The 287519-nt window shown below is 50.0% G+C and overlaps 4 protein-coding genes, 1 non-coding gene and 1 pseudogene across 7 annotated transcripts in view; 2 read left to right on the top strand and 4 right to left on the bottom strand.

The window, feature by feature from the left end:
* Positions 1-77606: 77606 nt before the first annotated feature.
* Positions 77607-135744, bottom strand: DHX35 (DEAH-box helicase 35). Of its 2 annotated transcripts, XM_037044060.1 has the most exons (22): positions 135679-135744; positions 130199-130332; positions 126950-127042; positions 125772-125849; positions 119911-120015; positions 117934-117995; positions 116798-116867; positions 114572-114631; positions 108475-108587; positions 107405-107501; positions 106393-106551; positions 104075-104285; positions 100844-100968; positions 97308-97362; positions 94618-94713; positions 93810-93904; positions 92819-92896; positions 90912-91041; positions 87655-87736; positions 85496-85567; positions 84736-84847; positions 77607-78809 (listed from the first exon to the last, which is right to left on the bottom strand). In XM_037044060.1, the coding sequence occupies exons 1-22, from the start codon at positions 135716-135718 to the stop codon at positions 78765-78767; spliced, it is 2112 nt and encodes a 703-aa protein (XP_036899955.1). In that variant the 5' UTR covers positions 135719-135744; the 3' UTR covers positions 77607-78764. The 2 variants fall into 2 exon arrangements, with proteins under 2 accessions (XP_036899955.1, XP_036899956.1); XM_037044061.1 differs by lacking the exon at positions 125772-125849.
* Positions 114752-114881, top strand: LOC118986048 (small nucleolar RNA SNORA51). Its single transcript, XR_005066283.1, has one exon. It is a non-coding gene; the product is annotated as a small nucleolar RNA SNORA51 (small nucleolar RNA).
* Positions 135745-142556: 6812 nt separating the features above from the next.
* SACK1D (scaffolding CK1 anchoring protein D) lies at positions 142557-160009 on the bottom strand. Its single transcript, XM_037044059.1, has 4 exons — positions 159515-160009; positions 149909-150076; positions 145923-146047; positions 142557-143801 (listed from the first exon to the last, which is right to left on the bottom strand). The coding sequence occupies exons 1-4, from the start codon at positions 159989-159991 to the stop codon at positions 142826-142828; spliced, it is 1746 nt and encodes a 581-aa protein (XP_036899954.1). The 5' UTR covers positions 159992-160009; the 3' UTR covers positions 142557-142825.
* A 2358-nt stretch (positions 160010-162367) lies between these two features.
* PPP1R16B (protein phosphatase 1 regulatory subunit 16B) lies at positions 162368-252841 on the bottom strand. Its single transcript, XM_037044058.1, has 11 exons — positions 252744-252841; positions 224621-224971; positions 180847-180917; positions 176923-177068; positions 174849-174952; positions 173177-173301; positions 171784-171909; positions 171172-171247; positions 170321-170450; positions 170060-170228; positions 162368-167065 (listed from the first exon to the last, which is right to left on the bottom strand). The coding sequence occupies exons 2-11, from the start codon at positions 224868-224870 to the stop codon at positions 166556-166558; spliced, it is 1707 nt and encodes a 568-aa protein (XP_036899953.1). The 5' UTR covers positions 224871-224971; positions 252744-252841; the 3' UTR covers positions 162368-166555.
* LOC118985972 (E3 ubiquitin-protein ligase TRIM4-like) lies at positions 231292-239720 on the top strand (annotated as a pseudogene).
* Positions 252842-271944: 19103 nt separating the features above from the next.
* Positions 271945-287519, bottom strand: part of ACTR5 (actin related protein 5) — a 16674-nt gene continuing 1099 nt past the window's right edge. The window contains exons 2-9 of one of the 2 annotated variants that reach the window (XM_037044056.1): positions 286550-286779; positions 284746-284915; positions 281326-281543; positions 280439-280621; positions 275634-275750; positions 274862-275001; positions 273718-273850; positions 271945-272891 (exon numbers count right to left, since the gene is read on the bottom strand). In XM_037044056.1, the coding sequence (XP_036899951.1) occupies positions 272634-272891; positions 273718-273850; positions 274862-275001; positions 275634-275750; positions 280439-280621; positions 281326-281543; positions 284746-284915; positions 286550-286779 (1449 nt within the window). In that variant the 3' untranslated portion in view covers positions 271945-272633. Of the gene's footprint in view, positions 272892-273717; positions 273851-274861; positions 275002-275633; positions 275751-280438; positions 280622-281325; positions 281544-284745; positions 284916-286549; positions 286783-287519 lie in introns of both variants that reach the window. The other variant, XM_037044057.1, reaches the window with a different exon arrangement.

Below are 287519 nucleotides of genomic sequence, written 5' to 3'. Positions count from 1 at the left end.
TCCGAGATACAGCACCAGATAATGCCTAAATTCAGACCCTCCGAGCCAAGACTGACTCTCTCAGACACCTGGGCTAACCACGCCCCTATTCCTCAGCCTTTTGACTCCTGCTAGAAGCTTCCAGTGACAGAGATGTTCACTGTGGGCTGTTTGACTCTAGATCATTTTAGATGAGCCCACAGGTTCAAAGACCTGTTGGAGAGGCAAAGGTGAGAAGGAAGAGGGTTCCAACCACAACCAAGGAGGATGGAAGACACATTCTCTTCTCTGAGATGACAAAAGCTCCTATAAAAAAAAAGAGACCTGGCTTTCTCACTCTCCCAGGAGTCTGGACATGACCTCCTTCTTGGCACATGTGAGCCTTGGGCATTCGGCAGGTGACCGAACTATCAGGAAGCAGCTGCTGGAGCCAGTGGTAGACATCGTTCCCAGATGCAAAGCTATGTGATGAGTGAAAAACCCAGGCTTCTGGGTTCTCACCTTGACAAGAATGAGCTCTCTGAGAGTTCACACCTGGCTCCAGCCTGGAGAGAACGCCCAATTCTTTGTCCCCAGTCACAGCACAGAACATTTATCCTCAGCATAAGGAAAGGATTGGTGGAGAGAGGGCAATGGAGCAGTGAGGAGGCAGAAACTAGGGAGAGGCCACAGCCTAATAGTAAGTCAATAAGTTCGTCATTCCTTGGCTCCGTGGCCAGGTCATCACTGAAGGTGGTGGAAAGTTTAGGTCGCACACACTGTTGGCAGGAGACCAAGCACAACGTCCACCCATGGGCGGGGGGGGGGGGGGGGGGGGTGTGCATGCTCCAGCCTCAGAGAATCCACAGACGTGTTTATGTACATGTTCACCTGTGTGCCAGGCATGTGTGTTGAGGAACAGAGCTCATGTGAGCTCAGGCCAGAATGTCTCCATCCAAGCATGCCGATAAAATTGTCTACCTACGTAACAACAAGTATGCCTGGACAGAGAAATGGAGACACGCCTTTGTAAAATGCACAGGGCTACAATATCAGACGTTAGATCTGGGCACTAACTTTTATGAATGCTTCCAATTTCCCACACTCAGTCTCAAAGCAACTGAGACTACATCAGGACTAGGACCATGTGCCTGGAACACCCCTACTGTTCTTCCTGTGTCTAGAAAACTCCTATTCCTACTTCAAAGCCCAATTCCATTGTCTCCCTCCTCCCTAATCGGCCTCCATTGAAGAGTCTATCACAGGACTTCTGTTCTACAAGAGCTTTCACAACACATTCGGTTATTGGTGTGCACACATTTCCCCTTTACCGGTCCCTGGCATCGTCCTGCAGGCACTGGGTTTTATTTCTTTCTGCACCAAAACATCTGGTTCCTGACGTGCAGCAGGTGGAATAAACATTTGCAGAATGCGTTGTTGGCTACTGGCTCTCCTATCCAGCGTCGGGCACTGGGGTCACACGTCCTTGGATCAGGTGCCAGCTACAGCGCCACACAAAGTCATTCGGACACTCCTAACTCCGCTAAGCCAGAGACAACCAGAAAAGAGGTCAATGAGCCTGGGCTTGCTTAATCAAAGCAGGCAATAAAAATCCCCTGGGGTCCTCAAAGATGTCAAGCAGGTGAGCATTTAGAAGCCATCTCCCTTCTTTTCGCCACAGCCTAGAATGAGGGGAAGGCCGGAGAGGAAATAATTTTGGCCTGGAGGGCTATGTGATTTCTGCGGCTTCTGCTCAGCTCTGGCCCTTGAAAGCAGTCGCAGACGGCACATAAGCGGATGGGCGTGGCTGCAGTCCAATAAAACCCCACATTCTACCAACTTCTGGTCTAGAATTGCGAAGGAAAGGGAAGCGACTCGCACCAATGACAGCAGTGGCCTCTAGTCACCAAGAGGGCCTAACCCACCGGCATGTCTCCTGGGAAACACCCAGCCAGACCCCACCCCACATTCAAACTCAGGCCAAAGCAGAGACCCAGTGGAGGCTGAGGACAGGGCTGTTGCGTGTGGTTGCCCAGGCTTTAAAGCACACAAATTCAGGGGCAGCTGTTCATACAGACTGTGAGTTGGACAACCTCCTTGTGGGTCAACCCTGCCTGAGGGTCACCAAGAAGCCCCATTCCATGTGGAAGGTTCACTGGTTAGTGGGGGCAGCATGCCCTCCTGACCACTATTTCACTAGTTCAAATACTTGATGGACAAGGGTAACCCCGCCAGGATAGGGACTATGAGCCGCTGCTGCCTTGGGAACAGTTCAATGGGGGTTTTCACAGTGCACAGGCAGTTTAAGAGTGAGGGGTGCCAGGGCTGGAGGAGGGTGACCGTAGGGGCTCTCCCTAAGGGAAAGCTGCTTCTCTTAAAGCTTAAAGGGCGCGAGACCTGGGGACACAGGGCTGCCTAGGCCAGTGTGCCTGTGCTGAGGCCCCTGGTTGCTCAGGGCACCAGGGGTCAGCAGAGGCCTCTGGAAGTATCCAGCCCCTCACCCTACCTAGGAAACATGGCTTGGGTCTGGGGACGAGATGGAATCCACCTGCATCTTCACAGGCCGCAGGACCCAGCCCCTCTGAGCCAGCACAGAAACCACCCCAGACTCACCCCACCCCCAAAGGCCCCCCCAAACTGGCCACCACTGGCCCCTAGTCCTTCCCAGGGTGAGCCTGCTGCCCAGACCTCAGCCATTAAACTCCACTGAGCTTCTGTCCAATCACTACAGATGAACAAAATATTGCCCTGTTCCCAGCTACGTTAAAAGGACCTAGTAAAGAATAATGGCAAAGATGCTCGCAGCCAAAAGCTGCTCTTGATGGCCCTTTAAGCGAGATTTACAGCAGGCATTTAACAGTGTCCCTGGAACATTTGCTGGCACCGATCAGTGGGAAGGATGTGCGTGGCGCCTCCCCGGGCCAGCAGGCAGGGTCATCCTTCATTGCGGGCAGCTCCGCCTGCCCCCGGTGCCGTGCCGGCTTCCTCACGGCCCTGCCCTGGCCCATCAGGCCCCTGTCTGGGCTGCCTGCTAATAATCCTGGCTGTCAGGTGCCTTGGGACAAGGCCAGCTAAAAACTGTCTTGACACAAGGGTGGGAAGGCTGCGAAACATGCTTGAATTGAAGGGACCGAGGCAGGGGCAGAGTGGGAGTGAAAAAGCCAGTGGGAGGTGCCCTCCAGGGGTACTCTTCAAAATGGAAGCCCTATTAACTTGTCCATTCTACATCTATTTATTAAGCTCCTACTAATCCCCATGCAAATTTGGTAGAAAAGTGCACAAAACTAGCATGTTTCTTCCCTGCCCTTATGAAAATTTATTATCTAGAGGGGAAGAGAAGCACTAAGCCATCAATCACAATCAAATATGGTCATGGTTTTGAGAAAGAGAGTCCAAGGTGCGAGCAAATATGTCCTGGCTTGGGGCCACCGCGGAGGCTGAGGGATGTTCCAAAACATGGGCCACAAGCCACGTGTGGCCACAGAGTGGGCGAAGTGTGGCTCCTGCAAATTGAAATGAGCTTCAAATGTGAAAGGCACACCACACTTCGAAGACCTCATCTATGAAAGAGAGAATACAAAACATCCCACTCCCCTCTGGCTTCCCGTGGGGCTCAGCCAATAGGAGACCAGAGGGAGAAGGAGAATGAGGCCGCGGTATTCAACGAGTTGCTTTGAATGGGGCCCAGCAAGGACCTCAGCTCCTGCCAGGCGGCCGGCTCCGCACTGTTCTTCTCACCAGTGGTCCCTTCCTCGGCCCTTGAGTCACTGGGTTAGTAACAGCTTCTTAGTGCTGCCCACACTGGGTGCTGCACCATCCCCTACTGACCCCCTTCAACCTTGTAAATGATCCCACTATTGAACTCAAACAATGGGGTTGGGGGATGACCTCCATGTCTTGCCAAGAATAAGAGGCTTGGTCCCTGCCCTAGTGGAGTTCACTGTCTGGTAGGAACTACAGGTGATAAACAGGGAAACCAAGTGTGGGGAGTGTCATCAAGGTAACAACATAGCACAGTACACAGGGGCTGGGGGGCACCACCAAATAAGATGGAATGGTCAGGGGGCGCTCCTGAGAATGTAATAGTTAAGCTGAGGCCCAAAGGATGAGAACTACCCGAGTAAAGGGCTGTTAGAATGTCATCTAGAACCAAGGAGGTAGGAGTGAGTTTGGCCCCCAATTTAGCCCCCACAGCTTCTCCAATCCAGAGGAAACAGCCTAAGGAGATGATAAGCTCCCCTCAGAGATGCTTGGGTAGAGCCTAGAGGGCTCCTTGGTGGCAGTGATACCAGAATAAGGATTTGTCTCCCGGAGAGGAGGGGAGAGCAGTGGTGTGCTGGGGCTGCTTGTCCCGGGAGGGCCTCCCCATCTCTCTCGTGCCCAACCCAAATCTTGATACAACACCACACTCCGGCCAGTCCTGTGCATTGGGAGAACCAAGATACGAGTCCTGAACTGTGTGTGACAGTAACCAGGCAAAATTACCACCATTCTACACCAGTTCCATGGCAGCAAGAGGAAGACATAAAGGCCAAGCCCGTGAGTAAAAGGGGTTGTAACACACAGTACCTGGCCCCTGCGATCAGGAGCACTCAGGTGTCTAGAATCTGCCCAAATCTCTAAGACTTAGAGGGAAGAGCAAGGGGAATTCTGCTTCCGATGAAGCAGGGAGAGGACCAGGGATTCCCTTCTTCCTCCAAAGCTGGAACCTCAGGGATCTGTGGTTCTCAGCCCTGGAGGCCGTTTGAAGCACCAGTGTCCTACCCCCAGAGCCCCTGGTAAAATTGGCCAAGACCTAGTGTTGTCCACCTGGAGAATTGTGGCTAAAAGCAACGGAAGGGGCTGAAGCCAACACACAGAAACACCAGGGCATCCCAAGGGACCACTGGAATGAGGGACCACTGTGAATTGTCAAACTTCACAGCGAATTGGGATCATCTGGGTGCTTGAAACACGGATTCTCAGTCTGTACTCCAAAAGGGTCTGACTGCATTCGTCTTACGGGCTCTCGGAATGTGCGCCATGAATAAACTCTCAAATGGCTCGAGGAAAACGAATGGAATGGGGGGAGAACTATTTGGGGAAAGTGCTAAACTCCCAGGTCACTATCAGGTATCACCACTAACACTGGAACCTCCGCTTGAGTGTTGATAGTTTGTGGGAGGTCGGCACCTGGGCAGAGGAACAGCTGGGTAGGCAGCATCCTGGAGACTTTCGTTCTGGAAACTGAAACCAGATGAATAGAGAGTGCATGGTGAGAGCGAGGAGCAGCTTAAAAACTGGGACAAATGATTCCTGGTGGGCAGGAAAAGGGGGACGTTTTGGAGGTAGAGAATGAGAACTTCAGAAAGAAGGAGTGAGGTCAAGGGGGGAGAAGAAGTGGAAATTCCTGTTTTCACCTCATTGTGGTTGTACATGGAAGGGGAGGGAGGAAGAGAAGACTTTGGTCCTTGAAATTCAGAAATGGATCAACTCTGAGCAGTCATGTTTTACGGGCCTTTTAGACTCATTTCATTGTGGTAATGACCAGGGCAATATGTGAGTCAATTACCACCCATTTCCAGTGATATAAAAATGACCGAGGCTCAGAGAAGGGCCCTGACTGGCCCAGCACCACACTGCCGGGGCAGGGTGGCACCCAAAGGTCTTGAGCATGGATGTGGCTTGACCACCAGGCCAGCACTCACTCCATCACTGCAGCCCCTCCCAGAAAGAACAGAGGGAATTTGACACCATCACTGCAGGAAAGGAAATAGGGATCTGAACTCCATAAAAAACTCATCAGAAGAAAACACCCAGGGAATGATAGACCAGGAAAAGTCAACAGGACTACAACTGGGAAAAATGAACCAAGGCACTTTCTTCCTTCCACAAACAACTGAGTGCTTAGTATACACCAGGCTCTCTCCCAAACTCTGTGGACACACAAGTGAACAAGAAAAGCAGAGTCCCTGACTTGGCTACGTTTACATCTAGACCAGGATGGCAAATCAATGACTTGCGTGCCATCGCTTCCCTTCCCTGCGGTCCCGACAGACATCACTAATCAACCACAGCATCGCTGGCCTTCAATTCTTTTCTAAGGTAGCCGCTACCAATCAACTGAGGGCAGGCACGTGAGATGACAGCTCTTTGCCACCCAGTTTGGACTTTAGGGTTTTGATGAGGCCTTTCTCAGTACCTACCAGATGTCAAACGCTCTAGGAATTTGTGACGTGTGGGGTCCCGTGCTACAAACGAGGAGACTGCTGCCCGGAGAGGGCCAGACCCTGCTAGCAGGATCTGTAAGGACCCAGGTCTGCTGCACGGAGCCTTTCACCAGTGCCGAGAGCACTGGAGTCCGTGAGGGTTTTCTCCAGCTTTAAGGGAGGCGTAATGGACAAATAAAACGGTAAACTATTTAAAGGGTACATTGTGGTGATTTGATATGTGTATTCAACCTGAAAGGAGTCCCACCATCTAGTTAACAACACATCCATCACCTTTTTTATTTACTTATCTATTCATTTATTTCTCTGGTGATAACATGGAGGTTCTACTCTCTGTAAACTTCAATACTATAATGCAGGGTTTTACATCCGAATCCTCAGACGTTATTCATCTTAGAGCTGAAAGTTTGTGCCCCTTCACCAACTGCACCCTATTTGCCCCACCCCCAGCAGGAGTGTTGAAAGCATGTCAGGAATCTGTTGCTGAGAACCGCTTCTTGTCAGTCTCAGCAGGGTACCCGAGGGCATGGCTTTGTGTGCCCGTCTGTGCTTCCTCCCACCCCTGCCTCCACCCTGACCTCCTGCCTTTCCGGTCCAACACTCCTCTGAGCATCTTTTCAGGAGGTATGGTGTGAAAGGAAACTGTGGTTCCACTCCTGCTGTGTCCACCCAATGTGGAGAAGAGGCCCTCAAGATCTGGCTGGGCCTGAGGCCTCCCCAGTCACTCAGTCTCCGTGCCTCCCTCCAAGCCCCCATGCGTGCACAAGGGTCCTCACACTGTGCTGCACATTGGGATCGCCCATGAAGCTTTGGAAACTGCCACTTCCTGGCCCCAGCCCAGCCCAAGAGCATCACAGACAGACCCTCCTAGGACCCTGCATCAATGGTTTTAAAGCTCCTTGAGTGATTCTAGCATGCCAAGTGGGAGACCACTGTCCTAAACTGCCTGGCCACCTCCCCTTCTCAGGTCCTGGCAGCAACGTGCTCAGAGTCGAGTCAGCTCTGTGAGGTGATGTCCGAGGTGGAGACAGGCAGCCAGCCTGCCAGCTGCTCGCCCTCCAAACCCCAACCCCTGCCGGGCTCAGCACCGAGCCAGGCCAGGCCTGCTCCCCAAGGCGCCGGGTCCTCCAAATAAAAACAGGCGGCCAGAGTTCAGGGCCCGCTGGCGTTCTCCCGGTAAGCACCTTTTGTTCCAGGCTCAGAGCTGTTAATTAAAGAGCCGTGATTAATGAGGAAGCACTCCTCGTCCCCATCTAGGATGAGAGGTCCTGGGGATGCTGACTTTGCTGGAGGAACCTGCAGTCAGATTCCAACTGGAGCTATTTATAGTTTGGGCCCCATAGTGTTGGGAGGAAGGTGCCCCTTCTCCTCCCCCACTTCTCTCCTTCCCCCTTCCCTCCTCCCCGCTCCAGGATGGAACATGAAGGTGGAAATATTTATTGAGGAAGAGTAAACTTAGCACACACACATGCATATTAATTCACCCGAACATTCATCCTGTCCACATACCTTTATTGAATGCCTACTAAGCGCCGGGCCACAGGCCAGCTGAGACGGTTGTAGCTCTGATTAAGAGTGACATGTCCTCTGTTCTGGTGGTTTTCCCTCCAGGGGAGAAGTCATTACCAAGGAAGTCTGCACACATGTGGACAGTTTTCAACAGAAGCTAGTGCTCCGTAGGAGTGGGCCACGGCCCCGTGCAAGGGCTCAGAAGGATTCCATGACCCTCACCACCGTGCTGACCAACAGATGACCACTCTGCTCACCTTTAATGAGGGAATAGGCTCAGACATGCTCCCTCAAATTCTGTGTGCCAGCGTCCAGACTCAAAATCAAGTGTGACTTCCCAAACTCATTTCCTCTTCTTCCTGGGCACATGGCTGGGTGACATTTCTCAGTCTGTGGGGGTTATACACAGCTCTGTGCCCAAATCCCGGCCCACTCCCTGGGGTGGCCCATGGCAAACCCCCGATGTGCTGGCCCCCAGGCTCAGAATGATGAGATCCAGGGTGACCTTGGAAACCACGTGTTGAAGGTGCAGAGTCTCCATATGGGTACATCCCCAGATGGCTTTGTGGAGAAGACCCTCCCCGACCCTTCCTCCATGTGGGCTTCCTATGAGTGAAAAATAACCCTCATGGTTCTGAGCCCTTGAGGCATCAGGATTTACCTGTTACAGCAGCTAGCATCGCCTGAACTGACAGCAGACCTGCCTGCTCCGAACACCATGTCTACCGCCTCTGGAAAGAGTCACTGACTCCCTGAAACATTTCATGAGTAGGCACCTTCCCTGGGGGTGAAGGACAGGGAGGCTTAATATCCTTCACAGACACCTGCTCCGTTGGGCCTTACTCACAGGGCACCACTGGTCAGCCCTAAAAGGCCCCCCAACCCTGGTCCTACTCCCTCTCCCCTCTTGCAGCTTGAACCAATGTGGTTCATCCCTGTACTAGCTGGGGACAGAGGGGACAGAAGGTGAGGGGGCAGAAGAGATGTCTTCCTGGAACTGGATCAGAACTATGGTGTAAGTTTTCCCCCTGGAGGTCACACCTGGCACTGCTGGGTGTCAAGGGGGTTGTGGGCAGCACGGAAGGGAATGAGTCTTGAAATTAATTAGAAGGACAAGACCTGGCACACACCCTGAGGATACTGTGGGGTGTGGGGGAGGGGCGGCCCGGCCACAGTTCCCTCCTCCATAAAGTGGGCATGTGAAAGGGCCTTGGGACGTCTGACACGTGAATGACAAAAAGCTTCAAACCCACCTGCAAGCCAGGGAGTAGAAGGGAGTGGGAAGCGTTTGCAGAAGAACCTGAGTCTGAGTAGCTGTTGGGGCTGCTGGATCCACCACCCTAGAACCACTGTTTGTCCAGACTTCTCAGTGTCCACGCTGATAAATTCTCCTCATCGCTTAAGACAATTCTAATTGAGCTTTTTGATACAGCAAAAAGCATCCCAACTCATCTGTAAGACCCAGCGCACAAGGTCTCTGTGACTATTTCCTCAACTGTGAAACGGGAATGCAGTTCACTCGTTTTCAGTGAAGGTCTCTACCACTGAAACCACCATACAGTTGTGCCCGCCACGCCAGATTTCCACGGGGCTTGCACGAGCCTGCATTTAAATCACTTGCACAAGCCAGCGATTCCCATCCAAGAGCAGTTTGTAAAGCTGCCCCTCTCCTGACACATTGTCAGTGTCCCCAGCGTCTACTTTGCTCTTCTTTTGTAGACATCAAACTCTGTGTGTGTGTGTGTGTGTGTGCGTGAAATGACACTCAAAAGCCCAGGATGACAGTTGTGCCAGCTGTTTTCTGAGCGAGAGGCCACCTTGCCGAGCTTTGCTTGCTGAGCTCCTTGACGGGGTGGAGAGGTGAGTCTGTGACAGGTTGGGGTTGGGGTTGGGGTTAGAAATTTTTGGGAATTGAGACCAGAGAAGTATTGGGTTGGACAAAAAGTCCATGCTTTTTTTTTCATAAAATAAAAGACACATTTTTCACTTTCACCAATAACTTTATTGATTTGGATATTTTGAGTGGGTCAGCTATTCCCCACAAGGTATAACATGTTTGTTCTCAGTTAATGTCTCAGTTTCATCGCTATCAACTTCAGCTGGTTCACCTTACCATGGAACTTCATCCAGTGAGAAATCTCCAGCACAGAACTTCACAAAGCACTTTTGACACATTCAGTCACAGCACCTCCTCCACACACTGCACAAACCTTATTCTGCATTTCAGTTGCACATTTACCTTTCTTGAAGTAATAAAGTACAATATGCCAAAAAATGTTGCATACTGTATTTTCTTCCATCTTCAATATTAAAATGCTTACATAAAAATTTACCAATTTGGATAAGTTTTTTTAATGCATGCTGATATGACAGTTGTCACAATACAATCTAATCCAATTGTTCCTAATAATGAAGTTAAAGACAACTAAGAGCTACTAAAGCCATCTTACAGAAAAGAAAACAAACAAACAAAACTTTGGCCAACCCAATAGAAAGGAGGAGCAATACCCGTGCAATGCACACAATGCACATACCCTTGGGCACACCCACACCCACACACACTCAAGCGCTGCTCTGAGAGCCCAGATGAAGCAGGAGTCCTGTTCCAGACCGGCTGGAAGGCTGAGGACGCTCCAGTGCAGTCACAGTAATTAAGCTCTTTAATTAAAGTCCTCTCGCCCCTCACTGGCCACAAGGACATACACGCCAGCGCCCAGCTTGGGTCCCGGGCATCTCAGAGGCTGCAGATGGGCCAGGCAGTGCAGCCCAGAGGCCTGGTCGGGGCCGTAATTAGGAGTGGGGCTCAGCTGAAAACCTCACAGCCGACCAGCCGTTTCACTTTTCTCTTCCAGGAAAGAAGGTCCTGCCAGCTCCACGGCTTTTCCTCTCCATGTCCTAATTATGCCTCCGGCTCTGGCTCCCCTCGGTGCCCCGCCACACCCTGCAGCCTCAGCGCATGCGCGCGCACACACACACACACACACACACACACACACACACACACACACCATGGAGGGCTGGGGGTCCATGCCCTAGGCCAGCATCACCCCCTGGCCCAGGGCCAAAACAGGAGCTAGCAGAGGTACCTCTCCCGACCCTCAGCCACCTCCCCAGTCCCAGGACCCCTCGCTGCCAGAAGGAACCCCTGCACGGGACTTCCCTCCACAGCACCTCCTGGTGGCCCCTGAGCTCCAGCTTGTAGGTACTGGCTGCCAGGACTGCCAGAGAAAGGTACTCCCACCGGGTGGCTTCAGCCACAGGTTGAAGGCCAGAAGTGTAAGGTCAGGGTGTCAGCAGGGTCTGTTGCTTCTGAGAGGAAGCTGCTTCCAGACTCTGCCTAGCTTCTGATGGTTTGTCAGCCACGTTTGATGAACCTTGGCTTCCTCGTAGGTTTATCACCCTGATCTCTGCTTTGATCTTCACGTGGCATTCCCCCACGTGAAGATCACGTGATTGCATGATTGCAATATGATTGCATATGATTGCATGCAGATCTGTCCCCAACTTCCCCCTTTTCATAAGGACACCAGTCATATTGGATTAGGGCCCACCCTAATGACCTCACTTTTAAGTCGATACCCTCTGTAAAGACCCTGTCTCCAAGTAAGGCCACATTCTGAGATGCTGGGGCCTCAGACTTCAACATAGGAATGGAGGTGGGGACACGGCGCAGCCTATAACTGGTCCTGTCGTTAGTCCTACATGCTGGTGCCTCGTGATGCAACCACGTGGCCTTCGGCCTCACGCTCTGCTCTGGCCTTTCCGAGCACACGGAAATGTGGCTTTTATTTGGAAAATACCTTTCCCTACTCTGTGCTGGACACTGCCCAGGGCACTGGGGATCCAGTGGAGATCCCGGACCACACAGCCAAGTGGGATGAATGACCCCACTTCCCTTGGGGGTGTCCCCAACATCTACATGGGGGTGCCGTTGTGAACCACAATCTCTTCTTTCTCTGCGATGAATCTCCTGGCATGAATCTCTGGGAATCTGCATTTGGGGGCTTCAGAAGGGCCCTTCCCCTGACGCAGCTCCAACCCCTCCAATGGAGACCCTTTTGATACGGGGACGTGTCGTGTCAAGACATCATCATGTCCAAATCGAAGCTGTGTCATCAGGCCCATGAAAATGAGTAATGGCCACAATTATGACCCATATAACAGCCCCATAAAACCTAATTAAAATGATGCACATCCCATCTGGCAAGTGCAGGGCAAGGCAGCCAGGGAAGCATGGAGACCTAGTCAGTTCCAGGGGAACAAGTAACGTGACGAATAATAATAGTATTTATACTGCCATAAATATATTATAGAATATTAACATACAATAATGCAAGGTAATTATAATAATATTGTTGCAGCCTACATTTATCATATGACTGCAGTGTGCCGGCCCCTGTGCTAACTGGGGCTGTCCTTGGCACCCTGGACATGTATCGTCCCATTTAATTCTCATTAACTTGCCATCCACTGAGTGATACCAATGTCCCCATTGACAGAGGAAGGAACTGAGGCACAAAGAGATTAGGGAACTGGCTCCAAGCTGTACTTCCAGTAGGTAGCAAAAATGAAAGGCCAGGCCCTAGCGGTTCCTGGCCTGTAATAGGTGCTCCATACATATGTGTTACATGCATGAATGAATTTGGCTAAGATTCTACAGCAGACAACCCAAGATGCCACACAAGCAACCAACATTTACTTCGCACCAGCTAAGTCAAGGGATTGTGTAGAAACAGAGTGAAAAGACAGCCAGTTGTTGAAATTGGATGGGATTATTGCTCTAATTTTACTGCTCTAATATTACTGTACATAGTGAGTACATGGGCACAGAGGGGGACTTTATTCTGCCCAGGAAATCAAGGAAGACTTCCCATAGGCAGCAGAGCTGGAGCTGGGTCTTAAAAGACACACGAGAATTTGTCAGAATGTTAAGTAAGGCATTCCAGGCAGAGGGATCAGCCTGTGCAAAGTTGTAAAAGGGTCGAGCTCAGCGTATGTGAGGTGTCACAAAGTGACATAGCATGAAGTTTACAATGGAGAAGTCTTGGCTAAGAGTGTGGTGTGAGAGCAAGGTGTGTGGCAAGAAGGCTGGCATGTAAGCAGGTCAAGATCATGAAGCACCGTTTAGGCCAAGCTCAGGAATTTACATTAGGTGATACAGAGCCATTGAAGACTTCAAAGCAGAGGAGTGATGTGGTCATGTGTGCTCCCTGGAATAATCTCTACGGGAGCTGGGCAGAGAATGTCTTTGGAAAACAGTGAAGCACAAACTCTGGGGCATTAGGACACAGTGCCCCAGGCAGGAACACCGATTGCCGCAACTTTTTATTAGAGACAACCCTTAAAATAAGCTCAGTGCAATGAGACAGGCAGCTGAACACCCTGGGGTGGCAGCCAGAGGGACTGAAGTCTAAATAAAGAGCAGAATGCTCAGACCAGCTCTATGTGGTTTCCCATGAGCCTCCACTGCTCCCACCCCCAAGGGAAGATGACACTTGTATCCTGGGCGCCATCACGGGTCCCTACCTAGGGAAAGAATGGTAGGGGATGATCCACGCTGTCTCCTGCCTGAAGACCTGAAATTCAAGAAGAGCATGACTCCTCCAAGCAGATGGATCTTTAAAAAATCAAGAAGTCCAAGCTCATGGGCATGTGAGAGACATTGGTTCAAAAAAACACTATTGCTATCATTGTCTTTGTCATTTCAAATGACGCTGCCCTTTGACCCAGGAAGAGGTTCCAAATGCATAAATAGAGCAATAATCTCCAGCATCAATGTTTTGATAAAATAAAGGTGGGGGAAGAATACATATTATAAATACCACCTCCGGGAAGCACAGTCAGAAAAAGTTATTAAACATTCTGTCACCGGCTTGGAAGACAGCGCTGTCCACCCCACCCGGCACTGAGCTCCTAATAAAGGCGGCATCTTGGAATTTGTCACTCTTGAATGCATAATTCACTAGTCAAAAAGCAGCCGTAATACATTGCATTTTCATAAGGGGCTCTGAAGCCGTCTAATTTCCCTGAGTCGAGGGACGACAGGAGGCTGTGGCCACTCAGCGGAGGGCCCTTTATGCATTATGGATAGAGCCTTTGCAATTCAAAGTGACAGCTCAGCTTCCCTATCGCCTGCCCCCAAAACCCCAGATTATATTGGAAGGCCTAGAACTAAAGGACGGGTCTGCCCCCAAAGCCTACAGCCCTTTGTTGTCTAGAAGAGAGAGGGAGTTAAGGTAAGAAAAGAAGCAAAAAATTATTGCCTGGATCTCACCAAACACAATCAGAAACCCAGCCTGGCCTGTCTCTTTACAATGCACTTGCAAGATGAGGCAAAGAACAGGTTGGTGTTGAGTAGATGGGACCCACTAGCCCTGTGACCCATACAAACCACCAGGGTCCTCCTCAGCCCCGTAGTTCAGACAAACACTGACTCCCAAGACACCTGGACTTCAAAGTCCATAGGTACCCACCACTATTGGGTCTCCTTCCCTGAGGGCCAGGGGCCAAGGAATAAGGCCAGAAGAGAGAAGCATTCGGACACATAGGCAGCTAGGTCTACGCAATGGCAAGTGTGGTCAATTCAATCAATGTCAGAAGTGAAAAACATCGGTAACAACATCTAAGAAGAAAAAGGAAGCGAACAAAACCTTATATCCCTGTGATTATGCATGCCTGCAATAGCAGAGCTGGTTCTACTCATCTTCCCTGTTACCAAGGAGTCCCCAGGGCCTTGGTGGTGACAGACAAGTGTTCTACACGAACAGAGGTGAGCACCTCTTACTAGCTAGCACCTCCGGGGACAGGGGGCAGACAGTCTTGGTGGAAAGGACTCAAAAAGCCACTGGAGGTAGACCGTGAGGACCCAGAGGGGTGGCAGGGAGTCAGCAAAGAAAAATAACGGAACTTCTCTGCACATGTCAAGGAAGAGAGTGTTTCTCACTGTGAAGAGGAAAGATCAGAGAGAGCAAAAAAGGGAAACAGTTGAGAAGGGAAGGGAGAGAAAGCTAGAAAAAATGGCACCATGTGACATCGGCCAAGGCCCTGATCATGGAGTGCCTGGAAGAAGATGTTTCCCTGTAGTGTTTTCCTCATCCCCCAAATACGTCTTCTACTGAAGTCCAACCGCGCTTGACACACCGATGGGAAGAGTGGGGTTGTTTATGAGCCTCAAAGAAGGGACGGAGTTTCCCAGTTAGGTCTACAAGTGTTTAATCAAAGACTTAACTCTTGAGGGCAGGAGGTTTAAGGCAGAGGGGTCAGGCCGAGAACCTGGGAGGGTTTGGGATAAACTTTAGACATGAAAAAGGAGCTCTGACCAATCTTATCTAAACTCAAAAGACCAGCAGAGGCCAGCCGACACCTGGGGTCTACACACTACCTCCATCCAGGCTGTAGGATAATGTACGCAAGATTCAGCGAGACCCCCAAGGAAGGAAGAGATGGCTGTCGAGGTGGGCTTGGCACACAAATACAAATTTCTTAGTCCATGAGGCCATTCATTCCAAGAACAGGAAATGGCCTATTTTGGAACACAGAGTCATGGTCAGGCATCATGTCTGAGAATGGTGGCGGGTGCGGGGGACCTGGCAAGTTGAGAAAACACCCTGGGGGTGGCGGGGCTGTTGAACATGGAGTGGCAGAGGGTCAGGCCAGGAGAGATCAGCATAAGCCTTGACAAGGAGTTAGAACTCTGTCCAGAATAGAGTGAGGGGTCATTAAAGGGCTTCCATGGGTGACTTGTAACTGTCAGATGTGTGCTACGGGAGGCACAGACGAAAGGAGAGACTGAGGTACAGAAGCCTGACCCAATCGGCAAACTCACAGACAAACAACACAAACAAAACTAGACCCAGGACCTGAGCCATCAATGCACGAAACAGAGAGTCCAAATGGCTAAAAGTGTCTGGAAACATACTCAATGTCATTGGTCACCACAGAAATTGTTCATAAAAACCACGTGTATCCAGTAATAAGATAAAAACCGTATTGGAGTGGTGGGCACCGACTGGCTTCGTGTTAGTATTTGTTCTGGAGAGAGAGCGCGCCAGCTTTCTGGAGTCTCGGCTTAGAGGGCACTGATCTCCTGGTGAGGGCCCCGCCCTACAGCCCCACCTCAAAACACTGCCACATGGGGACTAGGGTGTCAAAATATGGATTTGTGGGGGGAGGGGAACACAAACATTCAGTCCATAATAGCCCCAAACGCCTCCATCACCTGAATCTAATCATGAGAGGCAAAAGCCCAAATTAAAGAACATCTTATAAAACGTTCACGGACTTTTCAAAAATGTCAATGTCATGAAAGACAACAAAAGTGTGAAAAAATGATTCCTGGGTAATGAAAAGAAAAGACATACAACCAAAAATGCAACATATAACCCCGGTCACACACACAAAAATTATATGGTTATAAAGGATATCATTAAGGCAATAGTGAAATTTAAATACAGGCGACAGATCAGATATCATTTTGTCAGTGTGGTTACATAAGTTACAGGTTCCAAGAGATAATGGTGAAGTACTTAGGAATAAGGGGTTATATGCCAGCAACTTACATTCAAATGGGTCAGCAATAATAATAACAATAATACTAAATGTATATACTTAGAGAAATAAAGTCAATAAGGCAAGATATTAATACTAGAACCAAGGTCAAGGATATACAGTCTATTTTACTATTGGAATTTCTCCTAAAGTTTGAAATTTAAATAGAATTTAATAAAAATACTTTTCAATAAATAAAAGTTCAATTTTTTAAAAAATGCAATGAAATGAAACAAAGTACAGAGGTAATGATGGCGTTGAGCTGCCACAGACTGGTTTGCAAGGACTGATTGGTAAAGTCTCAGGAATGTTCCAGGCCAGTGGGAAGTTGACACCTTGAAACTGACTGTGGTAGGAGTATTTACACCACAGGAACTGGCAAATATTACAAATCAGGTGGGTTTTTTTCCCCAGAGAGCCCCTTGTAAAGCGTTTACCTAAACACCTCTACATGGAAGACCCATTCTCTTTGGTAGCTAGTGGAGATAAAGTGATTCTTCCAGCTTGCGGAGCTTCACTCAGTTCTCTGACCTTCCCGTGTTTGTGTGTTATTTCTTCTTCTGAGCAGCTGTCAGCTTCCACACCCCCTGCAAAAGAGGGCCTCTGGGCCCCCAAAGTCTGGAGAAGGTCAAGTCTCTGAACCAAAGAGAGGATGGTGGCCATGGGGGAACCATTCTTCTCTGCACCACACCAACCCCCCGGCTTTGCTGTGAGCTGTCAAGACAGACCCAGATGGGATGCTGTCCCTTGGCTGAGTGAAACCTGCTTTGAGAAGAAGTGGGCCAAGCCTGATGTCTGAAGGGACTACAAGCCCCACCTAGAGTAGTTGCTGATCCAACTCCCAGCGTTATGTCCACGGGGCTCGCGATCCTTGATTCTTGGAGTTGGAAAGATAACTGATTAAAATCATTGCCTTTGCTAAGGATGGTGGGCGATAGATAGCTTTTTTAGGTCAGGCCCCCAAGAACCAACCCCTGAGAGGAAGATTCAAGGTCAAAGAGTATATTCAGGAAGGGATCTCAGAGGCCACAGACCAGAGGGCTGCAGTAGTGAGACGGGAAGAGAAGAGAGGCAACAGAGCGTGTTGCTGAGCAGTGTGTTGCGTGGACAGCTGAGGCGCAGTCCCGCTGTCCCCTCTGGGAACTCTAGGAGACAGTGTGGGGGGGGCCTTTTCTTACCCCGGGGCAACCAGCTGAGTGCTTCTGTTCCAACTTCATGTGTCAGGCTGGATAATAGCCTCCGAAGATATCATTGACCCCTGGGACCTGCAAATGGGGCTTTATGTGGCAAAAAAAAAAAAAAAAAAGGACTTTGTAGATATCATTAAGTTAAGCATTTTGAGATAAGGAGATTATCCTAGCTATCCAGGTGGGCCCTAAATACAATCACAAATGTCCTCATAAAGGGAGGCAGTGAGAGAGTGGACACCAACAGCAGGGAAATGGCAATGCAACCACGGAGGCAGAGGTCCACGGGACGTGGCCACAAGCCAAGGAAGGCCAGCAGCCCCCAGGGCTGGAAGAGACAAGGAGCAGAGCCTCCCCTAGGGCCTCTGGAGGGAATGCGTTCCTTCCACCACCTCGATTTTGGCCCAGTGATATTCCTTTTGGATTTCCGGCCTCCACACCTGGGAAAGAATAACTTCTGTTGTTTGAAGCCATCGGGTTTGTGGTAATTAGCTACAGCAGCCGCAGGAAGCTAATGCGCCTTGTCAGGCCCTGCCTGAGGGCTCCCCCCAGGGCGTTAGTTGTCTGCACTTCCAGCCTACCCCGGAAACTGCAGAGACAAATCCAGCTGGCAGAGTCACAGGTGCCAGCCGAGGGATGCCAGTGGGCATCGCCTAGAATGACAAATGCCGAGGGGATGTGTGCAGACCACAGATAACATCAGCCTTGAGAGCATGGCTTGGGCTGGGTTGGGTGGATCACAGCATTAATCCCAGAGTTGACCGCAGCAGGGGGCTGGGGGGGGGGGCTCTCAGAGCCGATGAAGGTTAAGTCATCACCTTTGTCTGCAAGGGGACGGCCCGAAACACCCAGATTGGGGATGCTAAAGCCCCAGAGAGCCATGGTCAGAAAATTCAAGAGACGGGAACAGGAGAGAAAGGCCTGCAACTTATGCCTGGGGTGGGAAAAGACCAAACCCCCACAACACAGCGTCCCCAGGTGCCAGACCTGCTTCTGGAGGCCACCAGCAACACCTGGCAGTTAAGGCTTTGGAGGAGGAGAATGTCAGCTTCTCCCACCGCCTCACCAACACCACCAGCCCTGCTCAGTGATTAACGTGTTATACGGAAAACATTCCGTGGCCAGACAAGTCTGGGAAAGGCGGAATCGAGCAAGGTCTAACCAATCAACTCTTTAGGAATGTTATGCAATTCTCCCAAGGTATTTTTTAAAAATGTTTGTTAATTTTTTAACTGCAGACCTTTTTGCAAAGCCTCTCATGGAATGACACCTGGGGGAAGTGAGGCTCAGTTAGCTGGTCAGATAGATGGCAGCAGGGCCCCGGAGGAAGGGCTGGGGGTGGGCGAGAGGAAGCATGACTGCTGCCCAGGTCGGGGGTACTTATGATGGCTGTGATACAGGTCCAGGCACCTGAGAGTGTCACCACCACCACCTTCTCCCCACCGGGAGGAAGGCACTGTGGCCCCTGTTTTACAGAGGAGCAAAAACCAAGGTCAGGATGTTCAGGGATAGCGGAGTCAGAGAAGACTGGGCTGGAGCACCTGGGTGGGTGGGATGGGCCGGGCTGTCGCTGGCTGGACAGGGGTCATCTGAGGATGATCAGGGAATAAGGTCAGCTCACTGGGGTGATTCATAACCCAGCCTTGGGGCTTTCGCAGGCTGACTCACTGCAGGGAATCAAGGAGGAGGATTCACTGGACGTCTCAGCTGAGTGATGAGATAGAGCAGAAAGCCAGCTAGGTTGGCTCCCGTCACCACCGTGTAGGCAAACCTGCACCCATGCTCCTGAATGCTGGCTGGTGTGCCTGGACCAAATCTGCCTGAGCCAGAGGGACCGAGAATGGGAGGAATGTCGGGCACTGGGGGCTTCCTGTTCCCGTTTCTGCTGCATTCATCTCCTCTCTCCTTCTTCAGAAGAGAGAGTGAAGTGCACCAGTACCAGGGACAGCAGGTTGATGGAAGTGGCTGGTACCTGTGGATTTTGGCCCCCAAACTCCTGACTGCACAGAGGAGCCCACTGCCCCTCCCACATCTCTGCCCTTGAACCCCAGCCTCTGGTCAGCCCAACCAGAGCTGCAGACACCTTTGCTGTCTCTGAACGTGCCCACCCCACAGATCACCCCAGAGCGACATCTTCCTATCCAGCCACAGATCTTGTTAAAAAGCCAATGAATGGAGGAGAGGCAACAGGACTTTTAAAATGCAGCCAGAATCCTCCACGCTGGCTCTGCAGGGGGTTTGCTTGCTGGTTTGGCCCGGTGCCTTTAAATAATTAAACCCACTGAGTTAGCCGAGGCTGGAGAACCAAACAAGGGCCAAGCTCCAGAGGTGGGAGAAAGGGGGTGATGCTGTCCTGCAGCCTGAGACCCAACAAGACCCACAGAGGAGGGGCATCACCTAAGCCGCTGTCACCTCCCGGGCATCTTGCTTTTCAAAATGTGGTCCCTGGACCAGCAGCCTGGACATAGCCGGGGAGCTTGGTGGAAACGCCGAATCTGACCCCGCCTTAGACCTACCGAACCAGAATCCACGTTGCACCAAGACAACCGGGTGACCAGGGTGCACGTTCAAGTTTGAGAAGCATTGTCTTCGCACACCGAGCTTCTCTTTCACAGGAATTAGGAGCACAAAGGAGGCAGGAGGGAGAGAATTATCTGCCCCTGCCCACAAGCATAGACTCTGTGAGTGGACTGATGAGGCTTCCGGCTTCCTCCCACCTGGTAAGCACGGATGCAGCTGGGACCTCGGGGGTCACCATGCAACCCTGTTCCCCATTGCTTGGCTCAGGAATCCTTGGCTTAAGACCACGTAGGTGGGAAATTGGCTCATTCTCATCACCAGCCCACCTTGGCTTGTGGGCTTCTCGAGGGGGCGGGGGGCCTGCCTCCTTCTGCCAAGAGCGTGGGGGCCATCCCTCCACCCCAAACTTTTGTGTCTTTGTAAAATGTTTAGCGAAAAACTGCCGACTATGTAAATCAGAGATCATTAGAGGTTGGGTTTTTCCTTAAAGAATGGATTCAGCAAAATGCTGTTTTCTCCCCGGCTCTGGGTCTCTATTTAGGGGATTGGAGCTCTGTTTATTTATTTATTTATTTGTTCATTAGCTGGGCCCACAGTCAAGGAGAAAGGAGCCGGGCTATTAATCTTTCCTGTCATCCATTCACAGATGTGGAGTTCACACCACAGCAAATGTGAAGTCAGCAGTACCCAACCACAAGGTGGAAATTTCAAGAGAAACAGGCTTGGAGGAATAAAAAATAAAAATAAAAACGGAGTGGAGGCAGGGCGGGGTTGAGGGCTACACGGAGACGGAGCCCATTTAAAATTCAGCGTCTGTGCCTCCCTGGGCGCTGGCGAGGGCCCGAGAGTGATCCTGCTCTCAGCAGGGAGGTGCCATTGATATGTTAATCATAATTGCCTTTTCTCTTCGTCCTAAAGAAATGAAGTTTCCAAACTGATTCTGATGAAGAACCTCTGACTGTATGGGTACACACTTGTGACACAGAGACTAAGACAGACACACACACACACACTCACGCACACTTCCTCCTCTGCCTATTTAACTGCTTAGTAGATTCTGGAAATCTCCGTGGGAAAACAGATCACAGAGGGCTGTGACGAGGTCTAAGAAGGCTCTGGTGTCCTTTTTGGGAAAGATGTGACTGCCAGCTCTTGGGGGTGGGGACCAGTGGCCAGGCTGCAACAGCCATGCATTTTGCTGGAGAAAGAACCCAGAAAAGTCTCAAGCGTCTCCCACTGGGAAGTTCTAAACCAGGGAGAGCCCACTGTCCAGCGTCCTTGAGCCGGGCAGTGCGTGGAAGGCCAGAAGATCAGGTCTCAAGCTTCCTAGAGCCGGATTCTCTCTAAAGCCCAGTGCATCTGCAGGGTGGACACTCGTGTCCACAGAGATGGACCAGCTACTCGCTGCCTCGGTTCCCTTTCGGCTGTATTTCTGCTTTGGGGGCTGATGCCCTGATACTTTAGCTCTTAGCTTGTCAGTTCTTTCTCCCACTTGGCTAGGAGTGGGCGGTTGGCAGAGCCCCAGGCATGGAAACCTTATTAGAACATTCCAGAGAGACCCTGGTGCTGCCTCTGCTGCTCAGACCAGACCCACTGTTTGTGTTCCTGGCCTGACCCAAACCTGAATTCACCTTTTGCCTTGAGGTGCTGCCATTAGCCCTCCCCCTCTGCATTGCCTCTCCCCCACTGGTCCAAGATGCTGAGTGCCTGGCCACACAGCCACATGCAGGATGGCCCCGTCTCAGCTGGGGAAGGCTGAGTCCAGTTTTGCACGGAGCGTACCCAGCACCACCCTGAACAACAGCAAGAGGAGGCTGCCACTTCCAGGGTAGCTGAAATCAGCTTCTCTCATAAGAACGTGCGCTCCTTCGGGGCATAGAGACCGTGTTTATTCATCCCTGCTCCTTGACACTTGGTGGATGGGTGCTCAATGAACATGCGTTGAATTGTGTGGAATTCTGGGTCAAAAGGAGACTGGGTGCCTGGGGGGAGCCAAGGTTTGTGCTGAAAATACAGCATAAGGTAAACATTCTCTCCTGGGTTGAAGAAGGGCGGAGAAGTGTGCTGGCTGGTCATGGAGGGCTGTGTTCAGCAGGATTCTGAGGCCGTGTCTTGACTAAAGGGGAAAGTTTCAAGATCCCGTAGCAAATCTGTCCTGGGTGCAAGAAGGGGGGCGATGGGTGCTGTGGCTCATCCTCAGGCCTTGAGGATCAGAGGCGCTGAGTCACAGAGTATCTGCAAATTATATTGACCCCAGAAGAGAGGCACAGCTGTGATGAGAAGGGGAAGGGAAGGAGGGCCAGACATGGGGTGGATCGCACAGAGCAGAGCAGGGAGCCCTGTCCAAGGTGCTGACCCCACTGGAAAGGCTGAGTCGGGGCACAGGATGCCCTGGAGCTGGAATATTTCTTGAAAGGCCCATCACAGGGATCCCCAGCTAATCGTGGTCACTCAGCAGCCCAGCTGCAAGGCCAGGGCTGAACCCCAACTTTCTCATCAGAGCTCATCCCCAGCACTCCTAGGCAAACACACTCGAATCATCCTTCCATGCATCCCTGACCCTGTAAACACCGGTTTCTTCACTGCCATGTCCACGTTCACATGTGCACACTGCAAACAATAAAACCCAATGCTTAAGGGAATAAAGAGAAAAACGCACTCGTGCCATAGCACAGTGCAGAGCGCACCCCACTGCTGATAAAGCACCAGCCTCCTCAGACCCCAGCACGCTGCCAAGACCACCTGCAGCATCTTCTCTCAGCTCCCACCTCACCCTAGGTTCTGCCTGCACCAAGCTCCAAACCCCATGTTCTCTCTTCCCTCTAGCTTTGTGGGTGCTTTAATCCACCAGCAGTTTCTCCCCACACTTTTGTTGAAATTACTGAATTGATCCTTTAGCTCTCGGGTTAGATATTACCTCCTCCAGGAAGCCTTCCCTGACCTCACACCACACTCCAAAGCCATGAACTTATTTCTGTCACAGGATCGTGGGTCATTGACTATTGATCTATTTGTTTTTTTCACTAGAAAAAAAACTGGCAAATATTTTCTGTAAAGAGCTGACAGTAAATAGTTTAGCCATCTCTGTCATAATCACTAAATTCTGGTTTTTTGTAGTTTGAAAGCAGCTATACACAACATGTAAGCAAGTGAGCATGACTGTTTCCGATAAAACTTTACTTACAAAAATGGGTGGTGGGCCAGATTTAGCCCACAGGCCACAGTTGGTCCTACACTAGACAACAAGATTCTCGAAGCAGGAAATGTCTGTGTTCAACTATCCCAGCTGGCACAGAGAAGGTCCTCTATACTCCAGAAACAAAGGAATGATGTGGGAAAACGTTCGCAATCCCTGTCAGCACCTGTTAGAACTGAATATACTCATATTCCTAAGGTCCGGGGAGGGCCCCCTAGGCCTCAGGCCTCAGCCTGGGTACGGCTGGACCATTCCATGCACTAGGAGTGTTCCAAGCCAGGACTTGGAGAACGCACCGTCCCCAAGGCTCCCTCCCAGGAGGGCATGCTCACCTGTTTCTCAGTCTTTAGTCTTGCCTCTCTCTACCTATTCAGAGCCTGCCACCCCAGACAGGTGGGCACCAATGCCCCTTCTGGTGGACACGATTGCTTCTCTGGGACCCGGTCTCTGCTGTCACCAGGCACGTCCTCGTCCTGCCCTTTGCCAGACACAGCCTCTACAGATGCTCTGGAACCCCTGGGGTTTCAAAACCCCACCGTGAAGGACGGTGTTTTGGGGGCGAAAGCCCCAACTTCGCACAGTTTGATGGAAACAATGAATTCTCCCCAGGAACACCTCATGAATGGGGGGGGGGCAGGCAGAGGAAGAAACTAGAGACTTCCATCATGCCGCAATCAGGACCACCCTGCCCCTTAAGGACTAAGGTTTTGGTCCTTGGATAAGCTCCTTGGCCCAGCCCTGAATTATTCCAGAGGGAGCTCACTCTCATAAGAAATCTCAGTTCCTCCTGCAAATAGCCTCCTGCTGATCCAGCCAAACAGTTTATGAAATATCCTTACATATGTTTGAAACTTCACCTGCACAAAACATTGGTTTAATCCCAATCTCCAAGTTTTAAAGCCCATCTGGGTAAACATGGGAGACTGCACTGCTGATCCCAGTTCTTACACCAGCACATCATCGTCTCACCCCTGGCTGGGGAACTTGCAAGGCCCTCCTTCTGTACCTCATTGGTTTCTGGTTTGGCCATGTGACTTACTTCGGCCAATAGAATGGCAGCAAGCATAGTCAAGTAGAGGCCTCAAATGTGCATGGACCAGTCTCTAGCCCTCTGGGCTCCTCCCATTCTCCATGAGAAGATTATGCTTTGGAGAGCTGCTGTTCCAAGAAGGAAGCTCTGTGGCCCTGGCCAGGTGGCTCAGTTTGTTGGAACCCTGTCCCATACACCGAGAGGTTATGGGTTCAATTTCCGGTCAGAGCACATACCAAGGTTGCCGGAGCCCTGGTCAGGGTACATACAGGAGGGAACAAATCGGTGTTTCTCTCTCACATCAGCGTTTCTCTCTCTCTGTCCCTTCCTCTCTCAGAAAGAATCAGTAAACGTATATCTCTTCAGGTGAGGATTAAAGAAAAAAAGAGAATGAAGCTCTATGGACAAACTTGAACCCAACCCACTTCCTGGAATCAGCCTGGCCCAGCCAAGACCAGCCAAACCCCAGCCAAACCCCAGCCAACCCACAAACCCATGAGGAAGAAAAATAAATGCTTGCGTTTTGCCTTTGAGCTTGGGGTGTTTGGTGATGCAGCATTATTGCGGCAGTAACCAAAATAATAAAGGAAGACACTGTCCCCAAATCTTCCAGATTCACCTCCAGGGACTGACTCACAGGGGCAATCGAATGCCTGGGGTGCTTGCCTCCCCAGCAACAGCTCTGATCGTTCGAATCTAGCTCCGTGTTTATCCAGTTACTGGAAAACTTTTGACCTTTGGAAACCTCTGACCTTCATTTCATTTGGACTTGCTTTAAACAAGTTCTGAAGTTGTATGGAAGTTCCCCTGGTCGCGCTGGGCTGTGAGGAGAGTGTCTGTCTGAGTGGCACCTTCTGAAACAAAATAGCCAGACCCATCCAGATTCAACGCGTTGGGGAAATCGCACCCAAAAAGCCCATGGCACAATGGCTGTCATTAACAGCACAGGGCTACAGGGACAGAGCTAACCTAGAGTCAGCTGCTCTTGGCAAACGAATGAGGAGTCGATGGCCTTGATTCCAAGGTTGCCAGCAGAGTCCAGTCTTATGGCATGAACCAGAGCTTCTGAAACTTAGGAAATGGGTGAGCCCACCAGAGTAAATCCCAAATGCAACGTTTTGCTGTCTGATGGGAAAACTTGTTGAAAAGTTATGATGGATTTTTGGGAAATGTTGGTAATTGTTCACTTCCCCACATCCACATCCTTTGGCAATTCGACTTCCCAAGTGCTCCCACCAAGAGATGGAGTAAATTTCCCCGACCCTTTGAATCTGGATGGGCCTGGTGATTTGCCTTGGTCAAGAAAATTCAGAGGAAGTGATGTCGTGACACTTCGAAGCCTAGGCCTCACGACATAGGGCCTGCTTCTGTTTGTCCCTCATGTGAACAGGCCTGGGCTAACTCCCCGGTGAGAGGTGGCTTGAAAGCCCAGTGAGTCATCCCAGCAGGGTCATCCTGGACCAGTCCACCCTTCAGTTAGCCGTGACGCACGAGCAAGTCTGGCTGAGACCGGAAGAGCCACCCCACTCAGCTCGGCCCATCTTGCCAAGTTAAAGAATCTTGGGCTCAGTAAATGGTGGTTGTTTTAAACCAACTATCCCCTTGGTTTTTAGAGCAATTATCACACAGCAAAACTGATATAAATATTATTACTGAAAATGCATTAAAACCACCTCACACCCATCAGGATGGCTACCACAAAAAATAATAGAAAATAACAACAGTTTGCAAAGATGTGGAGAAATGGAAACACTTGTATCCTGTTAGTGGGAATGCAAAACGGTACAGTTCCTGGGGACAGTATGGCGACTCTTCAAAAAAATAAAAATAGAATTATTGTACGATTCAGCAACCCCACTTTGGGATATATGCCCAAAAGTATTGAAAGCAGGATCTGGAAGAAGTGTCTGCACACGCTTGTCCAAAACAGCATTATTCACAAAAGGTGGACATGCCCCAAGGGTCCATCAACAAATGGATGAATAAGGAAAATGTGGTCTGTACATGTGCGTACAGTGGAATATTATGCAGCCTTAAAAAGGAAGAAAATCCTTACATGTGCTACAACATGGGTGACCTTTGAGGACATTATGCTCAGTGAAACAAGCCAGTCACAAAAAGACAAATACCACACAATTCCACTTACACAAGTTCCTAGAGTCGTCGAACTGGAAGAGACAGAAAACAGAATGGTGTTTGCCAGAGGCTGGGGGAGGGGGGATAAGAGGCTGTTTATCGGGGACAGGGTTTCGGTTTTTCACGAGGAGAAGGGCTCAGGAAGTGGACGGTGGTGGTGGCCGCATGACAATATGAAGGTGCTCAACGTCACTGACCTGTGCCCTCAAAACTTGTTAGGGTGGTAAATGTAACATAATGCATATCTTTCCACAATGAAAAATAAAACAAAATGGTGTTGGGAACTTGCGGGAAGTAACCAGTATTCAGAGAAGCACTTGCCACTTCGTGAAAAAGCACGGGCCACAAGGAGAGGGTGAAAGAGGCACAAATACCCCCGGGAAATGCTGGGGGGAGAGGGAGGGGTGGTTCAAAGGGTGCTCGGAATGGGGGGACCCTGGGGTTAACTTTGGATGCCAAATCCATCAGAATGCTTTAGGTGGCAAGTGACAGAAAATCAATTCACCTTAGCCTAAAGCAGAACATGCCATTTTCTGAAGTTGCTGGGAATGGCATGTGAATTGGAGAAGGACCTCACCAACAAGGCGCAGTCAGCAGGTCTGGCTCCCTCTCCTCTCACCTCCGTTTGGCTTTATCGTCCTTCCGAGCTCTGGCTGCCACAGCTCCTCACCCCGCTCCAGCATAGTAGGCCCAGAGAAGGATGGCTTCTCCTCCAGCTCCCACGGGAAAAATCCAGGAGGAAGCACGTGACTGGTTTGACGTGGGTCCCATGTCCACTCCTGGACCAGTCGTGGCATTTAAGGGAATGGGGGATTCTGACTGGCCCAGCCTGGGTCATGTGACCCCCGTGGCCTGAGTTGGGTCATGTGACCCCCGTGGCCTGAGTTGGGTGAAAGTTGCTTCTGAGAAGGCAGATGGGGATGCACCCTGTGTGTCTGGTTGGGCGGAGACACAGTTACTACCATCCAGACTGGTTGCTATCACATATTAGAGTGAAGGTCATTTGGGGTCATGCTCCCCCCTGGTGAGGACCCATATACCAAGTTCTCAATGCAACATAAAGGGAAAGACCCCAAGCCTCGGGGAATGTTAGACATGAACGTGAGGCTCAATTCCATCACCCACTAGCAATGTGAACTTGGACAAGACCTTAACCTTCCAAAGCCTCAGTTTCCCCATTTATAAAATGGGTTTAATATGACAGGGCTGGTGTGAAGGTAAAATATGGGAATGCTTCAAAACTGCCCCTCCCTGCGCTTGGTGCATTGTAAGCGTCAAAAATTCAATTTAGAAACAGCAGTAACAAGAAGGCTGCCTCCCAACCTGGTCCATCTGCTGCCCGCCCTGAAGGGAGCCCTGCAGGAGGCTGGTCCCTGTGGCAGGCGGAACAGCTGTCATTCATTCCGGTGCCCATCTGAGCACCTCTATGTGTAGGTGTACCCCAGAGGGCGGTGGGTGGTGGTTTTCCCTGGGTTACTGCCAGGGCCAGGGCTGGGGCGGGGTGAGGGAGGGGCTTAGGGTCACATTTAAGGAAGCCCCGCTTTCAGAGTCTGGCAGCTGCAGGGTGAACCCCTGAGAGGGGTGTCTCCTTAAATTTGGCACCCCAGGCCCGCCACTTGCCTCACCCCCAGGCCAGCCCTGCACACCGCATTACATTGTTGAAGGATCTTGTTTACAGCAGAGTCTTGGCCCAAACCAGCCCCACAGAATCAGAATGTCCACGGGGGGGCATAGGACTCTGAGGAGAAGTTCTCATCCCCAGTGACTGTCCTGTCATCACCCCAGACCTGGACTGAGGACTGGCCTGGAGACCAGGCTGTCCCCATGTCCTGACGCAGGGGGTTGTCGCAGAGATGCCTCAGGGTGCCACGGGGCTGGGGATCGAGGGGCCAAATACCATGGGCCCTATCCCCTACCCCAACTCTTCAACTACATTAAGCTTTTTACGTAATGGGACTTTACACAGGAGGTCATTTGGTAAAAAGAGTTCTATGGCTTAAAACAAAACAAAAAAAAAATGTGAGAAAGTCCAGGCTAGAAGGGGAATCGAGGGACCTGAGAAGCTCTTCATTAAACAGACGGCCAGGCTGCCCCTCCCTAGGTGACAGGGCACAGCTGGAGTCAGACCCTGGCTGGCCTGTCTGACCTCTCCCCTGCATGCCACCCGCGGGGACTGACCTAGGACAGCCTGAGCTCCACCTCACCAGGGCTGGCCTCCCTCAGTGGCCTCCCTGGGCTGGGTTGGGGGTCGGGGCAGCAAGGAAGGCTGTACTCTGGTCCCCTCCTCCCACCCCAGAAGATCTGGGCCCTCAGGTCCCAAGGGGAGTCCCCTGCCAGGCAATCCAGTGGCTACAGGAGGGGGACAAACTCTGGGGACAGGGAGCTTCCATTCCGAGCCTCCCAACAGACCTCCTCCAGGTCCCTTCTCCTCTGAATCAAAAAGCCCAGATTTACAGGTGAGCTCGTTTTTTAAAGTATTTTTCTCATAAACTTAGAAATGTCTCCAAATGTTCCTTTGAATTGTTCTCTAAAAGGTATTAAACTACGTTACTTCAATGCTTCTAAGAAGACGCTGCCTTCTTTCCAGGGCATCATTTCTGATCTCCACGCTGCTGACTTGGCAGTGCTTGGCTTCATCTCCGCCATTCAGTGGTGCAGCCTCGGAGAGAAACCTCTAAGGGCTTTGTGATAGGGGAGTTGTTGTTTTGTGCGTTAAGAAATTAACGCCCCCCCCCCAAAAAAGCAAAGAACTATAATGGAGAACCGGCATCTGCACGAACAATCGACAATGAACGAATGTCGTGATTGTGCGGCTCCATTCAGAGACCAGGAAAGGGGAGATCAGCTCTCAAAATGCTCAGCAACCGCCCTCTGGCCCCCACCAGCCACCGCCTCTCACACTCGGGCTGAACTGTTTCTTCACATTAGAGCAGAAATGGATTTACATCTCCAAAGGAGACAGGAAAATGATTTGACACTATGTATATAATCTAATTCAAATCATGGGCCCCTAATCGACATTTAATTGATGTAATAATGTTTGTTCATGATGGTAAATAAACAAAATATATAAACAGAAACATCTTTGATGTTTAATGACTGCTTAGCAGCTATTTGGGTCAGAGCTACTGAGCTCTAATAAACAAATGCTTAATAATCAATTGAAATGCATTTCTCTGGTTATTGCCTTATTAAATCAGGATCCGGCTCCAGCTGCAGAATGTTCCTTCCACGGGAAAGAAAATGGTTAGGAAGGGGAGAGGCCGGAGTGCCAGGCCCAGTGCTCACTTCGAGTTGAAACCAAGGGCTCTTCTCTCTCCACCCCACAGTCAGCAGGAGCTCTGCAGACAGGCTTGAGTGTGCCCTGGACTTGACTGCATGAAAGCAAAGTCTGTCTCCTTCCCAGACTTGATTTTTCATCAGAAATCCGCTTCCATTGCCCACCTGATGGGAGAGCCCCTGTAAATGAAACAGGCCACGTAAGGAGCTTCGAGCAGGCCTGGCACTTGGTGAGTGCACACCAAGGGTCATCGTCACCACACCCTAGCTTGTCAACGCTCTTCTGCACCTGGGAGAAATTCACTCTCGGTCACTTCTTGCCTGAGGTGTTTGCTTGTTTGTTTGTTTGTTTGTTTGTTTTCAGATGACAAGGCTCATTTTTGGACCCCAGGTCAGGCCACACCTTGCTGTGTCACCTAGCAGGTCCATCAGCTGCCAAGCCATGTCCAGGGAAGGGCGGCAGCTGGCCTGGTGGCAGCTGGGTCCCCATCAGGGCCACCTCCAGCTGGAGCTCTGACCTCTTCTTGCTCCTTCCAATGCTCCTGGCACCTGCAGGCATCCTTTTCTGCGTCACCTCTGCCCTCCTGCTTCCAGGAGGTGGGCCTGTGCTGGGGACCCCAAGCCAGGCAACAGATGTGCCCTCGATGTAAAGGTTCTCTTTCCTGTTTCTGAAGATTCCTCCCAGCGCCCAGCTTCAGAGAATCGAGCCCCCAAGTGACTCCAGGTGTTCCCCCTTACCGCTGCAGCCTCCCTCGACCCCCCTGGGCCAGCCTCGCCTTTCTCCCCTTGCCTCTCCCCTCCTCTCATCTCTTTCCTCCCCTTCCCCCTACTCAACTACCAGTAACTGGGGTCTGTCTGGCCAGGGGAAGCAGGAGAACCAGGCGTCAGCTGCCCAGGTACAGAGCCGAGGAAGGGGGTGGTGAGGGAGGGCAACAATGATAAGATAAAGTAAAGACCATTTGGTGCAAGTAGAACTTGAAAGAGAACGAATAGCCCCGGGGGTTGACTGTGGACCGGGGGCCCATTGAATTGACTCACAAGTGCTTGATGGTCCCGGGGCGCCATCTTGTGTCCAATCTATGTAATGACCAAAGGGGCCCTCCTCTACTGCCGGAGTCCTCTAGGTTCCTTCTAAGGTCCTTGATCCTTAGCCGAAGATTCAAGCAGTGTTCAAGCCCTTCCTTAGACCTTGGAAGCTCAACTATTCACCCCTCTGGAGGGATGGAAAAAGAGGAAGAGCGTAGAAGAGAAATAGAAGACAGAGGCCAGAGCAAGGGGACAGAAAGGTGTGTGCCAGGGGACTCTGAGCGGGTTCACAGACGAAGGCTGGTCTGAAAAGACCAAAGGGTCCTGGAAGACAGGATGTCAACGGAAAGAAAGTCCCCCGTGAACGGAAAAAAAAAGTCACAGCTGCAAAGACCGGCCCCACGTGACCTCTATTGGAGCCCAGGATTCCCAAGACACATCGGGCTGAGCATCTGGAGACGAGGAGAGTCAGACTGAGGGGAGGGGGCACAAAGAGCTCCTCCTCCTCCGCCCCCATGCCCCACCCTCCTCTCCCAGCTGCGCCTCCCGCCTCCGCCCCGCCCCCACAGCCTCAGAGAGTGCGGCGGGATGGGGTGGCCGGGTGAGAAGCTGTAGAGACGGAAGGGGCCTGGGCCTTCGCAGCTCTGGAGACCCCGCTCCCGGCCCCACCCCCTTGACCCTGCCAGGTGTGGGGGGCCTTACTTGACTGATGTAGTCCTTTTGTTCCAAGTCCATATGCCGACTTTTAGGGGTTGTTACTGAACCCTGTCTCGGGAGCCAGACTGCCTCACTTTCTGGCTGTGCTCCACACCTTTACTGGCTGTGTGACCTTGGACAAATTGCTCAGCCTCTCTGAGCAGCCATTCCCAGATCTGCAAAACGGAGGGGCTACAGTACCTCTCTTCGGGAGCTGTCAAGAGGGTTAAACAGTCGTGTTAGATACTTACACACAAGAGCTAATCCAGCTCCCCAAAACCCCAGGGGTTGCAGGTACTGTCATCCCCCATTTTACAGGTAAGAAAACTGGTCTAGAGAGGCTGAAACGGCTGGCCAGCAGTCATGCTGGCACTAAAAGGCAGAAATGGGGCCTGAGCCTTGTGTGTGCCCCCATCAGACTATGAACTGGTTAAAGGCAGATAGGTCATCACAGCCATATCTGTCCTCCCTGAACGTTGCTTGGGAACTAGTGTGTGTCAGGGGCTCCACACATACATGTTCACCAATTAGCCACGTCAGGATGGAGGTGCCAAGTCCACCGTGCTTGTTGGGCAATGGATGAAGGAGTGGGTCCCAAAGCCACCCGGGCTCAGGCCACCTTGAACCTCACAGCTACTGCGAATGCACCAAGCCTTTTCCTGCCTCCCAGCCTTTGTACAAGCTATTTCCTCTGCCTAGAACGCCCTTGCCTCTTGTCTCAGCCTGAAACACTGAGACCCAAGTCCAATGCCCCCTGCCCTCCTGCAAGGGTTTTCTCTGCCCCTCCAGGTACAGCAAGGCTCCCAGGAGAACCAGCCCAGACCTTCATGAAGGCGTGGGCCACATGGCAGAATCGTCACCTGTCCACCCAGTGGGTTTCCTGGTAGGCAGAGAGCTCCTAGGTGGTCAGGCAGAGTCTCTCTCCTAGTAACTGTGTGCGGCTGGGGGCACTGGGAGCATGGCTGGTCTTCCGTGAATGTGGGAGGGAGGATGGAGGAAAGGGTGGGGGGAGGGAGAAGGAAGAGATGGGAATGAGAGCCGGAGGAAGGAAGGAGAGAGGGGAGGAAGAAAGAGGAAAAGAGGAAGAAAGAAAGGGAGGGAGAGAGTGGGGGAGAGAATGTGGGAGGGAGAGAGGAGAGGAAAGGAAGGAAGGGGAGAGAGAGGGGGAATGTGGAAGGGAAGGAGAGAGGGAGGGAGGGATACAGCTGCCCTACTTCTCGAAGTCACCTTATGGGGGCCTCCTTCCTCGGCAGAGCGGAGGGGCGCTCCTGGCGAGGCAGGCGCGCGCCCCCCATGCCAGCCACCTGGCCCTCTCCCGGCGCTCCCTTCCCACCAACTCTCTCCTGCGCCCGAGGCAAGTGCCGCGCCTGACTCAGATTCTCCCCGAGTAGGCATTTTTCTTCCCGTGCTGGGGCACGGGCGCAGTCTCTGGGAGTGAGCGCACCTGCCACGCCGGTGCTGACACACAGCTTTTCAGAGAATGAGAGGAAGGGGAAGCGGGCCTGGCTGATGCTGGGGTGGGGACGGCTCCATCCACCCCACCTTCTGGGCTGGGAAAACGGGGTCTGGGGTTGCCTGATGGTGGCACCCAGTGAGGACTGGGGGGTTTCTTCCCCCACAGCCCCCCCCCACATCGCCCCTCCTGCACACTGAGAGCAGTGAAGGAGCTGCGGACGAGGCTGCCGGCAGGACCAGGCAGACAGAGAGATGGGAGCAGAAAGAAACCCTCGGCCCCCTCGCTTGGACCAATGTCAGAGCGGTCCCTCCTCATCACCTGCAAACAAGCCCTCCGGAAATAGTGCACACAGATGGCAACCAGAGTGCACTGGGACAATTTGACAAAAGAAAATGTCCTGTTAAGAACATTCTATTAGCCCGCTGGTCCCTCTGTGGATGAGTTATTTGGGTTTGGGTTCTGCTAAAGCAAAGTGGGTGTCACATCTTCCTTGAAGAGATGTGGGGGGGGGGGTCTCAGTTCCAGCAGCTGTGGGGGAGGAAGAAGAATATACCAGCCCCAGACCTGAACCCTAAACCAGACCCTAAACTTCACCCCAAGCCAACAAGAATGAGAGCGACAGGAAGCAGAAGCAGCCTTTTCTTACTGAGCTAAACACTCAAGTCATTTCAACCTCCCACAATCCCAGCAGGAGGCTGGCTCTTCTCCTCATTTCACCGAGGGCGGCTCAGAGAAGTGCAGTAACTCACCCCAGGTCACACAGTAAGAGATGACTCAGGATAGAAACGCAGCCCACGCCCCAGCTCTGAATGTGCTTTGTTTATTCTCTTTTCCTCTGCAGGATGTCCACTGGTGGGAACTGACAAAGTCTAGGATGAAGGCTTAACTGTAATTAGGGGGGTGGGAAGGACACCCGTGAAGTACGCCTAGAAGCTGCATTAGGACGGTGAAGGTGATCGGTGATCGCTGGCTGGGCTGCCCCAGCGTTCGGTGTGTCTCATCCTGGCTCCAACCTGCAGCCTGAGGGCTGACAGCAGAGCTGGGGGATGGGCAGGGGGAACACAAATAATTGCCTTTGGGACAGAGCCCATCATGAGGTCGGAGCAAAGCAGAGCCCACAGACCAGGGGGAGGGGCAAGCCCAGGACTCCCCAGATGAGGACCAGGGCAGGAGAAGCATGTGGTGTCCTCCAGGAACTGCCCTTTAGGATTTCCTTAGGCCGACCACCCACGAATTAGTGATGCTGCAGATAAATGGTGGCCTCCCAGCCTCAGCAGGATCAGAAGGAGTGCCCCCCACCCCCATGGGCAACCCCTCACCTCTGGAACATGGGGCCTTTGCTCCTTGGATAAGACAACAATCTCATTTAAAGTGCACACAGGTTGCCTTGGAGGGGCTGCCATGTTAACCCTGAAGTAGAAATAAATTTTCTTTCATGTGTCATCTGTGATCTGTTAGTAATGGCTCCCTGGAAGAGGGACTATAAAAGGCCTAGGGGCTGGGCTCCACAAGACTATGCACGGAGATCCACTAGCAATGTCTGTCAAGGAAGTACAGGGGCCAGACGTTTGCCTGCCCAGCGTCCATCTGCGCTTGTCCATTATCTCCTCAGAAGGCTGGAAGGAAACGGGTGTTTTGAAGAGGCGGAGCATCTCTAAGGCCAGCCACCTCCACCCAGGGGTGGAAGGCTCACTCCTGTGAGGCCAGTCCCTGTGCCAACATGTCACCAGCTTAACCAGCAGTCCCTTTGCTTCTTTTTTTAGTAAAGATTTTATTTCTTTATCTTTAGAGGGGAAGGGAAGCAGAGAAGGAGAGAAATATCAATGGTTGCCTCACGTGAGTCCCCTGCTGGGAACTGGCCTGCAACCCAGGCATGTGCCCTGACTGGGAATCGAACTGCAATCGTGTGGTTCGCAGGGCCCCGCTCAATCCACTGAGCTATGCCAGCCAGGGCCCTTTGCTTCTTAAATTAGCCAGAATTCATGCTTTCCTGCCAGAAACCAAATAAGAACTTTACCTTACACACTTCCTCCTTCCTGGAGAGTCCCTAAGAATCTCCAGGTACTACCCAGGCTAAGCTATGTAACCATCTTTTCTTCCTGCCCTCCCCCATCCAGACCTGCCCAGGTGAGGTCCTCACCTGTCTCACCCATGAGGAGCCCTGGAAAGCGCTGTCCCCAACCACACAGCCCCCCACATTTGAGATGAAGGCAGCCCTCCCCTGGAATACAGAAAGACAGCTGTGTTCTCACTGAGTGCCTTTTTGTTTCCTTCCTGCCATACTAGCTTGTCACCTGGTATGAATGTGATAAATCATTATTATTATTATTATTATTATTACTACTACTACTACTACTACTACTATGAGGCATCGGGGAGGGGGGGGCCAGGTGTGACCACTGCCCTGGGAACTCTCTCCACACTGATCGTCTGAGCCTCAGTTTCACGTTGCAATCTCCCAGAGAGCTTTTAATGCTTCTTTTAAAATTTTTTAAATTGATTGATTGTTTTTAGAGAGAAAGCGGGCAAGACAGAGAGAGGAAGGGAGAGAGATCGATTTGTTGTTCCACACTCACTTATGCATTCATTGGTTGCTTCTTGCATGTGCCCTGACCGGGGATCAAACCCACAATCTTGGTGCATCGGGATGACGCTCTAACCAACTAACCTACTGGCCAGGGCCTCCTGCAGTTTTCGATAATACAGATGCCCGGGCCCCATTCCCAGAGGTCCTGGTGTACGTGGTGAGTAAGCATGGCTGCTGCCCAGACGGTGCTGATGCGAAGTCAAAGCAGAGACCCTTGGCTCCACACTGTCACTCTCAGGCAAAGTGAGAGGCCGTGGCCGAGAGGGCTGGGAGGTCACCAGGGCCCATTTCCTCTGCCTGGAGGACACCCAGTCTCCCTTGCAACTGGGCGTGGCCAAGGAACTGAATTCTGGCCACTGGAGTGTGAGTGGAAGTGACATCCACGCTGGCACCTGGCCCATAAAACCTGTTATGCAATGCTCTACACTCTCTTTTACTGGCTCGCCAGGCTCCAGAGAGACGGCAGAGCTGCTAGGTGGGAGGCACCTGGGTCCCTGCGTCACCACGTGGAAAGCCCCCTGCCCATCACACCCAGTTGGACTAGATGTGAAAATGACACATCTATGATGCTGGCAAGTGACTGAGATCTGGAAGGTGCTCTGTTACGGGATCTCCAGTGGGAGATGTTTGGTAAGTCCTTGGATGTGTGAGGAACCGTCCCCAGCAGGCCCCCACCCTAACGCTCTGCTCCACGGGTGGGAATTCAGAGGTGAGGCACCACGCCTGGCCTGGACTCCTGCGTCCCCGACCACAGCCTCTCTGGGATGCTTTCCGAAGCGTCAGACCCTCCTGCCCATGACCACCCTCAACCGCAATGGCGCCCCCTGGCTCCTTGGACGCACGATGTGCTTTCCTGTCCCAGGGCCCTGGCGGTCACTGTTCCATCTGCTAGGACACTCTCGCTCACATTCTTCAGTGGCCGTCACATCACCCCTCAGGTCTCAGATCAAGTGCCACGTCCTCCGAGAGGCTTCCCCCTTCCTCTGTGTCAGCACCCTGTTTATTTTCTTCATGGCACGGGAGTCCCTTGCTGATTCCACATTGATTTGTTTTCTTCCTTGTGGAGTGCCTCTCCCAATAGCATAGATACTACTCCAGGAGGAAAGGGTCTTTTCTTTTTGTGACCAGCACAGTGCCTGGTACAAAGGTGCTCAGTCATGAATGAGTGAATGAATGCCCCAAAGTCAGCCTAAGGATGCAGGCTTCACAACCCCTGTTCCCAGTTCTGGTGATCCTGATGGAGTCACAAGGCCAAGAGCTTATAAACCATGGCTAGCCCCCCCACTGGAGAGGTGCAAGACCAGCCTCTGAGGCTCATTGTCACCGCCGTAAGCAGGCCCAGGACCAGTGCAGTGCACATCGCTGACCATGTGGAAGTGTCCATGGGGCCGTGCAGGGCACAGCCTGTGTAAGCATACAGACCCCGGCTCCACCTGGGCCCGGGCAGGGCAAGCAGGCACTCCAGGTGACTCGCTGTGGTGCCAGGCTCTGGAAACCTTTCTGCAGCCCCGCCCTCAAACAAAACCGTGAACACCGACTGACCTGCCCTGGTGGACTCAGAACCCTGGAGGCAGAGGGGCACAGGGTGACTCTGCACCGTGGACAGGCCCCTGTGCTCAGTGGACGAGGTGACCCTGCTCCACAGACAGGGCCCCTGGGCACCATGGTGCCGACAGCAACATCTGAGTTCCCCGCAGGCCAACTCCTCGGGTCTCTGGAAAGCAGATGGGCCCTGGAAGTATGGAGGAGTGGTCCTCTCTGGCCAGAGCGCTGCTGCATGAACACAGCGTAGCACACAGACCCCGTAGCTCAGTGCCCTGCATTAGTACCCACAGGTCCGAGGTCAGAAGGGTTGGCTTTACTCCTCACTGCGGCCCCCTTCAGGTCTGCTCTGCAGGGCTCACATTCTGGGGCCAGTGGCCAGTTGTAGCATCTTCTCCTCATGGCCAGGGGACAATGCCCAGAAGTGCTGAGCGGGATGATACAGTGACTACGGTCCTGAGCCCAGCCCCACCTGGAGCACCAAAGGCCTCCTGCTGCTGTTCCCAGATGGCCTACTCAGCTCCTTCCTCTTGGCTGCCCGATGCCTCCCACTACGCTCCGCTCCGTGCCCCAGTGAGGATGTGTTCTTAGGCCCTCTTCCCCCATCATCCCTTACTGCCCCTGCCACAGACCCTGTCCCTCCAGAACTAAAATCCTACCCCAAAGGAGCAGCAATGCCCAGTAGGCCGGCTCTGCTGAATGACGACCCAGGGCCCAGGTGAGAGCTATGAGGAAACACGGTTTTTCCGATTCCCACCGAAGTCAAGGATATCTCCAACATGCCCGGGCTCTGAAGGGGCGGGTGGCCCCCACCCACATATTCTGACCCTGGTCCCCCACCTCCAGGAACCAGCCCTTCATGAAATTAGGACTCCAGGTTGGGGAGGGGATGCAGACAGCTAAGAAGCCGCCTTGGAGAATAAATCAAGCAGAAAAACTTCTTGATTTAGGTACAGTGGGGGGGAGGGGAGGGAGGGGGAAGGGACCTGCTGGCTTCTCGGGTTCTTAATTTGAGGCTCCAAAAGGAAGAAATAATAACAACAATAACCACCCGGATGCAGCCACAGCACTTGGCGCCCGAGCAGGCGTCCGAGAAAGTGCTGACAGGGACGGCTGACAAGCCGCGCGCATTGTAATTCACACCGTAACAGCATCTCCGGGCTCATGGATTTCTCATTGAAAAATTATGTGATGTCTTTTTGGAAACCCAATACTGAGTTATTGATATCGCACAGGCAGCAGGCTCGCCACTTCCCGCTTATTAGCTTTCTACTTTCTGAAGGACTTTTTTCCCCTCTAATTTTCAACTTGGTTCTCCCTTTTCAGTTTAAATTGGATGATCAAGCTTGAGCGAGTGTCAGTGAGTGTGTCTGGGAGGGGGTGTTCTGCATACCCGGGGCTGGGTGCTTTCACAAGCATGGCAAGATGTGTGTGTATGTGTGTGTTTCTGGGAGGGCACAAGTGAGGGGTGTGCTTGTGTCTCTGTAAACCTAACGTCGGAGGCAGGGACTTCCAAATTCACATATCTGTGGACACTTGCTTGTGCAAACGCATCACATGTGTACCTTCATGTCTGATACCACGTGCAGATGGGTGTGCCTGCACATATAGCTGCAGGTGCGTGCATGGGCAGGTGGGTGTGTAGGTGTGTAAGTATGGATGTGATGTACGTGCAGGTACCTGTGGGGGTGTGTCTGTGGACCTTTATATCTTTGAGGCCATGGGGATGTGAGTGTGCCCGTACGTCTGTCCACATATCCAAGTGGGTCTCTGGGTTTTATATGCATGTTCTTACATGTACACCTATGTGTCTTTGAGTCTGCACAGCTGTGTCTGTGAGAGGCAGAGTTGCCATGCTGCTGAGAACAGGGGTTCTGGGGTCACACAGCTTGGGGACCAATGCTAGTTTTGCCTCTTGCCGTCTGTGTGACCCTGGGCAGTGTCATCCCCTGTCTGGGGCTCCACAGCCCACCTGCAGTGGGGGTTGACGGTGGCCTTGCAAACAGAGCCTCTATGAGGACTAAGTGAGCTGGTGGCACAGAGCCCAGCAAGCGCTCAGGTCACACGAGCCATCACACAGTGACTCTGCATCCGTGTCAGAGGTGGCAGTCCTTCCCCGAGAAATGGGAATTTCTGTTACCTGCTCTGACCTGCTTGAGCTCCAGGATGTGATCTGAATCCATTTCCTGCCTGGCATCTTCATGCAGGGCCTTTGTGAAGACACCTCTGGAAAGGACAGCCTCGGTCCACATTGAACCGCCCCGCCGGAGAGACACGTGCCTGGCCTGGTAGTTGGGGGGTGAAGCTGAGTCAGGCAGCTGGCGGCTGCTTAGGAGTGTGGGCCTGGCAAGGCGTGGTGGGCGAAGGGTCTGGAATGAACTCTGCAGGGGACATACGTGCTCTGAGGGCTCGCAGAAGAAGCCTTCCACCCCAGTCCAAGGAAGAAGTACCTTCACAGAAGCACTGGCCTTCCCGCTGGGCCTCGGGATAAAAAGAATTTCTGCAGAAATCCTGGGGACCTAGGAAGAGGGAGGGGTGCTTGTGTGTTCCCCCTCGTAGCCCCCTCTGCTCCTTGGAGGTGGGCAGGCTCTGGGTGCTCAAGGGTGAGTGGTCAGGATCCTAACTGGGGCTGGGGGCAAGGGGATTGGTGAGGAAACGTCTCAGTTTAAGGATTTCCAGGGTCCAGAGAGGAGAAAGAACCACCCTGCTTCGCTGATGGTGGGCTTCTCATTCGTGTAGTGAGCCAGTCCATGGAAATCCGGAAAAGCAAAGAGATGTGGCCCTCGGCTGCTTGTACCCAAGGCGCAAAGTCTTCCGGATGGGGGCTGTATCTTACACCGACGGCCCACCCAATCCCACTCCGAGTGCTCAGCAGCCACACGCAGCCACAGCCACCACATCGGACCCTGTAATTCCAGACTTCCAAAAACAGTAGCTTATGCACGATGCCACTGCTCCAGGTGGCCGCAGAAGGCCAAATGCCAACATCGGGGATTGGTTCACAGAGGGCCAGGCACCTGAAGAAACACACCAGCCTCCGGGGAAGCAAGACGCCTGCAGCAAGCTGGCGAGACCCACACTTAGTTAGGTCTCAGTGCCGAGACTCTCAGGGCAGGTGCAGGCCTGCTGGGCAGTGGGAGGCTGAGAGGGGCGAGGCCAAAGGGAGCTGACATCCTGGACCAGATGGCAGCAGGGTCAAGTGTGTGAGATGACATTCAGAGCAGATTGGGGGGGGGGGGGGCGGCNGGGGGGGGGGGCTGGAGGAAGGAGGAGTCGGGGTGGAGGAAGGGAGAAGGCAGAGCTGGGGATGAAGAACCTACCGTGGGCCAGGCTCCGTCTACAGTGACTTCATATAGGTTTTCTTGTCCAGTTCTCCCAGCATCCCCATGAACCCGCCACTTTCACTTGAAGGGACAGCGGGAGAGGGTTGGGGGGGTCTCATCGTGGCTGCAGAATGCCAGTGTCGGTGGCGGGGGGCAGCACCCTGCCAGGCGAGGAAATGAAACACTTTCCTCTGGAAGTTGCCGGCAGTGCGCCCCCTGGGAAACACTTTGGAAAGTTAGCCTCACTTTTCAGGTGGGGCAGCTGAAGCTTGACGAGGCCAGGTGAGTTCTAGGCACGTGGTAGACGGTCAGAAAGTAATTGTGGAGGTAATGGGGAAAAAAAGTTTCGAACGAAAGGGGAAGAAATAGAAATTTATATAATTTTATTAACCAATATCACTTAGTAAATTCAATATCAATAAATGAGAAAATTGTGGAACAAATGAATAAAAATGGCTGGAACACTTACTCTGACCCCCTGGAAAACTGTACCCCATCCCTGGTCACCTCCCCAGGGACTCCAGTGTCAAGAAGACACCTGGGCCTGGGTGACCCTTGGCCTCAAATGACCTTCACTCTAATATGTGATAGCAACCAGTCTGGGTGGTAGGAACTGTGTCTCCGCCCAACAAGACACACAGTGTGCATCCCATCTGCCTTCTCAGAGGCCAAGGGTCACCCAGACCCAGGTGTCTTCTTGACACTGGAGTCCCTGGGGAGGTGACCAGGGACGGGGTACAGTTTTCCTGGGGGTCAGAGTAAGTGTTCCAGCCAGTTTTATTCATTTGTTCCACAATTTTCTCATTTATTTATACTGAATAGGCCCTGACAACCCTTATCTCTACCTCACCCCACGATCACAGCTGAACCCCAAACCCTCCTTTCTTCCTCCAGCTAAAAGTAGAGGGAGCAGAGGAGAGAAGTTCTCGAGTCAGAATCAGGACTTCTGGTTTAAAATCCCAGCTCCTTAGCGAGGCAGCCTTGGGGAGGGCCGTCTGCTCTTTCATGAATGCTTTCATTTACTCGTTCACTCGCTCACTCATTCATACATTCACTGCATATGCAAGTCCTCCGGAGTGAGACGGTCTGAGTGAAGTCCCCGCCCATTGCTTACCAGCTGGGTGGACTTGAGAAAGGTCCCGAACCTCTCTGAGCCTCCCCTGTAAAACAGGGTAGTGACAGGACGTGCCTCCTCTCTGCCCTGGAGTGGGGTGGGGGGTGCTCCACGTAATGCGTTCAGCCCAGGTTTCGTCAGTCTGCTGGGCACACATTATCTGGGGCCTGTCTATGGTGTATGGTGGGCTGGGAGGCAGGAACACACCCCACCCTCAAGGAGCCACCATTCTAGTGGGTGGCAGGGCAACCCAATAACCACCCCAGTGCCGGACACGTGAGAGGAACAAGCCGTTGCCCAGCTCCCTCCCTGCTTCCTCTCCTCCTTCCCTGACACCCTGCACTTTGTGGGAGGGACTTCCATGCCCTTAACTCCAAATGCAGGCTCTTTGACACCAACAGGAGAGAGAGATCTTGGAGTCAGGAGGTCAGCAGGGTGCCCCGAACTGGCAAGTGGGGTCAACCCTTGGGGATGAATGCCCAGACCACACTCTGCCCACACAGAACCCAGAGGGATGGGCCTGGACACAGCTCCAGGGCCGTTTTCTGCTCCCCACACCAGGGTCTGAGCGTCAGAGCTCACTTAGCAAGCGGGGGCAGCCAACAGCCCCCAGGGTTGCAGAGTGAACGGAGGCTCCTATGTGATGACAGAGCTCAGCATCAGCACCAGTCGGGGGGTAAGGAACGCGCCCCTGCTCTTGGATTCCCGCAGATACCTCAGGTGGGGATGCACAACACACAGAGACTGGTTTTCCTTTTTCTTCTTTCTTTCTTTCTTCTTCTTTTTTTATCTTACAGAGAAAGGCCCCAAGCATTCTGTTCCAACCCCTTTCCATGGAAAAGGTATTCCATGCCATGCACCCCAGTAAATCCGCGTGACTGAGTTACAATGTGTTCCTTTTTTCTTATTAGATGAATTGCATCATTAAATTACATTATAAAAGCTGAAAATGCACCATTAATTTTCAAAAACAATAGTAAATACATCTCATTTCTAATACATGATTCTGCATTTAATTTTTGCCCGGGGCTTTGCCTGTTTTTTTCCCCAGCCTCACTGTCCCCTTTACACAGACTACATAAATGGAGCTAAATTGCCAAAGAAATTTTTGCCAAATGTCCGTAATGTGAAAATAAATGAATTTCTAATTGGCTGTTGCAAAAAGAAAAATTGCTTTTTGATCTCAGCTCAACCAAGCAAAAATCTACCTAGCTTGAGGAATAAGAAGCGGACACATTGCAGGCAATGAAGGGAGAGACAAAGGGCCGGCAAAGTGACTCTCAGAATGAAATTTCTCCTCTCTTCTCCCCGCCTTTTTCCAGCCTTCCAGGGAGTCTGGCCTGGAACAAACCCAGCTACGTGGCCAGGCGGGGGCCCAGCAGCCCAGGAGTCCAGGCCTCTGCCTTCACAGGGGCCCTGGGGCCTGCTGGAGCGTAACCCAACAGCCTTGAGCTTATGTGCCCTCCATACTTTCTCTGGCTCGGCAACCCTGAGCAAGTTACTTGACCTCTCTGACCTTCAACCCCTCATTTGTAAAATAAGAATCGTTTTACATTGTGTGGGATTAGCAAGAGGCATTGTGGGTGGAATTATATCCCCCCCCCCCAAAATTCATATGTTGAAGTCCTAGACTGCAGGGTCTCAGAATGGGACCTTTTCTGAAGAGAGGGTCTTTACAGAGGGCCCTGATCCAATATGGCTGGTGCTCTTCTAAGGAGAGGAGAGCTGGCCACAGCGACCACGCAGAGGGAAGGTCATGGGAAGACACCGGGAGGAGACACCAGGAGAAGACACCCTTCTGCACACCAAGTAGAGAGCCCTTCTCCACAGCCCGCAGGAGGAGCCAACCCTGCCACCACCTGGACTGGAGACTGCAGAAGTTTCTGTCACATGAGCCACTCGGTCTCTGGGACTTGGTTGCCGCAGCCCCAGCAGACAGAACGTTTGAGAAATCGACAAGCATTGCAGACATATACCAGCAAGGGGGACATGGGGCTGTTTCTGCCATTATCCTAGGCTTCTCCCAGGATGAGGCCTCCCCAAGAAATGGAAGAATTTGGGGTTTAGTTTCAATATTTGAAATGAACACTTGGCTTTGCCTTTGTCCCCAGCATCAAAAGTTCGGGGGAGCTAGAATACCCCTGGGGCGGTAAAGCTGCCCCTCTTGGGGCCCTGATGGGCCAGAAGTGGGATCTGGAACGGCTGAGCTCCCCCCACACAAGAAGCCCCAGAAATAACTATGACCCCTCCAGCCCTGCATGGGGGTGCTGAGGAGAGAGCAAATGGGGTTTGCACTCCCATCTGTGAGAACTTTGTATTCCTTCGGAGAGGCCTCTTCGTGGGGCTGAGAGACAGGGCCGTCCTGCGTCCCCATTCCCATTCCTAGAGCCCAGGTGCCCGTGGTGTTGCCTTCAGTCCTGGGGACTCCGCTGTCCAGAGTCGCTGTCACCTGCAGCCAGCGAGCTCTGTCCAATACGCCACGCCTGAGTTTCACACATGCCCTCGCCCTTACAGCAACCGCCCACCACTCACGCTGATTTGAGGGGCGATGTTGGTTACCTGCAGTGCAAGAGCCTCAGGTCGCTCTCCAGACCATCCCCCACCTCAAACCCCTTCCCAGAGGCTCCAGCCCTCGGACCGAGACTGGCCTGCAGCTGACCTTCCGGCCCCAGAACAAGTCCAAACGCTGAGCCACGAACCAGGCAGCTGGTAAAACCAACCTCCTTTCCCTCTAGTGTGCATATTAATTACCCCGAAACAGGTGCAAAACCAACCTCGTTTATTATTATTATTATTTCTTTGAGCTCGTGATGGCAGTAGCTGTGAACAGGTCCCGTTAACCCGGGGAAGGATTGATGCCCCCAAATTTACACCCGTCCTTTAAATCATAGCACCTTCACCGGGGACAGGCTTCCTGGAGAACAATCCGCCCCACAATTTGTCAGTAGGGAAACGGCCTCAGCCTATAAATGTTGGGAGGAAATAAATGCTAATCCAAAGCTCAGTCTTTCATTCTCCTAATTGCCCAGGGAATTTAAAGGAGACAAACTTATTTACTCAGAGAAGGAAGTGAGCTGTAATAAAGCATCACCACTGTGGGCTGACAGCAGGAGGGGGGGAGGGCTGGGGATTTGGGGGGTGGGGAATAGGTGGGTGAGGCCACTGGGCGCTGAGACAGTCAGGTGGCTCCAAGACCCCCCTGCGTTTTAAAGGGGTAAGTTCTTAGAGCCCAGTCAATTCAAAGCAGGTAAGTAGTTGAGCTGGTATATCAGTCCTTCCCTCACCCCACGCTGCACCACCCGTGGCCCCCAACTTGGCCACAGGAAGGGTCCCTGGGAAAAGGGCAGGCTAAGCCCCCCAAGATGTCCTGGGGAAAAGAGGAGGAGATCTGGCGAGCAGTGGGACCCCCAGGGGTGGAGGCAAGGCCCAGAAAGCCAGCATCGCTGGAGGGAAGCTGAGATACAGCTCCACACTCCAGGGCTGAGCATGCGGGGACCTCAGGCCTGGGCAGTGGAGGGCAGGGTCACCTGGTGCTTAAGCGCAGGCACCGGGGTGCAGGGGAGACCCAGTGTACTTTGCTGGGGGAGACAGGGCTCACACCTCCACCTCACTCTTCCTGGGAGACGCGGTGGCCTGCCACGGGCTGTCCCTCCCTGCCCTCCGTCCTCTGCAAGGGCCCAGCAGCCCGGTTCTGGGTGAGGAAGACTCGCCCTGCCCCGTGGCATCCTAGCCAGGACTGCCGAGAGGTGGCCCTACCACAGGGGACATGCACCACACAGAGGTCACGTGTGGATGATGCTGTGGAGGTGTGCGTCACCCTTTCAAAAAACAGAGACACAGAGAGTAAAAAGAGAGAGTTCCCTCTCCCTCCACGCCCCACCCCTGACATCCCCCCTCCCCTCCCCAGCACTGAACCTTTACTTTCAGTTCGGTGAGTTTCCTACCAGACCTTTGTCTTTCTCTTTGGATCTAATGATCCTACACACGTGGGCGCACACACACACACATCTGTGTAACCAGAGGAACCAATATAGGGTGTTGTTCTGCGTGCTCATATCTTAACACAAAAACTCTTAGTGCAAGTAACCGCTCCGCGAACTTGCTTTTATAACCCAACGATGTCTAGGAGACATTTCCACTCTGACAGAAGTAGAGTGGTCACTGTTTCATCGGTCACTGCCGTGAGACATCCCACCGTACAGGTGTGCCCCTGTGGACCTAACCAATCCCTAGTGACAGCCTCGTGCGTGGGCCCTAAGACCTCTCTTCACTCGAGAATTTGCCAACACTGCGTCCACCACATTCTATCGGCTCAGACAAGTCATGGGATCGGCTCCGAGTGCCCGTATGGGAAAATGGACTCTATTTCTTCCTGGGAGGGACTGCAAATACTGGGTCCGCGATTCTCAATTTAACCCAGACCACTGTCTGCCACAATCACTTCATTTCTCCCACATTCAACACAAGCTCGTTTTCTCTCCCCCTCCCCCCCCCAAATCATCCCTTTGTGGCCTCATGCTTAGGCTTAACATCTAGGACCTTATATTTTCGTCTGTTCAGGTGGCCCTAACAGAATGCCACAGACTGGCTGGTCAATAGAAATGTATTTCCTCACAGTTTTGGAGGCAGAAGCCCAAGGCCAGGGAGCCGGCGGAGTCAGGTCATGGTGTGGCCTCTCTTCCCGGCTCACGGACAGCCCTGGCCTTTCCTTGGCGTGTCTGCTTGGACAGGGGGGTCTCCTCTGCCTTGCTGTTTGTACGAGGCCACCAGTCCTATCAGATGAGGACTACCGTATTTCTCACAGTTGTGTAGCGTGACAGATGCCTTTGTTGGTGGTTCGGTCTGGGGTGATAGCACCTGACTCTATAACAACCCAGACTGGGGCTCTAAGCTCCATCTGCAGTCTACCGGTGTGATGGGGACACCTGAGACTCAATATAGCACAGCAAGAGAAAAGGGGAGAGGCAGGAGTGCTCTGAGCTTCCTCTTTAATGCAGTGGGAACCACTGGAGCGAATGGGACCTGACATTGGCAGATTCGTTCACAGAGGGTTCCATCAACAGAGGTATAAGGCAAGGAGGGGAGAGTCTAGCTCTGCACTGCCCTTGAGTGGGCTAAGGACTTGGCCTCGTGGTGAGAGAAGAGAAAATGTCATGCGGGGAGGAAAGCAATGGCATGGATGGGTTGGGAACAGTTCAACAGGAGAAGGGAAGCTGCAGAGACAAGGCCCCACTGCTGGGCCTCTCAGCTGCCTTTGCTTTGGAACTAGTGGGTCAGCTCTCCTGCTTGGAGCTGTAACATACACAAGCAGGTTCTGTGCTTTGTACCTTCGCCTTTTCATTCAACTCTCTGACCAGCGGCATTAGTCACGGTTCTCCGGAGAAACCAAGCCAACAGGACATGTCTGGTATATGGAGATTTATTACAAGGAATCAGCCCACACGAGTATGGACGCTGAGAAGCCCCGGACTCTGCAAGCTGGAGCCAGTGGTGTGATTCAATCTGCGTCTGGAGGCCTAAGAGCCAGGGAAGTCGATGGTGTACACCCAGTTCAAGGGCCGGAGAAAAGGAGGAAAGATGTCTCAGCTCAGGCGGGGAGGCAGGAAAAAAAGTGAGTGCCTCCTTCCTCCACTTTTGCTCTATTCAGACCCTCACCGGATTGAGGGAGGCCCGCCTGCATTGAGGGGGACCATCTCCTTTACTCAGCCTGCTGATTCGAATGTGCGTCTCATCCAGAAACATCCTCACAGACACACCCAGAGGAGGGCTTCATCTGGGCACCCCGTGGCCAATCCCTGTGACATAAAATCAGCCATGACACAGCCGAGGAGCTGAGAACTCTGTCATCCTCATTTTAAGGGTGAAAAGGCTGAGGCTCCATGTCTTCCTGGTTTGAGTCCTCATGGGAGGAGACCTGGAAACCAGGATTAAGTGCCAGCTGATGAATGTGGAAGGTGACCCCTGATGGACAAGAGAGGAGGCGAGGAAGGGGAGGAAAGGAAACCAGTCAGAGAGACCGCTATGGAGCAGGTTGCAATGGAGGGACAATGGGGTCTCCACACACCTCAGAGACACCCCACACCCGAAGGGGTCCCCCACCTGTCTGCCATCTGTCGAGGGCTGCTTCTGGAATGTAAGTCTCCAGTACTTTGGACTTCCTTTGCCTCCTGCACACCCCAGTGCCAGAAAAACCTCTGCCAGACTCCGAAGCCCTCCATCTTGACCATGCTGTTGCCAGTGGAAGCTTCCAGATTGGGGTGCAGGAAGGAATAGGAGCCACCTGCTCCAGGAAGGACCCTCGGTGGAGCTGTGTTCTGAGGAGTGAGGTCACAGCAGCTCCTTCAGAGCAGGCTGGGGAGCAGAGGAGACCAGCAGCAGCAGCCAGGAGGGATCTGAGGTGAGGGCAGGCTCAGGAGCTTCCCCCTGCCCGCCCCAGCTGGCACCTCGCCCCCCATCTCCCCAGTCCCACTGGACTCCCAGCTCCTGGTTGTTCTCTTCACCCTCCCGGCCCATCAGCCACCCTCCCTCCTCCTCCTCCCCAGAGTCACTCACTTCCCCAAGACAAATGGCAGCTTCTTCCTGCCCATCCATCACTGCTGCAGGGCCCATCCATTAGCAGCCGCTCCTGCGTCCCGCCCCCAGCCCCACCGTCCTTGCTCAGGGACGGGGTCCATTGATCAGAGGCCCATCTGCCACTTGTCACATCCTGGCAGCCATGACAGCAGGAGACAGAGCTGTGGCTGGGCAGGCCAGCCTGAGGCCAAGGGAGCGATGAAACTGCCCCCCACCCCCAGGATGGGGCTAAGGCCAGGGCCCAACTGGGAGGGGAAAGGGTGAGGGTGAGCCCACCTCAGCCTGCTGCGTGGGGTCGTCCAGGGCGAAGCCCCAAGTCAGTTCCACAGGACAGGCCTGCAAAGGCTCCTACGCCCTCTGCTCCAGCCTGACTGTGCAAGGCTGGGAGGAACCCTATCAAAGTGTTGGGTGCCCCTCCCCTCTCCAACCTGGCTCTTCCCAGACTTCTCCATCTGCCTCAAATGGCCAGGCCAGACCTGAACTTGGTCGGTTCCCCCAACCTGACCCTGCTCTGGGTTCTCGCCAGTAGCCCCCAGCCTGGATGTAACCACTGGCCAGCCCTCTGCCCAGCCTCTGCCCCTGTTAGGTGACTGAAGAAGTTACCTGTAGGGCCACTGGCCCCTGGCTTCTGCCTGTTTCTGGACTTTGGGTGGTCCTGGAGACCTGGAGGAGGGAGAAAAGATAGGCTGGGGCATTTATTCCTGGTTCCTGCTCACGGCCTCCGCACAGCTGTGGCCCCATCTGTCTGGGTCACTCTGTCACTCAAACACCTCCCAACTCCCCAGGGCCCAAAGAGCAAAAGTGTCAGTTTTGTCCCCCACAGGAGCAGGAAGACCATCTCCATGGGGCCTGTGCCCCTCCCCTCCCCCTCCCCTTTTTGCCCTCATGGTCTCCTGTTCCCAGGGCCTTCATTCCTGCCTTTCCCACATTTTAACACAGGTCAGGGTACACCCGGTCTCATCAGAAGGCTGAGCTGCCAAGGAAGAAAAGGAGATTTCGTCAGAGATGCCCAATGGCCCAGGCCCCTCTGATGCCCCAGCTCCAGGGCAGGGGGAGCCCCAGGAGCCCCGACTCCCTCAACCCGGCCTCCTCACCAGTGCCTGCTAGAACCTTGAGCAAACAGGACAGGTCCTGCCCTTCCCTTCACATTCTATGTCCCCCAGGGTCAGCTTCCCTCCCAGACACCAGATGCTGCCTGGCGCTCATCCAGTCTCGCCTTCCACATGGGGAGCCCGAGGGACCAGGGGTCATACCCTCTGAGAGCCCGCCCCCTCCTCTGGACATGTTCCGGGTATTCTGCACCCCAGAATTCTCTGCCCAAACAGCCCCAAGTTCACTTCCTGGGTCTGCACAGGCCTCTTCCCAGGTCTACCCTCCCAAGACTGACCAGAACACTGCCCCGGGGGAGCAGGCAAGAGCAGCGATGGAGGGTGTAGACAGAGGTCTGATGTGGATGCAGCCGGGGCATCCACACATGCGCACACAGCACCTTCACCGCGCAGGGCGGAAGGAGCTGGAGTAAGAGGAGAGGGGCGGCCAGGAGGCTGCGTTTCACTTGGCCTCGGGGTCCAGGCCCCACACATGTTCTGGGTGAGCCTGTCCAGGGCCAAAGGTTGGAGTCCGAATCCTCCTCGCCCTCCAAGGCTGCTCTCAGACTCCACCTTTGTGGAAAAATCCCCATATTCTTGTGGCTCATTTCACTCATCTCCACCTACACAATTTGCAGGGTCTGGTGCCAAATGAAACACCCTCTGTTCAAAAAGCAAGGAAAGCTCACCGCTGAAAGTACTAAATTACAAAACTTTTCCTTTCTTCCAGGGTCCCTCTCTCTGTCTTGGCTTGTCATGGTGTTTTTGTTTGCTACTTACTGTCACACTCCTTCAGGCTTGGGGACCCTCACCCACACATGCATGGCTAGGATCCCTGTCCTGACTCACTCCATGCATCATGGTTGGGGGTGTGGCCATCAATCTCCCCCTCCCACAGGCCTGTGCCTTGGCCCACAGGCTGGCAACACACTGTAAATACTAAGGCCCTTCCCCTCTTCAACCCAGTTCTCAGGTACTGTGATTGTTGCTGTTTGCTGTTTGCTGGAGCTTGGTGGTTTCCAACCAGGGATGATTCAGCCCTGGGGGGCATTTGGCAAAGTCTGGAGATATTTTTGTTTGTCTCCCTTGCAGGGGGGTGCTACCTGGTGAGTACAGGCCATGGTTGCTGCAAGCATCCTACTTTGCAAAAGACACCCCCTCCAGCTAGAACTACTTGTGCCAAATGTCAATAGCGCACAGGTTGAGAAACTGAAAGAATGGATTTTAAGCCCTCCTATTCGTTCACCTATCCAAAAAGGAGGGGGGTGAAAAAAGCTTCCAACTCCTAACCCTGCAACTCAAGCTTCTACCACAAGGTGGTGTATGAACTAGCGCGTCTCTTTTCTATGCAAGTGGGTAATTGGGAGCCTAGATTAACAAATTATTCTCATCAAATGATGCTTTTCTATCGAAAGCCACATCCCGTAAAATAGCAAACCAAGCCTCAAAGAGCTATTGAGCTCGAAGCCTGAGGCTTCCTCTCTACACAGTATATTGCACCTCCACCCACATCCTCTCCTTCATTCCTTAAAGCATTTCTGATCCCGTTCCCACTTTACAGAGGAAGACACTGAGGCTTATAGAAACAGTTCTCCCAAACCAAGTGCCTCCCTGGTGGTGGTACCCCCTTGTTGGCAGGCGCCTTCCTGGCCTTGGAGTTCTGCTTGCACTTGATCTGAAGCCCTGATTTCACACACTGAGAGTCTAGAACCCTCCCAGAGTTTGGGGAAGCCCCATAGCCGAACCCTCGGGCCTCTCTCTGTCTTCGGGCCCTGCAAGCATCCGCCTGGGCACCGGAAGCTCATCACCTGAAGCAGGTAGTTTCCAAACATGTCTGCACATCGGAAGCCCCGGGGAGCTGCAGAATGTTCTGGTGCCTGAGACTGGGAATTGATCTGGAATGTTTTAAAGACCCCCAACGTGAAGGTAAGTCTGGCAACCAGTGCCTTCACTGGTACCCTTTAAAATAAACCCTATTCTTTCTGAGAATTTCACTACTTAATAAATTTTTCTGAAGGGTTGAGGGTCCAAAGGAGCAAAGGGTCTTCCTCCATCTCTGGGACCCACACACTCACACCTGTCTCCATCCCCTCTTCATGCCAGTTTCCCACCAGCCCCACGTGGGCCTGTCCTGGCGGGGTGTTCACCCCACTTTCGGGCCCTGCTGTGACTCACAGTCCATCGCAGGCAGGCTTGTCAAGGAAGTTTCTTCCCCATAAAAACACAGTGTCCTTCCCCAAAAGAATTCTGACAAATCACATATCTTCATCTCGTCACCACGATTTGTCGAGTAAAACGCTGTCCAGAACAAAGGTCTTCCCACGTGGCTGCTCGTGAGCATCACCTGGTTTTGAGAAAACCCCGATGCCCGGGCCACGCCCCAGACCAACTCACCGGAACCCCTGGGTACGTACTGTTACTGCCCCTGGGCAGTTTGGTGTACGGCCAAGTGTGAGAACCATCGGTCCAGACCCTGCTGCTCTCAGGGTGGCCCCTGGGCCACCGGCTTCAGCATCCCACCGACTGCACCAGAATCCACGTTTCCACAAGATGATACCTGGGGGCATGTGAGTTCCGAAAGCATTGCCCTAGAACCAAAAGTAAGGCAATGCACCCACCCCGGTACAACCTGCCCCTCTCCACAGGCCTTTGGCCACTAACAGCCCTGGCCAGCTTGTGTTCACCACCCGGCATCCTTGTGCCCAGGCCCCCACGGGAGACAGTGTTGTCTGAGGGTTGCTTGTGTGGGGGAGCTGGGGTGTTTTCCAACCACTTTACCCCATTCATTCCTTCTCCGTCACTCAGTGTGTCCACAAATTTCTCTTGAGTGTCTGCAATGTCCCAAGTGCTATGCTCAGTGCTGGGCATGTCGCAATGAACCAGGCAGGTGCCCCTGTCCCCGTGGATGTCATCTTCTTTCTTGTTGTTATTTTTTAATCCTCACCTGAGGCGGTATTGATTGATTTTAGAGAAAGAGGAAGGGGGAGAGAGGGGGGAGGGAGACCTCGATGTGAGAGAGAGAAACATCAAACAGTTGCCTCCCACACACGCCCCAGCTGGGGATCAAACCTGAAACCTAGGCATGCGCCCTGACCGAGAATCAAACCTGCAACATTTTGGTGCATGGGATGGCACTCCAACAACTGAGCCACGTGGCCAGGGCAGGACCTTACTTTCTGATGGACATTCAGGCAAAACGCAAGTAAACGACCATAGCAGCTCTTTAAAAGTACAAGTTGTGGTGAGTGCTGAAGGGGAAACCAACAAAAGGCTGGGATAAAGAATAAAAAGGGCACTCACGCCCCCTTACGTGGTGGCCAGGTGGCCACTCTCACAAGGGAAGGGTGACCTGGCACCTGGCCCTGAGAAAGAACCAGCCCTGTGAAGCGCAGGGAGGGTGAGCAGCAGAAGCAGAAGGCACCGCCTGGGCAGAGGGCCGGCCACCAGCGAGTGTTGGGTGTCCTGGGCACATTAACAAGGCCCTGTGGCTGAGACAGGGTGGTCCGGAGGGCGGGCAGGACAGAAAGATTGAAGAGACAGGTGAGGAGCAAGACCTGGAAGGAGTCAGAACTTCATCATACATGCAGATATGCGAGAGTGATAGGATTTCAGAAATGCCTTGGAAAGCTCCTTTTGGCTGCTCCTGAGAATGGGCTGGAGACAACCAACGTCCAGGAGAGAAATGACATCTCTGCAGCCAGGCTCCCTGGTCCGAGTGCCAGGGCTCGAACCCTCCCCATGCACCCGATGCCGGGATGGGCAGGTCAGCGCCAGGGAACAGGACTGGGGAGAATTAGGAAGACTTGTTCACATTCTCCAAGGGCTAACTGAATACCTGCTATGCTTTTAAAATGCAAAGTTAGACACTGAAAATGAAAAGACTGGCTCTTGGGAGCCTGTATTTCCCACCTGAGACAGCCAGCCAGAGTAGCCTCGCAGAAGACAGATACCCACCTATCTGCAAACAGTGGGGCAGGGATGCTGGTTAAAAACCCACTCAGGGGTCCTCGTCTCAGGACCCCTTCTCTCTACAGAGCCTCGCCCCCACGCTGCCTCCAGACAAATGCAATAATAAGGAGGGGGGCTGCAATTTCCCTGGATTTCCAGCAGGGCAACTGTATCTCACAGCACAGCATCCTCCACATGGAAGTCCATGCAGGTGGCGCCCCCTGGAGTTGTGTGGCTGTGCACAGAAACACTGATTGTCACAAGGGGCCACTGGGCAGAGGGGGCAGGGAAACCAGGTTCCTGTGCCAGATGATTGGATGGCAAAGAAGGGAGATGCACATCTGGAGAAAGGAACTGGCCTATGAGAGGCAAGAGAGCTGGTGGTTTGCAAGGCGGTGGGACCAGGGAGGCAAACTTGCTTTAAGTTGGGAGGGTCTTGAGACTGTCTAGTTGCTGATAGGGAGGGTCCGAGAGAACCCTCAACAAATCGCGAGGCATGAGAAAAACTAGCATGTCTCGGCATTTCTTTGACAACTGGTTTGTTAGTCAGGGTTCCCCAGAGAAACAGAACCAGTAGCACGTGGAGGCAGAGAGATCTAGAAAGCAAGACAGGATTGGCCCACGTGATTATGGAGGCCGACCAATCCCAAGAGCTGCAGTCAGTCGGCCAGGTGGCTAGAGACCCAGGAGAGCCTGAGGGCGCAGTTCTGGTCTGAAAGCAATCAGGCTCAAGACTCAAGAAGAAACAGTATTTCAGTTCAGATCCAAAGGCAGGAAAAAACCCTATGTACCAGCTCCAAGGCAGTCAGGCAGAAGTTCTCACCAGCGTGCATCTGACGCTCTCAGTCCCTCCCACAGCCCTGTCCACAGTCCGCTCCTCATGTCTCTTCAGGGGTGGGTGCTGAGGGCTGGTTTCCCATAGAAGCTGACTCAGGGGAGCCCTGAGGTTCTGTGGTGGCCTCTCCCCACCCACCGTCCCCAACTGGGTCTAAGGCTCTGTGTTCTGAGAGGTGTCCCATCAGCCCCCAGGTGTCACCCTAAGCTAATCCTGTCCCCTTCGTCAAGATGATAAATTTCAGCCCTTAGCTGATCCTGGGTCATTTTCTTTCCCTGCCTCTCATTAATTGTGTGACCTCCCTGAGCCCCACCTGCCTGGGCTGTAGAATGGGTGCGAGACCTTCTCAGAGGCCACCCTCCGCAGCGCAGGCTTCCTTCAGAGCAGGCTCTGTCTTCAGGGGAGGCAGGTCTGGCCCAGCGCTCCCTCACTCACTGACTCAGGGACGGCCCTCTGGGGCCAGACTGCGTTTGATCATTATCCATCAGGTTAAAAGCAGCTTCCTTCTCTTTTCTCCTGTCTTCCAGTCTAAAGATTTTTTTAAATCCACTTTGCTGAGGTATAACTTTCATAAAATAACATTTATACATTTAATTGTACAGGTCAATGACTTTTGAAAAATGAGATTACCTGTCTCCACAGCCCCCACCCCCTTGTCAAGACAGCACGTGTCCATGACTCCAGAAGTTTCCTTGAGTCCCCCCACCTCCTGCCCACCCCTCACCGTCCATCCAACAACCACCGATATGATTCCTCTCTCTTTCCCCAGCTGAAATTTTCATTTACTTCCAATTTTGCTGGTATGTTTCTTTTTCCTTTTCTCTTTAGCACACACATCTCCTTGGTAAAGCAGTGTTCCGTTTTTTTCTACCACCTACCTTCTTTGACCATTGGTGATAATGGCCTGATACATACATGTACACAAACACACACACCTACACATCCTTACGTGTTTACACATACAACACACACACACATTCACACTAGACCCAAACTTACATACACACACATATGTGTTAGGTTAAGGAAGGATTTTCAAGGCTCAGAAAGACATAGGTCAGGGTAAAGCAAAAAAAAAAAAANACAGGTCAATGACTTTTGAAAAATGAGATTACCTGTCTCCACAGCCCCCACCCCCTTGTCAAGACAGCACGTGTCCATGACTCCAGAAGTTTCCTTGAGTCCCCCCACCTCCTGCACACCCCTCACCGTCCATCCAACAACCACCGATATGATTCCTCTCTCTTTCCCCAGCTGAAATTTTCATTTACTTCCAATTTTGCTGGTATGTTTCTCTTTCCTTTTCTCTTTAACACACACATCTCCTTGGTAAAACAGTGTTCCGTTTTTTCTGCCACCTACCTTCTTTGACCGTTGGTGATAATGGCCTGATACATACATGTACACAAACACACACACCTACACATCCTTACATGTTTACACACACAACACACACACATTCACACCAGACCCAAACTTACATACACACACATATGTTTTAGGTGAAGGAAGGATTTTCAAGGCTCAGAAAGACAAAGGTCAAGGTAAAGCAAAAAAAAAAAAGCTCACAGTTTTGTTTTTGGAGAAGCCTTTTGTGGTGTTGCGGGCAAACACTCACACGCACTCACACACAGACCCCGAAACTGAGACCCATTTGCCACCGCCTTCGGCTTCCCTGTCAGAGCCAGAGCAGGAGGAGAAAAATCAGGATTCTTGTCCTGTCTCAAAAGTAAAAGGGACAAATTAGTTTCTTGTCAGTGCACTGCAATAAATACATTGTCATTTTTATCCCCCCGTGAATCATGGTCTCCATTTCTCCCGTAACTATTATACAGTCTGCTGGCACTATATCATTTTTTGGTAATTTTATTTTCACCAATTGTTTTATGAAATTTTTGAGTTTTATGGACACTAAAACAAATCTAGCCTGCGAGTGTTATAGCCCTTTAAATCACCAGCAGGAAATCTCAAGGTTCCTCCAGACTGTGGTAGAAGGCAGCTTTAGGGAAGAAAGATTGCCCCTAGCTTATAAACGGAGCAAAAACTCAGAGATAAGTTTGTAAAAGGGACATAGATCACGGAGGGTGAGGACTGGGGTGTAAAACATCTCCCTGCTCAGCGTCTATAGGAATAAAAATGGACTTTTATTTAGCAGAAACACTAAAGGAGTCGGGGCAAGAACACGCCGTCTGCCCGGCTTCCCTAGCCGTAGCCGCCCCTCTTTCCCTCCGAGTCTCCGCAGGCCACACACCAGCCTCCTGCAGCCAGGGAGAAGAGCCAGGTTAGGGGCACTGCAGGGAAGCTGGGCATGCCCCTGAGGTCCCCACAAAACAGCCCCCCCCCTGCAAAATGTCCAAGTCACACCCCTGTGAGGACCAGGGAAAAAAGGGATAATGACCGATTCTGAAGGACATGTGAAAAAATTAAAAAAGGCCAACACAATGGGAACAGCTAAATCGATTTGGAAAAAAGCTTGCCTTATCAAGTATTAAAATGCATTATAAAGCTACCATAATAAAACCAGTCTGTTACTGGCATAGGACCAGACAGACAAATCAGTGGGAGGAAAGAGTCCTGAGTAAGAACTTGGCCCGTGAAAAACGAAGGATCAGTAGACGAGGGATGGATTATTCAATAAATGCTGTCTGTGGATTGGATTATTTGGAAAACAGTCCAGTTAGATCTTCATCTCTTCCTAGAGTCCCCCCAAAAATAAAAACAAGATGGGTAGAACAGTTGGGAGTTTAAAATAAAACAATAGAAGTCTGGAAGAAAGTATAAAAAGAAAATAATTGGATGCCTGGATGAGGAGGGTTTTTTCCATGACCTTGGACAAAACTTCCAAGGAACAAAACAGAGTGAGCTTCCAAAATGTTTGTAAGCTTGTGTTTCAGGACACACCCCCTCCAAGTAAAGGCCCGAAGTCAAACTGAAAGATACCTTTTTGAGATATACAGCAGCAAAAAGTCAGTGCCTATAAATTGAAAAAGGAAATGACTGGCATGTAATAGAATAGGAAGAGGATAAAACCCTACAATTCACTGAAGAATAAATATAACCATCTCCTTAGCATGGGGAAACATTTCCAACCACACTCACTGTGACAGGTAATTTTATGTGTTGGCTTGACTGGGTCATGGGGGTGTCCAGACACCTGGTCAGACATTACCCTGTTGGAACTGGTGGACTGAGTAAAGCAGACTGTGCTTCCTCATGTGGGTGGGCCTCACCCAATCAGGTGAAGGCCTAAGGAGAACAAAAGGACTGACCTTTCCCAAGGAAGAGAGCACTCTTCCTGCCCGGTGGCTTCTGAACTAGAACATCAATGTTTTTTCCTGCCTTTACACTCAGGCTGATATTCTGGTTCTTCCTGGTTCTTGAGCCTGCGGATCTTCAGAAAGGAGTTACACCACCAGGTCTCCTGGGTCTCCAGCTGACACACTCGCCCTGCAGATCTTGGGACTTGTCAACTTCCATAATTATGCGAGCCAAGTCCTTAACATAAATAGATAGATGGATGGATGGATGGATGGATGGATGGATAGATAAAGAAAGAGGCATCCTTTTGGTTCTGTTTCTCAGGAGGGCCCTGGCTAATAACAGTGCCCCTAGGTAATCAGAATTGGAACAGGGTTTGATGAGGTTAGAGCAAAGCTCTCCACTCCAGGCAATGGAAGGAGGTACCACGGCCAAATCTGGAGCTGGATCCGTCAGTGATCCCCGGAACCGGAAGTTAGGGGCACAGGGATGAGGTCTGCTCTGCGGTCGATGTTGTGCCTGCCCAACGTCCACTCCACCTCATGCTGTTCCCATGCTGAGCCCCGATACATGCCCGGCCGGGCAAAATGCCACATTCTACTGGACCAGTGACGGGGTCACACCAACAAGAGTCAATGCTGGGTGGTTGCTGGAATTGCTGTAACTGTCATGAAATTAAAAAGTCTTCTTAGCTCGGGGATTGCTAAGCAGCGAAGGTGGACATCTAGGGCTGCAGCAGCCATTTGACTTGAGAATCAAGAACACAGAATGGAAAGGAGGCTAAAAGACAAGACAGAGCAGATTCCTGATGCGGCCGGTCGGCCCCCCAGATCCAGCTCTTCCTCAAGATGGACATGTCGCTAGATGTCTCCCTTATACAAGTCAACGAAGTCCTGGAAAACAGAGTCCAGAGCTCAGAGAGAAAAAACAGGGACAGGACCGAAACAAAGGGTAGAGGTGAGGGACAGAGAGGAAGGGGTGGAGTTGGTCAGTTCTGAGAGATGCTCGTGAATAGGTAAGGGCTTGGAGGAAAGGGCTGACCCTCCAGAGTCTTTTTAGAGTCTCAGGTACCCGGTGTCCACCTTCCTAGGGAAAGAGAACATCAGGGGACACACTGTCACCCTACTGGAAAGTGCCTCCTTGTAGCTAAGATCCTGCCTGCCCTCTGGAAGTTCCCCGTGCTGTCATTAGCCCCTGGAAGCCAGCCTCCCACCCCCAGATGCAGGGGCTAGAGCCACTACATTCATTAGTCAAATGCCTGGGCTGCTCATTATTCTCAGTGAACTTTGCAGAAAAGAGCTGGTCTCTTCCTACCTCACTCACCTCCCTCTTCTCTCCTCTGGCACCGGCTCCTGGCCCAGCCCCCATGTAATTCCTCCAAGCTTTGTCCACCTCCACTCCCAAAAGGTCCCTCCTCCACTCGCGCTTCTCTCTGCCTCCCCTGAGCCTAAGACTCATGCTCTCTCCCTGGACCACGTCGAGAACCTCCTCACCCACCTCCCACCTTCCCCTCTCTCCCGGCACCCTTCCTCTGCCCCAGCAGGGTCCCCTTCTGAAGCAAAGTCTAAATGTGGTGTAGGACCTCCCGCCCCCCTCCACGGCTCTCAGCGTCTCGACTGTGGTGTGTCAACCCGAACACAATTCCGTTCCTGCTGAGGCACAAGCGCTAGCTCTCACCTTCCTCCTCTCCCGCCTCAAGCCCCCGGCACCCCCACCGTTTCTGTGCTATAACATGTCTTTGTGTTCAGTACGCACCTTACTTCCTTACAGCGTACGTACAGAAAAGGGTAAAAGCTTCGACTGTAGAATTTTGTACAAAGTGAACACATCCATGAACCCCAACCCAGATTTTACAGGGGAGGGCAGAATGGGACCAGGACCCCCAAGCCCCTCAGACCCTCTTCCAGTCACTACCCACGGGAGTAAATACCCTTCCGCTTTCTAGCCATGGGGTCCATTACCGACTTTGGCAAACTGACGTAATTGGATCACGTGGTAGAGTGTTTTGTTTCTGGCGTGTTTGGCTCAACATGAGATCCAGCCTACAGCAGGATGTTGTTTTCATTGCTGCATAATATTCCTTCCAGTGAATGAGTAAATACACCACAATGTATTCTTGCATTCTACTGTTGATACACACTTGAGTGTTTCCAGCTTGGGCTGTTAGGAATAACACTTCCGTGCACATCCATGGGCCGTGTATACTTTTTGACAGACATCAGGATTCGTTTCTCCGGACCCTGGTCCTGGCACTGGCACTGAGGCTACTTCACCCAGAATGGAAGCACCTCTCACCTAGGCTTCTAGACAGAGAACAGTGAAGCCTGAGGAGGGACGGCACAAGGGGTGCACAGACAGGCAGACGCAGGCAGACGGGTGCACGCACTGCTTTGGGTGCTGCACCAGTGAGCTCATGTAACCACGCCCACCCACAGGTGTCGTGGCTCCGAGAGGTCTGTGTGCAGGGCATGCCCTGCGCACACACTTCCACACGGCAAGTCCACGCACGCGCACTTTCCTGGTGGGTAACTCCCGGCCCGGGTGTGATGGCACAGACACACCAACAGATCCGCATGGGAACTGTTGCGTTTGTCTCCACTGGGCTGTTCTCTGCTTCCAGAAAGATAAATGCCCTCCTCTCAAAGATGAGCTGCCGACCCCACAAATCACTGCTCCTCGGCTCCTGTGCCCTCCCACCCCCGACCCTCCCCCATTACTCATCCAAAGGGGAAATGCAAAGAGTAATAATAATTAGACAAGGACAAATCACTGGGTTGGGTGGGGGATGGCTTCGCTCAATAAAGGGCTGTTTCCTTGGCAACCGGGGCAGGTGCTGGGAGGTGGGGGCCGGGAGACCCGAAGTGGGTGGGTGTGGGGAGTGGCAGGTAGGTGACACAGCCCCTGTGCCCGGTCCAGTGGGAGAAGTTTGGGGAACCTGGGATGGAGAGAAGCTGGCCATCCAACCCCCAACCCCAGGCACACTCATACATTTTGCTTTCAAGGCGCACAGGCAGTGAAGGGAGATTGATGGCAAACTGTCATGTCTTGTATTCTATATTAAATGGTGCAAATCTTACCATGTTTTTAAAGCTTATTTTTTTGCTTCTGAAGAGTTGAAATTTCCAAGGAAGCTATTTCAGTTGTACTAGATGCTTGTTTTTTAAAAATCGAATAATCTGAAAGTATATAAAATAAAAAGTGAAATTCCCTCTTTTTTAAGCACAGCTCTGCTCCCCTGGGGTAGCGTCATTACCAATTTCTAGAGCTTTCTACGGGCACATACAAACCTAGGTACGCCCAGCAGGGCAATAACAGATCTAACTTCTACATAGCACCTACCGTGTGCCATACACTGTTCTAAGCACTGTATGTCCATTTGCTCATTTAATACTCTCAATAAGCCCCTAAGGTAGGTACCATTACATCCTATTTTTCAGATAAGAAAGATGAAGCACAGAGTCCAGTGAGAAGCAGAACCAGCATCCAAACCCAGGCAGTGTGGCCCAGAACCCAAACCTTTATCCGCTACACTCACCTGCCTCTGGTAGCCCTGAGATGCTCATTTCCATCTTGTTTTCTGCCTTTCTGCACAAAAGGTTTGAGATGACGGAGGGAGGGTCTGGAGGGGGAAGCCTCCCAGTCTTATGGAGGAAGAGGGAGGCGAGGGAAGAGGGAAACAGGGAGCCACATCCTGGGGGTGCTGGGCCTGCCTGCTCTGCAGCACCCAGGGACCCTGGCCTTGACCACCACAGCTTCAGAGCCTCATGAGGAGCCCAGCGTCCTGGCTTGGCACAGAGAAAAGGGGGCTGTGCATCGGAACACCGGAAGAGTCCCTCTGAATAGGAAGCCGGCCCCTCCTCCCGTTCTGCTGGGCCAGGTAGCAAGCATTCTCGGGGCTGGAGGAGACCTCACCAGGTGTCAAGTTCAACTACACCACAGAGGCTTCAACTCCCCTATGGCCACCTCGGTGATGCAATGCTCCCTCTTTCCCATCACTGCCCGTTCCATCCTGGACCAGAACACAGACGTTCCATCCGACTGTGGAACGTTCTGGTCATTAGGAGCTGGAAGCTGGGTGCTCTGAGCTCCGCGTTCCTCCAGGGACACACAGAGTGCAGCCCCGGCTCTCACTTCTTCGAGAGTGGCACTCCACCCCCGTGGGTTAGTGTCCCAGGGCAGGCACAACCACTTACCACAAGCTTGTACTCTCTACAGGAAACAAGAAAGAAGTCTCTCACGTGCCCGAAGACCAGCCAACATGAAGGTGTGGCAGGGTTGCTTCCTTCTGGGGGGTCTGAGGGAGAGTTTGTCCTGTGCCTCTCTGCACTGCTGGGGGCTACTGGCAGTTTTCATCATTCTTTGGCTCACAGGCTCCTCTGTCTGTGTCTCCTCCTCTTACAAGGACACGGGTCACTGGATTCAGGGCCCACTCAGTTCATCCAGAAAGGTCTCATCTTGAGACCCTTCCCTTAATTACCTTTCTTAAGGCCCTTTCTCCAAATGTTATATATATTAGTCTGTTCTGTGGCTATAACAAAATACCACAGACTGGGTAGTTTACAAACATCAGAAGGGTCTTTCTCGCTGTTCTGGAAGCTGAAAGTCCAAGGTCAGAGTGTCAGCACAGTCGTGTGAGGGTTCCCTTCCTGGTTCACAGCCATTACCTTCTCACTGTGTCTTCACATGGTATGAAGGGCGAGAGAGCTCTGTGAGGTCTCTTTTATAAGGGCACTAACTCCATTCATGAGGGCTCCACCCTCATGACCTAATCACCTCCCAAAGGCCCCACCAACCAATACTATCCCTTTGGGGGGTTAAGATTTCACATATGAACTTGAAGAGAACACAGACATTCAGACCATAACAGGACATATCTTTGGGTACCCCATTATTCAACTCAACACACCCTATTGGTTGTTTGTTCTGCTAAAAGAACAGCCCCGATCTTCCTGCCATTCCTCAGATGGATAAATGTCAAGCCTGTCATAGTCCCATTGGCACTGGGATGGTTCACCAATTGCCCCAGATACCAGCAGACTTTGCTTCATCTTCTCCACCAAGACATCATGAGAAGACTTGGTATTTGGTCAAGTTCCAAGTCTTGAAGCACCTTGTATCATATTCCCTCACTGGGAAAGGAAAGCTTGGAGTTTGGCTTACCTGGCTCTGGCATTGACTAGCGTGAGATTTTGATCCACTCTGAGCCTCAGTTTCCCTGACTGCAAAATGAAGATAATGATACTCCACTTGTATATCGATGCCTCAGGATTTCTCACAATCTTGTCTCTCACCTTGGGTTTCAGGTTCCTCTTCGCAATGTCCTTCCCAGTCCACACACACCCCGTTTCCTCCTACTCCGCTGCCTCTGCTCTTTCAAGGCCCTCAGCCCCTTTCTGGGCTGCAGTTACCGTCGCGTCCTGGAGAAGCTGCTACTGACTACAGGAGACAGAAGCCCAGACAAGTTCACACTCACAGACAGAGACTGATCCAAGACCAGGAAACAAAGCCCAGGGGCCCCCATGGCCCAGTGGAGCTGCCCCTGCCCCTGCACTCACACCAGTGCTTCCCAGCCTTCTTCACACTGTGGCAACCACAGAATGTGATTACTTTCCTCAGGTTTGCTGGGCAGTGAACCACTGAAGCTGCTCCGGGCCAAAGGCCTCAGCCCGGGGACTCCACCAGGCCAGGTCCCCCCGGCCTCTCCCAGGGCAGAGGGCATCCGCATCCCAGCGTCTCTGGAACCCATCTGGGGCCCACCTTCCAGTGTAAACATCTTCCACCTGCTGACCCCTATGTCTGTGTCACCTGGTTCTCCCAAGGGAGAGTTTGATTGGTCATTGGCTAGCCAATGAGTTGCCTGACCTTGGACCAGATGACCCAACAAATAGACAGCCCTCCCCCAAATTGATTGAGATCAAGAGCTACAGAAAGTGTTAAGGAGGAGTCCACTTGAGGAGTGGGGTCTGAGCCCTGAGGAGGAACTGGGGAGGACGCCTAGCACTTGGTACGAGGTTGAGATTCAGGGAAGCTGCTGATCCCCCAAACCTCAGCTCGGCACCTGACAAAGCCTCCAAAACTGCTTACCATTGTCTAAAGTTGCTGCAATTATTAACACTGCTACTCCTTAAGGACGAAGACAAGAGGAGTAAGTGAGTGAAACACAGACGATCTGCTTGAGGCAGGATTAAAGCAATGAAGAGAACTGGGGAAACATTTCGACTCTGCCCCCCTTGTAACTATCTCAGCAGTTCTCAGGGTGGGGGGTGGGAGGACTCCTACCAGAACCACAGGACTACTGGCTTTTTGTCTTCATATTACGTACCCAGGCTCAGGCTACAGTCATTATGTCTAGGGACCGGGGGCGAGCACCCACTAAGCACTGGGCACTATGCAGGAGTTATCCCTCCCCCACACCAACCACTCCCAGCCCAGGGCTGCCACTGTGGGCGCGGCATTGACCTAGGTGGGCCAGCCTGGCTCTCAGGGGGCTCCTCTTCCATGGAGCAGCCCAAAGGGAGTAAATAAGCACTTTGATATATAATACGTATACTATAGCATGCATCATGCATTAGGTTTCACACATTGCATACTGCATGTTATAAATAATTTCGCCTAGTGGGACATACATAAATAATAAAGCAGAGCGAGGCGTTTGAGAATGAAAGGGATATTCGTTCAGGTAAGGGGGACAGGAAAGGAGAACATGGCGTCTGTACAGGGACCCAAAGGAGTGCAAGTGTGAGCCAAGGAGAGGTCTGCAGGGAGAGCAGCCAGGCTGAGGAAACTGCGAGAGCAGAGGATCAAATCAAAGCGTGCAGGGGAATCGCTCAAGCCATTTTCCTGAAATGCAGATACCCTGGGCTCAGCCTCAGAGAGTCTGGGTTAGCAAGTCTGGGAGAGGCCCAGCTGTCTGCATCTCCATGTTCCTCGAGTAGTTCTGAAACGGGCGGTTCAAGGACCGCACTTGGAGAAAATGTGGTTTTACGTCTTTCCCCCGGTTTAGGTCCCCGGTCATTCTCAGTGAATGGTTTGTATGCTCGTGTAAAACCCCAAAGGCGTTAGAGTTTAAGACCCACACACACTCTACGAAGTCAGCTCCCAGACCATGGCATCGCCTCCCAGCCCCTGCCCGGGAGTCCATGTGGCCTTCAGCAGTAAAGAGAGAAGATGCTGCCCCACGGGGGGCTCCGGGATGAGAGGCCTAGGGGGCCGGCAGGCTGCAACTGATGCTGGGTGACGGTTCTGAACGGTCTGAAAGCCAAATACTTGGTCCCCTCACGCCTGGACCCTACTCTCCTAATTTAGGGCCAAGTGCAACGGTGGAAAATGCTCCCCCAAATGCAGGCTTGCTCTACCTCCCTGACCCCCCAGCACCCACAGGGCAACCCTCGGAAACTCTACAATAATCACTGAGGCAGCAGAGGGCTCTGCGGTCAGGCTCGAATCCCAGGTCCACTCCTCACTGGCCACGTGTTTTGAGCAAGCGATTGAACACACCTCTGAGCTCCAGCGAAGCCATCCAGGAAATGGTCATAAAAGCACCCATCCCTTAGGGCGGGTAGGAGACCTGGAACGCTCCTGGAACAATCTCGGGTCCACAGGATCATTCCACAAATGTGACCCTCACTATGAATGATGTCGTTGTCTCACCCACAGCAACTTGTTGTGCCCACAAGCCCAGTCTCGCTGTGGTGGCACATTTCCCAAAACGCAGACCAACAGCTGCAAAGCTACTGGAGGTCATTCTGCTCTTCCTCTGCTTGGATCTCTCAAAGGATGTCGAAGACGTCAAAGTCATTACCCATCGCAGCACTTCTTCAGGCCACATTTGCACATCCTTTTAAACATTTTTATCCTCACCTGAGGACATGCTTATTGATTTGAAAGAGAAGGGAAGGGAGGGAGAGAGAGAAGGAGAGAAACATTGGTGTGAGAGACACATTGAGGGGTTGCCTCTTGTACATGCCCTGACCGGGGACAAAACCCACACCCTGGGCTTGCACCCGGACCCTTTGGTTTACAGGACGATGCTCTAACCAACTGAGCCACACCAGCCAGGGCTGGTGCCTCATTTCATTCTTTCGTTTTCTCACTGGCCGCTGCCCCACCTCTGCCCACCCCCAAGTTTCTCTCCCCCCCACCCCTGACCAATGCACTCTCCAGCTCCCCCACAGGCCCCTTGCTTTCCTCCCCTCCTCCTTCTCCACGCCTCTACTTCTGCTGTCGCACATCCTGGCTTCCAGACCCAGTGTGCCCGCACTCACCACTCTCTCCACGCCCCACGACGATCTCAGCTGCCATTGAGATTGTGGCACCTCTGGGGCTGTAGGCAGAGGGCGGGGTGATGTTAGCGAAAACAGGGATAAGAGCTTAGCCCCCAAGCACACATGCCCACCCCTCAAATGCAAATGGCATGTGTTGTAGCATTTGCACGTGTGCACACATGTCGTGTGCAAATGGTAGTGCCGCCGCATGCATACGTGTGCACTCATGCCATGTGTACATTGTGGTGCCGTGCAGCATGTACGTATGAGCGTACAAACATGCCGTGTGTGAATTGTGCCGTGTAACATGTACATGTGTGCACGTGTGTCACGTGTAACAGTGTCATGTGCATGTGTGTGCGCACGTCATGTGTGAGTGGCAGTTTATAGTAAGCGTGCATGCCCACACACACACATATGATGTGGGCTCGGGGTTCCGTGGCCCAGGCCTGCGTCAAGCCCAAAGACACAGGCTGAACAGCAGCAGCCAGCCTCCCCCAGCGGGGCTCCCTCCCACTGGCCTCAAGAAACAAAGACAGTTTACCAAGAACTCCCCACTAAGCGGTTTTTTTAAGACCTTCAGCCAGCAGCCGCGCGGCTGAGCTGAACGTCTCACTTTATTAGTGAGTTTGGCCTTGGGTGTCTGGCTGTTTGATCAATCCTGCCGGGGGTCAGTGATATTTCCTCCCAGCCCCCCGCGCCTGCCCCTGCCTCTCTGCACCTGATGAACAGTGATGCCCCTGGACCGCTGATCACCTATTGATTTTCGCACCGGAGGCTGCATCCGCGGCCAGCTGCCGTCTCTAGCCCTGTCACCGAGACCACTAGGTGACTGACTGATCCCCCAGGCCCCTCCCAAGCCCCCCTCACTCAACCCAGCTCCCCCCGCTCCCCAGTGGCCCATCCTGCCCGAGTCACTTTGTGTCTACTCCCTGTGTGCTGATGCCACTGGCGCCCAAGTCAACGTCTCCTGGCCACCTGCCCACCCCCAGGTGGCCTGGCTTGAAATGTCAGCTGTGTGACCTCGAGCAAATCACGTTAACCCCCTGTGCCTCCGTTTCCTCCTTTGTAAAGCCGGGGCATTTTAGAACCTACCCATCCTGTGCAGAAGACAGCAGTTTCCAAAGTACGTTCTGGGGACCCCCGGGGGTCTCTGAAACCCTTCTGGGGTGTCCACAACAATTAAAGCTAAGCTCATAAAACTACTAAAACGTTATTTGTCCTTTTCACTTCTAATTAAAGCTGTTGTTTTTCCTTACTCTCAGCGGAGTGTTCCCGACATGTGATATCTCGGAAACTGGAATGCAGAGGCAGACATGAAAACCCAGCTGTTTCCTATTAAGGCTGACATGACAGAGAGTTGCAAAAATGCAAAAATGATGCACGCTTCCTTCTCCCTAAATATTCTGTGCTGGGAAGCATAGCTATACCTCATAAAATTTATTAGTGTTTGTGATTGCGATTTTAAATAAATTATCAACAGATATTATTACGAGTCCTCCATTTTCACTCCTCCAGCGGCAGGCCGGCAGTGACAGGCGTGACCCATAGGAGCAAAAGCACTTTGAGACCCTCAGTAAAGGGTTCTCGAGAACGGAAAATTTGAGAACTGTTGGTACAAGATGCTAACCCAGTGCCCGGTCGCCATAAGCACTGGGTAAATCATGGTTAATAATTATTATTAGGAGTAATTATCAATGGGTGAGTTCAACACATGAGCCGAGGGTTTTCATGGGTGGGGCTGGAAACCCTGATGAGGGACTTAGTTCCTGAAGCCGAATGGCAACCGTGGGGTCCCCTCTACTGGCTCCTAGGGCCCTCCCCGCTGTGCTCCTGACAGCCGCCTCGCCTGGCATGCACTGCGAGCTGACTGCGTTTGCTCAGCACCCGCCACCAAGGGAAGGGAGCACCTGGCCGACCTTCAACCAGGCACCTGGCGCAGGAGGCACCTCATGCTGCCTGTGTGCTCAGAGTCGCGCCGAGGGAGGCGGCTGGTGCAAAGGGGGTGGAGGGGACGTAGTAATAGTGGTTCCTCCTTGCTCAGCATCTGCCATGTGTCAGGCAGTGTCGTAAGCACTTTAGAAAAGTTGTCATTTGATCTGATCCCTGAAACAATCGTATATGGTTGTTCTCAAATGTACCCGGGGCTTTGTGGTGGTCGGGTATGGTAAGAGGGTGGACATAAAGACAACTGCCTTGAAGGAAGAGTTTTTCATTCACGGTTCCCAAGAGCAGGGCTGTCAGGAGGCGAAGGAGTTGGGGGCTGGCAGGGACCAGAGCCTCTGTTGTGGTTTTACAAAAAGGAATGGTCACAGCAAGGTGAGCAGGTCGGGATTGGTGAGTGTGGGTAATTTCAGTTGGCTCTAGGCTGCAAGCGTGTCCCTCGGTGTCTGGCCCCGGCCCTGGCCCAGGCCCCGGGTGATGTGCTCGCTTGGAGCAGGAGTCACAGAGGAGATGCTCGGGTGGGGCTTTACCCTGGTCAGTCTGCACAGGCCAAGTGTGCTTAGGGCAGGTTATTTAGCTGGTCCTGGGAGAGACAGTCCCTCCCTGGGCCTATGAGTCCAAAAGACATCAAAGCACCATAAAGTGCTCATGCACACATACACAATTAATACAGGATGTATACTATTATTATCTTAATTTTAAAAATAAGGAAACTGAGGCAAGGGCTTAAGTGTCATGTCCAAGTCCACACCTGGTAGGGGGCAACAGCAGTACTAGAACCCAGGCCGTGTGGAGGGCCAAGCCCCGAACCTCACCCTACTGCACTGTCTCATGCCAGCACAGCTCCCTGTCTGGGGCTGCTCCCTGGCTGGTTTCCACTGGACCCAGCTGTGGCCCTGGCCCCACTGGGCTCCGCTCCGGTATCAGGCGGTAGCTCTGTGCACCGTGACCTCAGGCAACGCTCCCTGGTAGGTGCTCGTCTTGTTCCTGGGCCACTACCCAGGCACTCAGGCCCCTCAAGGCTCCAGGAGAGATGGGTACAATGGAAGAAATGCAGACACAGGGTGGCCTGGGATGGTCTGGCCCCTGGCCCCTCAGATTTATGGTGACCCATCTGCTCCTCCTACCAGGTTCTCAGGTCTGCAGGCCTGGTGGTGGAGCAGGACACTGAAGGTGACTTACCCTCCTCCCTGCTTCCCCCGGTTCCACTCTGAAGGATCCTGCCAAGCCAGGTCAGGTCAATAACTGGAACTCCGTAAAGGTCAGCTGGTATTATTTGATTTTTGTTGGTGGTTCTTATTATTATCATGAACTTGACCTGTCAGCTGGGGAGATTCATGCCATCCTCCAGGATACATCAAGCTTTAAGGACCTGGTGGGTCAAGTTCAGCTCTGAGCAGGCTGCACAGAGCAGNGGGCCACTACCCAGGCACTCAGGCCCCTCAAGGCTCCGGGAGAGATGGGTACAATGGAAGAAATGCAGACACAGGGTGGCCTGGGATGGTCTGGCCCCTGGCCCCTCAGATTTATGGTGACCCATCTGCTCCTCCTACCAGGTTCTCAGGTCTGCGGGCCCCTGGTGGTGGAGCAGGACACTGAAGGTGACTTACCCCCCCCCCCCCTGCTTCCCCGGGTTCCACTCTGAAGGATCCTGCCAAGCCAGGTCAGGTCAATAACTGGAACTCCGTAAAGGTCAGCTGGTATTATTTGATTTTTGTTGGTGGTTCTTATTATTATCATGAACTTGACCTGTCAACTGGGGAGATTCATGCCATCCTCCAGGATACGTCAAACTTTAAGGACCTGGTGGGTCAAGTTCAGCTCTGAGCAGGTTGCACAGAGCAGAGGACTCAGTCATGGGTGATGGTGGGGAGGCTCCTTTCATTTCGTGGCGCTCAGGCCGGGACCAGAGCCGGGAGCATGCCTGGTGGAGAGACTGCGTGGACGAGATCACGGATCTGGCAAGCTCCTGATATGCAAAGCCAGCCCGCAGGACCAGGACCCCGAAAAGTTTGTCCCGGCGGCGCAAACGTGGAGCGTCAGCGCCCCCTGCCAGCTCCCGCGTGCAGCGCCGGCCTGAGCGTTCGGAGGCTTCCGCCAGCTCTGGGGTGCTCCAGACACGACTCTCCCGGCTCTAGGAGCTCCCGCTGCTCTGGCGGCTCTGGCGGCTCTGGCCTACACTGTGAGTGAGGAGGGTGTGCATCCTTGCCCCGCACCCGCCGGCCCGCGTTGAGAGCACAAACAAACCCGGGTGTGCGGATCCAATGCGAGCTGCATCCTCCTTGGGCAAGGCCCCGTGGCCATCTGAACCTCAGTGCCTCTTGGCAGGGGACAAGGGGGCGGGCATCGTCTTTCCCCACCGCCAGCGACTCTGCAACCTCGGGGCCCACGGCGTCCTGCCTTTTCTCTGGTCAAGTCCCCCACCCCCACGGGCGTGACACTTTTCTGCAATTCCGAACAGCAGTGCGCCACTTGTCCACTTAAAACCCTTCAGGAGAAATGGTTGTTGCATAAAACGTTGCTTCCCTGTTAGAATAAAGCTGGGTCAGACCAACCCAGACAAAGGAACATAGAGCCCACCCGGTCAACACCATCGACCCCCCAGGAATCACGGGGCACGGAGGCACCCAGACCTTCCAGCTGGTTTCCCGAAGGGCCAGAGATCCTCCCAAGGAGATTTCCATGGTGGGTCCCCTCCCTCCGGGCTTCGGAAGCCCAGTAGCCCATCATGGCCCGAGCCTGATGTGTGCGGGGCTAACAATCCAGCCCGAAACTTGATGACATGGAAACTGCCACTTATTATGCTTGCAGATTCTATGAGTCATGAATTTGGACAGGGCACACTGGGGATGGCTTGTCTCTGCCGCTTGATGTCTCCACTGAGGGTGATTCAAAAGGCTACAGTCTAGAAGATTTGGGCCTGGAGGGAGCCCCTTCCAAGACGCTATTTCCCTGTGTATCCTGCCGACTGAGGCGGAGCTCCACTGAGCTGTTGGCCAGAGCGCATGCGTATTGGCCGGCCTCTGCAGCTCTTGACCTCAGGGAGGCTAGCCTGCTTCAGTGTCAGCTGAATTCTATCTCCAAATTCGGGCTGTGGGTCCGTCCATCACCGCTGTATGTTAAATGGCTGAGAATGGATCCCCTGAACCAGTTGCAGTAGCTAGGGGTCAGGAGGAGGGCCATGGGAAAGGGGTGCTACAGGAGAGAGATGAAAAGAAAATCATGATTTGGCCCTGACTGGTGTGGCTCAGTGGATTGAGTGCCGGCCTGAGAACCAAAGGGTTGCTGGTTCGATTCCCAGTCAGGACACATGCCTGGGTGCCTGGGTTTCAGGCCAAATTCCCCCAGTGGGGGACACAAACACACACCCCTCTCTTTCTCCTTTCTCCCTCCCTTTCCTTCTCTCTAAAAATAAAATATTTTAAAAAGAAAATCATGATTTGGTTCAAAACTCTCACTTCAAATCCAGGTAATACTTACAGGGAAGGAGAGGGAAGGGCATGCAGGGTATAACAGGGAGATCAGGGCTCAGGGCTCAGGGCTCAGGGAAGGAGTTCACACAGCCCCTGCCCCTCTGAGTCTGCTCCACCAGGTTGCCAGGAACAAGGGACCAAGAGCACCTACCTCCACAGGGCCAGCAGAGGGCAGCACAGTCCCACTCTGCCAAGTTACTAGCTGAGCAGGTTGACAGGCTGGAACTCAGGGCCCCACCCAGGACCCTCCATATGTCTGGGGTGCAGCCTGAAACTGAATATGGGATCATCTTCTAGTGTGTGAGTGTCACAGGAGCAGAGACTTGGTTGTGCTCACTGCTGTCACAGTATCTCCAGTGCCTGGCACACAGAAGACAATAGATTCGTATTTGAAGGTTGGGGTGAGTGTGACTGTGTGGGTGTGCAGTGCTCAGGTCTGGAAGTGCTTGTGAATGTGTCACTGAGTCTGCGCCTGGCTGTGCAGGGGCTGGAGGCGTCCATCGGATTTGTTCCTGGGTGAGGCAGAGTGGGTGTCCGAGCGTGGGTCAGCCCCTGATGTCACCGCTCCCCTGTGTTCAGCAGCCCTGCACACCTTCTGCTCACACTCACTCCCCCAGGACACCTCAGTGTCCCCACCCCCAAGGCCAAGGAGGCCCCAGTCCAGGGCTCTGTGGCTGCCTCCCAAACATATCCCTCCCCTTCTGCTCAGGCCCCATTTACCTCTGTCCCTAGGGGGGGACCTCATCCGGTTCTTTCCCAGGGTATCTTCCTATCTCTCTAAAAGGAGTCCTTTTTGAAGGAGGTGTGGTGTCAATCAGGGCACCTGGGAGCTAGGATAGGTGTGGAGGGAGGGGCAGCAGGGGCCTTTGGTGACAGGCCGCTGAGAAGAGCAGTCCCTGGTCACTGAGCTCTTCCTGGCCCTGAACCTTTGGGGAGCTCAGGCACGCACGCACATGTCTGTTGTGATTATCTTCATTTTACAAACAGGAAAACTGAGATGAAGATGGTAGTTGCATCCTGCCAGGGGCCACAAAGTTATCTAATCTTGGAACTGGGGCTTAAACCCAGGTCTTCTCCAGACACAGAGGAGGGTATTCTGAACGATTCCATTTGCATGAAATTCTAGAAAAGACAGAACTAGGTCGTAGTGAAATAGTGGTGCCTGAGGCTGGTGCAGGGGCAAGGGGGTTACTAGAGTAGATAATTAGGTGATTTTGGGGGTGGAAATGTTCTGTACTTGATTTTGGTGTGGTTTTTTTTAATTTTTAAAATTGATTTTGGTGGTCATTTGTGGTGTATAGATTGGTTAAAATTCACTGAACTATCCAGTAAAATGATTACATTTACTATATGTAAATTACATTTCGATGACAGTTATTTCGTCTTTGGTCTTTAAATCTGGGTCTCCTGCTCCGATCTCAGGGCTCCTGCCCCTGCCACTCAGGACACACCCAGGCCTGCTGTCACTGGTGTGCGTCCCTGTGGCTCCCCAGTGGGTGTTAGGGTTCTGTCTGGGCACGAACCAGCTCGGAGAGGCTATGGGACTGCGGGGACCCCTGATCCTAATTCTGGCTGGAACGATGGGTTAATCAGGTGTCATAAATCAATTGTAAAAGTCTTACTCCGCCTGGGCTCTCTCAGAACGGGGCCCAGGGGACCTGACCTCTGTCTACAAATCTGGGAACAAGAAACCTGCCCTGATTTCCCAGATGTGGGTTTTCGTGACCCCACTCACCCCTGGGGCAGGGAACTGCTGCGGAATCCACCCTCCTTCCGAGTCCGCAGCCCAAGCCAGGCTGATTTATAACACCCTTTCTCCAAGCAACGAAAAATTTAGAGTAAGACTTACATTTAACAAGTTCCCTAGTGGTCTCTTCCAATTCGCATGTTGCCTCACTAACCTGGCCCAGATTTCTCCCTGCTCTGAGACAATTCTTGGAAAACCAGACCTTGGGGCTCTAAGCGACCGACCCCCAATGATACAGTGAGCAGAAGCCACAAGGGGGCAGCAGTCACAGCTGAAGTTTATAGGCTCCTTGGATGGTCAAAGGTTACTACGGGATTTTCAAAGCTTTTCCATAACCTGTTCTTTTTAGCCTCCTGATAATCCAGGCCAGCGCTGAGGGCAAGAAGGTTCCGGAAGCACAGGGCCACGAGCCAAAGTAAAGGGACCACAGTCCCTGTGGGTTGAGAGCCTAAATCCCATCTTAAGGATGCTGATCAACAGGAAGGACTCTCCATGACATCGCCCGCCCTACCAGCTCCTGCCTCGGAAACATGGATGCGCTGTGCCCACATGCATCCCACGGGCTCACTGTCCACGTGAGCAGTCTGTCCAGTCGTGAACCTGGGGAGGGCTTTTCCAGTGCACTCATTTGCCTCTGCGTGCCTTTCACTCCTCAGTGGCCACGCGAGGCTGGCAGCTGTTGCTGGCTGTCAGAGTGCTGGTGGAAACTGACCCCACCGTGGAATGCACTGTTCACGAGGCGTCCCAACAAGAACCCACGTCTGAGCGGAGGTGCACTGTGGTGGGGAAGGTAAGTGTTAAGACACTTCATCGTGTTCACCAGAGCATCACATCCAGTGGGATGGGTAACGGTGGCTCCTGCAGGGAGATGAGCTGGGGGCCCAGCAGCGGGCCCACTGAGATCCACACACAGGAGTGTGGCCAGCCCCCCAGACACTGCCCGACCTGGGGCAACTGGTAAACCTGTCTGAAACCATGACCAAGAAAAGATGCACGTCCAATAATCCAGGCCTCCTGGAGGTGAACACCCAAAGGACCCTCTTCCACCCCATTTTCTTTTACATCGTTTTTAATTTTTTTTTACCCCCTGCCCTCACCCCTGTCTTCCCCCCACGTCCTGCAGTGCAGGCAACCGGACTAACCTGCATCTTTTGGTTTGTAGACGTTTTTGCCAACATTGTAGTTTCTTGTGTGTGTCCTTCTATTGTCTGTAAATGATACTGTTGCATCTCCCTGGAACTTACTTTTTTCACTCAGCTACTTTTATCCACATTCAATGTTGTCTGTGGCTTGAACTGCTCTGGAGGACCCCACGGTGTCACCCACAGACTTTCCCTGCATAGTCCCGCCCCCCCACAGTCGCGCTGGGTGAGAACCCTTACGCACGTCTCCTTAGGGACCAAGGTGGAGGCTTTGTTGGGAATGCTCACCGACACATGGGATTTCTGGAGAGCGGGTCATGCACACACCTCACTCGAGGAGGGGTGCTGGGTGGCCCCCCAGGACGGCCACCCCAGCAGTGCGTGGAGGTCCCCGCTCCTCTGCCGACATTCGGCGTTACCCGCCTTTGCCATTTTTGCTAACCTGGTGATGTGGAATTGTTGTGTTCATTTGTCTTCTTCTGATGATTTTCAGCATCTCTGCACAGACTTCGTAAACTATGGGGTCTGCTTCTAGAGAGTGTTCATTCCCTGCACCCACTTGTTTCTTTTGGGGTGGTCTTTCCACTGTTGATTTGTGAGAGACCTTCTTGTATATTCTGGACAGTTAATCCTTTCCTGGTTTCAACCATCACAAATACCTTCTCTCAGCTCCCACGCCTACAGCTGGGCCTTTTGCCAACCACGGAAACCAAATTAACCCTGCTAACCTGTGAGAGGCGGGGAGTAACAGAATTGAAATGGAAGGTAAATGTTATGGTGAGTCTACAACTAATGTATTAAGTGAGGAAATGAAAATAATTAAAGCAGATATTTACAGAACAGCAACAGAAACTAAAAGAGCTTTTTCTTTGTACCAGAAGTACAAGAAAAAAAGTTAAAAACAAATAGAGTGTAAAAAAAAAGACCAAGCAGTTAAAATAAATGTTAAGGTGAAAGTACTTTTTAAAAAGAATATAAAAAGGAAGAAACTTCATGATTTAAAAAGGGGGGAGAATCACGCAGAAGTCAAAGAGAGAGAAACAAAGAGCTAGAGGATGCGCACAGGTGAAAACCAGCCACAGAAAGAAGAGTAAATGCAGTAACAGCAGCTGCTACACACACCCAACTGCACTTAAGAAGGAAGCAGGCAGGAATGCAGAAAAGGAAACCGAGTGACGCACCAGCAGGAGGGTCCAGGAGGGTCCAGGTGCAGTAGCCAGAGGAAGGAAGGAGCCTACCTTTGCATCAGGTAAGGCAGGTCCTGACCTTTGTGACACCGGTCGGCCCGGGAGACAAGAGGCGGCTCAGAGCTCAATGGTGTGTAAAACAATTGAAGCTGCTTCCTCCCCTGACATGCAGGCTGCTCACCTCCTGCTGTGCGGCTGGGTTCCGAACGGGCCACTGACAGGTACCAGTCTGCAGCCCCGGTGGCGGGGAAACCCTGATGTAAGGCTTCATCCCATCGGCCTGGAGCCGGTGAGGAGCCTAGCCCTGGGGCAGCAGCCTTTCACCTGGCTGTGGGGAGTCTGGCGTCACCCCGGGGCCCCTCACCACCATACCCACTCCCTGCTGGACCTCCCAACGAGCCCAGCTTACTCACTGCCTTCAGCAGAACCCACAAGTAGGGGCTGAGGCCACAGGGCCAGGGAGAATGCTGCCTCAGGAGTCTCTTGCGCAGGCAAGGAGACAGCCTGTTTGGACAAGTTCAGTACCACCCAGGTCCACACCAGGTGACACCTCCATGATTACAGACAGCAGAACGTGATCTTGCCAGAGGGAGCGATGACCAGTGAGGACCCAGGAGACCTGCCACGCAGACTCCAGCTCCTCGCCCAGTGTGGCCAGCTGAGTCTGGGGGCATTTAATTGACTACTATCAGTTGCAATGACAGAAATTCCAGAGTTCCATCATCCAGCACAAGCTGGGAGGCCAAGCCAGAACCTAGATGAGTCTGTGGAGAGTGGATACACCTGGCCTTCTCTGAAGGTGCAGTGAGTGACAGACGGGGCCGAGTCCTGCTAATGCAAACCCTTCCAGTTCTGCCAGACAGGCGGTACCCCCGCTGCTCCAAGCCCACGGCAACCCCCGGAGCTCTCGGCGAGGCAGAGGCGCCCTCCCAGGGCAGTGATGCCCGGGGCCAGTGCTGCCTGGGGGCCCGCAGCCTGCCCAGGCGCCCGCCCACCGGTGCCCAGACACGGGGATCTCATCAACCGACAACTGCTCATTTCGAATTGGTTTTTAATAAAGAGACACACAAGATGGTCAGTGTTGTACTTTTCCCAAGGAAAACATTTTTTAAAACTATCATCATTAAAAGAAAACATTTTCACACCAAAACCAGACTAGAGGATGGTCTTTTATGTGGGGTAATTTTGAGTGTCACGGACTGCCTGTTACTACATGTTCCTCATTTGGGAGGGGTCTGGAAGACTCTCGGCGGGCTGGCCAACAGTGGAGGCACCGCCAGAACCTGCTGGGAGTCCAATTCCAACCACTCTGATCACAGTGCTTTGGGGGAACAGAGAGTGGGCCTGGGGTGCCATCTAGGCTCGTGTTAGGGTGCCAACTGTGCAAAATCCCATGTTATCAACTGTCACTCAAATCTGATGCTCCTCCTGCTGGGTCACCCTCCTCCCTGGCCTTGATGTCCTCAGTCTCCAAGGCCCGTCTCCATTCCCAGTGGTGACCTACATCAGAAGCCCACAGGCTGGAGCTGCGGCCTCCCAGTCCCACTCCCAGGTCCGGGAAGGGGTCTCATGGTCATCTAGACTTAGGCACTTCAGCCCTGTGCCTCCTGTCACTCAGCCCTATGAAATGACTGACTAGGAGCCACCGGCACCTAGTCCTGCGAAGTGGAGCTGAGAATGAGGACAGACATGGAACAGTGGCACCCAGGCCACCAAGTATATGCCAAGTATATGCCACCAAGTATTGGTCACAGGCTGTGCTGATGACAGACAGGAGTGTGTGGGGCTGGGGGACTGTGCCACTCTCCGAGGTCACGGCCAAAGTGCAACACTGGGCTGGAGGGGACGGACAGGGAGGAACACAAGCACCATCTGCACATTCACAGGAAGTCTGGTTGTGCCCTGGCCTCTGCGACCTCTGCCACTCACCGTTGTCACCCTTCCCCTGCTCTGGTCTGCCCGTCAGGCCACTCAGGTCAAACACCTCGGCCCCCAACCCTGTGCCGGGCAGGCAGCCAAGGTGCTCGCCCACCCCCTGCCAACGGAGTGAGCAGCAGGGGCACCGGCTGGACACAGGCTGCCCTCCACCTGCTGGGGCACCAAAAAGACGAGCTACAGTGCAGTGGGAGCCTCACCAAGGACTGTGCAAAGCCACACGGCGCCCAAGGGGACCAACTCTGGTGGAACTACTTGGGGACAGCGTCTATTGCGCTGACAGGCCCTGATGGCCGTGGTCCCATCGGGACATCACTCCCTCACAAGGTGGTGGGTCTCCGGACACACGTATAGGCTGTGACCGCAGAGTGACAGTGAAACATTCTCTCCGTACATTATGGACTACAGCGTCACACAGCGCACGGCTCGGGACTGCCCCGGGCGCAGCAGCCCCGTGGAGGCAAGCACAGGACACCCCCAGGTCGGGGTGGCCAACAGCGCTGTGCTCCCCGAGGCCGACCCCAGGCCATGCGTGTGGCCTCGCCTTGTGGATCTCTGGCCTCGCCTGCAAGGTCTGGGTCCGGCACCTTTCCCTCCTTCCACCCCAACAGCTAATTAGGATCAGCCGCCCGACATTGGACTTTATATGAATTAGGCTTCTGACCTCTCCACAAGAGATCCCAACGGGAAACTGGCATCTTGGAGACTTCACATTTAAACCACGTCCCATGGTTTGCTCTCGCAAGGCCTGAGGCCATTTGGTCACGTGGTCTTGGTTGAGGGGACTCCCCTGGTCTATGTGACCCCAAAGGCTGCTGTACGCTACAGCATCGGGTTTCTTAGCTAATGTCAGGCCCTCACTGGGCGGAATGAAGTGGCCCATTTTAAAATACAGACCCTGGGAACCAGGATGGGAGGGAATACATTTACTTTAGGTATAAAGGTTTGCTACTGTTAACAAGTTATCACTATTATTAACATTTATAAAATGGAAATAAAAATGACATGTGTTTGGTGCCAAAGTGGCACGTACAAACTAAGGCCAGTACAAAAATAAATTTTCGAGCTACATGGTTTTGAAATAAATGTCACTGAACAGGATGGGGACAAAGTCTGACTGGTCACAGGCTGAAGTGTGAATACCGGAGCGAAGGAGCCCCGGACAGCGATGTGACCAGTGCCCGCCGGGAGGGCCGCCCCTGCTCTCCAAGGACGCGGCAACGAACAAACACAGATGTGCAGGGCATGTTCCTGAGCTACAGAAGCTTCGCGCCTCTGCGCTGTTGTGCATTCCTGATTCGGAGGCCCCAGCGGGCGAAACTGTCAGCTGGTGATGCTGTCGGCAGGGAAAGCTGAGCCCACTGCACAACAGGGAAACCTGTGCTAACAGATGAACGGCGCACCAGTCCTCTCTGTCCATCACCCGTCCTTGCGAGTCTTCTGCCTGTAGACAGATGTGGGCAAAGGGGAAACCAGAAGCCCCTTGGTTTGGGGAGCCCCTGTGCCGCCAGACAAGCCCCGTGGTGACCCTGGCAGAAATCCGCAGCGTTTCCCGGATCGCGCCCCTCTGTGGGCACACACTTACTCCCACCTAGCAGCTGGCCTCGCTGGTCCGCACAGCCATGGCCCCTCCAGGGAAAGCAAAGCCAGCCCAGCAAACTCTCGGGGCAGCCAGCGTGGTGCTGCAGGTGGACTGGCTAACTTTCCCCCTCATTCCCCATTAAGCTAGGCCAGGGGGCAGGACAGACTGCCTGTTGGAAGTGGCATGGTGGGCCAGTGAGTGTGCCGACTGACCAATGAGCAGAGCCCTGCCAACTCGCGCTCTGCTGGGTGCCGTGTGGCAGCGTGCCTGCCCGCACACAACTCCTCCACAATCCCAGCGAGGATGCAGACGCGGAGGGGAGCGGGAAGAAGGGACTAATGCACAGGAGGCGCCCCGGTCGAAACAGCTAAAGGTCCCACAGGAGCAAAGGACAGCTCGCCGTCCCTCGCAGCTAGGGCAGCAGCACAGAGAAGAGGGCCCCACGCAGCCCCGTGGCCACAGCCCAGATCTGCTCACTGGTCCTGGACCTTGGCCCGTTTGGCTTTTAGGGACAGGTGCTGCAAGAGAGGAGAAAACGTCATAATTGAGGGTGGTCGGACAAAGAAACCAGGCTTCACCACAATCTCCACACACAGGACCAGACCCAAGTTTCCATCTGGTTCATGCCCTCTGGGTAAACGCCGGGCTCCCAGGAAGGAGTCTGCAGGGAACCAGCGCCAGTGGCCAACAGAGGAGATGGGCCTGTGGTAAGCCACAGCAGCCCAGGGCCCAGCCCGCCGGGGCTCAGTCGGGGCCCACGGGCCGTGCGCACAGCACTGCAGCTGAACTCCTTAGCTCAGGGGACAGGGCTCAGGCCGGACATCTCGTCAAGTTTCCACGAATCCCTTAAGGGTGGTTGAGGAATGGAAATGAGGAGGTACGTCATTTTAGTGGGTGTCTCGAATGCGGGCACCTATGCGAGGCAGGGAAGACGCACAGGAAAAGGATACCCCCTAGTGACACGGCACAGGGTACAAACTGAGTTTTTAATAAATGACTTGGTTCACTGAGGTAGCCCTGGACGCCCTTAATGGTCATAAACAACCAACCAACTGCCATCTAAGGTGCGTCACCCTGCCACGCAGCGAGATCTCCACCTGAGGAATTGCCACCCTGGCCACGAGGCAGCGGTCCCCACGGCCGGCAGAGAACTGCAGCCCTGGGAGAACGCAGGGTGCAAGGGAAGACGACACGCCATCAAGCATGACGAGAGATGGCCAAGTGGGCAGGACACGCATGTCGATGAGCTAGAACGAGGACCTTCCTAACCGAGTACATCCAAGAAAGGACTGGTATAGGTTCTGGCTCGGAGGATTTTCCCCAGAGTCCAAAGATACCTCTGAGAATCAGGAAAAAAAAACTTTAAGGACTGAAAGGCAAATCTCCGAACAGGTCACCCTGTTTTTCTCCCCGACTACTGATCTTGTTGAACTCTCTGAATCCTCTCACTTCACCTGATGTGACCCCAGAATTGACATTAGACGCCCCGCAGCCTTCGCTTGGGAACAGATGACATCATGGAGCCCATGGGACCATTTTTGGTGCTTGTTTCTGGGAAGAATGCTGAGTATAAACAGAGCTGCCTCTGGACCATTGCAGGCCTCTTTACAGCATGAGTGACACTCTGAAAAACAACGGTAATGGGAAGTCACCGAAGGTGCCAGAAAGAGAGCCGGGCATGGTCAGTGAGCCCTGGGTGCTCACGAGGCACTGCGCTGCGTTCAACAAATGAACATCCACCCCGAGTGGGCGGCCCCCGGGGTCTGCAGGGCTTTTGGAGGAATCAGTTAGCTTTGGACTAACAAGTCAGTAGCAGAAGTACCTTTGTGCTGTTTAGTTAAGGAGGGACTGAGGTTCTTAGGGAGTTTCAGGGCCCTCGCCTGTACAATGAAGTTGGGGTACCAGGTGATTCCTCAGGGCCCTGGCCTCTCTAAAAATAACTGATCACAGTGACCAGAGTAGAACTGGTGACCTGAAAAACAAGCATTTGGAGAGAAAAGACAAATGCAGGAATCTATGGCTGCCATTTTTCTTCCTGGGGCTATTCACTCTTAACTCTGTGGGTTGGACCTAAAGAAACTGTAACTCTTGAGCTGAGAAGGGAAAAGAACTCAACTTTTAGGTTCATTCTGTTCTCCAAGAGCCTAAGACAACTTTGTCTCCTTCCCTAGATGCTTGCCCCTCATCCCTTTAACGAGCACCCTCACAGCTGGGCCACGCTTCTCAACCGCCACCTCTCATTTCGGATCGCTTCTCTTGCACTTTGCAGCCGAGATGTTCTGAAGGAAAAGAGTTCCTTCCACTTCTGGGCTGTTCCCATGAGACCGACACAGCAGAGACCACACACTCTGCATTGTTCCCAGTCCCTGCCACTGGTCTCATGTCCGGCTGCGCTAACTGATGAGGTCTGCATGAAACGTACTTTGTTTGGTTGGGTAAGATTTAAGTATTATAACAAGACATTTAAAAGACAACTGCCCTTTCCACTGCGAGAGGGGGATGGGTGAGAAGATCCCTCCGTGCACAGGGTCACAGCTCCGTTGTCCCCAGGAGCTGAACACGTGGAAGAAGGGAGGAGGCAGGCTGTGGCGCCTAGGCTGCTGTGTCTCTGCTGATTGCTGCCGGGCTGGAACCCAAGCCCAGTGCGAACAGATTTCATACTTCTTTCAAGAGGAGCCTGAAGTCAACATTTAATGTGAAATCTCCCAATTTTTAAATGCTCCAGTCAATCCAAATTTGGGGTTGAAAACACTGCAGTGTGGTTATAACCCTGATGAAGTTACAGGTTTCAGAATTTCCCTTCTGTGGTAAATGATGGTGAAACTGGGCAAAATATTGATGCAAATGTTTTCAGGTACTGGGCAACAACAGACAGCACAGGGCTGAAATCCCTCAGAAAAAGGAAATGCTCAAAGTGAGCTCTGTATTCGTCCCAGGTCTCTGCCTGGTTCTCCAAACCTTGGCACCCAGACGTAAACCCTGAACAGAGAACAGTGCTGCTGGGCAGAGGAGACAGGCCAGAGGCAGCTGGAATTTGCAGGACAGCTCCAGAAATCTATGTGGGGTTCCCTCAAGTCTTGGCTGAATGCTAAGCTGCACGTGAGCAAGCCCAGGGTCGACGAGGCTGGCAGACAAAAGTCCCCAGGGAGTTGTGAGCTGGTACGGGGTCTGCAGGCCTGTGCCGCGCTGGAGACGCCGGGGTTCTGCCCGGAGTGCAAAGGCCTCACTGGACAGACTGGGCATTCAGGTGAGACATCAACCAGGTCACCATGTCCTAGGAGTGCGGCTACTTCAGAATGGCCCCATCAGAGACTAAAATCAGTCCTCAGTGAAATGAAACTAATCTGCCGTTATTAACTTTCTACTAGGAAAAAGCTCAACGTTCTTTTAAGAAAAAGGCAACCAAATCCAGACTCTCTGGAGCGACACAGCATTTATATGGTCCGGCATAAACAACAATACTAAAGAGGCAGAAAAATGAGACCCATAACATGGAGGAAAAAAATCAAAAGATGAAATAAACCAGAAATTGCCCAATATGTTCAATCAGTAGACAAGCCCTTTAAACAGGAATGGGCAAAAGTAGGTTCACAGTTGTTCATGTGGAAATTAATAATAATGCAAGGACTAATACAATCATTGGTAAATAATACAAGGAATAATAAACTCTGTGTCTCATGTAATCACAGCTGTAGGCCTCTTTCTGGCTCCCCCTGTATAATATGCTAGACGATTTAAAGAAAAAGATGGACAGAATGAGTGAACACAAAGAGACTCTAAACAGGAAAATAAAAAATTAAAGAACCAAATGAAAGTGTGAGAACAGAAAATACAAAATGAAATATTCTTTGGATGGGCTTAACAGCAGGCCGGACACTGCAGAAGAACTGGCCAGTGAACGTCCCTGAATACAGGGAAGAAAAACTCTCCAAACTGAAGCACTAAAAACAACATCAGAGCCTCCACAACACGCAGGACAGTGACAAGTGCTCTAAAATGCATGTGACTGGAGTCCCAGAACCCTGGCACGCAGTTCATGAGGCAGAAAAAATATTTTAAGGCATAATAATCTCAAATCTCCCAAATGTGATAAAAATGAAACATCGGCGCACAGATCCAATCAGCTCAACGAACCCCGAGCAGGAAAAACAAAGAAAGGCACAGAACAGGTCCACCTGCTGAAAACACAAAGGTGAAGAAAAAACTTCAAAGCGGTCACAAGAGAACAAAGACACATCACACACAGAGGAGCAACAATAAAAATGACTAGCTTCTCACAGAAACAACTCAAATGTAATTACTCAGACAGTAATGACATGAACTCGTGTTGTCATTAAAGTGCTGAGTGAAAAAAAACAGAACAGACGTGCACCCTAGAAATCTGTATACAGAAAAAACATCTTTTTAAAAAAAGTTTTATTTATTTATCTTTAGAGAGGAAGAGAAGGAGAGAAATATCAATGTATGGTTGCTGCCCCTGAGTCCCCTGCTGGGAACTGGCCTGCAACCCAGGCATGTGCCCTGACTGGGAATCGAACCACAATCCTGTGGTTCGCAGGCCTGTGCTCAATCCACTGAGTTACACCAGCCAGGGCAGAAACAACATCTTTCAAAAGTAAAGGTAAAACAAAGATGCTCGGACACAGGAATGTGAGAGGGTCTCACTAGCGGGTATGCACGAAAACGAGCACTAGAGGGAGCTCTTTAAGAAACAGACCGGAGACACCCAGATCTGTGCAAATGCATGGGGGTGATGAGAGGGTGAGCATGTGAGGGACACAAAATACTTTCTTTTTCTTGTTTCTTCATTTCTTTAAAAGGCAACTGTTTAAAACACAAGGAATAAAATATATGTAGAAGTAAAATATATGTAGAAATAAAACACAACATTTAAAAATAAAATATGTAGCCCTGGCTGGTGTAACTCAGTGGATTGAGCACAGGCCTGCGAACCACATGATCGCGGTTCGATTCCCAGTCAGGGCACATGCCTGGGTTGCAGGCCAGTTCCCAGCAGGGAACTCACGAGAGGAAACCATACATCGATACTTCTCTCCTCTCCTTCACTTTCCCTCTAAAGATAAATAAATAAATAAAGTCTTTAAAAAAATAAATAAAATATGTAGAAAAAAGTGACGTATGTGACAATACAGAAACAAGCCATATGAAGAAATAACACACAATAACAAACGTAGAATTAAAATATCCAACAATAAGAGCACAAAGAACAGGATGAGGAAGTGAACTATCTAAGCTTCTTACATTGTCAGCTAAATAGTGTGATACGTGTTCAAGGTCGACTGTGATGCATTGAGGATGAGGATGCATATATAACGCCTAAGCCACCCCAAAATCAAGAAGCATAAAAGGCCATTAGAAGAGACAACACGGAACACTAAATAATCTCACTAATTCAAAAGCAGGCACTAAAAAAAGAACAGCATAAATTGGACAAATAGAAAATAAACAGCAAAAGAGCAGACTTAAACCTAACTGAAGCAATGACTCACTGAACATGAAGGGACTAAACACATCAGTTAAAAACACAGTGCGGGCCCTGGCTGGTGTAGCTCAGTGGATTGAGCACAGGCCTGCAAAGCGAAGGGTCGCTGGTTCAATTCCTAGTCAGGGCACATGCTTGGGTTGCAGGCCAGGTCCCCAGTAGGGGACACATGAGAGGTAACCACACATTGATGTTTCTCTCCCACTCTTTCTCCTTCCTGTCCCCTCTCTCTAAAAATAAATATATAAAATGTTAAAAAACAAAACACAGTGCGGGACAGAACAAGTCTCTGGGCTCTATTTAGCCAGAAAGTTTGTGAACTCTGATTTACCTGTTTTCATGCCAGCCTTCCACTATAATTACCTCTAGATTAAAAATTTTCCTAGAAAAAGCTGTGACTTGTGTGTGTGCGCACAGTGAACAAGCAATATTTCTTGTAGAAATGAAGAACACGAAACTATGACTTGTTCTCCAAGGCTCACACCCTCACCGTCCCGGGAGGCCTGCCTGGAGGAAGAGGATAAACACACAGTAGCGCCCATGCTCAGCGTCAGCTGGCACCAGGCTGAAACCCCCGGTGTAACTGGTACACCTCCTACAGTCCCTTGAGGCAACCCTCGTCAGAGAACACTTGTGCCACTCCTTGTGAATGCGATCCACAGTGCGACAGACTTTTCTTTTACAAATAGTGCAGAAGAGCAGAGGATGAAAGAGCTGGAGATTCATTCTCTTTTTTGTCTCATGCATTCTTTTTAAATGCGCTTCACTATGAGCGAGTGGTAGAGAGCTTTTACCCAGAATGGTCTGGGGACATGGTAATAATGGCCATGTCCCCTATGAGCTGCTGGGGGACATGGCACTGACCTGGAGAGTCAGTGCGTATCTAGAATACGAAGAGGCGGGTTCACAGGCAGTTTTGGGGGCAGACTGTTCACGCCTACCGTTCCTTGTTGGTAGAAGTGTGGAGCCAGCTCCAGCAGCCAGGCAGACTCAACAGCAGTCACATCTCTCATGTAATATTTGGAGGTTTGTATGACTTCGTTGTAGATAACCCTGGAACAAGAGGAAGCATGAGGTAATTTCCTGTACCTTGTGATGAGAAACAGGAATCACAACAATTAGAAATGATGCATTTTCCCCTTCACCTTCAACAGGCACCTATTCTGTGTGCCAGGCACCGCACTAAACAAACGCATGGATGCTGCTCACCGAAGCCTCGTGGCCTGAGTGGTGGGTAAGAGTGTGTCCATCCACGGGGGAGGCGCTAAGGCCTACGTGCCTTCCGGAACACCTCGGCCATCCCTGACTGCCCTTGGCCTTGAGGTCCCAACGCAGCCCTTTCTTTATACAGCACTCCATGAAAGCCCTTCTCCTAAGGTACTGGCGTCTGTTGGTGTCTGTCTCTCCCTCCGAATGATGAATTCTCTGGGACCTGAATTCATCTCCACACAGCTCTGCAGGGTTAAGTACCTGGTCCAAGGGCAAAGCTGAATGTTTGCTGAACGGCTGAGCGAGCAGAGGGTCACCACCGTGCTCAAGGAGAGCTCTGATAGAGCAGAATTTCTACGAACGGCCCAGCACAACCACGTCAACTACCGTGTGCTGGGCGCCTGTGCCAGGCGACAGGGACCCTGACACGAACAAGAACTAGGCCTTCCCTTCAACGCAGCTGCGAGGCGAAGACGCAGGGGCATGGCTCACCAGCGAGGCGGCTTCTCTCCATAGAGGACTGAGGCCGGGTGGATATGCAGCTCATGGTCGTCGCGGAGAGTCCTTGTAAAACACAGGGATTTGTCTGAAGTGGGTTTTAAATACTTACAGCAAGACTTCCCCAGAGACGTGTTTATTATAAAAAACGCATCCAGATTCTACTCCACAGGAACAAGACTATCCTCTCCATCTTCTCCTGGACTCTTTATGAGCTCATCCCCCACTGCCAGTCCAGAAGCCAAGAATAAAAAACGCAAACAATGAAAGTAAAACAACTTGTGGACATTTAGGGAAAAAAAATTTAGAAACATACTGCTCTGTCAGTCTTTGTTTATCTTCTGTAGACTTTGAAAGTAATTTCCTTGGGAACAGAAATAATATAAATTCCGACTTCTATTAAACAAAGTTAAGTATGAAAGATAAAGACTATGGGGGAGGAGCTCCAGTGGCCAAATCCGTTCCCCCGAGGCACTTAACAAGACTATGGGGGAGATAACAGGGGAAAAAGAAAGGTCAGTGCTGCTGACTAGTGTGGCTCAGTGGATTGAGTGCGGGCCTGCGAACCACATGATCAAGGTTCGATTCCCAGTCAGGGCACATGCCTGGGTTGCAGGCCAGTTCCCAGCAGGGGATGCACAGAAGGCAACCCATACACTGATATTTCTCTCCCTCTCTCCTTCCTTTCCCCTCTAAAAGAAAAGTAAAATCTTAAAAAAAAAAGAAAGCTAAGTGTTGATGTATCCATTTCTCTGAGATAATATTTCAAATTCCAACACAGATACAACTCAATTTAATTTAAAAATATTGATGGAGCCCAGAACTCTCAGTCGGATGGACGGCACTGCCCAAACCACAATTACAGAGTTCCTGCAGGTGCCAGAGACGTGCATGTCACGGAGGTGCCCCCAGAGCCACGACCGAGCTCACCTCCAGCCCTGCAGTGCAGCCAGCACCCGGGGGCCCTGAGCTGACCGGCACTGAACTTAGTCCTACAGGGGCTCGCCGACTGTGAAGCCTCTTGGGTATATAGCCCACATTTTGGTCGAGGGCCCTGGAGAAAGAGCTTTTCCAAATGCCAGCAGAAGCTTCGAACTCATACTATTGGAACAGTGGGGCCATCAAAGGGACAACACGGTAACAGTGCCCCCTGGAGGGGACGCCAGGCCCCGGAGCCGCGGCCTCAGTCACAGGCAGCACGGGGTTGGGAGGCGAGCTCGTGTGACGGGCAGCAGAACCGACACCAACAGGCCGGAGCACTTGGTGACAAACAGGACGGCCTGGAGATAAATGCACAGTGCTCTACTGAGGTTCAATCAGTTTGACGGTCCCATCTACTGAGAGACCTGGGTGCCAAAAAAATAAAACACCTGAAGGCGACCCTGGCCTCGTTAACAAAGCCCCATGTCTGGGACAACATGGCTGACCTCACGGTGACAGGACTGTAGTATCTTCTGAGCAGAAAAAGCTAATGACAAAACACCATGTGAAGGAAACCCAGAGAAGGGCCGGGGGAAAGCCGCCGGGCTGCTCCCTTACTAAGCAGCAGATCACAGGATCACTGCACTTCACACAGGCTGCAGCGGAGTCATGAGACTGAAACGGGCTGCGAGAAAAGACAGACTAACAGGAACAATTCAAAGAACTGGAGTGATTTAGTATGGAGTAAAGAAAGCTAAGCCAGAAAATGAAACAGGCTGTAGTCTGCAGAGGGAGGAAGGTCAGGCGCACGAAGAAACACTGGCCAACACCCAAAGCCACCCAACGCGGCCACAACATATCAGGGTGGCAGTGGCTTCGATCCTGCAGTTCTCTAAAAACGTGTGAGCTACCCAGTGACAAAAGCGACTAGTTTGGGGAAGAGCACCTTTAATGGCTCCTTCTAGTCCTGCGATCCTATTACTGGAATGGAGATGCTGCCAGCCTCCTGCAGCACATGGGGGAGCTGGGTATCTGAGAGTCACTTCCATGGAGTTAAGATACTTCGCTTAAAGCTACATAGCTAAACTCAGCTTCAGACAGAGGCACCTTATACACAAGAGAAAACTCTTCAATTTAAAGTTTCTCTCCTTCTCCTGTACATCCGCTGTCTATGCAGTTTGAATCATTTTTAAGATTTGTCCTTTAACAAATGACTCCAAGCACCACATTACCTGTAAGCTCCGGTAGAATGAAACCTCGCTGCATTTGCAAAGAATCCCGAAACGATGCACCTCAGAACCGGATCTGGATCACCTGCAAGGCAGCCAACAGAACGCAGGGTGAGGCCCTCGCCGGCGGCATGCTGTGTGCGCCCAGGCCTGTGCCGTGAGGTTGCATCGCTGGCTGCTTCGAGCCCCCTCGCCCCGTCTCCCCGGCCCCATCCATGCAGGTGTCCCTGCCCTCCTATGAAGACTGCTGAGTGAAACGTGCTGGACTGTCCTTCAACTTGGGGCCCCCAACCCCGCTGGGCCATAGATGCCCAGGCCAACGCTGGGCACCAGAACCTAGGAGAGCCCTCTGCTGGCTGGCCTGTGACCTCGGGAACTCCTTCCTGGGGCAGCATCTGTGGAAATGACGTTGCTTCCCTAAGACACAACCTGGGGCACTCACACTACACTCTTCCCGTGGCTGCAGCTACACTGTGCAATTCTTTAAACATTTCAAATGTCCCATTTTAATTGGTGTCTGTAGTGCTAGAGTAAACACCTCCCAAGGGGAAAGACTCCCCATTAGATGATTCCCACTCCAAACTAGTGTGCCAACAAGACAGCGTCATTTATATGGCTATGACACCCCACATTTCATCAAATCTGAGACTCGCTCTTTTCTACACTCTCCCTCACTGAACCCAGGACAGCATTTTATAATTATAATTGGCAGCAGTTTTTTTTTTTCCTTAGTGGTACATAAAATAATGGCCTGGCTTATTCATAATGGTGTTTTAGATTCCATGAAGTACAGTTTGTTGATAAACCAGTGCCCAAAGGATGGTAAAATTTACAAAACCATGAACGTATGAGGTTGCGAGTTTCACTGCATCCTTACCAGCAATGTTTTGGCAAAAAGGTACCCTTCTTTATTACACAATTACCCCTGAACTTCCTTTTGGCATGGAATTGACGACTCTCAAATTTCCACCTCTAACCAGAGTCCGATCCAAGATCCCATCCCTTCTTTCCAACCAGCCATGAGAAATTTCCACTTCGAACAAAAGGGGTGAGAAACGGTTCTTGGGGGGCGAGGTGGGAGGGAATCTTAAATATTACAGCAGTTGAGGCCCCCCAAAATTCAACCCTACCTTACCAAACCTTATTTCCTAGTATTTGATGTCTCTCATTAGGAAGAATCTGATGGGACTTTTCTCCTGGGCGAGGGGCCGATAATGAAAACAGGTGAAGAAACACGTTGATAGAATTCAATCTATCAATAATGTTTACCAATAACGTCTGGAAGACTGTCCTGTCTTCGCAAGGCGACAGGCACTCAGTCAGCTGCTCCCCGAATCGCTGCCCCCGGGAGGCTCCTGTTCCAGCAGTGACACCAGCTTTACCTGACCACCCAGGTTGCAACCCTCCCCTCTCATATTCAGTCATCAATGTTCTCTGAGCATCGAATACACCCCTCATGCCAAGCACTGGTCTCCAGTCCTCCCTGCCTAGTGCGCCCCTTGCTACCATTTTCTGATTCAATCAGTTCCCTCAGCAGGACTTCCGCCACCACTCCGGGTCTGCTGCGAGACCTCCCAGGCCAGCTCCCATCCCGGGCGCCGTCTTCTCTGCATTCCCACTACGTCTCACCCGCTGCCCCTGCTGTTGGCCACAGCCAGGCAGGCGTCCACTCCTGTAACTGCTCAGAGGGCTGGCAGCCTGATACGGCAGCAGTCTGTGTACGTGTGACTCTCTGCACCTGCACCGTTTCCTGCGAGTGAGAACGTCTTCGTCTCCTTGCAAGCTCTTGTTCTTAGTTGTAAAGGCAAAACAAGACTGAAATCTAACTGCCTGGGTTCAAGCTCTGATTCCACCACACACTCACTGTGTGACCGTCAGCAAGGCTCTCACTGCCGCTGGGCCTCATTATTTTCACCTGTGAAGTGGGGGCACAGCTACATCTCTCACCAGATTGCTGGGAGCATTAAAGGAATTCAACGCTCGCACTAGAACACTGCTGGTCCACTGCACACGAGTACTGGGGAGCGGGGGGCACAACTGAATGCCTGGCATGTGGTGGGCATTCAGAAGACAACTGCTGAACGAACCAGCAGAGGAGCCGCCTCCCGAAAAGCGCAGGTCCTGAGCCACACGCACAGACCGTGCTCTGCTGTGACCCGCTGCCTTGTCCTGAGCTGACCCCTCCCTGGGGCTCTGACAACTCATCTGTAAAACACGGAACACTCCCTCCACCTCACAGAGTGGCAGGTGGAGATGGTAACTGTAGAGCCACCGCCTCAGTGTGACCTAGCGTGTCCCCGGTTCACGGTTGTCACTGTCACGGCTGGAGGCAGACACGTGCCTCACAGGGCACATCAGTATGGCCCTGCTGCCAGCCCAGCTTCGGCCCACAGCACTTGCTGTAACAATGCCTGTACCTGAACGTGAAGTGTAATCTATACCCAACAGCCCTGAGTACTATCCACTTAACAGCGACTTTCCTTACAAGGCCTATGTGGGAAAATGGACGATGTGATGTTCAAGGGTCTGAAGGGCAACGATTCTTACGTGTGGGCAGGGCTTATGGAAGTGTTTTTAACAAGAACTGCCCTCGGACATAAAAATGAACCCCGAAGGAAAAAAATACAATNCTGAGCCACACGCACAGACCGTGCTCTGCTGTGACCCGCTGCCTTGTCCTGAGCTGACCCCTCCCTGGGGCTCTGACAACTCATCTGTAAAACACGGAACACTCCCTCCACCTCACAGAGTGGCAGGTGGAGATGGTAACTGTAGAGCTGCCGCCTCAGTGTGACCTAGCGTGTCCCCGGTTCACGGTCGTCACTGTCACGGCTGGAGGCAGACACGTGCCTCACAGGGCACATCAGTGTGGCCCTGCTGCCGGCCCAGCTTCGGCCCACAGCACTTGCTGTAACAATGCCTGTACCTGAACGTGAAGTGTAATCTATACCCAACAGCCGTGAGTACTATCCACTTAACAGCGACTTTCCTTACAAGGCCTATGTGGGAAAATGGACGATGTGATGTTCAAGGGTCTGAAGGGCAACGATTCTTACGTGTGGGCAGGGCTTATGGAAGTGTTTTTAACAAGAACTGCCCTCGGACATAAAAATGAACCCCGAAGGAAAAAAATACAATCTTTTTACAGGCAGCTTTCATCGACACGGGTACAAAGGACACCGCTCTCCGCCTCGCATCGCACGCCAGCGACCGCACAGAGCAGACGAGGGACGCCATCAGCAGCAGCCGCTGACTCTCACCTTCACTCGATCTCTTGGGCACCTGGAACTTGACGAGGAGCTTCTTCAGTTGCTCCCGTACGGTGGCAGCTCTGACCAGCCCCTTGTAATTGAGGAAATGCTCCTGACACCACTGCGAGTTCTTGCTGTGCTGCGGGGGGGGAGGGGAGAACCGGGCAGGAGCGTGAGAAGAGCACGGAGAGGTGCCTGACTGCACCACCACCGTGCAGTCCCTGCGCTTGCCGACTCGGAGGCCAGGGGGCTCGCGCTCCAGAGGGCGAGGGGCCCCTTTTGGCCCACCTGGCTCTCTAACATGCTGGGAGAGGTGCCCATGTGCTCACCCGCTGGCCGCTCTTTGACCTCAGCCTCTGCCTTAGGGGCAAATGAGAGTTCAAGGACAAGCAGAGCTGTCAATCTTAATGACAACCTTAAGTGCCTCCCTAGTGACTGGCACACTCCCAAACAGAATCACTTCCCTGTGCTTCTTTGTAAATAAACCTTCCTTCCTTGGCAAGCTTGAGTTCATCACTTCATTCGACTACAGGCAACAATATGACACTTGACAATTTAGAAATAATTTCCAAATTACTATTATTTAGCCCCAAACTATGATTCTGTCAACAAGTCTTCATTTTGTTCTAGATTCTTAAGTATGATCATTATGTCTTAGATTATGTACTGCTGTGGGAAGGTACCTTGGAAACTAGTCTAAGCCAGGCAGGCAAGCGTCTTCAACGAGAAAACATAAGTCCCAGAGGACCTTCCCAGAAGGCAACCGCAGACGGAGCAGTGAGGCCCGCGCCTGCAGTCCACGGGCGGGGAGGGGGCGTGTCTGGGCTGGAGGCGATACCCTGCACACGCGGGCCAATTCCCACCGACCTCATCCATCATTAACACTCCCAGTAAGAGGTGGGGTTTTCCTGAAGACTGTTCACTGACTGAAACAGACCCACTCAGATCTGACAAAACAAAAAGTCTTTCTCCTCTTCTAACACAGTACTTAAAAAAGGAATACAAGATACTGAAAATCTGAAGTCTCTCATCTCCCCCTCTCACGGCCTTTCCTTACAGAGATCTCTGTTTTCATTGCTCTGCATCATCTTCAGATCTCTCGTTAGCCATTTTTAGTGAGAACTTGAAGCTCTATTATTCACTCTCAGTTTTACCAAGTATGAAGAACACTCACTACAAAGTAACATCCCCGAGGTTAACTGCAGGCAGGCACGTGAATACATATGGATCCTCACAGCTAGTCCTCGGCCGGCGGACCGGCTGCTGTGTGAGGTCTCGAACTCACAGGACAGCTCTGAACCGTGAACTAAAGCCTACAAGTTACCCTCAGCCTCGTGTGTCTGCAGAAAATGTAACAGAACTTCCTACTCAAATGTCGGACAGCACTGCCCAGCAACACTGGGTGGGTGAGACAGAGTGAGGGGAGGGGCCAGGGGGGGCCGAGCCAGGAGCCCGCTGCCGGTACCACGTCTCTGGGCAGGAAGAAGCAAGAAACAATTCCTGTGTTCTTCCAGGCAAACCTGCACAACTTCAGGCAGAGGCCAACCCACGGACTAGAAGTACTGGCAATACCCTGACTGGTGTGGCTCAGTGGGCTGGGCATCATCCCACAAACCAAAAGGTCGCTGGTTCAATTCCCAGTCAGGACACATGCCTGGGTTGTGGGTCCTCTCACAAGGACCCAGGCTGGGGGCTTGTGAGAGGCAACCAATGACTGTTTCTCTCCCTCCCTTCCCCATTCTTTAAAATTAAATAAACAAGATCTTTAGAAAAATAAAAAGGAATGTTGGCAATAATCTAATAGACACCTCAAAGAGGTGTCTCGGCCGTTCCTCTATGCACTGAACTTCTGGAAGCCTGGCTCCCAGGGTGGACGGGTGTGAAGAGGGGACCTTTCGGGCGGCAGCTGTGCTTACCTTGATAAACGCTTCATACACGTTGAGCATAGTGAGATGATCGCCTTCCTCCACGGCGAATTTTCGGTGCACTCGAATCTGGAAAGAAACAAGCAACATCTGGAAGCCGACCCAGTGAGCCTCTCGTCCTGGGAGGTAACGTTACCCAACAAACGGCCCGTGGAACCGGCTCGTGGAGCCGGGACGACTGGTTTGCACGGTTCTAGCTCCACCGTTTCCCGAAAGACCTCGGACTGGGCACTTCCTCTTGCTCAGCCTCCGCGTCCTTATGTGTAAGACTGGGGGGTCAGGCTGGCTGTCAGGATCACTGTGGGATTCGGATGCCCCAGGACACAGTGCCCGGCTCAGCTGTTAGATACATGCTGGTGTTCTCACCTCTCCTCCCCTCTCCCGTCACTGTCTCTTCCGGAACTCCTCCCGTGCCCCCAAAACGGAAGCTCAGGGAGACAGCCTGTCTGGTGCCTGGAACCCGTCCCTGACCTGCCCCATCAGGAGGCCTCCCTCTGGTGCCCGTCAGCACCCTAACTTTTCCTTCACCATCTTTCCAGCATTCACTCCTCCTATCGTCATGGACGCCTGGGCTCAGGCAGGGCCTGGTCACCCCCCGGCTTGATGCCCACATGGCCAGGGTCAGCCTGTTGGGCCCAGGCCCTGACTCCTTAGTCACTAACGTGCCCACTCAGCTGCCCCCAGAGCCACCTAAAGGATGACTCCCTTTTGGGAAAGTCGGTGGGACAGCAGTTAGGATTTGGGACTCCGGACTGTGAAAGGCAACTCCACCACGGCTGCGCAGCCACCTAACCATCCTGTGCCCCCACCTCTGAAACAGATCGTAACAGCATCTGCCTCCCGGTTCTCGGCAGCAAGGAAGCACAGGGAGCGCGTGCCACTCGTACAGCGAGCCTCGCGCACAGGCAGGTGTTTGCGTGGCTCGGAGGTCGGCCCAGGGCGAAGGGCCTGGAGGGAACAGCTCCGCGAGAAGGGGACTTACTGCCTGAGACTTCTGGTGCGAGGGGACCACGAAGACATTCTGGATCTGCATCATGGCTGCGATGCTGAGGATTTCCTGAGAACAGCCAAAATTCCCTGTACAACAGAAAGTGTGTCTGAGTTCAAACACGCAAGGCATCCGTGAGAAGCGAAAGACACTTTCTGGCGTTTTCCTGGTACCGTGCTGCACACGAAGATGATACACCTGAATACAGTGTCAGTCCGGAAAGACGAAAAAGTCCAGAAGATGAATGGTAAGGATGGCACAACAAAAAAGTGCATGTACAAAATGCCCCCAGAACTGCACTGTTAAAATGATAAACTCTGTAATATATTTTTTACCACAGTAACAAAAACATCCCTGTTTAAAAAGAAAATCTGAAAGTGTCGGTGCGAGGCCCAGAGAAACAAACAGAAGTCTTGACTGAATTCACGACGACTGACGTGGAACCACAAGTTGGCACGTGACCCGAACCCGAGAGCTTTCGGCGAGAGGTCCTTCACGGCCCTGAACACAGCCTCCGGCAGGAGCAGCGCCGCTGAGTGTGGCTGGCAGGGTATGTGAGTGTCTTGCATGAGAGGGACGGCAATTGGGACTTTCACCTAAAATGTCACATGGTGTGCTTGACTGGGACAGTGTTATGTTACAGAATTACAGGCTTAATCACAGACCGGGCACCGATCACCACAGGGGCGTTGTTTGTGCCGGACCCGGTATCCTGTATGCCCTTCCCCAGGGCGCAGAGAATGCAGGGAAATAGCTCCCTGATGGTCAAAACAAAATCAGTGAGAACGCCACCTCCACCCACCTGACTCAAGCAGCATTTTTGCAAACATGGGATTCAGAGGAAACTCCGCTATCCTCATGCCAAGCGGCTCTGTCAGGCGGCAGTCTTTGTCCAGACCTGCCAAAAGAACAAGAACGGTTGGAAGGCGTGTACCTCCGTGTCGAAGGACGTCCAGTCGTTGGGAGAACAGGAGATGACGAATGCTGGAAAAGGCATCAAAAGATGAGTCACGCTCCACCAAACTTGCTCTGACACCAGAGAACCATTGTGTTAAAAAAAGAAAAGACCTCCTGCAAGCTCGTGAATGTTTAATTTTAAAAACGGATACCTCTAACAGCTTCTATTCAAGAATTTAATTATAAGGAAACAGTCCTGGGCCTCCTCTTGCTCCACACCCTCCCCACCCGCAGCAGCCTCACTACTCCCCACAGGCTGCCTTCCCAAGGGCCCGACACCCACACGACACCCGCACGGTGTGAACACAAAGGACACCTCCGGAGGGTCTCCGGCAACCTTCGCCTCTGCAGCTCCGTGGGAACCCGCTTCCCAGGGCCCCTCTCTCCGCTGCTCCCTCTGCCGCCTCTGGATCTTCTTCCCTGCCCTGTGTTAGTTGTTCCAGGACGACAGCCCACGTGCCCGGTTCTTCTCTTATCGTGTGAGCAACTACAAGGCTGTGCCTGTGAATCTAGGTCTCTCTCAGGTGCCAGCACCAACTGCCCCTGGGGAGTCCACTGGGCTGGGCTCACTCCTTCAATTCCCCACACCCTCCTCGCCTCTTCACTGCCGCCGCCATCTAGAAACTGCACTCTCGCGATGCAGATGGTCATTTTGACTGCGGTGCAGACTCGTCCCAAGATGTGGCATCAGAACAACTGCTTCTGAGCTCAGAGTGAGACAGAAAAGGTCACTTCTCTGCTGTTCCCATATAACCATCTCTTTAAATGTGAGAGTTCAGCTTGAAACTAAACCAACTTGGGTGTGTGCCTGCACCTCCTCCAGCTAATTTAGGGAAGTGACGAAACAGAAAATATTCTAAATGTCCTTCTGACTGAAGGAAAGTAAGTCTTAATAAAAAACTTCTATGCAGCCAACACTGTCCCATCGGCATTATAGAACATCCCAGGAAGCCCTGCTTTCAAGTTCCTGTTAAACTCTCGAAACAGGAGGTGGGGGCCTGCTCCCACACAGGCTGACTCTGGGCAGACACACAGGGTGGAGGGGGGAGGGCAGGTGCTGAAATCAGTAGCTGGCTGTTCCTTCGCAGGGAGGCATCACGAATATAACGAGCAAAGATGGGCTCCTACCTCACCCCAGACAAAAAAATTTAACTCAAAAGGGATCATAAACCTATTAATGCAACAGCCGAAACTATCAAAACTCTTCAAAGAAAATGTAGGGATAAAATCCTCATGCTTGGGAGACAGGCAATGGTTTCTTAAAAACAGATAAACTGAACTACTTAAAACTTCCGTATGGCAAATGATACCATTGGAAAAATGAAAAGCCAACCCACAGAACGGGAGAAATATTTACAAATCACAGACCCGAAGAGAAACATGTACACACAATATATAAAGAACTCCTCCAGCTCAATAATAAAGGACAACACCCCCAAATTAAAAACGGGCTACAGAGCTGCTGGTGGGAACGTCCACCAAAACCCTGCACACGAATGTTCACTGTAGCATCACGGACATCAGCCGAAATGAGGAAACCAACCCCAAGGCCATCAACTCACAGACGGGTAAGAGTAATACGCGGCATATCCGTACAATAAGTTTTTACTCAGCACTAAAAAGAAATGAAGTATTAACATGTGGTACAACACAGGTGAAATTGAAAACTCCATGCTAAATGAAAGAAGCCCATTCCTAAAGATCACATGCTGTACGGTTCCATCTGTGTGAAATGTCCAGAAGCCGCAGACCTACGGGCCAGGAGGAGGAGGGGAGGGGGAAGAGGGGTGCGTGCTGATGGACACTGGTGATAAAAATGTTCTAAATACTCAAAGCATGTGGTGATGGTTGCACAACCCTGTGAATATACTAAAAACATGGAATTGTACATTCCATTGTTTTTAAATGGGTGAGTTATACCTCAATAAATATGTTAAAAGCAAAAAAACAAAACAAAACAATAAAACCTCCAAAGACAAAACCTCCCCTAAAACCTAAAACCAAAAAGAATATTGTATTCACATAGGGCACACTATTCACAGAAAATACATGTACTTCTTAAGGGGGTGAATTTAGGCAACAAGTTCTCTATCGGAAGGGAGATAACCACATTTCTCGGACGGCACCGCAGATTCCTCCGTAACATCTATTGCCTCGCCCCACAAACGCCACACACGGCGTCCGCCCAATTCTCCGGAGGGAGCTCCGGGAACGAAGTGACGGCAAGTGAGAGAGCACCGAGCCACCAATTTCTGGACGGGATGGAGGGACAGAGAAAAAGGCCTGGACGGGTAACGTCTGAAGTACTGGGAGAGAATCTTCCGGATGTCTTTAGGAGGGTGGCTCTGGTGATGGTTATTAATACTTTCGATGTCCTGACGTGCTTTACGAATTCATGAGTAAACTTCACCTACTGTTATTGGGGGGAACCAGTTCCATTCCTGAAGACACTAAGAGCCCTCAAGTGAGTATGACCTAACTAACATCACATATCAGTAAAGAGACCAGAGAATGCAAAATAAGAGAAAGGCATACCTCCCAGGGCATAGAGCAACTCCAACGCTTGAACCATCGACTGTGCTGGAGGGGGCTGTAAAAACATAAAAATCCTCCTAAATTAATTTCTTCTGGGGACAGGTAACAATGTGACTACTTCCTGCTTAAATGCACTCTCCCCTCCACATGCCCCAGACTTCCCAACCTCCAGGCTCCTGTTCCCGATGCTGGCGCCCCTGGAAATGTCCTTCCTCTCCTTCTCGGCGTCCTGAGTGCTGCCTGGCCCCTACTCTCAGCTTGATTGAACACTTCCCTTGGAAGCCCCCCCTCATGCTTCCCTCCATGAGCAGTGGACCACCCTGAACTACTTCCTTGCTTTCCCTAAACTCTCATCACATGGTTCTAATTCCTACTGCATAGTCTCAACCTTCTACTACACTGGAATACTGGCCGGGGGCGGATCTTTGCACCAGCCACAGCCCTGCTCCAAGCCTTGCCTACCAAGGGGTGGGTGACTGATATATGGGGGAATGTGAACTCCTGAAAATAACAGAGAATGCTAGGTAATCTGACGTTAAGCAAAGCTGATATTGGGACTTTCAGTCTGATTCTCTACATCCTTCTCTCCTTCTTTCCTTCCATAAATCTTTACAGAGCATCTACTAACTGCCAAGCACCATTACTATTTTCCGCTCAATTATTTTATTTATAGTAAGCCAGATAATAAAATTGTAGTACTTTTCAAACTGTGTGGCTTTTTTTCCTAAATGCATTCACACAACAAACATTTTAAGTGCCACACTGTTTCAGTTCAACGCTACAGATGAAGACGGTGAATAACAATAAATAAAAGACATTGAACACAGCCAGGTAAGTGGCTCGTGGCAAAGCCAGAACCTGAACTCAGCCCTCATTTTTTCACTCTACCCCACCCACTGATGGCCAAGGAGCCAAGCTGTACTTTTAACAGCTGTGATGACCCACCCCCCCCACACACAGAGACGTAATTCACTACACAGAGGGTGTTCGTCAAACCACAGTTGACTAAACCATGGAATCGGTTCACTAGCTGTTCCTCAGTGCCTCCGACACCCGACTTTACAAAAGGGGCAAAATGCACAGCAGCTACATGGAGGAACGTGACCCCTCTGGGGGCCTTTCACCCTGAGGTCACGGGAGCCATGACAGCAGGAACAGCAAAGCACCACGCTCGGCTCTGAACACTCACAGACACGATTCACGGAGTCTCCAACTCCTTCCAATGCTTTACCCTCTTTCCACTCGATCACCAGGTCCCCCATTAATTCTGCTCTTTGAACTTATCATCAATCAACAAAACAAAACCTCTGCCCCGACCCCACAAATCAAAGCCTTGGTGTTTTCACCCAAACACACACCCACTGCAGCCACCAGAAGTTCTCTAGGGCCCCATCTGACTTGGGATCACAGGCAAACGCTGTTTAACCCAGTGGAGTCCAGGACCGGGTGTGTAGAAGTTTAGCTAATTTTCCTCACTGTACGGTTTTCTGTTTCCACTGTTTCTTGTGACCACAGGAGCTTCAGTGATTGCTTGGGATAGCTGGCTAACCTCCCAACGTGGTCATACTTGTTCTATAAAACAAGCAATCTTCTTACCACTGGGCAAATGAATTGTTTTCCGTTCTTTGCTACTATAATCAGCACTGCAAAATATATAAAACTGCATGTACCCTGTGATTTCAATTGTGAAAAACACACCATTTCAGGGGGAAATAACCAGAAGGGACTACATAAAGATAACTTTGTGTGTATTCTCCTCACTTTTTAGTTGTCCAATGTTCATGGTTTTAGCTTTTTGTATTTTTTACTCTACTAAACAGTGATGCTATAAACATTATCACATGGACATTTTTTGTCTTCTTGTGAATTACTTTTTCGGGAGGAATTTCCCTGAGAAGAAACACCAGGCACGTCTACGGCTCACCAAATGGTATCAGGAAGGCCTCCGTGAGGACTGACACAGAGTATGAAACCAGCTTCCCAAACTGGCTGGCCCTGGATTTCATCGTTTCTCTTTGTGTTAGCTGATTTAATTACAGTGGCGCTTTAAAGCTGATTCAATTCGTACTTCTCTCTCTTCTAGAAAAGCCAACCACGCGTGACATTTCCTTTCCTACAGCTTTTCCTTCTGTGGTTACGAGGTTTACTCCAACTCATGTCTGCAAACTCTTCAGTCACTGAGATGCTGATCCGTCACTGCTGCCACTGTGTGTTTTCCCTTAAATCCCACCCCCGACCCCAGATCAGGGGTTTTTCGTATGTTTTTAATGTGCATTTACTGTTCATCTTTTCTTTACAATTTCTGGTCTTACATATCAATAAACGAAGGATATATTTTCTCCACACTTACAAAGACCCACAATAGTTTGCTTTGGGGGGGGGGTGCTACCTCTCCACTCCTTCACTTGCCTAGTTTACCGTGACATTAGGGACTTGATTATCCAAGAACCAGACCCACCGTATCATTCGCCACTACAGCTGGGATAGAACAAAGTTAAAATGCAAGTCTTCAAACCATGCAAATTCAAGAAGAAAAAAAATGAGTATTTATTAACTGACTGACCTAGATACACAGAAGTGCTTCATAAGCACAAGCCTAACAAGCCACTGAGGCAAAGACGAAAGACTTGACTGTGGAACTGTTTAGGATGCCTGCCCATTAAAAAATAAGAGCAGATTTAAAAACAGTCAAATACACATACCCAGAAAAACTATTTGCAAGAAATACTACAGACAAAGATTAATGTCTTCCATAGTCAAAGGACCCTTGAAAATCACTAACAAACACCAATCTTGACAGATAAATGGCTTAAGAACGCAAAAGTATAAAGTGGACACTAAATATTTTTTAAAAACTTATGAGAAATCAAAACAATAAGGTATGGACGGTATTTTTCCTACCTTCCTTTCTCCCTCCCACCATCAACCGCATTAGCAAAGCTCTACACGAAAATAACATGGCGTGGCCGGGGCACAGTGCATGGGGCCCTCCCCCACTGCTGGAGCTCATACCTGTCACGCAACCTGGCCACGTGCCAAGGACCTACAAAGCGACCACGGCCCTCGGCCCAGTGACTTCGCACCTGGAAACCTGCCCTAGGCAGTAAGCAGAAGCGCAACCCGCCACAGGAACCTTCCCCGCAGCGCCCCCAAAGCCTCTCGTTCTCTCCTGTGTGATGTTCTCTCCTGCAGGCCTGCAAACGTGCTCACCGTCCTGGACCTCCCCTCCCCCACCCCGACCTGGTGAAATCCCACACGAGTTTCATATCTCACCTGTGGCACAACGAACTGGGCTGGGGCCCTGCCAGTCTACCCCAGCCCCTGTCATTACCCGATACTCGTCTCCCTGCCCAGCCGGCGGGAACCAGAACTGTGTCGACCTAATCCGGCTCCAGCCCCCCCCACACCCTGCACAGCACCTGGTACACAGCAGACACACACGTAGGAGCTAAGCGGAAAAGAAAGCAAAAAAGCAAGGTGACACGTTCCACAACGATGTCCTGCCACTCGCGGGGAGCACCGCGGCCTCCACTTACGGACATGAAGTGGAACCTGAGGACGTTGTCGATTCCCAGCGCTTTCAGCTGCAGGATGACGGGTGCCAGGTTGCTCCGCTGCATCTCAGGAACAGTGGACTCGGCCAGCTTGTCAAAGGCTTCCTCTGAGAACAGGAAATCAGAACTGCCTGGGATCAAACGTCACAATCCAATGTGATCATTCTGACAGAAGGACGCGTCTCCTTCTCTAACAAGAGGCTCCAGGACCCCAGGGTCAGATGTACACGGTGACGTGACAGAAAGCTGTGTCAAGGTTAAGAAACACCATTCCACTTGAAAACACTTTAGCGATTTACACCTTTATAAACAATATGTCTTTATGAAAGTTTGTCCTTTTATTTTAAGATGCTTTTTTAATGCGTTTTTTTATCAGCAAAATTGGAAATCAGAGCAAGAAGTATTTGCTGAATCACTATTGGTGTCCAGTTGCCATGACCTCTGCTCGGGATAAAGTAGGTCCAAAAGGCAAATACAATACATATAAGCAAAAAACAATTTCAAAATAAATTACCAAAATAGTAACCAGAATATAACAGACGACCAAGTCTTATAAAGAGCAGAACGTGTCCAAATCCAACTTGGAAAGGCGATGAGCTGAGCATACGTGCCACACTCGGAGCCCAAAGGCCGTCCCAAAGCGACCGTGAATGCTGACGTGCACCTCTGGGGACGAAGGTGACTTCTCACAGTGAAAAAAAACACAAGGCACAGACATGCCAAAACGGGAGTGGCAGGAGAAAGGTGCGGGAGGAAGAGAGACTTTGGGGGGGGCGGTCTTCTTATAAAATCAAGGCAAAATGGGTGGGGAAAAAGGAGGAAGAGAGTAAATCCATCTTGTACATATTCAGAAAGCCTGTGGGTCATGTAGAGAATGCTCCACCCACAAAAGCCTCCACGCCAGTCACGTTTTAACAGTGCACACCTTCACACAAGCTGGCCCCACTTTCACTTCGATCACAGAGCTGCAGCGAACTAGAGACGAGGCAAACCAGACGGCACTGTCACTGAAGAGCCGTGAAAGGTCTTCTCTGCGAAAGCAGACGGCCAGCATTCCGTGGAGTGGGATACAAATCACCAAATGCATGGGTCTAACTGGGAGACTCTGGACACCAGGCAACAGCAGGAAGTTCCAAATGGGATACTGCCGTCCGCTGCCTTTCAAGAGCATTTGAGGAGTAGTTTTTTGGGAGCAGAGCCACATTTCCCAAGTACAGTGCTGACCAAGGGAGAAGCGAAGCTGCCGGGCAAGAGGACAACCCCACTGCAAAGACACTCACAGAACTAAGTGCTTCCTAAGAGCTCAGTGACACTCACCGGACCCCACTGAGGACTCGGGTGTGCAAACCACTGGGCCACGAGCTGCAGGCACCACAAGCCAATGGCTTTGAGGAGCCTCAGTGATGTGAAGGGGCTGGGACAAGACCAGGAACAGTGACCTCTGAGACCAGATCCCAATGCGTGGTCCACCCAAAGGGAAAGTGACACGGAGGGAAGGAAGGAGCCTAGCCATCGGGAGGCCCCTTCGGTTGCTTCATTTGGGAGGTGCCACTTGAGAGAGGGCTTGAACAATAAGGAGATCATGCTGGGCAGAGGAAACAGCTCAGGGATGGCACCGGAGGCATGAAGGCGGGTGTGGGAACGCAGCAGGTATGTCCAGGAAGAATGTGCTCCAGCTGTGAGGCAGTGCGGGGGAGGAGGAGGCGGCGAGCAGAGGAAGATTAGCGGGAAAGAGCGGGGAGGTTCTGGGAACCTCCAGAGAGGGAGCACCGGGCTCAGAGCTGCGCCTGCTGGAAGTTCATCCAGAAACTGGTTGGCCCAGAACGCCGAGGGGCTGGATCTAAACGTGCCCTTACTGTCGACGGGCCCTCCCAACCACATCTCCACTAAAAATTTCTCTTTCGGTGGAACTTTCTCTTCCCCTGAGTTTCAGGGTGCCTCTTCACTACCTCGGTTTTCCCCTTTCCACTCTAATCACTCCTTCTCAGCACCTTCAGTGGTAAAGGACCCCTGCATCTCTGGCCTCAGGTTCTGCCTCCTTCCCATGAACCCCCCTTACCCCTTTCACCCTTCCCCTCCCCAGCTACATACCTCTGCCTGGTGGGCTGAGCCTAATCTCCACTGCCAACCTTCCTGGACACTGTTGGGCCACCAGTAAGATCAGGCCCAAACACTGGACTGCGAAGCCCTCCCCAACAGGCAACTCCCCGATGCTTCCAAGGCTCGCTTCTTTACGGCGACCCTATCACACCACAACATGCCCACCTGTGTGTGGGTCTGCCTCCATCCACAGGCTGTCAGTGACCACGTGCAGCCAAAGGCCATGTCTCACCTCACCCTGGAGCTCAAAACCCTGGCACTGCACCTGGCGCGCAGCAGGTGCTCGGCAAACATTTGCCAAAAGAAAGGATGATGTCAAGGACTGCACAAGGGCAATGGTAACCAGAAGGAAAGAGATAAATCATAAAAATAAAACCCCCAGATCTGGTGAGTGACTGCACCTGGCAATTGGACAGAGGGGATTTAAAACAATGTGAAAAGGAAGCCTGGATAGTGGAGAGAAACCCCAGTGCCATCCCTCACACAAGCACACAGCAAGAGCAACCCCGGACATCCCTATCTGTCGGGAAGGCTGTCTTCCACCTGGAGAGGGGGCTCCTTAAGGGCCAAGACAGAACTGATGCTACTTATCCTGCTCCTTCAGAACCTAGCAGGGTGCACAGCACAGAGCAGGAGTGAGCAACTATTTGCTTTCTATCAGTGCCTCTCAGGACAGACCTTGCCATTTTAGCCCTGCAAAGATGCTCTGACCAGAGGTGAAGACAGAGCCCAATGTGGGGCCCCACTGAATTCAAGGATCCCAGAGCAAGAAAGCAGCACATCAAGTGAAGGGGAAGGTAAAGGAGACAGGATCTGAGACACACGACCTAAGCTACAGGGTCACATGGCTAAAGAGAGGCCTAAGCCCAAACAGTGGGTTAGAACAGGGGTGGCAAATAACTGGTGACTTATGGGCTAGCTTTGGCCAATAGGGAGCAACAGCAAGGAAGCGCTACGTTTAGGGTGAGGAAGGGGGGGGGGCCAGGTTACAGAGGGACACGTGAGCAGGTCCGGATCTGCTGTGAAGCCCGGCACATGGGGGGTAAACGTAACATTCCCCAGCACCCAGGCTGGCTGAGAAAACCAGACGCCCTTCATGAAAGCCACACTAACCTGTATAAAGGCGATAGCACTTTCCTGAGCGGTTGCGGCCAGCACGTCCTGCTCGCTGGTTGGCCGATGCCTGGGACACTGGGACCACCACCAAGCACTCAATGGCTGTCCTGGGGTTGTAGGCCCGGAGTTTCACGAAGCCACAGTCGATCACATACACAACCCCGCTGACTGTGATGGAGGTTTCTGCCACATTGGTGGCCACTATCACCTAGGTTCCCCACCAAAAGAAGAGGAACACAAAAAGTTATTTGGTTTTTTTTCACTTTTTTATTTTATTTTTTAAAATATTTTATTTCTTTTTTCAGATTTATTTTTAGAGAGAGGGGAAGGAAAGGAGAAAGAGAGGGAGAGAAACATCAATGTGTGGTTGCCTCTCACATAACCTCCACTGGGGACCTGGCCCGCAACCCAGGCATGTGCCCTGACTGGGAATCGAACCACGACCCTTTGGTTCATAGCGCATGCTCAATCCACTGAGCTACACCAGCCAGGGCTATTTTTTTCACTTTTAATAAACTATTAAAAAATCCTAAGAGATGGAAAGATATTTCTGACATGGTAGAACCTCTAAGAGGCAGTGCGGTACACTGAAAAGAACGTGAATGTTAGAGTCAGGATGCCCCGGGTTTGAATTCTCCCAGACCCTGGGCATTTGGACACATTAACTGACCTCCTAAGCATGCTTCCTCATCAATATAACATCTACCCGGCTCCCAGGGTTGGGGGGAGTTCAGTATGAAATACACATAAAGCGTTTAGGACCTGGTACTTGACCTGTAGTAAATACTCAACAAATGTTAGTTTTTGCCTTTTGTACAAGTGCAGTAAATCACAGCCCTGTGCTCTTATATTCATTTATTCACTCACATTCTAGCTATTTCTGAGGGTCCATGCTCTGCCAGGCACTGTTCACGGTGCTGGGGACGTACAATGAGCAAGAAGAGAAGACCCCTGCTCTCCCAGAGTCCAGGTGAGTGTTTGGGTGAATAAGTAATGAATATAAACATGCAGGTAATGTCAGAGAGTGACAAATACCATGAGGAAAACACAACAGACTAAGAATATAACATTACACAGTACTTAAGTATTTATTATACATTATAATAATGGGGCATACTTTATTAGATTGGATGACCACAGAAAGCGGCCTAAAAGCTGACTTTGAGCTGAGACCTGAGTAATGAGAGGCAGTCAGGCCTACAGAGATCCAGGCAGGAGAAACAGGAGAAAGAAAGGAGAAACAGAACCCAGAGTAAGTGCAGACGAGGTCGGAGGGAGGCGGAGAACGGCCATGCACAGCCTCTGGGCCCCTGCGAGGTGTCTGTAGTTTATTCCCAGTGCACCAGGGCTGCCCCCCGGAGGATTTGAAGCAGCGGGGGCATGAACAGATGGCACTTAGAGCTTTTTAAAGGCACCTTTTCATTGATCCTTTCATAAAAATCTTACTACCATTTTTATGTGTAGACATGTAAGATTCTGTGCTATAAAATCATCCATCTAAAAGGCCTTATTATTTACGTTTTAGGGCTGAGAACACCTGAACTTGAGGCTGAGTAACTCAGGCACAGAACCCAGGCCTCCTGCCTGGCTGGCCACAGCTCAGGTTTCGCTGGGACTCAGGTTGCTCCATCCCAGTGGCCAGGCGGCTGAGAGCGCCCTCTTCCAAGTGGTCCGAACTGGGAGTGCAGCATCCGACCATCCCTCAGCTACTGTGCTCTCTGCCACTTGCTGATGAATAGCTCCTATAAGCCAACTTCAGGCCAGTTCTGGGCCTCCCTCACCCAGTGGAAGGAAACGGGGAGTAAGGCCCAGGGGGAAGGTGAGCGGGAAGCAGATTGGCTGCCTGCTGGTTGCTTCAAACCAATGCTTCCCACCACACCCTTCCACACCCCAACTTCAATGCCACACCTTAAATTAATTGACTTAAACTTGGCTCTACAGGCAAAACGATGCTTCAAAGAAATGGTTTAGGAAACACTTACGGTAACAGATTTAATTGTTCCCAATTAATCACAACCCACCAAGGTAGCACTGTGCCATGGGAAAACATCAGTGGCAGGAAAGAGCCCAGAGAAGTCACCTGCTCTGATGACCACTGTCAGGGGGGTGCTTCTGCAGGTTCCTTTCCAACACATTATTTATTGTGGGCTTTTAGACCTAGTGCACAGAAACGCGGAACTAAAATTCTTAAAGAAACCTGCCTGTATACCCCGTTTCATTTCAATCAAAAAAGAAAAATCTTTCCAGGGCACGGCAAAGGGCACCAAAATGATTACAGATGTCGCAAACGCCGTTGGTCATTGGGTTCATCTCACCTTTCGGACACTGTGTGACACCCTTTCAAAGACTTTCATCTGCTCGAAGGAAGGCAGCCCTGCGTACATAGGGAGAACCCGGAGGTGTCTCTTCATCCCCGTCCGACCCAGCGCTCGAGCCTGCTCGATCAGCATGGACACGACGGTTTCTACCTCCTCCTGAAGAACATCGAACCAGGAAGCAAAGGAACCACAATCAATTTGAGGCCCGCCCCTTCGTCACGTGACGGAAATGAAAGTGTGGATCAGGATTGGAACTGTGGTCGGATTCGGGACTTCCAGTGAGACCACACTTCACTCTGGGCTGGCACGCAACCGAGTGCCACTGAACAGTGGTGCCTGCGGGGTGAAAATCTGCAGCGGTCGGATGACTTAGAGAAATCTACTCTGTCTGCACTGACTAGAAGAGCTCCTAGTAAACAAAACCAAGGACTATTCAACTCAACTGTCGGGCACTGTGACAAAGCACTGCACACATATGAACAAGTTGTGGCAAATACTGACCATGGAAAACACTTAACAGTGGAAAGGACCACAGCCAGAGGGTAGTTCTGAACAGTGTTACAGCCCTCAGTGAGTAGTCAGGCTTGTTCAGCTGTCCTTCCAGTGATGGGCCCGCTTGGCACCCTCGGGACAAGCTGTCAAGGTGTCACTGGGGAAGAAGTATGCAACAACAGCATGCACACACAAAATGCACCCAGTGCAATGTTCAATTTTAATGCACAAAACAGCTCGTTGAACGAAGTGTGTAATACACTTTGGAATCAGCTAATAAACTGAAAGTACCTTTGACCCTCTGAAGACAGAACAGGTAGGAGCCAGAGACTCCGTAACAACGTAGTCAGTAGATGAATGACGTCAAGCAAAACAATTTCTCTTTTTGCAGTAAACTAACCACAAAATACAATAAAACATGAAATAAATGGCTAAGCAAAGTAACAGGCCTCTGTATTAATTCTGATGCTGCCTTAACAAGTCTGTTCCCTACAGAACACAGGTCCAGTGGAATTACCTGGCCAGTGAGAAATGCTAGTATGTCTCCATCTCCCTCCGTCTGGTGAATTTTCATCACGGTTTCTACAGTGGATTTGATATAATCTGGAACAGGACTGAAAGATATATGAGATAAAGTCACCACTAGAACATACATACTAGTTACAGATCAACTACCCTGGTAACCTGACAGCAGAATCTCATGGAAGTTAATACGGGCCTGCCCAGCAGTAATCAGTACATGAATAAATAAAATAAATGTCCACTTCTTTTTTTTAAATACAGCACTTAAAAATGACTCAAAAATCACATTTCAACTATGATTTTTTGCTTTATTTGTAAAGAAATAAAAACGACAGACCCACGCATAGCGGTGTGCTATCCTCAGCATGCAGAGCTGCCTGGTCAGCGAAAACGGGGCTGTCCCCAGGGCCAAACCCCACGCCTTGTCCGCGTGAGCCCCTGTCCACACTGGGAGCACATCACGGGGAAGACAGAGCCAATGGGGTTGCTACTGGACCAGAATGACTCAGAAGCTGAGCCCACAACTCTCTGGATTTATTGCCACTGTCTTTGTCTGTCCAGTGACTCAGGATAGGAATTAGGATGACCCCCTTCCTGTCCAAGAGGGCTCCTCCCAAAAATGTCAACCAGGCCTCCCAGCTGGCATGTGGAGAGCTGAGAACCAAAAGAGAGAACCAGAGGATTCAAACCGCCAATACCGCCCCCACTGACAACAGTCTTATAAACCCAAGTTCTAAACAGTATTGACCCCGCCTTCCCCCAACCTGGTTGCCACTTTGCTTCGTCCCTCTGAGCTACTAACCGCAGACTCACAGAAACACACCAAAAGCTTCTATGAGTCTCAAAAGTATCAAAAGTTTAAACTAACTTTGGCAGTGACACTGAGTCACGTTCCAGAACATCATACCAGTGACAGAAGACACAAAATAATGGCAGGAGACACAGAGGACGCCCCTCCTCACCGGCCTGGCACACGGCCCTCGGGAAACACGCGGTTGCTGCTCCTTCCACAACACAGGCCTAGCTTCCTAATCACCATCGTCAAAATCACAGGAATCATCTAACCTTTGTAGATAAAAGACGTCCACTGGAAACGTCCGCCCTTCCACTGTGAGGGTCACACACGTATCCCGGGTGGGGTCACTGGTTTCATTCTGATTAAAGAAATCCCGAAATTTCTGAAAAAATAAAAATAAAAAAGAATAAATCAGTTCTTCGTTCCTCTAAAAGAAATGGTTCATAGTAACTCCGGGAAAAGGAACACGATACCAAACTGGTAGAGCCCGGGGCGCAGTGGGAATTGAAGACAGATAATAAAGACTACAGGTTGCAAGATAGTTATCAAAAATCATTTTTATTACTGCAATTGTGAGGAATCGCGTTTCCACGACAGGCTCTTTACCAAGGTTTGATAAAACAATAAAGGTCAGATTTCAGAGCTGTACTCACTGATACATGTTAAGTTGCCATGTAGCTGTGGTATTATTTACTTATCCTACCCCCTGTATTTCATGTAACCAAAAATCGCATCAAAAAGTGTGATTCAGGTTAAAAAGAGGCTGAAGCAGGTTGATGCGTAGTTCTGACTGAAAAGCAAAGGTCCGATGGCACGAGACTACCAACTGATAAAGGACACTTGGACTTCTGTGACCAGCAGGCATGTTCCCGGCCCTGCGGGTACAGACACACATCCACTCCACCTCCCCAGTGGGTTTTAGCTATTTCACGGCAGGGGCAGTGTCTTCTCCATGTTTAAATGCCCCACCGGGGCTGGCGCGACACTTTGCAGGGGCAGGCCATCCATGGATACTGCTCTGACACCCCCACGGCGCCCTGTTGGGAGAAGTGGCTCTTGGCGGTTCCTCCAACAGGTGGCCACATAATCTTCGACGCGCCTGAACACCAGACAGGCAGTCTACTCGGAGGCCTGCAATGAGAGCTCGAGCCACCACAGGGGCAGGAAGAGCCTGTCAAAGGTCCCCTCTAAGGGGGTGTGACCCGAGACACACAGAGCAGCTGAGTGACCAAACTCGCTGGACAGTGAGTGCTGCATGGGAAGCTGCTGTGCCAGCGGCCAAGGGGACACAGACATCCCGTTAGGTGGCGTGTGTCAGTGTCTGATTCTCAACAACCTTCCTGTTCCCCAACTGTAAGCCAGTTCCCCTGAGGCCTCGCATGAGTATTTACCCTCCTAGCAGGCCTAACTATGTGACCACGAGTCCTGTCTCTACTTCCCCCCGGGATCTTTACTAAGTACGCCATGCCTGCCCCAGGAATCTGGAAGCCCAGGGGTACACGGCATCAAATACAAAATGAATGGGCTTGGAGGAGCATTTCAAAAAGAGTCAACTGGATTGAACTGCAAAATCCGGATACTATACGTTAACCTCAAAGCTGTGTTTGGGAAGAGTAGGCACAGACATAAAAGTGCCTCGTGCCAGCAAAAGAACCGCCCTGTGCTGTGAAGAACCACAGGCCCCACTCCCCCGTTCCTTTGGGGAAAACTCCCTCTGAGTGGCTGCAGCCCTCCTGTGTCCTGTCACGTACGGAACACAGGCACACTAGAAGGGACACACACACAAACAAGTGAGAAGAGACACCCCCAATGCCTCGAAAGAGTGAATAATCCAGGAGCAGGCGTGCAAAGAACCAACCATAACATACACCAAGACAGAATGACTAAATGACCTGAAAAGAGCTGCAAGTCACAGCTGGAAAGAATGACAGGTCAGTGACGGCTCTCAGGGAAGGCAGCACGGAGGGGCAGGCTCCACGGCTAAGCCTTAACAGACAACCAGGAAGGGAAAAGACACCCTCTCCAGGATGACAGCAGAGTGAAGACCGAGACGTAAAGATGCCCCTTACAGGGGAGGGTCCAGGGTCTAGAGCAGACCAGCCTCAGCTCTAAGTTACCCTCTTGTCTACAAGATGAACAGACAGCTACCTACGTTGCAAGACTGTTGTCTAGTTCAATGAAGTACAATCTAGGATGAGTACACAGTAAGTGACTGTCATCACTTCAGAGGGGCCCCAATGTCACACTGCAGGGCACTTTATGAGGGCCCAAAAGACCAGAGCAGTGGGATGGGCATACTGTCAGACCCGTGCCCCAGATGCCTGGCTCTGGGGCCACTTTGAAGAAGCGCAGCTGTGATAAGAGACTGGAGGCCAGCAGACTAATTAAGGAAGGTACTGTACCAGCTCAGAGGGGAGAGAATGAAAGTGTGCGCTCGGGCGGGGCAGGGCGGGGCGGTGGGAAAGCAAAGCATTCCAGAGGTCATGACTGATGTGACCTGGCAATCGGGGTGTGAGCAACTGCCCAGGCTCGCTGCGGAGGATGGAGTTATTTCTCCCTCGGTCAGGCCCCCAAGCAATGGACGTTCTGGGCCTGAATGACTACCACGCTGAGAAAGGGGCTGCCACGGAGAAGCTGAGAGTCACAGGTTGGTAGGAGTCACAGGTCCAAGAGTTTCGTTCGATGCTCTGCAACTAGCCAGCAGCTGGCGGCTCAGGCTGAGCGCAGGCGCACAGGTCAAGATGGCCTCAAGCACAAAGGAGGTGGGCGGCCTGAAGGAGGAGCAGCCAGCACAGCAGTCGGAGGGGAGGCCACTGGGGAGGCCGCAGAGCGAGGACAGGGGCTCCGGAAGCTGCGGGTGGAAGAGCAGGATTTTTCGGAAGGCTCGACAGACGGGCTCTTTGGACCAAAAAGGCCAGCAGAACAGGGAGGGAGCTGATGCCTCGGCAGTGCTGGTGGAGCGGACGGCTGCCCCTTCGCTGCTCAGGAATACATGTGTCAAAGAGTTGACACGGAGTGTCGCTCTTTCAACACATAAAGTTCAGCATTAACTAAGAGGGCATAAGATCCTAATCATTAAGATCTTTGTCTTTTATCTCTACTTGGAAATATAAAATACGCACAGAAAGTTGCAGGCTAGAAAGCAAATAAACACAGTATCAACAGGGCAAACATTTTGAGGCAGAATGAAGGGGTCCGAATAGTGAAATGGGTTCACCTGGAAAAGGAGAGTTAGAGTAAGGTTTGGAAGAGGCAGGGCCCGATGACACGTAACACACACAAAATGACATAAAGGAAGAGGACAGCCTATGACACGGAATGTGAGTGATGCAGACGCGCTGGGCTGCCCCCGCCACCGTTCGCCACAGCTTCCTTCCCCGACACACAGCGGTGGGCTCCCAGCAGCCAGGCCTACCGCACGTCCACCCTGAGCGGACCACCACGTCTGCCTCGGCCCATGCAGAGTGGTCCCCAGCGAGCACCTGACTCCAGCCAACTCCAAACTCCTTCCCTAGGAATCTGGAAAGAGAAACCAGTTTCTTCCCACATAGCTGGACCTGTGACAAAAAAACTGGGAGTTGTCAGCAAACCTGTGTTCTGCCACATGGATAGAAGCAAATGAAAAAAAAAAAAAAAGACAACAGCGTGTGATACAATGGTCAGTAAATACTTCGTAATTGTACCTGGTCACATTTTCCGTAACTGCTTGCTTCATTAGACTCATATTAACAAAGCAGCTGCACCGAGGAAGGCAACCGGGGACCAGCCCCCCGGCGCACTCTGCCTGCCTCTGCCTCCAAGCCGCAGTCGCTGGGGTCTCCACCTGCCTGCTGAGTCACCTGGGGCCCTGCGCAAGTCCAGAGCAGGTGGCATCACCTATCCCTGCAGGTAGTGGGGCTTGGAGTCAGTCTGTCACCCACAGGTCCAGCAGCTGGGGGTCCAGGGACAGGTTCTGACATCCCTGAACCTCTCCATCACACGCTAGGTGGGCCACACCCTTCCCCACTCCCACGCCCACTCCTCCTCCCTCCTCCCACCTCTTGGAATGGAATGGAATGGCCCATTCCATTCCTCTTCTTCACTCTCTTACTCTCACATGGGAACTGGTAAACCACACCCCACATGCATCCACACTCACCCACCCCACACCCTCACTCCCACACAACTGATTCACCCCTCCCCCAGATCCCCTCCCCCCCCCACACAGACCTCACCTTCCCCCGCATGGGTCAGGAAGGGGTGAAGGGGTGACCAGCCGGAGCCCGTCAAAGGCACAGCTGAACACAGCTGAGATCCGCACGCCTGCATCACAGCATTCCCACGCCATGGCCAAGTTCCCACACTCCACTTGCCCAGTTAAAAATTACTTCCAGGCAGTCCGTCTATACCAACTACTGTAGCCAGAACTAGAAGGAGCTACTTTTTAAAATCTCTCTGTCATGCCAAAAGACTATAAAAGGCAATTATGAGCAGTAAATATTACTTCCCAGTCATTCTAAGAATAGACTTGGACATGATGGTTTTCAAACACAATAAACTGTTAGAAATGATTCTTTAAAGGGGAGGAGGTGACAAAGAGAAGAGGTAAAAGAGAGATGTTCTGTACAACTTAGCCACAGAGGAGGTGCCAGGAGGAGCGCTCTGGTATGGTCCTCAAAATACCATTCCAGCGGGCATCGGGGCGAATTCACCAAAGAGGGCACCCACGGAGCTCTGAGCCCAAAGCCATCGCAGGCAGACTTGAGACAGCAGACCCCGCAGCCCACGGGAAGGTCTGAGTATGCTGTCAGGGCACACGGGGGCCACCACTCACACTGAGTCTTCGCTCTCCCCAGGTTATTTGGGTCCTGAAGGCACGGACAGGACAGGGGTCAGGGACCAGCAGTCCTTTTTCATATCTCAGCTGGGCTGTAAAGCTGGCCTCCTGACCACCATGTCCACAGGTCTCCTGTCCCTCCAACACAGCACCAACGTGGTCTTTCTAGGACCCAAAGAGGGTCACGTCACGTGCCTCACACCCGCCCTGTGGTCCCAACCGGCTGCCGGATGGCGTTCTTCCTCCTCTGGTCAGCTTGCAAGGCCTCCATCCCCTGACTCCGGCCAACCTTTCTGTTTTAACCCCCCCACTGTTTCCTAGTCAATCAAAATTCATTCCGCCCACAGCACCTACTTTGCACCAGGTGCTGTTTTAGGTCAAAGGGATAAAATAATGAGGGAGACCATTGAAGTCTCCATCTTTGGGGAGCTCACTTTTCATGACGGGGACACAATAAACAAGCACCTGGAAGTGTGCATGGTGTTAGGTAGTGGTAAGTGCCAGAAAAACATAAACAGGTAAGAAGATGCACAGCAACAGGGGCCCTATTTTACACTGAGGGGTGGAGAAAGCTTCTCTGAGAAGGTCATGTCTGACCAAGGCTGGGATGAAAGGAGAGTGGAGGGAGCCAAGAGAACACCTAAGGGAAGAATGGTCTAGAAAGAGGCTCCCCTCCAGAGCAGAAGCAAGCTTGGGTTTTTCTGAGGAACAGCAAGGGGCGGGTGAGGCTGGAGTGTAAGAAACACCAGTGAACGTGGAGTCAGAGGCAGATCACCCCCTGTGGGCCCACAGGTAAGACACCCCTTACACTGGACTCCCAGCCTCTCGCACACACGCGGTCTCACGCCCCTGTGCTCTGAGCAGGCTCACGATGCCCCTCCCTCCCCACCCACCTGCCGAACTCCCGTGCATCTTTCAAGCCCAACTGGACGTCCTTCCTGTGAAAGCTGGACGCCCTGGAGCCAACTGGAGTTAGGAACTCCCACCCTGGCCGTCTCGGTACCACGGACAGGCTAAACTGTAAACACCTATTTATTTTATACATGCACGCACACACACATACACACATATAGCAAGAGGTCAAAATTACCTGTGGAGCTGAACTGCTGTTTGAACTAAAATATTAGTTGTTCAGAGAATAATATAACTTTAGCCATAAAAACTATAACATGGAAATTATTATATGTACAGGGAAAACCTCAATTGTACATAAATGCTAAATATAAATGCTACAGTCATAAATAAATGCAAGAAATATAGCCTCATAGCAAAAAAAAAAAAGGAAAAAAGCAGCAGCCCGTGAGAGGAGAAACACAGTGTGTTGGGAAACAAGACAGGTCGGTATTACGAACTCAGTTAATTACAGGTCAAGTTCCACCCCAGGCTGACGAGAAGTACCCTCCGATCCCGTGGAATCTAGGTCACCCGATGGCCCCGTGAGGACAGCAGGGCACGCTGCCACAGATGGGCTCTTGCTAGGGGTGACTTCCCACAGATACGGCCAAGGATTCCAGGGCTCCCGGGGGCGGGGGGGAGGGGAGAGTTCTCACCTGCGCGTCCAGAGTGGCTGAAGCCACGATCAATCGAAGATCCCCTCGCTTTTTCTGAATCTAAAAGGGGAGCGTCACAAAACAACGGTCACTGTAAAATTTGTGGATGACATTTGGAATCTGAAATTTTCATGACAATAATTTAATGGGAGTATTTTTGGAAGTGAGGGGGAGCTTACAGATGAAATAAGTCTCACCACAAGTGATAGTTATTAAAATCATAGGTAAAAATAGGATTTATCATTCTACTTCCATGTACACCTCGGCCCAGGCCCTTTGCCTGGCCTGTATTGTGACTGGGGGGACATGGAACCAAAAAAAGGATTTAAGTCTGAAATTACTTAAAGTAAAACTGGGTCTCTGGACAGTCAGAATCTACATATACTGGACGGGGAAAGTGGACTTACAGTTGTGAGTACATGAAACAGTTTATTCTTGAATTATTATTAATTATTGTACTATTTTCCATATGAACAACTGTAAACCTACTTTTGCTCCACATTTATATAAAGTATAAAAAAGTACTTTAAAAGCAAACAAACAATAAATGGTCACAAAGATATTAACAGTAATCAGAAGGAAGAGACCAACAAGAATAGAAGTGACGAATAAACGACAGCAAAGATATGTAAGAGCAGTCAGATTATTGTCTCATCTATCACGCTGGCAAGGATCTATTTTTTAAGACCAACGTTTGGTGTTGGCCAAGATTCAGTGAAATAAGCCCTGTTATCATACTGTTCCTCAGAAGGTAAATATAGGATTTATCCTCATAAATATCAGAGGTCTAAATCTTTGGCGAAGGGATAAAATCACAAACACAAAGTTCCGTACCAGTCCAGGGTCCCTGAGGACCGCCAGGTAGTGTACGCACTGCACCGAGATGCCGGCTAAGGAGGCTAGGGCGTCAGAAGTCAGTCCACCCTCCCCTCCTGGAGCTGGGGGCACCTTCCTCTAATTTGCACTGAAGTACCTCTGAGCCTAGTGGTGCCCTGTGCCAGGGGCCATCCTGTGAATTCTACATTGTCTTATTTAAGCCTCACAACAGCTGTGACCCAGAACAGCTGCTCTGTGCAAAAGGACTCTCCAATGTGCAGAGGTCCAGTCCCGTGCAGTGGTCACTCGGCACCGCCAGTGTGACTGCGGACCGAATTTTTTATTTTACTCTACTGTAGCCGATTTAACTCCAAGGTGATGAGGGCTACCATACAGGAAAGCACACCAGCGCGCACACACACACTTCCATTGTCCCCACTGTAGAGGTGAGTAAGCCTGGCAGTCAGAGTTTGAACCCGGGCAGTCTGACCCAGAGTTGATGCTTAATCACTGCTCTGCCACTTCTTGCTAGACTCCTGTGACAGGGAATTTGTCCAAGGGAAACAATCAGAAAATACAAAAGAAAAAAAAAAGCAGGAAGGTGGAGAGGATGGAGATAAGGTTGAAATAAGACTGGCCACAGGCTACAACTATCGAAGCCAAAGGATGGGCATATGGGGGTCATAAACTTCCTCTTTATCTGGGGCATGTTTGAAACATTCTATAATAAAATGTTCTTTAAAAATAAAAGGAAAAAACAAAAGTGCAATGATTTCATTGCAAGGGTGCTTGCTATGACATTATTTAAAATACTTCAAACCTGGAAGCCTAACAGTAAGGAAAAAATCAAATACTTTATGATAGAGATGCAATGATATAGCCATTAAAAATAACATCTTCAGTCCTGGCTGGTGTAGCTCAGTGGATTGAGCGCGGGCCTGCGAACCAGAGGATCCTGGTTTGACTCCCAGTCAGGGCACATGCCTGGGTTGCAGGCCAGTTCCCAGCAGGGGACTCACAAGAAGCAACCATACATTGATATTTCTCTCCTTCTCTCCTTACCTTCCTCTCTAAAGAGAAATAAAATCTTAATAACTAAAAAAAAGATTTTTAAAAAATAACATCTTCAAAGAATACTTTATGACACAGAAAAATGATCTTGATGTGGTATTAAGAGAAATATGCAAGATACAAATCAGTGCATACAACCCAATCCCTACTGTGCCAAAACAGAGATGCCTGTACACACGAGAAAGAAGAGAACATGCCAACTTTCCACCAGTGGTTTTCTCTGAATGGGTAAAATTAGGATTATGGATGAGGATGTAATGTTTTTCTCCTCCATTTTCCTAATCAGGCAACAAAACAAAACAAAAACTTAAAAACAGATGCCTGGCAGCGAAGCCATACCTTTTTCAGCAAGCCGATGGCAATGTCTGTGTACAAGGTCCTCTCGTGGGCTTCGTCCAGCATGATGGCACTGCCAGTCAGAAGGAGGGGCTCGGTGAGCACCCAGACAACCCCCCACAACCCGCGCAGACCCGTCCAGAGCATCAGAGGGACGACTGGGTACTTAGCCCCCACGCAATCACCTTGTGTCACAATAAAGCCATGTAACTCCTCTCCAGCAAATACAAAAGGTGACATTAACAAATCCCAGTGAAGAAAATGGTGTATTTATTGCTATCTTTAGAGTTCTACCACCCACGCCCTGGCTGGGTGGCTCAGTTGGTTGGAGCACCATCCTGCACACTACAAGGCTGTGGGTTGAACTCCCAGCCAGGGCATATACCTAGGGTGTGGGTTTAATTCCTGGTTGGTGCAAGTATGGGATGTTTCCTCTCTCACATCAGTATTCCCCCCTTTCCTCTCTCTCTCTCTCTAAAAGTCAATGAACAAACATATCCTTGGGTGAGGATTTTTTTAAAGTGTTCTTGTAAAGAGTTTACCATCTATGCTGGATTCCAATAGGATCTAAAACCTGATTGTAAATATATAAAATATATACTACATAACATATAACCCCACAGAGCACCTATGAACTGCGACAAGGTGCTAGAAGATTGTTAAGCTGCAGAAAACAGGGTAACAAAAAGAGGCGCACGATCACAGGTGTGTTGCATGCGTGCCAGGGAGTCAAGTGGGATGTCCTTTCCCAGAATCCCAGAGCCTGGGTCGGACAATTTTAAAGCCTGGAGTGACAGACGAGTCAGACCACGGGGGAGAAAGGGCAATTATTTGGACTCCGAGCACTGCACTCAGCAAATACTGCCCAGTCTGTGCTGCGACTGGTCACCAGCAGTCCTGGACCTAAGAGGCAAACGCATCCACAGATGTTCAAGTAACGTCAGGGACTGTGATTTGCCCTTTTCTGACTGTGTGTAAATTCTGAGGAAAACATCAGGGTCCTCACAGCCAAGGTAAGGACAAAAGCTCGAGGGCAGCTGTACACGGACGTGAACCCCAGCTCCCAACACAACTGCTTTTCCGTGTGCTCATGCGCTTTGGAAACTTCGGGAAAGTCATCCGAAGAAAAAGACATTTACCTGTATTTTGTTAACAAAGGGTCAACCATCATTTCCCTGACCAACATTCCATCAGTGAGAAACTAAAAAACAAACACATAAGAAAATTTAGAAATAATTCATTTATATTATATATTTTTATAGCTCAGAATTTTTTATTGATGCTCGAATACAGTTGTCTCCATTTTCCCACCACCACTTTATACTGTAGGTTAATAATTTTTTTTAAAATTTCAAGTGCAAATAAACAACCTCCGCACTAATGTGTACGAGACAATCCCCATAAGGACAATGAGGAAATGCCCTACCATTGTAGTTATCAAGCAAGGGAACTGCTCGCAAACAGGACTTCGAACGTGAGACCTCCAGCTGGGGTCTGAAATTCTTTCAGCTGAGTTTCCCCTGCATTTCCTGTCCGAACGTGGGCTAAGCCTCACTTCCTCTGGGCGGGCTCCACAGGTATTGCTGAACAGGCAGTAAAGACAGACCTGTGCCTGCCCAAGGAAACGCCAGGAGTATGAGATAACCATTGTTACAATGTCCCACAAACTAAGGGCTTGCAGCTCTTGAGATAATCAATTGCAGCTTCAACTGATAGCATTGCAGGGAGGCTGGAAGGGGCCGTGGTTAAGTACATGGGCTCCAGTGTCAGACCCACCGCTGGGGGTCCGGATCTTGGCTCTACCTGTTACGAGCTGTGTAAAACTTGGGCAAGTTACTTACCCTCTCGGGACCCGATTCCTCATTTGCAAAAGGGAAGTAATGAAAGCACCTACCTCAAAGGATTACTGTGAGATTTAAGATAGTGCATGTGAAGTGTTTAGCACAGGACCCAGTATACAGTGTTCAAGAGTGCCAGCTATTATCATTGAGGATTAATGAATGATTATAAAATGCTTTAGGAATATGCAGCAAGAATTAGGTATTGTTACTCTCACTGAGAACAGTCCAGTACTTTAAACAAGGCTAAGCATCTCCGTCGCATGCCGCACCTTAGTGCTCTTACTTTTTGTTTACAAGAACAAGATGCAGCCCCATAATGTTTCCTGGAACTGGTTCCAGCTGCCACACAAACACCTGGGGTGAAACTGAGAACCAGTGACAGGCCACCAGTTAAGAACTGAGTGCTGAGAAAGTGTGACCAGATGGAATACAAAATGACTAAAAATAATCATTTGGTTATATAATCCACTGAAATGTATCTAAAAGTTAGCTAGTTCAAATGTATTTAATGATACAGAAGAACAGTCCCTTTACCTAGTAAAATGACTGTAAAGGTAACAAAATACAAAGTTGGAAAACAAGGTCCATTATTTTTTTACAAATCACTACATTGCTCATTTAACGCATCTGATTATTTTCAGTTTTCCTCTGTTGCAAATTGGTAAGTTAACTGAATCAAAGAATTAGTTTTCACTTCCCCAAAGCATTTTCACTGATGGTTTCAGAGCACTATGTGACTAGACTTTGATTCCAACACAGTGGTACCCGGTAGACACTGTTGAGTTGACGGTATGCTAATTATTGCTGGCACTAATTATTTTAATATTAGCATGCAGGTCAAAGAACACACATATAAAATCCATTATCTTGCAAAAATCAGAAAGTTCTAACTAGTAAACTAGGTTCCAAACATTTATCAATTTATACTACCTTGTCTCTGGTTTTAGGCCTTTAACAGACAGGGTTCTGTATTTGAACAGCCGTGTGGATAGGTGGGAAAACCGTAAAACACACACAAGAAAGCACAGCTTCGGGTCCTGGCTCTGCCACTGGTGGGCACATAACACCGGCCAGTCGTTCAACCTCCCCAGTCCTCGGCCACCTCATCTGCAGAACCAAGGCCTTACTTTCAAGGTCCTCCCGGGGCCACCATCCGAGGCTCCGTGCCTCCCAGCAGACTACCGGCGTCTGCCAGCAGTACGGCCGCACGTTTTTAATCCCCCCCAGTGATCGCCTTCCCTGTTCACAGCAGGAAAAGCAGCCTGAGCACCTCACCTTAATTCTGGTGGCCAGCGGGTCCGTGCAGTCGTCAAAGCGGATGCAGTAGCCCACCTCGTGGCCCAGCACCGCGCCCCTCTCATCGGCCACTCTGCCTGCGACCTGTGGGAAGAAAGACCACGCTCGAAGTGGAGACACAGGAATTGCCACACAGAGCACACACTATGGGAAGCCTACAGGCCACTTCTTTTTTAGATTGTATTTATTTATTTTTAGAGAGGGGAAGGGAGGGAAGAAGAGGAGAGAAACACTGATGTGAGAGAGAGAAGAATCAATCAGCTGCCCCCTGGACGTGCCCCAACTACAGACCTGGCCTGAAACCCAGGGATGTGCCCTGACTGGAAACTGAACCAGCGGCCCTTCGCTTTGCAAGACGATGCATGTGAACACAGCGGAAAATGAAAAGAAAAGGGGCAGGTCATTAGAGAACAAGTGTGATAACCTTTGTGATTTATTAACTTCATATATCCCACCTCATTCCAGAAGGAACTGAAGGCAACTTATAAGAACATACACGATGCAAACAGAATCACAAAAAGATCTTACAGATCACGATCAGAGAAATGACAGGTGAAATTCAAAAGATCCAGGCCAATGAGAAGATGTTTTAAACACAGATGTGCCCAAGTTACTTAACTTGAGCTACAAACTCAGTTCTAAACTCTCTGGAGGCCAAAGCAAAATAGGAAAGCAGAGGGGACGAGACTCCCTCTGTTCCTCGAGCCTTCGGCACACCAACTGGGCACCAATCTTCACGTTTTCTGCCTTGAAACAAGGCCCTGTCCACTGGCCCCTGGACCATGAAGGCAGGAGGACAGGAATAGTCAAGTTCAATACCAGACCAAACTCATTTTCTCTTTGGAGGCAAAGGAATAACGTTTCCAGAGCAAGAGAACCTAAACCAAAGTGCTGCCCGCAGTGCCCCAGCTACCAACACCATTAAAAGAGGAAATAAAGATAAGAATGCAGACTAAAAATAACAAAGGGCAGATGAGCTGATGAGAAGATTAACTGAGGATCCAAGTTAACATAATAAAGTAATACTAGAAAACAAAATGCATAATATATTATGAAGCCCATAAATTCGGCAGACTTTTCACCCACCAATACAGGACAAACGAAAGGCGAGTGTGAGAAACAGAAAAATACCCAACAGCAAGATCTCCAACCTCCCCAAGGACAGTCAAAGGTTAACTTATTAGTAGAAGATATTTGAAATAATAAATAAATACAAAAGTGGAAGAGCAATAGGCTTATAATTTAGTTTAAAGTAAAAAGTGTAACATTTACAATATATATTACTAAAAAGAACCAAAGGGAAGCAATACTATAGAGCAGGGGTGTCCAACCTTTTGGCGACTCTGGGCCACAATGGAAGAAGAGTTGTCTCGGGCCACACACTACATACACAAGCACTAACGAAAACAAAAAAAAATCTCATAATGCTTTAAGTAAATTTATCATCTGTGTTGGACCACATTCATAGCCATCCTGGGCTACCTCGGGCCACAGGTGGGACACCCCTGCTATAGAGGCTTCCTGGGGACCTGGCACACCCACCCAACGTGAGGCAACCCCCCCCACACAGTCCCCAAGTCCTGGGTTTGGAATGTGGGCAGTCGCAGGACGTGCCTGAAGCGGAGTTCCCTGTTACAGCCACTGGGCCACAGCAGCTTCAGGCCTCCCTGCACGCGGCTCCCAGGCCACGCACACCAGGAGTTATCTGGCCATCAAACGCTTGAGCAACTGAAGAGCAGATGAGCATCAGAACGGCTCTGCCCAGGGACTCGAAATCAGATTTGGTCCAGATCTGCTGGACCAAAACAGATCACTCACCCAGCAGCTGGGCTGCACCACACACTCTTTCAAAACATCTTATGAAACCAGAAATTCATCCCTCACTGATCTACCTCCACAGGTTGCGTCTCCCGATACAGTGTTTCACCGGGGCAGGTTTGTTATTGCTACTGTTTCAATTCCAACCCCACAGAACATTATACAATAAATCTCAGAAAGCGGTAAAAATGGCAAATGTGTGCGTAAAAAATAGTAGTAGTTGATCCAGAAAATAGGCTTAAAAGAATGAGTATAAATGAACTGACCCTCTCCATAAAAATATAATCATTTTGAGTTTATAAGGAAGAAGCCAAACCAGTTACTTAGTCCTATTATTTCACTATTTATATACATTTGCTATAAAAAGTATGTATTTTATTTTCAAACTTTTTAAAAAAATGTATTTGTGATCACAACACTTGATATTTGAAAGGTCATAATCTACTGGCTTTTAATAGATTTTTACCTCTATTAAATTCTACAATACTCCCAATAACCTCATCAGTTGATCTAAATAAATATTATTTTTGACAAAAACAAATAAATACAAGGAAAGGGAGGTGAAAAGGAAAACCAATCACTGAGTACGACTACCTGCAAGGACTGTGCCCCAAGCTTTCATAAATTGTATCTCATTAAATATGCACACAGCCCATGAGGTGGGCAAGATACCTCCTTTTCACAAAGAAAGAAAATGAAATCAGAAAGGCTTAGAGCTTGCCCAGAATCACAGTGCAAGGCAGGGCCTGACCTTGAAGCCAAACCCAGGCCCTCTGTGCTCAGTGACCACGCTCGGTGACCACGCTTAGCAGTAACTGCCTCTCACGGAGACCAAGCCACGCTTATGCATTCTGTTCTGAGGCTCCGAGACTGTTTTCAGATTTCGGTCTGCGCACAAAGTACTCTTGAGATGTAGTGTTTCAAACCTGACAGGTCTATTAACATTACACGGTGAACTTACACACTTTAGATTCACTACAGAGAAAGCAGGTGGGTTCATGCAAATCATCCATGGCTATTAATCCGGAGCTACAATGAAACTGATCAACAGCTGGGATTCCAAACCACAAGTGGAAAAAATTTAAGTAACTGAGTCATCTCTTGTGACATAAAAGGTGAAGTAGTTTCCAAACTGTTAACTCCATTTTCACACACACACAAGGCTTGGAAAATGTTTATCAATAATTTCTAACTCGAAGACAATTAGAAAATGAACTTTGGAAAAAAAAGACTACACAATCATTAAAATTCAGTACACAGCAAAAATACACTTCACTCCTTGTCCAGGTAAAGATGGCCTTCTCTCAGAGCTGATTTAAAATAAGGAAAGAAAAAAAAACACACTATCAGCCCAAACCTCCACCCAGTGAAAGAAGGAAACAGCAGCAGCCCACACAACACAAGAGGAAGGAGAGCTGCCAGATGCTGTGGGTCTGAACCCAGGGGAAGGCCCCGCCTCCCCACAGCCAGAGCAGGTGGCTGGCTCCTTCACCGTCGGTGCGGCCACCCTAATAGCCAGGGCTGACAACCCCTGTATCAGGAAGACCTCAGCGGTACTATACTCAGGCTCTGAAGGTGAAGGTGTAGGAAATGGCTCAGGGGAGGACCCACTCTGACAGCAAAGACTCACAAGGGGGTGGCAGGGAGCTGAGGGGCAAGCAGGCAACCAGAAGCAAGCAGCAAATCTAAAGCCAGCGAGCTCAGAGAATTTTATCCTGAGTCATGACAGACCTTTCATTCATCAAGGAGCGTACCACCACATCCACATCCTCATCCTCATCTTCATCCTTGTCCCCCAGAGCCAAGGAGGTTAAGAGATTTGCTGAGAGGGTGTTCATTGTCCAGACCAGTCCAACCTCACAGTCCTGCAGCCATTAAATGTACTAACACGAGCCCATTGCATTAAAGCCAATGAAGAAAGCAGGAAAGAAAAGGACACAGGCAAAAAAAGCAATTTAAAAAGAAACTTTAAAAGTATTATCCCCCACCCCCCAAAAAACAACCACAAGTAGAATCCATCCAAAGAAATCCAGTTTCGAAAAAATCACAAGCTGAAGCTAAAAACAAGTTAAGGGACAGATGCAAAGTCAAAGAAGAATCAAAGAGAAACAAGGTCTCCACTGTACAGATCAAAAGCTGGTCTGAAAACACCAAAGACAAAAGACACTAGAAAGGTTCTCCCCAAATTTGAGAAGAGCCCCTAAAATTTATGCAATGCTATAAACAGCCAGTTACAAAATTAAAGGAACTTCTCCACAGTGTCAGTAAGGAAAAGCAAATCTGAATCAGCAAGGCTGGGGCAACACGAAAGTACTGCTCTCCCTGAAGGAGAGGAAGAGAAAATGACCGTCGTGTGAAGAGGGGCACAGTCCTTGCAGGTAGTCGTACTCAGTGATTGGTTTTCCTTTTCACCTCCCTTTCTTTCTATTTATTTGTTTTTGTCAAAAATAATATTTATTTTTGCCTCGTGTGAAGAGGCAAAAGCCACCAAAAAATGCACGGGAAAAAAATTTACAGAAATGTGTCAGGCAGTTAGTTAACAAAAGCACTGCTTCTTTCCTCGACTTTAAAAAAAAATGCTTGTGGCATTATCTGCTTTTAAAAATTATAATGTATCACAATATCTCCTCCCATTCTAAATATGCACTTCTCTATCCATTGAGGAAAAAAATTCAAAGACATAATTACGAGACCCAGGTAGAGAGACAAAGGAATCCAATATAACAGAATAAATTTTACTGAAAACAATCATGAAGACTGGACAGGCTTAAAGAAAGCTCACTAAACAAAGCAGAAAAGAGCACGTGACTCCAAAGATGGTGATAAACACTAAAAATAAACAAAGGAGATCTAATACACACTTAATCAATACTCTTAGAAAAGCAATAAAATAAATGGAACAGAAAACTATGCCAAGATATAATAGAAGAAAACCTGCCTGATACAAAAAGATTTGAACCTGAAGATTAAAAGTTCTTCCAGTTTAAGAAAAAAACGAGACAGCAATCAGCATCGAGACACGTGCTGGTGCCAAAACTGTGGTAAACACATTCAAGTGGGAAAGTCGGCCAGGAAAGAGAGGAGGAAAGCCCCGCCAGGCCTCAGACTTCTGTCCAGGGAGCCTCCACACCAAAAGTCAAGGTCATAGTGTCTGTGCCCTTTCCAGGGAAGGAGAGTGGAACCAAGAATTTCCTATCAACAAAGAACGCAATCAAACATTCTCAGGCATGTAACATGCAGCTAATCAAGCAATAAAGCAAATAAGCAATTCAAGGTAGGCAAGGCAACAGAAATCATTAGTCATGAACATTCAAACTAAACTGGAATTAAAGACCTGTGGGAGTTATGATTAGGGAAAAGAATGTATATTTATAAATCTTGAAATAAAAATTATAGCACTGCATCTATAACAAACGGAGGGGAAAGATGGAAAAATAAGTGTGTTCATTTACTCTTAGAGCAGGAACTACCTAGAACATAGTTTCAAATAAAAATAACACCGTAAAGCTTTTCCCAATCTTTTTTGTTTTCAAGAGTTAATAAATTCTCTCATGGTAAACAATATGTATCCAAAGTTCAATATAACTACTGTTTCACTGTGGTTTCCTCCTCTGTTGAATTCAGCAAAAGCAAATACATGGCCCTAATCCCATTTTTATACAATTATTTGCATCCTTTCAGTCAACCATTCTTCTTTACGTAAACTGAAGAGAACCTGGAATGATCCAGACAAATGTCCACAACATTTTTGCTGGACAGTGAGACTTGGTTTTTGTTGTTGTTGTTGTTTTTGTTTTAACTTCCTCTGTACTTATTACTACTTAAAAATTTCATAATGCACAGGGATCAATTTTATAAAAATAATCCGGTCATGGTTCTTTTTAAAATGAAGAATTAAATTCTTAGAGAGCAAAGTCATATTCACGTGGAGCGTTTAGGGAATGAGAAAAAAGTCACGCCACTGCAACAGAACACACGGGCAGAGTCTTGACAGCACAAAGAAGTAAGAAGCAGAAACGCACCGTCACGGCGGCCACTCTTCGGGGCTGGGTCACCCCCACAACTCTTCCTTCTGCCGTCCAGCCAGCTTCTGCAAGGTACTGCAAGTAAAGTCCCGTCTAAGTACACATCCGACACCACTCCTCCAGAAACAAGCTCCCCTAAGGCCACTGAGGGTTGTGTTAAAATCACTGAGAAGAGGAATAACAGATGGTTCTTGCCCCGACGGAGATTTTAGAAATTATTTTGCAAATCAGGGTTCTGAAGCTTGAAAATGGTAGGTAATCTGTTTAAGTTCACATCAGAGCCAATAATCAGAAGGACCAAGGCAAAGGTCAACATTCTGATGCCTCGGTCTTACAAAACAGCCACATTCTAGAGCCGCTTCAAGGAACAACACCCATTCATGAGTCAACTCAGAACAGTGCTGGGGGAGGGGGAAAATAAAAACAGTGCTGAATCTGCAGAACACAGTACACTTAGAGACAGCTCAATATAAATATCAACCATATAAAAAGTTTGGGGAGATTAAATAAAAATAATTAGATTTTATTCATATGTCTATATGCCATGAATTATATTAGTATATGTAAAATTTGATTATACGTATTTATTTGATTTATGTACTTATTTAATATTGGTTATGTAGTTATTTGATTATATGCATTTTTAAATCTAAGATAGCAGTATTAAATAGATTATTTAAGGTGATCATTTTACGTAGTAATTATTATTAGTTTTTATTATTATTATTATTCTCTAACTGGTAATCTCTCAATAATTTAACATGAACCTTCTTCTGTGTCCCTCTGTAATTCCATAACAGTCAACTTTTATTCACACAACTATAGCAATAATTCATTTTACGCCTCCTCTTCACCTATAATTATTTGAGGACAAAAACGATACATTACACCTCTTTGAGTTCCCATTGTTCCTTTCACAGTATGGCTATTCAATTATTATTTTGGAATTATAATAAATCGAAAACCATTATTTCAGTATTAATCAAAGAAATTATAAGCCCCAAAAGTTCAATGAAAATATCTACTTGGGTTGAATACTTCCTCTCTGAGAGAAGATTGTAAAAATGCAAATGATAGTAAAGAAAGTTCTCGTTCCGAAACCCCTCCCATCAAGTCCAAGTGCAAACCCCTCCCATCAAGCCCAAGTGCAAAGACACATTTAAATCCGTACTCACTTGGGGAATCTGCGTGCTCTTCCCACATCCTGTTTCTCCAACGATCACCACTGTCTGGTAGTTTTCTATCAGGTATAATATATGATTCCTAAGCTGAAAAAGCAGAACCATACATTTTCTCAAGAGACCTACTCAAAGGCATCTAAACATTATGAGCTGTTTGCCAAAGGAAACTAAATTTTTTAAAGGACTATCAAAATGTATTTCCAGCTTTTAGGTACTGCTGGTATCAGTGTAAGCTGATACAATTCCAATTAAGTATAATAACTTACCAAAATATGTAATGCACACACCCTTTGAATTAAGATCTTCAATTATAAGAAGTCATACTACAGACACACAAGAACGACAGTGTACACAGGAGCACAGTCGCTGCAGCACTGCTTATACTGACCAAACACTTGGAGAGCCTAACCGTCCACCAGCAAGGAATTGCTTACATCAGCTATGAAACATTCCAATAATGGAATCATATGCACTCACTAAAAAAGAGCAAAGGTCTGTTTGCACTGATATGCAGTGGACAACAAGATACGTGAAGGGACTACAGCAAGGTGCAGAACAGGGTAAATAATGCACTAGAATTTGAGTTTTAAAGGGTAAATACAACACACTTGCCTATGTACACACTCTCCTTGGGAAAAAGAAACTGGTAACTGCACGGTCCCCAGGGAGGGAACAGGGAGGCTGGGGAGCAGGGCTGTGAGGGAGAGCTTTACATTTTGCACAGCAAGCATGTACCACCTAATCAACATCTTTTTCACTGAGGAACTCATTTAAAAAAAACGGACAGGAAGAATATGCTTTCACCACTACTCCTCACTCCAAATCCACAACAAAGCACCCACAGGTTACGTCTACAGTTCGACTCATCCTCCCTTTACCCACACGGTGGGAGCGGAAACACTGATTTGGCCCCGGAAAGTCAGAAAATTCCAACCTCCTATCCACTGCACTTCAGAATGTATCTGGGTACCACATTCAATGGCAGACACTCCGGATGGTCTGGAAAGCTGTGGAAGTGTTCCAACAAACTCCGGCTTTGGAACGAAGTGTTAAAGAAACCCGCCTAAGCCCCCCACTCCGATCACTGTGCAGCCTCTCTGCTGACTCCACAGCAGCCATGTGTCTGGTGAAGATCAAAGGAGTCAGATATCACCTCACTGGTTCAATAACATGATGGCTGTTTTAGGTGTTTAATTTGGCCTTACTTAGGGACTAACTATGTAGTCCTCAAATCTTGGTGTGAAAATCTCTCAGGGTACTTGTTAAAAACGAAGATCCCTAGCCTGACCACCTGGGTTTCCAATTCAGTAGGGCTAGGGTCAGGCCCAGGAATCTGCATTTCTACAAGCACTCTAAGGAGATTTGGCTGCAGGTGGCCTAATGACTAATCTAGACGCTTCCTTGTCAGATGCATGCATTTTGTGCTTTCTTTTTCTTGGGTAGAAGGGAAAAGGTTTGGGCTCTTAGCAGACACTTTGTAAATGGTAGATCCATCACTGGAGGGGTAGATGAATGGATGAGTAGACAGCAAGGAACACTGGAAAGACAATCTGAATACAGACAGAGAGACAGACAAGACATTCCAGGAAAGGGAAATAACACAAGCAAAAGAAAGAAGGTGGAAATAAGCAAACTATACAATCTCTATTCGAGGGGTACGGTAAAAAGCCCACGAGAGGCTCAGGGTTTGGTGTGGAAACAGGTTTTGAGGGGGTTGGTGGGGCCGCGCTGGGAAAGACCCCGAATGCAGAGCTGGAGTCCAGGCCAGACCTGCGGCGAAGCGCAGGCTCTGTTTCGAGAACGCCGGAGAGCAGCACGCAAGGCTGACTGGAGAGGGAGAAACTCCAGGCAGTAACTCGTACTTCGCGTGTGCTGAATGCGAAGCCCAGCAAATGGAAGGAGTGCAACGACATTCAAGAGATGAGAAAAAGATTTCCAGTTGGGAGACTGGGAAATGACAGCCCCACGGAAAGAAAGGCACAGGCAGGGAAGTAACGGAGAACACGGAGGAGGACCCGAGTGAGCTCCAAAGCCCTGCACAGCCGTGTCCAGGGCCCAAAGACAACGCCAGCGGCCTAGGGCAGGCGGTCAAGGGGAAGGTCACCCTGTGACGGCACCAGGGAAAAGGGGGTGAGCTTTAGATGCACTGAGGCTTTAGTTGCAACTTCTTTCCAAAGCTACTTGTAGTTCTAGTTGTATAACAGGGGAGTGGTGAATGAATAAATCTGAGATGCATCTCTAACATCACGTGAGATCTTAACTATGCGTAAACTCTGCTTTGCCTTTTATCTGTAACTTATACTCCTCTCCCTACCATTTTAACTGCATCAACACATGCTAACTTCTTGTTTACTCTTTTTTTTTCCACGGGTGGCTTCCTTTATCCTATCATTGGAAGACAAGGATCAATCAAGAAAATGTCAAAATTAAATACCTGGTAAATAATAATTTTCTCGCACTGGAATGTTTTCTGCAGGTCACACATCTTGCTAAATGCTCTACCTGAATTACTTCATCTGGTCTTTGTAACAATCCTATGTGGGGCGTACTATTAGTCCCGTGTTATAGGTAAGAAAACAGAAGCTCAGAGGGTAAAGCCAGGCCCCACAGCACACAAACAAGGGAGCCTGGGCTTGAACTCTGAGGTCCAGACCCTTCATCACAGCTCAACTGTGTCCCTCGTGGTGAGGAAGCCACAGGGAGCCTGTAAGCTCCTGTAAGACACGAATGAAACCCAGTGTCTGGATGCCACATGGCGCATAATAAACACTCCAATATCCGGCCCCTGTCTCAGCGGGAGTTGACCTCTTGAACAGAAGTCGCCTCATATTCCCATCTAATCTTGTTTAAAGAAACAGGCCTTGAAAAGGGAAGCCCAAACTGGCCATGTGTTGGTAATTTGTTGAAGCTGGATGCACAGAAGTTTACTGTGCCATTTTCTCTGTTTTTCTGTATGTTTGAACTCATCCATAATTGAAAGCAAAGAGGAGAAAAAAGAACATCGTTTCATTTCTTCCAGTTTTCAATACGGAAGATCTAACTGAAAAAAAAAATCTTAAGGACTTTGAAAACTCACAAGGTTAACGAACACACACATTTTGCCAAGTTCATCCCTGCAGATGAAGGAGTCTTGAGCTCTCAGCGTTTTAAAGAATCACTAAGACAACCCTCCTCACTCCAGTGCCCATTAAGCTCTTGCGGACAGCTTCAGGCCGACAGAACGAACGTGCTTATTCAACGTACCTTGAACACGGGCAGCTTCTGCCTCTGCTGCTCTATAGAAAGGGCGGCATAGGGGTTGTAAACAACGGTGGTCGCAGAGTTTTCCGCTACACTTTGTCTCTCTTCAGAGATACTGACACCTGGTCCCTCTGTGCCTGTAACAGAAATTTTTTTTTCAGATTCCCTGATACGGCAAACCGACAAATGTGCACAAGTTACAAATTCAAAGATGAAGCTATATAATTCAACAGAAGCAATACATGTGATCTCAAACTACTAAGACGTATTAAACTCTAACTTGAGGAAAGCACGTAGAAAAGTACAACACCTATAAAAATACGAAACTATTCTCTGTAGGCTTCATTTGCAGTTTCAAGAACAAAGGAGGTCCAGTCCCAGCGAGCTCCAAACTGGCCTCACACGACTGTCTGTTACAGAAAACAATGTTTTCAGTTCTGGCCTCCCTGTCCATATTATCACCTAACCCTTAACAAAAGTGACAGAAACCCAGTGGGAATTAGCTAAAGCAAAGGATGAGTCCTAGTATTGTAGGACGGCAGCAAGGTCACGGACCACAGGAACCAGGACTCAAAGGCTGCCTGGGCCTTCTCCTTCTCTCATCTCTGCTCCTCTCAACAAGGTCCTCTCTGTCCCTTAGGGTGGCTTCTCTCCAGGAGCTAGAATCAGGCGTGCTGACAGTGCCATAGCTCAGGCCCACAGTCCCTCCACCAATCATTCGTTCGCTCACCCAGCAGGGCAGGAAGCGTGGAGACACAGCACGAACACCGTGGGGGCAGGCCTACCCTCGTGCAGCTTACCGCTGCTTCTATTCTTCCTCCCGACAGTACATAACTAGTGCGTGAACTGGCAGTAAGTGCTACGGAGAACATTAAAGACCCAGTATGGGGGGCACCGGGGGCCCCAGGTGTGTGCTGTCTGAGGGTGTGGGAGGCTTTTTCTCCCAGCATAGGTCCAATGCCCAGCCCAATCCAATCAACTATGGCCAGTGGAGTAGGGCACAATAACGGGCGGCCCCCATTTGAATCACAAATTTGCAACGGCTGGATGGGAGGTGCCGTTCTAAGAAACCACTGTGCTGAGCAGATTAAGCCACATACTCCACAGCCGCTTCTTGGCAAGGACAATGATGACCTGGTGCTCAGGAGGGCAAAGAATAGGGAGGCCATACCCCATCATGAAAAACTGTTCAAGGTATCATAGATTTTTAGCCTGAAAAGAAAAATGCCTTAGGAGAAGCATTTTTATGATCACTTCCATAACTTTTCATGCCAGTTTGTTTGTGCAGCTCTAGGGCAGAAGAGTAATCAGTAAATGACACAGGGTTCAGAACTCAACTCAACAGTTTGAGCTGCTCAGCACTGGGGCACCGTGCCTCCGTGCAGCAATAAAAGCTTCTCTAGACGTTCAAACATGCTGCGCAGCCTTCTTTTGGGGGTGCTACAGGGGTAATTACTCAAAACTAGTATCTCGCAGGTCTTCTAAACTCAGACTCTGTGATGGTATGTGAAAGAACATACTTTATGACAAGAATATTTATGTCATATTAAGACAAGAATATTTAGCCCAGTGATTTCAGTTTACATTTTGGGGAGTCCCAGATACCTTTGATAATCTAATAAATGGCCCTGACTGATGTGGCCCAGTTGGTTGGGCATCGTCCTGCAAAGTGAAGAAGGGTCACAGGTTCGATTCCCAGTCAGGGCACATTCCTGGGTAACGGTTTTGGACCCCGGCCTGGGGGTATGAGAGGCAACCAATTGATGTTTCTCTCTTACATCTATGTTTCTCTCCCTCTCTTCCTACCTACCTTTACCCCTCTCTAAAAATAAATATTTTTTAAAAAGGCTGATTAACAGCAACCCCCTCAATCCAGCATTCCCTCTCACACAGTTTTCAGTTGAAGTGGTGACACATTAGTGGGTTATGAAATTAATGTAGTGGATCATGAGCAGCACTTTTTAATATTGAACTAGAAACAGAATAGGAAGTATCAGAGTGTGTCCCAGGAAGCAATACCGTTTTTGTACCACTTTTTTCAGGGGGGTGTGTGTACGTCTGCTGGATCGCAGCACAGTATATTCTTTACTGTGTAGGTCAGGGTAAAAAAAGTCTCCAAAGTTTCTGCTATAAAGTTTCTGCCAGGCCTGTAGGCAGCATCATGAAATATTTGTTGTAAGTGAAGAAAAATGGCCAGGCCCTTCTGATCCACTTGGGCTGGTCCAACAGAAATCTCAGGCAGTTCAGAGAGAGCTCGTGAGGCAGACACCACAAACTGGTAGAGATCGCACACTACTCTCTCAGGGTCCCCAAACACGCCTTGGTAAAAACGTTTGAAATAGTTCATTTAGAACATGTATACATTTCCCATTCAAATCTGGATATTAGACGTAAAATCGGGCAACTCTGAGCCCATCCGACAAGCATTGGAAAGAACTACCTACAACTTCCTGCTCTCACTAGCACGTGCAAGCTCGGGTGTGTATCAGTGCATGCGCATTCCAGTTTGCCACAGCCCCCACACTCCACATTACTTCCAACCAAAAGCTTCACTTATTTACACTGTCTGAAAGGCCCCTGCAGCTACCTGAACGTGTGACTCCCAGCCTACGGGATATGCTCATGATTCTAACATCTACCCTTACATGTACCCTCAATCCCTTACTTGACATTCACCATGTAATTACCACATTCTACTTTCATACCTTGAACTTCAGTTTCGTCCCCTGTCAAATGAGAGTGATACCACCATCATAGAGATGGTGTGACTGTTTAATAAAATGATACAAGTAAAAGGGACTAGCACAAACTTAGGGCCTGGTTAGTGTGTTCTAAATCCATCCCCACCTCAATTAATGACAACAATTTATCCAGATAAGTGGTTCCCAGACTTTGACATGCTGGTGTCAGCTGGGAAATCTTTTTTAAAAACACTGATGATTTTAGTTCCTGGCCCTCCAGACTTCTGATTTAGAGCCATAGGGTCTGAGAGAACAGCAGGACATTTAAGCTTCCCAAGTGATTCAACTACACAGCAAAATTTGAGAACCTCTTACCTAGACAGTCACCTAACCCAGAAATCTGAGTCATTACTGACTTTACCTTCTCATATATCTGCCTCTAAAATGTCTCTCCAACAAGGTCCCTCCTCATTGCCCCCAGGCCAAAACTAAGGCTTTCAATACTTTCCTCAGATTTAGTAGTACCTTCTCTTAAGGGTGTCCCTGGCTTTAATTTCCTCCCCCAACCATTCCTCACAGCACTGCCAAAGTTATCTTTCTAAAACAAACCTGATCATGCATGTCATCCCTTGCTAATAGCAATGAAGGGCAGATTCTTTAACTTGCCATGACACCTCTCACAAGGCCCCTATCTTTCTAGCTTCATTTCCTGCTAAATCCCAAAATACAGGGTGGGGAGAAAGTGGGTTTACAGTTGCGAGTATGCAAAACACCGTCTGTTCTTGTATTATTATTTATTATTGTGTTGTTTTTCCATATATTGTTTTTCCATATAGAAAAAAATATATAGAAAAACTATAAACCTACTTTGCCCTATCCTTTTCCCCACCACTTAACACCATCACACTACTCAATTATTTTGGTTTTTTGGACATTCTTGAGGCACGCACACCATTCTGCCTTTGTTCATGTTGTACCCTTTGCCTAGAGCTCCATTCTCCTACTTCTCTGGGGAACAAAATCTTACTTGTGCTTCAGTGTCCGCCTCAAAAAAAATCACTACCTTTAAAAAAAAAATCACTAGCTATATGAAGTATTTCTTATCCACACATTCCATCTTTCCCTCTCCTCTATACTTCCATATAATTATAATAGTTAATATGTATCTAGTGCTAACAGCTGTACATGTACTTTCATTTAGTCCTGAAAACAATCGTTTGGGTAGGTGTTATGTTCAATTTACAGATGAGGTAAATGAGACTTTTAGCACTTAAGTGACTTTGCCAAGTCACCAAGTCAGTAAATGGTATTCAAGCATGGGCTCTATCGCCTAACTCAAAAGCTCATTTTCCTTACCACCACTTTTCTGCCTCATTTTAAAATCTCCTTTAAAGGGTATCCAACTTCATGATATGATTGAGAGACAAAGAATAAACCTTGAGAGCAAAGTAGAGCCCTGGTCTTCTGTATCTGTCTCCTGACCTCAAAATTTGGTGTACCTTCCATGAATAAACTAAATAATGGAATAAAACTCTTAGAGTAATCCCACGTTCTTTAACTAAAATAATATCCTGATTTGATTTTCAACAGTTCATTCAGGCCTTTATTATACTTCACACTTTGACCCGTTACTAAAGGCTTGAATAAACAGAGGGTAGGTACCCTTGTTACCTAATGGGAGCTTACTTTTGGCTGCAAATAAAACTCAGGATGGATAGACAATTGGCTAATGATTTTGAAATGCTGAATCATAAAATTATTAATTTTTTTAAACCTGTAGTTTGTGACTAACACAGCCTTGCATGGTTTTATCTCCCACATCACATATGTACATGGTTAGAATTTCAGGGACCCACTTTAAATACCCTTTAAAGTTAAAAGCTTTCCTTGTTTTACCTTCTCTGTCTCATTTCATTTTTGCTGCAATATACTTTGCATATCCAGACTTGCAAAGGTGCAAGCGGTATGGGGGAAACACTTGTTCTTCAGGAGAACCTCATGGAAGGGGAGGAAGTAATGCACCTAGCAGGGTCTCACACGTACACATCCAATAAAATTCTGATAGAGAAAATTAAAATAAAGCAAGCAAAGCATTTTAGGGCTGAGACTCGCGTTAGACTGCAAGAAGGGAAGTCCGTGTCAGCCGATATGAAGGAGTTCGCTTTCTGGTAGACAGTCGGAGTGGACAAGACTTACTCTAAAACAAAATAAGGAACTTACCCTTTTTATGAGCACTTACTCTACGTCAGACAACTCTTAGTGCTCCTTATTCACGCTCAAGGATAAATGTTATTATCCTGCCCGTTTAACAACTGAGGAAGCTAAGGTTCAGAAGGATCAATTGATTTGCCAAAGGCACGCTGCCACTACGACCAGAGCAGAAAATTCAAACCCATGCAGTCTGACTCCATAGCTGGAGCTCCTAAATTCTGAGTGGCACCGCCTGTCTGGTTCCAGGTTAGCCCCAGGGAGGTAACAGGTCACGCGTGGGCGCTTTAGCGTTTCCCCATCTCGCAGATTAGGCAAGACAGGCATCAGGAGTGAGGAAACGAGGCCCAGAAAGGTTGGGAGACTCGAACAAGGTCACAGAGAGCATTTCTGCCCAGCCTGGGAGCTGACCCCCGAATCCCTCTGGACCACTGTGAGCGCCGGAGTCGCAGAGGCGACCATCATCGAGGCGGATGTGGCCAATCGGCCGAGGCTAGGCCTGCGAACAGGTCCGCAGGCTGCAGGACACCAGCAGCCAGGCCCAAACCAAAGTCAGTCGGCCGCATCTACGCAGCATTCTGCTCAAAGCCTTACCCGGTCGCCAGAACTTCACGGGTCCCATGGGCGCAGCCATGCTGGGGTGAAAGGTCACGAGGAAGGCTCCTCCCCCCCCTTCGCGCACGAGCCCCGGGAGGGAACGGGGGGCGTGGCCCGCGCGGGGTGTAGGCCGCCGGTTCCCGAGGAGTTACGGCCACGCCCCCGAGGCAACGCCTCCTTCTGCACCACGTGGTCGACAGCTAGTCCTCCTCGAGCGTTCCGGCCCCGCCTCCTGGCCCACGTGATCCATATCCCACACCAAAGAAAAGGGCGCGCTAGCCCAGCAGGTTACCGTTCCAAGTAGGCGTTCTAGGATCGTGGCTTGGCCTGGGTGGCGGACCATAGTCTCAGAAGGGCGAGCTCTGGGAAGGGACTGCTGACAGGCAGTGGGAACGGGGCGGGAGGAGTGCATCCAAAATTAACTGCTAAATACTAATTATGTCGCAAGCTCCCTCAGCTTTACCGTTTCTCTTTTACTCTCCCCCATAGTTTCAAGTTGAAGGATAATAATAACTGCCTTGTGGGTTTGCTGGTTCAGTAAATATTTCCGGAGCGCCCACGTACTGCAGTTTCAGCCCCTTCCTTCGTGGAGCTTCTGTTCAAGGTGGAGGCGAGAGTGAATAGTAAATAAGTAGGTGCTCGGTAAACTGTTTATTACTATCAGTAAAGAAACAGTGGTAAACGGTGTGGAAGAAAGTCTTCAGGGGACTTGAGAGTAATGCTGAAAAACGGAGATAAAAATGGTTTGGAGTAAGAGGCTTAGAAATGGGTAGACCAGTTGGCTAGGACACTAACACAGCGTTTCCTACAATTTGGTTGTACATGCAATTTGAATGCTTGTTTAAAATACAAGAGCTAGTCCCCAGTCCATTCTTGAGTCAGAAATCTCCAGGAACAAGGCCTGGGAACTTGCATTTTAAGAAGCCCCTCAAATGACTCTTTTTAGTCAACAAGCTTGAGAAGCAGTTCACTAATGAGAGCTAATAAGCTCAAGTAAAGGAACTATTTTATGGGTAGGCAACTACTTGGAAGGGAGAGGCTTTGGGGTCTGCATTTTCGGAGTTGTGAAGAAAATTATGCACTCTTTCAAGAGAAATGACATAGCCATGGAAAGATCAAGGGTTGGAGACAAGCAGACATGACTTGGAATCCTAACTTTGCCATTTCCTGCCTCCAGGTTGTCATCTAATATTTTAAAAGGTTGTATTAAAGAAGATAACATGTAAAGTCCCTAATACAGCGTAAGACCTGGCAGGTATCCATTCAATCCATGTTAGCTCTTCTTAACTCAAATAGACCAAACTCACCAAAGGGGGTGAATCCAAATTTACATGCGTACATTTATTTTCCACATATCTTCTCTATTTCCATAATAATGAAAATAGGATGCAGTAGCTGATAACCCCTTTGCCTAGAACTCTGCATCCATCTTTAACATATCCTCATAGTGGTCAGCTCAAAGAAAGAAGAAATTTCTTTCTTCTGTAAGCTCACTATCTGGCTTAAGCATCCCCCCACTCTGTAGACCCAGAACCTGTGTGTTCAGTGTATCCCTACGTGTTAAAGCTTGCTCAGTAGAACTATAGTTAACCTCCACTGTTACACTGCAGGCTTCTTAAGGACAAGGACCACATCACATTCATATTTCTAGCCCAGTAACAAAAGTGCCTATTGAGCAAATGTATATGTGAACACCGTGCTTTATACTTGTTTAACATTCTTCATAACACTGATTCTTCCTTGTTTTATTTTTGTTTTCTTTTACCAAAGGCTCAAGAACAGAAAACAGAGTTTATACATGAATACAAAGGAAAATGCAATAACTGTCACTTTTTATTCAGTACTTTATAAATTATTCATATGATTTATATAAAGAAGTCTTCCTATTTACAAAGAGACAGTAAAGCTGAAGGAGACTTCAGTCAGTGTCTAGTCTGGAAAAGCATTTGAAATCTTGCTCCCCAGTGTATGTTGTCAGTTTGACTCAAATAAAATCTTACTTTAAAAAGTTTTTAAAAACATCCGGTCTAAATACTATGTTTTATAGAATAAATCCTGAGGCCCATGGAGGTTAAAAGGACTTGGTCAGAATCAATGAGCTAATTTTGCATCAGAACTGGAACTTGAACTCAGGCTTTCTTATTCCCTGAATAATAGTTTGTTGCGTGGTTTTTTTCCAACCACGTGCACCATTTAAAACCATCAGAGCATAACTCTCCTAGGTGAGAATTAGTTTACCTGTCCCAGAAAGTTCTCAAAGTCCAGCTGTCCCTCATGGACGGTTTTGCTTATAGGTGTCTATTAGAGAAAACACCTAAGAAATAACCTAAATGTTGATGGTTTGGTTTTACCATCAAAAACCAAGAATGGTCTCAGTAGACTCTCTTATCTTGCCTAATTAACTATTTTCAGAAAGAATGGCCTAAAGTAACAACTCTCAAATGAAAACCATTATGTCTTGAGATGGCATCCAGAATTTATTTAGTTCATTGCCAACAATTCATCCAAGTTTGATCATTTTGTTACATAAGGACACAGTTTGCAACTTCTGCATGATAATAGGTTTTCCAGAAAGATGCTCCTCAAAATCACATTTCACGACCACATGATAGAAGTTTTTCGTGCCTATGGTAACTACTTTCTGCTTTGAGCTGTTTCCAGCCCTACCATCTTGGCCCTGTTTAGGAGGCAGATTTAGGAGTTTTTGTCTTTGTGCCAGTAAGTGCTTTTATGTAACAAGTAATATTCTCCCTTAAGTGAAAATGGCTCATGGAAAGTCCAAAGGCAGTTCTGACTCGAGACACCGCTGTACGTGTGGTCACGTTGTTCTGTCTTCCAGTGACCCAGGTGTCGTGATGACTAGATGGCCCTGTCAGCTTAGTCGCCGCAGCCTCTCGGCAACAAGGCTTTTTCCAAAAATCCACAGCGAAAGTACCTGGCCATGCATCCATCTGTGAATCGCAGATGTGAGCGCTGGGCCCATGGCTTACCCCTGGGCTGTGCTCCACCACAAGACAGGTGTGGTCAGCTTCACCAGAACCACAGGTACTAACAGCTGGGAAAGGAGGGAAGTCTGAGGGGGAGTTTCGGGGGGCAAATGGATGGAGTGAAAATGACAGATGTCCACTACACTGTCCTTGTAGTCATGCACTAGAACTCTTGGCTTCCTAAGAAAAACCCTGACTTCCCTGGGGTCTGCTTCATCAACCAAGATCAGAGAGCCACCGCCCAGTCTAAGAGGCTTTCCTTCATAGAACCGCTCTTACTGAATCATACCACACTGGGATTTTCCACTGAGGCTAAGGTGCAGCCCGCTGAAAGCTGTAACACATGTCAACCTGTCTGGCATGCTGGCTTGCACACAAACGATCGAGTTCCCACATGTTAGCATAAGTGTTTGCTTAGCACCAAGGAAGTGGGCACGGAGGTGTGGAGAGATCCACTGGGAAGGAGACCCAGCCACCAGGGCAGTCTGCCACGCGGGCCCCAGGAACACCCGCAGGTGTGGCATTGGCATCAGATGAGCCGGGGAGGGCCTGCTGAGGTCAGTCCAGAGCTTTTGAGATAGGAAGGCTGCATGCTTTATTGTTCAAACCGGGACACTTGAGAATGAATGGGGTGTTCACAGGCACGAACTGCAACTCTGCCAGGCAAACGGGGACATGTTTCCGGGAGGGTGGCACCAGTGAACCTCGTGTAATAATGCTCATCTGCGCATGTTCAACATAAAGCACATGTTCCACGCTCACACAAACACCTGTGAATACATCCAAGTCAGTTTGTACAGCTACTCTTGGCAACTTTAGTGTTTGGCCACACCCAGAATATCCGTCATTGTGTTCATTATCAGGATGCTTAACTATCATTTTGATGAGCGGACGGACACCTGTGAGAAATTCTTCCCAGATTTTTAGTACCGAGGATTGTTCTTCCTCTACCTGGATCTGCCTTACTCTTAGGGACATTGCGAATGGTGGGTCCAACCAGGTTTCTCCTTCTGCCCTGGCCACTGAGAACTTCAAGTTAAAGGTGTGGCCTAACTAAGTAGGTGTACAGGTCACTGTGCCACGCACCTGCAGCCTCATTCCTGACTTTTTCCTCACCCTTGGACTTTGGTCATGTCAATTTTCATTGACGTGATCTTGTGTCTTTAAGTCCCATGGGTAAAGTCTAGAGGCTCCCCGGCCCAACGACCCACGGAGGGGGGGAGGCCACCTCTTCAGTGGCGGCCCCAAATCTTTCAAGAGAAGGTTGACCCCGCAGTTTGATCAGGTTGACCTGGAAATGTATGGATCTCTGGCTCAAACAGAATGAATGACCAGGGAGGAAAAAAAAATGAAACAACTATCTTCAAATACTGACCATTGGATGACACGGAGGCATTTTTATCAGCGTTGTTTAGGTATGATCAGGGTGGTGTGGCTACATTTTTCTTAAATAAGCCTTTATCTCTTAGATATGTACTGAAATATTTACAAGTTTGTCAGCAATGGCCAAGTCCAACATTATTAGATAAATATAATTCTCTCCCAGGGAGTGGCAACAAATATTCTTGAACCAAATACTTTCCCACACTCACCATCCCCCTCCCCTGGGACTGAGGCCACTAATCAACATTTTAAACAAGGACCCAGCTAACTGATGCAGATGGATCTCAGATCTCACCTTGAGAAACTCCGTCCTACAGAGATACTCTCCAGGCAGGTGCCAGAAAAGCTTTGCTTACGCCGAGACATGGGGTCATTTCCTTAGGATTCCATACTCCTTTTGTTATTTTTTTATCACTTCCAGTACTTTCAGAGAATGGATTTGAGTCCTGAGCACAAAAAGAGGACCCTGTGGTCAAGCAGGCTTGCAATAGGCCCACCCTCCTCTACGAAAGTCAGTGTGCTCATCACCTCATTCAAAAGTCTGAGCGGCCCTACAGTCAAGAATCCTGTTTAAACTTATGTGATCCACCATTTCCCAAAGCGAACACAGAACCTTTTTTATGAATGCCTGTGTGTAGTCCCATAGAACACATAGAGGTGAAATTTCAGGCACGCCCACATTTTGTTTATGAGGTTAAAATTTATGTTTGCAATTCACCATGGCATGAACTGCCATTTCTCAAGGCATGCTTCCTTTTTCTTAAAAAGACTTTATTTTTCTTTAAGATTTTTATTTATTTTTACGGGAAGGAGTAAGAGGGAAACATCAGTGTGTTGTTGCCTCTCCCACACCCCACACTGGGGACCTGGCCTGCAACCCAGGCACGTGCCCCAACTGGGAATCAAACCAGCGACCCTTTCATTCACAGGCTGGCACTCAATCCATGGAGCCACACCAGCCAGGGCTCAAGGCATGCTCCCAATGCCTCCATTACCCTCTGTAAAGGCACAGTAGTATAGCAGAATACTGAACCTAGAATCTAAAAACCTTTGTTTGTGTTACTATTTATTAGCCATGTAACCTTGTACATGCTACTTAACCTCAGCTTCAGTTTCTTCACCTGAAAATTGGGAATAACAGCTGTCTAACCACTACACCGTTGTGAGGATCAAAGATAACACATAGGAAATTATCTGAATCTATAAATGGTTTCAAATAATGTTTGAGGCTTAGCCCAGAGTTGTTTTCATAACAGGACATGAACCGATTGTCTGATCAGCTTCACAGCCCAGATTATAAAACTAATTCAGCAAATAACCTGGTGACCATAAGGGCGTCTGGTGCACGCATGCACACTGGCAGGCGTGTTCCGGGTCTGGGTGCGTCAGCCTGTGTCTCTGCAGCAGACGGCACCTTCCCCTGTTATAGACCTCTTTTGCCATGGCCAGATCAGGAGAAGGAGGGAGCCATCACTGAACGCTCTGTCTTTTGGCTGCCCATGCAGAGACTAGACAAAAACAGGATTGCACAGCCGCACCACCCCTGATTAGCAGGGTGTAGAAACCAGTTGCATCGCCTGCTGATGGACTAGGAATCTGGGATAATTGTCAGTGTCCTCTTTGCCCCTGCCACGGGATTAGATTGCTACATCACTGCCAATACACCCGTCTGATGAAATTAGGCCTGTGGGGCCACTGGAGTTAATATCAGGGACAAATCTCTGCCTTTCACAGAGAAGCAGAGAACCAAGGTCGCTGCCTAAATAGCTCAAGCTTTTTCTTTGGAAAAAGACAAGCTAAAGGCACACAAAAAAACCTGTGAATTCTGGCAAGTGTCCTCATTCAAACTACAGAGATAGTAATGTCAATATTCATATTGTTAAGAAAGGGGTAACCCTGACATTTGCTTTTATTTTTCTTTAAGATTTCATTTATTTTTAGAGAGAGGGGAAGGGAAGGAGAAAGAGAGGGAGAGAAACATTGATGTGAGAGAGAAAGATGGACTGGTTCCCTCTTGCACGTGCACTCCGACTGGGGACGGAATCTGCAACCAGGCACGTACTCTGACTGGGAATTGAACTGGCCACCTTTTACTTTGTGGGACGATGCCCAACCAACAGAGCCACACGAGCCAGGGGACACTTGCTTCTTAGGTGCTCTAACTTTTAAGTAAATACTTTCTCTGTTATAATTTGGATCATCTGCTTTTTCTCCACACCACGATGTTTTAAAAGTTACATAAATAACTATTAGGTGCATTACTTGTGACACACACCAAAAGTTAAAAAGGAAAAATGCCTGAAAGTGAAAAAGAAAAACAAAAAGGTACTCAAGAAATCACCAAATAAAAGTTGTTTATATTCAGTTAATTCTAAGAACACAGACATCCTAAGAGGAGACAATTAAGAAAGTTTATTCTAATCAAGATTTTAATCATAAAAATTAGTGATTCAAAGCAGTAAAACAGAATAATACACAAATCCAGAAAAATGTAAAACATAAATCTCTCTTACCTGAGAAGCCCCAAACATTCTCTTTAAGAGATATCAATATTAAAATTGTGCAAAGAAACTGTACCCATAGTGTTCAAACCTTAAAACCAACAGCTGGTTTCCACACGACAAAAATAAAATTAAAAGCATGGAAATAATAAACAGTTTACAGAATTCAAACAAAAGCAGGGTGACCAAAGGCCAGGGGAAGCAAACCAGGGACGGAGACATCCGCTAAACAGCGCGTCGGGACGCGTCTGCTGCGGCTCTGGGCGCCCGCAGTCACTGATAGGAGGGGTAAAGTGCAATATCTCTAATGGCCAGCAGATTAACTGGTGCTCTGGTAAAGCTTCCAGAATGAAAGCCGAGATAGTTTTCGGTGAGAACTGTTCTCCGTGAGAGCACAGCCAGCATGTGGTGCAGCCGGGACCTGAGGCCGGAGAAGTGAAACTGCCGCTCTTTATTCAAGTTTCTAAGGGAGTCGAAGTGGGGGGAGCCCCAGTACTTGTAATGGCCAGGAAGGACGAGGTCGGTGGCTCGGATGGAAGTCTGGGAGCCGATGGAGCTCGCCACGGAGCCTTGGGAAGACAGCGAGGAGTAGGACTTCAAACTGGAAGATCTCGAGACAGACATCTTTGAGACAGGAGACCCTTCTTTAGATTGGGTTCCCTGAGGAAAGAGAACATTCTCGTCCACATCAGTCTGGGTGGTGGCCGACACGAACCGGGTCATGGTTTGGGAGCTCGCTGCCCGGGTGGCCACAGTGGTTTGGGTCCCAGCACTGGTTAGGGTGGTGCTGGTCTGTGTTCCCGAGTCACTCACGCTGACTGCCGGCACCTCCTCCCCGGGCTCCGTCTGAGTGGCAGCATCAGCCGCGGTCCCACCCTCTGCTGCCTCGCGATGGCTGTTCAGGTAGTCCTCCTCATCGATGGTGGAGGACTCGGAGTCGTGGCGCCCCCCTGCCTCTGCCCTGCTTCTGGCAGGCGCCCCACACTCCAGCTCAGCCCTCCTGGGGGTGCTTGAGAGCCTGGCCAGCCGCTGCCGCAACAGGTTGCCCAGCGTGAGCCCCTTGGATAGCGGCTGATGGTCAACTAGATGGTCGAACTTGCCGCTGATTCGGAAGCCAGACAGGAGTTTGGAGCTGATGGGCTTTGATTGCGCATACAGGATGCGGAACTCCAGGTCAAAGTGTTCCACCACTTGGCCGGACAGAATGACCAAGTTACTGCTATTTAATTTGCCATCTGTCCAGGTAAAACTTAAGGATTAAAAAGAAACAAACAGAAACAGCTCAGCACAAGCAATTTTAGTGCACTTACTGTCAGTCCGAGTAATAAAGCCCAGACATCCTGCTACCTGACTCACAACTCTAAGGACAGCACACCCAGAATGCAGCGTGAATTCACCCAGCCTCAGCCCAGACGCATGGCACGTATGGGTTAACGTGAAAGTAAAAAGGCCGACTGCTTAACCGACACACTAACACCTGCACATCCTCAGCCACAGAGTTTTTCAAAAGTACAATGAGTCTCTAAAATATTTCAGCCAGCGCCCTCGTTTTCAAAGTGAGGAAACCAGCTCGTGATTTCACAGCAGGAAGCTACCGTGGACCCTAGGCCAGGCCCAGTCCCTAAGGATGGCCAGCGCAGTGCTCAGGGCTCCCTCCAGTGCTGCCACTTTCACAAAGGACACTGTTGTCACTCTAACGATGGCACTGTTGCTGGCAGCACATTTAGAGCTGACTAGGCCACGTGTCCCTGCCTGTCCAGCATCCCTCCTCCTTCCTCTGGTGACAGAACCCATGCCTACCCCAGGCCAAAAGGCCTTCATTTATGCACCCTCTCCAATGGCAGGAGGGGTGGGCACGTGACCAGGCTGGCCAGACCACCCTGTGCCCTTGGATATAGGGAGCTACCCAGGGAGGGCGTGTGACCCACCTGGGGCCGAGTCATTTTCCAGGTTGATACCAGCGCTACGAGAAATCAAGTCTCTCTCTTTGGGAGACAGCTCTTAAAGGCCACGTAAGAAAGCGTGGATCTGTGCCTTCGGTTGGAGAGTGTGACAGAGAATAAAGACCAACCAGAGAAAACAGGACCAGGAGGCAGGGTTCTGGTAAACATGTGGCCTCCAGGTCAAGAGGAGCTACACACCTTTCGGCACCTCTGAGTTGCCTGAGTCAATAAATCCCACCGGCCCAGTCTGAGTTAGTTCTCTGCACTTACAGTCACCCCCCCTGATAGAGAAGGGAGATTCTCTTGAAAACCCTCAACAAGATCACATAAATAAGACACCTATTTAACACCAGGATTATAACATGTCCCCAACCAATGAAAGCTACCATCCTCCTCATCCTCAATGACAGCATATTTCATTTGCAGAGGGTAGTTTTTATATTTTAGAATAGCCCAAAACCAGCTGAGCTAAATTTGGCTATCACAGAGAAATCTTTCTTTGGGTGGAAATCTCATTTCCTCCTGTTATTGAAAACCTTCTTACGGAAGGAGACTCAAGGAGGAGCGCACACTTCCCCAGCACTGACGGGACTGCTGGACAAGGATGGAGACTGTCATCTCACCGCCGCATCTTCCGCAAATCTCCCCAAGTCCACCTTTGCCCAGCGCTGACACACACTGATCTCTCAGGAATGTGCGTCTCTTCAGAAACGAGTTTTTCACTCTTAAACCCCACAGACACACCTCATGCACTCCATCAGACAATCTAACGCAGAGGTGGCCAAACACTGAAGCCACAGGAGAAAAAAAATGGCATGTCTTAACTTCTGGAGATTAGTGCTAACCACCCGTTACCTCCACCCTCTATTCAACTTCCCTGCACTCTCCCTTAAGCTGCCATTGCCAAAGAGAGACTTCAGAGGCAGGGCCAGAATGAGGATCAGGGCCTTCCAGACTAGATTACAAGGCCTGAAGCAAGGTGAAGGATTTAGGTGTAAACTCACCGCCTTGGCTGTGCCGTCCACATGGATATCCGGGCCTGAGACTGCCTGTCCTTCACGTGAGCAGGAACAAGGGTCCAAAGTACATAAGGACTAAGACTGTTAACTGTTCCTGCCACTGTTAACCCCCACCTCATCTGCTGCGGGCCTGGCTGAGGCTTGCGCCTGGGGCTTGCTCACTGTGGGTTCTCCAGGCAGATGTCCCCCTCCGCGCTTTAGTTTTGTGGAGCACAGGGCAGGAGAGGTGACCCCACCCCAACTAGCTCCTATAGGAGGAGGCTTTGCTGAACCTACTCACATACAGATGCACACATCTCAGAATGTCGGGCTATAAAGCCTTGCGTTGAAAGGGAAAAAACGTGGTCTTTACATAGCACACTCTTTCTAAAAAGCAGATTAATAAGCAAGGACGGGTGAGGAACGTACCTGTAGGAGCCTGTAGCCACACGAATGCCGTCAATCAACGTGAACTTTTCATGAACCTTCCCAACAATTTTAGTTCCCGACCTCGCATAGTAGATATTCCCTGTGATTGTCCGCACTGTCATCAGCTGTTGGCAGGAGACGGGGGACAGAAAGAAACGAATGGTCTAGTGAACAGATGATTAAGACAAGAGGGCCTACTTCACAATTCCCAAAGAGACAGACATTTCAGCCTGCCGTCACCCTTCAGTGACAAAGCAGCCCGTGCCCGGCCAGGCGATTCTCGGCGCTCAAGCAGTACTGCTTCATGTTTTGCCCAGCATGCCCGTTTCTTACATGTATGTTTGAGACCCTCGGTTCACGTGTGTGCTGTAAAAAAAGAAGACTCGGTTTCTGGTGATACTGAACAACAGACGCTGAGAAATGATTTTTGAAACAAAATGCAGGGGATTAAACTATCGAAGGAAACACGCTCATAATAAATAGCATCTCAACGAAGGCTTAGAGAAGCTAAGCTGACTTCTCTCCTACTTCTCCTGTTCAGTAAGATCAGCGGCAATTAGCAGCCCCCACACCAACTCGGACCTGGAACACAGGGGATGAGGTCTCTCTGACACAGGACTTCAGGCAGGAAACTCTCACCTCACACGTCTTTATCAGCAATGGCGTATTTCCCACACGTACGCGTTTCCCAGAAAGGTGCCCTGGGAACACACTGGGGCTGTATACTGACTGTGCATGCATAATTATCTTTCTAAAGTAACACACGTAATGTATATACAATGGTGTGCAAAATACTAAGACAGTCCAAGCTGAACTTCAGAGATCAGTAGCTACACATCTTTAGAAATCTTATACATTCAAATTAAATATTTAAGATTTTTGTTTGACTCTCTCATTCATTCCACAAAGAAAGCCCCTATCATATGCTGGGCCTTGAGACAATAGAGATATAAGGCATACTTCTGACCTGCAAGGATTGGACAGGAGAGAGAAAAGTAATAAATGATTAAAAACTATGGCTGGACTAACATCATCCAGAGAAGTAAAGAGCTACATCCACACAAAAACCTGCGCACAGATATTCATCGTATCTTTACTCACTGTAGTAAGAGACTGAACACTATCCTAATGTCTTTCACTGGGTGAATGGTTGAACAAACTATGGTACAATCATGTATCATATGGTACATGATACCACTCAGCAGCTAAAAGGAACAAACTATTGATACACACAATTTGGGTGGGTCCCAAGGGCTTTATGCAGATGGAAAAAAGCCAGTCTCAAAAGGTCACATACTACATAGTTCCATTTCTGTGACATTCCCTAAATGACAAAATTACAGAGAAGGGGCGGTGGGGGCCCAAAGAGGGGCCTGGATGTGGCCACCAAGGTGTGGTACAAGGGGGATCTCGGTGGTGTAGAACGCCTCTGCCTCTTGACAGCGGGGGTGGTTACGCATGCGTACACGTGATGAAATGGCCCAGAACCGGAGATGTACACTGTACCCACATCAGTTTCCAGCTTTTGCTATTGTACTGTAAGCTACACCAACGTAACCACGGGGGGAAACCAGGTAAAGGATCCAGGGAAACCTCTTTGTACGATCTTTACAATTTCCATGAATATATAATTACCTCAAAAATAAAAACAAAAAAAACTATGGCAAGATGACATCGCTTCAGTGGCATTCTTACCCAAGTACACAATCTGGATTTAACCACGAGGAAACACCAGACAAACCCACACTCTACAGAAAACTCGCTGGTGTTCTTCAAAGTGTCCAGACCCTCAAACACAGAGGGACGCGTGGTTCCAGAGGAGAGGAGGCCGAGGAGACACCACTATGCCAGCTCCAGTCCTGGACTGAGTCCTGGACAAGGAAAAGGACTTTCATGCAATGACCAGCGAAATGTATAATTAGATCAGATAATAGTATTATATCAAGTTTGTTGCTTCATTTTCAAATTTGTACTGAGGTTTGTAACATGGTCACATTTAGAGAATTTGAGCAAAAAGTATTTGTGAATTCTTTATATTGCGTATATTGTTTTTACAACTCCTTTGTAAATCATAAATTATTTTAAAATGGAAATTAATTTAAATTTTAAAAAGCTGTTAACTTCCACAGAGGAACACATGGATCTGGCAGGGAAGGGCTTCCTGGAGGAGGTGATGACTCCTCAGCAGAGCTTCCAAGGATCAACATACAATAAGAAACATAAAGAAATCACTATGAGCAGACTTAGGGGTGACTTTGTGCATCTTACTTTGTGGCACTTATCTGCATGTTGTGCAGGCCTCTGTGGTCGTGGCCAAAGCATTTCCTAGGCCTGCATGCAAATGTGTAACCAAGTTCCTACAGACAGGACACCGAAAACATCTGAACCAGCCGCAGGGCCGGGGCCGGGGTTGGGGCCGGGGCTGGGGCCGGGGCCTGGGGGAGGAAGTCTGCCCCCACCCGGTGAGGGCATGTGTTCACCAGCACAGACGTGCCCGGGTGAAGGAAGCAGCCAGGGAAGACAGTGTTTCCCCAGGAAGGAGTTAAGACATGACAAAACCTGGTGAGGCCAGAGGCACAGACCTCCTTTCACGGCCCTTCCTGCCAAGGATCTGGACACCGGTAAAGGCACCAACCAGCAGTGGACAACTGAGTTGGCAAAGGTACTCCCGGATTTCTGCTGAGTTAGACGCGTCACAGCCAATCTCCTGATCAAACTTGCAGCTAGAACTATTCTGTGATTTTCCTGCTGCCAACACACCGCTTTAATTACAGAAAGAATACCTTGAAATTAAACAATGATGCCTTCAATTTCCTCACCTGACTCTAGGTGAGCAGTCACAGACTGAACGTGAGGCTAGAGGCCAACACGCTATTCCGTGCCTGACTTGCATGTTCCCGGGGTCCACCTGACCTCATTTTTTATTTGACTGTTGGGTCACTCAGCTGCTTCATTTCGCTGGCTCTCCAAGGTCATGATTTGCCTTGTAGCAAATCCTACCTCCATCGTGATCTGCCTTGTAGCACCAGCGACAAGTTAGAAACTACCTAATTAAACTCAATCCTCGCTTTCCTCATTAGGGAAAACAGCCAACAAGAACTCTGTGGGAGAAGTCAAATCGCTAAAATTTTGCAAAACCACACTGCTGCATAATAAGGCAGCAACTTTATGCCCCCTATGCAGTAACCTATAGTATTAATGCCCAAATTCTTTCCTTGTTTTATTTCCAGTACCTACGACAGCGCATAGTAGGTGCTCACAGGCGATGAGCTAAATTGATAAATTAAATTCTAAAGGCCACACATTCAGTTGCTTAATTTTTTAAAAAATGGTATAATGACTGTTTTTCTTGCTTCTCTGCGCTAAAGAGACCAAGCTAGCCAAGTTGTGTAACCTTTAAATTGTGTTATATTTAAATTCTTAAGCTCAAATGACTTTCACGCTCACAGCAAAGGACACAAAAAGTCTAATTTTATAATAATGAAACATGAGAGGCACCACGTGACAGCAATGGCAGACGGGGGGGTCAAACCCCGGTCCCACCACTTTTCAGTGGCTCTCTGCGTCACCCCTCCGGACCTGACACATAGGGAGAATGCCACTTATGCGAAAGGGCTTCTGTAAGGATCAAGTTGCGGAACATTTGTCAGGAGCCGAGGACAGTTCCCAGCACGGCAGGAGCTCCACCGGTGGCCGTCACCACGATCAAAACTGGAGCCCACCGGCACTGCAGTAAAAAACAGCTTCCAAGGCAGCCTCTGGACATCAACAGTCAGGCCCCTTGTCAGCAGACGGCGTGATGTGAGGGAGGGGCCGAGGCTTGAATCCTGATTCTGCCGTTTCTTTTCTGTGAGCCCTCAGGCAAACACATCACTCTGCCCGTGGCCCCAACTGCCCCCGTTGTAACGAGGATACAACTACCACCTGCCATGCAAGATGGGTCCTAGTCTTGACCGTGGCAAAGCCAGAAACAGTGCGACACCAACCTTTTCCTGCTCAGGATGAACCTTCAGATCCATGCACATGTCCAAAAACTGGGAGAGCAGAGCCTGGTCCAGCAGGATGTATACAGCAACTCCATGTTTCCGGCACATCTCCTGCAGGTCTCTGAAGATGTCGATGTCTGTGAACACGTCCATCACTACCGCGATCACCTGCAGGGGCCGGGAGAGGTAGACGAAGGGCAAGCCGTCAGGTCACAACACCAGCACCTTACGGCTCCTGGTCCAGACGCCAGACCCGACCTCAGAGCCAGGAAAGGATCCCATCCTGCAGCGCCCTCCCTTCTCCTTCTGCAGTATCGACTCTCCCCTCACCATGAACTCCTCTCTGTCTCCGAAGACTCCCAGGCCGCTGGATGCTACGAATCTGGACTTCGCCCAGCCATCCCTCCCAACTGCTTCCTAGCCACGCTCCTCCATGCTGGCAAACTTCTCAGAAACATACAGTAATCCACTGCGCCCTGCCCTCCCCTGAACCTGTTCTATTCAGCTTCTCTTCGTTTACTGAAACCCCGGTCTTGCAGGCTCGCTCAGACCAGCAAGCTGCCTAGGCTCTGTGGCTGACACCCTGTTACCCTAGGCCTGCGGATTCCACACTGGCTTCAATTTCCCACGTCCATAACAGAAGTACATAAAACCTTAGATTCTCTCTGAGGTCCCTTCTGGGTATAATATTCTCTAAGTCTGTGACTTTGATTATTGTCTGATTTTGGATCATAAGCTCTGATTTTTTGTTACAATTGATAAGCCCACCCCATCCACCACCAACTCAGGGCTTGATACTGATCAAACCAGACAAGCAGACCCTCCTAGTTCTGCCTGTGACACGAGTCGGGACCCGAACCAATGGCCCCCACAGCACCAGCCTCCCCTCTACAAAAGGTGGTCTCTCTAGTTCTTTAGTATCTATCTGTCCACAGTACAAGCCCACAAGAACAGGAATATGGAAATATGCATATGTCCTAAGGATTCTGTCCTGAAGCTTGTCCAGTCCTTTCTCCTCCTCCAAAACATGGCTCCACCCCAGGCTGGTGTGGCTCAGTGGTTGGAGCACCATCCCACGGACTCAAATGTTGTGGGTTTGATTCCCAATCAGGGCACATACCCAGGTTGTGGGTTCAATCCCCCTTGGGGTGTGTACAACAAGACAGTCAACTAATCTTTCTCTCTCTCCCTCTCCCCACCACCCCCCCAAAAAAAGCAATGGGAAAAAATGTCCATGGGTGAGGATTAAAAAAATGAAAAACAAAAAATGTGGTTTCCTCTGTACCTCCTAATCCCTCTCTCACACTTAGCATTAAACTACAGTTAAGAGCTGCCTCAGCCATGCGTCTTTGCAAAATTACAGCTATTTCAGATGTCTGTTTCCTTAGCTGCAACATCGGTTTGCAGTGAGAACTAAATGACTACGTTACGTGAAGTACAAGGTACAAAAGATCCTTGAACTATCCATTCATTGACTCACTTCACCAGTCCAGGGTTTGATCCAGAACGCTGAACACAAAGGCAGCGCCAGCTCCCAACTTCCCTCGCTAGGAGAGGCCGCTCCAGCCACAAAGCCTCTAATCACACCCCTGCAGGTTTAAACCGTGGCCCTCAGCTAACTCCTGGCAGGACCATGAGTATGTCAAAACATCCAGGCTTAGAAACAAGTCCCTGCACACTGAGTCAGAAGTGGGGGAGTTAGTTAGCCACGGAAACTGCTCCCTGAAGCCAAGCCTTGCAGCCCCTTTACAGTCTGCAGCTTAAGGGCCTCTCTTTCCTCCCAAGCTCAACAGTAAACACTTATCTTTTACAACCACATTAACTTTTTTAATGTTTAGGCAATTTATTCACAGGTGTCACGCCTATGGGGGCAGAGGCATTTGAATGGGACTGAATCTCTCTCTCTGGCCCGAGAAGACTCAGGACGGTTCCCAACAATCACCATCCCGTGAGTATCTGGTGGGGGGGAGGGGAGGCAGTTAGACAAGAAGTGTGGAGAGGGGGGCAACGCTGTTCTTTCCCCAACACCCCAGAGTCGAGTCCCCCAGGAGCAGGGACCTTGAAACACCTGCTCCCGGAAGCTGATGCTCTGAGAGCCTGCAAGATCACTTTCTCTCTCCGGCTGCCTCTCCCCTTCCCTCCCCTCCCCCCCAATCCTGATGAAGCCCCAGCTGTGAGCCATTCTGGGTAAAGGGTATAGTGAAACCCACTGGGCACAGTAATTTAAAAACTAAAAAGTGTTCCTTATGAATTAGTGGCATCTTCAGAAGTTGAGATCCTCCCATGGGTTTTTATCCGTCCTCTTTTGAGCCGTTATCTGCCCCATTCACACCCTGGCTGAAAGGCAGAAAAGCCCAGCACACAAAGCCCAGCTCTGCGCTTACTAGTTGTGTGGCCCTGGGAAAACTGCTAAATGCCTCTGAGCCTCCGCTGCCTCCTCTGGAAGATGTGGATGATACCAGCATATATGTCAACGGGCTGTTGTGAGGATTAAAAGCCTGCAAAGGGCTCAGGTTTGACACTGGTGACCAATTAGGCAGCCGGCACCCCTTCAGAGTCTGCAGTGGGCTGAACCCTTGTACTGGGCAGAACGTCGAGTGTAAAGAATTTGACCCAGACCCAACTCACCTGCAAAGAGAGGGTATGAGATGCAGGGAAATAAAACGATACACACTGGAAGCGGCAGTTAGGGGGCACCATGGGGAAGGGGGGCAGCAGAGAACCTGCCCTGCATGGTGGGCGCACTACCGGCGTTCACTGCTTACTAAAGGAGAGCAACACTGGAGAAGAAGGGTATTTGAGCTGAATCACAAACAAGGACAAGAGCTGGACCTTAGAGAAGTGAAGGGGAGGACATTCTGGCAGGAGGCCACGTGAGGACAGGAACAGGTAGGAAATGACGGAGCATGTACCAATCTGGCTGGCATGTGGAACACGCAAGAAAGGGAGCAATAGGACATGACCGGGAGACAGGTGAATGAGTAACATCACAGAAGGCCTTGAATGCCAACCAAGAAATCAGTATCACATGGGCAGTGGAGGGAAGGAGGAATGAATTCAAAGTGGAGACCCCAACAGGACAGAAGAAGATGATGCTGAAAGAGAGGCAGGGGTAGGCGGGAGGCCTGGCCCCGCCTCCTCCTACACAGGGCCATGAACCCAAGTGCCTGCAACACAGCAGGCACTTAGACACTGCTTAGGGTCAGCAAGCATTTAGGAAGATTAAAGGGCAAAAGAAGAAAAATCAGTGACAGAGGCTTCGCCAATGGAAGCAATGAGGGTTAAAGAGCGGAGAAAGGGGTCATGGGAGAACCAAGCAATGGCCTGTAAGGGCCAGAGGAGGAAAGAAGAGGGAAGGAGAGGAGGGAAGAGGCAGAAGGAGGTTCAGGTATACACAAACAGGAAACAGAAAAAAAGTTTGACAGGGAAACTTGGAAATGGATTGAGGTGGCAGTAAAACCTTCATAAGGGGGTCCTACATGCACAGGTTTAAGAATGAGAGTATAGCATCCTGGCCAGTGTGGCTCAGTGGGTCACTGGTTCGATTCCTGGGCACATGCCTGGGTTGTCCCTGGTTGGGGTGCATGAGAGGCAACTGATCAATGTTTCTCTCTCCCGCACCCTCCCCCTCTCCAAAAGAAATTTATTTTTAAAACAGGAGTAAAGCTCCCTAGAACACAGATACCTGCTTGCCTCTCTTACATCTCATTATTCCTTCAAATATTCGGTGAGCCCACCATGAGCCTGGCATGGGGCTGGGCACTGAAGACCTAGGGTCAATCACTGTCTTGAAGAAACCCCGTCTAATGAGGGATACAGGAGACAAACCAGGAGTAGCAAAGTGTGATGGGGCCCATGGACATGCACTTGGGGTGCCACCAAAATAGAGACCAAGGAGCTGATAGATGTGCACTCAGGGTGCCACTGGAACTGAGACCGAGGAAGCCAGCCCAGCTGGCATGGCCAGGGAGGGCAGGGACCGAGGAGCAGGGCCATCAGTTTAAATCACCGGCCAAACGGAACTTAGAGTCACTGCTCACAGAACAATTATACAGTCGCTTTGTTAGGTGGTGAGCATCTAATCTGCTGTTGGTTTCACTATCTGGTTTTAAAGTTTCAGCCTTCCATGAAAGGTTGAAATAACTGGAATAACTGGATTTGAACACTGGTCCCCAACACCCACAGGGAGTTTAGAGGATGGATGGAGGTGTTTCTTCCCAACCCCCCTGTACCCAACACCCCGTCCTCTTTCTAGAGCAAGATTCTTCCACCTTCTGTAGAAGGAACAGCCCTATCCATGGAAGAAATCGGGAGGAAATCCTTCCTTCCTTCCTTCCAGGCTCAAGCCCTCTCCTGTTTACTTCCCTCTTCAGCCCACCAGCCCCCAAACAACCAAGCTCTGCAGAGCTGAACTAGACCTGGGGCTTCCCAAATCTCCAAGGTGACAGTCTCTTTAGCAGCTGGGCAGTGGCCTGGACTCACTCGCCAACTAGCCAGCCAAGTGCCTGCTTTCCAAAGCCGGATACCTCTCCCACACGCTGGTGTTCGCGCTGCAGGCTACAGGCCCCGGAAGTACACCTGGACTGAAAGACTCGTAGAAACCAGCCACTGCTCGCTCCCTGAGGAACAGTGTAAGGATGCACAAAGGAGGGACACATCAGGAAGGTGAGCATCCCGTGGCCATCAAGTGCCCTGTCCCAGCCCAGGCTGCACAGAGCCTGCCCACTTTCGTAGGCTGGAAAGCTCTGGAAGTGCTGACTTCTGCGAGTCTATTCCAGTGTCAACACCAATCTGAAACTCAGTACGCCTCAGTCATAATTCCTGGTACCCTACACCCAGGGTCCCCAACACCCCCAGACCAGTCCAAGTCCGGGGCCTGGGAGGAACCGGCCACACAGCAGGATGTATTCAGCAGGCAAGCGAGCTGGCGAACCTTCACTGGCATTGCCGCTGAGCTCCGCCTCCTGTCTCCCCCACACCACCACCATAACCAGTCCGTGCAAAAACTGTCTTCCACAAAAGCGGTCCCTGGTGACAAAAAGGTTTGGGACCACTGCCCTGCACTGTTCCTACACTTCTCCAGCCACATCTGGAGCAGCCACACCTGTGTGTCAAGTCCCACATCATCATTGCAGGTGACAAAACCCAAGCCTTACCCCACCCTACCAACTACCCTTGCTGATTATACCAAGGGGCTCGGTGGTCCCCGTCATTACACAGCAGCAGTCCTGGTGGTACTCTTAGTCTTCGGGGAGGGTACAAAGCCTGTTCGTGCTACTTTTCACAGGAGTGGAATCTTTTCTAAGTGTCTTCTTGCACAAAAGCTCTAAAGAGATAGCTAGAGAACTCAAAATCCCAGTAATTCTTACCCCAGTTCACAGAGGAGAAAACCGAAGCTTGGAGAGGTTAGGTAACTCGTTCCAAGGGACACACTTAGGCAAATGCAGGAGCTGGCACTTCAGCCCAGGTGTGTGTGAGTCCAGAGCTACATGGGAAAGTGTTAAACTAAGTATTAGTTCAAGCAAGTCTAATAACAGTCCATCTGCAAATGACTGAGAGCTCGAACGAAACCCTGAGAGGATCAGCAGAGTTTATTTCATAAAGTACGTGGGATCAAGCCCACCACAGAGGACGATTACACATAACATGCGATACTAACTCAGAGTGAACACTGAGGAAACCTGAACTCCCCAGGGCAGCGGGCACCTCTCCTCCGCCAGCGGCACCGCTAATTCAGAAGGGACTAAATCCGGGTATCTCCGGAAACCAAGATGTGATGTGAACAGGCTGTAGAATTAGCCCAAGACCCGGATCCTGGCTCTTCCACTTTCAAGCACCATGTGCGTCTATTAAGTTACTTAAGTTCTGATGGCTTCTATAACGTGCAAACAATACTGCCTGTAGCTCGTAGTGTCTGCGGGGTTCAGTCGGTGAGAGAACCCGCGTCCACATTTGACAGCTCCTGGCACAAAGAAAGCCTTCACAGGGCAGCGAGTCATAGTCACTGCCAACTCTACCACTATTCCTGGGCGAGTCATTCTACCTGAGCTGCGTCCCCAGACGGGGCCCCTTCCAGCCCCGAAGTCGGACTCCCGCACGCACCCTCGATGGGCTGGCCCGGGCCCACCTGCCCCGTGAGCAGCCTCAAGGGGCCCCTCGGTCAGCCATTCCAGTTCGCATTCCAGTTCTTCCTCTGCGTGACGCAGGACGCTCATGTCAATCACCCCTTCCTGCTGCACCTCAGTTTCCCTCCCTCCCCACCCACGGTCATGAAGCAAGGACACGTGTGCAACATGCCTGGAATTCTACCAAAGTTCTGCGTCCATCCGAAGATGCGTCAGCCTGTCCAGTGGTCAACACAGCCTGTCTGCTGACCATGTGACACGCTGGCCATGTGACACCCGAAGTCACTTTCCTTCAACTCCCTAAGGCTCTTGCCACTTCTTCGGAAGACCTTCTTGCGAAAAAAGCTAAAGGTATATTTTCTCCCAATTTTTCACGCCTTTTAAGAGAACAGAAATTCTCTCCTTGGAATTTCTTTGAAAATCTTTAACCTACCTTGATATCATCTTCAAGGTTTAAAAACAAAACAAACAAACAAAAAGAGTAAATTTCAACAGCAAAACCTAAATTCGCTTGTGTGTGTTCTCTCTAGATTTCACAGGCTGCTATTGTACAATTAACAATTCAAGTGTCAGATTCAGGTGCTGGTAGAGCCTCCATCCCCAGAGTGGCCCCGGCCACTCCAGGAAGGGGGGTGGGGGGGCATTTCTCTCTGGCCTGTGCAGGGACTGACAGCACACACACACACACACACACACACACACACACACACACAGCAGCACTGCCTCTGCGCTGCGCCAGCCTGAAGGTGGACAGGTGCGCTGGGCTTTCAGAAAGGGCAGGGAAAGCATCAAGAGCTGTTTTCCCTTTTTTTCTTTTGGGCTGGCGGGTGGGGGGGGGTGGCGGGGGGAGCTTGTCAAGTCTATCATTCTGAGTTATTTTTATGTATAATTACAGAAGACATCTGCCTGGTTCCAAATCCAATCTACAAGACAAGGTATATTCAGAGATCCCGGATTGCTTCCTTGCTCCCTCCCTCCATTTTCTTCTTTCCCTTCCTCTCTTCTCATTAAGATGATCATTTTAATTAGTTTTTGGTTTATTCTTCCTTTTTTTAAAAAAAGATTTTATTTATTTATTTATTTTAGAGAGAGGAGAAGGGAGAGAAGAGAGAGAGGAACACTGATCAGTTGCCTCTCGTAAGCACATCCAACCAGGCACCAAACCCACAACCCAGGCCTGTGCCCTGATGGAATCAAACCGGCGACCTCTCGCTTTGTGAGACAATGCCCAACCGACTGAGCCACGCCAGTCAGGGCTATTCTTCCATTTTTAAAAATATAAAGATAGGTGTACACGTGTATAAACATCTATCCTTCTTAACTCTTCCTACACCTTCTTCTCCTTGGCCCTGACCACTCTCCTGCCCCTCCCCCACTACCCTTCCAGGCCATGTAACAACACAGCCCTTCAATTCTACCTCAGATTCTTTCCCTGCCCCCACCCCCTGCCCCAGCTCAGACCTCCTTCTAACACATAGATACGGATGGTCCTAACAACCATCCTGGATTCCGTCTCGCCCCTCTCTAACCCACCCTCCTACTGCTCAGGAACGCCTATCTGATCACTCTCCTCTCCCTCCTCTAATCCTTCAAGTACCGTGCAAAGTTCTGGGCAGTCTGGCCCACATCCCCCTTCAGCCTCCTTCCTCCCTTACCACTAACCCTCAGAGACTCTGCTCCAGTCGTGAGAACCTTGGTTGCCTCCCAAACACGCCAGGCTCTTTCACACCTCTGAGCCAGTCCCTATCCTGACCCGGCAAGCCCCACCCATCCTCCTGAACGCAGCTCTAAAATTGACACCAATGATGAGGCTTTCTTTCTTCAGCCTCTCCCTTCCTGCCTGAAGCAACCTCCTCACTGCTTCTCACCAGCAGGCTGTCTACTCTCAAGTGCAGGCAAGGATGATGCTCTCCACCTGCGGACCCAGGGTCTGCCTGGCACAAGGTCTGATACACAGCAGGCAATGAATAAGCAAGTATTAAGTATTTGGCAGAGACACTGAAAATATGCAACTGGACATAAAGGTAAGGTACCACCTTTCTCAGTTCTAGTCACCCAGGTTCCAAATACAGACTCTCAAAGATATGAGTGTGTGGCTGGACTAGGGCAAAGAAGGGGACAGGAGGCTCTACTCAGGAGTGTCAGCATTACAGAATGCCCCCAAGGCAAAGGAGAGTCAGAGTGACAGCCTGTTCCAAGTGCCCACGTTCTCATCCTGGAGGTACGATTTGGGAATGCACACCTACCCCACATCTTTTTAATCTTTTCCCCATCTTTTTAATCTCTCATTGAAACCACAAGAGTCTGCAGCATCGAAAGGACCCTCAGCACAGCCGACGATGCACTGCAGGACTGATACTGGCAAGCTGGAGCGCACACCTACGCACCCCCAAACGCAAGGCACTAACCTGTTGTTGTAGCCCCTGCCTGCTACAGCCCCATCATCAGGCAAAGAACAGCCAGCATCAGAACCACTTGGGGCCTGCTCCTGGACTTGGCTATTTCAACTAGACTTGATGCATACATATAACCCACAGTCACACTCAAGTACAATTCCTAACAAGTCTTACCAGGGCCCAGGGCTTTCCTGCCATTTCCATGGCACAGAGCTAGGACGCTGAGCACTGCCAGTCAGCAAGCAAGGCAGCAGAGGAGCACAGCCCCGGACGAAGGCGTCTGCTCCCACACTGTGCCTGCTCCGCTCACCTTGGGTGCTGCATTCCTCCTCCCGGACCCCCAGGGACCCAGCACCCTGCTGCAGCCTCATCCTGGCTGCACCCTGATACCATGTCACACTAAGTCAGACAATGGCACCAAATCCCCTGTGAAGAGTTGCCCTGCAGCAGGGGATTTGCACTATTGGAAGCCACTGCTAACCGGGACATCGCCCAGTCTGTGAAAAACCAACCCTTGCCCCACCCATTCACAGAAGCAGCCAATTTCCCTCCACGCTGTGTATGTATTGCCACTCTTATATGTATTTGCTTTCTACAACGGGAGACACGCAGAGGTGACTAGCAATTATAGATTCCTAAGGCCCCAGAATTGTCTCTGGGACAATTTTTCAGGGCCTTTCCCCTACCTAGGAAATGAGCTTAAGTAAAGCAGTTACTAAGAAGCCCCTGAAAGTGGAATCTAGTGTTGGCTCACAGGCAGGAATAGTGACAATGTGGTTTGGTTTAACTACAATTTGAAACTGGAAGCATTTCTGGTTCCTTTCCCCCACGGCTGGAATGTTAAGAGTTGGAACTCCGTCATAATTCACATTCTTGGTGACTGAGATTCCTCCCACTCTTCCCTACCATAAAAGGAGGGGCCAGGACATCAGGAATCCGAGGGGTGACACGCAGGGTGGGGGCAAGCTGGGGACCCTGAGGCCACCGGCCTGCGCTCCCAAAAGGCCTGTTTCCTATTCTTGAAGAGGGTTTCCTGTCTGATCGGACACCCAGGTGTCCCAGGAGGCTAGGACCCGGCCGCTCACCTCTCGCGCTGAACGGAGCTGCTGGCGCAGCGCGTCCTTGCAGCCATAGGGGCCGCCAGCGCCTGCGCCGCGGGGCTGGAAGTGCGCCTCGACGCGCGTGGCACCGCGGTAAGCACCCTGGTAGAAGGCCGGCCAGCCAAGCTCCAGAAGCGGCGGCTCCAGATCCGACTGCTCGGGGAAGTAGGTGCCGGACGAGCAGTCATGTGAGGAGCCGAAAGAGTCCTCGGCCTCTGCTACCGCGCCCTCCTCGCGGGGCCGCTCGGCCGTCCGCAGAATGGTGCGCACTTCGTCGGGGTTCAGGAAGCGGCCAAGGCGCTCGCGTCGCAGAAAGGCTGCGAAAGCGTCCGCGCCGCCTGCCACCAGCTCCTCGAGCGCCAGGCGCTGCGCTTCGCTATACAGCTCGGCTGGGTTGGGTGGCCCGCCCGGCGACAAGCAGGCAGCGGGCAGCTCATCCAGTCCATCCGACAGCAGAGCCATGGTGGTGCTCCGACCGGACCAGGCTGGGAAGAACGTGCACCAGCTAGCCACTTTATAGTGCCTTTGAATCAAACCGGCCCGCTCCATTGGCCGCCCCGCCCCGCCCCGGCTCTTCCATTGGCTGTCTTCCTCTAACGGTAGAGCCTGGACGCAGTGCACGCCGCTACGGCCCGCCCCTTGATTTGCATCGCTGGCCTGCAGCCCGGCCCCGCCCCTCGTCTTTGCACTAGCTGCCGACTGGGTTTAGCCCTTCTTCTCGTTCCCGGGTTGCTTGTGGAATTTAAATGTCACGATTCTGTTCTGCTCCGACGTGGTCCTGCTCGGCCCTGCGGGACACTGATCTCCGTCAGCTAAAGAGGGGACGGGCCTGAGTGACCGTACTGCCCAGAGTGGCGGCGCACGCTCCGGAGCCCGAACTGAAGTCGGAGAGCCTAGCACCGCCATCCTAACTCGCCCCCTGCCGGCCGGCCCTCCTAGGCCCGGGACGGTCAGACCCAGACACTGGGATTTATTCATTCTTTCCTTCGAAACTTACAGTTCCACATAACTGCCACTCCTTTGATTATACTCTCAGGTAGCGTTCTCTTCTCTCGCTTTATCGTGTTTTTGTCTGGTAAAACCTCAACCCGCTCTCAACCTGCTTCGCCTCTGCACCTGGGCAGCCACCATACAGTGCTGGGGAAAAGAAAACACAACCGAGATGACTGCCTTAAATTTCTGATCTCAAGTGCCTGCTAGCCTACATTACCCTCATTCATTCCACCTTTTCTTCTCTCTTATTCTTAGTTTGCTTCCTATTTCACTGAGAAAATATAAGCAATGTAAGAGAGATATCCACATGCTCTCTCCACATGTATCTACCCATCCTCATCTCTGCCTACACATTGAATCTTCTGTTACTATTGATCAACTGTCCCTTCCGTTTGCTCCCCAGCTGCCCACCCCTCTGCTACTAACCCGTGCCTCTCCAGCAATTCTCTCTCCTGGATCATCCACTTCCTTTCTTTACTGGTTTATTCCTGTCAGCATTCAAACATGCTGAAATATTTTTCACCGTAACCCTCTCTTGACCCTACATTCCTCCCAGGGGTGTCCCATCCACAGCTCACGGGCCGCATGTAGCCCAGGATGGCTATCAATGCAGCCCAACACAAAATCATAAATTTACTTAAACATGAGATTTTTTGTTTGTTTGTTTTCATTAGAGTTTGTGTATTTAATGTGTGGCCAAAGACAACTCTTCTTCCAGTGGCCCAGAGACACCAAAAGTTTGGACACCCCGAGAGACCTTCCTCTTCACTTCTCTGTCCATTTTGATAGCAGAAAACCTCAAATGAGTCGTGTGTACTTGCCATCTCCAGTTTTCCTCCCATTCCCTCTTAAACCCTGTCCAAGCAAGCTCATGCTTCCTTTGCTCTACCAAAACTTTGTCAAGGTCATCGCGCGCTCCACAGTGCTAGATCCCCAATTTTCAGGCCCCATTTTCTGTGTGTCAATGAGAAAGCATCTGTGCAACTGTAAAGTGCTCCCTACAAGTGAGAGGTTAGCATTATTATTTAGAAACCAATAAACGTCTTAAGGGGATGAATGCCCACCACTGCAACGATACTTCTGTGTTCCCCACCCTCTCCCCAACCCCAGCCTTTTTGTGAAATTTTTCAGGCCCAAGTGTGGGGCCTTGCACGTGTCCCGGCTCTAGCATCCAGTGTCCAGAGTGGTCCAAGAAAGCATTCTTCCCGTCTTCTTCTGAGATATAACAAATGTCAGCAAATGACAAAGTCAAGGACCATGGCCTGGGGCTATGCAACCACACAGCTTGCCAATGCCTCTGTTGCCTGAGGGAAAAGTGAGAATACCCAGGATCTCACCTGCTGTGTTGTTGTAATAGTGTGAAGTAGTGTGTAGTATTTTACCTCCTCACTATAAGCTATATGAGGAAGAGGACTGAAGTGGGATGGAGTAGGGGAGGGGGAAGAGGCTAGGACAGGGCAAGGCATGCCCAGAACAGAACAGAACAGAACAGAGGGGCAGCCCTGTTACATATGTCATCAGACAAACCTTTGAAAGTATCAAATACATATATGGGCTGGTATAGGGTCCTATGTTAATTTCAAAGGGAACATAGACAGAGAAGGTCATTCCCAACCATTTAGCTTTTCTTGAATTCACCAGGTTTCACCACCTCCCAGTCTAGAAAGACATCTATTCCATGTCTGAGACTTCAGAGCTCCCTCTCCATTAAAGGCCCCCTGAGAGAATCTACTGTGCTGGGGAGCAGGGACCCTCCACCTTCTATCCCAGGCATCACCTCTCTGCGAATGCCACTTAGCATAATTCAAGAGCGCTCACAGCAATGACCACAGCCACATCAACAGGTGTTATTAAAAGGAATTTAATAATCTTAATTAAAAACTCAACAGCGAATTCCGTCACAGGCCTTGGCAGCTGAAGCAACTCCAGGGTCATGCCCCTTTGGGACGTGGTTGGGCCGCGGTCTTGGACACAGGCCCACCACTGCTGCGTGGCGAGGAGCGACCCGAAAGTTATTTCGATACAATATCAAAGATCCGCAAGGATGTTTTTTTAAAAAAAGTTTTAAATATATTAGACTCTCTTGATTGCCATTTTTTACACAAAGCTGCTGATACAGTATACAGAGTTTTAACCTTTTTTTTTCACATAAAATACATTTTTCTTAAGTGTTCTCTGCACATCAGTGGCTTCTGGTCTGGTGAATTATTGCGGAGGGCTGGGGGTCTGCAGACCTTTCCTGGGTGTGCAGAGCCAGGCCCCGCACCATGGCACTTGCATGCCCATGGGAAGCAGGTCCTCTGGCCAACCGGCCAGCAAGAGACGCCTGTCAAGGAGAGGGCTAGAGCTTCTGGCAATGGGATCATTTCTGTGGAGTTCTTCACTGACCACTCGACCCTTTGCTCTTACGTGCCCGGGGGGAGGGGAGGGCTGTCCCCAGGCTACAATAGCAGGAGTTAGGTATAGTCCTTCTGAGCATCTTGTAAGGGGCTCCTCCTGGAAAGTGCCCCAGTCTCCTGCTCTGGGAAAGCAGGTAGAAGAGAGCGCTCAAGATCAAAAGGTATCTGACACCAGTGACTCAAATGGTCTTATGTTACTACAAAGCCAGCAAACTGTGATGGGATAGGACAGGGGACACACCCTTGTTAGCTTTCTGAGGTCATTTAAATTGATCACACAGTGCAGAGCAGTCTCACTGATGCTGTGTAATTGATGGAGAACTATATCCTGAAGTCCTCAGCAGACCTGGGTCTAGATTCACTCAGCTTCCTGGAGCTACTGGCCAGAAACTCACTCTCTGGTGAGAGCCACCAGTTTTCAGTAGTCTGGGGCATAGGGTAGGAGCAAGGGCCAGAGCTCACAGTGAGCCATGTGGCACCTGCTCCTTCCATCTGCCAGGAACTGCCACCAGTTTGGGTCTTGGCAGGAGCTGGGCATCTGGTCAACCTTGCCAGCATTCTCCCAGCTCCTCGATTCATACCTGCCAGGAAGTGAGGCAGTTCATGAAGGAAGGCTTCAATGTTAAAGGAGAAGCTCTTTTTCCTCCCGTTATTCATTGGTGGGGAAGGAAGACTACATAATAGCAAAAATGAGTGAGAGACAATGAGTTTAAAAACCTGAGATGCATTGGCAGCAAACTCCAGACTCCTTATTCTTCTAGACACTGACCTCAAACTGCTATTATATAGTGCCTCAGAGATGCTGGCCTGAAGGCAGCTAGGAGCCCTGAGAGGTCCATATAGACTTGGGATGGTGTCAGCCTGGAAACCAAGATCCAGCATCTGTATTGAGTGGCACATGGCCTCTGTAGGTGGCCATGACAGCTGTTTGCTGGCTACAGGGACTCATACTCTAGGGAGTCTAAGAGCTGAAAAGCAAAGGGATGCTGGACCAGGATGCAGTCAACTCAGACAACTCAAATGGGCTGCTGCTGACATCCATGGTCCTCAAGGGATGAAAACCATGAAGGGAAATCTCCTCACTCTATCTTGTTCCTCCTTCATCCCCAGAACCTAACATGGCGCCTGGTATGTCACAGCTACCTAACAAACTTCACGAGTGAATAAATGGATGACCTTGGCCCCAGCTCGCCCTTCAACACCCACAAGACCTACAGGTACTGGAAGCCCCAACAGGGAATGCTTTGTCCCTGACTGAAAAGATGAGCGTGTGCTCAAGTCTTCAGTTCCCAGCCTTCTGGGTGGAGAGGAATGGCCCAGGAGGCAGGAAGCAAGGGGAGAATGGCCAGAGGGCTTAGAGTGGGCAATAAATGCCTTCAGTCTCTAGGCCTTGAGCAAGCAGATCCCAAAAACCTGCCCAGCTCTCTCCTGAGGAGTACGTGGCTTCCCTGGGCACTGCCAGCTTGCAGCTTAAGTTGGCTCAAGAGGACTTGCTGTGTTAGTCTGATCTGAGCACTGTTTTAAAGCCGAAGGTATGTGTGTTTTAGGTCATCCCTGCCCTGCTCCTGCCATAGGCTGGGATGACGGAGAGCCCACCCTAGACCCCAGGAACACAGGAGGCATCATACACTGTCATCTGCAGTCTCCTGACCAGCCCCGCCACCTTCTACTGGAACTGCCCCGGAGTTGGGGTCAGGATGGCCTGGTGCTGTGACCCTCCCTGCACCCAAGAGCCACCAGGGGCACAGGGACCCTCCTGAGGCCCATGCTCTCCTGCCCACCTGCCCCACTCCTGGTGGAGCATCTGCTGGGCCCCCTGGGAGCCAGCTCCCTTCTAGGTTATGGGGAGAGGGTGCAGGGGCCCCAGTGGGGCCTGGGATTGGCAAACAGCAGACCCATTACTAAGGCTGTGGTACAAGGGGAACTTCTCCAGCCACAGCCCCCTGGCCCGGGTACCCCGCCCCCCCACCCAGAGAGAATTTTTCATAGGCTCAGAAAGAAGAGGATCAAAGGGAACCCAGATCTGTCCCCCAAGTCACAGAATCTAGATCTAGGGGGCACCTTCAGAGCTCTAAGGAGGTAGTTTTAGGACAAATAGAAGGCGCACGGAGCAGGGAACAAACCTGCTCATTAGTTACACCCACGGGTTTTGGCTGAGCCAATGGACAGCACCCATCTCATGGGCGACAGTGTCAGAGGGGCTCGTGAGAGAATGCGGTGAAGAGTGGTAGGCGGCCTGCCCCTGGGGTGAACTGAATGGGTGGTCCCACAGCTGGCTGCTGGCATGGGCAAGGCTGTGGGGAGCAGGCCTGTGTCCGGCCTCCCCAGCACTGGGGAGATGGGGACTATGAAATTGTAGGGCTGGGATGAGACCGACTCCAGCCCCACCAGCACTCTCCTGAATGCAGTTCAGGGTGTTGGCCACGGGCACCTTGCATTTGCAGCCCTGGGTGTCCCCACTCTGGCAGGAGCAGGCAGGCAGCCCCTGGGCCAGGCAGGAACTCACGAGGGCCCACTGGCAACTTGTTTCACTGGGCATTCCAGAAAAGGCAAAGCTGAGCCTGGGGTCCTGAGCATTCACTCTGGGAGTGCGGGCTGGGGTCAGGGGCACTCAGCAGCCCCTCACTACTCCCTCTGATGGCTCAGTCTGAGGAGGGCTCACCAAGAGTTTACCAACACCAATTCATTCCTCTCCTTGGAAGAGCCCTTCTGACTGAGGCTCTTAAGTTCATTTATCCATCACAAGTCAGTAAAACTCAGCGATCATGGCATTATCCATGAAAGCAGCCAAATTCAGTTCCCTGCCCCATCATAGAGTTTAACAGTCTTCAATAATTCTTGTATCAAGTGCACTTTTGGAAACACTTGGTTCCCCTCCTCCGATTTTTGATGCTTCCATCCAAAAACAGAATGGGATTTGGATCATTCCAGGACTGGAAGAGCTTGGTCCTCCACCTCAGCCCCCAGGCAGTTGCACAGCTAACTCCTGGCGTGGGTGAGGCTGTGGATGGGGCGCAGGCCTGTGCTCATTCCATCTACCCATGTGGGTTCAAGGCTGTCTCTGAACACAGAGAGGCCTGCCTGCTCCTGTCAGATGTAAATGGTGGCCCAGACCTTGGTAGGATTCTAGGTAGGGCTACGGGTCTCAGCTGAGCAGGCCCCCTCCTCCGCTAAAGCCACATTGGCAGTGGTGACAAAAACTCTCAGTCATAACCTCAGTCCTCTTGGGAATAGCCCACAAATTCTCTGTCCTACCTGCTTTCCATGAGTCCCCCCGTCATTTGTACACATGTTGGTGAAGTATGCGTATGTGTTGTATGACATGCGAGTACTGGTCCAGAGAAGACTTCCCCCACAACAGAACCGGAACCCAGCCCTCCCTCCCAAAATCATACCGCAGGGTGAGCTGGGAAGCCATGAGGGACCTTGTTTCTGACGGCAGACAATGCAGCAGGAAGCACTGGGGATGCTACGGGCAGCAGGCTGAGAGGTGGGGTCAGCCTTCCTCTGGAAAGCAGAGCCCATCTCCCCGCCGGGTGCTGTCCTCTGAACCCTCCCCAACCAGGGCTGCAGGGCTGGCCTGGATTCCAGGGACCCCCTCCCCCAACACATCTCCTCCTCTGTCACAGGGAGACTAAGAGATACGGCAACAGCCATGGACCTTCTCTTCCATCTCCTCTATGGGGGCCTTGAACTTCAAGAGCGGGGGATCTCCGCTGGTGACCGTGTAATACACCGAGGTGCCATTGCTGCTATATGGTGAAGTTCTGCCTCCGATCAAGGGGGCCTTGCCCTCGCTGCTGCTCTCGCCCGTCCTGGCCATGCTGCTGCCCAGGTGGGTGCTCAGGAAGGGGTGGCTGAGCAGCTTGGCTGCAGCCCGGTGCCGCTTCAGCTCCAGAAGCGTCTGGGAGCTCTGTTCCTTGTAGCCACTCCAGGGCGGGGTGGCGTCGGCCATGCCCGGGTTGCCGTAGACCATGCTGTAGTCGGGCACCTCGTGCACTTTCCAGACGTCGCCGTTGGACAGTGCGTACTGGTAGGTGCTGACCGGAGCCCGCAGGCCATTCTCGACAGGCATGTCCATTTCGCTTCGTGGGATCTTGCTGGGAAACTCCGAGAGCAGCACGGGCTTCTCCAGCCGGGGGTTCTGCAAGTGAAAGGACAACATTACCAGCTGGCTGGAGGACCTAGATCCAGTCCCCGCCTGCCCCTATGCTGAGGGCTTTTTAGTCTGGCCCTGTCCTCCTTCCGTGCTCCCTCACTGGGTAATAGGACGTCCATTTTGCTTCGGGGACCTCACCAATCGCTGTGTATTAGGAGAGAGGACCAACCCCCGTCCTTGCTCCAAGGGCTGGAACATGACCCCAGGCCTGGACAGTCCACGGGTTCACTACAGGCATTGGTTCAGAGGTGGGTTCTTGATGAAACTGCTTTGATCAGACTCACCTCTGAGATTTTTGCTAGAATGACTGGGAAAGAGGGGGTCTGCTCTTATAGGAACTGTGTGTGGTAACAGTGATGGAAGTTGGGGGCTGGGGAGACACCATGTCAAAGGGCCTGCTTCACAGTGAGGCCGACATGAAGGACGATGGAAGGAGAGACAGACAGCGTCCTGGTGATGTGCTTTGAGCGGCTGGATGCAGCTACCCGAGTCAATAAATTCCTTTTTTCTGTAAGTCAACTTCGATTGGTATCTGGTCACTGGCAATCCTTCCTCTGTACTCCCAGCGTATTTTTCACTCCAAACACTCTTACCCAAAGGTCCTTTCCACCCAGAAACCCCTGGAAACTAGAGCTGCCTAGAAACTATAAGTGAAAAGGCTGATACATTTGACAATAACAAAAATGTGAAGCCTAGCAAAAAGTCACCATAAACAAAGTCAAAAGACGCATGACAAAACTGGTATAATACCTGCAACATACATGACAGAAAAAGGACTAATTTCCCAAATAAATAAAGAGCTCTTAAAAGTCCATTTTAAAGAGCCCTATTACTCACCCTGGCTGGTATGGCTCAGTGGATTGAGTGCCAGCCTGTAAACTAAAGGGTTGCTGGTTCGATTCCCAGTCAGGGCACATGCCTGGGTTGCAGGCCAGGTCCCCAGTATGAGAGGCAACCACATATTGATGTTACTCTCCCTCTGCTTTTCCTTCCTTTCCCTTCCCTCTAAAAATAAATAAATAAAATCTTGTTTTTAAAGCCCTACTACCCAAAAGAAAAAAATCGACAAAGGGCACTAATATACACCTCATGGCAAAATATACTGTGTAAAAATAGAAAAAATATTCAACCTCACTAATAATTAATGACATAAAAATTCAAACAAATTTTTTACCTATCACATTGACAGGTGTTTTTTAAAATTGATTTTTAGAGAGAGAGTAACATTACTTTGTTGTTATTTATTGGTTGATTCTTGTACATGCCCTGACTGGGTATCAAACCTGCAACCCTGGTGCATCGGAACCGGGGCTCTAACAAACTGAACTACCCGGCCAGGGCCATTGGTGAGTGTTTTTAGCATTCGTTATTACTCAGTGCTGGCAAGGGTGTGGGGAAACAGCTAGGCATGTAAACTGCTACAATCTCTCTGTTTTGGAAGAATGAATGAATGCTTTGCACCAGCAAGCCCATTTCTAGGACTTGTTTTCACAGATACGCGCCCCAGGGGAGCAAAGCCTGAAAGTCACCATTAGCCAGGTGGAAAAGTAGGGCATGTCCTTATAGTGGAAGGCTCTGCAGCTAAGAATGAAGGCAGTCTGCATGAGCTGACTTGGGGATTCCGAGGATCTCCAAGACATATCTAAATCGCGAAGAAAAATAAACAAAGCACAGCTGGGGGCATCTGAAGTGTGATTTGATTTCTGTCTCTACCACTCTCTTCTCCCCAACACCGCCCCCTCCCGCGCCTGGGGACTAGACTGCGGAACAAAGCCTCTGGGTTGCTCTCTCCATCCCAGCCAGGGCCTTTGATGGGGGTTCCCTACCATCAGCACCATCACGCCTGCTGGTGAGACAAAAGCCACGTGTGACCTGTCTGTTCACTGGGGACACATGGTCCCATCAAGATGCGTGGGCACACTGGGCAACTGATCACTTTACATCCTGCCAAAGCAAGAAATACTCTCCAGAAATGCTTTCAACTGAAAAATGGCAGGCCCCTGCTGGTAGGGTCAGCCTCTCCCTTCCTGTTCCCAGCGGCTCTGCTCTGGTCCCAAACTTCTGCCCCATGCAGCAGACACAGCCAGGCACGGACCCCAGCGCATCAGTACGGAGTGGAATAGTGTTCCCCCAAATTCACGGCCACCCCACATCTCTGATTGTGACGTTATTGGAAAGTAGGACCTTTGCAGATGTGGTTAGATTAAGATGGGGTCGTGCTGCAACAAGGTGGGCCCCCATCCAATGACCGGTGTCCCTGGAATAAGAGAAAACAGAGACACAAAGACACGCCCGAGGAAGAAGGCTGTGTGATGCCTGGGGCAGGGATTGGAGTCCTGCTGGCAAAGCCAAGGAGTGTCTCTGAGCCACCAGAAGCTGGGCGAGAGGCATGGGGCAGAGTCCCCTCAGAGTCCCCAGGAGGGACCAACCCTGCTGACACCTTGCTCAGGCCTATGCCACAGTAGAGAGACCATCCTCTGGGAAAGCCCAGGGCCATTGGCTACCACGGGGGCAGGCTGTTTAGAGGTCCTGCCAGCACCCTACTCAGTTTTTAAAAAGACTCCTTCGAATCAAATGTGTTCTAGCAAACAAAATTCCCAACATTCTGCTCTGTCTCCCCCACCCCACGCCCCGGGAGTCTCAGTGTCCTTAGCTCCTGGGGTGGCTGCCCTACTGAACCTCTTTTCTGGGAAGCCCAGAATTAGATCTGATACATCACAAGCAGACACATGGTGGTCACTCACTGCCTGCTGATCATGAGACCCTACTGGGTGCCGTAGCTCCCAGCTCTGAGGCAGATACACCCAATGCTTCCCTCAGCACCCACAGTAGCCGCCACCATCAGCTTGGGTCCAGCTGGTTTAAATACTCTGCCCAGCTAACCTCCTCCTGAAGGCTCTCAGATGGAGAGGCCAGACCAGATTGGGGCCTTGTCCCCCTCCCAAGGCAGTGACTGACACTGGGCATGAGGACACTCACTGGATCCTTATTCTCCTGGTCTGTCCTGGTCTCCCTGATGTCCCCATTGTAGGTTGAGGTCCGCTGGTCCTCGGCCGCACTCCGCTGCTGCCACAGGATGGCCTCGCCCTCATACTCCTTCCTGTACAGGTTGGTCCTGTCCGAGAGGCTGGCTCGACGCACCACCTTCCTGGAGGGAGACAGGGGGTGCTGGAGGCTGCATCCGGGCGCTAGAGGCAGGAGTATGCATGGGGACCCCTGGCTACCCAGCCCCTGACTCACCCACGGCTGCCTGCGCTGGATGTCCTCCGGCTCAAGGACGACTTGTGCCTCAGCTGTGACTTCATGATGACATCATGCTTGTGTTTTAGCTCCAGCAGCAGGACCTTGAACTCCTCTTCTTCACACAGGTCTGAAAGGACAGGGGAGTCTGTTGTGGGAAGCACCACAGGCGCCTGTGGCTCCCCCAGAGAGCCCCCCACACCAGAGGGGCTGCCCTCCCAACCGACTGAAAACTCCCAGCATCCTTTGGGGCGTGCAGGGAGAGATTAAAACAATGCCACCCTTATTTCCTGGGCTACAACCGAATCCTTCGAGTAGAAAAAGGCCAGGAAACCCAGGTTCCATGCAGTCACAACTCCTAAGGTTCCCAGCTATGACTGGAGGAGTCAAACACCTTTGATAGTTTCTGGTAGGACTTATCGCCAGTGTCATAAGAAGTGTCAACAGAAACAAGCAGATACCCTGAAGCCCAAGCAAAGATGCTGAAATCATATATCCCACCCACTCAACCCACCTAATTCTTTCTTTCATCTATCTAGCGCTTTAGTGACCTAGTCATCCTTCAGTAGGTTTGCCCTTTACCCTTCCTCTTATCCATCCATCCACCCATATTTTATGCTCTACCCATACATTCATCCACTTGTCCATACATTACCCACCCATCCCTCTTGTCCATCATCTACCTGTTCACTTATCCATTCATCTGTAGTCCACTAATTTATTCATTCACCCATCTATCCATCTGCACACCAATCCAGCATCCATCCCACCACATATGCATTCATTTGGCCCTCTACCCGTCAAAAAACTGACGAGATCCTATCGTGTACCAGGTGCTGGGCTGGACTTACCTATTGGCATTTCATCCATGGATGTCCTGGCGCTGAGACTGGCCCCATGAGACACCAATAGCTCTGCCATTTGCATCTGAAACACAGGAAGAAGCCCACGTTCCCACTGCCCAGGGTTCAGAAGGCCTAGGAGGTGGAGAGAGCCCCCGAGGCCTCTTAGCATGGGACCCAGTAGTGGGGCAACGTTGGTTCCCAGGGAAGGCTTCAAACCCTCGAGCCAGGAATCCTGGGATGCAATGGACTGACCCCTGCTCCAGCGTGCCTGGACCAAGGGACGGAGGAAAAGGAGTCAGTCGTAATTCTAGAGTGGCCAGGTGTCTACAAAAGGCTGCAACTGCTGCCATCAGGGTTTTATATCCAGGCAACAGGGAGAAACTACTCAAAGCAGAAACACGGGGAGCGTTCTCATCTGGCAAACTTGATTATTATCCTGTTAAAATACAACCTGTCAAATGTTTTTGCCAACTCCCCAAGGAGTTTTTCCACATCCCACATACTGGCTGTAGTCAACACCGTGAGGGGGTCTTGTGTCCTTCTGAACCAGCTGCCAGACCAAGCACAGCAGGGTGACCCTGTGCTGGCCTTTCCCACAGCCCTGTGGGTGCAAACTACCTGTCCCCAGAAGGCAGCCGCGTGCAGGGGCTCCCAGCCGTCCCAGTCCTTCACGTCCACGCGCACTCCGTGGTCCAGGAGGAGCTCGGCGGCTCGTAGGTATCCATTGGCTCCAGCTATGTGCAGCTGAAGGAGAGGAAAGAAGTGAGCACACCCCCAGGGGGGCCAGTCCCATGTTGGGAGGTGGGATAGTCCCCTCCGTGACCCAAGTCTCAGATCATTCAGGGGCCAGTAGAATGGAACACAATGCGGGGGAAACACCAGCCACACTGCAGAGAATGACTGCATCTGCAGTGCAGACCTGGGAGATAAGGCAAAGAGGGGAGCTCTTCTCCCCTGTGGCTGGTCTTAGAGCTCCTGCAGTTTGGGCAGAAGCATTTACGGAGTCCCTATGGTATACCCTCCGAGCCTTGTGGCATGGGCCTCAGGGGTCCAGTAGGGTGGTTTTCAAATATGCCTACAAATTTGTTGACACATCTCCCCTTAAAAGATGGAATTTAATTGCTCCTTGATTGTGGACCAGATTGAGTAACTCATTTCTAAGAAACAGGGTATTTAAAGGGGCAGAGTATGATTTCTGAGGCTCGGTCATAAAAGGCATTGCTGTTTCTACCTTCTACTCTCTTGGACCGATCACTCCAGAGCAGGCAGACATCTTGTGAGGACCCTCGAGGAGCCTTAAAGGAGGTCGGTCCCAAGGAGGTAAGACACTGAGGCCTCCTGCCAAGAGTCAGCACTAATCTGCCAGCCACCCTGGAAGTGGCTCTCCCGGCCCCGGTCAAGCCTCCAGATGGCAGCAGCCCTGGCTGACATCTTCGCTGCAACCTCACAAACGGCCCCAAGCCACCACCTCCCCGCCAAACTGTCCCCGATTCCCTGACCCACGGAAACTCTGTGAGGTGATAACTAGGCCATCGTATATTTACGATGATGGTCGGGGGACCGCGCGCCATGTGCAACAGTAACCAATACATCCCATGCGGGAGCGCCTCACGCTGAGGCCCCAGCTCTTCTGCCTGCCGCCGTTCAAGACTCCCAATGGCAGACGGCACCTTGCAGACCCCGGCTGCCCCCGTGCTCGTGCTCGGTCTCCCCGAAAAAGCATAAAGTACCTAGCGCGTGACAAGCACTCAGGAAGTGGCTGACAGCCTTAGAGAGCCCTCAGTGCTCACAAAGCGCACCAGGCAAACGCGCTCGGATGGAGGGCCGAGCAGGGAATGAGGCAAAGGGAAACCAACGGCCCAACCCGGGTGGGAGACACAGGTAAGCGTCCAAGGGGGTCAGCAGAAGACTGGCTGGGAGGAGACAGAGGCGCCCTCGGTAGCGTGGGGCCCCCGCCACGTGCTGGCCCACGTCAGCTCCAGCTGGTCTTCACCCTGGCCCGTGTCCTCACCAGTGTGGCACCCTGGGCATCGATCCAGTCGAGGTCCTGGCCTGCTGCGATCATACAGTGGATGTCCGAAATCATCTGCTGCTCGGGAGCCACCCGCATCTCGTTGATTTTCTCTTGAGTGATGCCTGCAGCGGGGGGAGGGGTTTGGTCAGCACCCCGGGCCAGGTCCCAAGTTGCGGGGAGGAGACACAGATAGGGGAGGGCAAGGCTCCTGCTGCCAAGGGCCTGCCAGTCAAGGGGACGGACAGACGTGCCCACAGACCATTGTGTTCCGGACCCCATGAACACCAACACCCTGCGCTGGCCCACAGAACAAAGGCCACACTTGCCCGGCAACTGTAACAATACCACTTACTGTTACGTATGCTGTTCTTCTACCTGGAAATCCCTGCCATCCACACACCACCTCACACCACTCAAATGGCTGGCTCCGTCTCATCCCCTAGGTCGGGCCTGGCTCGCCTGCCTCCCCAGCTGCCCTCTCCTGACCGCCCTACCGCACCAGGGTCTCTTGGTCAGTATCCTTCATCTGGTTCACAATTGTTTTTATAACACACGGCACAAGGCTTAGTGAATTTTTGTTATGGGAAACGACTGAGTTAATGAACATACAGGGGTGGGCAAGAGTGAGTTTTCAGTTGCTTGCCTATGGAATATAACACCATCCTTAATAAATAATAATGCAAGAATAAACTGTGTGTTTCTCATACTCACAACTGTAAACCTACTTTTGCCCACCCCTGTGTATTACTTTCAAATGGAGAGCTGAATAAATCGAGGTGGAGGGGCCCAGAAAGACACTTTAGGGCTGCAGTAGAATTAGTCGTAACCTGACATCCTCACCAACAGAAACTAGGTATTCGAATATCATATCATCTTATCGTTTCATGAAGTAATAGTTTGGATATGACACATCTAAAGCTGTTCCGGTAGCTTTATTTTAATATAGTTGGTTTCCTTTATAATCCTATGAGTCTGATAACCATATTTAAAAATACTATTCTGAGAAGGGGTCCACGGATTTACAAGACTGGCATAAAACTGCTAAAAGCCTCTTCAGAATAGGAATAGTTAAAGCCTGGGCGTTGAGGAATGGACACAGCACCTCGGCGGTTATTGCTGAGATCCGGGGAGAACCACAGGGCGGGCCCTGGACAGGACCTACAGCTGCAGTCGGGGGTCTGGGTTTGAGATTTCTTCCTGAGGAGGAACTTCAGAGTCTGTGTGCTGGGTCACGGGGGCAGGACGCAGGTCTCTCTGATGGCTACACTTGTTTCCATTCTGAAGGTCATTTGTGACTGAGAACAGCCCACATCTTGTTTATCCCGGCCCCTGGCAGCCAGCATGGTGCCTGGCAGGCACCCGCGAATGGTTCTAACTTTTTATAATTTTCCCAAATGGGAACACATCTCTATTGTGAATGTTTATTGAATTGTCACAGCTGACGAAGAGAGACCAGGCCAGCTGAGGCCGCCCGCCTGTGGCTGTGACAGAGAGGAGAACAATACCTCCCTCCTGCCCAGCACATGTCGTCATCTTGTTAATCACACGGTAATAATAATGGGGACCCATCCCATTTCCTGAGCACTGAGCAGGAGGCAGGCAGGTGCGTGAGAGATGCTCCCCGCAACGCTGCCCCGAGCCCACTGTGTTGTAGGGGTCGTGCTCTTACCCTGGTAGGCCATGCAGGTCTCGATGACGTCCAGGGTAGGCTCATCCTCACAGAGATCGTACGGCATGTTCCCATCAGAGTTGACGGCGAGCAAGTCGGCCCCACTGCAGAGAAAGGGCAGGGTGAGGGCTGGGTAGGACTGACCAGGGTCAGTGTGGTACCTCTGCCCTCCAGTCTCTCACCCACAACCCCGCTGTGTCCCCGGCAGCCTCAATGCCACCAAAGTGTGCCCCAGCAAGGACAGGGACTTCAAGGTTCTTGGACTCTCAAGAACCTCAAATAGCGCCACCCCCCCCAAAAAAACCTTGAAAAAGAAGACCAAATATGGAGAACTGACACTTCCTGATTTCAAAGCTTACTACAAAGCTACAGTAATCAGAACAATATGGCACTGGCATAAAGGCCTATGGGACTAGAACACAGAGCCCGGAAAGAATAGAGAGCCCCTCGCATACATGATGTAAGGATTCTGACAAGGCAAGGAAAGCCTTTTCAGTAAATGGTGCTGGCAAAGCTGGAAACGATGCAAAAGAATGAAGCTGGACCCTTACCTAACACCATATAAAAAAAAGTCACTCAAAAAGGATCAAGATCTTAACGTAAGAACTGAAACTATAAAACTCTTAGAAATATAGGGCAAATGCTTCACGACACTGGATTTGGCAATGATTTCTTTGATATCACACAGGGAAAAAAAGATAAAATAGACTCCATGAAAATTTTTACATTTTGTGCATCTAAAGATGCTATCAACAGAGTAAAAGGACAACCTACAGAATGGGAAGAAACATTTGCAAATTATATATGTGATAAAGGATTAATATCCAGAATATAGAGAGAACTCAAATTCAGCAACGACAACCACGAAGAAAAACAAACAACCCATTCAAACATCGGCAGAAGACTCTACATTTTCCCAAACATATACAAACGGCTGATAAGCCCATGAAATGATGCTCAACATCACTGATTATTAGGGAAATTGCACATCAAAACCACAATAAGACGTAACCACACATCCATTTCAATGGCTAAGTTCAAAAAACAGAAAGCAAGTGGTTGTGGGGACGTGAGGAGATGGGCACCCTTGTGTACTCTTGGTGAGAATGTAAAATGGTACAGCAACTGTGAGAAAAGTAAGGCAATTCTTCAAAAAACCCCTAAAAATAGAAATACCTATGATTGAGCAATTCCACTTCTGGGTACGTACTCAGAAGAATGGAAAGCGGGGTCCTGAAACATGTTCAAAGTAGCATTATGCACAATAGCTAAAACCACAGAAGCCACCAAGCATCCATTGGCCGATGAAAGGATAAGAAAAATGTGGTGTATCCATACTCAATGGAATCTTATTCAGCCTTAAAAAGGAAAGAAACCCCGACATATGTTCCTACACAAGGAACGTTGAGGACATTATGCTAAGTGAAATAAAACCAGTCACAGAAAGACAAACACTATGTCATTCCACTTAGATGAGGGACTTAAAGGAGTGGACATCACCGAGACAGGAAGTGGAATGGTGGTTACCAGGGGAGTGCGGGAGGGGATGAAGAGTTACTGTTCATGGGAACCGAGTTTCAGTTTGGGCCGATGAGTTCTAGAAACAGAGGGCGGTGGTGCTATCTGGCGGTTTGCACAAGGGTGGAAATGTACTTACAGCCACTGAACTGCACACTTAAAAATGGTTAAGGTAATCCGTGTTATGTTAGGTGCATTTTACTGCAAGAAAAGCTAGGAGGAAAGAGAATGAAGGGAGAGACTGAAAAAGACAGGGCGAGACTAAGCGTAAAGGAGAGACGGAGATGGAGAGAAAAAGATAAAGGGCACAGAGATGGAGAGGGAGAAAAGGGAACTGGGGGAAGATGAGGAGAGAGGTACAGGCAAAGAGAGAAAGAGGCAGCGATGAACACAGGGTGCAGGGAGAAACAGAAAGTGACAGGCACCAAGAGACCGAGAAAGGGACAGTAAGAGGGGGAAAAAAGAGGAAGAAGGGAAGAGAGGAAAACAAAAAAAAAAACTTGGAAAAAAACAAAGGCAGAGGGGAGGCTGTTCTCGGGGAAGGGAGGGCACGTACTACTGAACGAGGATCTTCACCAGGTTGATGTGGCCGCAGGTGGCCGCGGCGTGCAGGGGTGTCCACAGCTCGTTGTCCTTGGCATTCACGTTCGCACCGTGGGAAAGGAGCAGCTTGACGATTTCCTCAAAGTTGTCGATGCAGCACTGTAACGGGAACACAGGCAGGGTCAGCTCCAGGCAAGGCCTGGGGCCCAGGTGGGGACACACCAGTTCCCCTGGAGAGGCCACGAGAAGGACGGTAGAGCCCGAGAATGAATCCAGCTCCAGCATTTATATGCTGTGTGAGCTTGGGCAAGTCACTTAACTTATCAGAGCCTTCTTCCTTGTAAGTTAATAATGTACAAGATAAAAATATTGTTTTTGTAAAGTCAGCTATACAATGCTTTGGAAGTGTTGGTGGAAGGAGACAAATTTTTGAATGAGGTTTTAAAAGTTTTTAATTCCAAGAAGGCTTCCTTCAAATGAAATCGTATGGAGAATGCTAACTTAAGATAATCAACGGATTCCAGCAGGGCTGCTCAGCTGGAGCAGGGGGCAGGGGGAAGCTAGGGAATTACCAGCAGTGGAGCCCTAGAGCGATCATTGTTTGTAAACTTTGGCTTAGAAATTTCTGACTCAGGAGTTCAGTTCTTGGGGAAACCCCTAGTAACCAACCCTCCCCCTTGAGAACGCAGCTATGCATGAAGGCTGGGGCTGGGGGTGGGGGCTGGAGTCCTGAGACAGCCCTTCGAAGGAGGCAGCCATGTTTGTGCACCTGCCTGCCCACACGTGGGTCAGCTGCAGAGAGAGGGAAGGCCAGGAACTTGCAGCCCCCCGATAGACTCTGGGGTCCAACAGCCACTGAAGCCCCCAACTCCAGGGACAGAGAATGAAAGAATCCAAGGGGATGGAGAGGTCTTAAGCCAGGGGGATGGGCAGAGAGAGGCGAGGGCAGAGGAGGAAGACAGGGACCGGAGGAAGGTCAGGGGGACTGTGCCCAGCACTGCCCATCCAGGCAAGGGCTTGGCCATCAGTGCAGTGGGAAACGGTGCAGAGTTATATTGAGAGGCACAGCACAGCCAGACTTGCACTTTTAAATCCCTCCTCTGGCTGCGTGTGGAGAACAGATTGTGAGTGCAGCTTCTTTGGAAAGAAGACAGACGGTTAGGAGCAATGTTGATATCGCCCAGTTAAGAGATGGTGGTGGCCTGGCTTACAGAAATAACGGCAGGCACCAGGCATGGGGAGGGGTGACTGGATGCCCCAGAATGAGAGGGGCACTTGTGGGAGCCCATGGCCCCAGGTGTGTGTGGGGATGGGGAAGGGGATGGTGCAGCACCACAGTCCCCAGCTCCACCCCCACTGCACTCGGGGCTCAGCAGCAGAACACATAGGGAAAGGAAGAGTCATTTGCACAGGTGGTGTTCTTTTTACACTAACTAGTCTGGGATTGGCTGGGTCTTTGGGCATCTCTCCCAACAGTGGAGTACAGGTGACCCAAGGAGGTGGGGCGCTGCCTCAGATGGTGGGGAGAAGCATGCAGTGGCAAGGGACAGCCTACAGAGAGCGCCAGAGGCGCCTGAATGAAGCAGAGGGGAAAGGCCACATCCCCAGGTCTGTGTCACTGGAAGATGAGTCAGGAGAGCCCTGGGCCCTAGGGGATGGGGGCTAGGAGGGCCAGAGTTCCCGCCTATTTCTGCAGAAATAGGAGCTGCAGAAAACATGAAGATGGGTGAGGGGCCTTAGGTTGAAGGGGGAGAGGACTGTACACCCAGAATTGCAGTCTTGTGATAGGCTGCACCTGGGAGACCAGGTCTGAGCAAGGGCTGAGTTGGGGGCTTGGCACAGGGGTGCAGTGGGGTAGGGTGCATGGTGGAGAGAGCAGGCCACTCGCCCCCGCAGTCCCCAAGGTGGGAAATGGCACCTGGGAGTTGGATGACTCCTCCGCCCCCTCACTTCCCATGTCCAGTCTACCACCAGGTTCGGGGGCCCCTCTCACTCATGCCCCATCCCTCGGCCCTGGCGGAGGCCTGATCACCTCTCCCCACCTCCCTCCTGCTCCCCTTCAGGAGAGAGTTTCCTCCTTAATCAGACAGGTTGCTCTCAGTTGCCAAGTGAAGGCTCCCTGTTGCCAAGCGAAGCAAATGCACCCCCTTCGCAGGCACAGGAAGCTCTTCTTAATGTGCTCCTTAGGCGCACTGGAGCAACGGTGACAATGACAACAACGATGGAAATGACGGCTCCAGCAACAGTGGTGCTGATGCTGATACACCGCCTCATCAGTAAAAAGAGCTGATGCTTTTTGGGTAGTGACTAGGGCCGTGCACCCTGCCGACCCTTGCCCATGCCTTGCCTCGTCTCATCCTCAGAATGAGGGCTCGAGAAACACTCCGGCTGCTGGCCACCACACCGGGCGTTGCAGACACACAGAACATGCCATCACAGATCTACACAGTGCTGTGCCTCAGTGTCCTGAGCTGTGAACTGGGGTCCTAGTTCAGACGGCTGTCGTGAGAAGCAGCCCCCACTTCACATAAGTGAAGTGCCCTTACAGAGAAATAGACATGTAACAAATTTGAATAATATCTAATATCTATCCAGCATCAGGCGATGCTCACGGGGTTTTTATGTGAATTCGCTGAACCGTCATAACAACCCAGTGAGACAGGGAGTTCCTATTCCTCTGTGACAGATGAGGAAAGTGAGGCTCAGAGAACTTAAGCAACTTGCCCAAGGTCACATAGCTGGAATTTGTGCACCCCTGAAAGGACAGGAGGAGAAGCCAAGAGGACAGACACACGGGGAGCCAGAGGGCTGCAGGCTGAGGGTGGGGACCAGGGCAGTGGCCGGTCGCTCTTCACCCCTTCCTGCCCTCAGGGAGGGAGACGGAGTGGCTCTCCCCAACCCAGGCTTTCCGCAGCCTAGCCTCCCACCTGCTCAGACACCTGGGCCAGGCACAGAAGGGCTTCCAGGTGTTCATTCATTAGGTCAGCATGCACATATGAAGCTTGGGGAAGGATGCTCGGGCACACCAATGAGCAGGGGACATGGGCTGTGCCCTGTGAGGCTCAGAGTCCGGGTGCAAGGGCCAGCACCAAAGGATCGCACTGATGGCTAAAAGGGGAGCCCGGAAGGAAAGGATATGTGTGTAACAGCATAGCTCTCGGGCTCTTGCTGTGGACTGTGGCTAATCGGCACACATGGGAAGTGTGGAAGGGATCAGCAGAGTGTGGCCAGCAACCAAAGAGCCATTAGGCTGGAGCTCGGGAGCCAGGAAGCCTGGAGGCTCATCAGGGCAGACCTCGTGGGGCCACGTGGGAAGACACCAGAGTGCTCTCAGTAACGCCAGAAGATGTTTGGCTTCAGCATCCCTGTGGTTGCTGCATGAAGGGCCAACCAAGTGCTGGGGACCCGTTAGGAGGCTGATGCAGCATCCAGGTGAGAGATGACAGCCAACCAGGGGGGCTGAGCCCATCCCACTGCCCTGGAAGGGATGTTTGCTGTGCTAGCACATGGCTCACGGCTAGAGCTCATGACTGTGAGCCCTTAAACGGGTCACATAACCCCTCTGTCAATCACCTTTGTCAGCAGGATGGATGGATGCCATGGTGGCTGTGAACAAATGTGCTTCGTAAACTGTCAAGCTCCAAACACACTTGCTTTGTTTGCCAAACGCCTTGCTGGGCAGTGAGGAGGCAGTGGACAAAGGCTCCCTGTCCTCAGAGGCTGTGTGTACACCGTGTGAGCATGCATGGGGGCTCTGTGGGTGTGTTTGTAACAGACACACATGTCTCCGAAGCAGACAAGAGCCTTTCAGATGGGGCGGCTCTGGCTCCCCTTCCCTCCGTCCTCTCTGAGGGTTCTGGACAGGAAAAAGCAGGAAGGTGGGGGACCTGCCCAGGTGGAGAGCAGGGGGCAGGGACTCCCGTCGGACCGGCCTTACCTGGTGTAGGGCTGTGAGTCCATCCTCGTTGCACAAATCAGGGCTGACCTTGTTCTTCAGAAAGTAGCGTACTGCAACAGAGAGGACAGGAGTGAGTGTCCTGTCATACCTCAGGCGTGCAGGGAGGCAGGGCAGGTGCAGGGAGGCAGGGTGGGTGTGGGTAGGCAGGGCGGGTCCAGGTAAGACCCACTCTCCCCAGGTCCTGACACAAGGGATGCTGTTTGTTTGCACCACTTGGGGCCATTATAGATGGACATTGGTCCCATTGCCAACTGCTAATGCCCTTCCACAGCTTCCCATCCCTCTAGGAACAACGCCAAACACCCTCACCATAGGTCTATCCCTGCCCGCAAGCTCCATTTTGCATAATTCCAGTGGGCACCACTCACACCGTGGTCTGTGAGACTGGCACCCCTGGGGCAGGGCCGTGCCCGGCCTGTTCAGCTCTGCACAGTGCTCCTACCTACCCACCTCTCCAGTCTCACTCCTTATACTCCAAACTTACCTTCCACAGTGGTCTTTAGTCAGCTACCGAGTTACCATACCTCCCCAGCCTCTGAGCTTTTGCATAGTCTGTTCCCACTGCCTGGAAGTCATCAACTCATTCATCACCCATCCACCATCCATCTATCCACCCTCATCCACCCTCATCCACATATCCATTTTTAGCACCTGCATGCACACATGCATATACACACCTACACGTAGCTGCCTCACCCCACATCCTTCAGGTCTCAGCTCAGACTCCCCAGAGGCTGGCACTCCCCCTGTAAGACACGCCCACCACTCCTGTGCATCTCAGGAATAGCCTTTTCACAACTACAGTCATGGCACTGTTTGGGTAATTATGGCTTTGGTTCTGTCTGCCCCAGGATGCTAAGCCCTAAGAGGGCAGGACCGTGACAGCACTTACTGCTCTTTCCCTACGGCCTGGTAGGTCCTCAACACCCCTTCCAGGACCCTGACCTCATCAGCAGCCCCCTAGCTCAGCTGAAGGGCACAGTCTCTGGACACAGAGTCTCCCTCTCTAGGCCAAGCAAGCCACCCTCTGGTGGCTCGTCGTGTCTGTGATAAGCAGCGTAGCCCATGGGTCCCTCCTGCGGAGCCATGGGTGACCTGGTAGCTGGTCCCAGCCTAAGTGCCATGAAAGGAGATTATGGCATAGCCACTGACTGCCAAGGCCCGGCCTGTCTGTGGGCCAGGGAGGGTGCCCTGGGACTGGCAATGGCCTTTGGAGAGTAGAGGTGGCCGTTATGTCACTGTCCAGGAAGGTTCTAGTCACATGAACAAGGGCTCAAATCCCACAGGAGCGGGTCTGTCCAGGACATACTCTTTGAAGCAGAAATCAAGCTTCAGCTGCCAAAAGCAACTTGTGTGCACAGTAATTATTGGGGTGTCCTCTGGGCTGTGTGGGAGACCAGGATATGTAATTACTCCAATGCCGGCAGTTATTTTCAGCCCAAGAGGTGGGACAACTCACTCCATCTCTAAGGAGCCCTTACTACTCACAAGCCACAGTCCTCTCAGTGGTCCTCACCAGCCTCTTCTGCACTAGCTCAGAGCCCAGCTCTGGACACAGCTCCCTGGAGTAAAGACCCCGCCACCCACAGCACCGCCAGGTTCTCCTGCCTCTGGGGTTCAGCAAGAAAATGATCCTTCTGTCCACAGCGTCTTCTCACTGAGCTGTTCCTAGGCACCCAGGTCAAGGCAGAACCATTCTCTGCCATGGATTCTCATCCATAATTATTCCCCTTAAGTAGAGGAGACCAAGGGTCAGGAAAGTGCAGCTCACAGTCACGCGTGGCCAAGGGGAGGGAATCGGACCCTCAGATTTCAAAGCCCGCGATTATGGGCACAGAGCAGCTCTGCTCTGCCCCCAAGGCCGGGAATGGGAACCAGCATGGCTGGGGCCCCGCTGAGTGGCCAGACCTGTGCTGAGAGCTGGCATGGGGAAGGGGGTAACTGGAGAATGGAAAGCAATGCCCCCTTCTTAAGCATCAGAGGCCCTCAGGTCCCAGACCAAGCCTCCACTTGCAGATAGAAGGGCTTAGGGAACCAAAAAGAGGACAGAAAAATCTTTCCTGGGGTGGGGGTGGGGCACAGCCCTATTTCTCAGGGCCATATGAAGTATAAATCTGTTCCCTCTCACTCTCTGCTTAAACCCTCCTGCAGCTCCATGTTGCTCTTAGATGAAGTTCAAAATCCTTCTGTGGCCTTCACAGGGGTCGTCAGTCTATGGCCCATGGGCCAGATCTGGCAAGCAGCCTGTTTCTGTAACTTAAGTGCTATTGGAACACATCTGCAAGGAATTATTTCCATATGGCCACGACCACTGTCACCCCACGGCAGCAGAGCTGAGTAACTAGGGCAGAGACCTGTGACCCACACGGCCTGAAATGTTTACTCCCTGGCCCTGTAGAGACAAGGTTTGCAGACCCTGGTCCTCTGGGTCCTGCACGGCGTGGCGCTGCCTACAGGATGACCACCTTGCCTAATTCCAGGGAACCTGTGCAGTCGCCGCAGGAATGGCTGGTTCTGGTGTTGTGCAGTGCACTCCCGCTCAACGGTGCCCAGCAGCCCCGCCTCCCTGCCTCTCCAGGATGGTCTCTTGCTCCCTGAGCACCTCGCTCAGTGGAGAAAGCTGGCGTGGCAGGGCCTAAGGGGGCGGCTGAGTCACAGGGAGCAGGCTCTCCTCTCCAGCCAGGTTCAGCTACCACTTCTTCTCACTGTCCACACCCAGGTCTGCTCCCTGCCCCCAAGCTTGGACATCTGCTTGCCAGAGTGACCCATCTGTCCTCACGCATTTGTTTATGGCTGTGGCTTTAGGCAAGTTATTCCTCCTCTCTGCGCCTCAGTGTCCTCCTCTGTGAGACGGGGTCACAACTGCACCTCCTTTGTGGGGCTGCTCTGAGGGTTAAGTAAGACAACGCCTGAAAGCCACTCCTATCATTTCTTTTAGATATAAACATAAAGCACGACCAATGAGCTGCTGCCTGATGCTCCCGCCTTGTGCTGGGAGCTGGGAACATAACCACTGACATGTTGTATTTCTCAAAGCTCTCCACGTGATCATGAAAGACAGAAGCCGTCTCTCTCCAGGGGGCTCTGAGCAGCTGCTGACTCAAGGACCACAGGGAGCCCACCGTCAATGTCTCCACGCCCTCCGCACGGGCAAGGCCCCACAGCGATGGCAAAGAGGTGGCTCCCACCCTCCTCCTGTGCATTCCCGCTCCTGGCGCCAACGCTGCTGCTCTGCCCACACCTCCCTGGCAATCTGGCTGGAATCTGGGCCAGGCTGGGCCATCTGCTCCCCTCCATCTCCAGCTGCAGCGCGGGAGCCTGAACAGGCCCATCTCGACAGGAAGCTGATGGTAGCTGCCTTGGCAGGGAGAAATCACCACTGACAAGCTTGTGTTGTCTTTGCACCCTGACCACTCAGCCCCCCAGAGCAGACTGCCGGACCTTGAGCTGGTCAGCACAAACACAGGTGTGGTCCCTGGTCCTGCCTTGGGGAAACAGGGACAGCCAGACAGAGGTGTCTGCCCCCGGAGGGGGGCCTTGGGCAATCAGTCGACATCTGCTGGGCACCCTGGGGCTGAGTGGCTGCCACCTGGACACGTGACCTGCACAGTCCTGTTGGAGGGACACCCACTCCCCAGGCCCTCCTACTCCCTTCCCATCCCGCTTCCTTTCCCATCCAGCTCCCCGCAATGTGGCCTCCAAGGCGCTGCAGTCCTTGCTTCTCCTCAGCCCGCACCTCCCCCATCATCCCTCCTCGCTCCCCAGTCACTCACTGATTCAGTTGTGATGGCTTCATTTCCCCAAACAAAACAAAACAAAACAAAAACAGCTCCTCAAGGCCTTTACACACACACACTTTCTTCCTATTCTTAAGCCAGCAATTTCCTCTTCATCTTCCAGATTCCAGCCAATTTGCAACGACAGGGTGATCCATTAGTATATAAGAATCCTATAATTATTTGTTTAGTTTGGGGGCCTCCACGAGGGCAGGGGCATGTCCATCTCCTTGGCTGCTGTCCCCAGTGTTTGCCACGAAGCCTGGGTCACAGCAGAGATGCAAAAAAAAAACCTGTTATAGCGAGAGCATCTGAAATTTACTCTCTTAGCAAATTGCGAGTACTTGACACATTATTATTATTATTAACTAACGGTCGCCAGGCTGCACCTCAGACCTCCATACTCACTCATCCTGCATAACCTCACCTGCGCACCCTCTGACCGACATGTCACAAAGGGTACCTGTACAGGGCACTGGATATGCTAATTAGTTTGACTGTACTAATCATCTCACTACATATACAAACATCATGTTGTCCAGCTTAAATGTCTATATTTTATTAAAAAATAAATATTTAAAATTTTTTTAAAGAAATGTCTATTGTGTGAATGAACTAAGGAAGGAAGAAAGAGATAAAGGGACCATGAATGGTCCAGGACCCCCAGGGCTGCTTGCTCCTGGGGCCAAGGGGATTAGGGACATGGGGCAGTGGGGACATGGGCAGTGGGGACATGGGCAGTGTGGCCATGGGGCAATGGGGACATGAGACAGTGGGGACATGAGACAGTGGGGACATGAGACAGTGGGGACATGAGACAGTGGGGACATGAGACAGTGGGGACATGGGCAGTGGGGACATATGCACAGACCTGCGGATTTGGGGCACCACAAGGTGTGCGACTCAGGGGCCGAAAGCAACTGGAATGGACTCTGCACAGAAACAAAGCAGCAAAGGCCCCTCCTGGGCCCACACTGCCGATGTCGCTGGACCTGGCGGCTGACCGTAGGAGTCCCTCAGCCCCACTCCCGGGCCCGGGCACCTGCCCTTTTCCTTCTTCCCAGGGTCCCAGTCCTCACTTCCCCTGCCCTGTGCCCTTGTTGTTCTCTCTACCACCCGGCACCAACTGTGTGCCAGGCACGGTGCAAAGCACTTTATACCCATCAGATTGATTAGTCCTCCTAATGTAGTTATGGGGGTTAATGACCTCCTATTATTAATTAACTGCCTGCTATTATTGTCCCAACTGAGGGAAAACTGAGGCTCAGGTTTGAACCTGTGAATGGCTTGTCCAGGGGCAAGTGGCTGAGAATGGCAGGGCTGGGATTCAAACCCAGACCTGGCTGCCTGCACAGGCTGACTGCCTGACCGGTGTGCTAAAGTCGTACCGAACGGTGTTAGCAAAGGAAGGAACGTGGGAAGCAAAGAGAAGCGCAGGACAAGATGCAAATGTCAGTGTGAAGAAAGCCAGAGAGGTGGCAAAAAGCTAGGAGAAAGGTCAAGAGCCTCAGCCTAAGTTCAGTGCTCTAGAACATGACAGGACCACAGAGACAACGAGTGCTAACGGTCGCCCAAACAACCGTGCAGGTGTCATTGCAGATGGAGATGCTACCCAGCATCTCCAACACCCAGCCTGAGGTTCCATAGCAGTTGTGTGGCTGCCCTGGGGCCGCCTCCAGAGCCTGAGCCCCAGCCGGCACTTCTCAATGTGTCTTCCTGCTGCATCTCCACTCTACACAGACTCCACCCCACCCCAGGCCCCAAGAACTCCGGTGGCCTGCCTGTGGCCGCCGTGTGACCGCCATGTGGCCAGCCTGTGACCAGCCCACCCACAGGCTGCGTCTCCTCCGTGGAAAAGCCTGACCACACTGACCCCATTTCCTCCCCTTCCTCAAGTCCCAGATCTGCTTTGAGCAGCATTTCGTGGGGTCCGGCTCCTGCAGCCTGGTCAAACCAGCTCTCTAGCCCTCCTTAGGGTGCTATCGGGTTGCAGGGGGCCCAGTCTGCTGCGTGGACAGTACCAGAAGGGCCAAACACTCTCAAAAGCTGCCTCTTTATTCTCCTCTCAAGTCAAGGTTGTCCCGAGTCCTCAAACGCACTGCGCTTCAAAATCACCCCACTGGGCAATTTCAAATTTTCCACCCACCACTGCTCTTCCCTGGAGCAGAAATGGCCAGAAATAGCTGCTTCCAGAGAAGCCTAGATGCCTGGGGTTGGGGGTGGGAACTCAGTCAAGTCTAATGGTGGCTTCTGCAGTGGCTGGCGCGGGCCAAGCAGTTCACCCCAGGGTCCCTGGCGATGACTCACCCGTGGTGGAGGGTGGGCAAGGAAGAGCTCGGCTTCCCTCAAAGTCACAGCCCCAGCCCAGGAAGCCAGGCTCGCTGTTTCCCAGGGTGCCTCTCTCCAGGGCCCATTCGAGAAGAAGAGGGGTCAGACACTAACGAGTGTTGGCAAAGACACGAGGACCCTGGAACCCTCAAGCACGGCTGGTGGGAGTGCAAAATGGTGCAGCTACTTTGGAAAACAGTCTGGTGGTTCCTTCAGAAGTAATTATACGGGACCACGTCACCCAACAGTTCCACTCCTGGGTATATACCCAAGAAGAAGAACGAACACAGATGTCCACACGAAAATTGTAAATGTTCATTGGAGCGTTCTTTATACTAGCCCCAAAGTGGAAACAAGCCAAATGTCCATCAGTGAATAAATGAGTAAGTAAAATGTGTTATAGTCACACTGTGGAATATTACTCAGCCATAAAAAGGGATGCAGTACAGGCTACAACCTAAACGAGCCTTGAAAACATTATGCTAAGTGAAAGAAGCCATGTGCGAAAGGTCACACATTGTATGACTTCACTGATATGAAGCATTGAGAACAGACAGATCCATAAAGATAGAAAGTAGATTAGTGCTCGTTAGGAGCTGAGCGGAGGGGAACCGGAGGGGCTGTTAATGGGTACAGAGTTTCCTTTGGGAGTGATCAACAGGTTCTGGAATTAGATAGCAATAATGATTACACAACCCTGTGACCACACTAAAGACCACAAATTGCACACTTTCCAGGGGTCAGTTTTGTGGTGTGTGAATTGTACCTCAATTTTTAAAGAAGAGGCAGGAGCTCCAAGCTGAGCCCTGAGCATCCTGCTGGCAGCTTGTTCCTTGGCCCGCCCGGGAGTGTGCGAGGGCTGTACAGCACCCATTCCCTTCACTACTGTGCCCACAGCACCTGGGACAGCAGCCAGGACACAGCAGCCAGGACACAGCAGATGCTCAGTCATTACTGAATGGAAGGCGAGGGAAGAAGGCCACTGGCCACTTGGTCCCTCTGGGCCCTAGGTGATCTGGTCTCTGTCCACCTCTCCTGGCATTATCCCTCTTAATCGCCATGGACACTTTCAGGACCACCCATGTGTCACCCTCTCTCTTGTATCTCCGAGTCTTCTTGGGTGCTGTCCTCTCTGCCTGTCCTTCTCTGCCTTCACCTTCCCTGGTTAATTCTTACCTAGCCTCCAGGTATCGGGTTAAACGTTACTTCCTTTGTGAAGTCTCCCCCCACACGCCCAAGCTGGGCCAGGCACCCTTGTGCACGTTCTATTCCCTCCCCAAGAACATCCAACCCTGTACTGTGGTTGTGTATGGGTTTGTCTGTGCAGACTCTGGAGGGGTGGGAACCATGAACTTTTTAGCTTCTGTGACATAGTTCAGGCTCCTGGTCAATATCTGATGACTACAGGGGTGAGAAGAGCCTGCCTGGCCTCTGCCCAAGTCCCAAAACTGGCCAGAGCCACCTTTCCCGGGCTGTTCTAAGCTCTGTCCTCTGGACAGCAATGGGGCACTGACTTCTCCTTCTCAGAGAGAATCTGCATCCCTTGCCTTATACAAAGAGGCCAGTTTCTCTCTCAGCATCTCTGATTTCCTCAGGACCAGGAGGATAAGACGGCCAAGGGCATGCCAGACAGGAGGCTATAATCTTCCCCTCTCCAGAGCTTCCACGCCCATGACACGTGGCTGTGATGAACAGGAGTCATTGACAGAGGCTGATGTTAGCCACCCAGAGGCTTCTGGACAACGCATAGCTTGTGTCTAGTATTAGGTATGCACAGTATTAGGTGATCGCAGACCCTTTAGAACGAAAGCTCTACATGGGCAACTCTTGTCCATCTTCTTTTTTAATATTTTATTTATTTATTTTTAGAGGGGAAAGGAAGGAGAGAGAGAGAAATATCAATGTATGGTTGCCTCTCGTGAGTCCCCCACTATGAACTGGCCTGCAACCCAGGCATGTGCCCTGACTGGGAATTGAACCGCGATCGTTTGGTCCGCAGGCCCTGCACTCAACCCACTGAGCTACACCAGCCAGGGCTCTTGTCCATCTTCTTATTTAGGGAATCCAGCACTGAGAGTTAGAGCTTAACAGATATTTGTGGGAAAAATGAACAAAGAAATTTTTATTTTTCATAGAGAACAGGCTGACAGTGACCAGAGGGGAGAGGGGAGGGAATTTCAGGGGAAATAAGGGAGGGATTTAGAGGAACCTATATAAAGGATACATGGACAACAACTGAGAAGGGTGGAAATGGGAGGGAGGGGGGCGGATGGGGGGTGGGATGGGATGGGAGTAATAGACAGAAAACTGTACTTGAAAAATAATTAAACAAAAAAATTGGGGAAAAAAAAGAAATTTTTATTTTTCTTCTAAGGAAACCAAAATAAACATACCAGGGAAATCTAACAAACTATATACGAGAGCCACATGAGAAAAACTACAAAACTCTGATGGATGACATCAAAGAAAAGTTTTAAAACAGAAATCCCACGTTCATGGACAGGAAGACTCAGTATTGTCAAGATGTCAGTTCTTCCCGAACTGAGGTGTAGACCCACATGATCTCAATCAAAATCTCAGCAAGTTATTGTATAGATACTGACAAACTGATTCTAAGGCATGTATGCAAAGGTAAACGACCCAAGACAGCCAACAGGAAATCGAAGGAAACGCACAAAGTCAGAGCACTGATGTTGCCTGACTTTGAGACTCACTATCAAGCTACGGTAGTGGAGCCGGTGTGATATTGGTGGAGGAACAGACACATAGATCAATGGAACGGAACGGAGAGCTCAGAAATAGACCCTCATGAATATGGCCAACTCTCATCCATTGCTGGCAGGAACGCGAATGTTTCAGCCACTTTGGGTGGTCTTGCAAAATTAAACATACGTTCTACCATACAGTCCGGCAACTGCACTCCTTGGGATCTCCTCAAAGGAGTTGAAAACTCTGTCCGCACACAAACCTGCCCGTGGATGGCTGTAGCGGCTTTATTCATAGTCATCAAAGCTCTGAAGTAACCAAGACGTCCTTCAGTGGGTGAATGGATAAACCATGGCACACCCAGACAATGAAATATTATTGGGCGCTGAAAAGAAATGAGCCATAAAGCCAGGAAAAGACATGGAAGAAACCTGAATGCATATTATTAAGTGAAGGAAGCCAATGTGAAAAGACTACACAAGGCATGATTCCAACTACATGAAATTCTGGGGAAAAAAACCAAAAGTATGGAGACAGTAAAAGAATCACTGGTTGCCAGGCGTTGGGGCAGGGAGAATCAATGACTAGGTGGGGCGCAGTGGACTTTTAGGGCAGTGAAAATGCTCTGTGCGATACCCGAATGAAGAACGCATGTCATTAGACATTCGTCCCAGCATGTGTATCACCAAGAGTAACCTGTGATGTAAACTAGGGACGTAGGGTGATTACAAGGTGTCAACAACATAGGTGGGTAAATAGTGACAAATGCTCCACTCTAGTGGGGGTTGTTGACAATGGGGCCAGCTGTGCAGACGGGAGGCCAGGGGTGTAGAGGAAATCTCTGCACCTTCCCTCAACTCGGCTGTGAACCTTACAGCTGTTCTGAAAACATAAAGTCTAAACAAACACACAAACAGAAAGAAACCGGGGAAGCCTATGAGAAAGTAAGCTTCAGATAATCTTCCAGAGAACTGCACGGTCTTCCTGAGACGGGGGCGTGGAGGCGGAGTCACTTCCTAATGTGGGGGCGAATACTCAGGCACTAGGTTTCCTCAAAAGGAGAGAGAGCTGCATTTAACTCACCTAATGTGCAGAAGGCGTGAGCCTGTCCGGTTTCTCCACCAAAGCTGCACAGACCGCACCTTCCCCCTCTGCCCCTCCTCCCCTCCCCTTCTGTCAGGCTACCCCCCATTAGCTGTCTCGACTCACCCCTACCACCACTCCCCCGCTTTGCCCAGCAGCACTTTATCTCAGGGTCTCAAGGCCAAGGGTGCTGCCGGTCCAGAAATATGACCCTGGAACATCCCCATTCCTCTTGTGAATACATCAGACCTCACCTGTGCCAGGTCCCTGTTCTCCACTAATTCTGCCCCCAGAATTCTCCCAGCGCCTGTCCCTGCAGCTTCCGAGGGGACCCAGGAACCTATCTCCCCTCTGCTCCACAGAGCCTGGCTGGCCGCCTGGGAATTCTGCAGGATAGCTGCCCTTATCCCAATTCCTCTCTCTCCCCAAATGCCTGGCCCTCCTCTTCCTGAATTCCTGTGGTTCCCCTAACCTCCTCTCTCTCACTGTATTTCTCTCACCACCACCCCCTTTTTTAACAGCCCAATTATCTCATGTCTTCGGGCAAGTCGTAGGTAAAAATATCCCCAGCCCTCCAGACAGGACCCACATACACGTAAACACTAAAATGGCTTCACAGCCATCAGCACCATAGCTAACACACACCCAGTATTCTCGAGGGCCGAGTGTCATCCCAGGGAGTGCCCTCAGCAGCCCTGTGACTTAGCTGTGTTATCAGCCCATTCCACAGACAGTGTCTGTTGTTGGCTCAAGCTCCCTTAGCTAATACGTGTTGAGACTCGGTTCTTGTTGGGTGGATTCCAGGCACAGCCAGTGTTTTAGGCACAATTAGTGACGAGAGAGTCTCGCTCCAATACAGCCAAGAGTAAAATCTATTCCTATCGATACTTAGGCAGAGAAAACAAGTCGCCTGCGGGGTGGAAAATTCCTCCCGCTCTCACCTGCCCACGCCAAACCGTCTCGCTTCCCCATCCCGCTCTGCGGTTTCATAACCACCTCCCCCACCCGCTTGCCTGACTGCCTAGTTCTCAGTGTTCTCCTAAAGAGGCCCGACCTCCTTTTCCCTCTCAGCACAGTGCTGCCCGGGGCGGGGCAAATCCCGCTCTGGGCTCTGCTCGTGCCACCAAGGTCAAACAAGATTTTTGAAAATTTTACAGGTAATTAATTACCCAGGAAATTGCAATCCAAACTTATACGTTCCCTGTCGATGGAAAAGATAAAAGCGAGTAAACAAAGAATTCATTAAGGTCACAAAATTTCAAAAACAATAACAGAAACATCAATGCCGCAAACCATGAAGTAAGATGACCAAAAACCAAACCTCTACTATAACAATGCACAAAATCATTAATCTCCCCTATAAGGTTGCCAAAAAAACCCAAAAGGAAATTCAATTATGTGTTGCTTAACAAGACATATATACCCCACAAAATAGCAAGAGAGATTAAAAATAAAGGAATACTCACACACACACACACACACACAAACAAGCGAATGCAAACACACACAAAAACGGGGGTGGCAACATTATTACTGTGAGGCAGAAGGGAATTCAGCGCAAAAAAAAAGGAGGAAGTCAACTTTATTTAGGTTGATTTGTAAAAGACACTTCAAAATGGAATTGCAAACAGAACACAAACCTGTGGTTACTTGGGGCTAGCAGGAAGTCATTACCAGTGAGGAAATCTCACAACTTCATCATCAGTGAAGCAAAATTCAGGAAAACAAAAAGTGTCAGTATAAAGTCAAACCACAATTTTCCCTAGTAACATTTAGCTCATATACACTAAAAAAAAAAAAATCAGAGGGGAAACAAAGATTTATGAACAAGGATGTTCACAGCATCGTGGTTTATATACACTGTTTATAATCAAGAAATACTGGAGCCCTGGCTGGTGTGGTTCAGTGGATTGAGCACTGGTCTATCAACTAAAGGGTCACCAGTTCGATTCCCAGTCAGGGCACACGGCTGGGTTGTGGGCCAGGTCCCTGGTGGGGGGATCGTGAGAGGCAACCACACATTGATGTTTCTTTCCCTATCTTTCTCCCTCCCTTCCCTTCTCTCTGAAAATACATAATTTTAAAAAATCTTAAAAAAAAAGAAATACTGGAAACAGCCCAAATGTCTACAGCACAGGTGGCAAACACAAGGCCTGGGAATCCAGCCCTCCACCTTGTTTTATCTGACCCAGCACCTTGCTTCTACCCAGCAGCAGTGCTGAGCTCCTTGCTCCTAGTTAAAGAGTAGTTCCATTTACGCAGTCCTAAAATGACATTCGGCCCTTTGAAGGCAACCATGAGGCTGCCGTGGCCCCTGGTGAAAATGAGTGTGCCACTCTGACAATGGGGGACTGATCGGGTCAATTATGGAATGTACAAATAATGGAACATTCTGCAGATGGTATCTTTGAGAAATTTTGAATGGCACGGGGAAACGCCTGACAGATTATGTACAATGGAAAAACAAGAAATAAAACTAGACATCCAACGCAATCTCATTTGGAAAGGAAACATTCCTTCCACGCGTTACACGCACTTCTCGTTGGAAAAAATGAAGATACGGACTGTGGTTATCAGTCATTTTCATTCTCTGGTCGCCAGAATTTTCCAGACACTTAAAAATGTGGATGTGTTACTTTCATAATCACAATTTTCCAATTTCACTGAAAAACAAAAACCGTCCACAGAAGGATAGCTGCGAGGTGTGAACTGTGTTTCTGCTGAGATTCTAGGGCAGGGGAGAGTGCTCAGGCCGGCTGTGACCCCAAGGGAAAGGCCGAGGCTGTGATTCCGTGGTGGGCAGGCAGTTAAACAACACAACAAAACCCCTCTGTCTGTGTCCTGCAAGGGCTGGCAAACTGTATAGTCTCAGAGCCAAATCTTGCAACTTTGAACTGCTTCCAAGGATGGTGTCTGTATATGTTTTTTTAATGGTTGGGGGAAAAAATCAAAAGAGAATAATATTTCATCCTGGCCAGGTGGCCGGTCGGCTGGAGCGTTGTCCCACCGTACACCAAAAGGTTGTGGGTTTGATTCCCAGGCATTTCTATTCCCAGTTGGGGTGCGTAGGGGAGGCAACCAACCGATGTTTCTCTCTCATATTGATGTCTCTCTCTCCCTCCCTCCCTCCCTCTCTCTCTCTCATCAAAATCAATAAATATATCTTCAGGTGAGGATTAAAAAAATAAAAGAATAATATTTCACGATACCTGAAAACTATAGGGAAGCCAGCTATCAGTGTCTGTAGGTGGAGTTTCATCGGAACACACACCCATCGGACCCTGGGCCGCTCATGGCTTCTCTCTCTGCCATAACAGAATCTGTGCGGCCCCGCAGCCCACGGTTACTTCTTACCTGGCCCTTCACAGCAACAGTGTGCCCGTTCCTGGTGCGGCACTTGGTGGCTAACAAAGCGTGTGAAAATCCACACCATCATTTCACTGTCACAAAAAAAAGTCTACAGGTCCCAGGTAGCAGGGAAATCGGTACCTGTATGTTCAAGGTGGACCCTGAGGTTGTGGCCAGAAGGGGCACAAGCAGATCGGGCTCAATGTCTTCACCTGCCAAGGACTGAAGGGGACACAACCCCCACCCCAGGAGCCTGCTACGGCTCCCTTTTCTCCTCATCATCTTACCACCCCCCCCCCAGCAACTCAGCCACCTTTCCTTCCAAAAGCAGTCACATTTCCTGTCAAGAGCGTGACCTTCTACAACCTGTATGGTGGAGGCCACAGCTGCAAACAGGATGGTATTTTTATCATTTTTGTCTTGCTCCTGTTTCCTGTTTATTAGCTAGAGGGGGGGTGATATGTGCTGGTATTTAGTTTTGTTATTTCTGACACAGACTCGGCTCCCTCGCGTTGCACCAGGACAGAGACAATAATCTCAGAGCAGAGGCTGGCTGCCACCAGGCCACCTGCCCCAGGGCCCCGGATCGTCGCACCCTCCCCTCCTGCTGCACCACTTCGTGTGACAGCAAGATACCCGGGCTCTGCCTGCGCAGAAGCAGAAACCACAGAGGCTGGGTGAGCAGAGAGGAAACGCAGCATTTCTACTGCACGAAACGGAAAAATCCCCTGGCTGGGCTGGGAGGAGGAGTAAGTTGTAGGCTTTGCAGAGCTTCTGGAACCCACTGTTCTTAGCAGGGCCCGGCCGGGAGGGACCAGGGAAGCTGCTGGGGACAGAGCTCAGACTTGGAAAGCCTTTGCTGGGAATGTCTTCAGCCCTGGGGACTAGAGCCTCATTTGCGGATGCTCCCAGCAATAGATAAAAATGCACTGTCCCCCACCCTCCTGTCCCCAGCACTCAGACCAACATGGGACCAAGAGCAGCTACCTCAGTGTCTAACAAGCCCGTGATGGAAAGAGCGCACATTTATGGAGCACTGAACTGCAGGCCCAGCACTACGCAGGAACTGGCCCCCCAAAACAGCCCAGACAGGAGGGAGGCAGCCTCTTCCATGTTTACAAATGCTCCTAGTTTACAAATGCAGATAATGCATGGCGAATCCCATTAACTTGCCCCAAACTACCCTGGTAAGAGGCTCCAGTAGCCCCAAACTTGCACTCCAGGCTTGCTCCAGCACGAGGATTTCAACGCACATCTTAGAGTCCAATCAACCCAAGCCCAGGTGTTAGAACTAAGGACCCACAGCCTGAGACTTCTCATCCCTTGAGGCACCAACATGCCCGGTGCCAGGCTTTGAGCCAGCAGGATGAGAGGGCTACCCTGGCCTTTGCTCCGAACACTCCCGCCCTGGAGAGAGACCACCAAAACATACCACTGGGGGACGGGCAATCTACCTGAGCACTGCACCTGGCACAAAAAGACAGGTGTGACGGGTAAGAATTCAGACCCCAGCATTTCCCAGTGATCTGATCTCAGGTGCAGCACCTCCTCTCTCTGAGCCTCAGTTTCCCTTACCTGTAAAAGAGGAGTCACACACTCATAAGCTTATCTAAGAGGAAGAGTATAGAAAGCCCCCCTAAACCCCAGTCAGTCGGATTTCCATTAACCAGAGAAACTCTTCGCTGAATCCTGCAGCTGACTAAGGGTTTCCGTTTCCACCCGCAGTTTCTGAAAACGCGTCCATTATCACCAGGGTCTCTTTCATGTTCTGGGGGCATTGTCCGGGCTTCCATACTACGTGAGGTTGGGACTGGGTCTTCAGGCACCCTCCTGAGTTCAGTGTGCCCCTGACCTGGCTGAAGAGAGGTGGAGAGGGGACTGCAATTCCCTGTCCCCAGGAGCCACCTAAGGTTTTCTAAGCCACAGACCTGAATGCGCTTCTCTCCTGCTCAAAAGCTTCTCGTGGCGCCCCACTGCCTTCCCACTGTCCACGAGCTCACCCAGTGCTTCTCAAGCGTGGTCCCAGCAACAGTAGCATCACCTGAGAGCTTGGAAGTGCAAGTCCTGTGGCTCTACCCTGGACCTACAGAATCAGGAACTCTGGGTGAGGGCCCAGGAATCTGCGGTTTAACGAGCCCTCCCGGAGACTCTGAGGCTCCAGCCTCTTCTTCCCTCACCATTCCCTCCTGAGTCCGCCATGCTCTAGAAACACCCAACCTCTCTCCCTCCTTCCCCTCCTCCACAGATATTCGCCAGGCACCAGCTCCATACCCGGTGCAACACGCAGCCCCGAACAAGACTGACACCTGCCCTGCCCTTCTCGAACCTGCAATCTGCCCCCTTTGGTCTGAAATATTCTTCCCTTGTTCAAAAGGAAACCCCTGCCCAGCCCGGACAGCAGGGCAGAAGACATTCCACAGACACGAGCTGAACATTAAAAGAATGAATGGATACATGACCGAACGCGCGACCTTTGTGACGTCTACCTTGACCCTGAATTAACTTGTCCTCGGCAGGCAGTGGGTGCCTCAACCAGAGCCCCTGTCTCCTTCCAGAGTGGCCTTGAGCAATGTGGGACTGCGGAGTCCTTGAAATGTGCAGAATCTGGCCTGAGAGGTGCTGTGAGTGTACTTTGAAGATTTAGCACCAAAAAAAGATAACAATGGTTCAGCCCTGGCTGGTGTGGCTCAGTGGGTTGAGTGCCCGCCTGCAAACCAAAGGGTCACTGGTTTGATTCCCAGTCGGGGCACATGCCTGGGTTTCAGGCCAGGTACCCAGTAGGGGGCGTGCCAGAGGCAACCACACATTGCTATTTCTCTCCCTCTTTCTCCCTCCCTGTCTCTAAAATCAAATAAATAAAACCTTTTTTAAAAACATGGCTCAATTTTTTGTACTGATGACATGTTGCAAGAATATATTGGGTTAAAGAAAAGATACCAATTAATTTCATCTGTTTCTTCTCTACTTCAATACAGCTACTACAAATTTTTGAATTAAATATGTGGTTTATGTTTTATTTCTATTGATCGCCACCAAGCTAGTTTGTAAATATTTAGTCACATGACTGTGGGTACAGCTCTGAGTTCTGTGAGGGCATTTCAATCCATCTCCTTCCTTCCCCCCTTCCTCCCTCCCTTCTCTCTTTTCTTCTTGGATGTCCTCCCTTCTCCCACAAACATGTACTGGATATCTGCTCTTGTACACAGCACCCACCCCCTACCAGGGGGTTTGGCACCGTGTAGGTGCCAATACTTTTTGTGGAATGAATAAACCATCACTCAGAATGCAGACTGACCCAGAGGTGACCCAAGGCAGTTCCCCTCCCATTTAATCCCCCATACCTGTTTGTGTGGGTGTAGTTTCCCCATTTCATTTCAAAAGCAGCCAAATTCCAAAGATATCCTTATGTAACTCAGGGCTGGGGTCAGTTTTCCTCATGCCTACGGCGCTCAGGTGCACGCAGGTCCCAGGGCCAGTTCGCTCTCGGAGCTCCAGAAGGCTGGCTAGTGCATGGATCGGGCCTTGGGGCTTTGGCACCAAGTTTTCTAGTGAGGGGAGGGCACCAGGCTGAGCCATGCACTGCCCCCCACTCCATCCCCCAGGGGCCTGAGAGGGTGAGGGTGCATGTGGGTGAGTCTCAGGCTCCCCAGCCTGTGGGGCTGGGCGAGGGTCACTGTGGGTACTGCAGGCCTGTGTCCTGGTGTATCAGACTCAGCTGCTCCTGACTACATCCTCCCCCTCCCAGCCCTTCAGTGTGAGAAGCTGCAAGGCACTGGGATGAGCCACAACATCTTGGATGAGCTGCCCCTTGGACCTGGAAAGGCAGCAAGAAGGCTGGTATGATGTGTGTCCCTCCCCACCCCAGGCCCATTCAAAGCTAACACAAGGTCCGATCTCCTGTACCACCTCCCACCAGCAGAAACATCCCTCATCCCTTTCCACTGATTTCACACCCTTCCCCACTTAGCACTGGAGGCTTTCCCTGCCCCAGGGCCCTTGCTTATGCTATTATTTCTGCCTAGAATGCTCTCCTGTAGCCCAGCCCCCTTGATCTTTCCACAGGCCTGGCTCCTAATCCTTCGGGTCTCCTACAGTCACCTTCTCCGAAAGAACTTCCCTGAATGACCTCCCTAAGCACAACACAGCCCTTTGGCCCTATCAAAGCACCCCGTCTGTTCCTTCATGGCAAGGGATTTCGGGGTAGGAATGAGGGAGCAAGCTGTCACTTTTGCATTAAAGAATCTTTGTTTTTTAATCCTCAGCCAAGGGCTTTTTTTTTTTTTTTTTGCATTGCTTTTAGAGAAGGGGAAAGGGACAGAGAGAGAGAGAGAAACATCCATGTGAGAGAAAAACATCGATTATTTGCCTTCTTATATGTGCCCCAACTGCGATATGCCCCCCAACTGGGGATCGCACCCGCCACCTGGGTGTGTGCCCTGAACAGAATTGAACCCCGCACCCTTTCAGTCTACGGGACGACACTCCGACCAACTGATCCACGCCAGCCCAGGCTGCTTTAAAGAATCTTATCCTCCCCTTTAATGTACTCCATGGGCCATGACACTACTTTTCAGGCATGCAAACTGCACGCTTCAAATAGCCTCGTTTATAAATTGCATGACAGACGCCTCACACACAGGGAGTCACGCTGTGCGTGATTTCCTGGAACAAGCAAGACTAACTACACGTCACACCCACGAGGGTGGCTATAATCAAAAGGCAGACAATAACAAGTGTTGACGAGGATGTGGAGAAACTGGAGCCCTCATACATTGAAAAATGGTACAGCTGCTGCAGAAAACAGTCTGGCAGTTAGTTCCCCGCAAAGTTAAACATAGAATTACCGTATGACTCAGCAGTTCCACAGCTAGGCTATCGGAAAACAATCATAAATATTTATTCCTCAAAATAATTGGAAACGGGAGTTCAAACAAATCTACACACACTCATGTTCACAACAACACTGTAACAGCACTATGAACAACAGCTAAAAATTAGCCAAAGGGTGGAAACAATTCCAGTGTGCACATACGTTTGGCCATAAAACAGAAGGAAGTCCTGGTCCAGGCCACAACTGGGAGGAACCTGGAAAACACTGTGCTAAGTGAAAGAAGCCAGAGTCAACACATTACATGTTATAATACACGGTTTACATAAAATGCCCCAAATAGGTAAGCCCATAGAGACGAAAAGCAGATTCATGGTTGCCAGAGGCCGGAGGAAGGAGTGACTGCTAATGCGTACGGGGTTTCCTTTCCGGGTGATAAAAATCTTGTGGAACTAGGCAGAGAGATGGTGGTCGTACTTAATGCCACCGACTTGTTTACTTTTAAATGGTTATTTTTATTTTATGTGAATTTCACCTCCAAAACAACAACAACCCTAACCTGTAGTGGTTAAAAATAAAAATATATCAGAATAGTTCTTGCTTGGGAGGCAATGGGAGGGCTGACAGGAAACGGGTATGAGGGAACTTTCTAGAATGATGGGAATGTTCTAGATCATCACTGTCCATTGAAACATAACGTGGGCCACAAACGCGATTTTAAATCTTCGAGCAGCAAAATTAAAGAAGAAACGGGTGAAATGTTAAGAATACATCTTATTTCACCCACTATATCCAAAATACCATCAGTTCAACATGTCATCGATATTTTTAAATTCTATTATCTTGCCTGCAGTGGAGGCCACGTGAATCTACAGCTGCGATTTAAAAAATTGCTTAGAGTTGAATAGACACACACACAAGCACATGAACGTGGGCCACCTCTGAGAGAGGCTGGTGAGCTATAGCAACATCAATTTCCTGGTTGTGATTTTATTGTATTTTATTGTATTATAATACACTGGGGTATACTGAGCTAAGGGTAAACGGATTCTATTTTTTTAATCTATATATGAATCTAAAATTATGTCAAAAGAAAAAGGCATGAATTCACTCACTTGGGCAGGGCCTCAGACCCGTAAGAAGTAATGTGTATGTGCAGCCATTTGCATGGGCTGTGACCGGTGGATATTCTGGGCGGAGCCAAACACAGCCGACCCTTGCCTTGGTGGGAGTCACAGGGGTGCACAGGAACAAGGTAACCCACTCACATGGGCAGGACCAAGCCTTGAGGACACACGGCAGGGACCTGGCCCAGTCAGGGGCTCAGCATGACCCCAAGGCTGCAACGCTAGGGCTGAATGCCAAAGAATGATAGCTGACAGCTGACGTTTTGGAACCTTCCTCTGTGCTAAGGAAAGCCTTCACATAGTCCTCAGTATAACCCTTTTAAGTAGGTGCCTTTTATTTATTTAACCAAAAGAGAAGCTGAGACACAGAAAAGGTGGAGCGATTTGCCCAAGGTCACCCCATAAGCAGTGGAGCCGGAATTTGAGCCCAGATGTCTCGCTCCAGAGCCTCAGGTCTGACCCTTGCACTTTGGAGAGCCCAGGGCTGGACTGCACAGGAAGCTGGTCCCCTGGGCCTGGTGGATCTTTAACCACCGCCGCCCCTGGGAGCACTCCCTGTTGTCTCCATCAGCACCTGGCTGGACCTGGAGCAGTAATGTGCTGACGAGGCCAGAGCCGCCTTGAGCACCGTGCCCTCTGCCCACCATGGCCGGGGTGAGCCTTAGGGTGGGCCTCAGCCTGTGTGTGAGCACGTATGTCCCTCAGGGCCCAGCCTTGTCCTCTTTCAAGTCCCTGTTAAAAACAGCAGTTTCTTCAGCAAGTGAGGAACAAATAAACAAATGTGGTATATCCATTCAATGACTATTAGGCAAACATAAAATGCATGCTACATGGATGAACTTGAACATATTATACTAAGTGAATGAAGTCAAATGCAAAAGGTCACATATATGATCCATTTACACGAAATGTCCAGAACAGGCTAATCCATACACACAGAAAGAAGGTTTGTGTTCCCAGAGTCGGGGCAGGGAAGAAACTGGGGAGTCACTGCTAATGGGTATCGGGGTTCCTCTTGAGGTGATGGAAATGTGCTGGAACCAGGAAGAGGTGATGGCTACAGAACATCATGAAGGTACCAAATGCCACTGAAAAGCATACTTTAAAATGGTTAATTTTACGTTATGTGAATTTCACATGTTTAAAAAAAACAACAACAGTAGTGTCCAGACTGGCTGACCATTTTAACTCCACAGCTTCTGCCCCAATTCCTGACATACCCACGTCGAGAGGACAACCCTCCACCCCAGGCTGCCCCCTGCACGCCCAGCTGTGTCCTCTCTGAAAAAAATACATGCTTTGTTTCCCACCCCGGATGCCCACACAGGGAGGGGCAGCAAGCAGCCCTCCCCTGTGCCCGGCTCCATCCGAGAAGCTAGACACGTCAGGAGTACTGGTGAGATACTGCCAGCACCTGTGGTACACCTACTAAGTGCGAAGCCCTTTTCATGTCACCCTGTGTCACCCTCAGCAATCCTGGGATACATCCTGCAGCACCACGGTTTGCATGAAAGAGGCTCAGAGAGATCAAGGTCACTGCTGAAGTTCACCTAGCCAGGAAGTGGCAGAACCCACGGGTGCTCCTCTTCCTGCTGCTGACAGAGGCCAGCACACCCGGATCTGGGAGTTCCAAGTTCCCCGGGGGCCCGCAGCCTGTGTGACCACTCTCCCTCCAAAACCACAAGCGGGACTCAAACACCCCACTCCCCAGGCTTTTGAAACACAGGTGGTGAGTGCTGCCTTCAAAACAGAGCCAGGCTCTGCAGGGCCAGCTGAGACTGCACCAGAAGCCAGGAGACCTGGAGGTAAGAAACCAGACACTGCCTTCTGGCTGTGTGAAGTGTGACCTTTGGGCAAGTGACAATCTCTCTGAGCCTGAGTGTCCTCACCTGTGAAGTCAAGCCCACATTGCAGAGCTTCGGTACAGGGTGCTACATACAAAGGATGTAACAAAGTACAGGGCGTGAGGGAGGTACCCCAGAGAAGCCAGAGCTCTGTGTCATAGCCCCCAGCTGGAACAGGGCAGGGCACAGGCTGAGGAACCCAGGGAGGCAGAGTGTGCTGTGGCAAGCCCCCTGCTTCCCTCCTTCCCGTCTCCTCACACCCCAGGCCCACAGGTTCTCTCATCCTTGCCATGTTCGAGCCAGGTGTTTCCTGGAATTTCGACAAGGGGAGGATTTGTCTCACTCCAAATCAGAAACTCAGGCCATTCTGAAATCGAGCCTGGCTAAGGGGACAGAGCCCAAGGGACAGATAGCCCCATGGGACAGGGGCTGAGGCCACTGTCAGGATTTCAGGCCAAGCCAGGCCATTTAATGGTGTTTTCCCAGCCAGAAGGAGGCCACGCTAATTAAATGAAATATGCCTGTCTGCGCATCGATTTCTGCAGCTCCAAGTCTGAGAGGGGCCAGAAGCTCCCAAATTAGGTCAGAGCTTCTCATTTTCCTCTCAGAGCTGGGCTCAGTGCTGATCCATCTACGTACCACCTCACCCCACCCTGAAGCCTGGGTTTGGGTCACTGACCCAGGTCTTTCTCTCCAACTGCCCAGCCCACCCCAGTAGGCATTGTACCCCTTTCTGAAGACACTGGTCCCCGGCTACCCTCCAGGCCAGGCTCAGAGGTCCAGGTGAGCTGGACGTCACAGCTGGTGGGGGTGGCCAATGGAGAGGGCATGGCCATGATTCATGGTCAAGGCCTCTGGAGCTGAGGCCTTCATCCTTGAGAACAGAAGGAACAAGCTCCAGACAAAGTCTAAATAGAAGGCCAAAGTAGCATTTTGGGAGCTTAAGATTGCCAGCTAGAAGGCCCAGGCTGGGCAGCAGAGCTCAGGCAATAACAGCCATCCCCAGCCATGGCCCAGATTTGGCCGGAGATCCCCTAGTAGCAATAAAAGGTTCTGCTTAGGGGAGGCTTTACTGTGAGCCAGGAAATGCACCCGTGCACCTTGCATACATTTCCTGATTGAAACCTTGTAGTATCCTGACAGTGTCCCCATCTCACAGGCAGTGAAACTGAGGCTCAGAGGGATGAAGTGACTTGCCCAAGGCCACAGCAGAGTCAGGTTTGAGCCCCAGGCCTGGCTGACCCTGACTCCTTGCTCTGTACCATTTGCTAATCCACCTCTTCGTTCACAGGGAACTCTCACAGGGCACCCTCAGCGGCCGACTATCATGGAGCTGTGGATTCTGATGTGACTCCGAATCCCGTGGGTGTGGTGAGCTCCCTGGAGACACCCCTTAATGCAGTCACCCTGCAGGAGCACCCAAGGCCCAGTGGGGCTGCAGTGAGGGTGCATCCAAAAACAATAAGAGGAGGGGTGGGGCCCCCGGGGAGCACTTGGAGGGCTTGTAAATCCAAGGAAGGCAGCTGAAGCTGGAGGGCAACCTGAGACCCCCAAGGGCAAGCCACCATTCCACTGAGGGGGATTCGAGAGCTAAGGATATGGCTGGCTCTGTGTGGACAATTGGGTGACTCTAAGAGGCTGTAGGTGTCAGGGGTGAGAATGAAAATGAGAACTGACAGAGAAGGCTGGTGAGTGGGGAAGGGAAACCTGAGATGTATAATGGGGTGCCCTGACCAGGCACTGCTGTTAAACTCCTCTGTGTCCCCTCAAAACCATCAGTACAATCTACATGTCTTCCCACCGAGAAAGCACAAGAGCAAAAAAAACGGGAAGCAATCTGCTCTGCTCTGGGGCCATAGCCCACCCCCCTGTGAGCCCTCCCCTCTGTGGTGCACACAGTCTGACCTCTGACTGCTGCAAAATGGGGCGATTAGGGCACAAGCCAGACTGTCTGAGTTCAGTTACCAAGTCTGCCACTAACCAGCTGTGTGACTTTGGGCAAGTTACTGTACCTCTCTGTGCCTCCGCTTCTACAACTGCAGAAGTGAGGTAGTAACTACCTCTCACTGTGTTGTTATGAGGATTCCATGGGTGAATATTTACAAATCACTTTATGTTTCTGGCACATAGCAAGTGCTATTTTCTTTTCCTCTCCCCAACTTTTCATTTTTTAAAAACAGTTTTTATTTATCTATTTTTAGAGAGAGGGGAAGGGGGGAGAGAGAAACATCTATGTCAGAGAGAAACATCGATCAGTTGCCTCTCATACGTGCTCTGACCGGGGACGGAACCTACAGCCCAGGAATGTGCCCTGCCCGGGAATTGAACCAGCAACCTTTTGCTTTGTGGGACAATGCCCAACCAATTGAGCCATATCCATCAGGGCCCCACCTTTTCATTTTTAAAGAGCTTTATTGAGGTATAATTCACATCTCACAGTTAAAAGGTACAATCCATAAGCCTTTTGTAAACTGTGTCTACCGAGTTGTACAACCATCACCACAATTAATCTTGGGACACTCGTCACCCCCAAACAACCCCATACCCATTAGCAGCCACCCCCATTCCCTACTCCCACCCCCAGTCCTAGGTCACCACCCACTAACTTTCCGTCTCTATAGATTTGCCAATTACAGGCATTTCACACAAACGGGATCGTACCATGTGTGACTTTTGGTGTCTGGCATCTTCCACTTAGCGTATTTCCAAGGCTCGCCCGTCCATGCCGTGGCATGTCAGTATCTCGTTCCTTTTTATGGCAGAAGATTCCACTGAAGGACACGCCACACTTTGTTTATCCCTTCGTCAGCAGGTGGACGTTTGGGCTGTTCCCCCCCGGGGGCTAGTGTAAATAATGCGGGTGTGAACACTCGGGCGCAAGGATTTGTGTGGCCATATGTTTTCATTTCTCTTGGGTGCATGCCTAGGAGTGAGTTGCTTCTTCTTTATGTAAGTTTTTGTTAAATAAAACATCCTCCTCTCATCTGGTGCCCGCCCAGAAGAAAAGATGGGAAGTAGCTTTCTCGAGCAACTTCCTCTGTGCCAAGGACGGTGCTGGGTTTGCTCACATACGCAACTTCGTTGACTTTTCACGAGTTCGTTGAGGTGGCTCTTACTGTTACAGCTGCCACTCATGGAAAAACCGAGGTGCCGACAAGAAAAGCGGCTCCCCCGGGGTCACCCAGCTAATGTGCAGAGAAGTCAGAACATGAACCTGAAAGGGACTTCGAGTCTTTCCATCATCTATGCTAGAGTCAAAGGAAACAGGAGACCTGGGCCGGGGCAGGGGGAGGGAGCCAGTGCCGTGGGGCCGTGTCCCTGCACGGAGGGCAACCTGTCAACAGGGCCTCTGGGACCAGGCAGAATGGAGCCAGCCAAGTTCACGCTTTACAGACGAGAGGGGAAGTAAGAGACGCATCAGGTCTCTGTGGTCAGAACAGCTTTCTCTCAACAGCAGGCAGTTGTCTCTGGGAACTTCTCCATTTCCACACGTTCTGTATTCTGTGCTGTGGTTTGTGAGAACAAGACAGGGAACTCACATCCAGGAGCCTCCTCGTGGGTGTGCCTTTCCGGGGTTAGGAGGCTCGGTCCTCAGCCAAGAGAGCCCAGAAAGGCTCTCTGCTTCATCACTCAGGGCCAAGGTCATCTCCAAGCCCCAGGGCACTGAAGACAGCACACTGTATCTGTTGAGTCAGAAGCCAGCTCCTTCCCAGCCACTAGACATTCACGCCCACCACCTGCACACCCTCTTTTGAACATCAGAACACCCAAGACAGGCAGGGGGCTGGGTGAGCCAGAAGCAGAGCAGAGACTCAGGCAGGCTCCAAAGGCCACATCTCCGGGAGCCTGGAGGAGGGGAAGGCTGGTGGGAGGAGGGGAAGGCTGGTGGGAGGAGGGGAAGGCTGGTGGGAGGAGGGGAAGGCTGGTGGGAGGAGGGGAAGGCTGGTGGGAGGCGGGGAAAGAGGCACCGGGAGCTCCCAGACCCCGTGCTCTGCCCCTCCTGTGGGGATGGGCCAATGCTGCCCTCCGGCCCCTCACCCTCCTGAGCATAGTTCTCCACCAAACACATCCTCATCACTCAAACGCTCACCTCTTCCTCCCTGACCTGGCCAGTCTTTCAGGGCCTCTCAGAGTCACCAACCTCACCCACTACACTAACCGGGAGTTTTCCAGACAGAAGGTCAGGCAGTGATTTCCTTCTGAGTCACGGGGGCTCCTCACTTTACCTCTAGGTACCAGCTCTGATCTCCACATACACACTTCCCCAGTAAACCAGGTTCAGTCCTTTCCTTTCCTTTCCTTTCCTGGCCTCCAGAAAATGTTCAAAGATCAGGATTTGTTCTGCCAAAATGATCCATCCTGAGTCTGCTAGGATCTGGGGACGCTAGAGCTCTTCCAATCATCAGCCAACCCCCCTCACCGCGTTCCGCCCTCAGGAATAACCCCTGAACCTTAGGCAGCCTGGGGGGGGGGGGCGGGGGAGGATCCCTGCCAGCTGCTCCAGCACCGCAGAGAACCCCAGAAGCATCAAAGGCGCCATCGTCCTAGCCTGATAACAGAAAGTGCCTGCTCTGGACTGCACTGTGTCCCCCTCGAATTCCTGTGGTGCAGCCCCACCCCCCGCAATGTGATGGTTTTTGGAGACGATGCCATTGGGAGAGATAGTTAGGTTTAGATTAGGTGGGTCCTCATGATGGAGTAAGTGCCCTTATATTCTTGTAAGAAACCAGAATTGGTTCTTGCCCTCATTCATTCATTCTCTCTCTCTCTCTCTCTCTCTCTCCCTCTCTCTCTCTCCCTCTCTCTCTCTCTCCCTCTCTCCCTCTCTCTCTGCCATATCAGAATACAGCCAGAGAGCAGCCAGGAGGAGGGCTCCCACCAGAAACTGACCATGCTGCACTTTCAGCCTCTAGAACTATAAGAAAATAAATTCTTGTTGCTTAAGCCACCCAGTCTACGGTACTTCGCTCCGGTGCCCCACGATCACTAAGACACTGCCCTCGTGGCCTGGCTGAGGTGCCCAAGCCACAGCCACCAGAACATACTTATGGGCTCACTTGACTTGGGGGATTTGGGCCCCCACCAGCTATGCTCTGAAGGACATGTGGGTCAATGCAATGACAGTCACTCAGTGCCGTGAGTCCGACGCTGTTTATCAGCCAGAGCGCACCAAGACGTGAATACATTTGCCAGAAATGGAGTTTTAAGAAATCTACAAGAGTTGTGTGGGCTTGGTGACTATATTTTCAACTGCAAAGTCAAAGATGGTGTACATGACATGTCCCCAAACCTACCTCCTAAACTATCTGGGTAATAGCCAACCCCCTTCATTAATTAGAGCTTAACCTTCAGTTTCTTCAAGTGTGAAATATAATTTTACTAACCATGATCCTCCTGGGGTGAGTGGCTTCTCTGGGATCCAGCAGCTTATGGAATAAGGTATCACATGACATACGGTAATATGATTGCATTACTTTCATAAAATAAGAACAGTCAGGTTCTATAGGGCCCAAGTATTCATCTTTTTTTAATTACAAAAAAAACATTTCCAGAAGCCTGAAATTGTTGCCATATAATATTTTCCAAGGACCTAGTATCAGAAAATACTTTTGAAAATGTCAGCTGGGCATGACCCTTGACCTAGCCTCCATCCCAAGACATGCTGAAAAGTACAGAAGAGAGAAGGAAAAAATCCCCAAAGAGAGAGACTTCTCTTGCTGGCTTGTCCTGTACAGATGATGGAAATTCACCATGGACTATAAATGTCTCAGTGCAACTGAGGTCTCATCACCGGGGGTGGGTGTGCCTGGGGAAGCCTGGTTCCAAATTGTGACTTTATCTGACAGACCTCCTTGGAAATGGGTTTGGAACACGGCTGCCAGGCAGCTGCACCCACCCACGGATGGGGGCCATGGCCACTTGGCTTGTTTCTTGGGCTCCTTCCACAAGCAGGACCTGCTACCTTGGCCCGCACTCCCAGCCAAGCCCTTGCTAAATGCTGTTCAGTTGAGCTGCCCCCGCCCCGACGGGTTTCCAACAGCCCAGATTCCAGCTAACCGACAGAGACTTAGACCAAGTGTGTTTCACACCATTATGCACACGACGGGAGCAGGGCGGAACGGCCCCTGCTCCAGATCCGGGGCTTTTCCGTGGTCCCACTCAGTAACTCCCTCCTTGTGCTTTACCGTCATTATGCAGTTATGTTTCCACTCTCCAGCTACTCTCTCATGGCCCAGCTTCTCCCTCTCTCTCTCCCCAGTTACTTCCCGATCCCTTTAGCTGCCCCTTCATTATCCCGCTCCCTGTCGCCCATTCAGATGCTCGCTCATCACCCAGCTCTTCTGCCATCCCCAGCTTCTCTCTCACCCTCATATTACCCAGAGGTATTATCTTTTAATTTAACACCAATTTGGAATAATCAAGGGAATCTTGGCTTAAGATGGGACAAATCTCTCCATATATATATATATATATGCACAAGAAATTGTGTCTTCCTGAACCAAGCAGCTGATGTTTAGAGATGGAATGTGTCCTGCTAATCATCTTTGAGGCCTGTGGTCTGGGCTACAAGGAGCGGGAAGGCAGAGGCCTCGTGGTACCAGGCAGGGTACACTGACAGGCAGAGCCAGGAGTCTCAGCCACATGGGCGGACCCTAGTGGGTCAGATAGCACGACCCTGTGGCAGGTCTCCCAGCTCCACGTGTGACGCTGAGACAAGAGCCTCCTACCCCTCATCAGGGCCCTTCTCCTAACCATCCCTGNTTGTGTCTTCCTGAACCAAGCAGCTGATGTTTAGAGATGGAATGTGTCCTGCTAATCATCTTTGAGGCCTGTGGTCTGGGCTACAAGGAGTGGGAAGGCAGAGGCCGCGTGGTACCAGGCAGGGAACACTGACAGGCAGAGCCAGGAGTCTCAGCCACATGGGCGGACCCTAGTGGGTCAGATAGCACGACCCTGTGGCAGGTCTCCCAGCTCCACGTGTGACGCTGAGACAAGAGCCTCCTACCCCTCATCAGGGCCCTTCTCCTAACCATCCCTGCAGTTCAAGACGCTGTCTCCCCAAAGCCGAGAGAGCTTCATTACGGATCTGATTCAATATAAGGAATCTCATCCCAAGCTTGCCAGAAAACAAGTTATTTTCAGCATCCGTGGGCAGCAAATGAAGAAGAAAGTCATGAGCTGGAAGGAATGACTATGTAGAAACCTAGGCATTCAGAGGAAGGCTGGACACCATGTCTCCTTGACAAAGTGTTAGATGCCAAGTAACTTGGGAGAACTTTTGTGAAATGATCTAGGGTGTTTTTTTTTAATAACAAGGGAACAGATCATATTAACTCTGAAAGGTTAGAGAAAGCAATTTATAGAAGCTAATTAGGGTCCCTCCAAAGAACTTTTGTAATTATAGATGCGTTTGAACATTCAAACAGCTCAAGCCAAGCAACACGAATATTTGTGACTGCCGTAAGAAATGATACAAGAAAGCAAGAAATCGCAGGCACCTTCAGTTGTATGGTCTCAGTAACAGCCTGAAAGGGCTCTCCAACACAAGCAGGCAGGCTCTAAGCGCTACATTATGCTGGGTGGCCAAAGCCTTTCACTTCCCACTGGCTGACAATGAAAATTGCTATTAAAAAAGTTTTAACTCTTTCATACTAAAGTGCAAATGACTACAATCAGAATACTTGTATGGAAATGACTGCTAGGAGGCTGACAAAGAAACAAAGTAAACAAAGAGAGAGAAGACGAGAGTAATTGTGGCAATGGGGGAGAGCAGAAGGATTAAAAAGGGAAATGAAGAGATGTTAACCTTGCCTCTGGCCCACTGAAACTGAGGCTACAGGTAGATGATAGGAACAGCTACTTGCGTACTTTCACTGTCCAGCCTTTATCTCTATGAATCTTCACAGCCACACCCCTCCACCATCACCCCACCCCCAACACACACAGCCATTATTCTCTCCACTTCACAGATGAGAAGTCTGGGCACAAAGAGATTAAATAACTCACCTAAGGTCACAAAATGGTGATCAAAATTTAGGTTTTTTCTGAGTCATGTTCCTAGCATCCAAGGTCTGTTACCTCTCTGCAAAGGGCTCCACCAAGGGCCCCTTTCGATTCTGTTCCTCTTCTGCCATCCAGTTTTGGGAGATTTTATCTGTTGCACACACTGCATTTCTGAACTAATAATTTGCTCCATCTGGCTGATGATTATTTTTCTGTTCTTGCTTCTGTTTCAATACTGATCCAGACTTTAACACCAATTACTGAGGGTTCACCCTAATATTATGAAATCACATAAATCTCTGTCATGGCTATGCAGCTAATAAGCAATAAAATTAAATAAGCATTAGCACCATTCCCTAATGCTAAATTCTGACTGCCATGGCTTTGGTATCAATGCCAGTCACATGTTTACCATGTTCGACCCCAAGTCCAGGGTTCCCAGACAGAGAACTCCAGTAGCAGAGTCTGGTCCACCCGAGACATCCCAGACATTCCAGGATACCCACAGGCAATCACAGAGTTTGATCAACGTGACATACCCACAGTTATCATACTAGGTTGCTAGAATTTTGATCCAGGTCAAAGGGTAGAGTGTGTGATAGATTGTACCAATAATGGCTGCTGATGAATCATGCCATTCAGTACCCAGGTACTCACGTTGGCCATGCAACCTAGTTAGGCCAATGAGACATCGGCAAACACGAGGCAAGCAAGGGTTTAATAAACACTTGTGCATTGGAGCTTGCCTTCTGGGAACCCTGAGGCCACCATGCTGGATGAAGCCCAGGATGAAAGACCACATGGAGAGAAAATCCCAGCCATTCCAGCTGAGACCAGACACTGGCTGACCTTGTAGCTCACTGCAGCCTCATAAATGAGACCGGGCAAGACCAGCAGAATTGCCTAAACGATTCAGAGAATCGCTGAGCCAGGAAGCTCAGTCAGTTAGAGCATCTTCCCAGGATGCCAGCGTTGCAGGTTCAATCCCTAGTCAGAGCATATGTAAGAATCAACCAATAAATGCTCTCTCTCTACTCTCTTTCCTCTCTCTCTCTCTTTCAAATCAATAAATAAAGTTGAGAAAAACAGAACCATTGAGAACTAAATGGCTGTTTTCAGTCACAAGGTGCTTCGGCGTGGTTTGTTATGCAACAACAGGCAACAGATTCAGCACAATTCTTGATGATGACTCACCAGGAGAACTGCCACTAACCCCTCTGTGGTGTCCGGGGAACTGGCGTCCTTAAGCCAAAATGCCTGTGTCTGTCCTAGGATTTCTCTTGGAGGAGTGGGAACCGCTGACTGGAGGCATCAAGATCTGGGCTTCATTTAACTTTCCTGTGTTGATGACGAAGGTACTACTTCCCTCTCCCCCACCTAGCGGTTTCATATTTTCCTTTCTTTGTGTTCACTTCTGCTGTAGACATAGTTCCTCCATCAGATATGGGAGACAGAGGATGCAGCCTCGAGACCAGTTCTGTTTTACGGGGACAACTATGGGATGGACGTGCTGGACAGTGCAATACTCTGAGAGATTCTGGAGCACTCTGCTATTTGTCAAACCCCAGCCTTCCTCCACACGGTTGTTGGATGACTGGCTTTGGTGACTGTCGAGAGATTTAGGTTTGCATTTAAAGTCCCTCTGAGTCTTTTTTAACAGAAATAATGACCATTTTCCCACTCCATTAAAAAGGAAATACTGGTCCCTAGAAGCCCAGCAAGAATAAATCATGCCAGACAAATCTCACCTATCTGAGAAGCGTCACTAGCCTGAGAAATGTCAAATACAGCACATGCCTGGACTCCAGTGAGCCTTTGACAAGCCTCAGATGCATCTCCTCATCAATAACCTGGGGAAACGGCACTTGAGTGTCATGGTGTTTTGGGTCTGAGGAGGTTCCAGGAGAGCTCCAGTTGGCCGAATCCCCCAGGATGGCATCGCCTGGGTAATGGACCATGGTTTACAAGTCTACCACCAGTGATTTCTACCCGCCACAGGAGTCTCCTATGATCCAAGCAATAGGAGGCTGCCAAATAAAACCACAGTGCAGTTTCAATGAGAAAGAGACTTCTCTGGTGTGCCAGAAATTCATGTAAGCGTGGCTAACTCATTCTGTATCTGCAGGCAGACCTGGCCGGAATGTCATTCATAAATGTCATAATCGGAGGGCTACAAGGAGGTACACGATCATTGTGTTTAATGTCATTATGTCAAGATGGGTTTCCATAATCACATTGTCCTTAGCAACACAGAAGGGTGATTTTCAAAGCTGATGGTCACGTTATCCTCTCCCTGGGACAGAATTTAGACGGCATTGCTCCTGAATGATCTCCTAGCCTCCTTTTCCAGGCATCTGTTCTTGCCCAGGCTCTCTTTATAATGATGTTATCCACTGTGAAGGATGTTGCTACTGTGCCCGCATCAGAGTGACTTTGCGAGTGTCTCAGCTCCAACCGGCCTGGCCCCATCTCTCATTCATTACCAAGCTGTCCAGATGCGCAGGCGGTGTTCCATGAATGAACGCGCATGGGCCTCTGCTGTAATTCACTCCTCAGAGAGAAATCTTCCAAGATTTCGTAGGAAGGAAGGGCTCTTTCGTTTTTTTATCCTAAAGACTCTTGTTGTTCCCACATACCAACTACAAACAACAGTTAAGTTCACTGCAGTTAAACAGCGATTCCTAATGAGTAGTGATTGACTCAGATGCACATTTAAAAAGAAACAACAGACCCAAGTGAAGCCGCTCTGGCTAGGCCACACGCCACCAGACCAAAATGTCGCAACTCACTGTTTTTAGGCCTTTCCCAGGAGGGACACTGCACACCAATCAGTCCAGAATTTCCTCACCAACACTAACGAGGTGACCTGCGGGACAAAGCTCCATGCCCTCCTCCCCCAAGGACAGGTGCCCTTGCCCGAAATAATCCACTGTTTTAACTTGTTGGTCCCACCCTCTCTCTGCCTATAAAATCTCCCATTTTGTACAAATCATCGGAGCGCCCTTCTAGTTCCCTGGGTGGGATGCTGCCTGATTCACACATTGCTTAATGAAGCCAATTAGGTCTTCAAATTTACTCGGTTGCATTTTGTTCTTCAATATACATTAATATGGGCTGTGACCCAGGCTCTGTCTTTGGCCATGACCTGTCCGACACTTTCATTAGGGATTTGAATAGTGGTCTAGAATCCTGTTGTCCAATACAGTAGCTTAACAGTTAGCCTATAGCCCACCCACAGTTCGCTACTTTTTAAATTATTATTATTATTATTGTTTCAATCCTCAACCAAGCACATTTTCATCAATTTGAGAGAGAGAAACATTGATCAGGATGATGCTCCAAGCAACTGAGTCACCTGGCCAGAGGGCAACTATAACTTTGAATTGCAGTGAAAAACCAAAAACTTCTAGTGACTCACTTTATTATGGTGTTTTGGAACCAAATCCGCAATCTCTCTGACGTGCTCCTGTACAGTTAAATTGCTGATTAACATTTCATTTTAGGTAGACATTAATTTATGGCCCCTGGCTGGCATCCATCTTCCCTCATTCTAGTAACAGCATCCTAATTGTCCTTCGGGTAAGTAGGCAGGACATATCTCCACGTGCCAGTCTATGTGTTTTAGGAGGGAGTGATTCTGGCGTACGACTCAGATCAGACCAATCACAGTATTGCATCCCTGCTCTAGCCACTGTGATTGGCTCAGAGGCAGCTTTATAGCCAACCTTAGCTAAAGAGATTCAATTCTGGGAGTTGACTAATTTGGGACACTGTTGGGAATAGACATTACTCCTATGGGGTTACTGAAAGGATAGGATATACACTTTATGTTGCTGACAGTCATCTACTCAGAAACCTTTTTTTGGAAGCCCCCTATATGTACATATGTTTAATTAGCTTGAGTTGGATTTCTGTTGCTGGTAATACAGAAGTCTTAATTTATCATTCAAGAATCCAAAGTTATTTGAGCCGGTGGATAATGGTCTCAACACTCAACGAGATAAATTTATGGCCTCGACCTCAGCACTGAAAATCACCGTGTGTCCGGGAAGGCATCTGGGTGTGCTGGAGACGTTCTATTTCTTCACCTGAGGGAATGCTGGTTACAGGTGTGCTCGACACGGCAAAATGCAACCAGCCTTCCCATTGTTAGTATGGACAATGTATCCCAACAAATCGTTTTTAAAACATCAGTTGCATAAGGACAGGATGGGGAAGATGTAACCTTACTAAGGGGAAACCGACTTGGAGGCTTTAGTTTCCTATGATCCCCCCAATGAGTCAATAGTGGCTGCCCCCCAAACCTGCAGAAACTTGGGCCACACTAATGGACAAACCCCAGCCAGGAGGAGGAAAGTGGCAGTTCTGTTCACCGTAAGGTGGGCCAGATCGAACTCTGGGAAAGGTAGAGACACAGCAGAGCAAGTTCACCAGTCTCAAAGTCGCATCTCAAAACGTCAGCAGGAGGAACTGAGTAGTTCAGCCTGGAAAGAAGAGATGTGAGGACAGGCTGAGGGCATGACAGACTCGGTGAGACCCTGGGATGAACAGACACCCTTACCATCTGCAAACAATGTTATTTTCTACACGGAAAACCCCAAAGGAACCTCGGGGAAAACTGAGACTAAGGAGAATTCAGTAAAAGGCCTTGCTACAGAATAAAAGTATAAAAACTTAAAAACCCTCCTTTCAAGAAATAAACAAGATTTATAACGGTAAAGAAAAGCAAAATGAAACAAAAACTAAAAAACCTATAGCTTTCCTGAAAGACCTGAAAGAGCACCAGTAGAGACAGGCAGCATTCGCCTACTTAGAAAACTCATTATGACAAAGACACCCATTTGCAAAATTAAATGTTTATATTACGGTAAACTATAGGGAACATAAAAGTTAGCATTTTAACCATTCCCAGTATACGACTCAGTGGCGTTAAGCACAATGACAGGTACACAACCCTCACCACCATCCACTCCAGAACCTCTTCGTCGTCTCAAACGGAAACGCTATCCTCATCAGAGAGAAACGTCCTGTTCTTCCCTCACTCCAGTCCCCAGCTAAATTTGGGGTTTTCTTGGTTTTCTTAAATTATGTTTCATTACAGTAAAAGACACATAGCAAAATACATACCATCTCGATCATTTTTCATTGTTCGGTGGTCTTAAATACAGTCACCATGTTAAGCGACCTTCACCACCAACCACACTCAGAACATTTTCCACCTTGTAAAACTGAACCCCTGTACCCACGCGCACTGCTCATCAACTTTGGAGGAAAGGATTTTTGTGATTTGGAGGCAAAATCTGACCAAAAGATCTTAAATATTATGTGAACAGCTAAAAATATAACCAAGAACATTTTGTAAGAGAAAAGCAATATAAGAAAGGACTTTTCCTATCTGATGCTAAGCCACAGTGTAAAGCTACAAGGATCAAAATAGTATGTACCTGGCACAAAGACAGATTGTTGGAACGGAATAAACAGCTTGGAAAGAGCTCCCTCTTCGCAGACGAGGCTCTAGGGTATGAAAGAGGCATTGCGAAGTCGAGGGGAAGAAAAAGATGCTGGGACAATTGATACCTCTTTGGTGGAAAAAGAGAGATATTTAATACACTACTTTATACTAAAATGAGATTTTTTTAAAGGATTACATATTTAATTTATTGAAATAAAACCACAAAAATCTAGAAGAACATGGAGGTGAATATACGTAGCTAGAAGAGAAGAAACACACAGACCAAGGGTCAGCAAACTTTCCGTAACCGGCCAGAGATGAAATACTTTCCTCTTTGCAGGTGTGATGGTCTCTGTTGCAACTGCCCATGTGCTGCTATAGTGTGAAAGCAACCACAGACAATACGGTTGTGCTCCAATGGCCGTGCTCCAATAAAACTCCATTTACAAAAACAGATGGTGCGAACAATTGACCTTCCAGCCGTAGTTTTCTGATCTCCAGTTTAGAGGGAAAACACACGCACGCACACACACTGCAGAAACTATTTGTACCATACATGACAACACAGGGTTGGCATCTTCTTCATTCTCCTCCTTCCCCTTTCCCTCCTGCTCTCCAAACTCCTCTTCCACCCATAAACACACATAGTCATTAAAATGAATAAGAAAAAGAAACCCACTAGTGAAAATGGGCCAAAAAAAACAAAAGACAACTCAGAGAAAGAAAAAAATGAACAGTAAGCTCAGGAAGAGGTAGGTATTCAACCTTGAACTTCTCAACAGTAGGCAAATTAAGACACCAGGACTATTTTCCGCATGTCAACCGTGTGAGCAAAGATATGTTTTCAGTGTCACTGTCGTGAGGATGAGGAAGGCAGTGGCGAAGCAGGCCTGGCACTCACTGCTGGTGGGACTACAGTCTGGCCCAACCTTTCTGGTGACCAGATGAGCTTGGAGATGTTTAAATCTCTAAATCCACTGGACCTCTGAGAATCTGCCCTGAGTAAGCAAACAAAGTGGGGACCAAATACTTTCCTGCAACGATAATCACCATGGCATAATTTATAGTAGCAAAATTGGAAACAGCCTGAAAATCCACACCCTACACATGGCCTCCCACGCCAGACCTTATTTATACCATTTAGGGTCATCAAAGCATAGAGTAGATGCCTAATTTTACTGAATTGAGAAGTGCATGTCAGGGCAAAGAGTTCTTTTTAAATTATACATCCACTCACTCTATGTTTGTGTGCAGACACAAATGGTTGAAGACAACTGGGTTGGGTACGCCCCATCTGTCCCTCCAAATCTACCCTTCTTCATGTCTGGGGAAGCCCAGCCCCTGGGACTACACCAAAGGCTGCCTTGTAAGAAAGCAAATGCCACTTTCTGCTTAGGTTTGGTAAGGGGGGGCATGGTAAGAAGACTGAAAGATAACTAGAAAAAGACACTGCTCCCGCTAGGAGCAGCCCTGTCTCTACGGTGCCAACCTCAGGGCCTAGCAGGTTGCCCTCCCCTCAGGTGTGTTACCACGGCCCCTTCAGGTGTGGGGATGCTAACAGCACCCAGTTTTGCTAGCCCCAGGGTGCTGCACCATTCCACATTGGTTCCTGTAAACCCATGGTTCTCCCAGGGGACCCCAAAACTCTTTCAGGGCATGCGGGAGGTCAAAACTATTTTTATAATAACACTAAGATGTTACTTGCCTTTTTTCATCGTGTTGACATTTGTAATCATGGTGCAAAAGCAACGGTGGAGAAAACCACTGTGGGTTTAGCACAGCCAGGCCAGGGGCACCTGACTGTACCAGTGATCTGTACCATTTTCCCTGCTTTATGTGCACAGGGAAAAAAGTCAGACCTGGGAAGATACACAGATGGCAAACAAGCATATGAACACATGCTTCACGTGGTATGTCACCAGGGAATTGCAAATTAAAGCAACGCACCCATGAGAATAACCAAAATACATAACACCAGCACCACCAAATTCTTGCTGGTGAGGACGTGGAGCAACAGGGACTCTTGTCCGTTGTTGGTAGAAATGCAAAATGGTGCCGCCACTTGGGAAAATAGTTTGGTGGCTTCTTATCAGACTGAACACACTTTTACCATAGGATCCAGCAATCCCACTCCTTGGCATTTATTCAAAGAGCGGAAAACTTATGTCCACGCAAAATCCTGCCACGGGATGTTTATAGCAGCTTTATTCAAAATTGCCAAAGGTGAATAATTTGCTCCTTAGAAGCAACCAGGGTGTCTTTCAGTAGGTGAATGGATAAACAGTGATATATCCAGACAATGGGATATTATTTAGTGTCTCTTAAAAGCCATGAGCTAGAAAGCCATGAAAAGACATGGAAGAACTTTAAGTGTGTATGACTAAGTGAGAGAGGCCAGTTTGAAAAGGCTACATCCTGTATGACTCCAACCAAATGACATTCTGGAAAAGGCAAAGCTCTGGACACAGTAGAAAGATCAGTGTCTGACGGGAGTCGGAGGAAGGGGCGAAGATGAGCAGGCAGAACACAGAGGATTTTTAGGGCAGTAAAAAATACTCTGATACCCTATATAATACCATAATAGTGGATACCAGTCATTATATATTTTTTGCAATTAACCTGGGGGTGCAGATATCTCTATAAAGTAGTGATTTCATTTCTTTTGGATAAACACCCCAAAGTATGTAGCATATTGCTGGGTCGCATGGTAGTTCTAGTTTTAATTTTTTGAGGGACCTCCATACTGTTTCCTCACAGTGGCTACACCAATTTACATTCCCACCAACAGGGCACTAGGGTCCCCTTTTCTCCACAGCCTCACCAACACTTGTCATCGCTTATCTTTTCAATGACAGCCATCCTAACAGCGTGAGGTGACATCTCATTGTGGTTTTCATTTGCATTTCCCTGATCATTAGTGATGCTGAGCATTGTTGCATGTACCCGTTGGCCATTTGTACATCTTCTTTGGGGGAAAAATGTCCATTTTTAATTGGATTTGTAAGCGTTCTTTATATATTGTGGACTTTAACTCCTTATCTGATATGTGGACTTGTTTGCCTTTATTTTTGTCACTCACACGTTCGCTATCACATTCACGAAAAAAGTGAACCTATGTTTTCTAACATTGGTTCGAAATTTCAAATGTTATCTTTTGAAAGATAACATTTCGAAATGTTATCTTTATCTAACATTTCAAAATGTTATCTCTATTTTAAAAAAGTATGTGTGGACAAAACAGCTACTCAAAAGCCGAGACAGACCAATGGATTTTAGCATAACAATAAGAAAAGCTAAAAATTGATATGGTGTCAGATCCCACATTGCAATTAAACTTCAAGAAACTACTTTCTCTTGAGTTTGATTTCGGCATCAAAGAATATCCACAATGATCTGGAAAGGCAATTAAAATATTTCCTCTCTTTTCTAGTTACGTATCTGTGTGAGGTAAGATTTTCTTCCTCTACTTCAACCAAAATAACATATCGCAACATATTGAAAAGCAGAAGCTAAGAGAATTCAACTAAGAGAATCCAGCTGTCTTCTAAGCCAGACCTTTAAAAGATTTGCAAAAATATAAAACAAGACTACTCTCTTCGTAATTTTTTGTTGCTGTTGTTTTGAAGAACGTCGCCTTTCAGGTTAACTTGTGTGGTGGTTTCAGACAATGTTTGCACGTTCTCCTCCCTTCGGGAGGCGGAGCCTAACTCCTGTTTCCGGAGTGGGAATACAGCGTGGCAGAGGGGGTGGTACGTGACTTCCAAGGCTGGGAGGTAGGAGGCATGTGGCTTCCTCCTGGTTCATGAGTGGGGCTCACTCGCATGGAAGGAAGCCGGCTGCCATGTTGAGAGGAAGCTCAAGCAGCCCTCTGGTGAGACGCGCGTGGCAAGCCCCTGAGAGGCCGTCTGCCCAGAGCCATGTGAGTGAACCACCTTGGAAGTAGTTCCTCCAGCCCCAGCTAAACCTTCAGGGGACTGCGCCCTCTGAGAGGCCCCCGAAGCAGCCCCTCGATTCTTGACCTGCAGAAATTGTGTGGGATAAGTTTATCATTTTAAGCCATTAAATATGAATCTCATCTGCTGCTAGGCAGAGACAGATAACTGGTACCACAGATAATAGATCTGATGTTATGTTTTTGAAAGTAACTCATACTTATTTTAATTTCTCCATTTTTAATGTTTAATATGGTCAATATCAATAGGCAGAAACCAATGAAACAAAGGCTCTTTGGGGTTCTCAGTTTTTAAAAGTATAAAGGAGCCCCGAGACCAAAAAAATTGAGTACAGTTGCCCTACACGCTGCAAATTTCCTTTTTATTAAACTTTCCTCAAATTGCCTCATGGGAGAACGGCATTTGTTTTCTATCAGGATACTGACTGATAAAACATTACCGAAATATTATCAGCGGTTGCTGTTTGGTGTGAGGTATGTGTGATTTTATTTTCTTCTTTACGTTTCTTTTTTTTTCCCTCGCACTTTTAAGATTTTCTACAACAAGGATGCATTATTTTTATAATTAGGAGAAAAGAAACTTCCCCTTCCAAAATTATCAGAAGTGAAAGTCGCAGTGTTTCCTTCAGATGAGTCAATGGTTTCAGGGTGCCTTGCAGAGCTGAGGCACCCAGGGGTGCGGGAGACATGTGTGGGGGTGGTGTGGGACAGGCGTGGGGGTGGATGAGGTTCCTGCCCCAACCAGAATAGCTCTTTCATCTGCTTTACATATCGGGTTCCTGCATAATCTTTCATTTAAAGAAAAGTTTCCACTGCTTTAAAAAAAAAAGACTTTGAAAACCTTTACCATGAGAATAACAGTTGAAAAGCTAAATTTAGGCTACAGAGGAATCGCTCAAACTTTCGGATGTGATAGAGTTTCCATAAAGAAAACCCTACAGATTCTGAGAGAACAGAAGCCCTGACACGTTAACAAATGTTCAGTCATTTCCAGGGAGGCTGGGCCCAGGTGGCCCTAAGGAGAAGTTTTGGCTGGAGGATGACAAGCTTATCCAGGGACTCCCGATACCAAGGACCCAAGAAGTCGGCAGGGGCCATAAGGCCCAAAGACACACAGATCAGAACCACAAGTGAGTGGTTCTCTTATTTTCTAGGGAAACACAAATGCGGGAGGTGCCAGGACCACCTGGTTGTTAGAAGCCTGGGCGCCCGATCTGCTTTCAGAGACAATTGATCTACCTTCAAACTCTGGGTCTGAGACCTGCGAGGTCTCAGCAAGCGACATGGCCTCTGGGATGAGAAGCCGTAAAACAGGGTTTGAGGAGGTAAAAGGATGCGGCCATTTTTGGAAACAGTTTGGCAGTTTTTGAAAAAGTTAAAAATACATTTCCCGTATGACCCAGCAAGGCCATTCATTCCTAGGTGATTCCCAAGAGACATGAAAACATACGTCCACACAAAGACGTGCACATGCGTGCTCTTAGCAGCACTGCTCATCATAATAACCCATCATGGAAATCGTCGAAATGCCCATCACCAGCTGGCTGGATAAAGGAAAGGTGGTCTGTCCGCACATCGGGACACTACAGGACAACACAGACGAATGCCATCCTTCCTGCCACACGCCACACCCCAGGGCCACCTTGAAAACATTATTCCAAATGAAGGAGCCATCATGGAAGATCACATATTGTATGAGTCTGTGTAAGGAAAGGTCCGAAAAGCAAATAAATAGAAGCTGAGAATAGATGGGCGGTTGCCTGGGGGCGGGGGTGGGACCAGGAGTGACTACAAATGGGCACAAAGTTTCTCTCTGGAAGGATGAAATGTTCTAAAACTGCAGGGTGGTGACAGATGTACAATTCTGTCAATTTACTGAAAATTATTGAATGATACACTTTAAAAAGGCACAGTTTATGATGTGTGTATTAAACCTCAATAAGGCCATTTTTTAAAAAGTGGGCAGTGGGAACAGGAGGGTGGGGCTCGGGCAGGTCCCAGGCCCAGGAGGGTCGTGCGTGGTGCCCGACCTCAGCCTGAGGGCAACGAGGGGTCCGAGGAGAAATCTCCATGAGTTCCCCAGCGCTGCCTCTCTCTGGAACTGCTCCCATCGCCCTGGCAGGTGGAGGAGGTTGACTCACTGCTGTGAGCTCGGGGGAGCTGCCACCCCACGTTGCCATCCCACTGTGAGCTAACACCCCAGCAGCCTCCCCAACACCAGCTCCCCGAGCTCACAGAAGCCATCCTGGCCAGCCGGGAGCAGCAGGCTCCGTCATGCTAGCAGAAAGCTGAGCAAAACCGGGAGAGTCTGCATGCTGACAGATGGCAGCTTCACTTCCCTCCCCCAACACTCAGGCCCCTGTGGCCCTCCGGGGCACCTTCCACCCACCCCACAGCCCACCACGGTGCACAGCACTCTGGCCCTCCACCCTCTCTCAGCTTCCCCCAGAGCCAGGGGACCAGCCTGTGGGGCCCAGCACTTTCCTCATTCAAATTTAATGCACATGCCCTCGGATCCAGCGCCTCGATTTTTGCCATCTGTCCTAGATAAACATTTGCAGGTGTGCACAGAACATTCACTTTGGCAAAAGCAAAAGCAGCGAAACACTTGCATGCCTGTCAGTAAGGAACCAATTCGAAAATCCTGGTGAATCCACACCATGGAACACTGTGTGGAAGTTAACACAGAGCAATAGTATCCCATTGGAGGGACACTGGCAGGAAAGTGCCTTGGGGGCATCTTGTTGGGTGAAAAAAAGGAAGTTGTGGAACAATGTATCCAGGATGTCATCACCTACATAAACACAAAAATGAAAAATCCCAACCAGCTCTGTTTCTCCAAGCCCACAGATACACAGGTAAATGAGGAAAACGCCGGGAGGAAACACCTCAGACAGACAGCAGCACTAATGATGGAAGAAAGGACAGCAGGGAGGGGGGGAGAAATTTTTACTCTGTACATTTGTGTTTGATTTTTTACGAGAATGTTCGTGTATATTTGGGTTCTTTAAAAACAGGGAGGGAGGGAGAGAGAAAGAAAGAGAGAGAGAGAGAGAGAGAGGAAGGGAGGGAGGAAGGAAGGAAGGAAGGAAGGAAGTAAAAGAAAAAAGAAAAGACAAGACTGTGTTAAAATGGTCTCCTNGGAAGGAAGGAAGGAAGGAAGGAAGGAAGGAAGGAAGGAAGGAAGGAAGGAAGGAAGGAAGAGAGGGAAGGAAGGAAGGAAGGAAGGAAGGAAGGAAGGAAGGAAGGAAGGAAGGAAGGAAGGAAGGAAGGAAGGAAGGAAAAGAAAAAAGAAAAGACAAGACTGTGTTAAAATGGTCTCCGTGCTGGTGCAGGGTTCGGGGTTACTTTCCAAAGAGCAGTCCCATCCAGAATCTTGTCTAATTTTTGACACCTGCCCTTGAAGGCAAGGTTCACACCCCCCACTTTTCAGAGTAAGAAACCGGAGCCAGAGAGCTGAAGGCAGTGCTCCAGGCACCCATAGGCCTGAGGGGCCTGTGCTGGGTGCTCTTTCTGACCGGAGCCCCCCCTGAAGCCCACAGCCAGCTCCAGAGCCTCTGCAAAGCCCCTTCGGGGAGGGGGAAACAGGACTTTGTCAAGGAAGCAGGGAGTGAAAGACGAAAGGGGAGCTGATGAACTATATCGCCCACGACAAAAATTAGACATCATGCTGTGCCTCCCACTGAGTGGGCTGGGCCTGCCACGTCACCTGGCAAATGACACGTGGGAAGAAGCCTCGAGGGGTCGTGTCCCCTGAGCCTGGGACGTCGTGCCTCTCCCGAGGGGGTGACTCACCCCAGGCTCTCCTCTGAGCGCTCCCAGCAATGCCTCTCTGCTCATTCCCCAGAGACTCTGTAGCCAGAAATGGAACTGTGCTTCTCAGAGGGGTCTAGAACCTGAGGAGCAGCGGGCACAGAACCCAACACCCTCGAGTCACTATCGTACTAGAGTCTAGTGCAGTAAGTGCCACCACGCCTCGGTCCTTCCATTGATGGCCTTAGCGCCCAACATCTGCAGGGTGTGCAGAGGCAGGAGCCCAGAGGGACCCAGGAAACATGGGTGGGCCCCCCCCGGGGATAGCCGGAGAGGATTTGTGTATGGAGAGGGGTCACAGGCTGCCGAGGATGAACACAGGACACCCGCAGACATCTCGGCTGCACCTTGACCAGGTGGGACCCCTGAGGGCATGCTCACAGAAGAAGGCTTTGGCCAAATCATGGATCCTACAAGACCATGCAGCCAGTGACAAGAGCTTGAATCCTGAGAGGTTCTGCTCTGCCATCTTGGTCAAGGTTCTGAACCTCTCTGGGTCTCGATTTCGGCATCTGTAAAATGGGTGTTTCATACCTGCCTCTTGGGTATTGTGATGTCTGGATCATGTCACCCACAATAATAATATAATTAAATACAATACAACCAGTACAGGGTATCCACTAATTGTAGAAACAGATAATATGAGTGTGTATGTGTTTATATGTATTTGTTTATCCACTTTGTCATGTGAAAACGTCCTAGACAATGTTGTGTATATTCTTGTTTCCAGACTTTAAAAACATAAATATGATTATTTTATACAAATCGATAAATGTATTACAGTAATTTATAAATTCATAATATGTGTATATTATCTATGACTTTATATTACATAACTGCTACATGATTATTGTCTTATTTTATTATTATATATTATATTAACATTCTATTCAAAAGTTTCCCGGGCATGACCTAAGTTAATGTTTACAGCAAGCCCTTTAGGTGGCTACAATTACTATCTACATTTTACAGAGGAGGAAACTGAGGTACAGGAAGCAAAGGGACTTGTCTGCCACCAGGGTCACACGGGGAATACTTGACGAAGTCCATTTTAGACCCGCATGGTCTAACCTCAGAGCCTGTGCAGTTAACCACCCCCAACACCGTTTCCCCCTGCAGCAAAGGCTACAGGGCAGGGACCTGCATGCAGAACCTGGCTGGTGTCCTGGCCCAGAGGAAGGGCCTAAGGAATGCAAGATCCTATGAGCCCTGAGCTCTTGGAGGAGAGAGACTGGTCCAATCTGTTCACCAGATATCTAGAATATTAACGTGCAAGAAGTAGGTTGTCAGTAAATATTTGTGTCAGGGAAGGAAAATTATGATGATGTTCATTGGCCAAACACTGAGGTTCTTGTTCCTCCTTGCACCCCCCAAAAAAGTGCAAGATAAATGTGGAGCCTTCCCAAGACGGGTGAGGCTGACAAACTCAGGAGCTGGCCCGAACCCCCATCCCCAGCCCACACATCTGCTGCACAGAATCGGAGTAACTTACCTTCCTCCGCGTCGTTCCGCAGGGAGGCCTCCAGCAGCGCCACGCTGGCCTCAAAGGTCACCTTCTTCCTCCGCCCACCAGTGCTGCGCTTCCGCTCGTGCTTGCGCTTGCGGTGCTGCAGGTCCTGCTCATACTGCGCCCACTTCTTCAGCTGCTGCGCCCGGCGCTTCTGCGCGGCCCGCAGCCGCTCCAGCGTGGGCACCTTCTCCAGCAGCTGCAGCTCCGTCAGCAGGTCCACGTGGCTGGCCATGGCCACCGCGCCTCCCCACGCCCCGGATGGGGGCTAGCACGGTGCGCCCGGGGCCCGGGGAGCGTGAGGGCTCCGGCGGGGCTGGGGCCTCATGATGGGGCCTGTGGCAGGGAGAGAGACACAGGTGCACGTGCTTGTCAGCCTCAGAACTCGGATGGATTCTATCACCTCGCCCACGTTCGAAACACTTTTTTTTCTTGTTTGCCTTTTCTCTTTATTAAGATATAATTGACGTGTGGATTGTGTAAATTTAAGATGGCTATTTGATACACTTGTAGATTGCTATATGATCACCAATGTTGTATAAGCTAACATCTCTCATACCATTTACTGTGGTTATATTGTTGTAACATACAAAGTTGTTACATTGTTATAACATATAAGGGGTTTGCTGGGGTTATTTCTTTAGACTTTATTTATTTGTTTTTAGAGAGAGGGAGAAAGAGAAGGAGAGGAACATCCATGCGTGAGAGACACAGGCAACAGTTGCCTTTCGCACGCTCCCCAACTGGGGACCTGGCCGGCCACAACCCAGGCATGTGCCCTGACCCAGAATCAAACCATCCACCTTTCGGTTCACAGACCTGCACTCAATCCACTGACCCACGCCAGGCAGGGCAAGGGGTTTATTGTTATTTTTAAAGGAATTAGTACTGTATTTTTAATTTCTCAGTACTAATTTGTAATATGGTAAATGACAACAGATGTAATCCAAAGAAACGAGAGCTTTCCGGGATTCTTAATTTTAAGGGTATAAAGGTGGTCTAAGACCAAAGAATTTGATAATTACTAAATTACTGAGACCTAGAAAATCTTAGCTGAAGTGTTCCTCTGACTGATCTTTAAAAACAAAATTTTCTAAGTCACACCTCTTGCTCTCCTTGATTCCTGGACAACAAATTTTCAGAGTCTGAAGCCCACTGGTCCCTGTCTTCAGACCCCATGGGCTCTCAGACAAAGAGAGAAAGGGTCTTAAGACAACTTGAACCCCTCCAAGCCAGTTTTCCCATCTATAAAATGTTATATACACCTCCCAGAACTTATCAAATGTCCAAGGAATGAAAAGAGCTGACCACAAATGTTATACACCTCGTGGAGCAGCAGAGAGAAACCAGCTTGGAGGAGGAAGAGCAGGGACCTGTAAACGCAGTCACCTGGGCACCCACAGGCAAGGCTGGTGGACTGGTGGGTGACGGAGAAAGCCCGGCAGAGGTCTACACTTGCACGATGTGGAAATTTCCGTTGTCTCAAAGGGGATCGGGACGGCCCTGTGCTTTAGGAAGTGATTGTCATCTCCTGGTTTTCCTGTCTCATTGCCCGCAGGCGGCTGCGGGGTGGGCGGGTGAGGGGTGCTGCCTGCTCAGCCTCAGCCTGGACCCTTGGGTGCTCAGGCTGGGCCAGAATGTTCTTCAGGTCTGTCCCAGCTCCGAGACTGGAGGGTGGACAGGCAGCGTGGGGAAGGGGCTGGCTTGGCCATCCTCTCAGGGCAAAGGTCCAGGGGATCTGAGGACCTGACCTCAAGGGTAAACACGAGCCAATGGCAAGGCTCAGCAGGAAACAGCTAACTGACTTTCATTGCCCTTCGTTTTGTTTTCTTTTGACTACCTTACCATGCTTTTTCAATTAATGAATCATACTTTTATTTTTGAGATCATCGTAGATTCACATGCAGTATAACAAGTAACACAGAGAGATGCCGTGTACCCTTTATCCTATCTGGCCCAGAGGTAGCGCGTCGCAAGGCGACAGTGTAATAGAACAACCAGGAACCTGACATGGATGCGCACTGTCCGCCGTATTCGGGTCCCCCTAGTGTGACAGCTACTCAAGCTGGGCACGTGTGCATTTAGTTCTACGCAATTGCATCCCACAGGTAGGTTCCACCACCTGTGGAATTCCACCTTACAGCCCAGATACCAGCGGTTCCGTCACACAAGCATCCCTCACCCCTTCCGCCACACACTCCTGTCCTTGCCCGTGACAGAGTCACAAATCTGTCACCCATCTCTAGAATTCTGTCATTTCAAAAATGTTATGTAAATATGACCAAGCAGGAGGTAACCTTTGGGGATTGGGTTTTTTCAACCCGGCACAATGCCCTTAAGATTCCTCCAATCATTGCCTGTATCAGGAGTCTGCAGCTCTTTTATAGCTGAGCAGTGTATCATTTTATGGACCTGCCCCGTGTCGTTTACCCATTCACGCACTGAAGAACATCAGGGCGGTTTCTAGTTTGGGGTTATTACCTTCATGCACAGATTTTTTGTGTGAACCAAAGTTTTCACTTCTCTGGAGTACATGCTCAGGAGTACAAGTGTCAGCTTGTAGGGTAATTAGGTGTCTAGTTTTGTAAGAAACTGCCAGGCTCTTTTCCAGAGTGGCTGTACCATTTTTCCTTCCCACCAGCAACATATGAGTGATCCAGTTCTCTGCCAGCACTTGGTGTTGTCCCTGGCTTTTATTTTAGCCATTTAGATAGATCTTTTGGTTGCTGTTTCAAAAGAAGTTCAGAAGAGTTGACTTCATAACCACACTGTATCATTCCGATGGTCAGACCTCCCTGGGAGCTGGTGAGCCACCTGCTTGCTTTTTGCTCTTTCTCAAGTAATCAAACATTCAACGAAGACCTGCTCTGTGACAAGCCCTGATTCAGAAGGATTACGGACCAGCTCTGCCCTCTAGGAAATCCCACTCTGTCTGTCTGTCTACCTACCTATAAACTCATTTAGTCCTCCTGACAAGCTATGAGGTAGGTACTATTATCACCCCCTTTTCATGGATAAGGAAAGTGAGGCACAGAGAGATTAAGTAACTTATCCAACATCACACAGCTAGAAAAACGAAAAGACCAGTCTGCCTGGGGTTATCAGGAAAGGTCCTCCAGAGTAAAGGACAACTGGTAATCCTAAAGGATGAGTAGAAAGGAGTTCACCAGGGGAGAGGTAGAGACCTGGGCTGAGACGGAGCTTGGCCATGTTCAAGGGCACGAAGAGGGGCTGACCTTCACAGAAGGAGTTCTGGAAACAGCACACACAAACATGGCTTGAAGAGGATGGAGCTGCCCCGTCCAAAGGGAACAGAAGTCTCGGGGGGCAGTGGTGAGCAGCTTGTGGCTATGGGCCAGACCCAGGCAGAAAGCCCCCTGCAGTCCACAACATGGTCCACATCATATTTTACAAAATTATAATCCATTGCTTGCATCTAAAACTTGGAGATCTTGCCCTGGCTGGTGTAGCTCAGTGGATTGAGCGCGGGCCTGCAAACCAGATGATTGCGGTTCGATTCCCAGTCAGGGCACATGCCTGGGTTGCTGGCCAGTTCCCAGCAGGGGATGCATGAGAGGCAACCATACTTTGGTATTTCTCTCCCTCTCTCCTTCCCTTCCCCTCTAAAGATAAATGAATAAAATCTTAAAAAAAATAAAACTTGGAGACCTTATCATCAAAATTGAATGTTCAGCTTTTCCTAGAACATCTCAGTACTTGCCCAAGCTGGGCTAAGGCCACAGTGAGCAGGAGTGGAGTGGGCCTGTCCCCTTCATACGGGCACATACCCTCTAATTCACTGTAGACCCCACTGTCCCCTGTGACTCCCACGTGACCTCCTTCACTAGATAACACCAGTCACTAGCTCCTGCGGTCATTTGAGTTCACAAGCCCTGTCTTGGGCGGAAGTCCCCAAATATCCACAGGTCCAGTCTGCACTAGGAAGCAAAGATAGTCTGGAAGCAAAGATAGTCTGTGAGCTGCCCCCACCACCAGTGCAGAAGAGGATCGAGGTACAGGGGGGCCGTTGTGTGCACCCCGAGAACAGACTCCGGGCTCCGGAGCTGACCAACAAGCAATTCGGCAGGGTGCTTGTGGTCCAGGACAGAATGTAATCACATTGTGTTTGCCGTGAATTTGCTTTCAGTTACTGTTTTTTAAGGGAGCTTATATAAAATTTCTGTTTTGAATAAAAATCTACTTTGATGGAAAGCTAGCAAGAAGGTAACAAAGAAAAATTAAATAATGATGGTAGTGAGTGTTGGCAAATATTATATGTGATTGACAACTGGAAAAGCCACCTGGCCGCTGACCTTCCGGGGTGGCCATCTTGTAAGAGAAGTGCTTGATGGGGTCGTTATTTCATCTGACAAACAGTTATTAGGCGGGACTGTGCTGAGGGCTGGGTTTGCAGCAAGGTCAAAGGCAGACACAGTCCCTGCCCATTGGACGGATGACAAAACGAGGAACAAGGGAGTGGATGACATGCTCCGAGGACACAGAGACTGAGCAGTACCTTGAACCCTGGGCCTGACCCCCAGTGCAGTGCGCACCCCACGGGCTCCACGGTGGCAACCCCCAGGCAGACCGAAGGCACTCCCTGCAGTGACTGACCTCCATGGCTCGAGCAGTTTGCTTGGGGTGGAGGAATTAAGGGCAGTTGCCCAGCCCCCTGGAGACAAGTGAGGACAATGCCTCCCAAGAGCCAATAAAAGGGGCCAGAGCACATTTTCTCCGACTTTGCTCTCCCTGCCAGCCCCTCCCACCTCACCCCTCTGGGTTCCCTGGAGCTGGGGCTCCAGGACAGCTCCCTCTTGACTACTGGTTTTCAGGTGACCTAGTTTCCCCCAATAGACCCACACACCTCCTCCCACCCCCGGCCGAGAAAACCCTGCTTGGTCTAATTAAAGAATTGCCACCCAGCTGCTAACACAGCAGCTGGGCAGCTCCCAAGACAGGGCGCTGGCCTGGGTGCTGGGATAGCCCACAGAAGCCCTGGCTCCAAAGGGCTGGGGACTAGCTTTCTCCTGAAACCGGTGCACATGTGTCTTATACTTCCAGAGATAGCCGTGAATGGTGACGGGGACACAGCCCAAGCGGCCAGGACTGGGGAGAGCAACGGCACCATCCACACTTAAAGGAGATCCCCAAAGACCTCATTTGGAGGAAAACCAGCTCATGGAGACCTGAAGCCTAGTGTGTTGTGGGAATATCCAGATGGACTGTCCTGCAGAGAACTGGGCGTGTGGGGCCACAAGTCAGTGGAGTGGCAGGGCTGGCCAGACAGGTGTGGGGGGGGGCAGGCCTGCAGAGGTCAGATAGGTAGGGGGTTATCCAGGAAGTGTGTGTGACATAAGAGAAATCAGAAGCGAGGTGGAATAGGGTATGGTACTTAAGTTTTCCGACAAATGGCTGTGTGAGGTCTGGCTGGAGGAACCGAAATAGCCTGCCGGTGGGCAGCAGGAAATCCAAGGTCAAGGCACTTGACTCTCAGTGAGGCAGGAACAGGTTGTTGGGTGAGCCTTGATTCAACGCCTCTTGCTATAGGACACAGTCTGAACTTGATTCCTCTTGCTGCATCCAATAACCCTCACTGCCTCCAGGGGGAAAAACTTAGTCAATGAACATCCTCAGTAATCAGGGCTGCGTTCCAGAAAGCTGAGCCTCAGAGCAGAGGGCAAAGAAGGTGCTGGGGCTTGGGGGCTTGGGGGCTGGTGGAGGGGGGTTGGGCAGGATGCACTACAGAATGAAAAGAAGACTAAGACAAGAGTATTGTTTGGGGAATGACTAGGGCTCTGAGAAAACTAGAAGAGGAATATAGGCACAGGTTCTTTGAAAGACAGTTTGGTGGCGGCCCTTGTAGTTCCATTATCACTCCCCTTGCAGAGGCTGTCAGCAAGGGCCTAAGTTCATGCACAGTGATTGGCTGGGGACAGGCACATGACCTAAACTGGCCAAATCAGAAGCTTTTTCTTCCCACTGCCAGTAAACCTGAAGCATGCACCCCATTGCTGCTGGACGTGAACTTGGCGCCAGCCACGCAAGAAGCCAACCTTTAGATGACACCAATACTTGGGAGTCAGAGGAGAGAAAGAGGGTCCTTTAACGTAGGGGCCTCTGGACTTCAGCTATCCAAGCCGACAAAATACCCTTTATCATTTAAACCAGCTGGATTGAATTTTGTTACTTGTCGCCAAAAGCCCCCTAATAAACACCAATGCCATTTTTCAGAATGCAGGAATGGGGACCCCAGAAGGAACTATGGGCTGTAGCCAAATGAGTGGCCTCTTGCTGCGGCACACTACCAGACGCCTCCACTTCCCCCTGTAGGGAGCTGCAGGCCCAAGCTGAGGGCCAGCCTTGAGGAAGGGTGGGGAAGCCAAAACCAGGCCCCGCCTCCAGAGACAGGAGAAGAGGGCCCAGGCCCCACAACTCCCCAGTCCCAGCGGAGGGGCTGATTGACACATCCTTGGACTCAAGCCTAGTGCCTTGAGAAAAATAACACGAAGGAAGGTGAATCCAAATGAAGGAGGCTTTCAAGTATGAGTCAGACAGTGTCTCAAAGTTTACACTGCTAAAAGAAAATGTTAAGTTTTTTTTCCCCCTGAGCAGCCCACATCCCGTTATGCCAGGTGTCCAGACCTGGGTAGTCACGCATGGAAACCCAGCTGGACCCCAGCCTCAGTGACAGAGAAGACACAGAGTCTCACCGGGGCCCCATGTCCCCCAGCGGGTGTGGGGGACAGTCCCCCGTTGTCCCCCATGTGTCCAGCTGGTGCAGCCGCCACTGGGACCCGCTGCAGCTCTTCCACAAGGACAGCCAGTAGACCGTGTGCCTGGTGTGTAGGGAGCCCCAGGAATACCAGACCCACACCATGGTGCCATCACCCAGGCCTTGGAGAGCTACCAGGAAAGACTTCAGACTCAACATCGTCTGATGGCCAAGATGAAGGAAGCCGGGCTTTTACAGGACATGGACACGCAGCACACTGTGGAGTGGGAGAACAAGACGAAGAACCAGCGACTGGGACTCAGTGCAGTTTGCAAAGCCGCGCCGCTTCCTGGCGACTGAACAAGAGCAACTGTTTGAATCGTCAGAGGTTGAGCCAAGAAGAGACAAAGAAGAAACGGACTGAGAACACATTAAGGCTCCATCAAATAATCACTTCCTTGATGAAGCTCATCTTAGAGGTTGGGGAGAAGGGCCAGAGCTCCCTCCTGGAGTTACTTCAGAATCCAAAAGCACTTTGGACTTGAAGTTCTGTGCTTCGCACACCAGTGATGAAGGAGAGGCTGCCACGATTCCAAGTGGCTATCAGTTTGGCTGAAGACACAGCTCATCCCAAACTTGTCTTCTCCCCGGAAGGAAGGGACGTGAAAAACAGAGCACCAGCCAGTTCTCGGCCATCATTTTCTACAGCATGGAACTACTTTACTGGGGGGAGGAAGCCTTGGCAGACCACACATTTAGATGTCAACACTCACTCACCCTGTGTTGCAGTGGGTGGGGGAGCAGTTTTCACTCCAGGGAAGTGAGAACCCAAACGGCCTGGGAATTGCTGCGGGGGTGTGTCCGGAGGACCTCGTGGGGATTGTTGGTAGTTCAGAAATGCCCCCAAGGTGGGCATCTGGGCTATGTGTTGGAGCTCCACTGGCTAAGGGCCCCTAACAAGCACCCCGTAAGTGCCCCCAGGCCAGAGCCAGCTCTTCGCCTGGTGGGAGTGTTCCCTGTAGATCGTGAGGATGTAGGCATCTCCTTCCACAGAGCACCTACAACTTTTTCTCATCTTCTGTCTTACGTCTCTAGCCTTTTTTGGGGGGGTCGGGCCCGTTTGCATCTTTAGGGATCCCAGAAGTGACTGGTAGGAAATGAGGCTCTTCTTCCCCCGCCCAAGAGTCCCTACCTGGGTCCCAGCCCAGGGACATCCATTTCTTGGCCCTCCTCCTTCACTCCACACACACGGATCCTTGGGACCCCGTCAGCACCATCCATTCAGACTCCCTGCACGTCCTGTGCACTCAGAGATATGGCGGGCCCCCGAGTCGCCCTTCCAGGAACCACTTGCCCCCCCCCCCCCCCCCCCCCCCCTTCTCTGCTTCTCTCCTGGTTCTTTCTCACTGAGCTGGCTGGTGTGTGCCCTCCCTGTGCTTCAGGAGACGCAGTCCCGCGTGAGGTAACCCTGGCCAACGATAGGATGGGAATTTTCCAGGGTGGGGAAACTTTCTGGGGAGAGTTTTTGGAGCTTCTAAAAAGAGGTATTTGGGAAGGCACAGCCCCCTTTCTGCTGTTCGCAGTCCTATGGGAACTGGGGAGAGTAACGTGACCATGGAGAGGAGGAAGAAATGGGGTCTTTGTCGGCACCGTCCAACTGTGGGATTTCCCCAATCCCAGGCTTCCCGTTGTCTGCAATTATTGCTCCCTGTTTGTAGCCGGTCGTTTTAGTAGCCTTTTGGTGACTCGCAGGCTGAAGTAGCCTCACTTGTGCAACAGGCACATGGCATGAACGCCTCACGGTGTACACTCATCTCATATTTTTCTGACACTTGACACATTTATAGACTCCGAACTCAATCCAGCCTGGTAATTCCTCTTTCCAGTAAGCACCGCTCTCCCTCACTTGGTGGGTCAGAACACTGAGCCGTCTTCCCTTACTCTGCCCCTGCCGTTACACTTTCACCGGTCCAGGTCTCAGCCTTCAGGCATTCGTTAAGCTCTCCACTCATCAGATTTACTTACTGTATATACAAGTTCGTTAATAGATGGAAGATGCTGAAAAGCATGTAAGTGGATACACTGTGCTAGCCCCTTCACACACGGCTTTCATTCGACTCCTGTAACAGCTCGGTGAGATGGAAAGTCGAGTCCCATTTTTACAAACGAGAACACACACCTGTAGGGTAATTCATTCATCACTGATTAGCCGGCAACTGGGAGGGCTGGGGTCAGACTCGTATCTCTCTGAGATGACAGCCCACACTTTTCTCTACTCCGTATTTATTTGTAAGCATTCACTGAAGGCAGATTCTGGGTCGGCATCCTCTTTGTTTCTTATTTTCTTACATGTTTTTATTCTAGCTACGTGTTTTTCTCACTTCATCTTTCTACTCTCGATTGCACGTGCTCGAGAGGATTGTGAACGTTACTGGATGGTTATTTTTAAAATAATGATTGTTTCTCTCGGTATAAAAGTTGTGTACTTCTTGTAGAAAATTTGGGAGGTACAAAAAGTGTAAAAAAATGAGTCATCAGTGATCCAAAAAAAAGATTTTTTTTCTTGTTCTTAAGCTATTCTTCTTCACACAATACTGGCAGCGGCCGAGAGGGAGGCAGCGACCGCTTTCTCCCTGAGCTTCCTGTTGCATTGAGCACAAGGGGAAAAGGAAAACAAAACACAGCCCTGGCTTCCCCCCACCCCCCCCACCACTTCCCCTCCCCCCAGGATCTCACGTGGGACCCACTCTCTCTCCTAAAGGATGCTCACCTCCGCCCTCCCACGACACACTTATTTGAATGAATAACAGCGTCCCTCCCACCCCCCAGTATAAAGGTGCTTTACTCATGAGCAAAGAGGTTTCTAGGGCCCCAGCTGCTCCAAATATCTGACTTAGAACTTAGCCTTGTCTCCCCCTACACCATTCTCACGGGATTTGGTGGACTGGCTGTCCAACCCCTGCCGGGATGAACCTTCTAGACTTTGGGCACAAGCATCCTAGGCAGACCATCTGATTTTAAATCTGTGTGACACATGGTTCCCGGGGGGTCTGCTTCTTAAAGCCACCGCGCCCTGCTGTGCGCCTTCATATGGAACTGTAACAGGGCCTAGCCTTGGCCCGGACCTGTCCCTGTCCCCTGAAGGCCATTTACTATGACCCAATTTGGCAAAACTTGAGGGTGGGGGCTCGGGAGAGGGAGGCAAGACTTAAAAACCCTAAGTTTACCAAGAACAAAGAGTGATCGAGTGACCAATATATCCTGAGCTCTGTCAGGGGAAGAATTATGCCCAGCATCAGACAATAGCCCAGTTGGCCTCTCTCTGAACTGACTGGACCATATTGGGAATATAGGACCAGGCCTTCACAAAAGCCAGGAGGGAAAGAATTAACTTTGTTCCAAGTCTCTGGAGAGCAGAGCTGGGATTGTGGACAGACAAAAGGAAGACACAGCGTTTGGCATGAGGAAAAACTGGCTAATGTTGACAGTTCAACGAAGCCCAGCCTTGACATTCTGCTGGAGTCCCCACCACCAAGAACCCCACGGCCACTGATGAGACTGCTGAGAGACAAGGTCCGGGTAGGGGTGTAGGTGAGACTGGCCCAGGGAGCCCCAACGCAGGCCTGGCGTACAGATCATCAGTATGTATCAGCAGCAAGCACTCTATCATGCACACCTGCAGCCCAGCGCTCGGTGCCCACCAGGCTCGGCAGCTTGTCAGGACCACTGCAAGTAGATACTGATGGATGACGTCTTGGATTTGTCTGCCTGTGAAGAAGGTGAGACAGCTTTCTCAGGCTCAGCTCCAAGAAACCTTCAAAGGGAGCCACAGCGTGAACGGGTGAAGGAAAGTCCATGAGCACACCAGTGTTCCACATGGAGCTTCTTCCCATGAACCCGAAGCCACCGAGAGGCCCACACGCCTGTGGGTGAGAATGCCAGTGTGGGGGGAGGCTGCGGGGGACAGAACGGAGGCGCTGAGGATGGGGCGCACGCGAAGCTGAAATGATGTCTGCGAATACATTAGTCAGTCACAGTGAGGGCGCTGAACCAACCCGCCAGTCCTCCTCTAAAGAAGCTTATGTAATAGCCGAGCACCGGGAAACGGGAGTCGGATTACACATGCTGTTGCTCTGGGCTTGGGGGCGGGTGGTCCACCCCCTCCTTTTGCAGGGAGACAAATGCTCCCTCTGCAGCTGGAGGGATCATTTTCCAAAGGGGGCCACCTGTGACCACAGGATGCCCTCTTGGGTTACACAGTTATTAAGCAGGGGACAGCCACTCGCACTGGCTAAGGCTGGAGTGGCCTCTCTCTGTCTCCCTCTCTCAGCATGACATCCTCAGTCAGACTTTGCTCTGTTGTGCCAGCTCTTAGGTTGTAGCGGCTGCTTGGAGCACCGTGAGGCCGGGGGTTATGAGGCCATGTGTGATAACAGAAGGCATGAGTGTTGATTGATTAGTAATGCCTGCCACAGATAAAAGAGTACGAAGTAGCTTCTTGCACACTGGGCATGCAACCCTGTTCTACATCATGCTTACCTAAACCTGGGTTTTCTGTACTCCCCTTCACTCCATTGTTCAAAATCCTCCCGTCTTAAACACAAACGTCTAGAAAGTTATCAGAGTGAGTGGAAGGGCCCCTCAAATCCCAGTATGTCAGCCCACCAACCCCAGATCACCATGACCTCGATGGCAGAGGAGAATCAAGAATATCTTAGGTTCTCTTGCAACAGGAATTTCTCCAATATCTTGCATTAGGGGGTAGAATGAAGAACTGTACCCCACCCCCTGCAGGTTCTAGGAAGCTGGCATCCTGTGCTGGGGCCAACTCAAACAAGGGAAGGCCACCCGTGCTGCTGACTGCCACCTCTGTCCTTAGAGGGTAGGGAGATAAGCATTCTGCTGGCAACTAGACAGAGTCCATTCCTGAGGCGGGAGGGGCAAAGGCACCCCTACCAGCCAGGGATGGCTGTCTCATCCTTTCTGAGCATGTTGGCCGCACACCACTACCAGCGTGAGGGCGGAAGGGGACCGTGGGCTGCTTCCTGCCAAGATCCTTCCCTTCACTTCGGAAACCCCAAAGACATCCCTAGCAAGTTATCTTCTTCCCTTTAGCCAGGGTGTTCTTGGACATTTAGAAAGTAGCGGGGATGGGAATCTGAAAAACCTTTTCCTATTGTTTGTTCACTGAGGTTCTTAAAATAATTCCAAAGGAACAAGGGACAATGAAAAGCACAGAGCTGGACTCAAAAGAGAAAGTCCTATACCAGAGGAAGAAAGAATGAGGAGGGGAAGAATTAGAGCAATGTAGCAAATGGGCATCAATTAACTGCACAGAAGGTAAGTGATGGAGCTGGGATTTGAACCCAGGTCTGCCTAATTCCAAAGTCTACGTACATAAGAGGAGAAGGAGAAGAAGGCACTAGGAACAACTCTTTTTATTTTAAGTGCTTTAAAAAGATCTTCCTCGTGAAATGCAAGAAGATTTCAGAAAATCTACAGTATTTATGATCAGGGAGATAAGAGGACATTTCAACTAAGAAGCCAGACAGACCAACTTGTAATAGAACAAATACTTGTTGAAGTCAGTATAGAGTAAAACATGTGCTTAATGAAGCGAAAGACAAGCATGCTAGAACCTATAAAGCGTGTAACTGAAACGAACCCAGAGATAGAGAAGGCAGCTCCTGTGTTCAACACACCTCCCGCATGTCCAGCTCTTCACATGCGATGTCTCTTGAAATCATTGCACCAGCTCTGCAACGCAGGCACTGTCTCCATTTCAAAGAGGAGAAAGCTGATGTTCACAGAGGTTAAGGAATGTGTAAGCTGGACTGACTTTCCCGTTGTTGGTGGCCAGCCTCTCTTCTGATTGGTCTGTGCCTATGGAGTGATGGTTAAGTATTTTGAATTGCTTCCCTGCTTGAAAATAACCCCCCCAAAAAAATGCCAGGAAGGGAAGGTGGCCCAACAGAAGCTTGGCTGAGAGCAAGGAGAGTCGTCCTAGAAGGAGAATCAAGGAAATCTACACAGAGTGAGGATAACTGAGTCAAGCCATCACTTCCCTTACTATTAGAGCTGCCATCGCCTTTGGGGGCTTAGCAGCAAATGTCTGTGCCTCACCCTGAATTTCATGAAATCTGCCTTCCAAATCCCTGTGGGCTCAGCCCCCTTATCCCCAGTCCCCCCTTTCGTGGTGAGCACTTTTTCGTTTCTCTATTCCACCCAGCAGTTCCCAAACCAGATTCATAACAGCAACGGTCCTCTGTCCTCTACTCTCTGGTGGTGAAACCAGTCAGTAGACTAAACTGGGAAGTCCCCAGATGCTCTGCATTTGGGTGTGAAGTTTCCATCCAATACGCAGTCTTTGAAGTCTCTGAGTACTGGGTCTGTGACCTTCCAGGTCACCACGCAGCAGAGACCAGCAAGCTGCAGGAGACTGCCTCTCCGCTGCTTCGGTTCCTCCCCTCTTTGATCTCCAGCCACAGTTCCTTCACTTTGATTCCCTCCCCTCGGCTCCTCTGGGATGTTCAGAAAGCCAAGCATACCTCTGCTTCCCCTTTGACAAGCTTTATTTCCATTGAGCCTGGTAAATTCTCTGTAAACCCAAATTTCAATCCCGTAAGAGTGCCGGAACCATCACAGCCGAGTTGATCTCCTCATGTTGAAATCTCAGGTGCGCCTTGTTATCCACTTTGCTCTATACTCAGACATTTGGGGTCCTAACGTTCTTTCAATGATCCCACTCAGCATTTTCTCCAGCAACTCACTGAACACCCTCTCTATTTTATACCTGACTGATGCTACCAATGAACGAGTTTCAGGACATTTTCTCCCCTTTCATTTTTAATTGAAAGCCACATTCAGTCAGTCAGTACATATTTACTGCCACCTACTGTGTGCTAAGCAATAAAATGGGGACGGGTGGCTCTGAGGTCTCCTTAACGAGCAAAACTACCGACCGGAAAAGGTTCTGCGTTTAGTCATGGCAGAGTAGCTCTTGTGGGATCGCCCCTCTGACACGTGCCTGTTATAAACCCTACACGCACACACACGGGCAACCTATTGAAAGGCACTAGATTTGTTTGATAACAAGCACACAGCAGCCCGAGGGGAGTCAACACTGGAAGAAAGAAATGGCCATAGCTGATGTCTGTATTTTCACAGCTTCTGACCCAAAGTCGAGTTGTACCTGGTGGCTACAATCTGGATAGAAATCTTCACTCTGAGGATTTAGAGGGCAGAGTTCAGGTAACTGCCGCTGGAAAGGAAGGAGAGACATTCCAGAAAAGGGGCACCCCACAGTAGCCCCAAATTCCGAGTGTAAATCCTGCCCAGATCTCCCCGAATGATGCATGCAGAGGGCATGCTCTGAGCAACCCAACTGAGGCTGAAGAACTAAAGAAAGATTTCGGCTATCTCCCACTCAAGGGAAACTGAGTTTAGAGCTTAAGTTCACTGCCTTAAAAAAATTGTTACTGTTTCGAGAAATATAATAGAATCAAGAGTCTCTTCAGGTCTCATTTATAATATTCAGGATGCAATACAAAATTACTAGAAAAAAATTTTAAATATAAACAGGAGCATGTGGCCCAAACTCAAAAAGAAAGGCAATCAATAGAGATCTAACCCGAGGACCCAGATGCTGGCGTTAACAGAGAAGACTGATAAAGTTGCTATTTATAATGTTGCTCAAGGGTGTAAAAGAAAATATGCTTGTAATAAATGAACAAATAGGAAATATCAGCCATAGCATAGAAACTACGAAGAGAACAAAAACTATTTTTTAACTTTTTTGTTGCTGTTCAAGTACAGTTGTCTGCCTTTTCCCCCCACCCCAGCCGAACACCCCAGCCCCCCCTCCCTCCCTCCCCTGTTTCCACCCCTCCCCCCATCATTGTTCATGTGTCCTTTACAATTGTTCCTGCAAACCCTTCCCCCTTTTCCCCTGAAATTCCCTCCCCTCTCCCCTCTGGCCACTGTCAGGCTGAGAACAAAAGCTATTGATCACACCAGCTAAATCCCCACCAACACTTTCCTCTGCACTATGTGAGTTGCGCTTTTCACTAGGGACAGTTACATAGTTCTAATAGTGACATTATTTTAGCACCTTAAAAGTGCAAGGTATTGGGCAAGCTTTCGGGAGCAGATATACAACACCAAATCTCAAATTCTAGTCACAAAAAACAGACCTTGTCATCTGACAGCACCTATCTACTAGTTATAAGAGACTGTATATGCCCTTATATACAGGACACTTCTCACGCCCTCCCTTCTCTTTCAGGTCTTAAATCAGAAGAAGAAATTGAAGCCCTGCCATGGCCTCGTTCCAGCTCCCAGATCAGTCCTGATGGGAGCGTTTGCCCCACGTAAAGCACCGAGGAACAACGATGGGGGGCAGGCTCTCAGGTTTGATACATGCCGCATGTCTCCTGGAAGGAGACGTATCCTTCCACTAGCAAAAGGATCCTCCACTAGATGATTAGACAGATCAGTTCCACTGAAAATAAAAGTGTCTGGGTATAGCCTTGGCTGGAGTGGCTCAGTGGATTGAGTACCAGTCTGACAGCGGAAAGGTTGCTGGTTCGATTCCAGTTGGGGCACCTGCCTGGGTTGTGGGCCAGGTCCCCAGTAGGGGGCGTGTGAGAGGCAACTGATGGATGTGTCTCTCGCACATCGATGTTTCTCTACCCCTCTTTCTCCCTCCCTTCCCCTCTTTCTAAAAATAAATAAATAAAATCTTTTTTTTAAAAAAACGTGGGTACAGAAATCAAAGGGAGTCACTGGTCATTGTAACATCTCTTTATCCAGTTCCATTAACAGGTGTTTGGTGTTTTGTTTTTTTTCAAAACCTGGTATGAAAGAGGTTCTCAAACTTGGCTGCACATTGGAATCACCTGGAGATGCTGGGAACATATGTTAAGATCACAGGGCAAGACTATATAGCCACAGAAATGGCCAAAAGAAATTGTTTTAAGGCAGAAAATAGCAACTGTGGGCAAGAATTCTAACATACTGGGAATATAAATGGATACAACCACTTTTAGAACTTCTCAGCAATATCTTCTAAAACTGAACATGCACACACCCTATAACCCGGCAATTTCATTCCTAGGAGTAGGCCCAGCAGAAATTTCTATATACACTTACCAAAGCATTTACAAGCATTGAATAGCACTATTTATAATAGTCCCAAGGTATAAACTGTCCAAAATGCCCACCAACCATAGTCTAGAAAAGAATTATGGTGTATTCACACAAGGGAACATTGTACAGCAATGAGAATGAGCAATGCACAATGGGATTCTCGCAACGATACCCAAAACAAGCCAAAGGCACACACACAAATACATGCTACGTGATTCCATCTGTATAAAACTCAGTAACAGGCAATACTGACCTATGCTGTCAATCAGGACAGTGATTTGGGGGTGAGGGTGACTGGAAAATGGGTGCTTCTAGAGTACTGGTAATATTCTGGGGTTTTTTTAGCTGGATATGGGTTACATAGGCACGTTCAGTTTGTGAAAATTTTGTTCCCTTTGGGTTTGTGTACTTTTCTAAAATATGTTTTTACCTTAATTCATTAAAAGTTTTAAAAATACTGGTACCTGGGTCCCACCTTAGGAGATCCTAGTTTAATTGATCTGAGTGCAGCCAGGCATTAAAAACTTTAAATGCTCCCCTGGTGGGCCTAACGTGCATCCAAGAACCGCTGGGCTGTAGCTTGGCAACCTCCTCACTGTTTCTTGGAGCAGAAAGTGCCGCTGCTTCTCTAGAAAGTATAAAGGAGATATGTGTGTGCGTGCGTGTGTGTGTGTGTGTAAAACACCGCTAGCTCCAGGGGAGGTTTAGAGGCATTACATGGGAAAAAAGATCTGTCATCAAATACGTAATTTTTTAAAGTCTAATTATCAATGGCATTTCTAGAGCTGAATGCTTTATCTACACCACAGGTGGCAAATACAAGGCCCGCAGGCCGAATCCGGCCCTCCACCTGGTTTTATTGGGCCCGGCACCTTGTTTCTACCCGGTGGCAGCGCCGAGCTCCTTGCCCTTAGTTTAGAAGCAGTTACATTTACACAGTCCTAAAATGACATTCGGCCCTCTGAAGGCAGCTGCAAGGCTGATGTGGCCCCCGGTGACAATGAGTTTGACACCCCTGATCTACACTATCTCATTTAATCCTCACAACAAGCCTATGGCAAAGGTACTATTAACCCTTATTTTACAGAAGGGTAAACTAAAACTTGGTGGGGTAATTGCCAAAATCATACAGCCTGTAAGCAACAGGGCTATGATTCGAATCCACAGTGGCCTTGACACTGAAGATCCCGCTCTTCGCCGCTGGCCTGGTCTGCCTCTCCAGGCAGTACTTGACTGGCTAATGCAGGTGCTGGGTCACACAGTATTTCGCGAAGTGGTTCCTTTGCCTCCGCCCCTTACCTTCCACCCTACCATCCACACCTCTGGCAGATTTTTCATTCTGAAACCAAGTCTGATTCCATCATTTGCCCTGTAGGGAAGCATTTAATACTTCTCCATGGCCTATGGAGTCAAGTCTAAACTCTTTAGCCTAACAGGTCAGCCATCCCCTATGTGGCCTTGACATCTTAACTTCATCTCTGGCCATCCTAATATCCCAAACTCACTAACCACTAAACTTCCCTGCTCCCCGAACAGGTCCAATGGGTTCACATCTCCACCTTGGCCCCCACCATTTGTTGAGACCCTGCTATGTGCCAGGGGCTACATATACATAAATTACCTTTAATCCCCACAATGAGCCATTTAAAACAGGTATGACTGTCTCCAATACATGGAGAAAGCGGAGACACATCCTGATGTGCCCGACATCACCACTCAACAGTGGGAGAACTGGGACTTGAACCCAGGTTTCGATTTCTGTGCCACAAAGCGCCCGTGTGGCTTTCACCCCAGCGCACCCGCTGCCTCACCCTTGTCCACGCTGTTCCACCGGGGCAGAAAGGGGCAACGCCCTGCCTTCTCCCCACCTGCCAAACTCCTCTTCGTTCTTCCAGAGTTAGCGCAAGTGCCATAATATTCATATCTATCACCTCTTAAGTGCTTTCCAGGCACGGTGTTCAACACTTGACTTGCCTTGTCTCATTTACACGATGTCTCCGTGCTCTTTGTATTCCCTCTGAATTGTTCTTCATCTGCCCTGTGCCAAATGGACTTCTTTCTCCTCTCTAGTTCTCTTTGATGGCGCTCAACACTCTCCAGTAACTGTGAGTTTCAGATCCACCTCTTCCATTTGGGACTAGATGCTCTTCGGACTAAGGCGTGTGTGTTATTCACCTGGACACCCTGCGTCAGAGCCACCCAGCACGGGGTAGGTAAAAAATGAGAGAGAGTGGACAGGAAGGTGGGAGACCAAGAGACTGACGATTCACCGAGCTGCTTCCATCAGTTCTGTCACGGGGAGCGGCCCTTTGGCTTGGAACCAGAGCTGTGGCAACAAACAGATGAAACAGACCTGGCTGCTGGGGGAAGAGGTTGCACTGAGGGCCAAACCCGGGACACAGGTTACATCGCCTCCCATGAAAGGCTGGGTTGGGGTCCCCCCTGGCTTCACCATCTCTTCGACTCTGCAAACTTGCGGTTGGCTCCATACACCCCTGCGCAGGCGATGTGTTGTGAAACGACGGTCAGGCTAACTCCACAGCACTGTTTCAGGTATTCTCAAGTGCTCTTTGCCTTGTGTTGTCCATCAGTTATCCCCAGTGAATGAAGCTCTCCAGGACAGGTCGCCCAGGAAAAGGTATAGCGAAGGTGTGGCTCCCCACGGGTGTGTAGATTCGCCGATCATACCCCTTCCTACACAGATCTGTTCTTTCTGAGTCGGAGGCCCCTTCACGAGGCAGAGGCACCTTCGACTCTCAGCCACTCACTGAATACCCATTAGGTGTATGCAATCTACAGTGGGCGCTGTTCAGACCACAGCTCCTTGTAACCCCCCTGGGGTAACTGCCTAATCATACCACCCGCATCCAAACACTGTGAGCTCCAGGGCTGGGGACTTTTCAGCCAACCTCTGCGCCTGGGCTCTTACTGAACTCACACACATTTGCCCAAGTACAAGGGATCAGAGCAAGCGGTACCAGCTGCAGACTCAGCTGGGTTCCTGCACAGCCTCACTCCAACACACCCGTTAGTAAGGGTAGAAGCCACCAAAGAGACTATTTCAAAATTACTTTTCCCTTCCTCACTGCCTACCTCTTCTGCTGCCTTGCCTACAGGTAAAGCTGCATGACTTTTTTTTTGCTTCTAACCCAGTGGTTTTCTTTGGAGGATTTCAAGTCCGCCCCACCCCCATCATAGTGTACCCTGTATCTCATTAATTCAGTTGTGATATTCACAAAGAGAGAGTCTATCAAACAGAAGGTAGCTGAGTGTATGCATTCCTCTAGCACACTTGAACTACACTGGGTTTTTTTTCTGATTCTATTTGCCCTCCAGGAGACAGGGGTCAGTCTGAGGGCAGAAGCTGGTTGAATCTAATCTTATGTCTTTCATCCCAAGCATAAAGCCAGGTAAAATGTAGTTCTTAAATACTGAACAATCTTTCTGTAGGCGCAGTTTAAAGGCTCGAAATTTGAATTACTGCGGAACCTGACTCAGAAACACCTTTTCTATTTTATTCTGTCATATCGGCAAAACTTAGTTACTTTACACTCAGTGCTAGAAAAGGGGATAGAGAAAGGTATTCCCACATACTGGTCACGAAATAGAAATTGGTTTGGCCTCTTGAGAGGACAGTTTGACAGTGTCGTAGCTCAAGTTGCAGGAAATTTTCATTATGGATAAAAACCACATCAGTGCACAAAGATATAAGCTGCACAAGCAAGGATGTGGCAGCGTCACACATTTAGAGTAGGAAAAAGCTGAAAACGATCTCCAATGTCAGCACGGAAGCAGAAACAAATTATGGTAAAAGTTTTATCCCTGGAATATCACGTAGCCTTACAGACCAAGGTATATTGCTCTGGGTTGACATGTGCCGAGATAAATTAGCTGAAAAAAAGAAGTTTCTGAGGAGTGATCTATAGTTGTGTTAAAATGAAAAAAGGATAAGCATGTCAATGAGTATGGATTCATACGCGTATAAGAAATTTATGGAGAGACACATAAAACACTCAGGAATTTCTTCTGGTGAAAAGAATGAGTGGCTGGGGATCATGTCTGGGAAGATATCACTTTCCGTTTTCCACATTTCCATACTGTTTAAATTTTAGTAATGAATGTGTATTCTTTTAAAGTGAAAAAGCATAAAATATGGCAATAAGAAAACAAATGCTGGGTTTTATTTGTTTAGAAAAACACAAAGGAAAGTTTGGAGGAAGTTGTCCCTGTTTCTTTAAAAGGCAATAGGTGATGTCTGTAGGGCATCCTTTGCTCTCTGCCCAGTCTGTGGGATGGGCCAGAGAGTCCCAGAAGGGGCCTGGAGACAGCGAGAGTCACGGAGAAGAGCCAAGAGCCCTGAAGAGAGTGAGTGTGAGAAGTGTGCCTCTCACTTGCTCTCGGATCGCAGGAAGTAAAAGCAGTTCTGACCGAGCCTCTGAACCATCCTAGGGGCCAAGAAATTCTGAGAACTCGCCAGGGTGGCACCAACACTAGGGCCTCTAACCAGTGCCAAGAAGCAAAGGGTAGGGATGCCCAGGTAAGTAATGGCACGCGTGACCTGGATGAGCAAAGCAGCTGACCCAGCCACCAGGGACGTCAATGGCACAGGGCTCTGCTCGCCCATCCCCTCTGCTCTGAAGCCATCTGTGACTCCCAGGGGCTGACTTTGCTGATACTAATGTGATATCAATAGTTGACCTATATCGAGTATATCCCACATGCCAAGCAGAGGCTAACTGGTCAATCATATCATCGCATGCTATTATTATTCCTAGTTTACACAGGGGGAAGTGGGCGCTTAGTGAACTTAAGCAAGTAACTTGCTCAAGGTTACACAGTAAGTGGTGGAGCTGGGAATCCAACCCAGGTCTGACTCCAGAACCAGCCAAAGTCACTGCTAGCCCTCCCTCCACTTGGGGACGAACTAGAAAAAGGCACTCCCTCAGAGCAGGGACAGCCCTGGGGAGCACCACAGCATGTTCATCTAAAGAAAAGCCAGGGAAAATAGTGATCAAGTGCAAGTGCTTGGAAGCCAGATGTTCTGGGTTCAAATCTTTGCTCTGCCGCTTACGGGCTGTGTGACCTGCAGAAAGTCGCTGAACATCTCTGTACCTCACTTTCCCTAGCAGTAAAATCAGTAATAATGCCACTACTTAGAGTTGCTGGGAGGACTAAAAGAGTTAAATAGACAGTGATGGGCTCATCATAAGCACCAAATATTAATGATTGTTATTCATAGTAAGAAAAAGACACACTCTCTTCCAGGCAGAAGCAATTCTGCAGCATACAGATTTTGGCAAGTGGAACGGGCTAGGTTTCAGCCCCTCCCTCAGCCAGGTGCCGTCCAGCAGAACACGACTCTACAACCTTACACTGGGCCTGCGGATCAATCAGCTCCCCTGCACTGCCAGTTCCTCCTAGCTCTCCCTCCACCAGCCTGGCTGTGAGTCAGAACCACCTGGAACACCTTTTAAAAATACAAATTCCTGGGGCCCCGCCTTGGCTGGTTCTAATCCAGGCAGGCTGGGTTGGGCCCAAGGATCTGTATATTTATCAAGCCCCAGGTGAGTCCGAAAGAATGTGTTCCTGGACACACTTTTCTGGAAGCACCAGAAGCCCCTCAGCCCTTGCTCTGGCTGTTTCAGTGGCCCCATGAGAGCAGGCAGCCCTCCTTCCCCACCTGGTCCCAGGCCTGGGCCCAGAAAGGAGGAGCTCAGTAAATATGTGACTCCGAAAGCCAGCCAGCAGATCAGATGGCTGTGTGAACCTGTGCGGCAGGCTGGCTTTGCTTTCATGCTTCAGTGGATTGTATCAGGTACCCCTCAACTTTATTCAGACTTGAGGTTCCCCAGACCCTCGCCACCCAAAATGTAGAGGACAGACCAGCAGAATAGCTTCCCCTGGGAGCTTGTGAGAAATGCAGGCTCTCAGGCCCCAATCCAACCGAATCAGTCTGCTTTTCACAGGAACCCCAAGGTGAGCAAGTCGGAGGCAGACGCCTGCGATCTCCTGCCCTGTCAGAATAAATTCCAGCCACTGGGCTCCTCTCACCCATCCAAATGCCTTTTGGGGCCAAACTTTTCCTTCAAACTCCCAAAGAGCCCCCAGAAACACATTATGAGCTTTTCACGAGCCCAGACCCTTGCTCAGCAGCCAGCCTGGGGCTCACAACGAACCTTTGCTTTAATAAGTTATTTATTTCAAAGTCCACATTAAAATGCACCCTCATAATACACTGAAAAGGAGACAACACTCCAACCTGGACAATTCTGGGACATAGAACATTCCTTTCTTTTGGACAGCGTCACGACTCCTGCTTCCCTGGCCAAAGCCATCCAAAGGCATCGGATGGCCCCCCGAAAACAAGCAATGTCTTCCTGTTGGCTAAACTTCAGGTGATTGGGCGGATTTCACACTGGAGCTTAACCTCATTAATCCAAGGCCTATCACGTTGCTGTAAAGGTCAGTGGAAAATAGCCATTCAGTGGGTTTCCTTCATTCCACCAGAAAGGGAAAAAACAGGAAGCTAACAGCAGCTGCGCCCCCGCTTGGCAGATCCCAAGGGCCCAGCTGACAGGGCGTTCCTTGTCAGCACCTACAGTCCCCGGCCCGGGGCCCGCTTGTCCAGATAAAGGTGGGTCCGGTGTCTACCTGAGCAAAACGCAGTGGTGATTGCTATTCAGTTCCTTCAGGCCCCGAAGCACCTGCTTGGGAAAGAAAACAGCGTGGTCTGCGTATCTTCGGTCTCAATTACCAATTGGCTTATCATCACTCAGATGCATCTAAATCTCTTCTTCCCATTCAAAACGTCCTATGAGCCAAAGCTCTGGGGCTCCAGGGGATGTAAGGCGTTCCAAGACCTCATTCGTCTCTTTAATGCATATTGATTCTCTCCTGTGTGCCAGGCGTCATGTTGGGCAGCTGGGGACGCAGAGCTGAATGAACTAGACACAGTCACTGGCCTTCCGGGGTTTATAGTCCAGTCGAAGCTTTCTCAGCCTTGGCACTATTGCACTATTGACATTTAGGATCATTTCATCTTTTGTTGTGGGGGGGGCTGGCCCTCGCTCTGTAAGATATTAACAGCATTCCTGGCCTCACCCCTCTAGCTGCCACAGCACCCCTCCCCATCTGTGACAACCAAAAACTGTCCTCAAACATTGTCAAATGTACTCTGGGAAGCCAAACTGCCCCCAGGTGAGAACCAGTGACGTAGTAGGTGAGACAAACTAAGAGTAATGACCACAAATAACTCTGTAATCACAATTTTAATAAATACCACAGAGGAAAATACCGTGGATACTACACCACGATAACTTGGAAACCAGGCATTTTGTGTGTAATTACAAATCCTAATGACAACTCTGAGACACACACACACACACACACACACACATATCTGTATTCCAGATGAAGAAATTGAGGCTCAAGGAAATAGAAATTGTCCAAGGCCAAAAAGCCAGTGGAAAGTAGAGCCAGAATTTGAACCCCGGCCTTAAACTCTGCCTCCCAAGGAAAAGGAAACCTGAACCTTTGCCTCCTGTAAACAGGTAAGAATGTGGTCACGTGAAGCTCTGACCAGCCATCCTGGGGTCATCGTAGAGGCCCACCACCACCTGCCACATCAGTCAAGCTGCGAATGGACTACGTCAAGGCACATTGGTGGGACACTATGGGGCCGAAGAATTCGACCTGAACTCTGAGACACCCGAGAACACCTCCCCCTCGCCAAGTGCCTGCACACAAGACCTTCCCAAAAGTCAGGGCAGGGAGAGAACGGGGAAGTCCCCAGGCAACTAGAGTGCACCCCGCTGTGACTCATCTCCAGAGAGCCCACTGCCCAGCATCCAAACATTCTGCGGTCAGTTTTAGATATTCACACGGAGCACAAGTGAGGTGGTACAGGCTAGCACATGACAACTTTGGAGACCCCCTGACATGAATCGCTACCATATTTAAGCTGCATGCCTTTTGCAAATCACCTCATCCTTTGTGCCTTGGTTTACCCCTCCATGCAATGGGGATAAATATGTCCACTTCAATGAGTTAGTGTGAGGGTTCAATGGCAATGCAAGCGAAAACTTCAGACAGTGACCACCGCCCATAACAGCACTTGGTACAATGGTAAAGGAGCCGGATCACAACACTTTCTCTACCCCCTTCCTTCGAATGAGAAACTGAGACCCAGGAAGGAAGGAACTGGTACAGAAGTATCTCATCTCAGGAAGCATGTCAGGAAGAAGGAGGGGGCCTCTAGGCTTCCCGGGTAATAGGACGAGGAAGGGACAGTGAATGTATTGGCAAACGAGCGCAGCCCAGCCCTTCCTCCCAGGCAGAGGTCAATCCCAGACTTTCTCAGGCGCTCCAACCAGACAACCCTCCGCAGGCTGCAGAGCACCTGCTCCGGGTCAGCGGGTGTGCAGTCATTCGGGGTCCATTGGCAGGCGGGCCCCTGCCTGCCTCCTTGGCTTTGCCTGCTGCCCCTGCCTCCACACGCCTCGTGGTCATGGTGCCCCGGCTGCACTCCCCACTGCTCTCGAACACGCCCAGCCTCCGTGCCTTTGCACAAGCTGTTCTCTCTGCTCAGGCTGCCTACCCCTCTGTTACCACCACCTGCAAAACTGTCTCTGAAGGGCTCCCATGGGTTCCCACAGCAGACTTTGCCCACCTGTTATTGGTCATCACAGACTAATAATAACAGCAGCTAACATTTGCAATTACGGATAAAATATCTAGAAGCCCTGAGCTACATTTCTCACCCACGCGGTCTCACTTTTCTGCTCACCTCAACACCCTACGCAGGTAGCTTGCATGCTTCACAGGTAAGGCATCTATCTGTCCACCACCACCAGCTACAAGCTGGCAGAGTCCGGAATAAAACCTGGTGGCTGGCCTGGGCCCACCCACACATCCATCGCTTTATTCTTCACTCCTCTTCCTGCCCGGGAGACTGTTATCCTTTGCTATCTGTTGGGGACCGTAGCCTCATGATCTGTTTCCAGGCTGCCTCTCCCCTCTAGAGAAAGAACCCTGAGAAAATCCTGAAACCTCTTGCTAAGCACAAAGTCTAAAATAAAGCAAAAATCTATCGAATAAATCAATGAATCCTGAAAAACACAGCAGCCAGATGAGAAAGGCCCGGTAACAGACTTCCTGAGGACAGGCCCACGCTGCACTCAAATTCCCAGGAGGCAGCCCCCCCCACCAGGCTCAGAGGTTCTCCCTGTCCTGGTAGCTACAGGCAGGCTGCCTCCACCAGACCAGAGGTGGTGGGAGCCCTCTGCAAAGGAGGAAATGGTGGTGACAGTGACAAGCATCACTTCCTGTACTCCTGCCCACACCAGGTGCTGCACTAAGCACTTCCTGGACGGACTTCATGGTCTCACAGAATCTTCACAACCCCGTGAAGTCAGCATGACTATCACTCCCATTTTACCAATGAGAAAGCCAGGACTCGGAGAGAGAAATAATTTACCCAGGACCACAGAGCTGTTAAGCATAGAGCCAAAATTTGAACTAGACCGGTCTGGGCCCTTGCTCTTCACATGTTGTAACTTTCTGTAGGAGTCAGGTTCATCCACCCCCCCACCCCCGCCATGAAGCCAAGTCTCTAAGATGTGCTGAGGATAAAGAAGGTCACCTGGTCTTTGCTGGAAGGATGCCAGTTGGGACCCGATATTCACCAAATGCTCTAAGTCCTCAGTGCGGGGGCTGGGGGTGTACAGGGGATAGTGGGAGTGGAGCAGGTGGTGGCTAAGTCGGGGCAGGAGGGCAAGGTTGGGTGGAGATCCTGAGGATCCAAGCACACCCATGAATCCACACAGGTGCCTTCTTCGACCTGCAGACCCAGGCTGGCTGCCCCCTACCTCACTCTGAATAATGGAGCAGATTTGGAGAGGAACGTGGGGCTCTAGTTTCCAAAGAGTTCTAATGGGCTCTGCAGAGAGGCTTGGCCTTGGGGGAAAACCCACCTTCCTACATCAACAACCTCTTAGCCCTATGGCTTAGGCTCCCAAACAGACTTAATTAAGTGAGAATGGAACCCCTACTCCAGCATCATTACCCGAGAGATGGAGTTCGAATATGCACTGGCCTTGCCTTCCACGTCTTTCCATGCAGATCCAGAGAGAACTGGGATGCAAGGAGCCCTGATGCAGGAGACGCAGAGGATGAACATCACAGTGGGGGAAGCCAAAAGAGGGGCAGGAAGGTTCAAGTGGTCTTCCTGTAGGAAGACATTCCAGAGGCTGGAAAGAGCTTGGACCGGGGGAGGGGTCAGGAAGTTTTCAGGGTGGAGGACACTGTTGGGTGAACTACAGCTGACAGCAAGGTGCGAAACTGAACATCCAGAGTGGCCTGATTGACCTCTCACCCCCAGCATCCCCATAGCAGGTGGGAGAGAAGGGGCTGGGGATTTGTGGGGGAAGGCCCCGAGCAGGTTGCCAGCTGAAAGGATTCACCAGCGCCCACCGGCTGCCTGTAAGCTGACTCTTTATGACAAAGCAAAGGAGGGAGATGTGGGAACTCCCCCCGCCCCTGCAGAACCACCCACCAGGGCTCCACTTCTGCTCCTGCCCTAAAGAAGAGACAGGCCCCACTCAAAACCAGTGTGAAAGGCGCCAGCATTTACTTGGAAGCATGCATCCTGCAACGCTCCACTGCACCAAGCTCTCCCCATGGGTCCTCTCACCCATCCCCCCAAATGGGGCTGCTTCTTAGTCCCATTTCCTACAGGCAACTGAGGCTCCGAGAGGCCAAGTGCCTTGCCCTGGGGCAGATGGTGCTCGTCACCAACGGAGCTAAAAAGCTTTATTACCAGCCTAGGAGGAATCCTCCCGTGTGGTGGGGTGTCCTCGGAGCTGCACAAGCCGCAGGAAATGGCAGGGCACACGGGGAACTACCCCCTCGGGCTGAGGCGGCTAACGACAGGCCCCTTCCCGAGAGAGCCCTGGGGGAAAGGACGCCTGGTACCTCAGGGACCGGGTCCTCCACAGAGGGCGATTCAGAGGCGGCACCTGGTGCCCGCGGCCGCAGGGAGCTGGTGGGCTTTTCTGACAGCGAGAACAGGGGCCCATTATGTAGAATCCAATCACATGGGCGCCCAAGCAGCTCGGCTTTCGGTTCTGAGAAGCGCTTATGCAGCCGCGTCTCTGTCCCTTGGCGCCCGAGGTGCCCGGGAGTGCCTGGTCCTAGGTTCCCGGCAGGGCCAGATTCAAAGCTCCGGAGGCTCAGTTACACGCCGGGGGCTGGGAGCTGCATCATCAGCATCTCCAGTGCAGCGGGGCCCGGGCTGGGGGAGGAGGAGGAGGGAAGGAAGGAGTCTGCATCAGGGAAGGAGGCGGCAGCGAGCGCCTCCCCCTCCTTGCTCTCCACTTCGAGCAGGCGGGCAGCCCAACCTGGGCGCTCCGGGTGACCTTGGGGAGACCCCCCCCCCCCCGGCACGACCTCTCTGGGACCGGCTGCACAGTTTCAGCCCATCCTAGGCGCTCGGGGGCGCTCCTCCGGCCTGAGTCGAAGCGCGGGACTCCAGAAAAGAGGAGTGGTCCGGGCTCCGGGGACCCAGGGGCTGGCGCACGGCGGTCCTTTGGAGAGGCCGGGCGCACCTCTCCCTGAATCCAACCGCGCGCGGCGTTTCCCCGTGGACAGCGGGCTCTGTCAGCGGGATCCCGAGGTTGGATGGGTCGGCACTGGAGTCGCCTGCCCCTGGGGACCTTTCCCGCCAGAGCAGGAGCGCTCCCTGAGCCTGGCCGCTGCCTGCAGAGACCAAGCGCTGCCACTCGAGGGGGCGGCGCCCCCATGCCGGGCCCCGAGGTTGGGCGGCGGGCTCTTTGGTGCAGGTTGTAGCTCCCGATTCCCGTCATGGAGCCGCCCCTGAAGACAGCCACCGAAGAGTCCAGAACCAACCGAAATCCCCCTGCCGGCCCCAAGATCGGGTCACGGCGACCCCGGTCAACAACCTGCCAAGGAGCGACCCCTCCCTCCGGCCTCGTCGTTGGCGCGCAAGCCCCGGGAGAACGCTCCAACACCAGCCAGCCTCCCGGGACCAGCGCTACCCGAACCTGCGTTTCCAGTACCTCCTCCCCCAATTATCTCAAGCCCCCTGCGGTGGCCAAAGCGCCCCACACACCCCCAGCCAGGCTGTCAGAGGCCGGGACCACCTCCCGGCCTCCCCGCCTCCATACTCATCCCCCCGCCCGCCAGGTCCAGCCGCAGAACGCAGAGGGGAGGCGGCGACTCCGCGGGACTCACCCTCTCTCCCGAGCCCTGCCCGAGCGGCTCCGGGCCCCGGCTCCGTCAGTCTGTCCCCGAGCCGCAGCTGCTGGTGAGGCGACTGAAGCCGGCGCTGCGCGGCCCGGAGCCTCCGCCCCGCCCCTAGGCTCCTCCCCCAAGGCGGGGCCTGAGTCCGAGAAGCGGGGGGCGCGCTCCTCCCGGTCTGGCTGGCTGGGGAGCGCGCGAAGGGTCCCGGCGCTCTAAGGATGGGGGCCCCTCCTTTTAACAGCTGGAAATCGAAGAAAGTTGGGACGCGTCCAGACTTCGGAATAGTTTTCCTTATAGTCGTCCCCCTTTCCCACCACCACCACCACCGTGAAGAAGGGAGCCCAGGACGGTATCCTTGCTCCCATTTGACAGAAGGGCACCACCAGGAAGCCCAGAGAGAGGCACTAACCTGTCCAAGGTCACACAGAATTAGTACAGCGCCAGGAATTCCAGTCTCCTTCCTTGAGGGCCTGAGCGGCCCAAATCTAAAGGCTGCAGAAAACGTCCAGAAGACCGTCCAGCCCTTGCCCCGAAGGCGGGTCTGTGAGGGCAGGTCCCCCAGGTGGAGGGGGGCGAGCAGGAGCGAGACAGGGGAGCAGGGGGGCCGTGGCCTGTGACGTGGTCTCGTATCATTTCCTCTTTCTGGAAAGAAAGGAGGTGAAGCGAAGGAGGAAGGAAGTGGTCGTACCTCCGCTGACGTCTGCCACGATCTAGAAAGGGGCTGCCTTCCAGAGATTTAAGGCTAGAAATGGGGGAAATAGTGTTTCAAGGCAAACACCCGGTGGCTTCTAGCATTGAATTTAAGCCTCTTTCCTGGGCTGAGAGCTCTGAGCCCCACCTTTTCTTTGCAAAACAAGGCATTTAACTACCTTAAGGCTGATGTCCAGAGGGCCCTACTCCCCCCTCCCCATAGGAGGAGGAGAGAATGTTAACAAACAAAGGGGGAAAATCCAGCGCACAACATTCTCTGGAATCCACACTCCTTGACCACTGGCTGTCGAACAATGGAGTTCTCTTCTCCACAAAGGGCCTTGTTTCCTGAGTTTTCTCAGCCGCCAGATTAGAGCCCTAGGGCCAGCCAGCCGGGTGCAGACAAGGTTTAAGGGTGGTGGGCTTGGGGGTCGTACCCCGTTAATTCAATTCCTGGCAGGCTTGTGTGAAGAACTCCTTTAGGTTATTAGTAGCAATGTTCTCCTGGGGCTGACAGCATAACCTGAGTGTAGTGATGTTCTGCTTGCTAAGGGAACTCAGTGACCTTTCCTGGGAAGGGGAAACCTCTGGGTGGGGCTTATCCCTGGGCCCGCACAGAGTGCTCTGAAAGACCCACCACCCCTCTCCTGGCTCACTCCCAGCTCACTGATAATCCAGCTGTGAATGACACTGTTTCAGAAAGAGCCATCAGAGAGCAGAGAAGGTGGGGAGGAGTTAAAATGAAGTTTAAAATAACTCAGGGAGATCAGGGTTCTCCCCAGAACGTTTCCATGGACTTGTCATGAAGAGCTGTGGGCTGAGAGGGTGGGACTTCGTCTCTCTGAGGCAGAAGAACTTGGAGTCTGTGTTCCTGAAATGAAGCCTGGAGGATGGGCCCGAATTCCTGGGCTGTCCTGTCCATTCGCACCACTCACAGCGTGTGATACCGGAAGTTCAAGTGTGCTCGGAATAAGGTGGAAGACTCACACTTCCTGGTTTCAGAACTTACTCTAGTAATCAAGACAGTGCGATGCACATGTAAAGATAGACATACAGAGCGATGCAGTAAAACAAAGAGTTGGGATTGTAAACCCTTACAATTACAACCAACTGGTTTTCAAGGAGAATGACAAGTTAGTGGAAAAAGAATGGTCTTTTCAACCAATGGTGCTGGCTGGGACAATTAGGTCCCCACATGCAAAAGAATGAAGTTGGACCCCTTCCCTCACACCCTATACAAAAATGAACTCAGAATGGACCAGATTGGAATGTAAGAACCAAAGTTGCAAAACTCTCAGAAGAAATCATAGGCACACACAATGGCCTTGGACTAGGCAATGGTTTCTTAGAGCTAGAGCTTGTCACCTAAAGCACAAGCAACGAAGGAAAGAATAGATAAGTGGGGCTTCATTAAAATAAAAAAATCTTTGTGCTTTAAAAGACACCATCAAAAAAAGTAAAAAAGATAACTTGTGTGCTAAATCATGTGTCCCCCGAAATTCACCTCTCCATGTCCTGACCCCCAGAACCTCAGAATACAAACTGTATTGAAAGAACTTTAAAGAGGGGATTAAAGTAAACTGAGGCCTGAGGATGGGGCCCTAATCCAATACGACTAGTGTCCTTATAAGGAGACAGAGGCATCAGGGATGCACACAGAGAAAAGACCTTGTGAAGACACAGGAAGAAGGTGGCCATCTACAAACTAAAGGAGAGAGGCCTCCGGAGAAACCAAATCTGCAGATACGTTGATCCTGGACCTCTAGCCTCCAGAACTGTGGGAAATAAATTTCTGTTGTTTAAGCCACCCCCCAACGGTGGCATTTTGTTATGACAGTCTCCCCAAACCAATACAATAACCCACAGAATGGGAGGATACATCTGCAAATCACATATCTAATAAGGGACCTGTATCCAGAATATATATAGGAAACTGTTACAACGCAATAAGGAAATGCCAAATAACTTGATTAAAAATGGACAAAGAGTCTGAATCTCTGAATAGATATTTCTCTAAGGAAAATATACAGCCCTGGCAGGGTAGCTTAGTTGGCCAGAGCATCATGCCCATACCTCAAGGCCAGAGGTTCCATCTCCAGTCAGGGCACACACAAGAAGCAACCAATGAATGCATGAATAAGTGGAACAACCAAGCAATGCTGCTCCCTCCCTTCCTGTCTCTCTCTCCCTCTCTCTCTCAAATCAATATAAATAAACAAGTAAGTGCAAATGGCCACCAAGTACATAAGAAGATACTGAACGTCATCGACCGTCAAGGAAATGCAAATCGAAACCACAGTGAGATACGCTTCCACACTCACTAGGATGGCTGTGATCAAAAGCACGGGCGGCAAGAAGTGCTGACAAGGATGTGGCGAAACCACCGCGTACGTTGCTGGCGGGGTAACGTTAATCGTAGGGTTACCAGATGACCCAGAAATCCCACCCCAGGTATATACCCAAGAGAGATAAAGGCACCCATCTGCATGAACTTGTACACAACTCTTCATGGTAGCATTAAGGAGAACAGCCGAAAAGTGGGGAAGTCCAAGGTCAGTGAGATGTGGTAGGCCTATGCCGTGCAAATTATTCGGCAGTTGTGAGGAATGAAGTCCCGATGCATGCCACGACATGGACGAACCTCGAAAGCGTGCACTAAGTGAAAGAACCCAGATGCAAAGCCATGTGTTACATGGCTCCATTGATATGAAATGTCCAGTGTGGGCAAGTCCATAGAGACAGAAAGTGGGTTAGTGGCTGTCTAGCGTTGGGAGGGGGTTGGAGGGGCTAGTGGTGAGTGACAGTAAAGAGCACCAGTTTCTTTCTGGAATGATGAAAATGTTCTAAAATTGATTGTGGTAGTGGTTGCGCAATGATGAACATACCAAAAGCCATTGAATTGTACAGTTTCAGTGGATGAATTATACAGGGGGTGAATGACATCTCAATAAAGTTTTTGCTCAGCAAAAGTTAAACTATTCTCGGGTCCTTGAAAACAACAGTGGCCACATCCTCCAAATCTCTCTCTTGTCCTTAGGCCGTGCCTGAGAAGCGAGTCCCCTTTTAGTGAGGTCACCTATGCTCTGTTAGATATTAGGGGACAGTCCACAGTTAATGAACACTCTAATAGACTATGGAAAATATCGGAGAATCTGAAAAGAAATGGATTGGCTCCAACCTATAAAATCTGGAACACCGATGTTTACAAATACAGAATTAAATATCTATATGACTTTAGGTAGACCAGTCAAGTGCAATTCAAGTACTCAGAGTTACATATAAATCACATGGGAAATAGGATTTGAGTGAATTACATGGTTACTGTGATGCAAGGCAAGGACTCTGGAATAAGGAAGACCTACAACTCTTCAGTTTGTAAAAAAAAAAAAAGAGCTAATCCAGCTCTAAGGAATTTATTGTCAAGGTTATTTAATTCCCTGGTTCTAACACCAGCCAGCGGGCAAGTGCTGGGTTGGCTTCGTTCATTCATTCAATGACTAGTCCTGTGCCTGGCCCAGGTAAGCCTTGAGAGGTGGCTGATGCTGCTGGCGACGATGCTGGTTGGCTCCAGGCCACGCCCAGCCAGCAGAGGTGCAGGAAGCGCAGAGGGTGCCCTGAGGCCCAAGCAAAGAGGAGCCAAGTGGGGGAAAGACATCCTGGGTAAGAGCCCTGGCTCTGCCATGACCCCACTGGGCAGGCATTTCCCCTTCCAGAGTGTCCGTTTCCTGGTCTATAAAACTCCAATTGTACAATACTTGCATGTGTTTCTGTGTGCATTTTCCCCCGCGTCTCCATGCTTTTAAGGGAAGTGACCTCTCTTCAACCTCTGTTGTGGGCTCCCTAAAGAGCACAGGCTGAGCTGTTCGCACTGTCGGGGGGGGCCCCCACCAGTGGTGCGGAGGGAGCACAGATGTTTGTGGGTAGCAGGTGCGCTCAGTCCTGTGATGCTGTGAGTTTAACAGTAATTCGGTGGGGGCTGACAGATTTTCATTTTTATACTCAGCTTAGAGAGAACCCTCCTATCCCTGTGCCTCTCAGTCTTGGCAGGACTTTGGAATCTCAAAGGGATCTTTTAAAAGTATTGATGCCCAGGCCCTACCCTGGACCATGTGAATCAGATTCTGGACGTGGGGCTTGTACTTTTAAACACACACGCATACACACAGATAAAGAAACACTCCCCCGGGTGAGTTAAAAATGCAATCTGCAGCCAGGCCAAGGATCACCAGCTAAGTATGTGGTTCTCAAACTTCAGGAGCACAGAGTCACCTGGGAAATGATAAGAAAAAAGATGTGAAAATGCTGCTTCCTAGGCCTATCCTTTGTACTCCTTTCTCACTCCTTGGTGTGGCATTGGGCCTAGGGATATGCATTTTGACTGATTCCAAAGAGCTGCACGTCTTCTTAGCTAGTGCCTCCCCCTGCCCTGACAGCACCACCTCATTACCTGGGATTAAATAGTCTTTCCCAGGTTCCCTGAGGGGAAGAGTCCCCTGGGCCCTCCTTAAAAAATGTAGATTCCGCCCTGGCTGGCGTAGCTCAGTGGATTGAGCACAGGCCTGCGAACCAGAGGATCGCAGTTCGATTCCCAGTCAGGGCACATGCCTGGGTTGCAGGCCAGTTCCCTGCAGGCCAACTCCCAGCAGGGGACACACAAAAGGCAACCATACATTGATGTTTCTCTCCCTCTCTCCTTCCCCTCTAAAGATAAATAAATAAAAATAAAATCTTTTTTAAAAAATTCTAAAAAAATGTAGATTCCATTTTGCAAGCACCAGTACAATAGTCAATGGAGGAAGCAACGGTCCTCGACAGGTGCAAAAGCCATTGAGTGAGAGGCTCAGGGTAACAAAACAGTCACATGGTTCAAAATATCACACCACAGATGATTTGCTAATGAGAAAGGGGGAAACCTGCCTACCATAGAGAGACCCCACAGCCTCCACCAGGATCCAGAGATCAAACCCACACCAGCAGGAGCAGGACAAGCGACCCTGTGGGCTTCCAATAGGATGGATGCGGCATGACGGACGCGAAATCTTCTCCGTCGTATTCTTGCCAAAAATACTTAACCTAATTTTAATCAGGAGGAGAATTGAGACCAATCTAGAATGTGGGGCACTCCACAAGCCTGGACTGTCTTTTAAAAAGTTAATATATGGGGTTTTTTAAGTCAGGGAGTTAGTCTAAATTAGAAGGGTTAAAGGGACATAAAAGCTATGTGTGGGTATCACATGTAGATTGTGGATGGAAAAGTGACTCACTGCAAAAGAAAGGTCATAGGCCATGGAGAGTTTAAACAGTGCTCGTGCACTGGACCATGCTGTTGAACTAATGGCAGTGTCCTGAGATAGGGTGACAGAGACGCAGTCATGGGAGAGAACGGCCTTCTCTTATTCTTGGGGGTGCATGCTAAAGAGGGGTCCAAGGAAGGAGGAAGGAAAGCAGAAAAGTGCCAGGAGGCTGACAATCAGTGAATCGAGGTGAAGGGTATTTGAGCGCTCCTTGTGCTTTTATTTTGATTTCTCCAGAGGTTTGATATTTTTCAAAATAAAAGTGTTTGGGGAGGGTGAATGCAGCTTGCTGAGCCCCGTCTCTTGGAGATTCTGATTCAGTAGACCTGGAGTGAGGCCGGGGGTCTGTATTTTTAAAGGAATGCCCAGGTGGTTTTTATGCTTCGCCATGCCCAGAGGTGCCCCAGCAACCTGCACTGCCAGCGGCCTCTTGGTTTCTCAGACACCTGCCGGGCGCTGCCATCTCTTTGCGCGTCCTGGTCCCTCTGTCCGGTCTGCTCTTCCTGCTTTCTGCTTAACCCCTACCCTCCTTTCGGGCCTCAGCCCAAATGTCACTGCCTCAGGGGAGGCTTCCGACAAGCCTCTGGGTCGACCTCCCTGGTCCTGGCTCTCATGGCCCCAGGGACCACGGTTGTGATTTTACAGAGTTGTGACTTTTGGGTTAATGTCTGCTTTTCCTGTTACCCAGTGCTATGGGCTGACTGTGTCCTCCCTACCCCATCATAGGTTGAAGTCCTAACCACAGCGCCTTACAATGTGACTGCATTTGGAGATAGGGGCTTGAAAGAGGTGATTCAGGTCAAATCCTTGTGTAGGATAGGTGGGCTCTCATCCAGTGTGGCTGGTGTCCTTACAAGAAAGGGAGAGTCGATGCCCTGGCTGGTGTGGCTCAGTTGGAGCACTGTCCCATAACCAAAGGGTTGTGGGTTCAATTGCCAGTCAGGGCACAGACTTGGGTTGCAGGTTCGGTCCCAGGTGCAAGTGCATACTATCCCATGTCTAGGAGTATATGGGAGGCAACAAGTCGGTACTTCTCTCTCCCTTCCTATTCTCCCTTACTCTCTCTCCAAAAATAATAATAATGACAATATGTCCTTGGGTGTGGATTAAATATAAAAGGAAGAGGAGATGCAAGATTGAGAAAAGGCCACACATGAAGGCTCTGAAGGAAGACGGCCGGCCATCTATCCACAAGCCAAGAAGAAAACAATCTTGTTGACTCCATGGTCTCAGATTTCTACTCTCCAGAGTCATGAGAAAATAAGCTTCTATTGTTTAAGCCACCCAGTCTGTGGTCTTTGGTTATGGTGGCCCTAGCAAACTGATGTAGAGAGTGAGCGACACAGACCAGGGGCCAGATGTGCTTCGTTTACATCCCAATTTCCAGGGCCTGGCAAAGCCTGGCACTCAGGAGGAGCAGAGGCAGGCTCTGCTGAATGAATGAAGTGGGACAGCACGTGACCGGCCCTGGCATATGGTAGGGCTTCAGTAAACAGCGCTTGAACATGCAGCAAGATAATATTTGGGAAATTACGCGCCAAGGCTTAGGCTGGCTTCCCCTCATTGTTTGTTCGGTTGGTGCCGGCGCTGTCGCTGTCAGCCCTGCACCCACCTACCTATTGTCACCCCTTTCCCCTGGGGGGACACAGATGCCACCTGGAACCAACAAAAGTGCTTTCTCAGGCCTGAGGTGCAAAATAGAGCTTGTAACCTCCACAGTCCAAGTAACAGCCAGAGAGACCAGACACCTTTCATGTGTTGCTCCTCAGACAAGAAAGGAAATTCTTAGGGGATTCTAGAAGTCTAGGCTTGGAAGACAGAGAGGCAAAACCTGAAGTAAAAAGGCAAAATGTTTATTCCCAAACAACAGATTGGTTGAAGACGGGCTCAACTCATGAATATTTGGGGAAGTGCAAATAGACCCAGGAGGTAAAAGTGGACAGCTCTCAGGAAGCGGGAGAGAAACCCACAGGTCCGCCAGCACTGGGTGGGACAGACCAGGATGCTGAATCAGGGGTGGGGATGCCTGAACAGCTGCGACCACCCGGGAGGGAAGTTCAGCATTATCTAGGAAAGCTGGATATGCATGTCCTGTGACTCAGCAACTGCTCCGTGAGGAATACCTGCCTTGCAGAAAACCTTCCCCTAATTCTGAAAACACATGGAGAAAAAGATATGCATCGTGGCTTTTACTGCCATAGCAAAAGATTGTCAAAATTCTAAATGCTTACCAATGGGGAAATGGATGCTAATGAATTAGGAGGTATTTTAATATGATGGAACTTTATTATTATTAATTATACCCTTTCTCCATTCCTACAAGGAACTCTGTCCCCCTTTTAACATGAAAATCTCATGGCGCCCTGACTGGTGCGGCTCAGTGGGTTGGGAGTTGTTCCACAAAACAAAGGGTCACCAGTTCAGTTGCAGCTCAGGGCACAGGCCTGGGTCGTGGGCCAGGTCCCCAGTGGGGGGCGTGTGAAAGGTGTCCACACATTGATGTTTTTCTCCCTCTCTTTCTCCCTCCCTTCCCATCTCTCTGAAAATAAATAAAAATTTTAAACAATCTTATGGCTTCCTCTAATGTTACTTGAAATTTCGAAACAGAGGCCTGCAAGGAATCCTTTCTCTCAAATCTGGGTTGGGGTATGTCTTGGAATTCAGGACTTTAGGACTTTACAGATATAATCTGCATATACCCTACAGAGGTGGTTCTCATACTTGAGCATGAATTGGGTCACCAGGAGGGGTCATTAAAGCACAGATGGCTGGCCTCATCCCCGAGTGTTTGGTTTAATAGGTATGGGTGGGGCCTGAGGATTTCCACTTCTAACAAGTTTCCTGGAGATGCTGATGCCGCTGGTCTGAAAACCACACTTCGAAAACAACAGCTCTCTGTTCTATAACTTCCCTAGAGGGGTCTAGAACAGCACCCTATCATCCAACATTAATACTTCCACTGTGAAATAAACATATCCTATATAGAAATAAATATATTACAACAAATATATAAATAGCCTTATGTCAGTTCAGATTAGGTGTTGCTACTGAGTCAGCTTTTGTAAACCATGAAAAATCTCTCAGTTTTCAGAGAATTTTAGGTTTTGGAAGAAAGTAAAATAAACCGTGGAGCCCTGGCTGGTATGGCTCAGTGGATTGAGCACCAGCCTGCAAACCAAAGGGTCAAGGGTTCGATTCCCATTCAGGGCACATCCCTGGGTTGCAGGCCAGGTCTCCAGTAGGGGGCACTTGAGAGGCAACCACACATTGATGTTTCTCTCCCTCTTTCTCCTTCCCTTTCCCTCTCTAAAAATAAATAAATAAAATCTTTTTTTAAAGAAACTGTGGATTTATAAGCAATATCTCATGACCAAATGCTTAAGTATTCTTGACCCCTCCACCATCAGGTATTGTGAAATGAATGAATGAACCTAGAATAAGCTCTTAAAGAGGAGTGGGTCTTGCATCGTTTCTATTGGCCACCAGGTGGCAGAAACAAGTCAGGCCATAATAGTCACATTATCAGAAGAGCTTGTGGGATGGGAGAGATTCCTAAGGCCATCTTGAGAAAATGCAATCTGCACATTTTTGTGACAGGTATAAGCCAGGATCCACGTGGTCCCGTCAATTTTTGTAATAGAATAAATTTGGAAATAGATTTATCCAAATGCCATTCAAAGGTGGAATGATTAAATAAATCACAGCAGGAAACATAACGGAATACTAGCCAAATGTTTAAATGAATGAGTTACTTCACCAAAAAATGTGCAGGAAATATACAAATAAAATGTTGAAGTCAATTATGTGACATAGGACCTAAGTAAAGAAAAAAGACGCATTCCCACTTTTGGCTAGAAGATTCAGTGAAGAAGAGAAACCACTTGTCATCTTTTAATCTATAATTTCAATGGGATGCAAATAAATATTCCAACCCAATTACTTTGGAACTGAACAGACTGACTCCCCAAAAAAAAATCCTGGAAAAAATAAAGAGAAATCTGGATAGACCAACTCTGCCACATCTTAAAGTATATTATAAAGTGAGATTAATATTCTATTGTGAATTCAGGAACAGACAGGGAGATGAATGGAGCAGATGAGTCTAGTGATAAACCAAAATATATAAGGTCATTTAATAAATAATAAAGGTGACGTGAATCAGTGGAGACAAGATGGAAAACTCAATCAATACTGTTAGTGCAATTGACTAGTCATCTGAAGAGAATTCACCCGGGACCCTACTGCAAACCTGTGGCAAGATAAGTTCCAACTGGACAGATGGATCATGGCACATCCATGTGTACAATGAGATGCTATGTGCCTGGGCATGAATGGACCACGCTGTGTGCAGCATGGATGAATGTTGAAGACGGTGCTTAGGGATGCATAACCAGGCAGCAGAACCATACCATGCATGGAGAGGAGTACTATGGAAGTCCATACCATGGTTTCCTATGAGGGGAAAGGAGCAAATTTCAATCAGGAAAGACCGTCTGGCGGGGGCGGGGGGGGGCGCGAGGTCCTGTTTCTTGACCATTGTGATTACAAGGGTGCTCATTTCACAAGTTGTTAGATTGCAGCTTTATATTTTATGCCATTATGTATGTTATGTTTTACATAAGAAGGTTTAAATTAACTAAATATGTGGGAAGAAAACATAGGGTTTTTTTCCATTATCTCTGAGTGAGTAAGACTTTTCTAAATATGAAATACAACCCAGAAGCACTTTTAAAGATTGCTTGATTTGCGTCCATGAAAAATTCTACATGGAAAAACACCTCAACAAAGTCAAATGACAAACACCCATCACAAAATGACAAATGCCCATTACAGGAAACCATTTGTGATTCTTAGCACATTTCATTTGTTTGTTTGTTTGTTTTTAGGCAGAGGGGAAGGGAGGGAGAAAGAGAGAGGGAAACATCAGTGTGTGGTTGCCTCCTGCGAGCCCCCTCCTGGGGACCTGGCCTGCAACCCAGGCATGTGCCCGGCTCTGGGGATCAATCCTGAGGGCCTTTGGTTCGCAGGCTGGTGCTCCATCCAGTGAGCCACACCAGCCAGGGCTCTTACTGCATTTCTTAGTATGAAAGAGCAAAGTGTTAGAGAATGTTTTTCTCAGAATCTCATGAATGCCTTCTCCACGAAACATAAAAATGAAAGGAAAGAATGCGGAAGCTGCCCCTGTAGAAATGTGGTGAGATCCCTAAGATATACTGCTGTCCTGTGCAGAGGACACTCCTATTTGTGTTAAAAAGCGCATGGCAGGCATGGGCTGAATGCATCCTTGGGTGTGGTTTACCATGTTTGTGACAGGGATACAGGCACTTTCGTTCTTAAAAGACGAGAAAGAAGCAGCGTCATATGCGGCGGTATTGAATGATATCCACCATGTATTGCCATGTGATAAACCAAGCAAGGCTAGGTCAGAGGACTACTGACACTTCCCAATTTTTTAATGGCAAACTCCAAACGCATACAAAAGTAGAAAGAGAGGGGTGATGTGTCTCCAAGCAGCTATCCCCCCATATTCGTGGTAGTGAACACAGGGCCACCCCTGTCTCCTCTATGCGCCCCCACCTCCCTCCACCCGACTTGATTCTTTCAGAGCAAAGCCCAGACACTTCAGTGTGTATCTCTATAAGCATTCTCACTCATTCACCCTCATTCTCTCTCTCCCCCTGCTCCATAAGCACAATCACATCTAAAAATAAAAACTCATCAATAATTCTTTCATATAATCATATATCCACTTTAAAAAGTCACCTGATTAAAGACTTAAACTAAGAGCTCTCTGTGTGAGTAGGATACATACATATTATATATATTTAATTAGGTTTATTTGTTTCACTTTGCTTTTGATTTTTAAGGATTTTGCTCTTCTATTGATTAAAATTTGTTTGTTTTGTAATCATGTATAACATACACACCAGTCCAAAGCCAAATATAAAAAGCATGTATCGTTCATTTTAAATCAGTCATAGGAGAAAGAAGAAGAAGAGAACTACAATGCTCTTCTGGCTGATACAGACAACTTACAAACAGTTGTATCTTCATGTTTAAAATCAGGGATGTCAAATAAAATGTTATTACTAGGACAATATATAATTAAGCAAGGCTACCAAATTTTTTAAAATATCAATTATTTTGAGATTTTAAAAAAGATGTTATCTATTTATTTTCAGAGAGAGGGGAAGGAAGGGAGAAGAAGAAACATTGGTATGTGAGAGAAATGTATGTGCCCTAGCTGGGAATTGAACCGGCAATCCTTCGGTTCACAGGCCAGGGCTCAATCCGCTGAGCCACACTAGCCAGGGCTAAGATTTTTTAAAAAGCATTAAAACTGAGTTCTTTGTTACCTATACCATTTGCAACCAAAATCAGAACAGGATGAGAACCCCACACTTTCTCAGCAGAGGCTGTTTGAATGAGATGTCTGCTGCTCTCAGGAGATTGTTTGCTTTTCCAAACTCACAGGGGAAGAAGGAGCATCTTTTCCTTCTGAGATTCTCTCCACTAGGAGCTGTCAGTCAGGAGGAGCTCTATTCTAGAGGCTAAGCCCTGAAATCTCATCAATCAGCCGGGAGCAAAAAAGATCAGGCCTTGGAGCTCAAAGTCAGAACACTGGAACAAAAGGGCAATGAGAAGTTTTAAGATTTCACTTCCAGCCCTGGCTGGTGTAACTCAGTGGATTGAGCGTGGGCCTAGAAACCAAATAACCACGGTTTGATTCCCAGTCAGGGCACATGCCTGGGTTGCAGACCAGTTCCCAGCAGAGAACGCACGAGAGGCAACCATACATTGATATTTCTCTCCCTCTCTCCTTCCCATCCCCTCTAAAGATAAATTAATAAAATCTTAAAAAAAAAAAAAAAGATTCCGCTTCCAGAGTTTACAAGGTACCAAAGTCAGGGTCCTTCATGTTCCCAAGACACACCTCTGCTCGTAAGCTCTTCACCATATGGGCTTCTCCAGAAGATCTTCCAAACTGGGTCCTCTTCCAAAATCAGCCCTGAATTCAGTACAGAACCTCTGTGAGATCTGCATTCCTGGCATCTTTGGTGCTCCCCAGAGAGCCGAGGAAGGAAGGAAGGATGTGATTGCTCACCCTGTTCCCGGGGCCTGTTTCCAATTTGCAAACCCCAAGACCCTTGAGTAAAACATTTTCCCTTTCCATTTTGGCAAACCTCCTGATTCAGTTACACTCAGTAGACACCATCAACCTGACTCCCAGCCCAACCCCAGATGGTTGCCCAGTGGAGGGCTGGCAGGATAAGATAAAGCCCACTCCCAGCCAGGTGTTTCACCAAAATGTTATGCTGGCCAGGTGTTATAGGAAAGTGCCAAGCAGCTGAACTCATCTCCCAGTTCTTGTTGTCCAGGTTGAGGAATGGCTACCGGGAGAGTCCTACTCCGTTTGCTCCAGAACATCCCCAAAAAGCTGTCTAGGTAGGCCCGGACCAGAAGGGAAAGCCCTGCCCCCAGCCCGTCCAGCATCCCCAGAAGGTGCCGGCTGAGATTAGTGCCCAGAAGTGTTCTCCCGCCCCATCTTTCTGGTACCAGAAAGTGAACGTGTTGGTAAATATAAAAGACTATCTTTTTAGATTTCTGCAGAAGACTGTTAACTAAGTAAAAAATGTTAATGATGTATTACGGGGTTTGTAAAGTAAGTAATAGTAAAATACATGACACCAATAACGAATTCCAAGATGGGAAATGGAATTTTATACATGGTAACATCCTTACATTGTCTGTGAAGTGGAAGAATTAATTCGAGGCAGACTGGCATAAGTTAAGGATGCCTACTGTAATCCGCAGGGCAACCACCAGTACCGAGAGGCATAATTAGAGGGGAAAAGTGAAATACTGAGAAATTACACGTGGTTACATGATTTGCTTTGGCCTGCGAAATCTGAGTAGGTGCAACAGGTATCTCTTCCGGGTGGGAGCATTTCCGAGCCAGGACTGGACTCTTGCTGTTCTGTTTCCTTTCTTTGCGTAGAGGTGGCAGGATCATGAGATGCTGTGCAAGACTGTGTGGAACGGTACATCCCCCACACCCACACACAGGCCCGCAGTCACTGGGCACGCCCCACGAGAAATAAACTTGGTGTTAAGCCTCTGGGATTTGTGGTATTTGATGGATACACTCGCATTCCTGGAACAAAACCCATTTAGTCACTGTGGATCATTTTTTAATGCACTGGTGGATTCTGTTTGTGAATAATTTACTTGTTTACTTCATTAATATTTTTAACTGAGATTAGTCTATGGTTTCGTGTGTACTCAATCTATCAGATGTTGATAACGTTATACTTGCTACACAAAAATAATTTAGATGATTTCTTTTGTTTTCTATGCTCGGAACAAGTTTAAGAACATTGGAAGTATCTAGTCTTTAAAGTCTAATAGAATTCTCTGAACTTAACTGGGCCTGGAGCGGTTTTGGAGGGGAAGGCGCGACAGACAACATGTTTAAGTTCACCTATGTAAATGGGTCATTTTTAGATTTTATGTATCTCTACTAGGGTTTGGGTAAATTACATTTTCTAAAAAATGTTGACTATTTCATCTAGATTTTCAAATGTATTTGCAGAGTTGTGAAAGTAATTTTATTTGTTTTGATGATTATTTCCTTATTATTTCGTGTATTTGTGCTTTCCCTTTCTAGTAGTTTTAAATTTTTGTTAGTCTTTTCTAGTAGTTCTTAAGTTGTGTTGGGTTGTTTTTTTTTTTTAGATTTTATTTCATTTTAGAGAGAGGAAGAGAGGGAGAGAGGGAAAGAAACATTGATGTGAGAGAAACATCTGTTGGTTGCCTCTCACATACCCACAACTGGAAATCAAACACAAAACCCAGGCATGTGCCCTAACCGAGCACCGAACTGGCAAACTTTCAGTTTGCAGGACAACATGCAGCTCCCCGGAGCCACACTGGTCAGGGCTCTGTTGTTTCCTGGGTTTTTGTTTGTTTGTTTGTTTGTTTTAAATGACAAGCTTATTTACTGTTGCTTTGCAACCTTGGGAGTACCCTGGGACAAAAATCTGAGACTGGTCCCTGTACATAGAGGCCAAAAAGAGACTGAAGGGCCAGGCCAGCCCAATTTGGTGGGTGGCAGGCTTAATATGCAAGGGAACCTATATACGAAGCTTGTCCTGGGGTGGCCACAAGATGAGCAGATCTCCGCAGACACCTGCCAGAATCTGAAGTTTACATAACATAGCAAGGCTCAGTCATGCACATGGCACAGACAGACGGTCTCAACAACACTTTACTTGCTCAAGGCTGCATCCTTGAAACAGTTCCAGCCACGGGAACAGAGAGAGGAGGTCCAGCTCCGAGGTCAGCCAGTGGTCACGACCTCTCAATGACCTCCTCCAATGCTTCCGATTTTTTGTTTTCTAATTATTTCTATATTATATATTGCTATGAGAAAGTCTGATGACATCTAATTATTTTTCTATTTTGTAAGCTACTTTGTCTTTTTGCCTGGAGGCCCAGAGGGTTTCTTCTTCTACTCAGACCTTTCTAAGAGCTGACATAATTTTAGTGAGGCCTTCTCAGAGCTGACACTTCTGAGTCAATTTTCTCGAGCACACCGTGTGTCTTCTCAGTGTTTATAATCAGGGTGTTTTCTTTTCGGGAGGAGGCAAGTTTTGTGGAATTACCATGCTAAGTAATAATTGTTCCATTTTCTTCTTTGATTCTTCTTCAATATAAAATTCAATACAGTTGAATTTTCTTCAACTACATTCAATTTAGATTAGATTCCTTTGCCTCTTTTTCTTATCCCTTTCTCGTTTTTTCTTCTCAGTTGAGTATCTGCCCCCTTGTGCCCCTTAAATTTGGATTTCTGAAATCATTTCTTAATTCAACGGCCTTCATGAGCCCATTCAGCTCCCATTTCACTTCCACCTGCTGTTCGATCATCTCAAAGTTTTCCGTTTGCTCTGCGGTGTCTCACTGCGTCTGCTTGTCCCATCACTCTCAATTCATGTTGGAATGTTGCATTACATTTCTCTTCTAACCATAATGGCTTTTTTTAAAGGAATGTTTTATCTGCTAAAATGTTTGAATTGGGGTTTTCTGGTTTTGGTCTCTTCCTGCCACATCCCCACGAAGATTCAGCAGTCCATTTTGCTCACGCGCATGCCTGACCACGCCGGGTCGACCTAAGCGACCATACGCAGGGCCTACAGAGAAGGAGCAGAGCAGGGGGAGGGTGTGGGTGGTTTTCCCACGTTGCTCATGGGATTCCCCTCCTGCTCATGACAGATTTTTCGATATTTGGCACCTTTTTGCATACAGGCTTCTTCTGATTCTGTTTTAGTTAAGTCTGTTGCCAGCCCCTCTGTGCTTCCATTTACACCACCTCTGGCTTCCAAGGTACTCCCTCACCCCCAGAAGGGGTGCCTCCCCAAGACCGTCAGCTCTGGTCCTGTGCCCTTCCCAAGCCCTTCCCCTCTACTCCTCTGCTGCCAGAGCAGGCTCACCTCGGGGTACACCTTTGTTGCTATCCAGGTGCTGATATTGCTAGGACTCCAGTAATTTATTGGCAAGTCATTTGCTGCTTCATGACTGGACCACTTCCGACCCACGCGCACATTCATCCCCAGACTAGCCTGGCCACCCGCATTCGTTTCCCAGGGCAGCAGTGACAAACGACCACAGACGTGGTGCCAAAGCAGCAGAAGTGGATCCTCTCCCAGTTCTGGGGACCAGAGCATGGCGTCCTCAGTCAGGGCCACCCTCCCTGTGGAGTGCTATGGCTCAGAGAAGGGAGGGTCGGGCTTGTGGGACTCCAGGACCACCTAGGTCAGGGTTGAGTCAGGGAAGCTCCGAAGGTTGGGGGGCCACCTAGGGGGGTCAGGGCCCTCTCTCTGGCCAAGATGTGGGAGAACCCTTCCTCGCCTGCTCCTGAGGCACCTGCTGGTGCCACCTGCTGGCGTTCCATGGCTTTTAGCTGCGTCCCTCCAATCTCTCCTTTCTTGCATAAGGACGCCAGTCATTGGATTCAGGGTCCACCCTAAAGACTAAAGCTCTTGGTGGCTTAACACAGTTGGACTTTATTTCTCACTCAGTGAAGAAGCTGCAGGGCCTCTGCCCCAGGCAGTCATCTAAGGACTTGGCTCCACCTTGTGGCTCCAAGCTCCTCGTGGGCCTTGGACTGCTCCCCCTCCAGCCGGTGGCTGGGGAAGAGGAAGGTGCTCCTCTCCTGGGAGGGTTACAGAAGCCAGCCCTGGAAGTGGGGCACACCTCTTCTGCCTGCATTCTCTAGCCGGCACGCAAATGGCCACGTGTGCAACTGCAAGGGAAGCTGGGAAGCGTAGTGCCGCCAAGAGGAGGGGAGATGTATTCTGTAACAGCCAGTCCCTCCTCGCACATCTCCTATCCCTCTGCCCTGCCATCTCCTGATTTTCGTGTAATGCTCTCGTCACAAAGATCCTAGATGACGAACTCCATCCCTTACACAGGCACACAGCAGTCTCTGTGTGTGCCGTGGTTCGGTGAACGTTTCTCCCTTTCTTGGTTTAGCCTTTTCTGCCCATATTTTAACGCATATCATTTTTAACTTCTATTTTCACACCTTTTTACCTTGCATGTTCCTTTGGTAAAGCTGCTGATTTCCAGAGGTGCCAGCAGGGGGGACACCCCTCCCATGCCTTGGCTGGAAGGGCCCTGAGCCCTCTAGGCAGCCCCCCAACCCTCAGGGCTGCCCTGACCCAACCTTAGCCTGGGGGGTCCTGCAGACCCACAGGACCGCCCCTCCCTCCCCTGTGCCATCTCCTCCTGCCACAGCACTCTACACCCAGGCCTCACGCTGGGCCAGGGGAGTCCATTGCTTCACACCTTCCCCCAGAACACTCAGCCAGAGTCACACCCACCTCCGCTCTGGCAACAATCCGATCAGGGTCAGCGTGGGGTGGGGATGTAAAGATGCCTCAGGGAGCAGGGCTCCCTGGCTGAAGAGAAGTCCTCAGTGTGGACTCCCAGTGTGTTCCTCCCAACAGAGTGAACGATCGCACTATTCTCAAACTTCCTCTGTTCCCAGATGCGGTCATTCCTTGACCTACCCAGGCAGTGGGTCACCCTTTACAAACCCTGGGGGCCCTGCCTCCCGGTCCAGCACTGCGCTGTGGATGCCCCCAGCTGGGAGAGACACATATCCTGCCCTTGGGGAAGGCTCTACAGTTTAGAAGCGACCATCCTTGGGCAGAGACAAGACTCATGACACTGACACTGGCAAGTGCCCTTCAGGTGATTCGTGGGAGGGGCCCGGGGAACCCTGCCGCATGTGCTGGCAGGAATGAATAGATCCCCCAGGGAAAGCTGCACGTGCTCAGGTGGCCCGAGAGGTCATGCAGGCTCACAGTGGCGTGCGAGAGATGAGGTCGGGGAGACCGAGGCTCAGCCCCTTGGCCTCTGCCTCACCACAGCCCAAACCATCTCTGCCTTTCCCTGAATCTACACGACCCCTGAGCAGGGCCAACTCCACACCTGTTTGACTCACCAGCCCACCCAGGGCCCTTCCCCATCGGGGCCTGACCCCCACGGCCTCTTGGCCTCTGTTATAACCACTGTTGCTCGGGCTGATTAACCTACTGATGATGGGAAAAGACTCCCAGGCCTAAGAGCAGTTACTGTGGCTCCTCGTCCTGGAAATGTGATCTGAAATCTCTCACATGGAGGCTGCTGCTGCTGCCTTCTTCTCACGGACCCTTCTTCGTAGCTCGTGCCCGTCACCATCTCATGGGTCCTTAGACCCAACCGGGGACAGCCAGTGGCAACGCTCTGGGAGCACTGGGCTGGCCTGTGTCTTCTACCTTCCACCGCCGCCGCCCCCTCCTGGTCTTCAGTTTATAGGCCCCTGAGAATGGGAGGCCAGGTGCCCACCTTGGTGAGCTACCTGAGCAAACAGGTTCTGAAGTGGCCTGGTTAGAGACATCAGAGCTGGAGGCTCTATGGGCTGACGTGTACGCAGCCTGTGACAGGACACTGGCATCTCAGGGGCCTGCTGGGCTCTGTTACCGGGTGTTGGAGAGTTAAAACTCGCACCAAGCAGGCTGCGTAAAAGAGAAGGCTCACTTGTCCACCTACGATGAAGTGCACAAAATATGAGGTTACAGCGAAACTGAAAAGACTACTGGAGTAACCTGCTCCTGTACACTTCTTTCTTCAGTAAGGCCAGAAAATTATAAGGAGCCAGCAAACACATGGACAAAAATTTTTTAAAACTTTCGGAAGACCTCATATGGTGGAAAAGTTTCCAGCAATAAGACTTGAACAGAGTTGGACCAGGGCTCCGTTTCTGCCCACTCAGAAGCGGGCGCCAAGCAGGCCCGAGCGGACTGACAGCGTACAACCTGGCTGCCCTCTCGGGGCCCTCTCCTCACTTGTAAGGGGACACACAGGAAAAGGGAAATCAGCACCCGAGATTTTATGGGGCACTGTTCTTACTACAGAAACATCACCTTTGTATATGTATGGGAAAGACCTCCACCTGCTGGGCGTTCACACAATTTCTGAATACATGTAGAAAAAGATCTACACTGACAATAAAAATGTTAAACACTTTTTTTAAAAAAACAAAAGAGCTTTAAAATGCAGTCAGAAGGACATACTGTTCTCCACTCTGTCCCCACTGACTGCCGCAGGAGGCAGACGCCACAGCTCACCTTGGTTCAACAAAGACACCGGAAGGTCACGTTTCCTCCCTGCAGAGGCCCCGTACGAAGGGTAAGTATTACAGGGTAACTCCCAGTGTCTCTTCACTGTTCTCCCCAGGAGAAATCCATCTTGTAGCCCAAGGTTACCAGCAGACTCAGGCCTGACACAACTAGCACAGTCACTGTCCTGTCACACTGGAAGATGCGGCCCAGGTCCCAGAGGGGCCCCTCTGTCATGCCTGCTCGCCAGTGCCCCCTCCACCGGCCCCTGAGCCTTTGCCCGACGCCTGGGCCTCTGAGGAGCGCGAAGCCTGCTTTGGCAGGTGGATGGGGATGTAGACGTTGGACGCACTGTGCTCCTTGAGGTACTCTCCACCCTTCTCTTCATATTCTTTCCTGGTGACCCACACGTCGTCATCTTCTAGGTGGTCCAAGGCCCAGTCCCGAGCACCATACCAGGCATCCAGCACGGGGTTAGAGGCAAGTCGAACCTGCAACACAAAGAGAACGTCCGTTCACCAGAAGGCCATCTCCCATCAGGATTCGAGGGATGAATGTTCAGCAGGCCCAGCTGCAGCCCCGTACCTTTCAGCCCCCAAAATATACCAAGACAGGTCCCAGTGAATCCCAGGACAGTGCCAGACTACCTCTGCACCCTCCAAACAAAGCTGAGCTGAGATGCCCTCAACTGTCCAGAAGACTCGACCTCACGGAATGAGCAGCTGTCAGCTACCTTATGAACACAAGACCTGCCACTCCGGGTCAGAGAGGGACCAGTGCCTCTCCTCCTGGTCTAGTGATGCTGATCACAGGCTGTCAGATGGAGAAGGAAGCGGAGCTGGCACTTGACCTAGAGGAAAGGCCTTCCTGGGCCAATCCCCTCCCAGAGGGGAGCAGAGGGGAGCAGAGGAAGCAGAGGGAGCAGAGGCTGATGATACGGAGCGGCTCTGGCCAAGGTAGCCAATGAGCCTCAGGGGAAGTGAGAGCAGAGGACGATGCTGCCAACACCCAGTCTGCACTGCTTGCCCTGGGGGCGAGGCGAGGGGGCGACATTCTCCATGTTCGCTCCTTTGTATCCTCTGCACTTTATTCTGTGCAGGCCTTCCTTTTTCAATTAAAAAAAGAAATATATGGGACATGATTCTGCTTTAAAAACTGAACATAAAGACCAGAAGGAAAGCCACAAAAATGTTAACAGTGGATATCTCTAAATGACGAAATTATAAAGTGAGTTTTCTCGTTTGCCCTTTACTTCTTCAATCAGAAATGAATAATTAATGCGATCTTCAGAGCAGCCGCTACGTGAACAATCCGTACCTGAAAAGATGACTGGAAGGGTCTCATCGCCAACAGTTCCTTCTCGATCCTGACTTTCATCCCAGGATACATCACGTTTCCGCCCGTGAGGAAAACGTTCTGAACCAGCACGTCCTGGACGTCCTTTGGGTACCTAGGAGAGAAAGGGTTCCTTCTGGCAAAGGTCCTCAACTTGAGCATCAGAAGAGAACACAGATGTGGACATGTAAGCTCTCAGCACAAAAGGGAAAACATCTGCACAGGAAGTTTTTTTAAAAACTTCCACCTTCTATTATTTGTGTCTTTGCAGAAGGCCAAATAGTCAAAACCGCACTTTGAACGGTCAATTCATTTCCTTCGCATGGTTAGTATGCCTTTCTAACATGTGGTTTTTAAAACCTGACTTCACTGAGCTGTGCTTTACACACAGTGACGAAGTCTGACAAATTCCTATACCCCAGTGACCCTCGTCGCCACACTCTCAGGGCAGAACGTTTCCATCACCCAAGAAGCCCTGCCTCCCTTTGAGGGGCCACTTATTTTTAATAAGTTTTATCGTACACACGTCTGACCACTTTCCCACCATTAGACAAAGCTGACAGCCACCAATGGTAGCTGCAATAGCTTTTCTTCTTTGCTAGGAGTGAGCGTCCATCCTGCTTAGCCACCAGCAGCCACAGCACTGAAAGCTGCGTTCCTTACTTGTCCAACTTGAATCATGAAACTCACACTACAGGGAAATGCCCGTGTAAATGGGAGGGGAAGTGTGCCCTTATAGAAACACAAACTCCTAAAGAAATGTCTATGGGAAAGGGGAAAAACTTGCAATTTCTGCAAACGGTAGGGGGGTTTACAATCGCCAGTCTTCAATAACGTCGTGTATGTGACAGCCGGTGCACATACATTGTCACGTTGCTCAGACTTAAAAGAAATTCTTAAAGCTCCTCTAATCCAGAAAATTCTTTTCTGAGCATTCATATGTACTGAAAACAATTACAGAGCCCCAGCCACTCGCCCGGCCTGGTGAGAGATAAGGAATACCACTTGAGCACAGCAAGTCAATGAGGAGAGAGAGAGAGATTTCCAACACCTGGCCATCAAATCTACCATTCAAAGCCAAGGGGCCAGTTTGGGGAAAGAGAAGGAAAAGAAGTTCCAGCCTCACCTGTCCAGAATGTACTGAAGGGTCTCTGCTACCCCCGCCTGCTCTTCGCCCAGGAGAGACGGCTGGAAGACAATCTCCGGAGCTCGGATTCTTTCCGTCCCAACGAACAACTGATGATACGCTGCCAAGTTAAACACGGGCTTTGAAAACCCAAGGTTTAGAAGATATTTTTAGGCCACATGACAAACATCCCAGCTGCCAATTTCCTCCCACTGCATGGTCCATGCCAATACAGCTCCGTCCACGCCAGAGTAACCTCTCCCCAGCTCTCCTGATTTGATAATTCCACTTTTCTACCTCTTTCCCACCTACAAATCTGCATCATGAAACAGCCCCCAAATAGCAGAGGGAAGGGACTTTGTGAAGAGCGACAGCAGAGAGGCTGGCAGACCAGACCCCCCGCCCAGGGCCTTGCTCTGCGCCCTGGTTCCTGCACAGCCGAGCCAAGCTGAACTAGCCATAATGTTATTGGCTTAAATTCGAATTAAACCACTAAAGTTAGTCTTCAGGTCTAAAGCCTCCAATTACTTGCTCAAATGTTTCTATCGGACAGACTACTCCACACAGATTCCCTGATCTCGGTGCTGGAACTCCAATCAGTCCGAGTGAAAAAACCCTGACTTTGGATGTTTTAGGTACTGGAACTCCCCCCGCCTCACCACCCATTCCAGAACTATAACTGAGATTTTTTAAAATAACATCCCCAAAGAAGCAGACTAGACTGGCCTGGTCATTTATGTCACGCCTGCAAAGCATGAGCATGGGGTCCAACCTGGACAGTGGGGACCGGCTTCTCCACTTCAGGTGTTTCCTCGGAAAACAAGGGTTCGAAGTCACTGATGCTCTCCACGTCTTCCAGAGATGGCTCCAGGGGCTCCAGGTCAGGAGTCTGAGGACAGAACGAACGACACGGGACGGACCCTGTAACTTCCATGAGTCTCACTTCTGTTAGCTCACCATCACAAAAAAGAACTGGAAACCCCCAATGGCCTAAAAGGTCACAAAAAACTATGAAAATTTTCTCAACTATTAAAAAAAAGAACACGCACGAACACAAGGATTAAAAGACTGAAAAGCCAGGAACGGGCTCCGCCCTGGTCCCCCCTCTCCTATTACACAAGCCTCTGCTCCCACCCTCTCTCCGAAGCCTTCCGACGGCCCGCTGGTGCTTTACAAAGCACACACGCTACCAGCAAAACTGAATGCATCTCGTCAGTTAACAAACACGCGTGCTGACACTAGTGGGCTTGACAAACAGTCCCTCGGCAGTAGGTCCGCTGGGCTGATGACGCGACAGAAGGGTCCTGAGGCGGCAGACACTTCCCGTCCGTGGAGTCCCGTGGGCCAGGCTCCCTCCTCAACGACAACAAGCCCAGGCGGGGCCTGATGCGCAGGGACAGTCCCAGGACAGGGTTTAGAACACGGGTTCATTTTGACCTGGACGAAAGCAGTTAGGCGGGAGTCGGGTGGTTCTGGGGGAAATCTTCAGCCACCTGTGCTGCTGCCGCATGAAGGCAGATGAGTTTAGCCTGCGGGACTCAAGAGGGACAAGCCCCAGGAGAACTGTCCCACGGCGGTCCGCGGAGACCGCTCCAACGGGGCAGCTGCTGCAGAAAGGGCCGTCTCATGAGATGGGGTCTCAGGAGGGCTCACCTGAGATCCCTGCGTTCAGCATGCATTCTCCGAGTCCCTTCTTACTCTTAAAATCTATGAGGCATCACCGATATAATCCGGAACACACAGACACACCCTCTAGAACCTACCCACATACACTTCAGATGTAAACTAGCATCCAATGCCCTTCAACACACCCCAACACCCCCCACAAAAGTCACGTGGCGTATGTGGCTCATAGATGGGTGACAATGTATTCTCAATCCTGACTAATATGCATGGCTTTACCATACTTACAGGGAAGGTCCACCCCGGAAAGGACAGGGAATATTTCTCCATGTGATGCCAAAGAACGGGATGAGTGGGAAGGATTTAGAAATAGGTAATTTAAGGAGGAAAGTAGGTGGACTAGGAGGAGAGAATCTCAGGACCTTGATCTTGGTGACGGAGGTGGGAACATCGCTGCCGATGCTGGATCTCATTCAGGAGCAGGGACCCCCGCTAGCCACACAACCATACACAGACGAGGAAACTGAGGCTCAGGAAGTCCAGTAAGTCCCCTACCACAACATTACACTAGTAAGTGGCGGAACCTTGGCCCAAAATAGAACTTCTTAGCTCCAAAGTCTTTGCTCTGCCTTAAGTTGAATTCTGTAAATCATGACGTCCCACAAAGACTTTCAAAATGAGATATTCAAAATCCAGCTTGTTACCCTCCTAAGCCGGGTCGAAGGCACTGCCTTCCAACCACCACCTTTCAGGGCAGCCTCAGTGTGACCCGAGTGCGCCCGGGTCGATGCTCTGCCTGAGTCTCGGCTGCACCGCCTCCAGCCGGGCACCCCGGGCGGTTCCTTCCCTCCCCCAAGTCTCGCCTGCCTCGCTTGTAAATGGCAGTGATGACAGCACTCACTCGAGATGCAGACGGGCTCAGCACCAGGCCTGGCACATGTCGTGTGTTCTGTTACCATCAGCCACTGCCACTCCTGTCACCTCTGTCCCTAACTGGCACCAAGATCTTAGGACCTACAGTTGAAGTGTCTCCTCCACCTCTACCCCCCAGACAAATTTCGGGTCAACTGCAACACATTTTTATCCCCTCTTCCCACCTCCGGCCTTGCCTCTCCCTATACCTGTCATCCTAACTGCCACCAGTTATTTCCCTGTACCGATTTCACTGAATTACTTCTGTGCCCAACACACTTTGAAGGCTTTGTCTGTATGAGGGACAATATCCAGGCTGATTGATAGAGACCTTCATACCCCCAGCGGGTGTGGCTCAGTTGGTTGGAGCATCACCCAGTAACCGACGGGGTGTGGGTCAATTCCTGGTCAGGTCACATACCTGGGTTGTGTGTTCAATCCCCGCTCTGGGTGCGTGTGGGAAACGACCAATGTTTCTCTCTCTCTCTCCCAAAGCAATAAAAACATGTCCTCAGGTGAGGATTTAAAAAATAAATAAAAAGACCTTTATAGTCTGGCCCTGCTGCCCCTCCTGACTTCGGCTCTCCCACTCTACACGCCAAACGTGCCACGCTCCCTGCTCATGTGGTTCTTTCCACCTAAAATGTCCTTCCCTACTCACTGGCTACTTATGGAAACCAAATAATTTTTCAGGGCCCAGCTTAAACATCCCAATCTTTTTTTAAAACTCCCTCTGTATTCCCCACAGACCTACCACACACCTGACAAGTGTTATTACAGCCTTCCAAGTGTGGTTCTACAGCCCCGTGTTTTAGTTTGAGGCACCAAGAGAACAGGAACTATATCCTCATCTCCTCTACTCCCCTTATCCCTGGAATACCACACCCAGCTCTGAGTGGGAGACCCCTGGGACACCTCCTCCCATTTCTCTGAAACAGAAAAGATTATAAAATGTTTGAGTTTCAAAAGGCTGCTTGAGCCCTGCCTGGTGTAGCTCAGTGGATTGGGCGCAGGCCTGCGAACCACACGATCGCGGTTCAATTTCCAGTCAGGGCACATGCCTGGGTTGCAGGCCAGTTCCCAGCAGGGGACTCACAAGAGGCAACCATACATTGATATTTCTCTCCTTCACTCCTTCCCTTCCCCTCTAAAGATAAATAAATAAAATCTTACAAAAAAAATTTTAAAAAGGCTGCTTGAGCCCAGGCCAGTGTGGCTTAGTTGGCTAGAGCATCATCCCATAAACCAAAAGTTCATGGGTTCAATTCCCAGTCAGAGCACATACCTGGGTTGTGGGTTTGGTCCCTGGTTGGGGCATGTATGAAAAGCAACTGATCAATGTTTCTCTCTCACACTGATGTTTCTCTCCCTCTTTCTCCCCCACTTTCCTCTCTCTAAAAATAAATAAATAAAAAGAAGAAAGAAAAAAAGAAAAGACGCAGCATGGCTGCCTACAGAAGCACAAGAACAGGCAGAGGCCAGCTCTGAGCTCGGCTGTCAGGAAAGGGAACTTTCTACACTGGGCTCACTGGGCTTGTAATCAATCACCCTTAGTTAATAGGTACTGACTATTAAAGCTCTGGAAACAGACCAGTCAAATTTGTTGTGTATAGAGAAATCTTCTAAAGTCGGACATTTCAAAACCTCCCTAAGCCCAGAGGGACTTGAATACGTACCCCCAGAGCACAAAACAAAGTAGGGACTTAAAAAGTATGTGCTGACTGAATGGAGGTGTGGGTGAATCACAGCATGTAACAGATACAAAAAAATTAACAAAAAAAGGAAAAATTAGTCCTTCAGCTGCTCAGGAGTCACATCTTCAAAGTCGTTTTTCTTTCTCCTTTTTAAATCTGCACCTGCTGGTGGCTTAGTGCACAGCTCTGGTGTAAGGACGCTGATGTCCTGGTGACATGTTAAGCATGATAAAAACTAAGTGGATGAATAAACGACACAGAAAACTCGGTTCTGGATCCCAGTAAAGAAAGAGCTCAAACGGAAACACAGATCTGACAGCCGGGAGAAGCAGACTAGAAGATGCACGCTGGTTCTACCACCGCTGATCTGGATGCTGTGTGTGAGTGAGACACAGAAACGGGCCCCTCGACCCGAGACCGCAGTGAGGCATTTAGCTGTGGCTGGGATGCCCGACTCAGGAGCTGCTCTGTCACACAGGCATGCTTGCGACCAGGGGCTGTCATGTCGTCCACGGCCCATCAGAGAGGGGTAGAGACGGGAGGTGAAGCAGGGGCCGAGAGTGAGCCTCCAGCGAGGAGGCGGTTACTGAAAACACCAGCTTCGTGCAGAGCCGGAGAGCTCTGAAGTCACCGGCCAGCACCACACCGCACCCAGCATCAAACTGGACTTTTCTGCAGGACTCTCTTTATAAGTATATGTTTTAAAGTAATTTGATTTAAAAACAAAACACCAATAAGCTAGAATGGTCAACCCTGACCCAGAAGTGTCACAAACCAACACCAAGTTCCTCTGTTTGAGAACTCTGGAGATGGCAGATTCAGGAACAGTGAGTGCCCTCACGAACACCTTTCTCCAGCTCTAAAGGCAGGAGCGCCAACCAGTGACTTTCGGCCAAGGCGTGACCTGCAGGCGGCCCCGTCACCACTCAGGGCCCGTATCTCCACCCGCACCCCTGCGCTGTTGGCCATGTCAGCGAAGAAAGTTAAGGGGAATGTACGACTAACAGCCAAAGGACCCTCGCAGGAGAAGTTCGGGTTCCAGACGGCACCGTCTGACTGGCGTGCTCGTGTTCTTCCCACTCTACACACACACGGTCCGCTCCCTGGGGGGCCAGAGGCCGACAGGGTGAAATCGCTCAGGTCAGAACGTCAGGGGGCACAAGTCAGTGCTGTCACTGCCTCATCTGTGTGCCTGTGGACATCACTTGCTACATCGGCTCTCTCTGCCCCAAGTCTGGTCACAGCCGCTGCCTTTTATGTCAGCTTTCTCAAGACACCACTCCCACCCTCAGAAAGGGCTGCTCTCTCTACATGACCCCACGGGCCCTCCCTCCCCGGGCACTGGTACCTCAGGCTTGTTGTCCACCACATCCACCTCGAGGGTGACTTCTGACTGGAGGATTTTCTGCTTGGCTTGCTCCACGGCTGAACTGAGCTTGTGTATGTAGGACTGCAGCTCTTCCGGGGAGTCCATGTTCAGCTCCATCAGAGCTTTGTGAAACTGATCCATGTGGCCGTCCTCTAGAAGTTCCTGAAACCGGAGCAGTCCCAGTGCACCCCCAGAGTCACCAGTGCAATCGCAAACAGGAAGGAAAGAGCAGTAGCTCAGAAGTCAAACAGAGAACAACGGCAGGAGAGGGCTCCCAGAGCTCCCCAGCCTGCCCCACCACAAAATCACCCCTCACCCAAAGGTTCCCACAGCTATCCCGCCATGCCCACCCCCGCAGATGTCTCTAGGCTGCCACTGTATCCTGGTTTCAGCACCACATGACCAAGTAAAACTACCCTATGGTGACAGGCATCGGAAACGCTGTCATCACTTGGGTGGGGAGAGCTGGGAAGGGAACCAGCAGCAGACATGAGGGAGACTGCCAGGTTGCTGGTAATGCCCTCTTTCGGGGTCTGGAGAGCAGACAGGCTGTGTGGTTCCCATTGTGCAAATGCACGCGCTGGACGTGTCAGGTTGGCACACTTCACAGTGCGCATGCTGCACTTCAGTTAAAAAGTTAAAAAATGAAGGAGACTGTAAGGCTGACACAAACCAGCAAAGCCAGAGTCCACAGCTCTTTTAGAAAAATCTGCTGCTACACCATCCTCGATACCGACGATCTGAAACTCCTTCTGGACCCCAACAAGCCCCGAGGAGATGTGTTTTATGGGTAAGGAAGAGCACACGGGAGGACATTCCCTGGGACCGTGCTGCTGAGCAAGGCCACGGCCGGGATGTGCCCATACCTGCACGTACAGCAGTCGGTCCAGACGCTCCTGATCCAGCTGCAGCTTCTCCTCCCGCCGCCGGGCGTTGAGCTCCTGCAGCCGCCGCAGCTGCTGCTGGCGCCGCTCCTGCTTCTCCTCGGCGGTCAGCGTGCTGCCGAGGAGCTTGCTGGAAAACGGGAGCTGCATCTTGTGGACGTTGTTCTCATAATAGTCCGGGCACTGCCATTTCTGCAGTTCTTCAAAGAAACAACTTTGAAAGTTAGGAATAGCAACACTATTAGCAGAGAAATGAGACAGTCAACACTAGGGTTCCAGGTCTGAGTAAGATGAAAAAAGCACACATCATCCAATTCCCAAGGCACCTAATCAGCTAAATGCAACTACAAAACCTGGACGTAATACCAACAGACCTGTTCTAAAATAACTGCTAAATAAAGGTCTTCAGACAGAAATGGTACCAAAAGAAACACTGAAATATTCAGAATGAAGGAAGAACAACAGAAATGATGAAAATCTGGTTAAATGTAACAGACTAACCTCCTCTTGAGTTTAAAATGTTTGACAACTAAAAGTAAAAACCATCACGCTGTCTGATGAGTCCCCAATGTACGCAGATGACTACACGCAACAACTCCAGCAAAAAGGAGGAAAGACAAAGGAACCTCTAGCCGGCCGACAGTTCCACATTCCACTTGAACTGGTAAAATAGCAATTCCAAGCAGACTCTGTAAAGTAGGTTCTCCAGAGCAACCACTGAAAAACTATAGAAGGATACAGTAAAAAACCACAACAGATAAAATGTAATAATGAAAAATTTTCTAAGTATTCTAACAGACCAAAAGAAGGCAGCAACAGAAAACAAACAATAAAATAATGGACCTAAATCAAAATATTAAATTAATTTAAAATCATCTTAACATACCAACTAACAGAAAAGAGACTGAGAAAATATACTACAGAGAGAGTAAAAGTAAAAGAATGGAAAGGCGTCCCACAGAAGCACTGGTGATAAGAAAGCACCCTGGCTGGTATAGCTCAGTGGATTGAGCACCAGCCTGCAAACTAAGGGGTCGCGGTTCGATTCCCAGTCAGGGCACATGCCTGGGTTGCAGGCCAGTTCCCAGCACAAGACACGCGAGAGGCAACCATACATTGATATTTCTCTCCCTCTCTCCTTCCTTTCCCCTCTAAAGATAAATGAATAAAAATCTTAAAAAGAAAAAAAAAAGAAAGCTCGAGTGGCTATATTAATGTCCAAGCAGACTTCAAAGCAAAGAAAATTGCCAAAGATAAAAAGGGACATTATATCAATATAATGATAAATTGTTCATTTGCTAAGACATAAGAATCCTAATAGGTACCTAACTAAAGACCTTTAAATACTTGAAAGCAAAAACTGATAAAACTGAAAGGCGAAATAGAAAAATCCACGATTATACCTAGAGACTTTAACACTCTTCTCCTGATAATCGGTAAGAGCCAGCAGATGGAAAACGAGCAGGCGGGGAATTGACAGACCCCACAAACCAGCAGAGCCTGAAGGGCATCAAAGGGCACTCCACCACCAACAGCGGGACGCACGTCATCTTCTGATCTCTTCCCGGGTGTGCAACACTCAACAAAGCAGACCTTCACAAGTGTAACTGATAGCAGACAAAGAAAGTTCTTTGATCTTATTAAACTAGAAATAAATCACAGAGAGATAACAGGAAAACCTCCATAAATTTGGCTAGAAAGCAACACATTTCTAAAGAATTAACAGCTCAAAGACAAAGTCTTGAGGGAAATTAGAAAACATCTGAACGCAATAAAAAATAAAATATATCAAAATCTGTGGGATACAGACACAGCAGTGCTGGAAGAAATCTACTGCTCACATTAAAAAGAACAATGGTCTCATAATATGCTAAGCTTCTGCGTTAAGAAGCTAAAGGAAAAGAGCAAAATAAGCCTAAAGCAAGTAGAAGGAAAGAAATAATAAAAAGAAATTAATTAGATTATCTAAATTGTCCTACATCTATTGAAGAAATTGAATTCATAGTATAAAAAACCCTCAGAAAAAACTCCTAGGCTCAAATGGTTCCACTGAAGAATTCCACCAAACATTCTTTAAAAATACCAATTATACTGGTATTGTAATATCAATTATATTTATACAGTCTCTTCCAGAAAGTAGAAGGAACACTTTCGAGCTCATTTGACAAGGTTAGCATCACCCTGATACCAAATCCAAACGCAGTAAAAACTACAGACCAATATCCCTCATGAACACAAAAATCCCACAAAATATTACCAAATTAAATCACGCAATATATATATAAAGATATGTACATGAACAAGTGGGTTTGCAAACCAAACCTACTTCAATATTTGAAAAGTAATCATTACAATGAACAGTCCAAAGCAGAAACACCATAGAGGATCATATTAATTGATGTACAAAAACCTTTTCACAAAATTCAAAATTCATTCATGATAAAAATGATCAGCACAACTAGGAACAGAAAGAAACTTCCTTAACTTGGTGACAGGCATCTGCAAAACACCTAGAGCTAACATCATGTACTTAACAGAGAAAGACGAAATGCTTCCCCCTACAGCCCGGGGACAAGGAACTGGGACACGGCAAGAACGCCCACTCTCACCATGCCTGTTCAACATTGTACTGAAAGTCCTCACCAGTGAAATAAGGCAAGAAAAAAGAAATAAAAGACAAAAAAATATCAAAAAGGAAGAAATAAAAGTCATTACAGATGGCATGTCTACACACAGAAATTCCCAAGGAATCCACAAAAAAACAGAACTAAGTTTGGCAAAGTCACAGGATACAAGGTCAACACAGAATTAACTGAGTATCTATCCACTAGCAATGAGCAACTGAAAAGTGAAAGAAAAAAAACAAAGAAATAAACACTTAAGCATAAATCTAATAAAACACGTGCAGGGTCTATATCATGAAAACTACAAAATGCTGATGAAAGAAATCAATAAAGACCTAAATCAATGGAAAGACACACTATGCTCATCAGCTGAAAGATTCAACAGTATGAAAAATGTCGATTCTCCCCAGGAGGTTTAATCTTACCTGGATTTATATTTAGAATGTTGTTGCTTAATATCCAATCTTATCTGTAGATTCAATGTACTTTCAATCAAAATCCCAACAAAACTTTTTCATAGATATGGATGGACAAGCTAATAGTAACATTTATATGGAAAGGCAAAAGAACTAGAATAGCCCAAACAACTTTGAAAACAACCTATGTAAGTTATCAATTAACTAAATAGTTTATGAAAGTCAATACCCAAAGAGGGAGGGGATTCTAAAAACTAATGGATAAAAAGTGAGAAAAGAGTCATCCTGGGAACAATTTAAGGAACACCCCCAAAATCGGACACTATCCAAAAGCCGCAAGCAAACAACGACCTCTTCATTACCTTCCACATAATCCTCAGCGATGTAGCTGTGCTCATGCAGGATTTCCTCCATGCGGCTGAGCGTGATAGCCGCCAGGTGCCCGGGATACTTCAGCTGCAGCAGACGCTGGAGGTAGCCAGCTGCTTGGCTTCCTCCCAGATTGATGCGTTTGCAATTTTTAGCGTCTAACCTACAACCAGGAGATGGAAGACAGCACTTGGTTTTTGGCAACGTGAAAGAGAATATGGAACACCTTTAAGGAGAAAATAATTTAATGTAGATAAAAGGGAAAGAAACAGACCAGCTGGGAGAACATAAAACCTTACAGTTAGAAGGGACTTTAAAGTTCCCTCGGTCCAGCCTCTTAACCAATGCACAATTCCTAGTCCACACCCAGACAGGCACGGGGCCATCTCACTTCTGGCACAGGTTTCAGAAGGACACCCCTTGAATGGGAAGAACATGTACTCTCAAGTCAGACCCTTATGTGACTCACCATGTATTTCTCAGATTGTGGTCCTGGAACCAAGTATCCTAGAATTAATTATCTGCAAAAATGTGAAATGTGCCAATTCCCAGGACTCATTTGCTCTGGGGTGGTCTGGGACTCTACACTTGAACAAGCTTGCCAGGCAACTCTCCTGCAGGCCAGACTTTGGGAACCCTTCCCCAGACACTTGACTTCTACTGACACAAACATATGAAGCAATCACGCATATGTTGGCTTACTGTAATCTCCTCAGAGTACCAGGTCCCTTTCACGAGAACCGAAGGGGAAGAGCCAGAATCACTTCATTTTCTCAATGCGAGAAAGAGCACCAGAGCACTAGGAAGTTGCTGTGTACTGAAACGTCGCTGCTATATCACATCTCACCAGCAGATGCCAGCACAGAACAGAATATGCTCCAATCTGATCACTGCTCAGACTTCAGGTAAAATCATTTTCTAATACATAAAAATAACATTATTCTTCATTTCTGCATATTGTCTTACATAATGAAGAGAAATTTCCACTATGGGGCTTAAGATATTCCACAGCATTTGTTTTGACTTAAATGTTCAGACAGCTTTACAGTTCACAAAGTGCCTTCATCTACGTGGTCTCATCTCATCCTCACGGTACCCTGAGCAATCGGTGTGTCCTAATTTTACATGGTAGCAAACTAAGTGAAGAGGTTGGGTGCCTCATCCTTAGCAGGGCTGCAAAGCCAGGGCTCCTTTCCCCACTCATACACACTCTTTACTCAATGTGAAATCTTCTCAGGAGAGCGTGATGCTGGCCTTGTCTCTTATCAGGCAACAAAGGCCCAACTCTAAAATGAGAACAGATTTTAAACACAACAGAAACTACTACCCTCACCTTTTATTTAACTCAAAGACATTTAATAAGTACCTATCATGTGCCAGGTACTGTACCTGAAAAAAGTCTAACCTATGGTGATTAAAGAGCTTTACATGAAAATAATACTGTCTTAATAAGAAAGTGACTCCTGAACACAAAGGCAGTCTATATTAAGTTTACTCAAATAATTTATTCAAATATTTTTATTGAGCCCCTAGTGCCTGCAGGGACTGTTATCTCACCATAAATCAGAATTATAAAATTCTGGAATTGTGGATTTGGACCATGCCATGCCAACTCCCTCCAGGAGGAGGGAGGTCAAAAAGGATGGAAGGTGAAGTGACTTCACCACAGTCACAAAGTGAGATAGGTCACAGCTAAGCCCAGAGGCCAGTTTATGGTCCACCTTTAAAGCAGGCACCCAATAAATGTTTCCTGAACGCTTCTCAAAAGAGTACTCAAATGCTGTAAGTGCGACTCACCTCCCCTCTAAGATGGGTAAAATATGCGTACACTGGTATCCGGATGAAATGATGAGCCCGCTGGAAATCAAGTTCTTTGGCTTACTGTGGTAGAAGCTGAACAGGCTGTCTATTCCGTACGCCACCTTGGGAATCCCGTAGCACTCAAAAAGAAGCTCAGACATCATTTGTCGTGAATACAGTGGGTTGCACACGGCTTCTGTCAAAACTATGGGATGATCGACACAGCCCTACTTTGAAAGAAAAGAGCAAAAAGATGATCAATACAAGAACACTCTTCTTAAAAACGCCAAAACCCCTATTGCAAGGGCTGAATTTGCTTTTGGTCTCCAATCAAAAACCTGACCAGAAGCAAGGGTAAAGTACTCATTTCATCTTTACTGGAAGTTGTTTTAGAAAATGTGCACATAGCATCAATTTAAGGTTACTAAGTCAAGCCTCTTCCAAACCATCAATAAATCATCTTGGCCCTATCTTCAAATACCTCCAGAAGCCAACAGCTTCTTGCCATATCTCCTGCTCCCCGATACCTCCCTTATATAAGTCACCATCATCTCTCATCTGGGTTTCTACAACAGCCTCCTCACTGGTCTCCTTGATTCCACTGTATGACCCAGGTCAGTTCGTTCTCCATACAGCAGCTATACTGATCCTTTTGGAACATAAGCCATGTCTCTCTTCTTCTCCACATTTCACTCAGCAAAAAGCCTAGAATGTGCGTGACTTGGCCTCTCTTACCTCTCTGACTTCCTCTCCCATTTACTGCTCTCCTGCCTTCCCCTGCCTGCCCTGCAGTTCAGATTAGGGCTCACTTCTGCAGCAGGGTCTTTTCCCTGGCTGGCTCCTCCAGAATACCATTCCCTCAGAGACTCACATGGCTTGCTCACTCAACCGCCTCCTTTCAAGGAACGGGTGAGTTCCGATTACTTAGGACCACCTTTTTCCTGAGTTGCACCCTGACCATGTTACT

The sequence above is a fragment of the Sturnira hondurensis genome, unplaced genomic scaffold, assembly GCF_014824575.4.
Source record: "Sturnira hondurensis isolate 20B ecotype Veracruz unplaced genomic scaffold, ASM1482457v3 Scaffold0004136, whole genome shotgun sequence".
Taxonomy (NCBI): Eukaryota; Metazoa; Chordata; class Mammalia; order Chiroptera; family Phyllostomidae; genus Sturnira; species Sturnira hondurensis.
Note: the sequence above shows the minus strand (reverse complement) of the source record. Positions and strands in the feature narration are given on the sequence as shown.

Bases quoted from the DNA above. Each gene is read 5' to 3' on its own strand.
- DHX35 (XM_037044060.1), bottom strand. From the start codon at position 135,718: ATGGCTGCGCCCATGGGACCCGTGAAGTTCTGGCGACCGG. The intron at 127,043-130,198 runs GTACGTTGAATA...CTGCTTTTTCAG, and splicing joins AGAAGCTGCCCGTGTTCAAG to CTTAGGAATCATATATTATA. The intron at 94,714-97,307 runs GTATGCCTTTCT...TTCTTTTGGCAG, and splicing joins GTTGCTCTATGCCCTGGGAG to GTCTGGACAAAGACTGCCGC.
- PPP1R16B (XM_037044058.1), bottom strand. From the start codon at position 224,870: ATGGCCAGCCACGTGGACCTGCTGACGGAGCTGCAGCTGCTGGAGAAG. The intron at 171,248-171,783 runs GTAGTTTGCACC...CCTGTGTTTCAG, and splicing joins CGGCTGCCTTCTGGGGACAG to ATGCAAATGGCAGAGCTATT. The intron at 170,451-171,171 runs GTAAGTCCAGCC...CTGTCCTTTCAG, and splicing joins CATGGATGAAATGCCAATAG to ACCTGTGTGAAGAAGAGGAG.
- SACK1D (XM_037044059.1), bottom strand. From the start codon at position 159,991: ATGGCTCTGCTGTCGGATGGACTGGATGAGCTGCCCGCTGCCTGCTTG. The intron at 150,077-159,514 runs GTGAGCGGCCGG...CGGCCCCTGCAG, and splicing joins AGCTCCGTTCAGCGCGAGAG to GTGATCGCGGTAGTGATGGA. The intron at 146,048-149,908 runs GTTGGTGTCGCA...TCCTGCCAACAG, and splicing joins TTCATCCTGAGCAGGAAAAG to CTGATGACAGTGCGGACAAT.